Raw genomic sequence first — 288,358 nt, forward strand, 5'->3', positions numbered from 1 at the left:
GGGAGGTGGAGAGGTCCACAGCTAGTAGCACCTGCTTCTCCCCTGGCCAGCAGCACAGCTTCCCCTTTTTGGGAGCTAACACTGACACCACGCTGCTGGAGATCCATGCTGTTTTACTGGACCAGCTGGAGGAAAGGGAGGCAGGAAGAACCATAACCAGGACTGAGTGGGAAGACCCTGCTGCAGTAAAATGAGAGGTTTTCTAAAGGCAGTCCAGTGCTCATGAAAACAGTTGCTTTTGATGAAAGTTTGTTGTTGCTGCTTTAACTTAAGTTGTATATGTTGTAGGATATTAAAAGTTCTGACTGGAGCCACAAACCACCAGGAATCAGGATTGCTTTAGTTCAATTTGCAATTTATTTATCATTTGGTGATATATAGTGAAAAAGGGATGCTTGCAGGATGATTGCCATGGTTCTAAACAAAAGAGAGAACAAATTACAATATTTTGGCCAAACAATTCATACATCCATTCTTTAGATCATCTTAAATGTGTCTGAATTAAAGAAACAAGAATTTCACAATAATGATTAACCAAAATCATAATCCTTACTATTAATTAACAAATCAGATCAAATATAACAAATGATCCATTAACCTTACTGTCAGACACACCATAATTCAAAGGAATATAAAGAAACTACTTACATTGAAGTTTAAGTCAAAAGACACATGGCAAACACCTGCAAACACCTGACAAACACTAGTGTCTGGAAACATGTACATTTGTAAAAATGTTACAAAAGTACATATGAGAACCAAACCTAACTGCTGTGTTGTCTAATCCTAGTACCAAGTAGTTTTGTTCCAATCCACAATGTCAACTGGCACATTTAAAATGACAACTGTAATCTGGAAGAAAATGTGTTTCACTTGAAACCTAACTGACAGTGTGTTTTGTTGTATGGGAACATAACTTTAAGGAGACAGGGCTGGCATCATCACACGGCTCCACAAAAGCCACATGTGCTGATTGTCTGAGATTCTGCAGCCATGAATATCACTCTGCTGAATATTGACAACAGCAGCGATTCTTCTTCAACAGGCCCATCAGTAAGAGTCTCATCTCATTGTAGGGTTTCCAACGAGTAAGTCGAGTCAGCTTCTCCAGACTATGTGGGGGCATTAACAACCAGCTGCATGTAAAGAAAATGGAAGAGTTAGTGCTACATGTATTCATTCTGCTCCAAATGAGAAGCACTGATCATCAGTTTCAATCAGGCTTGTCTTCCCCCCTGACATGGGCTTCATTTATCAGGGATGGAGGGAAGGAGGTGGAGTTTAAGTGTTGGTATTCATAGCTTATTCTCACTTGGAAGACACATCCAGTGGTTTGGCTCTGGGCAAAAGCAGAACTATTAACATGCTGTGAAAATATCTGCCCTCAACTAAAATGTAATTACTTATTTGGAAATGACTTTAGGGCGTTTATTACATTTCAGTATCATTTCCACAGCACAGACATCCCTGGCTTTCTTAATTGACATTTGCTGTTTCCCTTAAGACTATACGTGCACTATGAAGCAGCACAGTGGCAGGCAGAGAAGGTATATTGGTCTACATGTAGCCTAGTATCACGATAATTACTTATTGGACCAGTAGCATGCCAACACAGGAAGTAGTGTAAAGAGGAAGAAAGTAAGGGTGTGGAAATCACTGTTGAGGATGCTTGTGTGGCTTCCACTTTTCATGACTGTGAGTTCATGCACTGTCATAAACCAACAGTTAAATTTGACTTGTAAAACATGTAACCATATATCCTTAAGTTTAAAACCCCTTGACATTCTGACTCTTTTTTTTTAGAGGAGTAGGGATATGGGACAGGAGATGATCAGGGGAAGATAGTAGGTCAACAGTGGAGGCCACATAAAAGTGGTGCACATTATCTTAATGCTTGGCAACTGAGGATTAAGTTTAGATGCAGCTCTGCACAGTGTTAAGTTATTCTAGCTATAAATGTTTAATAAAATGAGTTAATTACTCAATGGATTTATTCGTTTCAATTGTGGAATTGTATAAGGTTTTAGAACATTATGAAGGGCATATATGAAGGATATTTCCAAGCTCAATTATGTCTTGTAAGTTGTTGCAGCATTTGTTTTGGTTAAAACAGATTTGTTGTGATATTTTACCATTTTGACCACTTCAGCATTGAAAAATATAGGAGTTGCTGTTCTACCACTCACTTGATAATTGAGTTTGTTGGGTTATAGTTTTTTAAAGGGCTACTTCAGATTCACACAGTCACACAATAACACAAACAAACTAACCAATTGAGGCAATAGGAGACAAGCAACTCCCTATCTAATAGATCCCTACTTTGATAAATCTGAACTTTCCGTTAAAAGACACGGACGAAAAAAAAATATTTTCTCAGGTCTAAATGCTCAGAATGGCCACTAAACACTAAGCCACTTGTGATTTCCTGACATCTCCAGCCTATTTTTTAAAAAGTACTTTAACTTGACACCTGAATGTAGTGGCTTTAAACAACCAACTCAGCAATTAAATCACACAAATAAGTGAAGCCAGTCTGTAATGGTGATGGTCCTAATGGATAGAAAATCAGTAAGAAATATAACATCATACAGTATATTGTAAAAAAAAAAAAAAAAAAAAAAGTAGTTTATGTCGTCAGAGTAGTTAAAATAGTCCCTCCCCATTGATTTCATGTTGTAAAGATTTTGTCTCGACACTGATATTTTGGATATGTATTTGGATAAAATAATCATTGAACAAATTTGTGTCACTAGGTGGCAGCTGTGCAGACTCAGAGGAGCGTCTCATGAACTGGTTGCTGGGAAAGGATCGCTACAATCCGCTCATCCGCCCAGCTGTCAACAGAACCGAGAGAGTCCCAGTGAAGCTGCAAGTGTCTCTGGCTCAGCTAATCAGTGTGGTAAGGTACCACAGACAGGTGGGACAAAGAGGGAGTCAGTAAAAGAAAGACAGTGTGACAGAAAGGAAGAGGACTATAGAAAAGACAGAGCCATAGACACAAAGCTCTGAGAAAGCAGTTAGTTACCAAGCAGCCTTTGCAGAGACGGCGTAGCTCTAAACGGATGGATGAAGCAGAAGATAGATCTGCTCAGCTGTGATCTCTGCCTCTGTCATGTCCAGATTGAAACTTCAGCACATTGGATTAAAAGGAGCCATAAAGCTGTTTTAGCTACAGTGATAGAGGCTCTCCCCTGATTTACAGTGGAGGCCCCTCCCAGCTGCAGACCAAGGCAGCAAGGCTCATTCACAGCCTCACTTTATGAGTGTGCATTGTACCCCTTGAAGTAATTGGCATTTGGTATCACTTTATTGGACGTGTATGTCATGGGAATGTGATGACAGTGCCTTGACGAACATGTCAACAAGCAATCTGAGAAGAGTGCTGGATTTCAGTTCTGTTAATTTTTCACCTCACTTCAAACTAGATGCCAAAGTAAAGATCACAGTAAGCATGAATGTTCATGTGAAGCTAATAAATGTTACTAGAACTCTCATCTTTAATTTTAATTTCAAGAATTATATTGTGTACAAACACTTCCACAATCTTCTTTTCTGGGTTTTATTTAACAGTATAGATAACATAAAAGTGATATTGCCATAATATTGTTTCATACAATTTAATTATCAATGCAGAGATTGATTTGGTGAAGTTTACATTAATACTACAACCAGTCAGAGAGGCCATTTCAACCGCTGAGATGTCTAATTTTCCCAGCCATTTACTAATAGAAATTAATTAACTATTCTAGCCATTTATCCATTACCTTCAACTGACTGTTTAAACTTTTCCCCATTGGTTTTATCTAACTTTTCTGGATATTCCAGCCACTTATCCCTTACTTGACCAAAATGTTCAGCCCTTTATCTGTTTCTAGTAGCTTAATATTTCCAACAATTATTTCATTTCTTTTAGTTAACTATTTAGACTTCTATGGACTTAGCGCCAGATCAATTTTTGATACTTTGTGACATTCTATTATTCCTCCTTCACACAAATATGTGCATATAATGTAGGCCGTTTAAAAAAAAATGCAGTCATCATTTTCAAAATTGCTATATCGCAGTATTCCGGGTGAACAATTACCTCTGGTTGGGAATAATTGCTCAAATTTCTTGAAAAAGCCATAGCTTAAATCAGTGTTCAGGGTCAGGATTTTATTTGTGCATTAAAACTGTTCTGAAAGTAATTTCCACCTCATTTTTACATTTCCAGAATGAAAGAGAACAGATCATGACCACAAATGTCTGGCTCACTCAGGTAAGTGTGATTCAGCTCAGAGTCCTGTACTCTCAACCAGCCTTGTTAAATGTCCTTCACCCTGAACTTGAATTAAACCATATCCATTCTTCCTCTCAATGTGGAACAAACTGCTTCTGTAATTGTGGTCCAAACATTTCTCACTGATAATGAGGCATGTAATTGGAAATGAGATGGTCTTCAGAATGTGTGTGAAAGTGGGACTTGACAGCCAGGTCTCCCTGTCTCTCCAGCACTGGGTGGATTATAGATTATCATGGGACCCTGCAAAGTACGAAGGTATCGACAAGCTGCGCATCCCCTCCAGACACATCTGGCTCCCAGATATTGTACTCTACAACAAGTAAGCACCACTGAAATGCCATATTATGTTACAGAAAGATTTTATAATATTAAAGCTATGTTTGGGGTGAAAATGGGAATCTTTCTCTGATAGCTAGACATTTTAGAATTAAGATGAATTAAAACAATTTCTGTTCACCATCAGTATCTTTCCCAACTGATTCTCTGAAACCTCTACAGTGTTAATATTATTGAATCATTTCTTCTCTGCAAAGTATGGTTGTAATATTGATTTGACTGTTCTTGGCTGTAAGAAATAACCAATACAAAATTTCAGTATGAGTAGCTTTCCTCTTTTCTTCACTTCACTGTACACTGCAAAAAAGCCAACTTGTATTTTTTGGCCTAAAACAGTGATTTAATTTGGTAAAACTTGGAAATATAAATTACTGACATTCAGGGCAATAATGTAAGTTAGCACAACAAAGGAAGCCAGTTGTCTGCTCAAAAACAAATTGGTGAGTTGTTGTTACTTATATCTTTAAGTTGGGGTTCAAAACAAGGGACAATAGTTCTGCTAACTCTTATTTCTTTGTTGTGAAATTTGGTCATTAGCGAAAGCGGCTAACTGATGCTAGCCGCGCTGCTTGTTACAGCTACAAGAGTAGCCATTAGCATATCAATGCTTACTCAAAATTGTGGTCACAACATTAGCTGACATTCATAGCGGCTTTACAATCGTGCCAGAGAAATTCAGAGTTGAGCAAACTCAAAAACAAAACTTAAAATATTTAGTTTAATTGTCCAACTTAAAGTTTTATCGAAGTTTGTTGCCTTGAAATTTTGAGTTCACCCAACTTTTCTTTTTCTGCAGTGTAATTGCATGGTTGATAACACAAGTTTTAGAGATTGATTTGAAGGAGCTCAAAAGTTTCCTCTCTCCCTCTTCCCATAGCGCTGACGGTACCTATGAAGTTACAGTCTTCACCAATGCCATTGTCCTTTTCAACGGCAGCATCAACTGGCTTCCTCCAGCCATATACAAAAGCGCCTGTAAGATTGAGGTCAAGCATTTTCCCTTCGACCAGCAGAACTGCACCCTCAAGTTCCGCTCTTGGACGTACGACCACACAGAGATCGACCTGATCTTAAAGTCTGAGGTGGCTAGTATGGACGATTTTACCCCCAGTGGGGAGTGGGACATCCTTACGCTGCCTGGCAGACGGACTGTCAACCCTCTGGATCCCACCTATGTGGACCTCACGTATGACTTCATCATCAAGAGAAAGCCCCTTTTCTACACCATAAACCTCATCATTCCCTGTGTTTTGATCACCTCTCTGGCCATTCTGGTCTTCTACTTACCCTCAGACTGCGGGGAGAAGATGACCCTCTGCATCTCCGTCCTCCTGGCTCTCACTGTGTTCTTGCTTTTGATCTCAAAGATTGTTCCTCCCACTTCACTGGATGTGCCCCTGATCGGCAAGTATTTGATGTTCACCATGGTGCTTGTGACTTTCTCCATCATCACCAGTGTGTGTGTGCTCAACGTGCACCACCGCTCCCCCAGCACCCACACCATGCCATCCTGGGTCAAGCTGATATTTCTAGTGAAACTCCCTGCCTTACTCTTCATGAGACGTCCTCAAAATAACTCTGCAAGCCAGAGACTTCGCCAACAGCGGTGTGTACGGGCGAGGAGATCCATTTTGGGCTTGGGTTATCCAGTCGCATCCAAAACGGGTATCACCATGTCATCTTCTGCCCTGCTGTCTTCCGACTCTGCCTTCTCCACCCCAGGACACAAAAATGTGGCTCCTCCGCTGGGCTACAGCCACTCCAACAGGAAGGGGGACTTGCGCTTTACTGATTTCCTTCCCAGTAGTTTCACTTCTAGCCAAGACCTCCAGCAGAGAAGCAATGCAGACTGGGCTGCTGATGTCCAGGAGGCAGTGAACGGGGTGCGCTTTGTGGCTGAGCACATGATGGGAGACGACGATGATCAGAGTGTATGTATACACATTTATACCACTGTATCTATATCTAAAGTCCTATAGACACATTTTTGCAAAATGTGTTGTGCCACTAAATAGTTTAACATCTGTAACTTAAGAATTTAAGAAAGATTGATGCTCTGTCTGATTAATATTTTTTAACGTTATATTATTTTAATACATTTTACAAATATTGTGTGCAAATGTAATTGCACTTTTTGTATGGTTCATACTTTGAACAAACACATGAACATTGGAACATTTCCTATGCAATTCCACTCACCATATATTGTGTGTGTTTTATATTGAATGAGTAGTGTAAATGCATACACACATCATTCACCAGTGCTCTTGAGCAGCATTCAGTTCCTACCAACCTACAGGGGATTTTCTGCAGCTGCCAGGTGAATTCTGGGGATGTGGAGTTAGAAAGAAATGAGTTTATCGGACCTTTTATCTAATCTCTGAGGCAAGAGGCTCAAGGATACATTAGTGGCTTCAGTGGCTAATTGTAAACACCCGAATCGCTGACCAAGACAACAATCAAGTTGCATTGTGGGTAATGTAGTTGTTAAAGCAGGAAGAGAAATGCATGGCATAAAATCAATCAAACTGTCAACAGTGGGCCCCAAAATGCTATAGGAGTGTAATACTAAACTGGTGTAGTATTCAGTTCAGTATGGAGCTGGAACCAGAAGGCCATTATCCTAGCTTGGCATAAACGTTAAAGCAGAAAGGAATAGTTAGCTTGATTCTCTCCAAGGTATAAGAATCCACCTTCAAGAACCTTTGAAGTGTATTAATTGTCTCAAACTTATACAAAAAATGTAGAATCAGCAATGGTTTTATTGGAGGTTACATGCTGTCAATTTTCAACTATATTAAGTTCAGGGTTTTTTTTTTAAAAAGCCTTTATTTTTGCCAGAGAGGCATGTAGACATGTAAGGAAAATAGACAAACAGTGACCATGTGGCAGAGACAGTACAGTCCACAATAGTGACAGTTCATGACCAACAACAGTGACCCTGCAGCAAGATGGTCAAATTCACAGCAGTGATAATAAATATCAGACCCTGCTAAAGGAAATGGGGGCAAGAAATGCTTCAAAAACTTCAAATTGTTTTTACATTTCTGTTGGATGGATTAAACGAATGGAAAATTTCTTCATTTGGTAGATTGATTTTCGAACTTCAGAGGGAGCTGTTTCTCCATGTCTCATCTTTTGATAAGGTTAAAAGTTAATAGATAAATATAAATTTAGAGTTTAGAGTACCCTTGGAGTCTGGCTCCACTGTAAGTGCCCCCTCTTTCTGATCCCAATAAACTGGATCAAAGGTGTTTGCATTGGCGTGATAACATTTACTGTGACCCCTGAGGCGCACTAAGGAATACCACTAACCTTAAGTAAGGTCTGTGACTGAGCAAATTGAAGGTAGACTTCTGGTAATCAATCTGTTTTTCTGATAAATCAATAAAATAAGGAGGAAACCAGGAATGAGAAATGACTTGGTTCAAAAACCACCAAGGTCGGTGCTGAAAATGGGATGAAAGGGTCAACGGCTATTTCAGTGTTAGTTTCAGTGATATGGAAACATCCTTCAAGGAATATAACTTCAGCAGTCAGCATATCATAATAAGTAAACTAGGTTTGGAAATGTTATAGGTAGGAATGGATGGAACAAATATGAAAAAGTATATTCCAAAACATCTTATGTTTCATTTCAATCCAACTGAATTGCTGGAAAACAAAATAGACAAGTCATATATTTTCAGCTCTCTGCCCCCGAGTGGCTGCACAGAGGCATGGCAGCACTGAAGCAGGATTTTTTTAAATGATTTCACCGCTTTGCAATACGGCTGGTTTATTATAATAAATGCCTGTGTGGAGTTTGTTGTGACAGAAACATGCACACTGACTAATTGCCATTGATTTCTGTATATTTGCAGGTGATAGAGGACTGGAAGTATGTGGCCATGGTGGTGGATCGTATGTTCCTGTGGATCTTTGTGATAGTGTGTGTGGTGGGCACCCTGGGCTTATTTCTCCAGCCTGTCTTCCAGAGTCAGATTGTTCCCAACCAGCAGCCCAGCTCAGAGACTCCTCGCATATGAACACCAATGAAGAAGGAAGGGCCAGTTTTATTTTTATTTTCTTAGCAATCAAGCTATTAGGATAACAACTATTATAAGCAGATGGATGTGTTAGTAGAACCATTCTTTTGGTGTTTGGATTAAGCAAACATTGGTGGGGTCAATAGACAAAAATGTACCACATGGGCCACAGCAATAACATCCTTTACTGCACCTAATATTTTGAGGAAATAGTACATCTGCCAGGGACCTTATGTGGCATCATCATTCTCTATTATGGTGACAGAGGACAGCTTCAGAAGTGGACTGAATGTAACCTTCACCTTACTGAAGTATTCCCAACTGTTGCAGAAATAAACCCAATAGTCTGAGATACGAGGACCATCTGTCACATGTTGTTTGACTTCTTATTTGTGTTTCAGTTATATGACCATTGAAATGTGATGTTTGATTAAAGTATAATATCCTCTTTCAATTTGATTAAATGTATGAAATCCCCCAATAAAGTCTTAAAATGGTCAGGGTCTTGCCAAAGTGCTTAGTTAATCTATGTTGCTGGTGATAAAGTTTGTCCTCAGAGCCAATATGCTCGCTGAAGATGTGCCAATTAGAACATTTCATCACATAGATAAGACAGCTGTTCACTTGAAATGTGAAAGTGTGTGACCAGGCAAAAAATAATGTTGATACAACAAAACCATCAGAGGTGGAGCTGATCTGGACTTTCTTTTTGCGTCGTTATAGCCAAAGCCCTGGCACATAAATGCTTCTCAAAGATCTACACAATGTATTTGTGTAATCTTATGGCCATTCCTTTGTGTCTTTACGCTTGAGTTGATCTCTCTTAAGTGCTTATTTGTACAGACGAGCTTCAGAAAGCACATGCTGAACAAAACCCTCACCCACACACACCCACACACAACATTTACTGCTCAATAAACAGTGCTGAGTGGGCTTGTTAGAGATTCTGCAGACTGTTGGTTCTTTGGTGAGACCTTCATTGAAATCAAGAGAGTAATCAGCATCCATGTTAATGGCTTCTTTACTTAATCTGTTTACAGTTTTCAAGATCACTCATGGCTTTCTCATTCATCTGTTAGCTTCCTGTCATTAGTGAAGAGAGGCAATGCTGTCCCACAGCATATCCATCAATAATTTGTCATCTGTTTCTGTTCAAACAAAATGGGACGAGTTGTCATTCAGCACCCGACGGAAGGTCCCATAAATCACAAGCCTTATGTTAGCAGCCTTTTGTCATTAGTTTCCAATAAGATATGCATGGAAGCACTGTCCTTGGGAATTGTCCTTCCACAACAGCAAGTATTCATGAGTTTCCAACAAAAATCGCTCTAAAATAGTGCTGGAAATGTGAGGGTTCAGTCAAAATGACATGTTCCACTCCAAGTCTTAAATGTGTAGGATGACCTTTGCAGCATGATATTTTGTTTAATGGCCTGAGCCTCAGCTAACGTCTTGTGTAGGTGTACAAACAACCTTAGTTTCATTATGTACTGTCTGGGAGAAGGAAGGTCAAATTAACATTTGTTTCTACTTCTATGTAATGTAGTCTTATATTAATCCCCCATGGGGCCAATTGTCTTTTCACTTGCCCCACTTAAAGGAGTTGAGAGTGCAGGGTAAGACACCAAACAGCATGTCTGGTGCTGGTAGGGATTTATTTATCATTTGAGGGCACTTCAGTGCAGTGGATGTTTGCTGAAAAACACTTGGACCTCCTCTTCATCCAGCTGAAGGACAGAACTGTCAAACCACTGGGCCAGCCTGCTGACTGAAGGAGGGACTGTCTCTGAACTGACAATAAGGAAAGAAATGAGGAAAGCCAGAGTCAAAGACAGAGGTTTGTATCGCCATGGGAAGACGAAAGAAAAAAAAAAACAGGAAAATATTCGTAAACCAAAATGACTAAGAAATCAATATCTATCAATCAAATAAATTCAGTTATGCTAATAAGCTGTCACTGTGGGCCACCCAAACCGCAACCCAGTGGCACATGCAGTGGCTATTGATCTTATTTGATGAACTGAAACCTATTTGGTGATTTAATATGGATGTCAACACTGTGAGGGGAAATCTGCACAAATTAAACCAGGTTCCATGTGGACTGCCTATGGGAAATGTTTCCTCTGCACAACATCAGCGCCAAAAATGTCTTCATGCAAGAGATCCAAAATATTTTCAATTAAAGGTTAAGTCCCTGAAAATGTGGCTTCAATCGTGTCACTATTATTTAATTTTCAAACAGCTGTTTGCAGGATGCATAGCAATGACATAATGTATCTTATTATGGCTAGGTAAGATTAATAACTGTAACTGTAACATGACAAGGGTGAAGCAACTTTGTTTTAGCCGCCAGCATAAATACATATATTGGTGTAAAACAATATCTTGCAATGCATTTCTTTTAAAAAAACAGACATATTACACACCTGTCTAAGAGGAAGAGGGCCAATTTAGGATCAAATCCCATAATTATCTCTCCATCTGTTGAATGGTTGACCAAGGTTGACTTGAATTTTCACCAGTGCTCTATCACTGTCACTTCTTAAAAAATTCTTTTGTCAATTTTCCAGTCATTCTCATAATCCAAAAAAATAACATTTAAAAAAAATCTCTCTTCTTCCTTTATACTAACTAACATATTACTCGCTGCTCTTCAGGTCTGCATGCCATAAATAGTGTTTCATTTTGCAGGGAGTTGCATTGGGTGACAGGCATTAAAGGTGCTGCACCTGATGTCACAAGCAAAAACTGAGGTGGCAGAGCCAAAATGGCGGCTACTAGAAATGCAAGCCTGGTAATAGTACTAACTGCATGCACTAACAGTGCTTTTTTCCCCCAAAACTTTATTGAGAAGTTCCAATTACAGTCAGAACATTCATCTTGGGTAGAACAAAACAAAGTCTGGCATGAAGTGCATAAGTCAGTACAGGTGTAAATTAAACAGAATAATACAAATAATTAAAAAGGAAGGAGGGAAAAAAGAAAAAGGCGTGACATATTACATTTCTCCAAATATTTCTTGAATTATGTTAACAGTATGTATACATTTGTTATTATCAATTATTTTGATACATTCAAGGTAGTTGTTGAATTCAATTTCAAAAACAGGAAAGAAAGGTCGACCTTTGGAAAATTAGGCTTTATGTGTGTGGAATTTCGCCATTAGAATAATCAAATTGATTAAGTGTTGAATTTTCCGATCCTTATTGCTATAATATAAAAGTATATCTATGACTTTCAAATTAATTTGTAGGTTGGAATCTGGGGAAAATGATATTCAACAAAAAGGTGCCTGATTGTTTCCACTTCAGCATTACAAAATACACAATTCACATTAGTATTGACAAATTTTGACAGACATTTGTTAGTAGGGTAAATGTTATGTATAATTTTATATTGAATTTCTTTAATTTTATTGGAGATAGCAAATTTATGTGGAAGGAGCCATGTTGCTTTCCAGTTAATGTCAGAGAAAGAGGAGGACCATACAAATTTTCCTCTAGGTGTAATTTTCCTTTTCCTGAAAAAGTGATTCCTTTTAGTTATTACATTGGTGACTCATAATATTTATACCACTGACAAAGAGGGTAAAGTCAACTTTCTCTGTCTCTTGCCTTTCAGGATGACCTTTTATTAATTGGAGAATTCCACTGGGAATAGCGTTTATCACCATTTGATATTCTTTATATGTAACAGGGAAGATTTTGGATCTAAGAAATTCTTCATAACTAAGAATTTCATCTTCAGCATTTTTGTAAATCCTTAAGGTAAATTATATCCTTGTCAATCCAATGTTTCAGATATAGTGATTTGTTTTTCCTAGTTATGAACTCATTGTTCCAGATAATAGTTTTATGCGGAGAGAAGTTGTGGACAAAGCACAATTTTGCTGCTGAAATGGCTTGTTGGTGAAATTTAGATAATTTTAGAGGTAACTTTGAAACATCATAATCACAATTTAGGAGAAAAGGTAATCCTCCAATTTCCCCCAAAATATGTTGTGATATAAAGTACCAAAGAGATTATGGCTTTTTCAAACTTCTTTTAACCATTTGGTCTTAAAGGTATAGTTCATGTCCATATAGTCTAACAACTCTCGGGCATGCTAAGATCTTTTTTTTTTTTTAAATGATGGCACCTGTTTTTCCAGAGAAAACTAATTAGGGTGTTATTTATTTCTTTACACAGGGACTGTTGAACAAAAAGGGAGAGAGTAGGATATACAAATCTAGAGATACCATCTGCTTTACTCAGAAGACCTCTTACTAATAGAGACAACTTTCTTTGAAGCCAAATATTGAATATACTTTTAGTTTTTTGTATTTTGGGTTTAAAGTTTTTTGTTTGACGTTCTATGAGATTTTTAGAAATATGAATTCCGAGATACTTAACACTTTCTTTAACTGGTATCTTACATATTAGTGTTTCATTTGTGTCATAGAGACATAATATTTCACATTTTGTCAAATTAAGTTTTAAGCCTGATGCAATAGAAAAGGTGTCTATTATTCTAATGCTGTCTCTATTTGATGTTTATTTTCCAAAAATAAGACTGTATCATCTGCTAATTGAGTTATCCTAATCTGTCTCTCAAATATCTTTAAACCTCGAAAGGCATTGCTCTGCCGAATCTGTATTGAAAGTAACTCCACAACTATAAGAAAGAGAAATGGAGACAGCCTTGATGGACTGACCTACAAGCTGAAAATCTTTTGGCAGTATTGGGGAATAGCATGACACAACTACTGATATCTTTATAGAACATTCTGATATAGGAGATGAACCTTTCACCAAAACCAAAGGTTTGAAGAGAGTTGAATAAAAATTGATGCTCTACACTGTCAAATGCCTTATAGAAGTCTTATAGAAGGAATCGGGCTTGTAACTGGAGAGTCGCCGGTTCGAATCCCGGCACTGACAGGTCAAGGACTGAAGTGCCCTTGAGCAAGGCACCTAACCCCCCTGCACAACTCCCCGGGTGCAGTAATGTGCTGCCCACTGCTCCTTGCATGGTGTGTTCACTTGTGTGTAAAAAAGGATGGGTTAAATACAGAGGTTGAATTTCCCCATTGTGGGATTAATAAAGTAAGTAAGTAAGTAATGTGACAATTATTCATAAAACCAGTTTGAGTTTCATTTAGGATTTCACTTAAATCTTTTCTTAAATGCCTGGCGAAAATTAGTGAGAGTACTTTATAGTCAACATTGAGCAATGTTATTTGTCTCCAGTTACCCAATAGAAGGTGGTCTTCGTCTGGCTTGGGAAGCAATGTTATCAAATCTTGTTTCATGGTTGTGGTCATTTCTTCATTAGTGGAACATTCTTTCAGCATTTCAAAAAGAGGGTTTTCAATTGTATTGCAAAAGCACTGGTAAAATTCAACAGGAAGACCGCATTAACAGTGCTAAAAACAGCGACAGAGCTAACGGTGACAGTGGTATTAGCAGTACCAACGGCACTTACACGTCTAAGAATGGGCAACAGTGCTAATGGGGGTTATCTTACACTGAAGGCCACCTGGCTTCTACAAAAATGCCGGTAGCGGGGCGGCATTTCTATATTATTATATCAATATTCTGAATCTCATGGAGCCAACCCCATCTTTAAGAATAACTTTGTAGGAAAAGGCAATCTTTTCGTTGATGGTCTTGCTTTTGTGGGTCATATAGGCCCAGGGGCATCAGTATTCATTTGCAAGCAGTAAAAAACTCCTCATAGCCAGCCTACATTTAATTACAACTTGTTTAACACCCCAAAACTCAGCTAGTCCATTACATCAAGACGGTATCAGTGTGGTTTGATCAGATTTTATTGATAATAGAACAGCCCACAAACTTTCATCATTGTGATTCAAATACTGCTAAATCATGATTGGCTCACGAGTCTTTTTCCAACAGAGCCCCGCCCAACCAGTGAGGGGGAGGGAGAAAAATAAGAAGACTTCAAATAACTCTCATGTCAAATAACCAAACCACTACAAGTTACTGCGGGGGAAAGTGTTTTTTTCGTTTCTTTTTATATATATATTTATTTATTCAAGCATATTTGGTAGGCCCATAGTGTATCCCATTAACTTCGTAATATAATTTAATTTGATTGGCGTTTCACTCCAACGTCTTCTAATAAGAAGGCTGGCACATTCTGTCTTGGAAAACTAAACCAGTCAAAATCAATGAAAGGGCTGATATGTAAGTAATCGCACCAGTTCTGTCCTTGTGTTATCAGATTGGGTCGCTATAGGTTGCACATGTTGTGCAGTGGCAGTGTGCCTCCTATCAGCGGCTCAGTGGCTCAGCCTCCCTCTCTCCTCTCTCCTCTCTCCAGCTCTCTGTGGCTGCGGACGCACTTTCACTCTCCTCACTTTCTCCTGCTGTCTGCACGGCGGAGCCGCTGCCGCTGACCCTGAATAACATTCACATTTGTCATTGGAAAGAAGATGGGAGACAAGTTTTGCTTCGTTTTGCACACATGTTCCTTCCTTCTGTTTCTCCTGCCAGGTGAGTGGCCTAACAAGCTTCTACTAATTTAACATATCAACATCTTGTTACTTACTTGTTGCTTTACGGAATTGTGTTAAATAATATTGCAACCATTAATAATGCAATTTAATTTTAGATTATGTGACCGAAATTAGCCATTTGAAATAGGATTGTTTTTAAAACAAATCACTCTGAAGTCCTTAATCTTATTTTAGAAAAGCTGTATGTTAAAGGCAATAAATTATGACTTTAGTCGATTTAAATTTAAAGTGATGTATTTGTATGGTTGCCAGTTATTGTTGTTTACACTGAAGAAAAAGAAAAGGTGTATTCATTCTAAACACTTACTGAAATAGTTTAAATATGACTACTACTCCCCTGGACTGACTACAAACAAACAATCATATGTTAGTCACCTTATGACCAAAGCTACCTACTGTTTAACCAACTGAACCACACTGCAGTGACAGATCAATACCTGACCCAATGCTCTCACTCAGGAGGCTCCTGTTCAGATGCAGAGCACAGGCTCTTCTCTGTCATATTCTCCACCTACAACCAGTACATTCGGCCGGTGGAAAACGTGACCGACCCAGTGGTTGTACAGTTTGAGGTGTCCATGTCGCAGCTGGTCAAAGTGGTAAGTGTCCTACAGAAGGATTTTTTCACTGTTGCTGATGTTAATGTGAGTAATGGGCTACTATTTCACCACAGTCAGACATATATCTACATCTCTTTATCTATATATACTTAATGAGCAGGCATGACCTGACAGAAAAGTGGATATTCTGAGTAGATATGAAGAAACAGAATTTCTGTGTCAATTTGTGGACTTTGGGAAACAAAGTTTTAGAGAAGGAGAAGGATCTTAGACACCTGAGCTAGTCCCCGTTAGTGGCCCCTGGTTTAAAATGCTGAGACGGGAACTACTAGATGAAAGAAGGGACAGTGCGGCTGTTTGTCTGGGCAAGACAAGATGGGGAATGTCAGCTGTCTGAGTACCTCTCAGTTTCGGCAGCCTCTATCACTCAATCACTGCCACTTCAGATGAGCACCTCTGGGTTTAACGGCAGGGTTCGCAGGAGCTTGTTTACTGCAGGGGCAGAAAGGGACTCAGACAGGTCTGGAGCGGATGTCGATAATTAAGCAAAAAGGCTTTTGGACAGGGAGGAGAGCTTCATTCACAGAATTAACAGGCCTGGATGTTTTGTTCTCTATCGCATCAGTTCTCCTGCTTGTGCTGAATGACAAGAGGTGATGCTCACCAGCTCTTTTATTCCAGTTATTTTAACAGAATTATCTGGTTATTTTGTTGCCAAGAAAACATTCTCCTTCAGACTGATTTACATTAAACAGAACATTTAGACATTTTGGGGAAATCCACTTATTTTCTTTTGTGCCGAGAGTTAGATGAGAGGATCAGTCTGTGTGTACAGTGGAAGTGTATCTATGTTTCCAAGGTCCTATTTTCCCAAGTTGAATCTTCTGATATTCAACTGCTATTGATTTCCTGACCGTAAAAAGGTTGAATAAATTGAGTAATATTAAACTCAACATTCATGGTTTTGTTGTTCAATGAAATAATTGATTGCTCAATAAAATAATTTAAAAATGGACAAAGTTCTAAATCTGTTGAAATGTATTATTTTGCATGGATGTCTTCTTATGACAAAACAATATGTGTATATTTATGTTGGGATATTTTACAGCTTGTTTAAATTACCATAAATTCCCACTAATGTACATAATTCCCATGGAAAGTTTTCGATTTGGAATATTTCATCACTCCCAAGCTCAACCTTCCATGGAAAGTTTCTGGAAATTTACCAGAAATTGTCCACCCCTTTGCAACCCTAGTTACAATAGGGCTGAAAACAAAGGACCTTGGGAACATAAGACTTTGGTAATATAGGACCCTAGAAGATCACTTATGGAGAATTGGGGAACACAGAGCCATTTGTCATGTTCCCTTGAGTGCTATATAAACCTGGGGAACATAGGAATGACCCCTGTATGGCAAATAAATAATCAGGAAGGAGATTCATTAACTAATTAAAAGTATTTTTCTCTCAGTATTTCTTTCAATTGTAATATTCATTAAAATATGTTGTTAAAGCTCATAGCATACAGTATGCCACTATGTATGTGGTGTAGCCTGTATACAAGATTTTTTTCCTCTCCAGTTTGAATGGATAATGTTGGGCCTGACACATTGTAGCCCATCTCAATCTGTTTTCCTTTGCTTATGGCCAACAGGCAATTTTAGTTTATTTATTTCTCTGAAGAGCGAGATGAGTATTGAAGACCTGTCTAGATCTAGAGATGGGAATAAAGTTTGAAGATGTCGTTTCCTCCTTAACTCAGTTGGTGTAGCAGGTTGTGGAGCTCCCAGTGCTGATGGATGACTATTATTTCCTCCCCACACCTGGTGCTTCCAACCCAGATGCAATTGGTATTGGTCAGCCTACACCAATTACGGCAGACCTAAATGAGCTCATTTAGACCATCAATAGGTCATTGCCTGAGGTGACTCAGTCATCATCTCACAATCAGCTATCATATTACAGTGCTTCTGGGTAACACAGAAATATTTTGACATTTTAGAGAAATGTGGTTATTCACCTTCTCCTTCTAAATGAGAAGCTTGACACCATGTCTCATGTCTGTTTATTAAATATAAAGCTAAAGCCAGGTGTCAGTAAGCTAAGCCTAGCATAAAGGCCGCAAACAGCTAGCCTGTCTTGATCAAAAGGTAACAAAATGTGCCTACCAGTAACTCTGAAGCTCTTTAATAAACACATTATATTCTGTTTCGTACAAAAAGCATTGTACAAAAAAAAAGAGTCTGAGGCATTGTGCTAAGTTAAGCGAACTGTCGGCTAACTGCAGCTTCAAATTAAATGCACAGACATGAGAGCGGTATTGAATTTCTCATCTGTCAGCACAGGAAATAAGCATATCTTTTGAACTATTCCTTTTAGTTAGTTTTACTTAAAAAACAAAGTATTCTAGTTTACAGAATGTCTACCTACCTATAGGCTACCTGCATTTCTGAAATGTATTTCTAAATATGCTATTGCTACACTTAATGGCAAAAATTGCACTGGTCTGTTGGACTTGAGCAAAAATAAACAATATTTTTGTTGCTTAAGCTTATGTATTCAGTCATTATTCAATGGTGAAAAAATTACTTCTCACTGTTCTCAGGTCAAATATTTATATGCGATTAAAATGCGATTCATTTTTTTTAACCGAGTCCCGGCCCTAATATATATATATGGGACAAAACAAGATTTGTTTATGTCATCTTAGGCTTCTGGAAACATAAAAATGTTTTCACTATTTTCTGACATTTCACAAATAATCAATCAACAATGAAAATAATCATGAATTGCAGCCCTTTTTTCAAAATACAGAACTGTGTGTTTTCATGCCAGAGAAAAAAATATCCAAGCTTTACTTGCCCAATCTGATCTGAATCTGATCTGAACTAGGATGTACTGTATTCTTTTGTGAGTCTGCACTGATTTGATGATAATATACAGGACATGGGCATTACGTAGCTGTCAAGGTGCTATACAATTTCCAGTCTCTCAAAAATAATCCAATAAAGATTGTTCCGTGGTCTTCTGTGCACCTGTGCTTACCAGCCATGTAGAACCTCTCTTGAATACCAAACGGTAACATGAATGGTTAACGTGATGCACTGGTTCATTCACAGTCTAACTCACACACAAAACTGACCCCCACAGTTATTCTCCCTCCCTCGCAGTAGTCCCTCTGCTCCAGCTTTACCACTGGCTTGTTAGAATAAAAGTTAGGGCTGTGCTGCGAACGCCCGGCTCCATCTGTCATGTGGGTTACACTCCAGGCATGGAGGACCCAGGTGTTTCTTTCTTAATCCTCTTGTCTGTGAATACACAGAGGTCTGACCCTGCAGAGAGCAGACAAACAATCCTCACTAGTGAACTGGGTGATCACCTGTGACAGTATTCTTCAACATTAAGAATTCATTAACAATTGTGCTCTGTTTTCAGGATGAAATCAATCAAATCATGGAGACAAATCTGTGGCTGAGACATGTAAGTTTACGCCGCATGACTGTGCAAATAGACCTTGAGCAAGGACATCAAGTATGGATCCAGCCTCCTGTCATACATGATTCTTCAAGGCTAGACTGACAGGTTGAATTATTCATGGAAGAAAGCTTTTTAAATACATTGATCCTTCTACTCTTATTTTTTCAAACAGAAAATCCAAGAAACCAAATGCACTGAGATTTCATTCTTGATTTTATAATGTTTATGAAATAATCTGACAGTGGTCTGGAATTCATCATACTTGCCAATCTCCATAATATTCCTCCCGACAGAAACCTCTTAAAGGCACACTTCACCCTAAATTATATAATATATATATTTTTTTCTCTTACTTGTAGTGTTTTTTTATCAATCTAGATTGTTTTGGTGTGAGCTTGGCTGTAGAAATGTCTACCTTCTGTCTAATATAATGGAACTAGATGGCACTTGGATGAAATAGCACAACATATAAGATAAAATATAGATATATTATTATATGATTCTTGGGTGAGCTGTACCTTTAAACATTTGCTGGAAGCAGAACCTGAAAGATTTTAACCTGGTTCAACTTCAGTCAAATTAAATATTTGCAAAGAACTACCACAAAAATAAAACAGTGTGCATGTATTCTGTATGGCTTGATGGTTTTGTTTTGGACTCAGTTCCACATGGCATCTGTGCAACAATAATGCACAGTGCAGTGAACCAGTTTTGAATCAAATGAGGCAGGGCAGGTCTCCAGGTCCCACATCACAAGTCCTGAGCAAATACACATCTGTGCTGGAGCCATGTTCCTGCTGAAGAGTATAGCTGTAATTGCTCTTTGGTGCTGAGAGTTGAAGCACTGTTTCACTTATTTTAATGTCTGTTATTTCAGAGTGTCTGTCATCAATACACAAACAAGAAAAGTACATTTCCCCTGCTGGCCATCAACATCTTACAACACTAGCTTCTGACTGTTTCTTAGTTAAGTGAAATGATTACAGCTCTCTGAGGGGCCTTTGCTATTGTTGCTTCATGAGTCTCATGAGGATCAGTGGCTGTCCTTAAGAGAGGGTCAGAAACAGTGTCCCAAAGGTCCATAAAACACACTGTAAACTGTGTTTCATTATATATCTTCTCTGACTACATAGCGTGTAAGTTCTGTTTATATGCCACCATTGGAAATGACGACTTCCCATTGTTTTTATGAGGGACATTTTACAAGAGAATGCATTTAGAACCAGTCAAAGTAGATTCGTAAAGTAAAAGATTATCACCAGGAGGAAACAACTGGTGCCCTTCTGCTTTTATATCAGTTTTGTAGCCTTATAAAGCTGTTTATGACAAACTGGTTTTGTTTAAGCCACTTGTGGTGAAAGAATGCACTTGCTACAATTGTGCTTGGAGAGGTGACTTCCTTGCTGTTGATACTGGATTTGGTTTTGAAGAGATATTTAATTCTCGGAATGCACTGACAGTCTGTCAGTCAGTCTACTACTTTGGATTGCTGTGAAATTTTATACAGACATTGATGATCCTCAGAGGACTCATCCTAATGACTTTGGTAATCTCTTGGTATTTCCTCTTGTGCCACTATTAGGTGGATATGGTTTTAGGTAGGGATGCTAATTTAGATTTTTTTTACTGACACTGGTTAACAGATTATTAACCATTAAGATGTATTGTAGACATATTAGACATATTGTATATATCAATAGACAGCTGTGGACTTGTACTTTATGTCGCACACATTGTCATGGACACATGCAGCCCTCCTAAAGTTTCCAGAATTGCGAATTTGGCTGCAAAGTTGTCAGCTGTGTGTCCACCTGGCAAACTGTTAGCAGAACGGATGATTTAACCCGCCAGTCCTCATCAATAGTTAGTGGGTCCATTGTGAGCACGGTCCAGCAGTCTGTCATGAAAGCAACGAAATTAACAGAAAAACGAACTTGACAACCTTAATTTAGTAAGCAAAGCAAGTTGTGTTAAAACACTTCAATAAACTACTCACATAAAAGGAAATTTTTTTTGTTTGCACATATCACCCCATGAGTTGTATTTAATATTTTTCAGCTATTGAACTGAACTGGTGTTATTCAGTCAAAATTATTATTGTCTGTTAAAGGTTAATTATTAACATCTATTGGATAGCATATGACATTTGTTATAGTTCTCTATGCTCCCCTCATGATTATTAACTTTGGTGATCGTCTTCATTCTTGGGTCATTTCTTTGATTTCATTTTTAATTTCTCCAAAAAATTTTCTGACATTGTAATTTGTCTGACTTGTAATGAATCATCACATTTTGTTTTTCAGATCTGGAATGATTATAAACTCAGATGGAATCCAAGGGATTTTGGAGGGGTTGAGTTTATCCGTGTGCCATCCAACAGGATCTGGAAGCCAGACATTGTCCTCTATAACAAGTGAGTGTAACAACAAATTAAAAAAAACCTGGCTCGTAATCTTGATTGATTGTTGGCTGCATTTACAATAAGTAATGACAAGCTATATCATTCTCTATTGCTCATTTTGCATGGATAATTTTTTGTTTGCATATTCTCAAGGGGGTGTTTAAGGAACATCTGAGGGTAAAATTTAATGAAAACAACAGGGCAGCTTTTTTGATTAATATCTCCACAAGACAATAGTCAATTGATTATATCCTTCAGTTTAATATTTATGACTCCGGTGTCAAATCTTCACTCTGTCCTCCTCTTTATTCTCTCTCCACAGTGCAGTCGGAGATTTCCAGGTTGATGACAAAACCAAGGCCCTGCTTCGTTACAATGGTGATGTCACGTGGATCCCTCCAGCCATATTCAAGAGCTCCTGTAAGATCGATGTCACTTACTTCCCCTTCGACTACCAAAACTGCACTATGAAATTCGGCTCCTGGACGTACGACAAGGCCAAAATCGATCTGGTGCTGATTGGCTCCACTATCAACCTCAAGGACTTCTGGGAGAGCGGCGAGTGGACAATAATCGACGCCCCTGGTTACAAACATGACATAAAGTACAACTGCTGCGAGGAAATCTACACCGATATCACATACTCTTTGTATATCCGCCGCCTGCCGCTTTTCTACACTATCAACATGATCATTCCCTGCCTTCTCATCTCCTTCCTCACAGTGCTCGTCTTCTACCTGCCGTCTGACTGCGGCGAGAAAATCACTCTGTGTATCTCCGTCCTGCTGTCTCTCACTGTCTTCCTCCTCGTCATAACGGAAACCATCCCCTCCACCTCGCTTGTCATCCCCCTGATTGGCGAGTACCTCCTTTTTACTATGATCTTTGTCACCCTCTCTATAGTCATCACTGTTTTTGTGTTGAACGTCCACTACCGCACGCCAAAGACCCACACTATGCCCTGCTGGGTGCGGACTGTGTTCTTGGGGCTGCTGCCCAGGGTGATGTTCATGACGAGGCCAGAGAGGGACCCCGAGAAGGTGGCAGCAGTCTGCAGTGTTCAGACGATGCATTCAAGGCCCTGTGCCATACATTCGTCAGGTACTTTGCAGAAGCAGCACAAACCTCAGGCCCTGGCCTCCAGCGTGGTGTCCAGCCTGACAAGCCGCCAACGGATTTTCAACAACACAGAGCTCTCCAATCTCAATAACTTAAGTGGAGACACGGGCAAAGGTGCAGGCTCTGCGTTCTTGTGCGGCGAGGGGCGATGCAACTGCTGCTGGCACCAGAGATCCAGCAAACTGCCTGCAGACTCTGGGGGAGGGAGCGGAGGACTGGGCAGCCTGGGGGCGCTGACCGGAGGTAGTGCTGTTGGGGTCGGAGGGGAGAGTCAGTGCTCCAGCTCCGAGTCTCTGGATGGAGGAATAATGTCTCTGTTGCCGCTGTCCCCTGAGGTCAGGGAGGCGCTTGAGAGTGTAAAATACATAGCAGAGAACATGAAACTACAAAATGAAGCAAAAGAGGTGAGTATTTACAAACAACATTTTAAAAGTAAACTTACTCTTATTCCAATGAAAATTATTTTACTGAGATGTTTTCACAGGTTCAGGATGACTGGAAATACGTTGCCATGGTTATCGACAGGATTTTCCTCTGGGTTTTCGTCCTAGTGTGCATCCTGGGAACAGCCGGCCTCTTCCTCCAGCCTCTCTTACTCGGAGATGACATTTGAATCAGTTTTATAAATGAAATACTTTAATACTGTTGAACTGAACAGCGTTCATTGCATTAAAGATTCTTGCCCAGGCTCAGACAACGCAGAGTGGATCCAAAGTCAAGAAGGAACGATGACTGTGTCTGCCAAATGTTGATGCAAATGGCGTAGTGACTGTGTTTTCACAGATGGAGTAGATCATTTCTGTGTGAGGAGGATGTTTAAGGACTCTCCAATGTAGTCCATTGTCCAGGTCCATTAATAAACAAAAGTCTTTTCATTGTGTACAAACCAGTACTGCAGTTAATGGTAATATAATCAAATATACTAAGACACTTCCCTTGCAGGATCAAAACTAAAACTAAATAAGGGGAAGGTGACTACATGACCAGCTAATTTTACATTTAAGGAAGTATGTACATACATTCACAGATGCAGCCATCATGCCACCAGAAAGCTCATATGTTCCACTACAAGGAAATCTTCTTTAAATGTCAAGTCCACATTAAGTGCCATATCAAAGTGTTTAAGGAAATACCGTAAGAGAAAACACATGGATTTCCATGTTTGTGGGAATTGGGAAGGATGTTGACTGTATTCAAAGAGTGACATCATGTGGTAAGTCTTTGCTACTACAAATGAAAACAAAGCTTTCTGATGCCTCTTGAAAAGGGAAATTTCACCCATGTTGCCATCACCTCTGTTGTAACATATTTTATGTTTTATGCAAAGTTATGCCAGTATTTTATGTGTTTTAGGGATGAAATGGTGTTAATCTGGATAGCATGACCTTCTGGAAAGGGTGACATGAGAAAATGCCATCTAGAATTTTTTGCACTTGGGAACTGGATATTTACAATGCCCTGAAAGAATTCTGTCTGCAAAAGAGGAAAGGCATCTATAAATATATGCATTTTAGCTTTGTTTTACTTGAATCTTTCTGTAAATAAATCTTTAAAAATCATTATACAAAGGCGTAAAGTTGACCTCTGTTATGGTGTCTCTGAACTACCAGTATTTCTGAGACTGGAAACAAAAGCTGGGGCATGTAGATGTAATTTCAAGAAAGACACCGCGGCTCTGTTTATTTCTCTGTTCCACATTTTTTTGTGCCCCCTTGGAGCTAACTCAGCTTATTGGATCACAATCAATACAGAGAACGAGTGATGAAGGACCTTATTGGATTCCTCTCTTTTCCTCATCTAACCAGCCTTCCTTGACAAAATACAATTTTCTTCTCTTAATAATTGGGGTCTGCAATCTCAGTGATTCACCACAGGTCTGATGCTTTCAGGGTCAGAGTTAAATTAGCACATGTAGTTAAATATATGGTGCCATGGTTGCCTTAGGTACTCCACACAGAAACATGCATTCAGTCAGTTTTAAGATTTAGGGTTGGGTTACTTCTTTTAGACTAAAATATCCTAAATACACATCTAGGAGTTTATTTTACTACACCTATTGTGATTTCTCCCACATTCAGCAAAGCTTAGCATTAGACACATTTATAAATAGTACTAAAATATTTAATAGAATATTAATACATATTTAAACATGTTAGAAACATTTAACAGAAAATTAAATTGTCTTAATTTAAGTAATCCACTGGAGAAGTTTCATGGTGATATCTGTCACTTTAAAAAATATATCATGTCATAGCCTGATTTTTTATATCATTTTATTCCTCAAAAGATGGTGACAACATCCAACATTTCCTCTAATTACTGTTTTGAATGTATGCAAATTAGAATATATAAGATAATGTGTCATTTGCATATCCAAACATACAATTTCAGAACATTTGTAATACAAACAATAATTTTCTTAATGTATGTGACCAACTGGGGAAGTTCATGGTGATATATTTGAGTTAAATGTATTTTTACCTTTAACATCCTCTTTTAATTTTGCTGATGGATATTACACTTCCATCGTAATCTCTATCTTTGCTACACGCTACCCAAAACACACAATCTCCCACACGTACTGAGAGTATGAGTGCTAAAAAGCTTCTTGCATGGGGCCTGTCACTGTCTGATTCTTATTATACCAGTAAAAATCAGAGCAGATGGCGAGCTATGTGATTACGAGAAAATCCAGCCCATATTAAATTGAATGCTGGCAGGGAAGCACAGACAGATACTGTATTAGCTCTCTGTCACATCTGATAAGAAACCCCTGGCTAATGAATTTAATTAAAGCTCACTCAGAACTTGTGTCAGCTGATCTGCAGGAGGGCAGGAGATGTGCCGTATGATGTGCTAAATGAAGGAGCTTCTAAAGGTATCAGGTGATGTTTTCTGATGTGTCTTTTTACTGATCATGTTTAATTTTGGATGTGAGAAGACACCACAGAATGCACAGGAAGTGGCTCATTATTTGAGCTGTCCGTGGGTGTAGACATAAACCTGATCTGTGTCTGTACAGGGTTTCACAAGGTGCTGTGGACTGAATGGGTGTCACCTTGCTTAAATAACCATGAAAATAATCACCATTCTTCTGTGTAAGTACATTGACAAGCGACATTTTTTACTATCTAACGTTAATTAAGTGAATCTTTGCATGCATGTTTAAGAAGAAAGGTTTAATTTGACTTTTTTTTCCTTCAAGGTGTTCTCGCAAATCAGGTCACAAGCCAAACCAATGGTGAGCATCTGTAGTGTGTACTGTCATTATAATTTTTTGCATTGTGTCACTTATTAATACAAGTTATACTACTGTTTAAATTTTACAGAATTCTTTCCAGCAAAGATACTGGCCCAACAGACAACTATAAGCGAGAACAGTGACCTTTATGTGACCTGCAGCACATTTGGCCTGAAGAAACCGACTACGGTTTATGTTTATTTGTGTAAGGATGACATTGGGAAAGATAAAAAGGTACAGAAGCAAGATCAAAATGATTCCACCTTCATCATAGAGAGAGTTGGACTTGGTCACAGTGGAAACTACAGCTGTGTTTACTCTACTGAGGAAGTAGAACCCGACAAAGTAGCCAAGAGAGGACACAACATCATTCAGATTCTGGTTATATGTAAGTATTTTCATTCATATAAAAGCATTATGTCACTGTTATTTCGCTCCACTAATTTTGTCCTTCCTTCCTCCCGCACAGCCAATTTCCTCCCTGCAGATATTTCAGTAGCTGGGCCGTCCACTGTCAGCGAGGGAGACGGTGTTGAGTTCAGATGCACTGTCTCTGACGTCCTGCCAACACTCGGTGAATGTCAACTCATCCACTCTTACCTGAGGAGGGATAAGACAATCCTCCGAGTGCAAGCTTTTAACGTCACCCGCATGGAGGCGATTTTCACCATCCAAGGTGCGATGATGAGGGATTCTGGCCATTATAGCTGCACGGTGCTTCCATCGAAATGCTTTCAAGAGCCCGAGACAACTTCCAATAACACAGTGTTACTGGAGGTCAAAGGTGAGGGTGATAGCTGCTTATGGTTACCACATGCAGTAAGAAAGAGAGGCTATTAAGCTTCAAATTATGCTTTTATTTTTTTAAAAATCAATTTTTTTTGTTGGCTTTGCAGCAAGTTTCATCTTCCAGGTGGTTGTCTCTTGTGGAGTGATTTCCCCGGTGTTATCACTGTGTCTGTGTCTGTGGTTGATCAACAAACGAGGTTAGATGATCAGAGAGAAATAAAAATAAAAATCACACAGTTTTAGAGTTCATGTTTTGTATATTTATTTATATGTATGCAATACTATCATAATCTAAAAAAAACCCATCTGCTATTAGTATTCACATGTAACCCCTACTGTATAACAATGGCTTTTCACACCAACCACATTATGAACTTGAATTTACAGTATCCATGCTTAATTTAACCCTATAATTATGTTTTTTCCTATTTCAGCAGTTTACTCAGCTCTGTCCATTCCACGGTGAGTTTTGACCCAGTTTAAGAGCATTCCCACACATTAGCACATTACCAGATAATCATTGCTGTGCTCAAAGACATTTTCAAATACAGGATGTTTATTGTGAACTAAAATATACTGGATACACAACTGAATGTTTTCTTACAGTGCGGCGACTCAGCAGGCAAATGCAGACATGGTGGAGGAGGAGCAGCAGGTGCAGACAGAGGGCGAGGATCTGGAAGCACAAGATGGTATGTTGAAGATGGAGTTACAGTAAAGGCATACCCTGGGGAGATTATAATTAAATTACATATAATGACTACTTAATCTAGCTACATTCTGGTCTGTCTAAGAGGAGACACTATAGGTAAACTAATCTACTTTACCATAAAACTTCCTTAGTTGATAACATATATTTAGACAACATATTTTGTCTTGAAAGTTTATAAAAATGTTTGTTTAAATATACAAATGTGGCATTCTTTTATTAAATATGTGCTAGTTTGCTTCTTCAATTTCTTATTCATTTTTATGCCTGGTACAACTAAATGTACATTTGTTTGGACAAATATAATGTTAACAACAAAAATATCTCATAAGAGTTTCATTTAAGAGCTGATATCTTGCCATTTTTCTGGTTTTCTTGATAATGATTTGGTTAATATCATTATTATTATTATTATTATTATTATTATTATTATTATTATTATCCAGCTCTTCTAATCTTTAGCTGTACCAGGCATTAAAATGAACAAGAAATTGAAGAAAACAATGGTCTAATAATTGTTTAGGTTTATAAGGTTTCTACAGAGGGGATCTTCTCTTTTTATCACTCCATAAATCAGAAAATACTATCAACAACCATAAAAAAAGTTCTACTAATCATGCTATGAATCTGTAAAAACCTTCCTTTAAAACATTAGAGACATCTACATATTTGTTTTAAGGGATTAAAATCATTTTTCCTCTACTATCTCCTCACACGGATCAAAACCTAAAATCCATGTAAGATTTTGGGTTTTATATGCATTCATGTGGTCATTTTGTGTGTTTATTTTAAATTATTTCCATCACAACATGTCTTCTGGTCATTGTCAAAGCACTGTGAATATGCTTATTTTTTAGGAGACTCTTTCAGCACGGACGAGGCAGATGAGTAAGAACATTCAATCATTTTAAAACAAGTTATTATTTCAGTGTCATGTTACACATTTGGCAAGTAAACCATGCTTTAAAATGTCATGTTTTAATGATGCACAATTTTAAACCACATTAGACATAATTATTAGCTTTATAAAACTGACTTTAGTTATTGAAACACTGTACATGAAAGTGAATTTTAGTTGAATAATCCTTTACAGTGTCTACAATTCTTGAAATGAAGAAATGAATACTTTCACAACATTTTCTCAGTTATCAGAATGCTGTGGCTGCTGAAGAGGACTTGACATACTCGGACTGTGACGGAGTGTACAGTTTCGTAGGTGTGTGCTGTGATAAGTACTTTTCTTTGTCTATTGATGGTCACATAGATGAGGTTGTTTATTGTATCGTTATAGAAGTACAGTTCCTCATGACAAACGTGCAGGTTTCACTATTAGTGAGTTCAGTGCCTCTCACAGGAAAACCACATTTGTATTAGTAGCAGCATGGCAGGTGTGAACAGCATTTTATAGCATGCTTTCTGACACACAGAGCTAATTCTGTCACACAAAAAAGTAGTTAACAGAAAGAGCGAAAGAAGAAAAGCAGAAGTGCCTGCAAACAGTTTCTGCTGAGCCCACTAACTAACTGAACATCTCACCCACAGATGACCCACCCCCAGCACCAGATCTAGCATGTGTGTATGCCAAGTCCATGAGAAGAAAAAAACAAAAACAGATCCAGGCCTCTGGACTTGAAGTCCTGGGTATAATGCACCCGTTTAGTTAAGTCTGTGTCACATGTCATGAGCACATCTTACATTTTACAATCAATAAATGTTTCTCCTTTCTTCTTCCTTATTGTTTTATTGTCAAATAAGCGTTAGATTACATTTAGCATTTTTAATGAAAAGAGTAAATGTTCCTGCCACTTTGGACAATCAGTGCTTTGTGAAATATTCTACGGTTTGTTTTCAACAATAAACACTGCAGGCAATGTGAATTGTGTGGATTGATTTTTGTATTAAACACTTCAGAAAGCAAAATCTTTCCTTTTGCTCTTTACATTGTCGAATTATGTAAAGCATTATGGTGTAAAACAAAATTATATATTTATAAAAATGTATGTACAGTCATGGAAAAAAATATTAGACCACCCTTGTTTTCTTCAGTTTGCTGTTCATTTTAATGTCTGGTACAACTAAAGTTACATTTGTTTGGACAAATATAATGATAAAAACAAAAATAGTTCATTAGAGTTTAATTTAAGAGCTGATATCTAGCCATTTTTCATGTTTTTTAAAAATGATTTTGGTTATTATTAAGAAAACCATAGAAAATGGCTTGATATCAGCTCTTAAATTAAACTCTTATGAGCTATTTTTGTTGTTATCATTATATTTGTCCAAACAAATGTAACCTTAGTTGTACCAGGCATTAAAATTAACAAGAAATTGAAGAAAAAGGTGGACTCATATTTTTTTCCATGACTGTATATAATATTTGTCTTAGGTTTCTCATTGTTTAATGATTCCCTGACTGACAACACATGCCAAATGCACCCACTGCTGCCAATGTCCACTCGTACAAGCAAAGAGTTCATTGACCTTATCTGATAAGAAAGGCACTCCATCAGCAGCAGTGACTATAATGACTGACCACATTCTCCAGCTGATGAGTCTGCAATCAGGAGGAACATCCAATGTATTTGTCACTGCTGCTCTCCTTCCCTCACTCTCATTACTGCTGCAGCTCCTTTGGGAAATGCAACAAAGGAGCTGATGGAAAGAATGGAGTTACGAATTTGTCAGTGAAAATTAGGGAGCAGCAGTGTGCACTGCTGTAAATATTTAGCTTCTGCACAGAGTCTATAACTGAGAGCCACTTGTAAGCTGAATTTAATAACAAAGCATTTCATTTGCAGGGGAAAAAGCCTGATCAAAGGGGGATTTAGTTAAGTTAGAGCAGAGAAGCAATTGTAAATATATATATATACTTACAATTAATAGGTACTTGAATTGCTATGAAAATATGGATGTAGTCAACATAGCAGCAAGCTACTGCAAAATGTATTTAAACTGCTCATAATAAACCAAACTGTACTGTTAGTAGCCTGCATTGAAAGCAAATGTCTCAGTTAACTTCTATTCTGATAATTTCTTCTATGTGCTTTTTGTTAAACCTGAATTTGGATTGTGTCAGACTTGGCTTTGAAGAAAGCCTCACACATACAATCTTTATCCTGTGTCGAAAACAACAAATTCCTTTCTATCATCCCCCTGCTTGGAAGGTTGGACATGAGAATACCTAATTATATTTGTATTTTTGTCTATTCAAAATATAATACATTTCTTTACAGTTAATAAACAAATCCAAAACAACATGGTGATGTCAAAAAAGAGCAAGACAGAGTATAGTGTCTTGTAATTATTTATTTATTTTTTCTTTTCAAGCATTTCTCAAGACATGCGAATCTGATCAACACAAGAGGAGGAAAAGCAATCGCTGCTACAGTAGCCAGAAAAGAAAGAACTACGTCAACAGAGTGGTAGGAGTACCAGGGCATTCTGTAGGACTCTGCTTTCAGGTGAGCTGCACCTTTGTGTCTCATGACAAACTCTATCCAGAAGAGGGCGTTATCCAGCGGCTTGATTGGCTGATCTCTGTGCAGCCTGGAGAGTCTCTGCATGTTCATCCTGTAGGAGGGCTCATTCAGGACTTCCTGTATGGCCTTAAGAAAGTTGTCGTCTTTATCCACTGTGGCTAATGTAAGAATCTTAGCTCCTCCTCTCTCTTGCAGACGCAGCAGGTTGTCGTATTGGTCGAAAAAGACAGGCAGACCCACAACTGGGACTCCGTGATAAATAGCTTCTTGAACTCCATTTGTTCCTCCATGAGCCACAAATAGTTTCATTTTTGGATGTCCTAAAAGATCATTCTGAGGCATCCAGTCGACTATTAAAGTGTTGTTGCCCAGAGAGGCTGGTCTGTCACCTTTATGCCTCCAGATGACTTTCTGAGGTAATTTAGCAAAAGTTGCAGCGATCTCTTCTGTAAGATCAGCAGGAAGTTCACTCACAAAAGTCCCCAGAGACATGATGATGACCCCATGCTCTCCAGAACTCTGCACAAACTCCTCCAGGTGTTCAGGAAGAGGTTTTGCTGGTTTACACTGGAACCCTCCCATATAGACAACGTTAGGCATGGTGGGACGGGGGAACTCAAACACAAAGTCCACTCTCATGAGCCAGATGTCTGCACCCTGTAATAACTCACTGTATCTGACTTCTGGGCCGAAGAACTCATCACAAACAGCTTGATACTGAGGGCTGATTAAAAATCCATCCTGAGCTCGCCAAATGAGAGAGAAAAGGAGATTTTGTACTCTTTGTATGAAAGTCATTTTGTCTGACAGTCCTGAGCCGGTCATTGGGACATAAGATATAGGAGAAGGTGCGATGGCCGTGTGCCCCTCTCCGCTAGTGATCCACCGCACATTATAGACCAGGGGTAGCTTCAGAGCATGAGCCAGCATTATACCTGCACCCCATGCCGGGTCTGTCAGGACCAAGTCATACTTCTTTTCCTTCAGACTACTCATCAAGGCTTTATCTTGAAACATAACAGTAGCCATTTTGCACATTATTCTATGCATGTTATACATCGCTGTAAACATCTCAACCTGCAAGCTTGCAAAGGTCAAAGCTGAGCTCTCTCCTCTTTCTATGCCAATGATCTTTTTCAGGATGGGGTTAATGAAGTCATGATTAAAGGCTTCAGCGACAGGAACTGTGATTGTCTTGTAGTGCGGGGAGTCATCATGGATGTACCAGCTCTGATTGGTTCGTACCACATCGACTGAGTGTCCTCGAGAGTGGAGAGCTTTGATCATGATGTCCATGTTCACCCAGTGGCTTCCCTCCAAAGGAAAGACCAAAATCTTCCCTCCGTGGCTAATTCTCCATGACAGGAACACGACGGATAATAAGAGAAGAAAAGCTGCATTTCCTTGGGGGGTCATCTTTAACCTGAAAGGGGGAAAAAACAGCCTTCTTAATCACGATAGACAAAAAAAACAAAACCCTCTTTAAAAGCCATACAAAGTTTTCCCTTCACAAAGGTAAATTACAAGCATTATTGATCTGAAACGTACCTGTTTTACATGAAATCTCTCCGGGAATGCATGTGCTAATGGATGTTGGTGTGAAACAGCAAAGGTACCACTGAATACATAACTACAAATTCCAGGAAAGCTTACATAAGTGGATTATGGATAAGCTTTTCCTTGGGCTTTTCTTCAGGAATGGACAACAATGTGATGTCTTTGTTGAAGCTGTGGGCACAAATTTGTACCTCCTTGTGTGAATGTTTTTATCCTGTTTCGTCTTCAGTGTTTCTCATGTATAGTCATGCTCTTCATAGAGGTAGATTTTCAAAGGTATGCTCATACTCAATAATCAATAAGATGTAAAGCCTTTGATCCCCTGGGAGAGAGCCGAGGAGATCCAAATATCCAAAAAAAAAATGCCTAATAGCTTGTCCAGGACTGTTTCTTTTACTTCAATAGTTATGTTGTTGGATTCCAAAGTCCATATAAGTTGGTTTTATTTAGGGCTGTGATGTCACAATATTCTGGTATTGATAGATTAAGTATTGATAATAATAATACACATATCATAATACTGTGTAAATTATCCACTCAAAATTGTTTTGATGAATTCAAATGATAGCATTATTTTATATATATATACACTGCGTTAATATCATTATATTTAATTCACTTGGCCCCAATAATCGTGTGATATCTTGTGATATTGTGACCCAACTGTGGTGCCATAATGTGCAAGTCAGTTGCATTGCATGTTTTTTACCTATTATAAAAAAGGAGCAAGTTGGAGACAAAACTAGAAAATTTTTTATAAAGTTGCAGATAAAGGCCGTCTTAATGTTAAATTGTTAAACTGACCAACTTGTTTTAGGAGCACTCACTTTCTGGTCTCTTCCCCTTTATTCATTCCATCCATCTTAGTTTGGTTGAAATAAAATTTAAAAAACACACATACAGTATCTCACAAAAGTGAGTACACCCCTCTCATTTCTGCAATGTTTTAATTATATCTTGTCATGGGACAACACTGAAGAAATGACACTTTGATACAATGTTAAGTAGTCACTGTAGAGCTTGGATAGCAAAGTAAATTTATTGTTACTTCAAAGTAACTCAAAATACAACAATGAATGTGTAAAATGCTGGCAACAAAAGTGAGTACACCCCAACTGTAAATGTCAAAATTGGACCCAAATGTCAATATTTTGTGTGGCCACCATTATTTTCCAGCACCGCCGTAACCCTTTTAGGCATGGAGTTCACCAGAGCTTCACAGGTCGCCGCTGGAATCCTCTTCCACTCTTCCATGATGACATCACGGAGCTGGTGGATGTTGGAGACCTTGCGCTCCTCCACCTGCCGTTTGAGGATGCCCCACAGATGTTCAATAGGGTTTAGGTCTGGGGACATGCTTGCCCAGTCCATCACCTTCACCCTCAGCTTCTTTAGGAAGGCAGTGGTCGTCTTGGAGGTGTGTTTGGGGTCGTTATCGTGTTGGAATACTGCTCCGCGGCCCAGTTTACGGAGGGAGGGGATCATGCTCTGCTTCAGTATTCCACAGTACATGTTGGCATTCATTGTTCCCTCAATGAACTGTAGCTCCCCAGTGCCAGCAGCAATCATACAGCCCCAGACCATGACGCTACCACCACCATGCTTGACTGTAGGCAAGACACACTTGTCTTTGTACTCTTCACCTGGTTGCCGCCACACACGCTGGACACCATCTGAACCAAATATGTTTATCTTGGTTTCATCAGACCACAGGACATGGTTCCAGTAACCCATATCCTTAGTCTGCTTGTCGTCAGCAAACCTTTTGCGAGCTTTCTTGTGCATCTTTTTTAGAAGAGGCTTTTTCCTGGGACGACAGCCATGCAGACCAATTGAATGCAGTGTGCGGCGTATGGTCTGAGCACTGACAGACTGACCCCCCACCCCTTCAACCTCTACAGCAATGCTGGCTGCACTCATACGCCTGTTCTCCAAAGCCAACCTCTGAATATGACGCTGAGCGCGCGCACTCAACTTCTTTGGTCGACCATGGCGAGGCCTGTTTTGAATGGAACTTGTCCTCTTAAACCGCTGTATGGTCTTAGCCACCGTGCTACAGCTCAGTTTCAGGGTGTTGGCAATCTTCTTATAGCCTAGGCCATCTTTATGTAGATCAATAATTCTTTTTTTTAGATCCTCAGAGAGTTCTTTGCCATGAGGTGCCATGTTGAACTTCCTGTGACCAGTATGAGAGTGAAAATACCTAATTTAATACACCTGCTCCCCAATCACACCTGACACCTTGTTACACTAACTAGTCGCATTACACAGGGAGGAAAAATGCCTAATTGGTCCCAATTTAGGCTTAATTTTGAGATTTTCACTTGGGGTGTACTCACTTTTGTTGCCAGCATTTTACACATTCATTGTTGTATTTTGAGTTACTTTGAAGTAACAATAAATTTACTTTGCTATCCAAGCTCTACAGTGACTACTTAACATTGTATCAAAGTGTCATTTCTTCAGTGTTGTCCCATGACAAGATATAATTAAAACATTGCAGAAATGAGAGGGGTGTACTCACTTTTGTGAGATACTGTACATATATTCTTTAGCTGTGCTTCTTTTAGTTTATTTTTTTATCTACAGTCCATATTAAGCGTAGCAGTAATTTGGGACTGGAATGTCCCAGATTTTCTCACTATAATCATGGATGTGTTTGTGTAGGTTGTTGCTCCAGCTGTAATGTGAAGACATGGCCATGCAGAGGCAGCGCAGGCTCAGCCAAAGACTGAGCTGCTGGAGCACAGAGAGAGTCTTCTGGTGCTTGGATACGTTAAAAGTGGTGTCGTAAAAACTGAGGCCCTTCTCATCTGAGGTATCTACATGTCATTCAACTATTAAGACTGATTTGGAAATGTTATGAGCCTAATTTTTCACTTTTGATGGAGCAAGGCTTTCTGCTGTGCTAAAAACAACCTAGACACACAGCATCTCTGCACTGATCTGTTACTAAGGATCGTCTTACAGTCTGTGTAAGGAATGCAGAATCTGCCCTCAGGCCTGCCAGGGAAACTCATGTCTGGGCAAGAAACCCTCCCTCTATTCCCACGCTCAGTCAGCAGAATGAATAGAGAAACTATTACACAATGTGTGTCCTTCAAGAGGTGTGGTACAGGTCTTTTATTGGGAGAAATATGTGGCTCTATTCTCATCTCCTTGTCCTTGCCCTTTATCACATTTGTGAGAGTAGAATTACAGAAAAGCAACGTTGAACCATCACTTTTATTTGATGTATGCTCTACAGATAAAGTGGTCATTTTTCCAAACTCTAGATATACTGGATATGCAGACATAGTAAAATAAGAACAAAGGTCTTCTCCTATCTATTGCGTGTGTGTTTCTGTCTAACTGGGCAGCTAGCTGCCATATAACTGCTCTTACAGCAATAAATAAAGTTTTATTGAAGTGAATTGGTGTTCATCAATGTACCCTGCAACCACCATAATCACAACAGCTATTAGATCTAAATGATCCCGTGAGGACGTTATCATGCTATTTCATATCTACGAATCCCTATCAGACCCAAATATGTTTTTTCTTTCTCTGCTTTGGTCCTTGGGGAAATATGTTTCATTATTAATCAAAGTAAGGACAACTATTATGAAGACATGCTGTACAACCTCTTTTTTCTTTGATGTACTTGTCAATTTATTTGTATTTATTCTAAATTACGATGGATTACTATAAGTTTCTTTTTTTATTTCAATTTTAATTTGTACTTATTTTTTTATTTTCTCACCTTAAAATATGGGGATTGGGTGTATATATATATGATGCCTGCATCACGTTATGCTATTTTGCTTTATTCCTTTATTTATTTTCGCTTTTAAACTGAAAGATGAAATAACTTTATATGATAGTGAACAAAGTACTGTACATGTAAGATGAAAATTTTAAATAAATAAAAAGTGAGAAAAAAGAGGTAAATCTCCACTCTATGATGCCAGCAAGTTTGTGAAATGAATGTATTGAAATGTATGTGTGAAATGTAGACAAAAATGGATGGAGCATGGTTGATTTTTCTTATCGTAGGTAATACATCATTTGAGTCCTTTCATTTATCTTTAAACTTAGAAATACAGGATTTAAAATATCTCTTAAAGAACAAAAAAAAGTCTCTGTGAGATACACTCAGCAAACAAGGCCCCAAATCTGCAGCTTGATCTCTGGCACAGCTGTGGCTTACAGAATGACTGTGGATGAGCAGAGCAGGACCAAATCTGAGAGGTAATCCCAGTATCTCAGTCTTTTAAATGTCAAATAACACCCATAATGAGCTGTTGATGTGCTTTCCCCCCGTGGTGGTTCGCTGAACTGTGGCTCTTAGAGGGTACTTCCAGCATGGTTAGGGACAATGATGCTGGCCCATTTGTAAATAACCGGGATGAAGAGGAGAGCAGAGCCCAGGATGGACACCAACAGGAAGGCCCAAAGAAACATTCGATCCAGGACCTGGGCTACAAATTTCCAGTCTTGAACCACCTGAAACAAAAACAAAGAAAAGCACATGTCAGTCTCTGACATTAACTCAATAGTTATGCACGAAGTAAACTACATTTTTATCATTTATGTGCTGAGTAACACACAGTAAGATCTAATCTAATTCTATTCCCAAAATCATCTGTTAATAATCATAACTCCTAAAACATAAATCCAGTTGACACAAAACTTAGTACAGAGATCCACCTCTTTACACTCTACAAATATGTCTCAAAATATTCTGAAACATCCCAGAAACTGTAATTCAACCACTAGGGGGTGCCTCAAATGCTAAAAATGGTTGTGGAAAACACAAATCAGGATATGGCAATAAATCAATGACATTTGTCCAAAAATCACAAACACTCAGTGAATATTTCTTTATTTAAGCTGCTGAAATAGGTCCCCGACACGTTTTCTAAATTGACCAATAGGAGGGGACTGCATTGCCGAAGAAGAGTGTGGCCCGGCACAAATTTGGTTATAAATGAATGAGCGTCTTTCCAATTGTCCGAAAATTTAGTCAGAAATTGTCAAAGGTCTTGATTGTGGCAACACTGTTTTATTTGTCAGTGATAGTATGGGACAATTTTTTTTTTTTTTTTTTTTTTTTAAACTCACCTCTCTGACTTCATTTTCCTTAACCACATGCATTGTTATGTAGCGAATAGAATCCAAGGCTGCTTGTAGGTTATGTCTGTTGTAGAGCAGAGGTGTCAGTTCAGGTGCTCTGGAGTCCTTCGTCATGCCCTGTCCTACTGCTGCTCCTCCTCCTCCTCTGGCTACTCCAGCTGCAGCGTAACGGTCCGCATGGCTGCGCATGCACAGCAGCTTGGGCAGTCGATGCAGGAAGATCCTCCTCACCCAGGGTGCCATGCCATGATGTGTCGAAGAGGAGCGATGGTGGATGTTAATGGCAAAGACGGTGATGATGATGGAGAGCGTGACGAAGATCATAGTGAAGACCAAGTACTCCCCGATGAGAGGGATAGCCTTTGAAGAGGAGGGAATGATCTCCTCAATGACCAGGAGGAAAACTGTGAGCGACACCAGGACTGAGGTGCAGAGGGAGATCTTCTCGCCTCCGTTGGAGGGCAGATAGAAGACGAGGATGGTGAGGAAGGAGAGGCCAATGCAGGGGATGATGAGGAAGAGGGTGTAGAAAAGAGGCAACCTGCGGATGATGAAGAAGTAGGTGATGGTGGGATAGGAAGAGCTGCTGTCTGTCCTCAGACCACGGCTGCCTGTGGCCTTCACTATCTCCCATTCACCGTTGTCAAAATAGTCCCGTTTGTCCACATGGAAGTCCTCCAAAATTATGTCCACCTGTTAAATACAGAGTTAAATCTCATGTCAATCACTGCACATGACTAACACTTACATACTGTGGAACAGAGACTCACCTGGGAGCCATCATATGTCCAGGAGCCAAACTTCATCGAACAGTTCTGGAGATCAAAAGGGAAGAAGGTGACATCAATGGTGCAGGCTGACTTGTAATTGGCTGGGGGTGTCCATGTTATGGTTCCATCATACTTAACAACTGCTTTGGTGACAGTGCCCTCAAAACGCCCATCTGAACTGTTGAAAGAAATAACTCATTTATTCATCAAATAGATGAACTGAAATTCTTATTAATATTATTATGTTATGGTCATTGTTAGAACTTCACACAGAGCTGCATGTTTTTTTCAAGGTCTACATGATCTTCTACACTAAGAGAAGTTTTCTATCATATTAATTTTAGAAAATTTGAAATGCAGGACATCTATGTAATTTCCTTCCATATATAGTGACACATACTTATCATATAGTACAACGTCAGGGAGCCAGATCCTGTCGGAGGGAACTCGGATAATTGTGATGCCCTGATAGTCGTCAGGGTTCCATCTGAGTTTTCTGTCAATCCACTCCTACATAAAGAAAATAAATGTTTTACAAACTCTAAAAAACTGTATTATTACCCAGTTAGCTAAATAGCTAAGTCTTCAGCTTTTGCCTTTTCTAGTTTTACTGTGACTTTTAGCTCCATTAGCTAGTTAACGGCAGTTAGCCAGCAAATCTTAGCTAGTTAGAAAACTAACAAAGTCCTAATCAGTAACTATCTCAATTAAACACGTTTTTTCCAGAGCCGATGATGAAAGTAGCTAAAGAGCCATTGCTTACTTCTCATTGCTCTTTAATGTTGCGTATGTGCAGTACCGTTTGGACAGAGCCTGTGGATAGCGACAATAGGGGCTTAAAAGGAAAATAAATGATTTGTTGTCTTGAAATGAGAATACTGATATTACACTAAGAAGCTAAAGCTAACAACTGGCTAACTTAGCTTAGCACCATTAATGAAAACAAGGTAACAGCTAGCCTGGCTCTTTGGTAACTAAATTAATAAAACAACACATGTATCATATTTGTTTAACTCATAAAAAAAAACTAAAGTGTTGAATTTGTGAATGAGTGAATGAGAAATTGTTGTTTCAAAGGGGTTAGGCATAGACTTATAGGGTACAATGTCTTAATAAATTAGCTTTAAAGGTGCTGGTAGGGGCACCTTTGGATGAAGCAAGGCTAGCTGCTGGTGGTAGCTTAATATTTACTGAGTGACATTCTTCTTGCCTTCTTGGCAAGAAAGCTTTTAAACAGTTTTCAGATGTAAAGCTTTCCTCTGTAATCTGTATTTTGTGTAATCTGTTATACAGCACTTTGCCCAGCTCCTGTCCACAGGGAAGGGCATGGACAAGCAAAATACTGCAGAATTTACTGTTATTAGATTACTAATGAGAAATTATATTTGATTTCACTTATACATAATCAGTACATTGTGATAGAATGATCTGGATTGGATTGAGGCCTAAACCAGTGTATAGAAAAATTAAACTCAGTTTTCTTTTGCTAAATCAAAAAGGTGACCGCCACAGAAAGGACACACAATTACTAAATCTGACATTCTTTGCAAATGACATGTATGATAGATAGATATAACTACAGGGGCCATTGCCCTTTCGTCGCCATTTACCTATGATGCAATCCATCACTGTGAAAGGATGCAACTGACCCGAATGGCAGAGCCTGGTCTGTGGGGATAATTCAAAAGATGCATGACAGACAGGACACCCAAGACCATGAATAAGGCTGACAGGAGAAGGGGAGGGCTGTGAGGCGGCTTGTGTGGGCAGGTGTGTGGGCACAGGGCCGAAAGGACTCATATAGATGAGGACTGTCAGTGAAATGCCACCAGACCAGATTAAAAAGGGGTGACTGCTTGCCTCCAAATGCCATGTAATGCCAGAGGTTGTTTAAGAATATTTCTTCGAACGTAAATAAAAACAGCCATATCCCAACAATTTAACCTACATATCACTGATGATGATGATGCAATGTGATGATAAAGGTTAGATGTGTAGTTCTACTTGCCTGTTTCATCCACACATTGGTTGTCATTCGCTGATTTTTCTCATCCTAGAATGGTGAAAAAACAAAAGTAAACAATTCAATTGAAGATGTAGCAGAGTAACACATCAGTGACATATATTCATAAACAATATGAATAACCATTGCTTTTCTGTCCTCACCACATCAACTAACTGGGAGATGGCCAGTCCAAACTTCACACGGATCGTCTGGTTTAGGTATTCCACTGGACGGACCCATTTCTGGTAGCTTCCAAAGAGGTATTTAAACAGCTTATCCTCTGCTTTTGCAAAGGAGGAGAGTTTTGGAACCCCTGAAATGTGTAAAAATATAAAGTTAAATGGAAATATTTTAGATTATTCAGCAAATACAAGTGCACCTTCGATTTATTAACTAGCCCCATGCTTGATAATGAATCCCTTTTCAGCTCTGATTCAAGCACTGCTCTCAAACAACACTGATTCACCTCTCTGACCTTACTACAGTGTTTATGTCATCTAGAGTTTCTAGATGTGACCTAGAAGCTTTGGTTTCAAGAGGGGAAGAAACTAAAGCTAAACTAAAGCTTGGACCCAAATACACACGCAATATACAATGGCATTAAGAATACTTATAATATATAATGTATGAAAGCCTGAAAATCAATGCCAAAATCACTAGATTTGACTGCTGTCTTCTATTCACCAGGAACAGAGAACACAAGTGCTCTTTATTCAGTTAAGTGTCTGTAATGGAGCCATTATAAAAAAGGATAATATTCAGTATAGCAGTCATGAGTGGAGTATATTGAGTGTTAGTTTGGTCTGTTTTTATACCATTTGGCTGCCTGCCTGTCAACAAGAGCCAACATAATTAGGTTTTCTCTTAGTGCTGCACACTGTCTAGCTAACAATACACAGTATGCATCTCCAAGGATTTCTAGAGTGTTGTGTTTATGTTGTCACTTTTCCAGAGTATAGCTGCAAGCAATTATCACATAAACAAAGCACTCTAGAAACAATGCACTGCAAACAAACTTGAGGAATGTTGTACCAACTAAGTCATTTTAATTGAGTAGGAGTGGCGAAAGCACTACGGAGATTTGGCCTGCTTCCTATTTGCAACACGTCCTTCATTACAGTAAGAAACCTCAAACTGGCCTTTTTTTTTAACCTGTTTTGTGACTCATCACTGATTGTAAATAAAGCATGCAAGCTCATTTCATCATGCATGAATGTATTTTAAAACTCTGCTATCCAGTGGATCTGGGGAGAACTAGTGTACGTTTTATAAAAATAAACATAGGATATGGTAATTGGGACAGTCATGTGCGTTGATGTGTCTGAAAGGTCAATAGCTGCAGGTCGTATTGTTGTATGCAAATCAGAAGTACAGATGGGCTATTTGTAATTTTAGAGTGAACAACACCAAAACTCCTAAAGTCTTTGGAAGATATAAAGTCCTGAACAAAAACCAGAGGATCCATAACCTTTGTAATCATGATCCCTTGGGAGCCAAGTACCATATTTTGTTTGAATGTAGGAATGTAAGCATAATTATACAGAAGGATATTTGCCAAAGTATTCTTTAAACCTCCCATTTATGTTTAAATTAATTTTGTTATTACAATGAGATAAGCCAAAAGCTATTTGTAAATCAGAGGCCTTCCTGTCCTTCCTGCCATAATTTTATTATTGTATGTTTGTGCTCCGTATCATGTGACCATGGTTCCGAGCCACATAAATAAGTAAAAAATGAAAATAAAATGAAATGAAAAAGGAATGAATTGAGCCCAAAATGTGTGCAAATATTTCTTGGGCTGACATAAAAGTATAAGCTTAGACATGTGATTATTGCATTCTGTGCATCTACAAGATGAATGTAACTGCCCAGTTTTATATAGCAGTGACACTGTTTTAATCAGTTGAACTGCTGCATTGTTCTGCTGAAGCGGAGCTCCTCCACAGTGTAGAAAAAATATTGATTAGATTTGAATTACACACCATTTCTTTCATCCAGCTCTTTAAATCATTCACCAATGCGGTTATAAACACAATTTATGGATGGAGAATGTGGCTGGAAATGAACAACAAGACTGACCACAAATGTATGGTGTCACCCTCTCAGTGTGCACGAATCAATAACAACAAGGCTGCAACACCCCCAATCAATGACTGTGTGATAAGCAAATTCATCATCTCCTCAGCCTCTCCCACACTATCACCAGAATCTTGCTCGACTAAAAATTCAAGCTGCAGAGTCTGTTGGATTCAACATTACTCTGTTTAGTGTATGATAACTGGAATGCATAGAATCAGAAATACACAGAGATAATGTATGTGCTATAAGGTAAAGGACATTTTTCATTTGCACCTCATGTTGAGTAAAATTAATATTTAATGTTGGCTCATTTTCAAGGAGACCCCAGTCAATGCTGTGTGTCAGGTGCAATGGACAGCGTGACAAAAGGTATATCAATATAAATAAAACATGAAATGTATAATGTATGTGAAGTGTGTTACCATACAGATGGTGAGGATCACAGTGAGATGACACGTTGCTACAGCCGGCCAAATATGCAAAACATCAATAACAGAAAGAGAGCAAGACAAACCAATAGGCTTTATAGCAGAAACCCATAAGTTTCATACACATATTAACATAAGCATAAACACATACTGTAAACATGCATACAAGCACGTTGAGTTAATACGTAATGTACATGCACTCAAGTATACACACACTGTCATGGCAACAGTGTTTCTCTCTTCCCCCTCTCCTGCTAATACATGCGGTTAATCTCTGTGTTGTGCATAGTGTAATAACCTCTCCCATCACTCCACACACTCTGTTCCTCACCTGCCCACAAGCCATCCCTATAGAGTTTACTGCTTCAGCACATCACCTCAGTATATATACAACAAAGGACAGCTATCAGTTACTCCGAACCCCTTTTATTATTTTGTTCGTTTCTGTTGTTGCCTGTGTTTTGATGACTCTTTTTCTGTTCCTTTTTCTCCACTGCCTGCAAGCCTCATATCATTGCAGAGTATAACTGACTTGGCCTTTCAAACAGAAGTGTCTGAAAACCAAACATGTCTCATGAAAGCCAAAATGACTCGTTCAATGAAAGTAAACCCACATATAGTTTATCTGGCATTATGTTGTCAGTGCACACTATTTTGAGCTCAGTCACTCAGTCTACCAACATTCTCCCTACCTTCTAGCAGCCACACTAAGGAGGCTGAAATTTGGCATGGAGGTCAAGTGTTTGTCTTTGAGGGTGTGTGTTTGTTGATACATCAGCTACCACATCGAAGTGGCCTATTCACAAAAAGGCACATAACTTCCAAATGGATTCCCTGACCTTGTACAAGGTTATTTTCATAAGGTTGGTCACAAGCCAAAGGACAGCTGAGTAATTATTCATGCCAACTGGCAAAAAGAGGGACTGGCAGCAGGAGTGACCATGAAAAAAAGTTGCATAACAGATCCACGAATCTTTGCCAAACTCTTGAACCATTTGTTGTAGAGTTCCTTTTTCATTATTGACGGTTTGCCCCACCCCTGATACACCCTCACTTCCAAAACCATTTGTCATAGAGCCTTGCAGGAGGCGTCATTGGACCCAGTAGAGAGGCTTTTTGTGTATGACAGCATTAACGCCTGGAAGCATGTGCAAACATTGCTGCAGCTATTGCAAATATTCAACTGTTTAAATCTTGCATAAGCAACTCTGCCAACACGCAATTGTCTTGAGCTGTCCTGAGATGTCAACACAGTCATAACCAACTGCATCTTCCAAATCCAATTTTGAAGCAAAATCATTTGTAAATCCCCATGAAGTGAACCAGAGGATGAGCTCCAAGTGTAATGAGACAAATCTCAAATGACTCACTTACTTTATATATTTTAGCTCAATCATCACATCGTCCATGCAGCTAAAACCATTGACTGCCTAAAAATGGTGTGTAACTGTAACAATATGAGAAGGTTAGTGATTACAATGACACCAATACTTTTTGTTTGACTTGGCAAGCTATCTGCACTCTTCAGTGATCATCTGCCAATTTCTACATCTTCTTTCTGTTTCTACATATCCACTAGAGACCAACTTATCTTCGATTATGCCATCTGTCACGCAGAGGCTATTACATCCCACCACAGTAATTTGATGAGGCATTCCCAGTCCTTGAGAAACTTACGCAGTGAGTGGCACAGGTGGCAGCAACACAGCAGCGGCAGCAGCAGCAGCAGTGCGAGAGAGGTGGCTGCCCCTCCTGCTCTCAGCATCATATCAGAGGTGGCACTGGATCCACGCAGCTGGTCCCTCGGGCATCACAGAGCTGGAAATAAATATTAAAAACAGCAGTTAATAAAAAGTGTAGCTTTTGTGTAAAAATAGGCAAAGAGCAGAGCTATTAAGAGTATGCTTTTATAATGTCTTATGTTAAGGGTTCAAATCCCAAAGCAGCCACCCCTGCTCCCATATAGAAAAGCCACATGCAATCAAATTTAATGATTTCAGTAAATGGGCTGCTCGAAGCTAAAAAATCCTGATTTTGTCTAGACTATACAACAAATTGCATTCATCATACAGCATCCTGCACAAGCCAAGGATGCACTCTACTCTCACCTTGCTAACCTGACCCTCTCCAAGGTAATTAATACATTTCATACAGTAACCATGCAAATAGTGTATAAATACCTGCTGTGAGTGTCTTCCATTAACACACGATCCGAAGAGGATGCAGTGTTGGAGGCGGTGGGAGTCTTGACGACAGCGACAGTGCTGCTCTAGCTCTCCTCCATTCCATGCAGGTTCTTTCTCTCGCCTCATACAGATGCTGCTTCACTCCCTGCTGCCTCCAATTGTGAACAGGCAACGCATCCTCATCTCCTCCTCCTCCTCCTACAGAGAGCCCGCCCCATTCACCCCCTCACACCCCCCACCCCCCCCCACCCCACCCCCCCTTTCTCTGAGCATTCTCGTGGTCAATAATCACAGGGATAGTCGCCCCCTCCATGCAGCCACCTCGCTGCTTCTCAACAGCAGCATTAGGGAATGACAACTGCTCTGCCACTGAGATTCTGCTCGTAATGTCATGCTACATTTTGTACCTCTCTCAGTTTCTCTCGTTGTATCTTTGAGCGTGTGTGCTTCCATGGCGACGGCATATTGTGGGACCCAGAGATGCTATATGGGATGAGAGGGGAGAAAAAAAGATATATATATATCCAGCTTGTGTTGAAAAAAGCCATTTGCACCATCACCTCTGACTACTTATTTGGATTATGATCTTGTTTTTCAGTTTTTATTTCTTCTCTTGTAAAACACAGTTTTTTTAGGGAATGAAAGAGCATAATAGGGCAATTTTTTCCTAAAATAAGGTTAGTGAGCAAGTTTCAGAGGCTGAGTGTAAAACCGATCTTGTTGCATCAATATGACATGCTCCCTTTTCAATATTGCATGCAAGAATCAAAGTTAAGTTCTACTGTGTATTTTATAAAATATAAAAAAGGGTGTGAGCGAATACACTGCAAAAGCTTCACCAAACTATACATCCAAACCATTTAACCATACAAATATATTGAAATAGAGAATATACTTTTATATCATACTTTTCATTATACATACATAAGACATACAATCATATGCCCATGTAAAGAATGCAGCTTTTATAAAGCAGAATTGTTAATCTCAAATTGATTTCAATATATACGTATATGATTTTGATTTTGTGTAATCAAAATCATATGGTGCCCTACATACAGTAGACTGAAGACAAGAAATAATGCTGCCCACTCAGGGTCACTGACAAATTAGCTTGTGCTCTCAGATTTTAGCAGTCAGGAGAAACACTGCACTGGAACAAAGGCAGAGCAGACTGAAATCAACACTTTTAATTGCTTCGTTGTGTATTTTTTTTTTAATTCTATGCGAAAAAACAATGAGATAATAAGCTGGCAGGTATAATAAGGTCAGGAGAGGGGTTAATTCGTGTTAAATAAACTGACAAATGACCTAAATGATGATGAATATCTGCACTGTAGCCAAGGGGGCAACAGGAACTTTTTCCAAAGCATATAATGTAGTGATCTTATCAGAAATGAACATATTTAGCACTTTGTTTTCATGCATATTGTTGATAGTCATTTCCTTTACTCACCCCTCCCTTCCTTTCACACGGAACTGAGCTGGATCCTTCCTGACAGCATGAATTTCGACTCGCTGAGTTTGGTGAACTGAAAGCAAGATTCTCCTGTTTGGACGAACAAAACAAACCACAGTAAGAGAGCGGTGCTCATTTTGTAGCTAATCTTGCTAAAGTAGGTGATGTTGCAAAAAGTAACAAAACAGATTTCATACAAATGAATATCGACCTAATCGATGAGTGTGTGTGGGTGAGTGAAAACAAAGAGGAGGGAGAGAGAGAGCGAGCAATTATGTAACTTGAAACTTTGGGACTTTACGTGAAAAAAGCGACCAGTGTTTTAACCGGTTTTGAACTTTGAGCAGATGAAAAAATGCGTTCTAAAGGTGAAGGACAAATGCTTACCGGTGTTATATCCCTACTGGTTCCCACACCAACTGGTTTTCGTACGCGTGCGTGTGTCAACATCCGCAGATGCCCCCCCTGTCAGCTGATTCGTCGCATCTCCTATCTACTGTGGGAAACATCATTGAATAAGTGAACACTACATCAGAGCTGCCTATAAAAAAAGAAATGTATGAAAATAAAATGTTTGCGAGATCGGTAAGAGCTGGATTCGAACTCAACTGAGCAAAACTAAGTAGCACATTACCCATCAACTATACATGTTAAGCCATTCATCTTCATTTACTCTCCGTGCCTTCAATTATATATCCTTCAAATTGCTTACGTCAGTGTCCAGGTAACATTTTGTTTTGGGTCGATTTAAAACAACTGGTTACCTTGAGCTGAACATTGAAAATTACCGAACACAGTTATCAAGTTTCTCCACTTTGTGAGCCCCATATTCAACATATTGTGACATATAAATACTTTTTTAAAGTGACGATCTAACTAGGCAATGCTCAGCGTTGTTTAACCCATTGTTGAGTGCTTCTTCTGTATAAACTTGTGTATACTAAACTGACTTACAGCAAAGTTCAGACTCAAAGAAGTGAAGTTAGAACCAAATGAGCAGTGAATTAGTAAGTAGCATGCAGAAGCATCCAATAAATGAGTAAATTAACAACTTAATGCTTCATCCACAAACTCTTTTCACAGTGCAGGAAAGATCATTGCTATCGCCAGGTGAGAGACAACTTTGTTTGGCTGCTTTTCAGTAACATTAGCAAGCTAGCTAATTCCATCACTGCTACTGGTTGTAGAAAACAGGCCAAACAGGGCAGTGTTGGTCTTTTCTGTTTCAGGACTAGGAGTACACTACAATAGAATAAAGCTCATTTGGGTATAAAAAGAAAGGTGGCTCCACAAAACCAGTCTCCCATTCATTGTCTATGGAGCAGCTCCAGACTTTTGACCTTATGACATCACAAGTTTAAGACTTATGTTATATTTGGATAATTATATGAAGGCTGGCAGCCAATATAGCTAATGTAATTTGCACCAGAGTAGCTTTCCACTCTGCTAGTGATTTTATAATCTCTTTCCCACAGGCCTGTGAGAGCACAGTTTGTGTTCCCACAGAAGTAAGATGAGACCACTGTATTTTATCATGTTTAGGCTTTGTAACACATAGGTACGCGCCTGTAGGACAACACACACATATTGTGTATCACAATCATCGAAAGACACTTGCTCAGCTGTTGGCCTGTCCACGTCATTGGTAACTGGCCAATAGAACTCAGTAGCCTGTAAATTCAACTTCTGTACAGGGCGGGCCCAGCCCAAGAAGATTAAATGTGAATTATTACAGAAATCGGGGCTCACTCTGGCTGAGATTCTGTGAGAGCTATGTCAGTCTGAGTCCAGTGCTGCATAAGACCAGACTTTTTTCTCTGGTTGTGTTTACTCTTGGGCTTCCAATCAATGAACCTGAACCTTTACAATTACTTTTTTGGCTTTGAGAGAGTAAATAACATATTGGAATTTTTAATTTAGATGGGATTCACCTTAAAAGTTAGTTTAAAATGAAAAAAGTAAATTTCCACTGTAAAGTGATTTTCTTCCCACAATGATTTTTTTTATTGTATTCATTGCAGATGAAGCTGATCTACTGCTGCAGTGCCTTGCTCCTGCTCCTGCTTATTCCCAGAGCCTGTGAAGGTGGCAACATCTTGGTCTTTCCCATTGAGGGCAGCCACTGGGTGAACATGGATATTCTACTTCAAGCCTTGCACTCGAGAGGACACAATATAACTATTGTGCGTTCCAGCAAAAGTTGGTACATCAAGGAGAAATCGTCTTATTACAATACCTATACAGTTCAAGTGGAGAGAAGCTTAGATCAGAAGTTCTTGACAGAATTCATATCCAGGGTCATTGCATTTGAAAGGGGGGCTCTTCCCTTGACAAGTTTTCTCTACATGACTGTAGGAATTTTTGGCACGTTTGTTGATGCTCACCAAGCTGTGGGTGAATATGTAACGGCAATGCTAGATGACCAAGAGCTGATGAGAAACATGAAGGACAGCAAGTTTGACCTGGTACTCACTGACCCCTGCTGGGGCGGTGGAATCATTTTGGCCAAATATTTGAATCTTCCTTTGGTTTATAATGTACGGTGGCTAATAGCTGGAGAGGGCCATCTTGCGATCGCTCCTTCACCATTATCATATATTCCTATAACAGGATCTGGATACACTGATAAGATGACTTTTTTTCAAAGAGTTAAAAACATCATATTGCAACTAATTACCCAAACACAACATGAACTGGTGATTAAGCTAGTTTACCAGGAAATATGTGATAAATATCTTGGGCCTGACAATGACTTTAAGATGTTAATGCTTGATGCAGACATCTGGCTCATGAGAGTGGACTTTGTGTTTGAGTTCCCCCGTCCCACCATGCCTAACGTTGTCTATATGGGAGGGTTCCATTGTAAACCAGCAAAACCTCTTCCTGAACACCTGGAGGAGTTTGTGCAGAGTTCTGGAGAGCATGGGGTCATCATCATGTCTCTGGGGACTTTTGTGAGTGAACTTCCTGCTGATCTTACAGAATACATTGCTGCAGCTTTTGCTAAATTACCTCAGAAAGTCATCTGGAGGCATAAAGGTGACAGACCAGCCTCTCTGGGCAACAACACTTTAATAGTTGACTGGATGCCTCAGAATGATCTTTTAGGAAATCCAAAAATGAAACTATTTGTGGCTCATGGAGGAACAAATGGAGTTCAAGAAGCTATTTATCACGGAGTCCCAGTTGTGGGTCTACCCTTGTTTTTTGACCAATATGACAACCTGCTGCGTCTGCAAGAGAGACGAGGAGCTAAGATTCTAGCCATTCAAACAGTGGACCAAGACAACAACTTTCTTAAGGCCATAGAGGGAGTCCTGAATGAGCCCTCCTACAGGATGAACATGCAGAGACTCTCCAGGCTGCACAGAGATCAGCCAATCAAGCCGCTGGATAACGCCCTCTTCTGGATTGAGTTTGTCATGAGACACAAAGGTGCAGCTCACCTGAAAGCAGAGTCCTACAGAATGCCCTGGTACTCCTACCACTCTGTGGATGTGTTTCTGTTTCTGGCTGGAGTTTTTATTCTCATGCTCTTTACTACTTTTATTTTCATGAGATGTTTATACACTGCAGTGTGTAAACATAAAGTGAAACGTGACTGATTTCAATGAATATACACTATTGTATACTTAGTTAGAAGAAAACGTCAACATGAAACTGATTTTGGAATTCATCTAAAAATTGATATTTGATTTGTATTGCACCGCTAACACTGCACATTCAGCCATTGAAACTCTCCAACAAGCCTTTGAAAAACTACAACATTCTCTCCTCAATCTAAAATTAGTTCTCAATTCAGACAAAACCAAATACATGATATTCTCAAGAGCCAGACATATTGCAGAAGACGGTCTACATATCACCACTTTAAGAGGTCACAGCATTGAAAGGGTTTCACAATACAAATATCTGGGCGTCTAGTTAGATCAAAAACTCACATTCAAATTTCATATTGACATACTTACAAGTAAATTAAAACAAAAAATCGGATACTTATACAGAAACAAAGCAAACTTCCCCCTGTTCTGTAGGAAATGGATCATTCAGGCTGTCTTTTTATCAGTTCTGATGTTATCTATAGACATGCCTCTGCCTCCACTCTCACCTCACTGGACTCTGTTTATCACTCTGCACTCAGATTCATCACTGGTGACATTTACTCCACCCATCATTGCATCCTATACAACAAGGTGGGATGGGCACCTTTATCCGTGAGACGAGACTTGCACTGGTTCCTCTTCATTTGTAAAAGTATTGATAGGTGACACGCCACCATACCTCAGCACTTTATTAACCCATTGAGGCCTGAAAAACCGCTGGGCGATTTTAAAATAAGCCTCTAATTTTCTGGAAATTCTGGAAAAATTCTGGGAAAAAAAGTGTGAACTCTTCTACTAAATAATAGATTTTTCAGCCTCTGTAGCAGATAGAAATGAAATTCAAAAAGTATTTGAGAGCTTATACAAAATACTACAAAACGACGTTAACGCTTTCCAGGCTTCAATGGGTTAAACTGGTCACATAGTAATTATCCAACACGCTCTAGTGATTAATGCTTAATGCTCAATGTTCCTTGGACAAATACTGAATTTAGAAAAACTGCTTTCAGTTTTTCTGCTGCATCTACCTGGAACATCTTACAACATTCACTCAAACTCAATACAATTATAACTATGGGCCAGTTTAAAACTATGATAACCAATAACTCTGCCTTTCACTGTAACTGTTTTTAATGTTTTTGCATATGTTTTTGTCTGTGCTGTTTTGTGTTTTCTCTGTACTCTGTTTTGTGTTTTCTCTGTTTTGTGATTATTCTATACTCTGTTTTGTGTTTCTCTGTACTCTCGACATCATTGTAAATGAGGGGTTGCCCTCAATGATTCCTCGAGAAATAAATAAAGGATAAATGAAATTTGTTTGACTGTACATTCATGCAACATTTTGAAAAATTATGAGCAAAAACATTATTTTGTATGTGATATATACTTGTTTGATTATATTTTTCTTAAAGAATTTGTATGAACTCAATGAACGGTGTGCCCTTTTTTCCCCACAACACTACAAGTTAAATGCTAGAAATCAAAGTAAATCCAGTTATGTCTTATGTTTTATGAGTGCCAGTCTGGATATTTATGATCTGCAATTGACATTTGTTCAAGGGCAATAGTAGAAGTACTCCTCATGTCTTAAACGAACAGGATTTAGTGACATCTAACAATGAAGTTGCAGATAGCAACCAACTGAATACCCCCCGCTTACTAATAACTTTCCAAGTAGGTAGGAGAAACCTATGGTGCCTTCAGATAATGTAAAAATGCACAGGACACACAGACTCACACATAGTTTGTCATGCTACACAATACATATTCAATCTTAAGAAAAGGGTCTCAGAATCAACTTATGATCATCTGTTTGGTAATAAGCATAAAAATATAGTTTGATAACTATTTTGTCTTTTTTAAAATATTTTTTTGTATTAAACTAATTGCTTTGATTGGCCAGCAAGTCTAAAATTATAATTTCTGTGTAGTTTAACTACATAGTCCAAAAATACTTCTTATAAGTACTGCCGTTAGGACGTGAAAGAGTATAACATAACAAGTTGTTCCTACAATAACTTTTAGCTTCAGTGAGTTAAATTTTCAATTTAACAAACTGTATATTTCAAAAAATATGAAAAAAGGTGTGAGAGAATACACTGCAAAAGCTTCACCGAATTATACATCCAAACCATTGAACCTTACAAATATATTACAGTAGAGAATATACTTCGACTTATAATGAAATGTCCATGTAAAGAATGCAGTTTTTATAAAGGAGGATTGTTGATATTCAATTGATTTGGATATGAATATAATTTTGATATACAGTAGTGTTCAAAATTATAGCAGTCCAATGTGACTAACCACATTAATCCAGGTTTTTAGTATATTTTTTATTGCTACATGGCAAACAAGGTACCAGTAGGTAGTTGCAATTGGGCAATTAGTTGAAAGGGGTGTGTTCAAAAAATATAGCAGTGTGGCATTCAATCAGAGGTCATCAATTTTGTGAAAAAACAGGTGTGAATCAGGTGGCATCTATTTAAGGATGAAGCCAGCACTTGTTGAACATGCATTTCTCTTTGAAAGCCTGAGGAAAATGGCTCGTTCAAGACATTGTTCAGAAGAACAGCGTACTTTGATTAAAAAGTTGATTGGAGAGGGGAAAACTTATAAAGAGGTGCAAACAATTATAGGCTGTTCAGCTAAAATGATCTCCAATGCTTTAAAATGGAGAGCAAAACCAGACACACGTGGCAGAAAACAGAAGACAACCATCAAAATGGATGGAAGAATAAGCAGAATGGCAAAGGCTCAGCCAATGATCAGCTCCAGGATGATCACAGACAGTCTGGAGTTACTTGTAAGTGCTGTGACAGTTAGAAGACGTCTGTGTGAAGCTAATCTATTTACAAGAATCCCCCGCAAAGTCCCTCTGTTAAAAAAAAGGCATGTGCAGAAGAGGTTACAATTTGCCAAAGAACACATCAACTGGCCTAAAGAGAAATGGAGGAACATTTTGTGGGCTGATGAGAGTAAAATTGTTTATTTTTGGGTCCAAGGGCCGCAGACGGTTCGTGAGATGACCCCCAAACTCTGAATTCAAGCCACAGTACACAGTGAAGACAGTGAAGCATGGTGGTGAAGCATCATGATATGGGCATGTTTCTCCTACTATGGTGTTGGGCCTATTTATCACATACCAGGGATCATGGATCAGTTTGCATATGTCAAAATACTTGAAGAGATCATGTTGCCTTATGCTGAAGAGGACATGCCCTTGAAATGGGTGTTTCAACAAGACAATGACCCCAAACACACTAGTAAACCAGCAAAATCTTGGTTCCAAACCAACAACATTGATGTTATGGAGTGGCCAGCCCAATCCCCGTACCTTAATCCAATTGAGAACTTGTGGGGTGACATCAAAAATGCTGTTTCTGAAGCAAAACCAAGAAATGTAAATTAATTGATGAATATTGTTAAATAATCTTGGAGTGGAATAACAGCTGAAAGGTGCCACAAGTTGGTTGACTCCATGCAAAACAGATGTGAAGCAGTTATAAAAAAAAACTGGTCATACAACTAAATATTAGTTTAGTGATTGTACAAAATAGTTTTGAGTTTATAAAGTCAACGGCAGACACTGCTATTTTTTTTTTTAACACACCCCTTTCAACTAATTGCCCAATTGCACAGCCTTAAGAGCGTGGATATCATGAATGCTGGGTCTTGTTGGTTTTCTGAGAATCTACTGCAGCTACTGGTACCTTGTTTGCCATGTAGAGATAAAAAATATACTTAAAACCTGGAATAATCTGGTTAGTCACATTGGACTGCTATTATATTGAACACTACGGTACATCATTAATGGTTATTTTACTGTCCTCCCTCAGTGAAAGATAAAAACAGCCTACATACAGTAGAGTGAAGACAAGAGTTAATGCTGCCCACTCAGGGTCACTGACAAATTAGCTTGTGCTCTTAGATTTCAGCAGTCAGACAAAACAATCCACTGGAACAAAGGCAGAGCAGACTGAAATTAGCACTATTTAATTAGGGCCTCGGGGCAATCGCACCGAGCACTGGTCCCATACAGCAATAGCTGTAGGGACCAGTGCTCGGGGCGAAAATTTGTCTTCTCACTCACAATCCTCTGGTAAAGCTGTCAGAGTTATAGTTTGGGCGTAAGACGCATAGATGCCCCACCAACACCACCAACAGCCTCATTGCCTCCCATATTAAAAACGCAGGGAGATTTCTAAAAGAAGGGAGATGTAACAGTTTTTTTAGATCGCTCTAACAAAGCTATTTTTTCATTTTTCTTAAAAAAAAAACATATGTAGACGTTCAGGAAGAACTCGGGACGCTCAAAGTGAAGTCGGATCAATGATAGGTATTATGGTTTTGCCAAAAATGCTTTCAGTTCAAGGCCAGAAATTCCAGTCCACCTCTGGCTGCTGTCACTCTTTCATTAACAGGTGGTGTCAGTTATTTCTGTTGATTGCTTTGATCTGATTGCCTTTGATCTTTGATGTGATTACAGTTACAGATACACACACACACACATGCGCATAAGCACGCACACTCCTCACACATATGAGGGGCATTTTATGCCAGCACACTATACTAAAACGCATGTACAGCGCCTATGCGATGACATCAAACGTCTAACGTGCGCGTGTAAATTCCATTCACTTTCAATGGACAGACAGGCGTCACGTAGGCGTCACGCAGACGCTGTACACGCGTTGTTGCACATACGCCTACGTGACGGCTGCGTGACGGGTGAACTACGCCTCAAATACGTGACATGAAGACCCGCGTGACTGTTAAGTACAATTCTACATAGGCGTACAGACACGCGTATTGCGAGTACACCAGATAACATGGGTGACGGGTGAAAAGTGCCACTAGCGAACGTAGTGGACGCCTGTGTGTGTGTGTAACGCGTGTAAGCCTATAACAGTTCAGCTGTTACACAGAGTCTCAGCTTCATATGGTATTGTTTATAAGAAAGCACAACTTATAGATGAAGAGAAAGACTATCTCGTACTTACCAGATAAACTTAACGTTTTTCCGGCCAAAACCGGAGGCTTAATTAGCCTGTTTTAGGAGTGAAAGTCAGCAAAATGCAGCTTAAACAAAATGTTTTACCTCATTAGTTAACTACGAATGTCTGTAAAACATAATGGGACTGTGCATAAGTGCCGAATTGGGTTAAACAGTGTAGATATAAGGTCCGATGGAATCATATTGTGAACGGACTGCTGTCCACATGGCTACTGAATATTCATTAGATAGGTCCGCATGGCTACTTAATATTCAGGGGTGGCAGCGATTACGGCTTCTGCAGGCAGGTAAACCTACCTAATTACAGCTGGTGCTTAATGAACTGTGTGTCCGCGCGCGAAGCTGGGAACTGGCTGTGAGCGTTGCACTTTACTATTAGCCTACTATTTTTAAGTAGCTGAAATTATTTTAATTATCCCTTTCACCCTTGCTATCATTAAATATCAATTCGATATCATTCAAACCTAGAGAGAGAGAGAGAGAGAGAGAGAGAGAGAGAGAGAGAGAGAGAGAGAGAGAGAGAGAGAGAGAGATTTCGTTAACAAGAAAATAAAAACTGGCCTGAAAATAATAGAAATATCCTGACAGCTCTGTGGGGGCTTGGAGTTCATCTGTAAGTTGTGCTTTCTTATAAACAATACCATATGAAGCTGAGACTCTGTGTAACAGCTGAACTGTTACACAGAGTAACACACTGTTAACGTACACGCGTTACACACACACACAGGCGTCCACTACGTTCGCTCGTGGCACTTTTCACCCGTCACCCATGTCATCTGGTGTACTCGCAATACGCGTGTCTGTAAGCACGCCTATTAATCAGACTTTATGCTGGCACAGGCGACGCATTCTAGGCGTTTAAGTATAGTGTGCTGGCATAAAATACCCCTCATACACACATGCATGCACATGCTTCAAACACACACACACACGTAACTTTATGTGATTTTAATTACACACACACACACACACACACACACACACACACACACACACACACACACATATTTTGAGGTTAAAGGGCATAGTTTGAAATCTCTGAAGAATCTCATCATAGTGTACACACACCTGCAGTGGCCCTTTCAGAATTTCCCCAGAGGAAATTTTCTAGTTGTATTTCATGTGCAGCTTAGCTGTGTTTTTTTTTTTAATTCAATGCTTAGAAATAATGAGATAATAAGCTGGCAACATCACCATCTTGTCCTCTTGTTTGGCAGATACACTGTAAAAAATGTCTGTTGATATGTCGGTGAAAAACTGCTAAACCATGACAGTAAAAGACCGTAAAATGATAAATGGGTTAATTCAGTTTCAGTAACAGTGAAACACTGTAAATGTTTATGATCTGGTTATCCTGTGTCCATATAATGCTGGCCTCCAGCAGTTACTCAGAGTATGTTCGCAATATGGCTCTGACTTTGATATTAAATACAATGGTAAAAAGAGCAATATTATGATAGTCAGAAGCAAGGAAGACAATACATTGTCATTTCCTGTCTTCTCTCTCTCAGGCACTGTCCTTAAAACATGTGAAGAGGTCAAATACTTAGGACATCATTTGACTGATGACCTGTCTGATGACAGGGACATTCAAAGACAATGCCGCATGATGTATGCACAGGCCAACATGTTCAAATGTAAATTCTGTATGTACTCATTGTCTGTGAAGATCACTCTTTTTAAAACTTTCTGCACCCCAATGTATACTGCTCACTTGTGGCGGCACTACAAAAGTAGCAGTATCCAGAGACTCAAGGTGGCATATAATGATGGGTGGAGGATGCTGCTTAATGTGCCAAGAGGGAACGGTGTTAGCCAAATGTTTGTGAGTGTTGGTGTGTCCACATGTCCTCCTGTACTCAGGAACCTCATGTTCAGCTTCATGTGTAGACTTTCTCAGTCACCAAATAGCATCATTTCTGTGCTGGCAAATCCTGCCATGAGTACAGTCAGGCTCACCTCAAGGCTTTGGAAGCACTGGCGTTTTAGCCTATATGTAAATATTTGATATTGAATATCTGTCTGTCTCTCTATCCTTTTTATTTCTGTCTTGTTGATTTTTATTTTATCATTGTGTTTTATTCTATTGTTATATGGACCACCCCTGTGTCCGAAATAAAGTGTTGATTGATTGATTGATTGATTGATATATATCAGCCAAAACAGTGTTTTTTACTTTTTATTTTAAATACATTGCTCCGCTGTAAAATTCACTGGCACCATGTTTGTAGCAAAAAATATCTTGTAATATATATACAAGCCATCATTTTTGTATTCATTTTTTTATAAAAAATACTTTTTCTCACTGTTAAATGTACTAAACACCATATCTCCAGCAGAAATATACTGTACTATTTAATGGTAAAATCTTTAATTTATGCAGCGTTTATAAAGTAATTTCTTGTCAATTATATGGCAGAACAGTGTTTCTTTAGATGGAAAAACATTTTATTTTTTACTGTAAAATATGGACTAAAATGGCAATCTTAAACGTGAAATCAACAGTGCTAATATCATTTTACCGTAATATTAGAAAAAGTTGCACCGTATTACGGTGCAACTTTATTACGGTAAAGTTCTGGCAACCACAGCTGCCGTTTTTTTTTGTTTGTTTGTTTTTACCGTAAAAACGAAAGTTTTTTAAAAGTGTATAATAAGGTCAGGAGTGGGGTTAAATCGGGTTAAATAAACAGACAAATGACCTAAATGATTATGAATGTCTGCACTGTAGCCAAGGGGCAACGGGCAGTTTTTTAAAGCATATAATGGAGCGATCTTATCAGTAAACAAGTTTATCACTTTGTTTGCACGAACATTGCTGATAGTTCTGGATAAAGTCCAAACTAATGCTGTCAATTAAATGCAGCTCAGTTCCGTGTGGAAGGGAGGAAGGGTGAGTAAACAGAAATGACTGAGTTTAGTGTACTGCAGGACAAAGCAGTTCTCTAAAAAGACTTCTGTTCGGACAAACGTTAAATATCGACCTATCGGCGGGTGAGTGTACTTGAGTGAGTTCGAGAGAGAGAAAGGGAGAGAGAGACAGAGAGAGAGAGAGAGAAAGTAGAGAGAGAGCAGTGATGTAACTGGAGACTTTTACAGTTAGCCTAAACATTAAAACAACGTTTGTTTGAACCGATTTAAACGTTGAGCAGATAATAAATTGCGCTTTAACCGTAAATGATACCATAAAAAAGTCATATTTGCCTACTTATAGTCCTGCACATTATTTGTATAATTTTATACGTGGTAGTGAGTGTACGTATATGGCATGCCGTTCAGGAAATTATTATTTCATGGATTGAAATCTGAGAATGTAAATTGAAAGTCTGAGAATATATAGAGAAAGGAATTTGGAGTTCTTCTCATAGAAGATTGTGGTATCATTCATTTACATGTATACCATGAAATGGACAGCATGCATATTCCAAAAATATGACAAAATGACAAAACTATAAACAGCTAAAAATGTGTTTGTTGGACAGTCTGTAGTGTGTCAATGTAGGCAATAGCTTATATTTTTCCTGCATGAATGCTCAAGCATGTATTGAAGTTTTTTTTGTTGATAATTTAATAAATTATGTTTATAATTTTCAGGGATAAATAATTACATCTAGAATATGAACAAAACAGTTTTATCAAAATAAAAAATGTACAGTCAGTTAAATAAACAGACAAATGGCCTAAATGATTAAGAATGTTTGCACTGTAGCCAAGGGGCAAAAGGCACTTTTTCAAAGCATATAATGTAGTGATCCTATCAGTAATTAATATCTTTAGCACTTTCTTTGCAGGCACACGCACATTGTTGATAGTCATATGACTCAAACTTTGAACTCGACACTCCCTCCCACACAGACTGAGGTGTAATTTGCTGACAGCCTCTGGAGTCGCTGAACTTGGTGTACTGCAGGATAAAGCAGTTCCCGAAGACTTATCCTGTTCAGACAAACATAACAAACCACAGTAAGTACCTGCGCTTTGTGTAAAGTTTTGGCCATTAATATGCGAGTTCACTGCATGCTATGTTAACGTAATGGAAATGGTAACTTTGCTGCTCAGACAGTGGAAAAGTGAAGAGCGGTGCTCATTTTGTAGCTAATCTTGTTACAGAGAGAGAGAGAGATTTTTTGATTTTGCAAAAATCACTTTATTTACATATTTTCAAAAACATTTTACAGATATGTTAAAAATAAAGTGCAATATGCAATTGATTAAAATAAATAAATAATTAATTCATTTATATGTTGAATTCATGTTTAAAGTGCAGCTGGTAGTGGATCTGTCCCTAACACCAGCGTTGTGCAAATGCGTTAATATCAGAGGAGGCTTTATGGTACTTATATTCCAACCATATTCTGGCTCTGACGGTGCGGAGGAACACAGAGAGAGCCTCCTGCCCCTCTCTCTCCTCCACCCTGTTCTTCCTGAGAGAGAGAGAGAGAGAGAATGTAGCTAAAAATGACATCAAAAAAATTGATGTTCAAAATTGTTTGTTCTAACAGCTTTTAAATGTTGAGCAGATAAAACATTGCGTTACAACGGTAAATGATAAGTGCATACAGGTTTGAAGAGATCAAGGAATTAAAAAAAGTCCTATTTGACTGCTTTCATGAGCCTTAAAGGGGAACTTTAATCCTTAAAATTGAAATATATATATATATATATAGGCTATATATATATATATATATATATATATATATAATGTCAATTTTCAAATGAAGCTTTATTTTTCTTATTTATTTAAAAGTACATTATAAATGGTATACCATCAACTAAAAGGAAAAGTAAAGTTATTTTCCTGTATTTAATTTGCAATGACTGCAATGGAATCACATAGACTTCCTGTCTCCTCTCCTGCCACTCGTTTGGAAGTATTGTGAATGCCAAGAATATTTTATTTATACTTTCTTATGATAACATTAGATATTTACACAACTAACAGTCAAAATTAGTATTTCAAATTAATTTGTTGGCTAAGATGTTCATATAGTCACAGACTCAAAGAAGTGAGGTTAGAACCAAATGAGCAGTGAATTAGTATGCAGCATGCAGAACCATCCAATAAATGAGTAAATTAACAACTTAATACTTCATCCACAAACTTTTCACAGCGTAGGAAAGACCATTGCTATCGCTAGGTGAGTGACAACTTTCTTTGGCTGCTTTCCTGTAACATTAGCAAGCTAGCTAAGGTCCCTTCACCTCACTCCCTGATAATAGAAGCCTATTTCAACAGAAAGAAAGCAAATGTCGGTGCTAGCCAACTAGCCAGGCAACTGAGTTAGCGACACACTTCACAGTGCCACCGATGGGTGCTGTCAACATAACAACTGACAACAATAAAATGATAAAAACTCAGTTCACTACAATAGAATAAAGGTCATTTGGACATAAAAAAAGAAAAGGTGGCTCCAAAAAAATCAGTCTTCCATTCATTGTATATGGAGCAGCTCCAGACATTTGACCTGATGACATCACAAGTTTAAGACTTACTTCTCTGGCTTTGTGAGAGTAACTCATGTTCACAAATGTTGATTGAAGGGGCCATGGAAACAACCTCCTGCTTTAAAGTTAGTTTAAAACTGAAAACTGTAAATTTCCACTGTGAAGTTATTTTCTTTTCCCAAATTATTTTTTTTAAATATATTTTTCTCTGCAGATGAAGCTGATCTACTGCTGCAGTGCCTTGCTCCTGCTCCTGCTTATTCCCAGAGCCTGTGAAGGTGGCAACATCTTGGTCTTTCCCATTGAGGGCAGCCACTGGGTGAACATGGATATTCTACTTCAAGCCTTGCACTCGAGTGGACACAATATAACTATTGTACGTTCCAGCAAAAGTTGGTACATCAAGGAAAAATCCTCTTATTACAATACTCATACAGTTCAAGTGGAGAGGACCTTGGATCAGAAGTTCATAACAGATTTAATTAATAAGAGCATAGCATTTGAAAGGGGGGCTCTTCCCTTGACAAGTTTTCTCCACATGACTGTAGGAATGTTCGGCACGTTTGTTGATGCTCACCAAGCTGTGGGTGAATATGTAACGGCAATGTTAGATGACCAAGAGCTGATGAGAAACATGAAGGACAGCAAGTTTGACCTGGTACTCACTGACCCCTGCTGGGGCGGTGGAGTCCTTTTGGCCAAATATTTGAATCTTCCTTTGGTTTATAATGTACGGTGGCTAATAGCTGGAGAGGGCCATCTTGCGATCGCTCCTTCACCATTATCATATATTCCTATAACAGGATCTGGAAACACTGATAAGATGACTTTTTTTCAAAGAGTTAAAAACATCATATTGCAACTAATTACCCAAACACAAAATGAGCTGGTCATGAGGCTAGTTTACCAGGAAATGTGTGATAAATATCTTGGGCCTGACAATGACTTTAAGATGTTAATGCTTGATGCAGACATCTGGCTCATGAGAGTGGACTTTGTGTTTGAGTTCCCCCGTCCCACCATGCCTAACGTTGTCTATATGGGAGGGTTCCATTGTAAACCAGCAAAACCTCTTCCTGAACACCTGGAGGAGTTTGTGCAGAGTTCTGGAGAGCATGGGGTCATCATCATGTCTCTGGGGACTTTTGTGAGTGAACTTCCTGCTGATCTTACAGAATACATTGCTGCAGCTTTTGCTAAATTACCTCAGAAAGTCATCTGGAGGCATAAAGGTGACAGACCAGCCTCTCTGGGCAACAACACTTTAATAGTCGACTGGATGCCTCAGAATGATCTTTTAGGACATCCAAAAATGAAACTATTTGTGGCTCATGGAGGAACAAATGGAGTTCAAGAAGCTATTTATCACGGAGTCCCAGTTGTGGGTCTACCCTTGTTTTTTGACCAATATGACAACCTGCTGCGTCTGCAAGAGAGAGGAGGAGCTAAGATTCTAGCCATTCAAACAGTGGACCAAGACGACAACTTTCTTAAGGCCATACAGGAAGTCCTGAATGAGCCCTCCTACAGGATGAACATGCAGAGACTCTCCAGGCTGCACAGAGATCAGCCAATCAAGCCGCTGGATAACGCCCTCTTCTGGATAGAGTTTGTCATGAGACACAAAGGTGCAGCTCACCTGAAAGCAGAGTCCTACAGAATGCCCTGGTACTCCTACCACTCTGTGGATGTGTTTCTGTTTCTGGCTGGAGTTTTTATTCTCATGCTCTTTACTACTTTTATTTTCATGAGGTGTTTATACACTGCAATGTGTAAACATAAAGTGAAACGTGACTAATCATTCAATGAAAATACACTATTGTTTAGTTCGTTAGAAGGAAACATCAGTATGAAACTGATTTTGCAATTCATGATTGATATAAGATTTGTTTGACTGTCCATTGTTAAAATAATTTGATTATTCTATCTTGTTAAAATGATTTGATTACTCTGCTTCTTTTTTGTGTCTCTCTTTTTGTCTTTGTGTGGTGAAGGTCGTATGTTTCAGACTTCACAAACTGAAACCCGTCTGTGTGTATCAGGGACATAGAGAGTGAACCCTGAGATCTCTGTATTGCACATTTCTTGACATATTGTAATACAATTATGTTAAACTGAGAACTTGGACGTCTCCTGCTCATCATTCCCCATCAATGATCTGCCAATAACCTACAGAAATATCATAACAATAATACTTAACTAGAAAATTTCCTCTGGGGAAATTTTGAAAGGGCCACGGGGGCTACTGCCGGTGTGTGTACACTATGATGAGACTCTTCAGATATTTCAAACAATGCCCTTTAACCTCAAAATGTGTTTGTGTGTGTGTGTGTGTGTGTGTGTGTGTGTGTGTGTGTGTGTGTGTGTGTGTGTGTGTGTGTACTGCAAAAAAAGAAAAATTGGGTGAACTCAAAATTTCAAGGCAACAAACTTCGATAAAATTTTAGGTTGGACAATTAAAATAAATATTTTAAGTTTTGTTTTTGAGTTTACTCAACTCTGAATTTCTCTGGCACGACTGTAAAGCGGCTATACTATGAATGTCAGCTAATGTTGTGACTACAATTTTGAGTTAGCATTGATCCGCTAATGGCTACTCTTGTAGCTGTAACAAGCAGCGCCGCTAGCATGAGTTAGCCGCTAACATCAGTTAGCCGCTAGCTTTTGCTAATGACCAAATGTCACAACAAAGAAATAAGAGTTAGCAGAACTACTGTCCCTTGTTTTGAACCCCAACTTAAAGATAACAACTCACAAACTTGTTTTTGAGCATACAACTGGCTTCCTTTGTTGTGCTAAATTACATTATTGCCCTAAATGTCAGTAATTTATATTTCCAAGTTTTACCAAATTAAATCACTGTTTTAGGCCAAAATATACAAGGAGTTGGCTTTTTTGCAGTGTGGAGCAGGGTCTGTGCCCCAGGGGAGAGCTGAAGATAGGAGAGGTTGAAGAAGAAGGGATTATAAACAGTATACTCCAAGCTGTGCTAGAGATTTCCCTGACCAAAGATGTTATCACACACGTGCAATAAAACTAAGTGAATCCTGGGTAATTGAGTTTCTTGGCTGTCTCCCTTGTTGGAGCAGAAAAGGGATTCAGCTAACATTTTGAGATACTAGAGTTCTATAAATGGTGTTGCCTTTTCCATCAAAATCAGTCCAAGGTAGACAAATGAATTAAAATCTATCTGTGGTATACCTGTGGTCTTAACAGTGGCCTTCAGGTAATATTATAACACAAAAGGACACAAAGACTCACACATATTTAGTCCTGCGACCCGATATCTTTCTCATGTTAAGAAGTGGGGTTTCCCTTAATCATCTTATGAACATCTGCTTGGTAAATATATTTATGTGTTTAATTGCTCTTAACATAAACATATTGTTTAGCAACTAATGAGTTAATTTTATTTTGTTTGTTTTCAAACACTAAACTTAACTAATCACTTTTTTTGGCCAGCAAGTCTAAAATTACAATTTCTGTGCAGTATAAATAAACATTGTCTTAAGTCTTGTAGGATTCTTACTGCAGTACTGTACAATCTTCACCAAACTAAACATCCAAACCATTAAATTATATAGACCAAAAGCAATGCCATGCTGGCCACTCAGGTTCAATGACAGTTATTTGTGCTCTCAAATCTACGCAGCCAGTAGAAAGACTGCATTGGAACAAAGCCAGAGCAAACTGAAATTAACACTATTTAAATTGCATTTCATGTGCAGCTTTGTTGTGTATTTTTAGTCAATGTTAAGAAACAATGATATAATTAGCTGACACCATCACCAGCTTGTCCACTTGTTTGGCAGGTCTAATATTGTCAGGAGTGGGGTTAAATCAGGTTACAAAACAGACAAATGACTTACATGATGACCTATGTCTGCACTGTAGCCAAAGGGGAAAATAACCTTAATTAAACCTTGGATGCAACTGAATATATATGATAGTGAACAGCTCCTGTCAATCAGTAACTTCCTTATCACTACGTTTACATGCAATTTGTTGGCACTGGGAACTGAGGTCTAACTTTGCTGACAGCCTGGACTAGCTGAGTTTGGTGTGCTGGCTCCGGACAAAGCAGTTCCCCAAGACTTCTCCTGTTTGGACGAACAATACAAACCACAGTGAGTACAAACACTTTGTGTTCATGTTTTGCCAGCAATGTATTTTAAGGGTTTCTTTTTCATCATTTATTTGATAGTGAGAGACACAAGAGGAAGGGGGTTAGACAGTGGGGAAGACATGCAGGAAAGGGCTCTTCGAACCTGGACTGCCTGCTTACAAGGACTAAGCCTCATGTCGAGCTCTACCAGTGTGCCACCAGGAGGACCCATTGCAGTCTATGTTAACAGAATGTTGATGCTAGCTTTGCTGCTCAGTCTGTGCTCGGAAATATAAATTATTTTATGCAAATAAGCTTTTAATTAATCTAATCGTATTGAGTGTGTTTGCCTTGGTAATCCATTGTTGAGATCTTCATTATACTAACCTTGTCACTGACTCGCAGAGGCGAGGTTAACAACCAAATGAGCAGTGAATTGGTGCGAAGCATGCAGAGCCATCCAATAAAATGGTACATTACGAAAGACTTTTCACAGTTTAGGAGAGCACATTGCCATTGCCAGATGAGTGACAACTTTGTTTGGCTCATTTTCTGGAACAGGAGCAAGCAAGCTAGCTACAGAAAATAAGCCAAACAGGGTAGCACTGGATCTAATGGTGCCTCAGGCCCTGATGCTAGGAGAACATTGTGCCAGGATGAAAGCAAATGTCAGCTCTACCTAGCTACATAGCCAGTCATCTGAGTTGCTGGCACACTTTACAGCCACACGTATGTGTGTAACCATATCACAACCCTAAGACTTGGGTTTGAGAGGGAGTAACTCATGTTCACAAATCTCAAATATATATTAATTTAGTTTGAAATGAAAACAGTACATTTCCACTGTAATGAAATTTTCTTCCCACAGTGATTTTTTGATTGTATTCATTGCAGATGAAGCTGATCTTTTGCTGCAGTGCCTTGCTCCTGCTCCTGCTTATTCCCAGAGCCTGTGAAGGTGGCAACATCTTGGTCTTTCCCATGGAGGGCAGCCACTGGGTGAACATGGATATTCTACTTCAAGCCTTGCACTCGAGAGGACACAATATAACTATTGTGCGTTCCAGCAAAAGTTGGTACATCAAGGAGAAATCGTCTTATTACAATGCCTATACAGTTCAAGTGGAGAGGAGTTTCGATCAGAAGTTCATTACAGAAATTGTATCTAGCTATATTGAATTTGAAAGGGGGGCTCTTCCCTTAGAAAGTTTTCTCCACATGACTGTAGGAATGTTCAGCACGTTTGTTGATGCTCACCAAGCTGTGGGTGGATTTGTAACGGCAATGTTAGATGACCAAGAGCTGATGAGAAACATGAAGGACAGCAAGTTTGACCTGGTACTCACTGATCCCAGCTGGGGCGGTGGAATCATTTTGGCCAAATATTTGAATCTTCCTTTGGTTTATAATGTACGGTGGCTAATACTTGGAGAGGGCCATCTTGCGATCGCTCCTTCACCGTTATCATATATTCCTATAACAGGATCTGGATACACTGATAAGATGACTTTTTTTCACAAAGTTAAAAACATTATTTTGCATCTATTGTCCCAAATACAAAGTGAGTTGGTGATTAAGCTAGTTTACCAGGAAATATGTGATAAATATCTTGGGCGTGACAATGACTTTAAGATGTTAATGCTTGATGCAGACATCTGGCTCATGAGAGTGGACTTTGTGTTTGAGTTCCCCCGTCCCACCATGCCTAACGTTGTCTATATGGGAGGGTTCCATTGTAAACCAGCAAAACCTCTTCCTGAACACCTGGAGGAGTTTGTGCAGAGTTCAGGAGAGCATGGGGTCATCATCATGTCTCTGGGGACTTTTGTGAGTGAACTTCCTGCTGATCTTACAGAAGAGATCGCTGCAGCTTTTGCTAAATTACCTCAGAAAGTCATCTGGAGGCATAAAGGTGACAGACCAGCCTCTCTGGGCAACAACACTTTAATAGTTGACTGGATGCCTCAGAATGATCTTTTAGGACATCCAAAAATTAAACTATTTGTGGCTCATGGAGGAACAAATGGAGTTCAAGAAGCTATTTATCACGGAGTCCCAGTTGTGGGTCTACCCTTGTTTTTTGACCAATATGACAACCTGCTGCGTCTGCAAGAGAGAGGAGGAGCTAAGATTCTAGCCATTCAAACAGTGGACCAAGACGACAACTTTCTTAAGGCCATACAGGAAGTCCTGAATGAGCCCTCCTACATGATGAACATGCAGAGACTCTCCAGGCTGCACAGAGATCAGCCAATCAAGCCGCTGGATAACGCCCTCTTCTGGATAGAGTTTGTCATGAGACACAAAGGTGCAGCTCACCTGAAAGCAGAGTCCTACAGAATGCCCTGGTACTCCTACCACTCTGTGGATGTGTTTCTGTTTCTGGCTGGAGTTTTTATTCTCATGCTCTTTACTACTTTTATTTTCATGAGGTGTTTATACACTGCAGTGTGTAAACATAAAGTGAAACGTGACTGATCATTCAATGAAAATACACTATTGTTTAGTTCGTTAGAAGGAAACATCAATATGAAACTGATTTTGCAATTCATATAAAAATTTTATGTAAGATTTGTTTGACTGTCCATTCATGCAACATTTTGACAATTAATAAGCAGAAACATTATTTTGTAGGTGTTGTAGGTTGTATATATATATATAAAGAATTTGTATGAACTAAATGGATGTTGAGACCTTTTTTTTCATAACACTCCAAGTTAAATGCTAGAAAACAAAGTAAATCCAGTTATGTTTTGTAAGAGTCAGTCAGGATATTTATTTATATTCCTGCAAAGCAAGATGGCCGCCTAAGTCATCAAAATTGCCACATGGCTTACAGACTAAGAAACATAAAAGCATTAAACATAAAATGGCGGCAAGGGGGAAGTTCTTTGTTCTGCCTTATCACATTTGAGGTGTGTGGGTCAAAGCAAAGGACCATGTGCCAACTTTGAATTCCTCTTCAAAGGTGTATGTCTGTGATGTATTGTAGCCAAGTTAAAGTATTGTGTGTGTAATTTTGTGTGCCAGGTTAGAAAAGCAATAGGGGGTTTAGCTGCCATTTTAAGAGGTTGGAGGCCTAAAAATGGTGTTGCCTTTTCCATCAAAATCAGTCCAAGGTAGACAAATGAATTAAAATCTATCTGTGGTATACCTGTGGTCTTAACAGTGGTCTCCAGGTAATATTAAAACACATAAGGACACAAAGACTCACACATATATAGTCGTGCGACCCGATATCTTTCCCATGTTAAGAAGTGGGGTTTCCCCTAATCATCTTATGAACATCTGCTTGGTAAATATATTTATTTTTTAATTGCTCTTAACATAAAAATATTGTTGAACAACTAATGATTTCATTTTTATTTTGTTTGTTTCAAACACTAAACTTAACTAATCACTTTTTTTGGCCAGCAAGTCTAAAATTACAATCTCTGTGCAGTATAAATAAACATTGTCTTAAGTCTTGTAGGATTCTTACTGCAGTACTGTACAATCTTCACCAAACTAAACATCCAAACCATTAAATTATATAGACCAAAAGCAATGCCATGCTGGCCACTCAGGTTCAATGACAGTTAGTTTGTGCTCTCAAATCTACGCAGCCAGTCGAAAGACTGCATTGGAACAAAGCCAGAGCAAACTGAAATTAACACTATTTAAATTGCATTTCATGCTCAGCTTCGTTGTGTATTTTTAGTCAATGCTAAGAAACAATGATACAATTAGCTGACAACATCACCATCTTGTCTTCTTGTTTGGCAGGTCTAATATTGTCAGGAGTGGGGTTAAATCAGGTTAAATAAACAGACAAATGACCTCAACGATGAATGTCTGCACAGTAACCAAGGTCAACATGACCTTTATCAAAGCATGGATGCAACTGAATATATATGATAGTGAACTGCTCCTGTCAATCAGTAACTCCCTTATCACTACGTTTAAATTCAAATTGTTGGCACTGGGAACTGAGGTCTATCTTTGCTGACAGCCTGGACTAGCTGAGTTTGGTGTGCTGGCTCAGGACAAAGCAGTTCCCCAAGACTTCTCCTGTTTGGACGAACAATACAAACCACAGTGAGTACAAACACTTTGTGTTCATGTTTTGCCAGCAATGTTTTTTTTAAAGTTTTTTTTAGGAATTTATTTGATAGTGAGAGATACAGGAGAAAGGGGGACTAAGCCTCATGTTGAGCTCTACCAGTGTGCCACCAGGAGGACCCATTGCAGTCTATGTTAACAGAATGTTGATGCTAGCTTTGCTGCTCAGTCTGTGCTCAGAAATAAAAATGATTTCATGCAAATAAGATTTTAATTAATCTAATCGTATTGAGTGTGTTTGCCTTGGTAATCCTTTGTTGAGATCTTCATTATACTAAACTTTTCGCAAGTCACAGACTTGCAGGGACGAGGTTGACAACCAAATGAGCAGTGAATTGGTAGGAAGCATGCAGAGCCATCCAATAAAGTGATTTTTTTCCCCCCAATGATTTTTTATTGTTTTCCCTGCAGATGAAGCTGATCTACTGCTGCAGTGCCTTGCTCCTGCTCCTGCTTATTCCCAGAGCCTGTGAAGGTGGCAACATCTTGGTCTTTCCCATGGAGGGCAGCCACTGGGTGAACATGGATATTCTACTTCAAGCCTTGCACTCGAGAGGACACAATATAACTATTGTGCGTTCCAGCAAAAGTTGGTACATCAAGGAGAAATCGTCTTATTACAATGCCTATACAGTTCAAGTGGAGAGGAGCTTAAATCAGAAGTTCATTACAGAAATTGTATCTAGCTATATTGAATTTGAAAGGGGGGCTCTTCCCTTGACAAGTTTTCTCCACATGACTGTAGGAATGTTCGGCACCTTTGTTAAAATACACCAAGCTGTGGGTGAATTTGTAACGGCAGTGCTCGATGACCAAGAGCTGATGAGAAACATGAAGGACAGCAAGTTTGACCTGGTACTCACTGACCCCAGCTGGGGCGGTGGAATCATTTTGGCCAAATATTTGAATCTTCCTTTGGTTTATAATGTACGGTGGCTAATAGCTGGAGAGGGTCATCTTGCTATCGCTCCTTCACCGTTATCATATATTCCTATAACAGGATCTGGATACACTGATAAGATGACTTTTTTTCAAAGAGTTAAAAACATCATATTGCAACTAATTACCCAAACACAAAATGAGCTGGTGATTAAGATAGTTTACCAGGAAATATGTGATAAATATCTTGGGCCTGACAATGACTTTAAGATGTTAATGCTTGATGCAGACATCTGGCTCATGAGAGTGGACTTTGTGTTTGAGTTCCCCCGTCCCACCATGCCTAACGTTGTCTATATGGGAGGGTTCCATTGTAAACCAGCAAAACCTCTTCCTGAACACCTGGAGGAGTTTGTGCAGAGTTCTGGAGAGCATGGGGTCATCATCATGTCTCTGGGGACTTTTGTGAGTGAACTTCCTGCTGATCTTACAGAATACATTGCTGCAGCTTTTGCTAAATTACCTCAGAAAGTCATCTGGAGGCATAAAGGTGACAGACCAGCCTCTCTGGGCAACAACACTTTAATAGTCGACTGGATGCCCCAGAATGATCTTTTAGGACATCCAAAAATTAAACTATTTGTGGCTCATGGAGGAACAAATGGAGTTCAAGAAGCTATTTATCACGGAGTCCCAGTTGTGGGTCTACCCTTGTTTTTTGACCAATATGACAACCTGCTGCGTCTGCAAGAGAGAGGAGGAGCTAAGATTCTAGCCATTCAAACAGTGGACCAAGACGACAACTTTCTTAAGGCCATACAGGAAGTCCTGAATGAGCCCTCCTACATGATGAACATGCAGAGACTCTCCAGGCTGCACAGAGATCAGCCAATCAAGCCGCTGGATAACGCCCTCTTCTGGATAGAGTTTGTCATGAGACACAAAGGTGCAGCTCACCTGAAAGCAGAGTCCTACAGAATGCCCTGGTACTCCTACCACTCTGTGGATGTGTTTCTGTTTCTGGCTGGAGTTTTTATTCTCATGCTCTTTACTACTTTTATTTTCATGAGGTGTTTATACACTGCAGTGTGTAAACATAAAGTGAAACGTGACTGATTTTCAATGAATATACACTATTGTATACTTAGTTAGAAGGAAACGTCAACATGAAACTGATTTTGGAATTCATCTAAAAATTGATATTTGATTTGTTTGACTGTCCATTCATGCAACATTTTGAAAAATTATGAGCAAAAACATTATTTTGTATGTGATATGTACTTGTTTGATTATATTTTTCTTAAATAATTTGTATGAACTCAATGAACGGTGTGCCCTTTTTTCCCCCCACAACACTACAAGTTAAATGCTAGAAATCAAAGTAAATCCAGTTATGTCTTATGTTTTATGAGTGCAAGTCTGGATATTTATGATTTGCAATTGACATTTGTTCAAGGGCAATAGTAGAAGTACTCAGTACCAACTGAATACCCCCCGCTTACTAATAACTTTCCAAGTAGGTAGGAGAAACCTATGGTGCCTTCAGATAATGTAAAAACGCACAAGAAACACAGACTCACAAAGGGTCTCAGAATCAACTTATGATCATCTGTTTGGTAATAAGCATAAAAATATTGTTTGATAACTATTTTGTCTTTTTAAAAATATTTTTTGAATTACACTAATGGCTATGATTGGTCAGCAAGTCTAAAATTATAATTAATTTAGTATATTATTATTGCTACATGGCAAACAAGGTACCAGTAGGTGCAGTAGATTCTCAGAAAACCAACAAGACCCAGCATTCGTGATATGCACGCTCTTAAGGCTGTGCAATTGGGCAATTAGTTGAAAGGGGGGTGTTCAAGCAGTGTGGCATTCAATCAGAGGTCATCAATTTTGTGAAAAAACAGGTGTGAATCAGGTGGCCTCTATTTAAGGATGAAGCCAGCACTTGTTGAACATGCATTTCTCTTTGAAAGCCTGAGGAAAATGGGTCGTTCAAGACATTGTTCAGAAGAGCAGCGTACTTTGATTAAAAAGTTGATTGGAGAGGGGAAAACTTATAAAGAGGTGCAAACAATTATAGGCTGTTCAGCTAAAATGATCTCCAATGCTTTAAAATGGAGAGCAAAACCAGAGACACGTGGCAGAAAACAGAAGACAACCATCTAAATGGATGGAAGAATAACCAGAATGGCAAAGGCTCAGCCAATGATCAGCTCCAGGATGATCAAAGACAGTCTGGAGTTACCTGTAAGTGCTGTGACAGTTAGAAGACGTCTGTGTGAAGCTAATCTATTTACAAGAATCCCCCACAAAGTCCCTCTGTTAAAAAAAAGACGTGCAGAAGAGGTTACAATTTGCCAAAGAACACATCAACTGGCCTAAAGAGAAATGGAGGAACATTTTGTGAGCTGATGAGAGTAAAATTGTTCTTTTTGGGTCCAAGGGCCGCAGACAGTTTGTGAGACGAGCCCCAAACTCTGAATTCAAGCTACAGTACACAGTGAAGACAGTGAAGCATGGTGGTGAAGCATCATGATATGGGCATGTTTCTCCTACTATGGTGTTGGGCCTATTTATCACATACCAGGGATCATGGATCAGTTTGTATATGTCAAAATACTTGAAGACGTCATGTTGCCTTATGCTGAAGAGGACATGCCCTTGAAATGGGTGTTTCAACAAAACAATGACCCCAAACACACTAGTAAACCAGCAAAACCTTGGTTTGGAATAACAGCTGAAAGGTGCCACAAGTTGGTTGACTCCATGCTACACAGATGTGAAGCAGTTATAAAAAAAACTGTGGTCATACAACTAAGTATTAGTTTAGTGATTCACAGGATTGCTAAATCCAAGAAACAAAAAGTTTGTACAAAATAGTTTTGAGTTTGTAAAGTCAACGGCAGACACTGCTATTTTTTTTAACACACCCCTTTCAACTAATTGCCCAATTGCACAGCCTTAAGAGCGTGCACATCATGAATGCTGGGTCTTGTTGGTTTTCTGAGAATCGACTGCAGCTACTGGTACCTTGTTTGCCATGTAGAGATAAAAAATATACTAAAAACCTGGAATAATCTGGTTAGTCACATTGGACTGCTATTATATTGAACACTACTGTACATCATTAATGGTTATTTTACTGTCCTCCCTCAGTGAAAGATAAAAACAGCCTACATACAGTAGAGTGAAGACAAGAGTTAATGCTGCCCACTCAGGGTCACTGACAAATTAGCTTGTGCTCTTAGATTTCAGCAGTCAGACAAAACAATGCACTGGAACAAAGGCAGAGCTGACTGAAATTAGCACTATTTAACTGTATTTCATGTGCAGCTTAGCTGTGTATTTTTTTATTATTCAATGCTTAGAAATAATGAGATAATAAGCTGGCAACATCACCATCTTGTCCTCTTGTTTGGCAGGTACACTGTAAAAAATGTCTGTAGATATGTCGGTGAAAAACTGCTAAACCATGACAGTAAAAGACCGTAAAATGATAAATGGGTTATTTCAGTTTCAGTAACAGTGAAACACTGTAAATGTATATATCAGTCAAAACAGTGTTTTTTTACTTTTTATTTTAATTTTAAATACATTGCTCCGCTGTAAAATTCACTGGCACCGTGTTTGTTGCAAAAATATCTTGCAATATATATAGAAGCCATCATTTTTGCATTCATTTTTTTCTAAAAAATATTTTTTCTCACTGTTAAATGTACTAGACACCATATCTCCAGCAGAAATATACTGTACTATTTAATGGTAAAATATTTAATTTATGCAGCGTTTATAAAGTATTTTCTTGTCAAGTATATGGCAGAACAGTGTTTCTTTAGATGGAAAAACTTTTGATTTTTTACTGTAAAATACGGACTAAAATGGCAATTCTAAACGTTAAATCAACAGTGCTAATATAATTTTACCGTAATATTAGAAAACGTTGCACCGTATTTATTACGGTAAAGTTCTGGCAACCACAGCTGCCGTTTTTTTTTTTTTTTTTTTACCGTAAAAACAACAGTTTTTTAAAAGTGTATAATAAGGTCAGGAGTGGGGTTAAATCGGGTTAAATAAACAGACAAATGACCTAAATGATTATGAACGTCTGCAATGTAGCCAACGGGGCAAAGGACACTTTTTTAAAGCATAATGTAGTGATCTTATCAGTAATAAACAAGTTTATCACTTTGTTTGCACGCACATTGCTGATCGCAAGTCCAAACTAATGCTGTCAGTTAAATGCAGTTCCGTGTGGAAGGGAGGAAGGGTGAGTAAACGGAAATGACTGAGTTTAGTGTACTGCAGGACAAAGCAGTTCTCTAATAAGACTTCTCCTGTTCGGACAAACATAACAAACCACAGTAAGTACCTACGCTTTGTGTTTGACCGTAAATAAGCGAGTTCACTGCATGCTATGTTGACGGAAAGGAAATGGTAATTTTGCTGCTCTTACTGTGTGTAGCTAATCTTGCTGAAGTAGGTTATGTTGCAAAACAGATACAAATAAACGTTAAATATCGACCTATCGGCGGGTGAGTGTACGTGAGTGAGTTCGAGAAAGAGAAAGGGAGAGAGAGAGAGAAAAAGAGAGAGAGAGAGTAAATGGTCAGATGAGGAAAAACTGCCGCTTCTCCTCGGCGAAGGGTCACAGAGCTGTAGATTAGCAGCAGTCTATCACACACTGAGGGACAGCGAGTGACACACAGCTGTTGGTTGTTTTGTTTTTATTTGTTTTTATTTTATTTATTTATTTTTGCTGGGACAGTTAGTTAGATTGTATGAATTATATATTGATTGTAAATATTGTTCAATGGTTGTAAATATTGCTTTCTTTTATTGTTATTAGTTTTTCTTTTCTTTTAAAATGAATAATAGAATTATAATAATTTATTGTAAATATTGCTTTCCTTATCTTGTTATCTTTTTTTCTGATTCTTGCTTTGGCAATATATACATTGTTACGTCATGCCAATAAAGCCAATTGAATTGAATTGAATTGAGTAGAGAGACAGCAGTGATGTAACTGGAGACTTCTAACCGTAAATGATACCGTAAAAAAGTCATATTTGTCTACTTATAGTCCTGCACATTATTTGTATCTATTCAATTTTATATGTGGTAGTGAGCGTATATGGCATGCCGTTCAGGAAATTATTATTTCATGGATTGAAATCTGAGAATGTAAATTGAAAGTCTTAGAATATATAGAGAAACCAGATAATAAATATTAAATGTCTGAGATGAAATGCATGTGACGTCATCAGAGCAGTGTGCCATCTTGTGTTTTTGCAGTGATACAGAAGTTGCTGCGAGATGAGCGAGACAGCAAGAAATCTGATCTCAGCGTAGTAATTAAGAAATAATAAACAGCCTGGCAAAGCATGTACGGGCCAAAATAATAGATAATAATAGTGCGAAGTAGGGATGCACGATATTATCGGCATGTTATCGGTATCGGCCGAAATTGGCTTGAAAATGAACTATCGGACATCGGCCAACACGCCGATATCCACCGATATAATAAACTGATTAAATAATGGGGTGCACATCACCTCTCTGTTGCACCTTGTTTGTGTAGTCTGAGTCCACCTATTTATTTATGTTCTGATTAGGGACTGAAGCTGCTTATATTTTTTGTACTTTTTGTGAGTCGTCACATATTGGGCTCCTGTCTTAAGTTAAATTTGAATGTTAAATTTGAATGCAAAAACGGCCTTTTGAAAAGGTGGACATGTCCCCTGTGTATATTATATTATACTATATTATATTATAACAGTACATTTCCTCTGTAAAGTGATTTTCTTCCACCCAATGATTTTTTTTATTGTATTCATTGCAGATGAAGCTGATCTACTGCTGCAGTGCCTTGCTCCTGCTCCTGCTTATTCCCAGAGCCTGTGAAGGTGGCAACATCTTGGTCTTTCCCATTGAGGGCAGCCACTGGGTGAACATGGATATTCTACTTCAAGCCTTGCACTCGAGAGGACACAATATAACTGTTGTACGTACCAGCAAAAGTTGGTTCATTAAGGAGAAATCGTCTTACTACAATTCCTATACAGTTCAAGTGGAAAGGAGCTTAGATCAGAAGTTCTTGACAGATATTTTATTTAAGTCTATTGAATTTGAAAGGGGGGCTATTTCCTTGACAAGTTTTCTCTACATTAGTGTAGAAATGTTCGGCACGTTTGTTGAAGCTCAACGAGCTGTGGGTGAATCTATAACGGCAATGCTAGATGACCAAGAGCTGTTGAGAAACATGAAGGACAGCAAGTTTGACCTGGTACTCACTGATCCCTGTGGGCCAGGCGGAGTAATTTTGGCCAAATATTTAAACATTCCTTTGGTTTATAATGTACGGTGGCTAATAGCTGGAGAGGGCCATCTTGCTATTGCTCCTTCACCATTATCATATATTCCTATAACAGGATCTGGATACACTGATAAGATGACTTTTTTTCAAAGAGTTAAAAACTTTGTTTTGTATCTATTGTCAAAAACACATAATGAGCTGGTGATGAGGCTAATGTACCAGAAAATGTGTGACAAATATCTTGGGCCTGACAATGACCTTCATATGTTAATGCTTGATGCAGACATCTGGCTCATGAGAGTGGACTTTGTGTTTGAGTTCCCCCGTCCCACCATGCCTAACGTTGTCTATATGGGAGGGTTCCAGTGTAAACCAGCAAAACCTCTTCCTGAACACCTGGAGGAGTTTGTGCAGAGTTCAGGAGAGCATGGGGTCATCATCATGTCTCTGGGGACTTTTGTGAGTGAACTTCCTGCTGATCTTACAGAATACATTGCTGCAGCTTTTGCTAAATTACCTCAGAAAGTCATCTGGAGGCATAAAGGTGACAGACCAGCCTCTCTGGGCAACAACACATTAATAGTTGACTGGATGCCTCAGAATGATCTTTTAGGACATCCAAAAATGAAACTATTTGTGGCTCATGGAGGAACAAATGGAGTTCAAGAAGCTATTTATCACGGAGTCCCAGTTGTGGGTCTACCCTTGTTTTTTGACCAATATGACAACCTGCTGCGTCTGCAAGAGAGAGGAGGAGCTAAGATTCTAGCCATTCAAACAGTGGACCAAGACGACAACTTTCTTAAGGCCATACAGGAAGTCCTGAATGAGCCCTCCTACAGGATGAACATGCAGAGACTCTCCAGGCTGCACAGAGATCAGCCAATCAAGCCGCTGGATAACGCCCTCTTCTGGATAGAGTTTGTCATGAGACACAAAGGTGCAGCTCACCTGAAAGCAGAGTCCTACAGAATGCCCTGGTACTCCTACCACTCTGTGGATGTGTTTCTGTTTCTGGCTGGAGTTTTTATTCTCATGCTCTTTACTACTTTTATTTTCATGAGGTGTTTATACACTGCAGTGTGTAAACATAAAGTGAAAGTTGACTGATCACTCAATGTATATATCATTGTATATTTAGTTGGAAGAAAAAAAATTATGAAACTTATTTTGGAGTTGATATAAGAAATTGATAAAGGATTTGTTTGACTGTCCATTCATGCAACAATTTGGGAAGCAAACACATTATTTTGTTGGTTAGATTCACTTGGTTGGTTATATATATTTTTTAAATAATTCATATGAACGAAATGGATGTTGTGACCTGTTTTAGAATCAACACAACAAGTAAAATGCTAGGAATGAAAGACAATCCAGTTGTGGTTTTTTTTTGTCCCAGTGGAGATGTTCATGATTTGTATTTGATTGACTTTGACTTTGTTGCTAGTGCTTCCGATACTTAATGTCTTAAAGTAGCAGTGTTTAGGATAAAGTGGCATCAAACTGAGGTTGCAGATTGCATCTGAATACCCCTCTGCCTACTGCTTACTTTCCAAACAGGAAGAAAAACCTATGGTTGCCTTCAGACAATGTAAAAACACAAAGGGTCCTCTCTTGAGCCCGTGTTTGGTTTTTCCATTCTGGGCTTCTGTAGAAACATGTTAGACACTACCCAGATGTTCATCGCAGAAAATTTAAATTGAATTTTGCGAACTGAATGTTCAGTTTCAAACTAATAAATTAAATTTCAAATTACAATTCAGATTCAGTTTTAGAATACAATGATTCAAATTGAACAGTACAAATTCAAATTATGTGATTCAGATTCAGTTTTTTAATGCAGTTATTCAAGTTAAGCCATTCAAATTCAAATATAAATAATTCAAATTCAGTTTCTGATGGCACATATTCAAGCCCATACAAATGCCACAATATTTAGCTAAAAGATAATAAACATCATCTTGATACATTGCCAGTTAAGTTAATTGATGCCGTCTCAGTCTCTAAAGTTATTGTTAATACATATGCGTCAAATGATGTGTGCAAAGTATATGTAGCGATGCCATTCAGAAAGTTATACATTTGTTTACTGTGTTAACAGGGACCGACAGTCCGATATTATCCGTTATTGTTATTTATAAATAACTGTTATTGTACTGTACTGTAAAATACAATTTAAAAAAATCACAGAACACATCTCCATGGTGAGTTATGCGCCACTGCTTTTCTGAAACTAAGTAGCGGCCAAATTCAGCCAGGATCAGTGAAATATTCAGGTTTAATCCGCTTTTACTTGCTAAATTGTGGATTCAACCTTAAAGCATCTTCTTCCATTTCCACAAAGATGTGGAAAGGTGCTGAAGCCAAAGCCACATGTTCCATTTGTGCGTTATACCAGTGATAGGAAGGATTCTGGCCTCGCCTCTGAAGGACCTGACTCCAAAGAAAGGTTCCTACCAAGGAAGGATCCTTGACATTGGGAGACACTGTGAAGAGGGCTAGTTCTGTATGTAGATATGAAGGGATCATTCTCAGCTAAGGAAACACAATGCTTCTTAGTTACAGGTAACTACACTAATGAAAAAATCTTTATGGATATTATACTCCAATTCTGCAAACAGATCCACCTAAATCCTGCACACTTGTCCTTTGGGATATTAGGAAATAGCAGGGTTCCATGGGAACAAAAACAATTGTGTTAAAACCTTATGTACTAGTTATGAAGCTGAATGTAGCTACATGAAAATCATGTCACTGTAGTAGATTTGAAAGGCTCTGATTCATCTTGGAGAAGCTGAAATGTTTTCTGACTCATTCATTACCATTTTGTTGTGTGTCATGAGACATTTTTAGTTTTACACCTCCAACCACCAGGTGGTGCCTCTTTCCTTTGACATAACTGATGCAGATGTCCTTAAGGAGGTCATTGCAATCAGCTTCAGGTGCTGCTGCTTTATGCTGTGGGAGAAGCATACAGATTTTATGAGTGTACTACTGCCATGCCAAGACACAGCCTTTGTGTGTGCCTTATTTTGTGGTTTGTACTCTTCTTGGATTATTTGAAAAGGAAACATTTGACAATGCTGGATCAGCAAATGGTGAGCTGTAAAGAACCATACAATAAACCTGTGCGTTTATCTAAAACCTGGGTCTTTATTGGAAGCACGTCTCACCGCATCAGCCTCACAGTGGCTTTTTAATGGTAAATAAGAGATACTACTCTATTTTTCATCATAGTTGAGGCGGAGACTCAACCTCAAGGGCGTGCACACGTCTATGCGGATACTATGATTACACAGGCGTGATCAGTGCCTGCATTTATAACCAAACCAAGGCAAGATAAAGTCAAATAAGATCAAAGTTTGAAACCGTAGACTGAAGATTCAGCTGAGTGAGTTATTTTTAAAAAAAAAAATCTTTACACGTGTTACAGCTTGTTAATGTAGTTTCAGATTACTTTAATTGTAATAGAATGTCTGATGTCAGCATGAACATGGGAAAGAAACACTTTCCTGTAGATTACTTTGGAGTTTTGTCTCATTGCACTATGAGTGAATGTCGCTTTAAGTGATTTTGCAGTGTCGTTTAGTTCACTGTCAACAAGGGTTGGGCGGTTAAAAAAAAATAAGGAAGTGGCTTTTCAGTACCAGCCCTGCCTCAACAATATAGAGGTTAAGCAAGGCAATGAAGGTTTTCAACTTGTGATTTTGTAAAAGTTTTGTCTTAAGGAGTCAAACTGCTATACTGACAAAGACAACAAAAATAAACTTTGGAATGGTACTAAATCAGGTCCATTTGAGGAGTATGTGCATCAGATGTAAGAAAGTAGTAATATCTTTTTGTACAGCTGCTGGGAGAGTTTGAAACATAATGTATGCAGTATATTTATCTGATTTAAATTCTACATTTTACATTGAAATACTGGCATTCATCAACACTCACTGCTTAGTGGGGTGTCTGTATGAATGTTTTTGCAAAAATGTCACACTAAATGTGTCATAGCAAATGTTAAACTGTGCCAACCAAATTAGACTGTATGTGTTACAAATGTAACATACACTGTTATTAAAGGGGCACTAACCTCTAACACTAACAGAAATATTATTCTCTTTTTTTCTGTCTTTGTATTTCAGCAAATTTCTAATAGACAAGCTTATACTGCATTTTAAAAGATCTTCGTGCACTGACTGTAAGGATAAAGACAAGAACTAGACCATGCATGTTTATCCATTACACAGTTGCTTTTTCCTGTTGGTAACTGCAGCTCTGGCTTCTTGCCTCATGAGTACAAGGCTGCTCCAGTAAGGGACAAAAATGTTGCAACTGTCTTGTGGGTGGGACAAAAGAAACCAGGAAGCATTGAATAGCCACACAGCTCTTCAGTGGTATGCTTCGGTATGGGCAGAGTTTGTTGACATCAGTGCAGAGAAAGTTTCGACTGTAAGCTTTGACATTTAAATACTTTCCTTTTGGTTTATGAGAAAATAGTATGTGATGTTTGTGGAGAGGGTTGTAAGCAGGTGCTCGGTACTGAAAGGGAAGCACTTTTTTTCCAGCTTGTGCCAGCTAATGTTATTGAATTAAGCCCATTGTTGAAACATTAGACATTTGATCAATAGGAAAATAGGTGCATGGGGTTTGTTACAGAGGGATTATGTGCTTTCTTAGACGGAAGCTCTTGAATATTTCTTTCATGCAGAATGAACGCAGTACCGGTAGTAAAAACACTTCTGCTCAGGGAGATTGGGGTTTAACACAAAATGCATGCAGAGCTCTTGGCACCACTCTAATTTCCTGAGAGGCTCCATGTGCTGCATCCACGTGAGGGCTGTCAAAAGGAATTTTTCCACACAGATAGACAATTAGGAAGCACGTCAATGTAGCTCTCTGTTTTGTGCATTCTTGTATATCAACTTGCATTTGTACACACATTTCCTGGAATACTGAAGTAACAGCTTCCTTTTTTCTATTTGTATTTCAGATTGCAGGGTTTGAGAAGTTTTGAAGATGTTTTTGTCACTGGCTTCCATCATCTCTCTTGTGGCTGTCATTATTCCAGCAGCCCAAGGCGGGAAAGTTCTGGTGTTTCCACATGACGGCAGCCACTGGGTGAACATGAGGGTACTTGTCGAGGAGCTGCACTCAAGGGGACACACTGTGACTGTCATACGGGCGGCAGACAGCTGGTACATCAGTGAAACCTCTCCACACTACAGCACTGTCTCAGTGGATGTTGACGGGGGTGCAAATGAGGATTTCTTCCGCCTCTTTGTCTCTGAAGTTATTAAAATTAAACGAAGCAAGGGGTCTGCGTGGGCCCGTTTTGCTTTAGACATGGAGTTAAAAGACAAGTTCTTTGAACTACACAAGAAAGTCTGTGAAGTCGTTGTGCACTTATTTGAAAATAAAGAGTTAATGAAGTCCTTTAGAGACGCAGAGTATGATGTGGTTTTGACAGACCCTGCTAACGGAGGTGGAGTAATGCTGGCTCATTATCTCGGATTGCCATTAGTGTTTAATGCTCGATGGACTGTTCATGGTGAAGCACATTTTGCTATTGCACCCTCTCCGCTTTCCTATGTCCCACTTCCACCTTCAGAATTATCAGATCAAATGACGTTTTTTGAGAGGATTAAAAATATTATTTTTTACATCACCAGGATGCATCTTTACAAGCAGGTAGTTGGGCCACATTATTCTGCATTGTCCAGACGCTACTTTGGCCCAGATGTAGACTACTTCTCCCTGTTTCAAGCTGCAGACATCTGGCTCATGAGAGTGGACTTTGTGTTTGAGTTCCCCCGTCCCACCATGCCTAACGTTGTCTATATGGGAGGGTTCCAGTGTAAACCTGCCAAACCTCTTCCTGAACACCTGGAGGAGTTTGTGCAGAGTTCTGGAGAGCATGGGGTCATCATCATGTCTCTGGGGACTCTGATTGGACAGCTTCCCCATGACCTCGCTGATGAAATTGCTGCAGCTTTTGCTAAATTACCTCAGAAAGTCATCTGGAGGTATAAAGGTGACAGACCAGCCTCTCTGGGCAACAACACATTAATAGTCGACTGGATGCCTCAGAATGATCTTTTAGGACATCCAAAAATGAAACTATTTGTAAGTCACGGAGGAACAAATGGAATATATGAGGCTATATATCATGGAGTTCCTATTGTAGGCATTCCCATTGTGTTCGATCAAGCCGACAACCTCTCCAGACTGAGAGCAAAAGGTGTTGCCAAGGTCATGGATGTTTCCGAAATGGATGAGGAAATATTTCAGAATGTCATACAGGAAGTCCTGAATGAGCCCTCCTACAGGATGAACATGCAGAGACTCTCCAGGCTGCACAGAGATCAGCCAATCAAGCCGCTGGATAACGCCCTCTTCTGGATAGAGTTTGTCATGAAACACAAAGGTGCAGCTCACCTGAGAACAGAGTCCTACAGAATGCCCTGGTACTCCTACCACTCTGTGGATGTCATGCTCTTCTTGGTTGGAGTTGTGCTGATAATTGTGGGCATATTTGTTGCTTTAATAAGATGTTCCTGCTCCATGTGTCTGAGAAGAAAAACTAAACGTGATTAAAAAAAAAAAAAATCCAAAGTAGCAATCAAAATTATATTATTTCTGCTATCAACTGCACTACTTTTTGTGCTTTTTTTTTTGCTGAGAAAAGAAAGGAAAGCAAAGTTCCACATGACTTAATGGATGACAATCTGGCTGTCATCAGCTGAATATTGAAGGGAGTTGATGTTTTAGTATTGAACTGACTTAACTGCAAGTTAAAGTCTTCAAGAAAAATACAATATGTAAAGTAAGAATGAGATGTAACTCTGTCTATTCATTTGAATTAATCTGAATGCAACTACCAGTTTAACATTTACTCCTGGTTGTAAGACTGACTTGACATCAGTCAAGATACAAATTTGAACTCTTTATACTTCTCTATACTCCATTTTACTGTATAGTATATTGTGTTAAAATTGCACTGTTAAAGGTAGGATCCAGAAAAAAAATATTGTAAATAGAAAAATAAAACTACTTTAAAAAAAAAATAATACATGTATTGGAGTGTTTTTTGTTACTTTTTTTTATCAGAAGACATTAGATCACTCACCTGAGCATTACAGGCCACATGACAAAACTATAAGCATGTATCATGTTGCTGTGATTTTTTTTTTTTTAATAAAGGGGGCTGAATTATGGAATTGCAATAAAATAAACCATTTTAACTTAAATTGTTTACAATCTGAATCTTTAATCCGACTAAACATTTGTTACACATGATAATGATCCTGGTGTTTTCAAAGTAATTTAGTTTTCCAGTCACTTAGTTTTATAACGGCAATTTGCTTCATAGAAAAACATGATAAAGAACTTTAACGCCCCTTTGTACTTTCTTATCTGTTCACTTATGAGTAACAACCATGACACTGCAATACCAAAGTCCTACTTAGGTTTGGAGCCTGGATGGTGTAGCCCACATTCTGCTCTCTGGCAAAGGAGAATATTGTCAAACAGACATTGGAAACCAAAAAGGTAACCCGAGCATTTGTTTAATCTTTTGCCAGAATAAATAACTGATGGCTCTCTATTTGAACTTCTCTGTTTTTCCAAAAGTTAATTTTTAACTGGGATTCGATATTCATTTTCTAATTGATTCTGTGCTTTAGGTTATCTCAGTTATGCAACTGGCTTATCAGCTATAGCTCTGATTATAAGTAAATGTGTTTAAAGAGCTGTCATATGGACAAAAATTGAGGATTGTGTAAAGCACCATTAAAAAAAAAAAAAATCTTAATCTTAAATCTTTCTGTGATGAAACTAACAAGCAGCAAGCAACACACAATACTATGAAATATTAAGTACAAAACTTTGAAGTTAAAGGGGAACATATACAGATTTTCATTGACAGCTCACTGACATGAACCTCATTCAGTATATGTAAGGACATGTAGTGTTTTGATTAAAAAAAATGCATTTGCTAATATACAATATTCTTTCTTTTTTTACTTTAGGATAAAAATGCATTGGTCCTGGGTCTGGATCGCTCTCTGCTCGCTCTGTCCGGCTGCGATTTATGGCGGAAAAATTCTCGTATTTCCAGTGGACGGCAGCCACTGGGTGAACATGAAAATCGTTATTGAGGAACTCCATGCAAGGGGCCACCAGGTTTCTGTGGTGCGATCAACAGACAGCTGGTACATCAAGGAAACGTCCCCATTATATACTTCAATTACAATTGATGCAGAGTCTGGATTTGATGAAGAATTTTTAACTCATTTTGTGGCCCGGTTGCTGGAAATCCAGAGGGAAGGGAACTCTGTCTGGACTCGTTTGAAGCTGGAAATGGAACAAGCAGAGAAAGCTGCTGAGATGTATGAGAAAGCATGCAAAATGCTTGAGGTGCTCTTTGATAACAAAGATCTTATCAAATCAATACAGGACACCAAATATGACTTGGTCCTAGCAGACCCTGCTATACCAGGGGGTGTTCTACTTGCCCACTACCTCAGGTTGCCTCTTGTTTTCAATGTCAGATGGACAAGTCATGGTGAAGGCCATTTTTCTATCGCACCGTCTCCTCTTTCTTATGTTCCAATGACAGGGACCAAGCTTTCAGATAAAATGAGCTTTCTTGAGAGGGTTCTCAACATAATCTTTTTTGGTTTCACAGAATATCAAATAGCATTTTATGTTTTACCATATTATCAAGCTGTAACTACAAAATACTTAGGTCCAGATGTAGACTTCCTATCGTTGTTTCCAGCTGCCGACCTGTGGCTCATGAGAGTGGACTTTGTGTTTGAGTTCCCCCGTCCCACCATGCCTAACGTTGTCTATATGGGAGGGTTCCAGTGTAAACCAGCAAAACCTCTTCCTGAACACCTGGAGGAGTTTGTGCAGAGTTCTGGAGAGCATGGGGTCATCATCATGTCTCTGGGGACTCTGATTGGAGAGCTTCCCCATGACCTCGCTGATGACATTGCTAGAGCTTTTGCTAAATTACCTCAGAAAGTCATCTGGAGGCATAAAGGTGACAGACCAGCCTCTCTGGGCAACAACACTTTAATAGTCGACTGGATGCCTCAGAATGATCTTTTAGGACATCCCAAGGTTAAAGCATTTGTGGCTCATGGAGGAACAAATGGCGTTCAAGAGGCAATCTACCACGGAGTTCCTATTGTCGGACTTCCATTGATTTTTGATCAGCCTGATAATCTATTTAGAATTGAAGCAAGAGGAGCAGGGAAGATACTTGATATTTTTTCTTTGAATGAAGACATCTTCTTTCAGGGTGTTCAAGAAGTCCTGAATGAGCCCTCCTACAGGATGAACATGCAGAGACTCTCCAGGCTGCACAGAGATCAGCCAATGAAGCCATTAGACACTGCCCTCTTCTGGATAGAGTTTGTCATGAGACACAAAGGTGCAGCTCACCTTAGAACAGAGTCCTACAGAATGCCCTGGTACTCCTACCACTCTGTGGATGTCATGTTTTTCTTGGTTGGAGTTGTGCTGCTAATTGTGGGCATATTTGTTGCTTTAATAAGACGTTGCTGCTCCATGTGTCTGAGAAGAAAAACTAAACGTGATTGAAAAAATCAAAAGTAGCAATCAAAATCAATCAAATCAAAAATCCCAGCAACATATGCTTTTGCTGCCTTAGCCATTTTTACTGTGATTTATTGGGGATAACAGAAAAAAAATTCTTAAAAAAATTTGATATGATTCTTGTAAAAAAAGACAAAACTAAATCACTGCTTTAAGCCATATATCAAAAGTTGATTATATTTGATTAACTGTTGTCTCAGGGCTATTATTATTATTGGATTACTGGATTAACAAACATATCCTTTACCATGCATTTTTTTGTCAAGTCAGGGTTTTTACATCATATTTATTACTCTTTGAATATATGGCCCCTTTATATCTGTAACATGAGATCAGGGTCCACACGGATAAAACGTTTGCCTTCAGCAGAAAGAATTAAATAAATGTACAGTAAAATTGCCGTATTAGAGGAATAAAATAAAAGATCTTTCAAAATATGTGTGTACTGTTCATGAGTTGTCTTCTTTAATTAGCACACAGTGGAAAGAACCTTTGCATGATTTGCTCTTCCCTCTTAGTTCCACTGAAAAGTTTTCATATTGACTCTTACACCAAAACACAATATACTGAGCTGTTATATTTTAAAACGACTGCATTCTTTATTTTATGTTGCACAATGTTGGAGGTTCATATTCTTATCTCTTCCAAGCCAAGTGTAGGCTTGTATGGATTTAAAAATATCCAATTTCACACACAAAGATTAGAGTGACACACCAGGGCTATACTTGGCTCTTATTTGCTTGAATCCTTTCTTAAAATAAGCCTTAATGTGTGTTTTTACCTGCAGTATTTCATATTATGGACTTATCTTTTCATAACCTAATCTCATTTTTTCATACAACATGCAAAATAACATTAATTTCAGTGTTGATGAGGAGCCTCTCAGGTTTTAGTCTGCTCATCTGGCTTGAATATTTAATCCTTAAAGTCAATGTGTTGAGACACTGAATGCAGAAATTCTAAAAGGCCTTTTTCTGCATGGATATAAGCATTTTTAAAATAAAGATGTTCAAATTACTTTAAAGCTATTTACTAATACACTAATACACATTATGAAATATTTTACTTTTGATATTTTTCACATTTTTTAATTATTATTTTGCACTCATGAAGGAGGGATGACCATGGATGTAATAAATAAACCCCAATAATGAATAAAAAGAGTCAACTTCATTAATAGTGTAAAGGACAGTAAGCATTGTCATCTTTATTTAACCAATATGAGTTATAGGTGTAATATGAGTGAGTATAAAATGCTCATATGTGACAGCTAAGTGTTACATGTTACTTTATATATTTACATATTATAATATTTTGGACCTGTAGCCTTGTAAAATATGTCTCCCTGTGCCATTTCCCTTAAAGCTGACCCTTATTACTTGAAAGTAGATATGTATCTGCAGACATTTGCACTTAAAATCCAAGATAGCTGCAGCAGTTGTCAAATTATCATCATAACAGTTATAGGCCAGCGACGGAAGGCAAGAATAATTTAACATCAATGTCATCCAAAGAGTTTATTTCTCATGAAAGAAATAATAAATACTCCATTGAGTCCCAGTTTTGGGTTTTCATTTGTTTGCCGGTGAAATACACCCTGCTGAGTGAAAAACTGAGGGGAGCGGAGTGGATAAAGACAACAACTTCCTCAGGGCCATACAGGAAGTCCTGAATAAGCCCTCCCACAGGATGAACATGCAGGGTCTGCCCCAATTTCTACACTTAATGGGCTTAACTGGCACTTGGGCAATGTTGTAAATAATAAGTCAGAGCTACACTGCTGCTGTATGTGTCGGTTCGGGCAGACATGCAGTGAATCTCCAAGCGGCAGAGATCAGCCAATATAGCTATTAAACCACAAAGGTGTTGCTCCATTGAGAATCTACTGACGTTCTTTGTACTCCTCTGTAGATAGCTTGCTACTATCTGGAGCATGTGCTTTGCTAATGATTTTACTGTTGTTTTTTAGGCAAAAGGTTAAGGTTAGGTTAAGTTAATGATTGTCTGGCTTTTAAAGGAATAATGCACCCTCAAAATGAACATTTGATTATCACTTGCTCACCACGTGCTATTATGTGAGTTCTGACGAGCAGCCTTCAAGCATCACATGCTTACTGTTTAGAGTTTTTAAACAGTGAGATTTCACTGAAAATGCACGTTTGAGAAGTATAAAGCATGCAACTGGATAAAAAGGTTTCAGGTATACTGCATGAGTTGTGTGCAAGTTTTTTAAATGTTTTGCTTTTGTTATACACAGCTCTCATTTACTTCAATTCATCGATGATTTTCAGATTCTCCATTCAGGTAGTTTTCTTCAAGAATTCAACATAACACGGGGGGAGTAATTGATACGCAAATGGTCATTTTGTGGGTGAAGTACTCCTTTAATATAAGACCAAAGTTGAAAGGATATTCCCAATGTTACCACACTTTGCTTCAAAAGAAAAAAACTGCAAATTTGTAATTTGAATGAGTATGTTCCATCACACAGTGCACTGGTATGCCTCAGAAATGTTACAGTGAAACCTGGTTTCATAACTCAGTTCCATAGACTGCAGGTGTAGGAGGATTGCGGAAACTATCTGCTGTATAAATCCTATTATGACACGACTGTACAAAATCCCTGAGGGTTTTTTTCTTAAATAAATAAATTCTTTTATTACAAAACAATAAAAAAGACATACTGCATATACTGTTACAAAATGTGTGTCTACATGCTACTATTGGCTGGTTGCAGCCATGATACAAATCATCATGTACATGTTTTTACATCTCTAGCTGTCAAACAGGTAAATCATTAGGAATATCAGTTCAGTGTGAAGTATGTTAGGTAGGATTAGACATGACGGGGCCTGACCCTACGTAAATCTGGAGACATTTGCTTCGAAGGAGGGAAAACAAAAGTAATTCAAGTGAAATTTCAACTTCATTTTTTGGCACACACACCTCAAACAATAAGTCAACTAATATAAGTCAAATCAATATTAGCTGCCAGATGGATTCCACTTGTGTCAATATAACTAATAGAGAAGGTACGAAAAAAAAATTCCAGGTTAAAAATTAAAATGCTATTTTCAAGGTATAAAAAGCTGAAAACAAGAGAGCAGTACTGACTGAGTTTCTCAGCACTGCTGGCTGACTTCATGTCCACAAAACACACAAAATGTGCCAAAGTGAAATATCACTTTAAAGGAATATTGTATGGGAAGTTTCTTATTTGTCTTCTTGCTGAGACTTTGATGAGAAGATCGATAGCACTTATGTCTGTCCAGTAAATATGAAGCTGGAGTCAGCAGCCAGTCAGCTGAACTTAGCATAAAGACTGTAAAAAGGAGCGAGGAGAGATAATTCACAGTTTTATGGGGGGGTGAAGTGGTGAACTATTTCTTGCATTAATTTCCAGGAGTCTTCGCTGGTTGCCTGGCAACTGCTTCCATACAAGTAATAGTTTGGCACATAACACCACATAAAACAGCAAATTATTGTTTTTACACTTGTACGGATCAAACTATATAGATAAAAGGGATGAATTAGTGACCTTTAAATGTGATGGCTGGCTGAATAGAATCAAGCTAGCGGTTTCTCCTACTTCCAGTCTTGTTGCTAAACTAAGCTAGCTGGCTGATGGCTATAGCTTCATATGTGCCCCACAGAGATTAGAGTGCTATTGATCTTTTTATCTAACTCAAAAAGCAGAAGCATATTTCCCAAAATATCAAACTATTCCTTGAAAGATTGGTAAAAACTAAAAAGTTGCTGCAACGAAGTATGAGATGAACAAAGGCACAAGACTGGGTACATAGTCACTGATAATACAGAAAAAACAAATTATATTCAAAAATAACCATATTTACGGAAACTTCATAGGGCAGCATCAGTGGCCATTTAAGACCTATGTCCAGTTTGTATAGGGGGGGAAATACTTTGAAACAACACTTATTGACAATAGTTATAAAAAGTCAAAGTCTGTTCAGGGTATTTACAATGTGTCCATGCCAGCAGGGCAGGTGTGGTGGGCGGTGTAAGTCCTCTCATGATGTCCTGGTCCGTAGAGAGCTCATCCTGAGCACGGTGAGCTCGGCTACATCTGCATCCTGCATCTCCACCTCTTGTTGGCAGCTTTCTCTGATTACATACACTACGAGACCCACACAGATGAAAATGAGGAGGACTATGCCTATAACCTGGGGTACAAAAGAGTGAAGCAACATTTTGTTTAGTAAACATCCACAGAAAATGTGTAGTTTTTGATTAACAAAGTGTATTAACAGATCTATATTAATAGTTTCCAGAGGCTGATGGCATTACATTATGGATATATTCTCTACAGTGCATAGTCTGAGGGGGGAGGTGTTTTAACTCCACTCATATGACATAATCTTCTGTAAAATAGAAAATATTCAACTCACCTGAGAAAAAACAAAGAGCTGCTGTGAGCGGAGCATTAGTTCTTGTGGGGTGACATCTCCCTCACTAATTGGCTCACACCACTTCTGCGGAGCTGCCTTGTCCACTAGTACAAATCTACCCTCCCAGTCTGTCATAGCACAAGCAAAGTATTGGCCATCGAGGAACAACAAAATCAGCCACACGATAGCGGGAACGAAACTGGAGAGGGAAACAGTTTTCCTGCACCACGTATCACATCTGCATCCTTGAATGATCAGCATCAAGGTGAAGGCCATGACGGCAGGAATGATGAAGAATGCTGATGAAAATACTCCGTTCCATGTAGGGTTGCAAGGACACTCAAACTCCAGCTCCACCAGCTTCTCTAGTCCCATGAGGATAAAGCCAAAAGCCACATTTGATACCAGAGGACTGTTGCTAAGTTCATTTTTCAGCCTGGTAAGCCATTGTTGTCTACTTTCCATACTAGATTGACCGAAAAATGAAGACAATCGCTGTAAAAAGCCCAAAAGAGGGTCCACCGTTGTGAACACATTGGCAACAGCTAAGTGATGCGTAATTAACGCATCCAGGGGTAAGTTTTCCCCTCGGGCAAAATGCCACACTTCCACTCTGATTGGTTTTGAACAAAGGAGGGTGTGCCGACTGCTCTGACATTTCTCCAGCCGATTGGTCTGTGTGAGGTTTCAGGTGGGGTTACATTTTAAATGTGGTCTCCCATGGACAAACTGGAGGGAGGGCTGTAAAGTGGAGGGAAGTTTGTTCTGCAGTTGAGCACAGACTGGCCATTTGCAATAGTTCAGCAAAAAAAACATGCGTGGAGGTGTCGGCCTATTTTAAAAGGCATGCCTTTACACTGAAGCATCAGGTTACAGGCGTGAATGTTCACCCAGTCTAATCAAAAGAAGGAAATGTTACTGTTCAAAAGCTATTTTATAAAAGAAAGCTTGCTGAATTCAACACATTAAACTACACCCTTAGTTATAAATGTATCAAGTGCTCAGGTGTTCTTGGGGTTCATTTGTTGCAATTGTTTGAAATTAAAAAACTGGAATGCATCTTTATTCTTTACCTCAACCAGCCACATGAGGGCGCCCATGTAGCAGCAGAGATTAAGGATAGAGAGGATTACAGGAGGCCATGTTGAACTTTCAAGGGGATGTGGTACATACAGCTTGAGAACACACAGGCCACTGATGTGATGACATAATTTATAAATGACCTCAGTCAGCTCAAGAGCATCACCATAATCTCCCCCACATTAAAACCTGACAAGAGAAAGTATTTAGGCACTGTGGGGCCCGCTGGGAAAAATATACCTGCTTGAAACTGTGTCTGGATTGCTTTCAGTTTGCATAACCACTGCAAGTTTTTAAATGTGAAAAATCTCTCATCATCATATCATCAGTTTTGCATAGCTTGTGACAAATCTGACTGACTGAGTAGTGATAAACGAGCTGTCAATTTATAGTAGCATTAATAATGCAAGAGATGTGGAGAGGAAATGGTATAGGGTAGCCTCAGTTCATATACTCAATACTGTATGAGCAGAAATCTCTAAATGGTAGATAATGAAAATGTGCACGTCATCTTTTTAAAAATAAATACAAATTGAAGCTTGCCCGCAGACAAGGAGATGAAGACTGAGGAGGCACATAATAACTGCCTGAGTTCAAAAACATCACTTACATACGTGTTACATGTGCGCGCGCGCGTGTGTGTGTGTGTGTGTGTGTGTGTGTTATCCATGGTCGTGAGCGCATAGGGCACGCGCAGCTTGTCGTTGCTGCCGTCGGTGTCCTACCAGCATCTGTTCCTCTTTTTTGGAGCAGACTTATGTTTCGGCTACATCACTTCCCGTCGGGAATAATTTCTGCGCTACTTTCATTTTAATCACCGAACCGTGACCGCGAGAGCGCAAATGCGCATCGCTCTGCGCATCTTTGAATCTTCAGAAGTACACTGTGGACAATCTCCCTGACATCCAAAGACCTCTCCTCCGCAATCCGACGAGGCTTCTTCACCGCCTATGGCCGCACATCGGCATCCCTGAGCCGCTGGCCTCGTCCCGGACCTTTCACCCATCGCTGTCCTCAGAAGGTCTTTTGAATCAGGGAGACATTTCTACAATTAAAAAAAAATCATCCTCGGCTGACTATTTTTTTTAAAGCACCCGGTGCTATGCTGGGCCCATCTCTCTAGATCTTGTGATTATTACACGATCTCTCCTCCCACATTCGTCCGACCGAGACCCTGGTACTCTCATCGAGCCCCAGCAATGCATCCTAACGCAGTGATGCTGGCGGTGGTCCTTTTGGGGAACTTGATGCTGCCTTTCATCTCGGCTCAGAACGGTAAGAAAGCAGATGTGACCATGGCATAACTGTAAACATCGCGTTGAGGCAAAGTGACTTGACTTGAGTGAGGAGGAGGAGGAGGAGGAGGAGGACGCCCGAGCGAAATGTTTCTAAAGAGGCTTTTGAGAATGACTGCGTTAAAGCTACTACTATAGTTTCACGCATCTCGACAACAAGGCCAGAGTTAGACGGCAAACAAATGGGATTCAGTAACTGACCACAAAACGGAACTCCTTACTAATAAACCACAAAGAAAACTGACGTTGATGTGACATTTTTGCAAGGTTATTTACTGACAACTGAGTACTGTAGGTGTGTCTGTGAGAGGAATTTACTGCCACTTTAGGGCAATAAAAAATTAAATGTGACTTAAAATAGACTTAAATGAGAAGGTTTGTACCATTTATGGAATTAGTTGTGAATATTTAAATATATAGTAGTAGCGTATTGGTAGAGGCTGCCAGTGTGCTGTTTGTGTAGTCAAAGGGGGGGTTGGGTAGAGTGTGTCAAGCAGGACTAACCTGCTATAGATGCTGATCCAGTAACATATTATCAACACCCAACACTGGCTTAAGACTCGCCCTGTGTGTGTAAATAGGCCTACTGTAAACACCAGGCCATTGGGCCTATGCATCTATTGGACTGACAATTCTACTCCCCTAATATATCATATTTCCTGTCAGCTCCAGTAGATGTTTCTTGCCCAACTCAGTCTGTGCTTGCTTCCAAACTAAACTAAATAAAATCATTTGTACTTTTCTGATTTGTCAGACAGGAAATAAGAGATTGGTTAATCCGAGGATGTTAGTTTTTAACTTTCATTTTGAAAACCTGTGCATTAATCATGCAACTGACATGATTTGGTGAAAGTAAATGTCAGTGACATGCTGTTGGGTGTTCCAGGCTGCCCTCCTCTGATACAGCATGTCCTCACTTCAAATTCCATTGAATCACATCACCCAGAGGGGGCACACAAATCAGCAGGCATGAGATTAAAGTGGAATCTTTTCAATCTTTATTTTTTCATTTTTTTAAATATAACCTCAATGAGCAACCCTGACATGATTGTAAACATGTTGGCATTTTAATATTTAAAAAAAAGAAAAACTCACTACCTGTATTATTTTCTTATAAGAAGCCTCTATACCAATGTGTCAAGACACCTGTGTTGACAGCTTAATATCACTGACAAGATCTAATCCCATGCCAGAGAAAAATAAGGCAGGGAATTATTCGCTCACTTCAAACTTTAAAGCTTAATGTCCACCTCGTCTTTTCTGTGGGATAATCGGACACCCACTATGCAGGACTTAATCAGACATGCGTTCTGATGAGAAGGCTGTGTAAAACCTCACCATAGAGTCGTTCTGCCTTTAAAGGATTTAACAAATACTTGAAATGAATATATATTATTTATATCGAAACAACTAGTGTTATACATTGGAACAGTTTGTACTCATCGTGTATAATGTGTAATATCACAATATAGGGAAATGAAAGGAGCACAATCTAGATCATTTTAGAAGAAAGCACAGAAGCAACCTACGTCTTCAGCTAAACTAAAATACCACAGCAGTTATATAACAAAATATTATCCCTGAATTCCTTTCTTTCTTCTTTGTTAATTTCTCTGAGGTGCTTGAAGCGTGTGCACGCACAGTGAGGTGTTCTCTGATCTTGCTATCTGGAAAATCAAATACCCAATAAGCCTTCTATTGTTTGATAAAGCTCAAGCAAAGGCATTCCAAACCCTTCCTGTGGTCTTTGCCCAGTGTTAGTGCCCACTCACTGAGACCCAGACCAGATCCACACCACAAAAAAACACACATACAAGCAGGGGGCAGTGGGAGACAGACTGGTGCCACCCAGTCACTAAATGTGTGGGTGCTTTATCTGTTAAATGTAGAAAAGACACATTTCATTTGCAGTAAAAAGAGCCTACATTCATCACAGTTTTGATCACAGTTGGTAATAATTTATTATTTGCTCACATTGCATCCATCCAAAAGCCATTTCATCTCTCTCCCACAGTTCAGATTAAGGGTAAGAGGTGCATGGCTTCTTATGAAATCCTAGATTTTCCCGTGATATTACAGTGTTCATGCAGTGGCGTGGTAGATAATAATAATTATAAGTGCATGAGATGTAATCACTGCATCTAGGAAGCAGAGGGAATTCATGTCATTATTTCCTAATGTTCAGGGAAAAGTAGGCCTACTATAGGTGGCCGGTTTCTGCGACAGATATTTGGAGGACTGTAAATAGCATCCGTCCACTCTGCCTCGTTTCTATTTTTACCACCGAGACACAGCACTGAGAACTGTGGCTTTAAGGTCCTTTTGTGAAAGTGAATTCATTAACTCTTAATGGATGGCCTCCTTGTGCACAGCTGCACAGCCTTCTAAAGACTTCACTAGGTGGTTGTGAACGATTTAAAGCTGAGAGATGATGCAAAGATGATCTTTATGCAAAGAAAACAAAGGCTGTGGAGAAGGTGGCTGCAGCTGACCTGAGGAAGTGCTTTTGTGTCTTATATAAGTAGTTCCCCCAACAAAGCATGTAGCCTGCTCCTGCTGCCAACTCTATTGTTATATTATCGCTGCCTGTGTGAATCAAGACATGCAAGTCATGTTGAACAACCTTTAGAATAATAAGTGCATAATATTTCTTATATATTATCTCATTTAACTGTTTGGTTAGCCGTTGCTTTAAATTGAGCTTAAGGCTACAAAATCAAGTATAAAAACAGGGGAAAGCTATGCCTGCATGTATTGCAATATGTACTGCAAATATATACCATGCAGTCGTTTCTGTCTATACATTGTCCTCTAATTCTTTTTTTCTAATTTTTACAGCTTTATACAATCAATCAATAGACCTACTATATAATGCAGCAGCTTGTCCATTATCACGTTTCTGTACGAGCTCTCTGACAAAGGCACATTTGTGTGTCTGGAAAATATGCTGTAGGACTTGAGCCAGCTCTTACACTGAGTCACGCTTTCCCACTGTGAAATCTGATATGGACTGCACTGATTAGGGGCAGCATCACACAGTATAAAACACACTGCAGGTATATACTAATGCACAACTGTAAGGTGAGCAGTGTTGTTTTTTTCTTCTAAGTGATTTGTCCAGGGAGTGTTTTTGCTGAGCATGCATGCTGTTTCTTTCAGCATCACCCTGCTTCACATTCATACAGTTACACACATTCACAGCTGGAAATTCCCCAATTTAGCCACAGCCCTGTTCTACTGGCTGTTCTGCTAGAACAGTTCAGCAGCGGCACAAGGGCAGAGACACAAAAATCAGAGGTTACTCCCATTTAGACTGGGAGTATTTTAACCAGACGGCAACCTACGGGTCTGAGCAGTGAGGCAAACCAGGAAGTGCCTTAAGCTGCATTCTAGCGTAAATTCCAACAGGGGGGCGCTGACGGCGGCTGCAAAAGCATTTTGGTCCATTCATTTCAATACAAAATGAGAAAACTTCTCACTTGATTTATTACCTCAGAATACATTTTAGGACAACACGATGGTCTCAATCGCTAGTAAAACATCTTCAAGACAATTTGATGTTAATAGTGTAAATAATGGCCCCATTTAGAAGAAAATAGAAGATAAAGAATCGTATGATGTGGGGCGTGGCTACCTATGATTGAAAGGTTACTAACAAGGCGAGCCGTCATCAGGAGAGAATGTGTATCCAGCATAGACATAATAAAGATTATTAAATATTAAATATTATATATTATTATTATTATTATTATTATTATGTCTATGGTATCCAGCTGCAAAGTTGTTTGTCGTTGTCCGTGTTTCCGTCCGGTTTCGTCTCATAACTTTGACCCATTCACACTGTATTTTCATCTAATGACAGTTTATTGGCACATTTTCTTCATTAAAATGTCTTGTTCAGCTTTTTGTTGTACTAATATACACTCAATGGAGTCCCTCGAACGGGCAGTCCACAAACCAATGGGTGACGTCACGGTCACTATGTCCATTCTTGATACAGTCTATGATTTTAACTGATGAACTAGGAGTAACAAGGTTGCCTTTTTACCATGTTGAATAGAATGTCTTTCATTGTCGCATGCACAATGAAATTAAGTTGAATGCATGAATGAATGACATTTGACACACCTGCAGAGAACAAGTAGTACTGGAAGAGACTCTCCTAAAGGTGTGGTTCTTCTAATTTTAGAATGATTGTGTTATGTTAAAGAGGAGAATTGCTCTCCCATGACACATCTGTCTCTTTGCTTCTTGGATTTTACATCAAATCATTTGAATTCCCTTGTTTTGACCTCTGAAAGAGAAATAGGAAGTGCTTGCTGGTTGTGATTAGAGGATGGGATTAGAGCATTTCTACCCAGCACAGGGGTTATTGGGATTTAAATCTCATTAAACTGTTGCCTCTCTTCTGTGATCTGAATGACATACTGAAGTATTACAAGCAAAATGGAAATGGTCGGCCCGACACTTTCTCTGGAAATTCAGCTTTGCAAATAATGACAATATACTGTCACATTGCTCCTTCGCAGTGACATCAAATAAGGTATCAGTGATGAGATAAAGTCAGTAGGGAGAACTATACCAGTCTGTCAACAGTGTGCTCAGGGCTATACATCATCACAGCCTCTTTGCTGCACACTATATAATCACACCTACAAAGTGATTCACAAGTTCTTAAAAGAATACTCAATAGATTTGTACCTTTTTCTGAAAATAAGATGTTTTTTTTTTACTATTATTGAAAGATTCGATCAATATTACATCAAAAGTAAGTTGTAAACATCATATCACATGACTTTTACTCAAAATAATGTCAATATTCATCTATTTTCTTGTGGAAAATTGCCTTCTAGGACTTACACTGGGTGTTTTGCATGTGTGATCTACATCTTTCAATCTTTCAATCTTTCAATCAAATCGAAAGATTTTGACACAATCAACTGCCAAAACATCCGAACAGACATACATATACAGCCACTGACAAAGAACAAAATAAAATTAATTAATTAATTAATAATAGAAAAAATAAATTAAATTAAATAAATAAAAAAAGGAGGGGGGGGGGGGGCTGGGGGCTACTCAGAAATTATTGTTGAGGGTTTCAGATAAATTACCAAGAAGGGGCGCCATATTTTGTAGAATTTGTTCTCCGATCCCTGATGTGTTATCTTCTTTAAAAAATGTACTGCACACTACTCGTTGTTGTTGTTCCGACAGACCATTAAGCTACTACCTACTGTTTATGCATACCTTGTTTTAAATTCATTCATTACAGTAGGCATTTCTTTTAATTCATGAATTTTCAAAGTGGTTTTACTAATTCAGTTGCATGCGGTGTGTGTTTCAGCTGCCAAACAGCATCATTTTAATATACTAAGTAGGTACTCAGTGTGTAGAAGTATCGTTGGCCTCTTTATTCCAGCAACAATGCTTGTGAATGACATGTTATTTCAACAGCCAACTCTTTAACCTGTAAAAACTATGCCAAACATCAAATGGCAGAATTAAGCTAGATGGTTGGCAGTAATGTGAAGTACTTGTGACTTAATGGAGTTTAACATACAAAAAAACACCAGTATGGCTCTTTAAACTTTTACAATGTTTAACTTTTAGACACACTGACACCAATATCAAAATGCACATATAACTTCAGGGAGAATCAAAAAGTCAGGCAGACCAAAGTAGATACAAAAGCCTCTCTATAAGGTTGGCTTGTATTATCATATCAGGATATTGCGGCTGATCTTGATGCCCATAGTAAACTCACACAGGTGTTCTCACTTATGCCTAATGAGACTTTTTCTCACTGTGTGGGTGTGTTCAGACTGTCTTTAACTGACAACTCCCTGACTCACTTTGTTTGTTTTGTGGCCCCTGTTAGGGCAAGGTGAGTCACACCTTACCGATTCTTTTGGGCATTTGAAGGCAGGTGACCTAACATATACATATATATCAAAACCCTTTTCTAACAACAGTAAGTGAAGAAAATTGAAATATAAAAGCACATCTTGACTACATACATATATTATGATCTATTGTGTCATACGACCTATGAAGGCACACATCTGTCACAGTACCATGCAGGTACAACAAAGATGCACCCACAACCTCAAACACACACACACACACACACACACACACACACTGCCTAGCACACAACCAGTTCAGCGGCCCTTGGGGGTTTCCTACTCGCTGCTTTCTCTGGTTGTAGGGAAGGCAGCTGACTCACTCTCAGGCTGCATGGTGGTGGTGTGTGTCTTGCTGTCAGTCCTCAGGGGAGCTCTCTTCTCTACCTACATCAGTGGAGTATGTAGGCTGTAATGACTGTGACTTTCACACAGCCTTAGACAGAGCTTGTCACAGAAAACTACAGGTTATTTTGTGGTACTATTGTGCCCATGTCATAGGGGAGTAAAGTGAGCTAAAGCGTGCAACTCAAACATGGCACTATGACGGACTTCATTATTCTGTGCTGAATAATTTCTGTTAAAATATCGACTAATGTTTGACCTCCTTGGTTAAATTATATACAAGCCGCCATAGCAACTACACCTCTGTGCGCATTAAATTGCAGACGTTAGCCTTATTGTGAATCGAAACAGAGAGAAACGCCATGTCTCTTCTCGTGGTAAAGCTCTCATTTGTATCGACTAACCTATAATATTCTTTTGAGAATGCTGCATTTAGTGATGCAACACCCTCCAATTTACTGTGACACTGACCATCCAAAAACTCCCCACCACAGCATGGTCTGTTGGGCTAATATTTTGGTTTGTCTTCATGTGTGTCAGAACAAGCATTATGTTGGTTTTGCAAATGTGAAAAAGCACTATAACGTGTAACATTACAATACACAACAAATAGAGCAACCACTGGAAAGGATTAGTTGAAACAGAACATCACCATGTTAGCGCCGCAAGCATTAGCAATTAACCACCTTTAGCAACGAAGCACATGATAATAAACCACAGGCTGTGTAATGTTGCAACTGTGAAGGAGCAAGCTACTCAGTTTTCACAGCTACACCTAAATCATACAGACAGCAAGTATTTGATAAACACATTTTCATTCCGAATTTCTCCCAAATATCAGTATTACTTGTGATTAATAAACAGATATTAAAGTGTATGCAGTTCTTGACATAGCCTTGCACATTACCTGTGCTTGTGCCACATTGTCTCTCAGCTATATAAAATCTTGCCAGACGACTGACAACTTATTTTTCTTAGGCTTTTGTCTGCGCTCATCTTATCGCACATAATAAGAATACTATGGCAGCATAGAGACAGAGTGCCATGCGAAGATCAAACCCACCAGAGGAGAAGAATTATGGTTACCACAATACAAAACTATGGGCTGAAACGCTAACAAAATGTCTGTTTCTAGTTTAAAAAAATTAATTTAAGCATATCTTATGATTATTCCAGCATTCTACAGTATGCCTACCAGAAAGGACATGTTGGCCGTGAGCAAGCTAATGTTAGCTATATGTTAGCAAGCTAAGGTACTCAATACTGCATAGCTTTCTAAATTATCCACATCCTACAACAAAACAAGTTACACGGTGTCAAATGCTTTAGCATTTAGGAATTTCACGAGGGCAACGAGGGCCATGCCCTCGCAATTTGGCCTTGTGCCCTTGAAAAACATATCTGCCCTGAGGCCACGCTGGCCTTGATGCCCTGCCCACACTGCCCCAGATGGTTTTCTAGTCTGCCTCATTCCAAATCCAAATCTATCACCAACCAAGCAAGGAGACTTCATCAAAAGTGCTCTAATCTGTCCCTCCATAGTCTCATGTGCTGCTCTAACGTCATATTTCAAGCTACTGAAACTATATATATACACTATTCATTAGGGATGACACCGATCGATCGGCAATTGATCAGATCGGTCCGATATGATAAAAAAACGATCGATCGAAATATCAGATTAAAGGTTAAAATCTCCGATTGCATTATACGCACATGTGCTTTACAAGTATTTGTTATGGTGTGATATACATTTCGGATCCAAAGGTGGCGGTAGTGCGCCGAAACGCTGCCGCTTTAAAACGAAGAAGTGTTGTGTTGTGGTCACGCAGCCTGCATGCTCCGACACACACCCACAACATGTCTGCCATATGGAACTTTTTCGAAGTGAGTGAGTCCGATGTCACACATGCTAGCGGCAATTTATGCAAGCGTTTAGACATTTAGAGAAATGTTAGTGTGAGAGTGAGCAATAATAACATGTTACACTGTACTGTAGTTCAATGTGGAATAATGCCACCAATGTTCAGACTGGCATTTTGAGTTTGTTTAGCCTGTTAAATAGGCTCAATTTTTATTTGAATTGTATTTTATACGATATATGCAACAATACAGCCATTTAAAATGGACAGTATCAATAAATAAATAAATGACTGAACTTTCAACATTAAGCTCTTGCCTGTTCTTGACTGCCATATAGAGGCCATTTTGGCATATTATTTTCCACAGTGATCGATCGGTTCTGATCGGTAATCGGATCGGTGAGGCTTTAGGTGATTGGTGATCGGTCCCAAAAAACCTGATCGGACCATCTCTACTATTCATAATATAAAGTTATTTTGCCTTATGTTGCCGTTGCCTCAGCAGAGTGTCTGTCACCCGTCAGTCAGTCAAACCCCGACCCACCTCTCGGTCCTCCTCCGAGACATTCGCGCATTCACACACTTACACACATGCACTGAATATACCGAGCTACCGTGCCTACCTGTCTGTATCAGTCCCTTTCTCACATCACCTCTCTGTGTCGGTTAGCCGTGAGCTAACATTAGCTAACAGTTAAAGTTGTTTTAATCACACTAAACTGTGACTTACTGTTTTGAATAACTTCCTGTCGCTTAACGCATGCAGCTTTCAAATTAAAAGCGCAGTGTGTTAACAGAATCGACCACAGGATTTACAAGAAGACTGTCAAAATAAGATGCCTTAAATAAAATATACAAGAACCCTTATTCTCCTTTAAAATAAATCTTAAATATCCAATGATTAAGATTAGTGTATATGATTGAATAGTGGCATTAGAATCTGCAGGGGGCCACCAAATTTGGGCTATTATGGAAAAAAAATTCTCCTGGGGGGGATGACCCCCCCAGCCAGCTATTTTTCCACAATGGCTGGCTACTCCATGTCCTAGTGGAAAGCATGTTGACAGCAATTAAAAATGGCACAGTATTCTAAGATTCTATAATACGGTATTTCCCGACTGTGAAAAATGTTATATGAGGTGTTTGTCACCAAACCTCATTTAGCTCACAAGATTGTGCACAAGATTGATGATTTTACTTTATGAGGAGAAGTTTCTTAAGCTGCTTGACAGTTTCGACTGAGACTCCAATCTTCCTCAGAAGCGTCATTACTAGTCCTTAAATTAAATTCATTATGGACGTGGACTTAAAATCATTGTTTTATTTTATGGCCTTGGTCCCCTGGCTTTTGGCCTTTGTGCCCTTGACAACACAAAAATTGACAACACAAAAGCCCAAGTGGCCTTGCCCCTAAAATGACGAAATTCCAGGCCTGGTTGCTACTATATTTAAATTTCTATATTACAGTCTTTTCAAAGTTTTTATCATGCAAGTTGACATTGTGATGAGTGAATATAACAAACAATATATTGTGCAGCCATGATATGTATACAGTTAAGTCTACTTCTATGTGTTAGAGAGCTGTAAAATGCTTGGAAACATTAACTTAAAATGCATAAATTTTTCAAATAACTTTTTTTGGTCAATTCAATCACTAGTTGATTAGTTGATAAATATAATCAGCAGCTATTTTGATTAGATAATTATTGTTAGAGTGATTTACCTAGCAACAAGCAACACTTTGAGGGATTGCTGAATTTCACAGTTGTATATTGTTTTAAGTTGCAAAATAAAAAAAATAAAAATTAAGACATCATCTTGATATCTTGATCTCATTGAAGGGCTTTTTTTAGCGTTTACTGACATTTTGCAATAAACAATATATTGATTAATTAAAAAAATAATCAACAAATGGATGATTAAGACATATTGCCTCTAATAAGCACACAATAGTGAAAGTGTTAGTAACATAGCATAAGAACACTTCTGTCACCAAGTTGCTGAGATGTGACCACCTTCCATTGCTGCTCTCTTTGTCACTTCTTGTTTCCCAGCACGCCTTTGAAATGAATGAGTACCGGCTGGCTGCTTTGTGTTTTGTTTTCACTGCCAGTATAAGCTCCTTGTTTAAACAACACAAAAATTGGTCTGCTCATTGGCTGAGTGTTGTCTGTAGTTTGTTCTGTGGGTATTTCTCCACAGAGCCTCCATGAGCCTGAATTTAAATTAAGTCATCTGTTCCTTTTCCTGATTTAATTTGCCGTCACCTTGGAGGACATTCATTTTTTTCTAAGCAGATACTATACTGTGATTATGAGCACTTATGCATGGCTGACAATAGTTATCTGTGCCATGTGCCGAGCCAATTTAATGTCATAGCCATAATCATAGTAAAGAATGCCATAGTAAATGTTCTGTCAAATTGAAATATTGCTTTAACAGTGTAGGCGGATAGGCTTGGATTCACCCTCTGGGATTATGTGGTGAGCTTGATGGGCCCAGATGTTTCCAGAGAAAAGAAACAAATGCTAATTACTCTGCATATCTCCAGGCATAGCGCAGAGAAACACAAGTTACAAGCACCAAATATCCTCAGACACATATCCTAGCAGGAATACTGCAATTATTATTATATTTATTTGCTGAATTCTCTTCACAATTTCTCATTCCTATCATCTGAATAATTCTCATATGGCCGTGAGTCACGAATTGGTGTTAAGCAACAGACGTGTTACATTAGCACTAACTAAAATCCATGTATTGTTAAGTATGTGAAATATTCTGGCTGTGCTTGGAGAGTACAGAAAGTACTGTACTGAAAAACCCTGTGAATGCTATTTATTTTCACCTGGCAGTTGCACTTTTGATAAAATTATTTAAATGAACTGTAACTGGCTTCATTGTAGGGATTGTGAGCTGAATGTAGTTGTTTACTGTCTAAGGCTTCCATGGGCTTATCTTCATGTGCTTATGATACATTACTTTCAGTGGGGCAGACAGATCTGGGAGGGCCTGTAAGCTGTTGTATTTAGACACAACACACAAGAGACCACAGGCTCTTTGTTCCCATTTCCTCTACAACAATTCAGGGCAGAGTTAAGGCAGTGTTTTTTTCTGATTTATTTAAGCACATGTGGTTTTCAGCTGATGGGCTGCGGGGATGGCAGAGAACAGTGTCTGTGGTCCAGGTGATTTGTCATTAGATGAGGTTCATTAAGGCTGACAGTGTATTGTTGGGCTAACTACTGATGTGAAACGGGGTCATGAATCAGGCACAGACACATCATCTAACACTCACAGTACTGGCAATAATGCTTATGGATCCTATTTTATTATGAGTTCCACTGCATTTCATATCGAAATGTGTTTTCTTATTCCACATCCCTTTGTTTAAATGTCACTGGTGTGATGGATCTGGAATATACATGCATATTAAGCTTAAATTAATTGATTGAATTTTGCTTTAAAAGCACTAGTCAACTGTGTGTGAATCTTAACTAACCCATCCCACTGTTACCATATGTGATTTTTGGAAACCTGCTCTTAAAGTCCAGCTTATCCAAAATGAGAGCCGACTGACCTAATTTCTTGTGTTACCCGCAAGAGCTGATATGGATGAAGAGATTAGGTTTAAACATACATACGTACAGTTAGATGTTGTTTTCTGATTTGATCTTTGCTTGTGTTGCATGAACTCTCATATGTCTCATGTCGCTTTGGATAAAAGTGTTCGCTAAATGAAACTGTAACATTGTGACATTTTAGATCTATTTGTGATGGATTCTGTGAATTGCTTTAAAAGCTCTGTGAAGAATAGATAAACCATGAGCATTGGCATCACCATTTGAACATATCACCTATTAAGTATAATATGAAAACACAGAATGCAGACTTTTAAAACTGATGTCATTCAGTATGTTTGAAATAAAAAGGGCAGGGAGGGGTTTACATGCTACAATTTTATCCACTAGAACTGCCCGGATTTCCTTCAGGAACTCCAGTTTCCTTCCACAGGACGATGACATGCATGTTATGTAAACAGGGTGACTCTAAATTGCCTGTAGGTGTGATTATGAGTGGGAATGTGTTTGTCTGTCTGTATGTATTATGCCTGTGACAGACCGGCCTAATGTCTAGGGTGTGCTAGGATAGACTCCAGCACCCTGTGAACCTAAAGTGGGTTGTACAAAATGGATTGATGGATTATAGAAAACTGGTGTAGAAAGTTTTAACCAAACTCATTTAATATATAGTCTTGTCTTATGTAGTCTGAGACACATTTGCAAGACTGGCAACCTTTCATTTTTTGGGGACAAAAAAGAAAAAAATCATTTCTACATTGTGTTGTAAATCGACACATTATGGTTTCTTTTCCCAAGCAAAAACAAATAACTCTCTAACTTTCAAGCTTTTACTGATGGCATACAAACTAACATCTTTGGTGGAGGCACTAACCTGATTTTACGACCGACAGCTCCCACTATAGCCAGGAATCCATATTATTGTACCTTTAATTTCAGCAGGTCCAATAACTCTTAAATGACATAAATTCCAATGACAGAGTGGTGTCAGTGAGAGACTTAATCTCAGGGAGAACTTTTCCGAACCAATGATTATGACAAATCATTTGATTTTCTAGTATCTGGCACTGGCAAAAATTGTGCCGCACTTGGAAGAAGTTTTTATGTCAATAGGGTCAAGTAGGAGTGGTGCCACTGATTGTTGCCAACAGTGAGTGCGGAAAAAAGGCTTGAGTGATTGTTCACCTACTTGACATGGCTCTTGGATAAACAAACCTTTAAGGAGACTGATTAAACTCTGTGAGAATAGTGCAGATAGTTCTTCTCCTCACCATATATTTATATTTAGTGTGCTTTACATATACTGCATGCAATGTACTTCAAATAATCTTCACTCTGTTTACTCAAGCATTAACACATAAAAGGTACACTTTTGCACTCATGATATAAGCTTAAAAGGTGGGAGAGAAAAACAAAGAGAAAAGGAAAAGAAAATAGACAAGACACCAGTGGCACAGACTTGGGATTGGTTGACTATGACTTTGTGTGACAGGTGTGTGGCCTTAGTGGGCCAAGGAACCCTGACCGACTGGATTTAGGTAATCATTAACCTTTTCCTTTTTCCACCTATCGATGATTTGAGGCTTGCTTCTTTTTCATTTGCATATAATCATCCACTCTTTTGTTTGTATGTACTCTGAATCTATATAATTTCTTTCTCCATCCCTTGACCTTTCCACACCTTCCTACTGCTCTAACCCTCTTCTACCCTTTCCTTCCCTGCCATCCCAATACGCTTTTCCTCTCCAGCTGGGTTTGTGAAGTCGCCAATGTCTGAGACTAAGCTCACGGGGGACACCTTTGAGCTGTACTGCGACGTGGTCGGTAACCCCACTCCAGAGATCCAGTGGTGGTATGCTGAGGTCAACCGAGCTGACTCCTTCAAGCTGCTGTGGGACGGAGCCCGCAAGCGTCGGGTATCCATCAACACGGCCTACGGCGCCAATGGGGTCAGTGTGCTCGGCATCACGCGTCTCACACTGGAGGACTCTGGGACCTATGAGTGCCGGGCCAGCAACGACCCCAAGCGCAATGACCTCCGACAAAACCCTGCCAGCACCTGGATCCGCGCACAGGCCACCATTTCGGTGCTACAGAGTGAGTGGTCTATGTCCTGTAGTACCTAGATGATGAACGAACTACCAATCCCCTGTCCCAACCACTCCAGCCCGTAAAAACCTCTCAAGAGCCCACCCTCACCACAGCGGTCACTGGCCACACAAAAGCAAAACAAACACCAAGCACTTTATTTATTCATTTTCATTTTTTCAAGTTGTTTTTTACAAGTATTAATAGAAAAAATATCCTAATTGTTTAAATCCCTCGTGTCAGTGTTTGCCTTTTGTGTTTTGTTTTCATTAATATTTAATTTCGTTTCTTAATTTGGTTTGGTAAATATTTATGTTCTGTTCTTCTGAACTCAGTAAACTCCCCATCCTTCCCCAAATCCCATGAGCATCTTGTTGTAAATGACCACAAACCCAGGAACTTTACCCAGTCTCTATCTACATTTCCTTCTTTTCTCGCACACCAAACCTTTGTTCTTACTGTCTCATGTGTCCTTTTACAATATTCTGATCATTATCTCCTTCTTTGTATCCTAATTTAACCCATTTCCTATTCCTGGATTTATTTGTGATACCTATTCCCTTAACATTATGTTGTGTCTCTTGCGTTATGTGGATTGCTTTATTTTACTTCAAAGCCCTGCCTGCTAAATGCAGCGGAAACCTAGTGGCGCTTTGAAGTAATGATGCTTTTGATTTGGCTTTCTCACTCTGGCCACAGTGTAAATGGAACTGTAAGAAGACACAAGGAGGGATCCGTTAAGGTGTAAAAAGAGTGATTCCTGCTGTCAACTCTTTTCTGATAAAAGCAAACATTTTCTGCTTTTATATTTGTGTGTGGTAATCCAATGAAGCATAAAACCATGTAAGGGCCTTGAGTGTCTCATTTCTCGTTCAGATGAGGCAGAGATTTCACTTCTACAAAAGAGTCTCTCTGGACTTGCCTGTGCACTGCGTAACCTTGTGCCTTCTCAGCCATTAAGCGTGTGACTGTGAATCAGTAATGACATTATATCCTTTAACCCTCTGCTATATGCACACAAACATTCAAACAAACTGAATTTCAACTGGACCCTTTCCTAATCTGTACATGCTTCAGTGCTCTGCCCACTGGAGCACAAGGAGATGTGGAATGTTGTTAGTCATAGTGAAGCTCTCTGAGAAGCTTAGAGGAGTTTGATCCTTGCTGGCTCTTCTGATTGGACTGACAAATTTTGAATTCTGTGTGAGCACTATTTGATTAGGTGCAGGGCTGATGCAATTTAAACCATTATAAGAAGTGCTAAGGACAGCAGCTGTTCACTTCTGACATTTACTTGTTTCCTACTTTCCTGTCACAATATAACTTATCAAACCCGCAAGTCCTCACTAAAATATTCTGTCATTACTGAGGAGTTAATGTCCTTCACATATACATGTAATATCCAAGTTATTACATGCATATAACAGGCTATACATAATAGCCCATTGATATGAATGTTTAGTTTGTAGCTGAGAAAAATGCCAAAGTCTGATTGTGAATTACTCTTAATCAATATACCCAGAAAAAGTATATTTATGTAATTCATTCCCATTACAAAGCATTTTTATCTCTACTCTTTTCAGCATTTGGATTCTTTGGAAAATGCAGTTTTAATATTAAATTTACCAAAAAACAGAAAATAAAAGAGAGAAAAAAAACATGCATCGATAATATCTACTGAAGATACATATTTTTAAGATACCCTCTGCATGTGCTTACAGTGATACTCTGCCCAAATCTGCTTTGGCTGTGAAACACTCCTATTAATTCAACATATTGTGAAATATCTCACATTTTTGCCAATTTTCTTGTAGATGAGAACATTGATACCACTCTCATGTCTATATGGTAAATATAAAGCTACAGCTCGCAGCTGGTTAGCCTAGCTTAGCATAAAGACCGGAAACAGCTGACACAAACCTAAGTGTAAGAATATTTTACAGGGGTTTAACAGGGGGTGGACATGTGCTGGACTATTTCTTGGCCGGAAGCAGTGACTTCCGAATGCCAGGCTATATATTCCAGTTTTTATGCTAAGCTAAGCTGCTAGGCTGCTGGCAGCATGTAGCTTCATATTTAGTGTTCAAAGAGGAGAGTGGATTGTTCTTCTCATCTCACTCCTATCAATAAAGCAAATATTATATATTCCCTAACTTGCACTATGCCTTTAACATAGGTGTGGTCAGCTTTTATTCATGTCAGATACAATTATTGCTTCTTGATCAAGAATCAGCAGTTAAAGATGGTTAACAGTTGTAAAAACAACACTCGATACTGTGACTGTGTCAAATTCTTCACGGTCACATTACATTATATAAAATCATATCTTAAGTTAGCTTACGTTAGCAATACTCAAACTACATAGCTAGCCAATATATAACTACATTAAGAGGAGTTAACCAAATGTCAGCCATGTTAGCTTCATCCATATTTCTGTTGTAAAACAGTTGCCGACATATTTTTAAGATGACATGAATTACCTTTAGCCAGAAAAAATCCAGGCTAAAGCTCTTTTCTTTATATTACCTCTGTTAGGGTACATACCGCACCAAAGTAACTTTTGGTGTTATGTATTTATATACATAGATATGATGTCTAGCATCCCAATAGAGAGAAGTACTGTAGCCATTGCTGTCAGCTTCTTGAAATTTCCTGACACCAAGAAACCACTTCACACTGTGGCCCTTGGCTAAACAGAACTAAGTTTATTTTATTTATCAATCTTGTCTGACCTTGCAACAGAACTTTAGATCAGTCAATTGATTCGAAGCATATAAACTCCTTAAACCACAGTTGTAACAGTAAAATATTGCTAACTACAGGGCTTCTGTGTCACACTGCTTTTTCATCACCCCTTTTAAAACTCTGAAGTTTCAATTTAAGTATTTTATTGCGCTGTATTTTAGTGAAATGTAACTGAACATACAAATAGTCTTCAGAGACAGATTATAGTGCAGGAGTGGTTTCTGTGGACGATTTTCCATTTTTCTACAGTGTGAAAAGCTTTTCATCTTTGGAAATCACTGTGGCCCACATGAATTCAAGCTGAACACAGCTGGTTTCTCTGTGAAAAAAGTAAACATCAAACCTTATTTAGCCACTTTCCAAGCCTACAAGTGGTGAGTGTTTCATAGTCAAATACATACATATAGGGGGCACGGAGGTCCTACCGGGGAAACTCCCGTGTCAGGTGACAAGAAGCGGTCTGCATGAGTCCAGTTCAGGGCTCTCCCCAGACCGATAGAGACGAGGTAGCGCCCAGGATCATGATATAGGAAAAAAACTGGGTGATAAATAAATGGGTTACAAAATCGTGGGTTAAAATAAAAAAAACAACAACATACATTTAGATTTTTTATGTAGTATCACTTTAACTAAAAATATAGATCTCAGTGGATTTTGAGTACAGACATACTGTACACCTCGAAGTACAGTAGCTATTTGACAGATAGCACGTTTGTGAGACTTTGCCTTTTAAAACAGTAATAATGAAACCTGAAGTTTTGCTGTTTGTACTGCAAAGTAACACAAACGTGTGTTGTTCTGAATTAGAATGAATAAAATGTAGGGAAAATTGCATATACTTATGAGGAATAAGTGGTTCAAACCATTTAGCTCAACCACGTGCTTAGAGGCCCACTTCTCTCTGTGTGCCAGCTGAGTTACTGGGACATCTCTCTGGCGGTGCACTTTTTGTATCGTAATGTGCTACAAAATGATTTGTAGCCGGCCTTGCCTTTCACAATGATATAATGCTCCCCTAAACATGGACCTTGTCAAGGTGATTACTATGTCTTAGCTATTTAATATTTGGGTAAAATTGAACTGAATGAACACTTGACATTTAAAAACCGGTACTTTAATAAAGTATCATTATATCTGTCAGTGACTTGGATACATGATCAATCTAAATGCAGAACTGTATCATAGTACCAGCCAGAGGAAAGATGGGATCATGTTTCACTACATCTTGACTCATATAGAGCAATATATTAAATTTAGTTACATTCTGATATGATGATACATTATCCAACAGTTACCACATTTTAAGTTGTGACAAGGTGTCCTACAAACAACCTTCAGGTGAAATTGCCTGTGGACCACTGTGCCGTGTTTGCTAAATGTTAATTTATGTACCTCATGTTGTGTGTGTATGCATGTCTCGAAGATACTATTAATAGCACATGTGATTCTGCCTGGCGTGGGAGAGAGAGAGAGATGTAAGGGGGGGAGGGAAGAGATACCCCTTCAGCTATTGACTATACAGAATTGCAAGAAGGTGCCATGAATGCTAATAGAAGACACTTGCAGGTCTCAGTAGCCCTTCTTCCCCCTCTCCTCCCCTTTTGCCTTGCTAGTGGCCTTGCAGCAGCAGCCAGTAGTAGGATTATGATGCTTCTCCTCTCTGCTCCTCCCCTCGGGGGCTCCATCGTTGCCATGGTTGGCCCGCCCTAGAGGAGGAGGAGGAGGAGGAGGAGGAGGAGGAGGGACAGGGCAGAGGAGGCTTCCTGCTCACTACTCAAGGCAGAGCAAAGGGCACCTCGCTCTCAGATGACACCTCCTGCTTCCCTGAACGTCCTTGAGAAATGGACCCCGGTATTGTTTAGTAACCAGTGTACTTCAGAGGGTGAAGTAATGTAGGTAGTCATTCAGCAGTAATGTAAAATGTCAAAGGACTATTCAGTGTTGTCTTTAGCCCAGATCTTCAAGTAAATGGCTTTATTTGATCCCCTATATTCTGATGACATTTAAACGTAAGGTTATGGCAGGCCACATTTAAGAGCCACTCCAGTTTTATCTGTTAAACATTAAAATGACTGCAGTTATCAGCTAGTGTATTTTCTGTCAAATATCCTCCTAGGGACTGTACCGTTAGAGTATTCCTAAAATCATTTATACAATCACGACTTGTTTACTCTAAAGATAAATGGTGGATACAAGGCATTACAGCTGTTTCGTGTACCTATTATGTCTTTTGTTTATTTGTTGTGTGCACTTTTGTCTTCACATCATAGACACCCTCCTACACAGATCGTATAAAAACAGCATACAGCCTACAGCTACTACAGCATGGGAGGAAGCATTAAACCAGCGTTGAGCCCCACTTCTGTGATAAGGTTTGACTGTCTCTGTCTTTCAGAACCAAAGATAAATGCCTCTGATCACACCATCCTGTCAATGGACACCCCTGCCAAACCCCCACCAGTTACCCTGCAGTGTAACCTCACAACGGCCCACACTCCCCACAAGGAAAGCTTCTGGGTAAAGAATGGAAAAGAAATCGCAAACACACGGACGGAGCAGAGGAACACAGCATACAGGTGACAAACAGCTTTGCCTCTATGTAGTAAGTAGGGCATATTCTGGGAGAGAGGTAACTGCAGGGAATAGATGCTCCCAGCAATTAAATGTGAATACGAATTTATCTACAATTTATCTAAATGTTTCACGTAAGATGTAAGTGGGTATGCAAGCTGGGGTTATCTTGCATGGTAACATCTGAGGCTCAAACGGTGGGGGTCTGTAGAGCAGGACCATGCTGAGACAAAAGCAGTACACTGATTGACTTCACTTCAGAATAGAAGTGTTGCCCACATTCTCAGAAATAGTAACTCAGTATGCCTCAGTATTTTGTTGTTAATGTGTCAGAGCACAGTGTTGCAGATCTGTTGTGGTTAAGATGCATGTTTTGCACGTTTCTGTAGACATGGGAGAAACAAAAACCCACAGAAGATCCAGACAACTGCAAGTAGTTACTGAGGCAATTAATAAGCACACTTGTCTCTCCATTTTAATGGAAAATGCTTTGCTCGAGGGTTGACTTCTTTATCATATAAAGTTGTTAATAGCCTATCTCCAGACTGCCATTGATCTCAATCAATGCTGAGGTAATTCTGGGCATTCTCCCGTATTTGATTTTCCAAACAAATGTGCAAAACTGCCTGAAGCAAAATATTGAACCATACCTATGCATTTAATTACAAAAAAGCGACCAATACCCTAAAGTAAAGACTAGTTGTTGGTTCCTGCTGTCACACAGCATAACCATTGAAGCACAAAGCTACTGTTGCCCCCATAGACATACCACAGACTCTCCCTAGCCACAAGATAAGACCAATTGGTCACTTCCTTGTCACATTACATCAGGGATACTCTGTAGATTACAGCTAAAATGCCCGTGGTGCCCTTCCCTGCAGAATCCAAAGCTGTTGTTCCGTAATTTAACAGCATAATGCTAACATTTTGTCTCCCACGGTATTGTAAGCCCCCTCAAGCTTTCAGTGCTGTAGTCCAAACTAATTATTCGAGTTAAACTGAAATTAGTTGACTTTATTTACTTCAGTTTATGTGACTGGTCCATTAAAATGATGGAGTAACTTAGTGTTTTGTATTTTGTCATAGAATCGCTAAACCACGGGCAGATGATTCTGGGGAATACATGTGTGTTTACACATTTGAGATGGCACCGAATGCAAATGCTACAATTGAAGTAAAAGGTAAGATTTCTCTGTCACCTATTAACACCTGAACTATTGCCTCATTGCATGCGCCACACATTATCACTTGTGTAAAAAAAATGTGGGACAACTGCTTTAGCCTATGATGTGTTTATATTCTGAATAAGCCCTGGCTTTAGTCATCTGTGGCTTTCTACCGAGAAATTGAGAGAAAAAGGTGTCCAAAAAAAAAGTGAACCACCCAAAGCTGTGTGAAGACGGTCTCTGTTGACAAAGATGTTTGAAATAATCCAGTGCAGTGGTGATGACAAGGGACAATCCTAAGGCTGTTGTCACTCTTGGCTTCCACTAAGACAACAGTCTAGCAAAATGGACAGGCACTGCACATGCTCACTGAAACCTGCAAACATAAAGCCCACGAGGAGTGATCCTTAACAGCAGTTATACATGTTTGAAAACTGATGTTTTAAGGTTTGTATATTACTCCTATTATCATAGAAATAATGGATTAATTAGAGAATGTATGTCATACCAAAAGACTCTAACCAATGAACTACTGTCTTGGTTTCATTCAAGCTGACAGCAAAGCCATCAACTTGAATAAAGAATCTTCTCTGAAAAAGGGCAAGTGAAACCCTGTTCAAGAGAAGCTTGCCTGTGTGTAGTGCTTAAGCCAATTTGCTGTGGCATGGCTATGGTGCATACTGAGCATGCCCTGCCTCTTATTCCGCGGCTGTCTTAAAGCGATGCCTGATTGCGTAACATGGGTGATGACCGTGTGTGTTCTGCTTTCACTGGATTGTGAGATGATGGGACTCATCGCCATTCAAACTGAAGTGTCCTAGCCATCACTAGGCTGCAGGCCTGTGACTGTTGAGGCTTGCTATGTGTCCCCTGAAGGGAAAAAGTCAGTCTTTTAACTAAACTGATGATGCATGCCCTTTAAATAGGCCTGCATTCTATGTCTAAAAAATATTAAACTGAATGTTTGGAGGTTAAGAGTATGTGCTAATGCTGGATCCAAACAAAGCATTTTCTTCAGTTCTTAAATGCTCTTGTGATTTTCTAGAGGTGTTTGAGATCTTTTGTGACCCAGGTAGCAAGCCCACTGTTATGCCAGCCAGCTTTGCACTGCGCTTCTGGCAGCAGTTCACTGAGATCCCTCGCCTACAGTGTCCTTGGCACACTCATCCTTGCAGGACTCAGCTCAGAGGCAACAGATGGAGGGTTCTGTGATGTTGTAGGATTAAGGCTCTGAATCCGGTCCCAGCCATCTCTGTGGCAGCAGTGGAGTTTATTGTCTGTGATACTAAGCTTACCACAGATACATATTTGGTACCTTATATGTCTCTAATTTTTAAGTAAACGTTAAGCCCATTTTTCTATAAAAAATTTTAACATGCGTAGTGATGGTTTAAAATTTTCCACAATAAAACGCAGATTGATTTATCAAATTTATACAATTATTCACACATTCCCCCCCAAAAATTAAGATATGTATGAAGGATTTAATTAAATGGTTCTTTAACATCTGATGTTGTCTTAATCAGCTTTCTTCTATTCTTTCTGACAGCTTTGACCTTGCTCCTCGTCACACACCGTTCTCGCATTCCTACGTCACTTTACCTCTGTCACGCACAGATTAATAATCACAGCAATAGTAGTCAGCAGTGTGAAATGGAAGTTTCTGCCTGGTTTAGCGCCACTCTGAGGGCTGTCTCTGTGCTGTCTGTCACTGACATAATACAGTCAGGATAAGGCACAAATGAGCTTGGCCACTCCCCTGCTCAGGGAGCACGTGTGCACCATAATTAGAGTGGGGTGATGTCACCAAAGAGCTCAGACCCCTCCTGCTCCATTATCCATGCGCAGCTGAAAAATGCTCACTCCAGGCCTCTCTCTTATCCTGCTTAATTGCATGGAAGGAATTATTGTAATTTTCAGGATTAGTGGGAAAAGCAGGAACAGTTATCTTCCTGATGCTGTGCAGTTCTCACCTTTGGGAGGGACTGGGTTCTATTGATGGACCAGTTTGGCTTGGCATCTGTTGCAGGGCTTAATGACATATGCCGAAATGTATTAAATTCATAACCTTTGTGTTGCATTTTTATCATCAGTGTATTCATTAATTAGTGACAATTTACACCATTTTACTTTGGCTCAAAATCTCTTTTGTCAAATTCACTGTGGGATTATTGTGAATGGGAACATCTGGAAACTCATATCACACTGATCCACCTCTTCCCTGACCTCATTATGAATTGTATTAAAATGCCTTTATCTCTTCCAGAGTGATATTCCCCATTGCTGGGGTTTGGTGGTGGGGGTATACGTGCGAACAAAATATAACTGCAATGAAATAACTGCAGTACTGCACAGCTGAAACTATACTTTTTATTAAGAGTTGTAGTCCACCCCTGCTTCCAGGCAAGCCTCTATTCTACTTGACTCAAATTAGTTTTACAAATAAGGTTTCTTTCATTCATCTACTGATGCACTGAAAGGCATACTGTGTTATTTTCACTAGATTCAAGGCAAATCCGGTATCTACTACTAAAAAAATATTAATGTTATTACTGTATGCCTTAAAAAAATCCTCATTATACAGGAAGAGGCAAAGTATTTTTGTAAGCATTCATCAGCTACAGCCCCTATGAGGTTTTGACTCCTTGATCAATACCCTTGTATCATGTGTTGGCTTGTCTTTTTTTAGAAAGAATAAAAAAACCCTATGAGTATGAGTCAAGTGGAAAAGAAGATACCCTTGAAATGTTTGTAACATGAAAAAACACAAATTCAGCAATGACTGTGTGAGATACTGTGAAGTTAATATAAAGTAATGGAATACGTTAAACTAACTGATGCAATGTGATGCATATGGTTTTTGAAAATAAATGACAAGAGCCCACTAACTATGCTTCTTCTTGACTGTAATAGCTTGAAATTAAAATGAGCCACTTCAGTGTATCAACCCGCTATAGAGAATCTTAATTACACTCCTCTCTCTGACATAGACATCTGAATAACACAAATTATTACTGTAGCCAGATCAGCCAATCATGCTTTCCTTATTCATGCCATCTGGTAGGAGTTAAAACGTGCCTTTGAATGTCTTCCTTCTGCCAACTCAGCTAATGATGATGACTTTATTTATTTATTTTACCTTTCCAGCTAAACCTGATATCACTGGCCACAAGCGAAGTGAAAATAAAAACGAGGGAGAAAATGCAACACTTTACTGCAAGTCTGTTGGTTATCCACATCCCAACTGGACATGGCGTAAAATGGACGGAACATCCTCAACGGTATGTGTACATTTATACAGTGTGTGTGTGTGTGTGTGTGTGTGTGTGTCTATATATGTATATGATGTCTGGATATGTGTATAGGTACCACAGGAGACACAATAGAGGGCATACTATATGATATTTTCAATGTAATCAACTTTGAGAAATGGTAATTGTGTTCCAGGACATTGACAACTCCACTGGACGCTTTTTCATCACCATCAGAGACAACTACACAGAGCTCAATGTTCTAAACCTGGATATAAACAGTGATCCTGGAATATACCAATGTAATGCCACTAACGTGATTGGAAACACTGCTGAGACCACTATACTACGGGTACGCAGCCACCTTGCACCGCTTTGGCCTTTCCTGGGTGTGCTCGCGGAAATCATAATCCTTGTAGTCATCATCGTTGTGTATGAGAAACGCAAGAGGCCAGACGACATTATTGATGGTAAGAAAACATTTTCTGTGTTACGAGCAGTGGGCACTAATAAACAAATAATGAAAATAGATATGACATTATTATTTTCAAATTACAACACTGCAGTTTGACACCTTTAAAGTGTTTTAATGTATACTTTTAATACATACATACCTACATAGTGTAAATACTGCCCTGAAACTGAGACTGAAGGCCTTTACACACTGTGGGCGTTTTCCCCCAATGTGATCAATTCACAAATCGTATATATATTTTTTTTCCCTTTTTGTCATGAGTACTTTTACAGAGAATGTAAATATTATATGAGGAAAAGGTGACTTTTTTTCAGGAATGAGATCTGGTCTTTAAGTTTTCGCAATGTGAATAAAGGCATCACCTATTCATGTTGTGAGGAACGGACATATTCAAAACTTACAGCACAGTGTAGCCAAAAACATCGAAGCTTCATATGCCGAATCAAGACAAACCAGATCCACTCCTACTGTTCTTCACTTTCACAATAAAAGCCCTAGGCATACACCCTGCATAACTGTTTTCCAGAGGGAACTTAAATTTAAAAGTAAACTCAATAAAATAGTTTACAGTAGCCAGCGCTGTACAAAAACTGGCATCAGACAGCCTGCCAGACACTGCTCTGGGTGAAAAAGATCCTTGTAGTTGGTCCTCTGCCTGTAAAAATCTATTCAGACCTTTTATTGAACAAGTGTTGCAACTGTCCTCAAATTTGCATCAGAGCTGATCCAAAGTTTTGATGAAATATCCCCAGGCAAGTATTTTGCATTTTGTGTCTTTTATTTGTCACGCCCCCAGTGTGTAATGGCCGTAGCCCTTTATAGGGCCCTCATGGAAACAGTTGGAAATTGATAATTTCAACCCTAAAGTGTTATTGGATGATATTACAAGACTTTTACTATTGTGACTTTTTTTTTTTAATGTTTAATTTTTTGTTGCAAATCTAGGTCAATTTAGCTATTATTATTATCCTGATAGGTCAGATGCCATGGTGTCACTATCTGTGACGTGGCCTGATCTTCGCTGATTATCTGGGAGAAATCTATGTGGTTCTACGACCTCACAGAGAGCCGGATGACCCCATTTTTGATGTCAGCTAAAGTTACCAAATAAGATTCTTTGCCTGATAAAGGGTTAAGACTTGGTTTTATTTATGGTACATCATCAAATGTTTGCTTTGGATTGCTGTAGAAGAAATTTCGGCAAGTACAGGAATTTACGCAATAACATCCTTTTTCAAAAGGACCATTGCTATAAGGTCACATGCCATCAAAAGAGAAGTGTATCAGATCTTAGGTACAGAGATGTCTACAGACGCAAGAACCACAAGATTCCAACTGCTCTCAGAACATATCTGTAGTGGCCAACTGACTATCAAAGGAGTTGCTTGCCTCTGGAATTGGTGTGGCAAGAGAATAACACTGTTACGTATAAGCCACATACTGTATGCATTAAAATAGGACCTTTATAAATGCATACATAGGGCTTACAGGTAACCTTACCAAGAGATAACTCTTTGTGTGTGCTAATGGCAATGGTAATAGCGTTCATTAAAATGTGGGGTTATCAGCCTGTAGCTATAAAACATATCAGTAAGACTATATAACTTAATTGGTTACTATTCTTTCCCCCCTCCACCTTCTTTCCAAATGGCAACATAATCTAAACGGGTGGTAAGTGAGAAATCCTGCATGGTTTCGGAGATTTCTTTTTTTTTTTTTTTTTGTCAATTTCTATGTTTTTACGAGCCTACAGTCCATCCAAAACATTGTGATCTTTCCTAAGATATTAACATTTTAAATTAGATGTATGTTTATATAAGTTATGGTGAAATGAACACTTGCCTTCATTCATTTGCCATTTCATTAGGTGGAACCCATAAAGTCCGACATTTTTCCACAGGTGCCAGTCAAATGTTTGGAGATAGATTAAATTGTGAATATTCATATGACCAAAGAGCTATACTCTAACCATGTTACAAAACAATGAAAAGCCCAAACCTTCAGGCTTGGGAGTCGCAGATAAAGTTACCCACTTTGACTATGTTAGCAAAAAAGTTCAATTGTACATTGACATATTCAAATTCAAACTACTTGCATGTCTTAATCCAGTTTAATAGTTATTAAATTAACTGTGTTCCCTGCTTGTTGAATTCCCCCCTTTAAATTTTCTGACAACATATAATATATAACGGCATATAATAAAACAAGAATATTAACACTCTCAAATGATTTTCATATTTTTTGGGAATGAGTCAGTCAAGCAGACACAGTGTAGATGTGCATTTGCATCTAGTCTAGCAAATATTAAGACTGTAAACCACACATAAAGCTTCCTTATACTAATAGGATCACTCTGAAATGGTCTTTGCTTCAGTAACAATATCTACTGTTATGCATACTTAAATATTTAATCCTTTAATACAGGATGACCCTTGTTTTTAATGTAACCTATAGAATAAAAGGAAACCCTGTGCTCTATTAAGGCTAATTAAGTTACAGCATTAGAAAGCTACTTGACTTTTAAGAGTACAAAAACAAACATAAAAAACCCCTCAAGGGCCCCATCGCAATTCACAAATTGAGGTTACACCTAAGCATCTGCAGAGTTTGAGTCTGAACATTAAGCCTGAATATCTGATGGCCAAAAAAATGCTATACTAAACATTGGAATGAAAAATAACCAAGAAATAATTAATTCTGAATCTATTTACTCATTCCTTGTTAATTCTGCTAAAAAACAAAAACAATTTATGCATTTATTTCAACTTATATTTTTGTTTTGTCTAGTATCCCCTGCATAAGACCAGATTTTCCATTTAACAAAAGAAATGGCCTGTGCTTTAGGAGGCAGACAAAATCACATGATAAGAATGTGACAAGATGAAAATGTCTAGAAAGCCCAAGGGCGTTTCCAGTCACCACAGGTTCTGTCTGACCTCTACTGTGGCTTTGTCTTCTTTTCATTTTAAAACCTGAACACTAGCAAAATACAAAACCACAACCACTAATATGAATCACTCCAACTGGGCAACAGTTGTACTCCACACTCTAATACAGACTAAAGAAATGGAGCTTCAGGGTACATTCTACTTTTCATTCACTTACCATGGGAGCCATCGAAAATTGCAATCATAGTTCAAACAAAATAAGATTTACTCAGTAAAATGTGTAAGGAATATTAAGTAGACAAGCCTGTTTTAGGCTTCAGTGTCTAAAGTGTTCATAGGATTTGATGCTATTTCTCTATTTGTCCTCCTCTTAACTCTGCATGTACGCTTTACCCACTTCAGGCAGTCACACAGTGAGGCTTTAGGTGACAGACTAAATATGCATTAATCAGTTGATGGGGTTAAAAAAATGTTTGTTGATGGTTCTCAATCCACATACTAACCATTTAATCAGTATAAACATCAGCCGCAATTTAAATACATTAACTACTGTTTAAAATTATTTATTTTCTGTTATACTGAGTATCAGATATAGCAAACTGCATCTATAATCATCATGGCTCTTTATTCAACTAACTATTTATTTGTATTAAAATAGTTTTATTACTTAAACAACAAAAAAATGCTTTTCTACAATACTTTAAATACATGCACACACCCAGACCACACAGCTTAGGTAAGCACTGCGCATGGCCTCTAGTTTGGTTTCATCTACCGGAAAAATGAAGCGATTAAGGTGGATTATATTTGCCATGTTTATGCCATTCAAATCAGGAATGAGGACTCCCTGCTCATGATGCACAGCCTCTCTGAAATCTCCTTTTAGCATCCCGTTTTCCCAGAGGTTTTGGCCCCTGTCTGTGTGCATTATGAATTCTGGTCTCTTGATGGCCAAGGGCTCTGAGGCAGAGGCTGACATTTCTATCCTGTGTTTCAAAAGCAGCTGCTAAAATTACAGATTTTGCTGTGTGATGATTTGCTAAATATCACTTTATGTAATAAGGCAAATTTCAAGCTACCAAAACTTGCGCCCACACACTGTATGTTTTGTAGTTATATAAAAAAGCTAACTAGAACCAATGCAATCAGACTTTGCACTGCACTGCATTTATTATCAACGTTCCACTATCAATGTCACACAGTAAAAATCTGTTATTTGTTATGTGCTTGCAAAGCCATTATAGTAAACATAGCTTTTGTGGTGTACACGAGGTGTGAAAATGGTGGGATATGCCGACAGATGTTCCTCCTCCAAGTGATCACAGAATCATGTTTTTTTTGTCAAACATAATGACTGCCATAATCTGCTCCATATTAATACCATGGAATGCTGCTAATGCTGCTTATATCAGACTTACAACTGCATGGAAAATATCTCACTGTGACTGGTTACTTACCTGTTGACACATTTCCATCTGTATGTCAAACACAAGGCTGTTTCTGAACTAACTGCACTCACTCAATACTACAACATTCACTATTATTCACCAGTTTATCTTCCTGTTTTGCACTGATGTATGGTGAACTTGGTTTTGGTCCGACTGAGAAAATGATGCCTCAAAAATGTGTATTTTTTGTATTAATTTTATGTTGATAATCTAAATGGAATTAGCGCAGAAAAGAGAGATATTAACCATCGTGTGCTGCAGGCAATTGATGCTGGCTTGGCTTTTTCTGCCAAGTCAGTCACAATGTCACACCCATGTGCTCGGCTCTTACAGAAACACTATGAAATTGCTGAGTGTAATTAAAAGATGGCTTTAAGTGAGCCATCTGTAACCCTCCTACACATATGCTCAGTCTGAAATGAACAGGAACCCCATGAGATTCAGATAGCATGTGAGGTTATGTTTAGATGCTTGGCGTTAAAGATGTTGTTATTTAAGAAGCCATAAACAGTTTTTTTTTTCCACATTTCAGCTCTTCTACTGGAAATATGTCACAGCCTTTAGCAGATTTTAGCGTTTAAATGCAAGAAGCTATTAATTATTTGTATGCTTTCCTTCTGAGGCTGTTTATCAAACACAAAGCTTGTGCAAATAAAGCTGTTCAGCAGCTGACTCCCATGACTGTGATGTCAGAGCTTCCCACCAGTGCACGACTCCGCCACACCAGTATTTAAGTATTCAAAGCAATCTGTGCTTTCAGCTACAACGTCCCACAATATTTATGTTCACGATTTGGGATTTGGTTATTTATCTCTTGCAAATTTCAGGTTTCTCGAAGTTGATTTTCACACCAAATAAAGGAAAAATGTCAATAAAAAAGTATGTTTTATTTGCTGCAACTGTGCTGAAACATGCAACATGGATATTTTGCTTTTATCTTTATCTCATATTTGACTTCTGTGTTCTGTTTCTGCTCTCTTTCCGTGTCAAAGACGATGAACCAGTCGGACAAATGTAAGTCAATAAATATTCTTATTGCTACAAATAGAATGCATACAGAAATACTGGCTACTTTGAATTGCTGTTACCTGTAGGTCACTAAATCACAACTCCTTTCCTCCCTAGGAAAACAAATTCAACAAACAACCACAAGGACAAAAACATCCGCCAGAGGAATACAAAATAAGCAATTTACTCAAGTAAGACACTGTTGTAGGGGATGGGGGCTAAATATAGAACTCTCTGTGAGGATTATCCATAGTCACGCCTTCTCTTGATTTTCTCTTCACAGATGAGATGGCTAAACTGCATTTTTTTGACTACATGAAGGTATCAGAGGTGGAGAGAGCTCCGGGCAGTTTTGAAAAAAAAGCATATCTTGTCTCATTTTATGAGAAACAATATCAGCATAACACTGGCAACAAAAAGAACATAATGGCTGTCTTAAGCATGCCTTATTCAGTCTTACGTGGAGATTTCGGGATGACGAATAATGACGAAAACCACCACAAAGGTGTACACATTTTTAATGTGCTGTTGATGTCTCCTTTATTAATTTTATCATATCCTCAAATGAGGTGATCCCTTTTGTATTACATATCATGTACAATGCATGCAAGATAATTACGCAATAGGATACTCAGAATAGATATTTTCTGTTGTTATCCCTCGTGTGGCTTTTTTTGCATCTAAAATGACCTATGTTTTTTATGGAGTCATCCTTATAATATATATACATGTATATGTATATATATATATAAATATATATAGTTAGTTTTATTCTTGAAAATTTGTACAGCATATCATGGTCATTTAAATATGTTTGATTTTGTGACAATGAGTCCACTTTTATCAGAACTTTTATTGTGAAGCAAGGGCTTCAATGACTGGCAGTATTTAAATTTAATTGAGAGTGATTACAGAAAATGACTACTGTGTGTTTAACTATCTAAACGAACATTATAAGTGTATTATTTTTTTTTCTTTCCAGAGTAACTTAGGTGTCTTGTATATGTTGAAGTATGAGTGTTCAAATGATAGGAAATCTGTAAAAAAAAAATAATATTTTTTTTATATTTCCCAATTTCATTAATTGATTTTTATTTTGTATTTTTTTTCTCTCTTTAACTGTATAGCATGGCTATAATCCTATGCAATATGTATTCTTAAATAGATATATGGAGGGCAGTTTGTTTTACTCAGTGAAGCTTTAATATTGTGGGATCACTTGGAAGCTGGCATAGCAAAATTCACTGCTGTAGCTGCATGACTCCTCTTTCAATACAATGTATAAATGTGTGTTGCAGTGCAAATGGGCCTGCATTAAGGTGGGAACAGAGGGACCAGAGTATATAGCCACGATCAAACATATGAGTGAGACCAATATTTTTTTTCTGAATAAAAAATTGAAAAATGAACCAGATTTTTTATTTTATTTTGTAAGTTCATTTAACCACCTCAATTCAATACCATTCAATTCATCCTCTTCAGGCCATATACAATAACAAGCAATATGTAACATTTAAAACAACATCAGCAGCACAGCAAGAAACACTCCACCACCACCACCACCAGGCACTGCCTACACAAACTGTATACAACGAAAAAACACATTGCACTGACTTGACCTTTCTGCCTTCAGCTGTTGTTGAGATTCTTCACTCTTGAAGCACTTTCCTCAGCTCCCTCTCCACCTTCTCCACAAATGCAGGAAAGCTGGGATCCAGCAGACAAAGGCGCACTATGGTCTCCAAGTCACCTTGTGCCAAAGAACCATGGCGATATACTTGAGGCAGAGTCACAGCAGTCTCTCCCAACATGTGCTGCGAAAGGTCCAACACATACTTCAGTAATATCAAAAAGAAAAAACAAATAACGGGGAAGCCTTTGTTGATGTTCATAATTTAAGGATTTAATTAACTGTGCCTCATGAAAATCGATGAAAACATATTGTTCCTTAGTTGAATTTAACACTATATGACAGTTGATTTGTTACACAGTGGATGTTCAGCTTAATTAGTTGTTAGCTCTCACTTTTAACAATCGCTACCTTGGTTAGACGCTTGATGGACAACGATCCTTGGACAACCTCAGGCTCAACTCCCACGGCCTTTCCCTGCCAAGTCTTCTGACACACAAAAGAAGAAAAAAGATTTGAGGAACACAGCACGACTCCACAGGCCAATCAATGGCTTCATTACTAATTGAAACATATCCAGCCCTCAAAGCCCTTTCATCTTCACTGTGAACTCCTTCAGTGTGTCTGTTCACTAAAGGTCACATTCAAACCCATGGCACAGTCCACCCCTTTATCCGGCCTTCATGGTAAATGTTGGAGGCCAGATGGCTGGACACAAGTTTTACTTAGAATTTACAACGAATTAACTAATCTGCTCTGAGTATTTTCAAGTTTGACAGTGAATAAAAGGCAGCTGCTGAACTGAAGCAGAATTTATAATAGAGAACCAATAATCTCATCCCATAATGTGTCATTCACAGAATGTGAATTTGATTTGATTGGCTTTTAATGTTTGTTTTCATTATCAACAATTTAGAACACATTTCTACAGTGGCTTCAAGGGATGCCATTTTGAGGCTTGTATTTGTAAAATAATTATATTATTGTTCTCACTCCTGTGTGTGTGTGTGTGTGTGTGTGTGTGTGTGTGTGTGTTTGGGGTGGGACACACTGTATTCTGCACTATATAATGTATTGTGATTGGCCCATGATTCATGTACAGTATATACGCTACCTCAGTCCACCTACTGTATCTGTATTGTCACCTCTAAGAATAGGACAATGTTGTAAATAGCACCATCTAGTGAAGATAATATGGCAACTGCTGATGAAGATGACCACAGCATTGCAGCATAACAGCAATAATTACTGGCAATAAAACTTCTGTTACGGCACTTTGAATTAGAGCTTTTTAAACTTTACATAATAGTGTAGGATAAATTATTTTATAGGTGCTCAGTTTCTCATTTTTACCAAACAAAGGCAGACAGAAAAAGCAGTAGCTTTTTGATAATATACAGCCACACACCAGACTCGAGTGCCATCTTTGTCATAGGCCTATTTGGGGGATTTCTATGGACTGCACATTTTAAACGTACACACACACAATCCGGGCACAAGTGCAGGTTACAAAATAGAAACTGTATTTGCTAAACTGTAAAGTTGGCAACCTGTATCGCTGGTGCAGACACCTCAGCAGGGGTTGGATTAGGAGGCACTGGGGCGTCCTCCTGCGTGGTGACAGAAATGTACCCCATCAGCTTTTCCACAGCACTTGAACACTCTTTTATGGCCTCTTCCCTGCTACTTCCGTCAAACTGCATCCTCATCATGCGGCTCTCTCCCTGCCACAAATACATTCAAAATCTGTATTTGTCAATCTGCACTGTGCCAATGAAAACACTGTGGTTTGTTTGTTGCTTTTGTTAAGCCAACATCTCATCAAGTAAAAAAAAAAGGTTTGCTATACAAGGTGACTTACAAATGTAATGTTCTTGGCAACTCATGTCTGAACATTAAATTTTCCAAATTATCTGGGTCATAAATTCAGTGTGACCTTACATCACAGCACCTGAACAAACCGCATAAAAAAAAGGTACTAAAATCCAAAGCTGGATACAATTAGTTTTCCTTTTTTAATTTGTTTTAGTATAATTACTGTAATCATCTTGATCTTGCAGAGGAATTAAGGTCCAAGGACAGACCTTGAGAAAATACTTCACATTGTGGGATTGCAATGTATCTCACGACTCACCTTCACAGTAAATCGAAACATTAGGTTATCAGATTTCTGGTGCACTTTGAGAAAATCGGATCCATGGACCAAAGGGATTGTATCCTGAGAAACAGACAACACAGAACAAACACCTTCAGTATCCAACATCCATTCAGTTTTATCCATAGGGTAACATGGACAACACCCTATGGATAACATCATTTTTTGGTAATTTTCTAAAATGTAAAATGATATTATTTTGCACTATTCCAAGTGAAGCAGCTTGGTTTCCAGTCATACACTCATAAATACTACTAGATGAAACTAACTGACCAAGATGGTGTTATACTTCTTTAAGCTCACTAGGGGAAAAATAGTTACCTAAAACTGTCTGCAGGGGTCTCTATTTACTCAATAACCTCCGAGCCTCAGCTTTGAGGCTTATGATAAGCTTTTTCACACAGGGAATCAAACAAGCAGACGTACCATACAACAATAATATCACATATTATTATTTTGTGACCAGCCTGTTTTGTAAAATGTGCTTAGCAAATACATCTGTTTGACTTTGAGAAAAACAATGTAGGTATATCACCAGGGTTTTCCTTTGATCAATGGCACTGCTCCAGGGAATAGGTACTCAACAGCACTGCAGCACCACCATTCCACAGCCATAGCACCATCATCCTTAGTAATTTAGCAACAGTAAGGTCACCCAAGTGACCTCTTTGGTTTCAATGCAAAAAAAAAATATTGCTGAAAAAAAAGTTGCTGAAACTGTGAAAATACACATTTCACCAAAAATGTAATTAATAAAAGTATTAAAATGCAAAGCTAGATGACCATCTGCATAGTTTGCAATTACTTAGAGGAAAAATCTAACTAAATGTGTAAAAGGTAATAAATGTAGATGTTTCCATATAAGGAACGAGGGGTCACTTAATGTTTTGATGAGTACAGAAATGATTAGGGATGAAAGAAGATATCAATACACTTGAGTATCATATGTTTTGTGATACGGTATCAATTCTGAAAAGACAATAGATTTTTAAATATCTTGACTTTTAGCAGACTGATAGTTAACACTGAAAGAAGTGATATGATGTTTGGTGTTACAGGGACTGTGATCAATGCAAATGCAGATCCAGAACTGGTTTACTAGAACACTTTATGTTTTTGTTTTTTTTTACTGTAACTGTCACCATCTGTTGCATGCACAGTGAGAATGAATGCCAATACTTTGTCGGGTGACGTCTGGGAAGTCATCATGAGAACCCATATTTTAAGCACAACAACAAAAAAACGACAAATTTCAGTTGTGTTTAAAGACAATTTCAAAAGTGTCCTTCACACCTTATCATGTAACCTATAGGCCTAAGCTCTCTGTATTGAAAGTTCCTGGGCATTCACTGCACCAATCTTTAATAGAGCAGTCTATCATCCTCTGTGAAAGCTCTCTGCAGTCTGACCTGAATACCTGTCTGGCTCGGCACCCTGGCGCAGCAAGATAGCTGTGTCACCTGCCAGAAGTCCATTAATGAGACACTGAGTAGTCCCTCACATTTCTGTTGTCTGCAGGGCCGGAAGTGAACTTTTATGTCTAAAGCCACGATAACTTGTAAAAGCCCCGCATTTATGTCTTACTTTAACTATTTTCAGTGATTACTAAGGCTACGGTCAGACTGCAGCCTGAAGTGACCCAAATCCGATTTTTTTCGCCCCTATGCGACCTGCATCTGATCTTTTAATGACAGTCTGAACGACACAGATCCGATTTTTTCAAATGCGATCCAGGCCACTTGGATATGTGGTCCTAAAACCAATACATATCTGATCTTTTGACATGCGACTCCAGTCTGAACAGCCAGGTCGCATTCATCATACATAGGCTTACTGCTCGCGGCCATGTTTTCCGCTACTTCCGTAGACACTGAGCACGCTCGCTGCGTGTGACATCGCCATGTCCTCCAATGCGCATGCGGGACACTTTTGGTACGTTTAAAGTTCACACTGGAGATCACATATAAGTCTCATTTAATTGGAAATGTGAACGACCTTGCAAAAAAATCGGATTCCACAAAAAAATCCAAATTGAGCATTAAGCCCTGCTGTCTGAACGTAGCCTTAGACTCTTGCAGTGTAACACACCTATAGATAAGGGTAGAAAAATGTTGCTTGACCACATTATTTCTGGTGGTGACTTTTGTCATTTCCTGCCCAGCAACTAGTATTGGCCTACTTGGTAAATCAAGATGTACATGTCACTCTGCTGTGCCAAGGTTGGCAACAAACCAAAAGCGAACAGGACAATAAATGTCAAGTCTATGTTTCATGAGGCATATAAAATAGGAATTGAATAAAGGCATGTAAATTCATGCCCAACAAACTATTTTATCAAAATCTGAAACAACACTGAAGTGGGTTTTAGCTTTATTTGAGCCTGAACCTGAACTTTTTCCCCAGACTACTCTTTAAGTGATTTTGAACCTGTGCCCAAAAAGTTGTGAGGGACATTTGGCATGACCCAACCATAACAACCCGGTCAAATGCCATCAGATTTGAGCATAAATGTCAAGCTCTTCAGCAGAATATTTCATATGGCCTTCATCAAAGCCTTTTATCTGGATAGCAGATTTACAACCAAGAAAATATGCTAAAAGAATAGTAAACTTTTTCTTTTGCCATTTTGTGAAAGATGCATTTAAAAATGCTACTATTTATACTGTCTTTACACAAATACATAGATTTTTAATTGACTTATATTCACAGAGAAGCCATAGTAAAAACAAGGCATAAAATAAACAGAAAAGCTACCACATGATACATGTTTAAAAGAGAGCAGCAGAGCAGTCATGTTCCATCCAGGAAAGTAATTTTGCTGCGGCATTACTAATAATTATTAGAATTCATATTCAATGTTCCCTCCACATGGGGAAGGACAAGCAGTAATAACAACTGTGAAGTACTACAGATTGCCAGTGCAAGAGCATGACAATCGCAGCTGCAGCCTTAAATGATTTCAAGCAATTTCCCTATAGCATCAATTTATTTTTTTGAATTGCAGAGCTTCAAGCACAAGTACACTGCAATACCTTTGCAACATAGTGTTCATGCACTTACACTTGCTATAGTCCAGAGTCAAAATGTCACAGTGTTATGAGCTAGAATTCTGTATGTCACATCACATGAAAACCCAAAATAAAAGTTGTTTTTTTGCAAGTTCCTTCCTTTTTTCCTGAGTACAGTTCTCTAAAGGTTGTCTACAGTGAATCGTTACAACTGGAGTCAACAAGGGATCAAACTGATAGTATTAACTCACATCACAAGTTATAGAAGTCTGTAAATATATGAGGCTTAACCTTTTGGTGTTGTTTGCATATCATACGGTAAAATGCATGGAAAACAAAACAACAGAAATGGAATAACTTCTTACCAAGCTTTCCTCTCCTTGCAAGACCAGCAAGTATCCAGATTCCACAATTCTAAGGAAAATAGCAGGTTTATCGCCATTGGCCTCAAACACCTGGTGAAGAGAAGACATTGTTAGCCTGTGCAAAGTTATAGTGAGTAATTGGTTCAATCAACTCATTATCAAGCTATCTATACATTTAAGAGGTTGTTCATTAAAAACAAATGTGTGTATTTTTTCAAGTCAAAGTATTAATTCTGTTCTATGATGCGTTTTATTAGATCATGAATGTCAGGAATAATTACTTTTTATTATAAAATCAGTCATATAAATCTCTTGAACTGTATATTACACCCTGGAGTATGCCAGAGTTATGTGGGTGGAGTGTAAATACATCTAAACTCATTCTGAACGAAGACTTTGGAATGTATCCTTGATACTGTAGTGCTATTCTTAGAGTTGTTATACTGAATAATATAAGTAGACTTTAGTTTCACAGCCATCCATCCCTGTCTTCACACCGAACATACAGCTCCAGCTTGCCATCTAGAGTCAGCTGCTGTTAATGAAAAACTACAATCCCTGATGGCTCTCCACATGACATTTTCAACATTAATATAGCAGCAAATATTTGTAAAGATATTGTGGAGTAATGGCATCCTTAACAGATAATTAAGTCAGTGTTAAAATATATCAACTAGTCTATTTAAAAAAAAAAAAATTAAAGTCTCGTCTAGAATATATCAAAATTTATGTCCAAATGACCATCATAACTGACCAGAGCTCAAAGTGACGTCTTCAAATCGCTTGCTCTGCCTCAGCCACAGCTAAAAGGCCTGGAGGTATCTCAATTAGCGTTACAAGAAGCCTCTTCTTCTAAGAGAGCTTTCACACCTGTAGTTTGGTTCATTTGGTTCACCAAGGGAAAAATAATTATTCAGTGTTATCCAGTTCCTTTTCACACTGATTTTTTATAAATAAACCAAAAGGAACAAACATGAGGTTATAAAGACTAACAGCTTTTTACACCAGCCTAGATGAACAGCACTAACCGGGCCAATGCACCAGAGTTCGTTTAAACCAAAACTGTCTCTCATAGCCACAGCTTCCTCCACAGTGCTGTGTCAGGGCTGGAGAAATTCATTCTGCTATTGGGGAAAAACACTGTGGCTACTTTGAAATTCCTTAAACCAATCTCAATTGTCTCGGGCAGCGCTAAGCCCTGGATGCAGCCATAGGGTTAGCCATAGAGCATGCCTCTGCAAAATAGACAGCAGAGATAGAGGAAGGGGAGGGAAATAGCATGTGAGATAAGCTACAATCTACAGGTGTGGAGCAAAAACATGGTCGTAAATAATAAACCAAATGATGTTTGTGCATGGTTAAGTTTTGCACATGCACATGATCACTGTCAAACTAGGTCTGAATGATATGGCCAAAATCTTCAATCCCGATATACGCCATTTCATCTCTCGACAACAAGCAATTCAATAAATAAACAGTCTATATGAAACAGCTGTGCTTCTTCTACGTTGACGAGTCAAATGTCCGCTGTAAACAAGGCCTGTGCTGCTACTGATACTATCCCTTTCACATTATTTTGATGAAGCTACTGTTGTATTTTCAATCTATTTCTGGAAATCTGTTTTTGTGACTTGGAAGTGCATGTAAGTTTAAAACAGGTCTGGGAATTACTGCAGAACTGCTTCAAACAAAGGTCTTATCAGTCAACATGAATTCTCTCCAACATAAAGTGGAAAGTCTCTAAATTATTTTTACAGCTCCCTAAATGAAAGCTGTATGCAGTAAAAGCTGATTTTCTCATGTTTAACTAAACAAAGTTTTGCCACTGTTGCTTAGGCAAAGTTAGCATTTCAGGTCATCAATTTGAGCTCCAATAACATGCATGGGATGGTTTCCTATTTTTATGACACTTTCTACCAACTTGTAAAGCCAAATGGCAGCATCTTAAAATGAATCTTTGCTAACACTTACTTTGGCATTCATCATTTGGGGTAGCAAACCAGATGGATTATAATCAGAGATTTTTTCACATTCTTTTAAATGTGTAGCAGTAAAGTATTGGTTTCTATTGACAACATTTATTTGTCAACAGACTTGGTCTTTCATATCCTGCTTGCCCTGATGTGCACTGATTAACAGATTACCTTCATTTGGTATTACAAGACACCAGTAAAATGCAACATTTTTTAAAATTAAATTAAAAATTTTATAAATTTGTTATACAGTGTACACGTGTCATGTTGACCTTCAATCTTAACAATTAAAAAACAAGTTTTGATTTGTGCAATTTACTGTGCAGCAGACGGAACATTATGTTAAGAGAATTGTAGCGGATTATGGAAATACCTTCAAACAGCATTAACTTGTTAAACAATCTTCTGTGGTTCTGAAATGACACTTATGGATCATGATTTTAGAAAATTGCGAACAAATAAAACTGAGCGCTGTAATTGGAGTGTAATGACCCACATGGGAGGCACAAACTGGGGCATGTATCCTGGCAAGCAGGTTGGTCCAAAGTAAAAATCAGTTATATATATATATATATATATATATATATATATATATATATATATATATATATGAGTCAGTCTGAATTAACATGTGTGCACACAATATTTTTATAATAAGCTAATACATGGTAGCTGCCACATCATGATTAATCCTCTGGAGTCTCCGAAAGCATCAAATCATGACTTCTTCATCACATCCAGACAACAAAGCAGCGTGGAGCCCTACTGTAAATTTACCTCTAAAGTTCTGGCTGTAAACTCCATGAGGCCTGTTTCAGTTTGATGATGATAAACCAAGTAAAACTGGAAACAAGGGTCAAATATATTTAGTATAAAATGATAGAACTGGATGCAACTCTCTTATATGTTATATTTGCAACCTTTGTCACATTTGTTAATCACATTTAAAATGTCTTTATTGAGCATGATAGTGTTTTGAAAGTAAAAAAAAACTTTATTTTATGTTGGACTAAAGGACTAAAAAAGACACAAAATGACCAAAAAAAAGACAAAATGACCAAAAACAGACACAAAATGACTAAAAATGACACAAAATGACTAAAAAAGACACAAAATGACTTACAAAGACACAAAATGACTAAAAAACATACACAAAATGACCAAAATTGTTACGCTAAACACACAAGACAATCAAATACAGTCAGTATAGGTTTTCCTTTGTTTCTTTTTGGTTCAAAATGTTGATCCAGTAAGTCAGAATAAAAACTAAATTATGAGGTCATATAGGTGAGGTTGTGCTGGAAAAAAATATACCAACATGGCATTTAAACATTATTTAAGTGGTGTACACAGGCAGGATGAAAATGATTTAAAAATGGACAAAATAGCCCAAGACTCCATAGAGTTAATTGGGACGACGGTCAGCAAATGTTAGATAATGCAAACATACGAGTGCGTTAGCTTAACGCTAACAGGAAAACTAGCTAATCTTTGGTAGCTTATATGTCACCGTTCAACAACTTGTTAGTAAATGTCCGTTACCTTCCAAGGCTTTCCCTGATCAGAGCCTGGGACAAAACGCCCGTAGCGTTTTAATCTCCATGCCTGACTTGAGGCCACTTCCATGAGTTGATTGTCGATATTTTTCAGGCTAATAAACACTTGACGTGCTAACAAACAGTGTGAGTGTGAGGAGGCAAGCCAGACCGGTGATACGGATTGAATCGTGACTGTGCTATTTGGTGACTTTCAACTTTCGTCTGATTACCATTACGACCGCTGTTGTTTAAGATAGCGTCCCATATCATCACCCTGTAAAAATAATCGCCTAACTCAATTTATCAAGTTTTGCAGGAAACACAAAAAACTTCACTAAATGTGTAACATATGACATTTATTGATCATTTCATTCAAAAAGGATGTAACAAAGGATGGCTATTGGCATAGCAAAAACACTGTGTGTAAATTATGTAACTTAAGAGAAATAAATGACTTAAGCAATTTTTTAAACATACCTTTGTGACTTAAGCAAGATATGGTAACACTTTATTTTGAAGGTGTCTACATAAGAGTCACACAAGCCTGTCAGAGACATGACATGACAAGTATCATGAGCATTGATGTTACTTCAAAGTGTCATTAATGTTCATGACATATCCCATGTCATGTTTTTTATTTTTTATGATTTTTTTAATGATTTTTTTTATTAATTTTTTATTTTTTTTATTTTTTTATTTTTTTCTGCGCAATGCGCGGCCCCGGTGCGCTACTGCGCATGCGCGGCCTTTCTGCACTACTGCGCATGTGCGGTTTTGTTGCTCTTCTACGCATGCGCGAGCCTGTTGCGCTACTGCGCATGCGTGGCTTTTCCGCGCTACAGCGCATGCGCGGCCTTCTTTCGCTAATGCGCATGCGCGGCTTTTTGCGCATGCGCAGAAGCGCAACAGACCCGCACATGCGCAGTAGCACAACAGGGCCGCGCATGCGCATTGCACAGAAAAAATAATTAAAAAAATAAAAATTAAAAAAAATAAAATAAAAATAATAAAAAATAATAAAAATTTAAAAAAATTAAAATTAAAAAATAAATAAATAAATAAATAAATCAAAAATTTTAAAAAATTTAAAATTTTTAAAGCATTTAAATTTAAATACAAAAAAAACGGAAAAAAAATAAATAAATTAAAAAAAATTAAATTAAAAAATTAAAAATTAAAAAGTAAAGACGTAAAAAGTACAGTGGTGGAAGAAGTATTCAGAGTATTGCGCATATTATTTTTAGCCAAAGCTCATATCCATAACCACATTGTGCAGCGGGGCCGCGCATGCGCATTATGAAAAAAATAAAATTCAAAAAATAAAATTAACTAAAATTTAAAATAAAAAAATAAAAAAATAATATAAAGAAGTAAAAAGGACAGTGGTGGAAGAAGTATTCAGATCCTTTACTTCAGTAAAACTACTAATACCACACTGTGAAATTACTCCACTCCGCTTATTTTAACTACGATCCTCCGGAGCCGTTTATTGGGCGCTTAGAATGTCTATCAAAAGCGTCTGTAGGTAGCTCTTAGCCAATTGTATTATACCAGATGACGTAGTAGAGCAACAGAAATGGATGTTTGTTCTGTGTGTGTGTCTGTGAGAGAGTGTTGCTTGCTGCGTTGCTTCTCCAGTTCTCGCTTTCTGCAAGATTTATTTTCACGCTTTATTCCCCCTCATGTCATTCAGCCACACACATCCACTGATTTTATGGGCAATAAACAAGCTGCTGCGGGTCTCTGCCGGCTCCGCTGTCCCCCGGCTCGTAGCGAGATCACCGGCGTTACCGTAGCGCCTCTAATAGCCCCGCTACCGGTGATCTCGCTACGAGCCGGGGGACAGCGGAGCCGCCGAGAGACCTCAACTTTCGCTCTAAACTATTTAAAACACCATCTACAGCTAAAGAGAGTTTCGCGTCTGCAGCAGCCATGTTGGATCCGTAAGAAAACTACAAGCTTCCACTGGACTGGATGGAGTTTTGAAATTAAATTTGAGCACGCAAGGCAGTATGGGTATACCCAGGCTAATAGTAGACTAGTAGCGGGACGAAATTGTGTCCGGAAGAGGAAGAAGAAAAAAATCGCCCTTGGTGCAATTGCCCCGTGGCCCTAATAATTTTGACTTTTTAATGTAAACCAAACCAGAAAGGGCAGCTGTTTTCCTCTTTTCAATAGCTGCAGTAACTACGACAACCACAAATGCATTCGGCCGAAAGTCGCAAATTAACAGGATCACTTGATAATCTGTAACACCGGGTTGAGTGTTTACCCAGGAAATGCTCTAAAATTAATACATCACTATCCCCTTAAATAGTTGATAGACAGGCTGATGGACAGACTGTTGGGGTGGATGTTTTGCTTTCTATTTTATGTATTCAAGGCATGAAAACATGTTATTTATTTTCTAAATTAAGCACTATTCGCTAAGTCCCGCCCCTCGAATTCAGAATGGCCAATCATCAGCCAAGTCCGACCAGGGTCCGGCTCTGCTCCATCATGGATTTTAATGCAATGGGTTCAAATTTTCTTCATTATCAGGCTGTTGTAGTATACTTAAATTTTTTCCCGATCATATGGGAGCAAAAACCTGTGAAGCTAACATTAGCAGAGTAAAGCACATAATAAGCATGCTATGCTAACAACTGAACATGTGCTGTAGGCTACATGTACATATACATTTGCTGCTTTTGCTTTGCCATGATTGTAACAGTAAAAAAAATACAGTATCCCTACAAAGATGGACATTTTGTTAAAGAGTAAAATCTGCTTTGTTAAACTGGAAATAGCATTTATGTCACAGTTGTAAATACACCAGACTCCATTGACAAAAAGAGTCATATATATATATATATATATATATATATATATATATATATATATATATATATGTATATATATATATATATATGTGGGTATATATATATATATATATATATATATATACTATTATTTTTCTGCCATCTTTGTTTGGTTTCAAGAAGCAGAACATTTTTGTTTTAGGCTGGATGGAGAAGTCTGTGAGTGTCTTCAAAGAGTGGTTAATGTTATATGTCAAATATACTACATGTTTTGAATGTAATGTAACGTTTGAATTCATGTTTAAGAACCAAATATAAATAAAACACAAGCAAACAATCCTGATGTAGATGCCTAAGATTTGTATTTTTATTGTCAACAAGATACTTTCTGTGTGGGACATTTGACAGTTAAAAAATCAGCTTGTCTCTGCTCTCTGGTGGTCAAACTAAGGTGCCACTGTTTCCAAGAATACCTTCAACCTAGTTTGGAATTTAAATTCTCCAATTTCTTGTTACTTATTGTCCAACATATAAAACACTATCTATGTGATATAATCTATCACTAGATTATTGCTCTTTTATGGTGCTTTTGTGTGTTTTATCTTAATTTTATTTTGTATTGTTGTAATTGTCTGATTTTATTTGAATATAGTCCTGAAATGTATTAGATCCTGTTTAGATCCTTGTAGAACAAAAGCACTTTGTAAGTTTGTCCTTAAAAATGCTGTATGAATAATGTTTATTCTTATTAATAATAATAATAATAATTATTATTATTATTATTATTATTACATTCATTATACTGGCCAATTTGTTGGTCCAGGCATCTCCACTACATGTCTGCCAAGTCTTCCTCAAAACAGTTTGTTACTTAACATCAGCTCTAATCTCTCTGTATTTTTTCTTCCCAGATCCAGCTGCTATTGTGACTAACAAGAGAGGCACAGCACAGGTAGCACTTAAGACAACGCCGTTAAAAAAAAGATAATAGTGCTCAAAGAATATCACAACAAATGTATCAATAAAATGTGTGATAAGTCACAGTACCTTTAACAACATGAAAACCCTGTCATAATTGTGTGACTGAATGTCACAATCTTATTGGATAATACAGTTGTTGCACCAAGTGTTTGATTATTGGTATGGCGTCACACTGTATAACTTAAGTAATGCTGGATTTTTTTTAGGCTGATATTCTGATATGATATTAAGCTTTAAAAATCCACCTTATTGCACTACATGAACACATAACAAAAGCAAAAACTCCTTTTTTTCAATTTGATTTCATGGAATGTGACCAAGACATGTACTGAGCAGAACATTTTATTGTTAAACATTAACTTGTGAGTGTTTTGCTGTGGGACACATTGTAATTGCATCATTAAAATGCCATGTAATGTAATGTTTCTAAATGACTAGGCAGTTCAGTTTCTTGTTTCTTATCTGCACTCAACTATGTGCCAATGTAGCTACTGGTCAGGCTCTAGATTTTGCTGACCACAAGCTCCCAAAGGTCAGCTTGGTGCACTATTTGTTGTTGAGATATCTGGACCATTTTTTTATTGCCACCCCACAGTAGCTTTTGTTTACCTCTTTTTCTCTGGCAAGGATTCAACTCATTCGTCTTTTAAATGGGGAGCCAGAATGACATTATACAAAAATACTTTTTTTGTCTTAATGACATACACACAAGGAGCTTAAGGTTCTTCATTTTTCACATCCATGTAGTCAGTGTTATTATTTTGGTTGGAAAATGAAAGATGAAGATCTTACATGTCACATATCATACCGAGATTAGATCCTGCAGAAATGACAACGAAACCAAGTAACGGGTTAACTTTTTTTCAGTTGCTTTTGTTTATTATCAACCTAGAGGGGATGAAAATATTTCGTTTCTGAAGTATATTTATCTATTTATAGGCGATGTGTTGTGGCACAATCTGTAAGTGTAGATATATTAATTGTGAAATATAAACCCATAAATGGAAAAGGAAAAAAACAATATATACATGAATATATATTTATTACAGTTTTAAGAGGTCACTCGCATACAATATGGGAGCGAAAACACCTTTTGCCAAATTCTAGACGAGCCTATATTCCAGCTTCGACTGTATTTGTGTGCGCAAATTACGCAGCGGATCAGACTGATCATAGGATCGCAAACAGGCTACTTGGTCTTCCAGGTGCAGCCCACAGCAGGGCTGAACAATGGGATTGCATTGCCTACCTGTAGCCTGAACTTAAGAGAACAGGAGAGCGTTTTAAGAATGGGAAGAGCATTCCCCTTTAAACAAGGTGGGCTGAGCTTATTTGCAGTTCTCGCTCCTATGGCAACCCAATAGATCAGCATCATGAATATTCACAATTCGCCAAAACGCACCATGACTATGGATCTGTGATGTCAGCGGTCCCTGGAATGCTCTACCGTATTTTTGTCTGATCGTGTCGCGTTGTTTGATGGCAGCTGGCAAAGATATCTGGTGAAAAGAGCATCTTTCGTCGTGCATGACCTTTCCCTCGTCTCCATATCACCGTCCGTCGGCACGTCCCTCACATGTCACGCTAAGGTGACTTTCAAGCAGTTTTTTCCACTTTTGCGCACAATGTCGGAGCGGCACAAAGATGCACATCGGGGACGCAGTGGCCAAGCGGACCGCCCAGGCTGTGCGTGAGGACATATGCAAACTGTCAGGTAGTCTAATTATGAGAAAGAGTATCTCTCATCTGTTTCAGCAGAGCCACGGCGGTCCATGTCATGTGCAGCAGGCTTTCAGGGATTCAGATTAGCTCCAGACTGATCGCTCTCACAAACAGATAGGGAGCGCGGGGCTGGTGGGCAATACTCGTTACTATACAGCCTAACGACCTGGATTTCTTTGATTTTCTCCACAAAGTCCCAACGTCATAATGGACAGGTTGCACTCCTCCATGCGTAAAAGGCTCTACAGTTTGCCACAGCACATTGGACAGAAAGCATCTATAATGGGCGAAGGAGAAGACGCAGACAAGGACACCAGGAGGAAGAGTCTTAGGATGAAGCCTCTACCTTCACCGTCGCCGACCTCTGGGGGAAGCTGCAAAGGCATCGGGGAGACCAAAAGTGGGGAGTCTGTGATCATGGAGACGGACATGGGGAGACAGATGAAGACCAGCTCGAATGGAGATTGTCGGAGATTTCGAGGCAGCCTCTCGTCCATCACAAGTCGCCATGTGCACGACTCTGACTCGGCGGAGGAGAGGCGCCTCATCACCGAGGGGGATGTCACCCCGAGCGAGGAGAGCCCCCCCGGAGCCATCGGTGATGGGCCGCCGGATCAAGGCGCGCAAGAGGCCAGCGGCGGCGGCGGCGGTACCCAGAAAGATTCCCCAGACCAGCAACCAGGGTTTATAAAGTTGGATGGCATTGATCAAATTCTGCCGGACGACGAGAGATTATATCAAGCTGGGTTCATACACAGACAGCTTGGGGCAATGCTTCAACCAGGGGTCAACAAGTTCTCCCTGAGGATGTTTGGAAGTGAGAAGGCGGTTGAACGGGAACAAGAGCGGGTTAAATCCGCCGGATTTTGGATAATTCACCCGTACAGTGATTTCAGGTAAATTTAGACCCCTCATACTCGTGCTCTCCAAACAACAAAACGTTTGGAATGAAGCATCACGTTGACGTCGATGCCTTTCACATGGCCAGATGTTTTTCTCACTGTGTTTATCATTTATAAAGGCATGCATCAGCTCCAGAGCAGCCTGCTCATTTCTTTCTTTCGCTTCAAAGCACCTGTAACTCCTATCATAGTCATTCACTTTGAAAGATGACATTTTACCAGAGCTATAATCACAATCAATACTGCTGTATAAAAGCCCTTACAATTTACTAATTAGTTAATTGATTAATAAGGACATTTTCAGTGCCATAATACAGTATAAGAAATATATTAATTAGTTTCAGGTTGAGGACATATTTATCAGAAGGCCTGTAGATACTATTGTGTTATGGAGCTACACACAGATAAAACAACCTTTACTAATTAGGCCAGTTGAAATATCTTGGGCAGATGCTATCCAAATGCATAATTGAAGCCCTTTAGTGTTTTCTTTATTTGAAAAAACTTGATGAGGGTTAGTGATGAGGCCTTCACAGGCTTACACATTGATTTTCTTATTCATTCTTTTATACATGGTATTTCGAAAGTATTTTTATTTATTTTGATTAACAGTTAAGTTCTAAAGCAATTTTGAAATGATTGGCACAGTGTGTGTCAGCATTTAAAAATGTTGTCTGCACTAGTGACAAACTGCAGCTGTAAAACTGGATCGAGGAAGTGTACAAGCACTGTTAGTCTACAGTTTCCTCTTTGTTGTTAGTGCCCTTGAGTTTGTTATTGGCCATATGCATCCAATTCATGGCCACGTGGAGACTCTTAATTGCTAAGCAAGACTAGATTTAAGGCCCTCAAGCCTCACTTTTAGGATTTTAGAATGATGCTATTGAACATTTAGTGTTATTAAACAATTTCATTCAAATGCATACACATATGGGCTTTTTGGCATCTCATATGACACAATAAGTGCCAGGGAGCTGTTTGTGCACACTTTAGTGCCAAAATAGTAATACTGTGGCTTCATACCCCATATGATACACATGATAATAATTTGCTCCCTTCAACCTTTCCAATTAAATCAAACGTGAAAAAAATACATCTATTTTTAAGTAATGGACCTCAGCCTTTTTTTTTTAAAAATTTAACACATTTTCTTCTAACATAATAATTCAGGTAAAACAGTTTGATTACTAGCTGTGTCAGCCTTGGCATTTAGTGCACATATGCACCTTTCATTTCAATCATGTGGAGACATTTGCGTTGCTGTAAAATTTTATGGAGCGATAACGTCACTGTTACACACACACTGTATTTCTCCTTGCCTGTGACATTGAATGTTGTCTAGCCTGCCTGGTGTTTGATTGGCTTTGATGGTGTAATGGCATGTTATATAGAAACTCACTTACCACAAAAGTGTGTTTCTCTACCTCAAGAACAAGATGTCTGACTCTGAGGGACATGTGAGTTGTAGTGCGTGTTGCTCACAGGCCCGGGGTGTCAGTGGAAAAGGCTAAATAAGACTCAGCCTAGAATAGAAAACAGACACATTTATCTGCCTGTTTATCCTGAGAGAAGTGTGGTGGCTAACATTTATTTTAGATTTTAGATTGACTCATTCGTCAGCTGTCTTCAGCTGGCATGAAAATTATTTTTTTTAATTGAACTGTTTGTGTGAGTAGAAGAAATATATGTACTTGAGCAAGACAGATCTATTGGTTGGCAGATATTTTTGTCCGTATCATAGATATATCAAAATGCATCGATATTGGTGTATATGTTATGCACTAATATGAACACTTTTTTAATGGAATATATAATGTGAAAACATTGAGTGATGTTGAAATGGTGTCACGTAGTTTGTCCAGCACTTTGTCCAGAGCAGTGGACACATGGAACCTTTTTTTCCTCAATCACCTACACATGGTTAACAATTAACAGCAAACAGGCAGTAAGGTGTAGGACTACGGCTCTAAAGATGATGATGTAGTGGACACTGTTATGCATTTTATATACAATGTAAGAAATTGTATAATTGAATATTCTTTCTTCCTATTATGTCATATTGGTGCAAAAAGTGTGCATAGTCCTCATAGAAAAGGTCTGTATGTATTCAGCAATCTGTGAATTTTCCCTTTCTATTGGTCTCAAAATTCCCGTATCGGTCAGGCTCTTGCGTACATATATTCATATATAGCAAAGATAGGATTTTTTTTTGCGTTCAATTACATTTGATTCAGGTACAACCTGACCTGTTTGCTGTTTTCAATGTGGTACATTTTGCATTAAGAGATCTGTCCATCTCTGTAGTATTTTGCCAGCATCTCATCAGACATGTGAACAAGTGTGAGCCTGTCCCAGGCATCTCAAGCATGATGTTGTCCGAAAAACTAGGGATGCACTGATTGTGAAATTCTCACTCAGTACTGACACAAATGTTTAATTTCACTATTTGGCCGATAGCCAGTAAACATAAAAATCTTCATCTAAAAAAAAAAAAACCTGAACTTTTTAAACGAACTGTTTTGTCCTAGTCTGACTGCAAATGACCAACACAACTTTTGGCCAGCGAAAAATTGAACACATGAGATAAACATCTGCTGCTGTCAATGGCAAATATCATCTTATTTGGCAATAGGTTCATGCCGAACCAGTACTCGCCAACCAGGCGAATATTGTCAGGTACTGATGTCCGGCTAGTATGTTGGTGCATCCCTACCAGGAACTATATTATGAAAATATACTAAAACACTGCACTGATTAGTGATCCCTTTTTCCAAACCCCCGATTAGACAGGTCATCACGAAGAAGTGAGACATGTATTAGACAGTTTGCCATTTTTGTTACGCCCCTCCTAGCTGGTTGTGTTTCCTCTGACCCTCTCTGCTCCCTTACTCACTGTGTTAAATGTCATGAGGAAGGGTGATTTGGGGCTTGGGGAGACTGTCCTGATACTGAAAGGTCACAGATTTGGCACCAGTCATCAGTTTTGAAGTGTCTTTGAGCAAGATGCTGAAACAGGGTCTCCACACTGCACTGAAATAGATGAGCATGTGACTCTCAGTGAGATGTACCAGAAATAAATAGATAAATGAAAATGCAAGAGAGAGAAGTGCTTTAAAAAATGAGGCTAGCCACCCACTTGTTTTGGGGTTTGAGGGTGGATACTGTATATTACCATAATTAAACATTTTGCTGATCTGAGAGCAGTTTGCTTGTGGTTCACTCAACACTATGATTACATAATCACTCAACTCTACAATTAAAACCACAGATGTAGCGAGGGGGGGAATATTGGGCTGGTGAACTCTGCATGAGAAAAGATTGTTGTACATTTCTTTGTGGATAACATAAAAAAGACAAAGCATGCATAAACACCTTAATTCACAACTACTTTCAAGCATAATGCCCCATAACTGAAGGAAGTCAACATCTTTGATATGTTTTTATCAGTATTAAACTGCTTAAAATAATATTTGAGCTGCGAGGTGGAGCAAAAGAGCACATGTCAGTGAGTTAACACATCCTGTTGACATGATTTACAGCTAGTATTTTGTTTTTAATGAACTGAAGGAGAAACGTGATATTTGGATGCCTACGTCCTCCAAAATCAGGATCAGAGACAGGACAAGATGGCAGTAATTAAAGTACACATGGAGATGAGGGGGGACCTTTTAATGGGCCTGGAGAAGAGAAGGGTCTCTGTGACTAAAAGTTTTATTCCCATGTCTGCATCAAAGCTTTAGGCACTATAAGCTCAAATTAGAGTGTCACAAGGAATCACATAGTCATCACTGCGCCGGAATTCAGCAAAATCTTCTCTTGTCAAGTATTGTATAACGCTAAGAAGCAAGGGAGGAGCAATATCTCGCAAGGGAAAAAGACGGATTAAAAATGGCATCATAATCCAATCTACAGCCTCATTTCCAGATCCAAAGCTGAACAGCACTCCTTCGATTCTGAACAAGCATCTCCCAGTGAGCAGCTGTGGTCAGTTAACCAGAGGGTAGAATCCTAAACGCTGGAAAGAAGGAGGCAAACGTTCCTGCAAAATTACTCTTTCATATGAAGTCTATTAAATAAGGACGATTATTACTGTTCTTAAGTCCATGCCGATCATGAAATATCTGCAGGGGTTTAAAAGGATTGTTAGACCATACATATGATTGGTGTTGAGATTACTGCCCCCTCTGCCCTGCTGCTCACTGGACGCTTCTGCTCCACTCTGCTAGCTTCCTCGTCACCGTCATGAAAATGTAACTTTATATTTAAAAGCCGCCCTACCGTAAGCCGTGCTGAGACCTATCAATGCCGCATGTCCTTGGTAGTAAATAGAGATTGATAAAAGTCGTATAATGCTTATTGCCTCTTTTGAAGATAATAGAATATTTCAGTGCTTGATTGATAAAATGATACACATTCCACACAATGGATCCTCTGGGCTATCTGTGTACGATGAAAACCAGGTGATTTTTTTTTACCTGTTTGTATAGAGCCCTTTGAGTGGATTCTATCAATGCAGCAGTATTGTGCACAGTCCTAAACAAATGATGCGGCTCAACATCAGAAGGCAGCCCTCTGATCGTCAAGTGCCTTTTAATTATCTTGTGATTCAGAGCCCAGAGGACACATCTGTTGGAAAGTCTTCCACATTTCCCTGGAGAGATCGAAAAGAAGGTGTTGCCCATTAGAACTTTTTTTTTCTTTTTTTGCACTGAAGGCTCTATTAATCTCCCATTTCTCCTTTAGAATCGCGTTGCCAACACTATCAGAGAGGGGGGTCGGTTGTCCTGCAGTTTCTGTCAATCAGTTAAATCCCTTTGCAACAGTCAGGCGAATCCTTCCATCCCCTCTGCAAAGTCCACTTTTTCAACAGTCTTTTATTACTCCATCCAGTTCTGTTACCCAGAAGACACTTACCTAGACAGTGGCAAAAATAAATCCTCTGAAAAGACATCTTACAATTTTGCTCCTGTTATTTATTAATTTTTTTGGCAGAGAATACATTAAAGCGAAGTTGAGCAGATGTAGTCACGGATGTGATATAGTTAATGGGAAGTAACTTTTAGGCAAAGTGTTGACTAAATGAAAATGTGCACTGTGTTCCTGAAAGCGCTTATGTCACCTATTAATTCAAACAGTTTCTGATGTGATGTTTCGTTCTCTTGCTACAGTGAGTCATAGCATTTTTTTATGTCCTCCATTAGCACAAATAGCTTCTTATTGGACAGCTTCTCACAGTAGCATAGTGGTGTTGACTTATGCATGTTTGCATATCTCAGAGACTAAAACGGTAAGGGAAAGCTGAGTGTACTTGGTAAGAATAAAGGGAGAATGGTAGCTGTGGTACCTGCACTTAGCCTGATCTTGTATTTTGTGGAGAATCTGGGGGGAAATAAATTCCATGGTTATTATTCCCTTGAAGAATTTTAAGATATGTGAATACTGCACAAAATGTGCACCAGTCCTTATCAAGCATTAGCAGCCACTAACAGCTACAGGCGTTTTGTTGAAGATACAGTACTATAACTGTACTGGAGTGTGTGCTTGTGTATCCATGTGTATCATGTTTGTGAGCGTATGGGATCAGATTCAATAACAGCGTTCTCTCTTTCAGTCAGGTTGATTATGGTTGATTTGAGAGTATGTTAGGCTATTGATTTGTTCTGGTCTCGTGAGGCTTCTAGCTTTCCATCGGTGGATTTATTGAAAAATGAGATGGAGACACATACACAGCTGCAGCGATTTTGATTTCCCTTTGCGTGGCGGTGGCAGCAGGAGTCACAGTCTGGGTGAGAGTTACACAAAGGTCAAGGTGAGGTGCTGGAGCTGCAGTAGAAGAATGTCAATCCTGGCCACATTTAAACAGTTTTTGACAGTTTTTTTTTCCAGTGCAGCAGTGTTTATGATGATGATTGCAAGCCATAAAAGATCAAAATAAATAAAAGATGCATAAATTAAGCCCAGACTGTAGAGCATGTGCCCTCATGGACCATGTCTAATTGTCTTATACTGTAGTGCTAATTTGCATGAGAAGGCGGAGAGAAAAAAAAAGTGTTTCGACACAGCATAGGATGAATGACAGTCTATTCCTTTTGGTCTCCATTAAATAATTCCTCCTTTAATTTAGTGAGGGTAAAACATGGGGATTACAGATGGTTCTGGCTGGGCCTGAAAGTGGGGTAATCAAAATAGGCTGCTGTGCTCATCCACGAATATGAGGAGCCAAGAGATTATTACAGCACAATTTATTTAATGGAGGGAGCCCAGGGATGATGTGCATGGCCGGTGGGTGGAAGGTTGCCTGTCATAGTGGCAGAATGATTGAACGGTACCGCGTGACCTCGCCAGGCACACTTGTGTGGGAGTGTGAAATCAGGACATGAGATCACAACTGTAAAAGAATGGCCTTTTTTTTCTCCTCCCTCTTTTTTTTTGCATGTCAGTGTTTTCCTCCCCCTCCTCCTGATATGTCATTTAATTCAGCTTTATGTATTAGGCAGAGAGCTGAGTTTAACCTTGGCGAAGTGATGGTAATCTCGAGGTGAGATTATATTGATTGATTGGACATCATATACATTTTGAAAATGGGAAAGCCTGTTGGAAGCATTTTCTGTTAAGTGCGTCACACAACTGGTATGCTTGATGTATTTTAGTCACCTGACCAATGAAATGTCGCATGTCCTTCCCGCGCCACCATCCTCTGCACTGCAACATCAATTTATAATCTCTCCAGGTGGATACACAGCACTAGTCAGCCAAGCGTTTTTTCTCTTTAACACATTTCAGTGTCAAATGTATTTCTGCTGCCACTGGACAGATGTGATTATTGCCCCACTGACCAGAGGTAAATATGTCAGTTTCACTTATCTCAGCGGTGCAGGGTGGTTGATGGAGGAGATATATATGGGAATTATATATTTCAACAATTTATCACCTTATAGTCGAGTCACATTTGAAGTACCTTGTGTGTGACATACAGAGACCTCTGTTGACCTTTCTGTATTCCTGTTCATACATTATGCTTCTATGGCATAATTTTAGCGCTGGTTTAGAAAAGAGAATAGAAAAAAAAAAAATATATATATATATATATAGTGCCCACTCTTTTCCACTCAACACATTCTCCTGAAAGAGTTTGTTGCATGGGAATTTGATATCCGACAAAATATGACAGGTGATGACCGCGTTTTAAACTGTTGTTCATTCTGTGAGACGGAACTGTCTTGTTAGGTTTAGGAACCAAAACTACTTGTTCAAGGTTAGGAAAAAAGACAAGGTGAAGGTTATAAAAAACTACTCTCATAAATAACTTCCAAAAGGACATGAACAGGACATAAACATCACTCTACCGGTCCATAGGTTGAAAGCGAAACTGAATTAGACAAGTCAAGTGAAGGGCCACACATTGGACAATTGAATTAAAATGTTAAACATTGTGCTAAATGATGTTAAACTACATGAATACGGAAGACATTGCAGATTATTTTTCTGTGTCAGACATTTATTCTAATATTTACAATTGATGAACAAACACATTGTCTTATACATGAATACATTAATGTCTGTTCTGTTGAGAATGAATTATAGCTGTGAGATATTTATGAATGACAATGTGTCAACAATGTAATTTAGCCTAATGGGAACAATTCAATTCAGGACCATCAAACTCATGTCTGATTTTGAAGTACACAGCACAGAGGATAAATGTTTATCCATCAACCAGTAGTGGTGTATCTGCCGGTGTGGCAGATCGACACATCAGGGTAGCCAGCGTTACGTTAGTCAGGCCTACATTAGTTACATTAGTCTGTCAATAGACATCCCCCCCTATGTTGGAGGTAAATAGCAGGACTCATTATAGTCGGGGTGGCAGGGTGGGGGGTCGGCTGGGGGGTGGCGCTGTTGTCCTTTGAGGTCGTCTTGGGCTAGATTGAGATGGTTCAAGGGCCGGGGAAGTATATAGCCCAAATGTGAGCTATAGGGTTATCGGAGACAATTTAAAAAGAAAGCTATATTTCAGTGGATTTATTTTTCATAAGAAATCCAACGTGCTATTTTCTGAGAACAGCTGGTCCACTTAGCTCATGCAGGAGAGAAAACAGGTTACAGGATTTGTGAGCAACTGATTGTAGCTCTGTGTAGACAAACACTGAATTCACCAGTGATGCTGCACTGTATGCTTCTGTTTTGGCCTATGGCACAGTAACAATTATTTTTCTTCAAAACAGGCCTATTGGTTATAAATCTAATTTTACACATTTACTTTTAATTTCAAGTTGACATTAGACATGTAATCTGCAGAAAAACAATCAACATCAACACAGAATATACAGTAGGTGTAATCTTCCAATGATACCCAAGAGGGCATTCTTTACTTTGATTACAGGTGCTGCAGGGATTCAGCCTTCTGCTTCACCATCTGACTCATAACCATGCTAAAGAATTATGTAGTTGGTATTATTGCTTTGATCCATGTGCAGTGACTAAAGAATTTATTGCACATAAAAAAATAAAAACTTTCAAAAGAAGAAATGACTTGGTTGCCGGCAATCAAGAAAGCAAAATCTTTTTATGAGAATTTTCAGCATGGTTGGAATAAATAATTAACATTGCTTTAGTTAAAATACCTCTTGAATGCTATTGATTCTCTCTGATGTCTTCTATTCAGTGTCCAGGCACGCTATTCATACACAGACCTGGGTAAAATAATGTTTGCAACTATTTCTCTTGGTTTCTGTGCATGTCGGGAGCCAGATGGCTGAGGTTTGCTAATTTGAATGATTCAACGAGAGTGCGAAACACTCACATTATAAGGCAGCCCAGTGCATCATGTTTCTCACCTGGGACACAAAACGATCTGATATATGAAAGCCCATCCATTTATCCCACATGCAGAAAAATATAAACTCCTTTATTAGTTGCAAACTATATTTGGGCTCTGATTTGTCTTGTGTTTGTTTAAGAGTAGAGTGACCAAATCTCCTCTTCCCTCTTGTTGACCTCTGCATGCACGCTGCAGCCCCAGTCTCCTCACACAGATTCTGCTATATCCAGTGCATACAGGTTGACCTTTTCAGCCCTGCCTGTGTCCCAGGTGGATTCTCACACCTCCTGTTTCTCTGAAATTGGATTGCTTTTTTCCCTATCAGCCTCGATAGGAAGTGGTCAAGATGTCAAACAGGCACTGATATGCTGTTTCAGACCGTGGACGCAATATGAGATACACCACATTAAAAATGTACTTACATTTAATGTAGGCCACTCACCATTACAAAGTCAGCTTCTCAGACAAGTTCTATTTAGTTTGGAGCCCATTAAAACATGTACCACCAACAATAATTAGTCAAACCTGCAGGTGACTCGGACCTAGGGAACCTTTTGAGACACATTTGAATTTCAACCACATGGACCAGGATTTAGGGGGACTTTTTTTTTTTTTTCAGGTGTGTTTGACCCCCCTAAAAGGCCCTGGCTGGGGGATAGTTCTTTCTCAAAGTACATTCGGGTGGGGTTTGCAGGGATGACTGCCATTGATTGGTCAAACACACACAGCACAGCTGCTTCAACACGGAAGTACTCTCGTATCAATTTAGGACAATTTTAGGAAGAGGGGGGGATCAGTTTTTGTTTTTGTTTTTTTAAAAAGAAAGAGATTGATCATGTGAGTGAGCTCTGGTAAAAGAGAGCAAGGTAAAAAAATAAAAAAAAAGGGCCAGTGAATCCGAAATAAAACATTATTTTCTGATTGTTTCACAGCATTTCACATGCTAAACCACAAATACCAGATGATTTACTGTTGAGACATGCATCAGCCACTTAAATACTAATTAGGAGTAAATGTCTTCGCAGTGAGACAAAAGCTTGGGTTTTTTCTTTCTTCAACTTATTTGTCCGATGAACACTGAACTGCAGACTATGTGTTGACCCCTGCAACCACCAGCACCAGTCCCATTTCATGTTGCTTCTTCATACATCTGCAGACCAATTAACCTAATCTTTGCAGGTCTTTAGACCTCCATGGAAACACAGACAAAAACAAGCAGAAGGGAGATTTTAGTTCCTTAATGGTAGTCCTTGGACTAAAATTACCAGGAAGTTCTTGGTTAACACACAGGTCATGTGCCCTTAAAGAGATAGCCTTGTGCCAAGACTGTCATTACATTTCATTCTTCGACATCTCCATCATCTCTGTTTTTATGACCTTCCAATGATCCTATCACTATTATCTAATTCTCAAGCTATCTGTGTGCAGGAGGATGGTATTTTCTTAGACAACCTCTCGAGGTGCACTCTGTAAGAATGTATAGAAGGCTAAAGCGCTTTGGAAACAGTGGGGTTTCCACTCAGAGAGGACCAGAGTCCAGTGCGCTGAATGAAGAACTCTGTGTGTGGCTGGCGTGATTCACAGGAAACACTTCCCTTGGATCAATGTGTTTGGCCTGGCCCTGCCACACGCTGCGTGTCTCCAAGACTCAGACAAATGGCTGGATTATGAGACATGCAGTAGTGAGAGACAGATTGTTCCTTCTCCTCTGCTGTGGGGGGGACTCCTGATTTATCTCCACCATCTCCATAGTCGATAGCATGTCCTCGTTTTGCCCACACCAGTTTTGGTTATACCAAGTTGCCCGTTTGATTTAAGAGGGAGGCAGCAGCAAAGCTGGTGTGTATAAATCCAACCCTGACCCTGTTTAGCATGTACAATCGAGAAATTATAGAGCTAACAAATAAACATGATAAATCCTGCCCTGTTTGGTTTAACAGTCAGATAAGCCTCCGCTTTTGCTTACTCACGCAGACCAGCAAAAATCAGCTAAACTGCATCTCCTTTCCAATTTGATTTGATTTCATGCTCCGAGTGTCTTCTTAGTGAGGCTTTTCCATCAGCTTTTAAGCTGTATTAATTTTGGTTTCATTCACCTCTACTTTTGTGTAATGTTGCTCAAAACAACAGTGTGGGAAGAAAAGTAAGGACCCCTATTTGCAGTCGACCATGCTGACGTAGATCCCTCCTCATATACTTGCCTCTCTGGGAAGAGAGTCTCATTTTCTCTCACTGTTTCCACATTTCTCTCCCCTTATTTTTTTTTCTTTCTGCTCCATTTGCTGATTACAGCACCTGCAGTGGTGAAGATAATGGCCCGGTACTGGTGCAGCCCAGTATAAGGGCATGAGGTGATGTTGTACAGTGTGGTCAGCTACTGGTATTATAGACATTACATTATCTTAGCACTTCATCTATGTTAAGAGAAAGCCCGTCTTTCTCTGGCTCTGGCTCTCCCCTGTCTAACAGAGCGGTGAACTGGCGGGGGGAGGGGGGCACTGGCCAGTGCTTCCTCTGTCACACTCTGTGGCTGGCTGACAGGGGACCCCTTTGACATGACCCTAAGGACCTTGGGGGAGATAACAAGGCATCATGATAAAACACAGATGCAATTAGTGGCAGGATGACAGTCCACGAAGCTGGAGTGTAGAAACTGGCACATGCTAGTAGGATAAGTGCATGCTGATGGAACCGGCTGGTGAGCTTTGTGTCCTCTCCGTGTCTTCGACAGTACAATCCTGCCACTCACCGTCCCTCTATTTCTTTCCTCACAGACGGCGTATTTATTTTCTGACCACTGACTACCTGTATGCAGTTTTTTTCCTCTGAGCAGATAGGTGGCAGGTTGCGGTCTGGAAAGCTGTGAAGGACTCTGCAGAGACAAGGACGGGGATACTGAGTAAGAGCTCGAAAAGGCCTCTCCAGAAACAGCCGGAAAAAAATAAAAAAGCAATCCCACTGGTATGAAAAGGGGACAGACTTGGCTCCTTCAGAGCATTCTTCTCAGTGAGCTCCCTGATTACATCTGGTCAGTTTGCAAAGTGGCTTTGGTGATTTCATGATTTAGTCAGAGCTCCTAAGTGCACACTTCTGAGCTATTCAAACATCAGGGCAAGTTTAGGCTGGACTTATTTCAATGAGTGGATCTGGGGCATATTTCTGAGTGACTGGGATGGACACTGGCATTTAGAGAGTTTCCCCACGATGGTTAGCATGGCACCAGACCTGTGAATCACTGCCCACATCTCCAATTTTAAACAAAGATAAAATGGAAAAATAAAAATAAATGAAGTGAATATTACACTACTGAATGGTTTAAATCCTATTAAACCAATAATATAGATCATCATTAAAGTAATGTGCTGTGTTTGTGTGAAAAAATGTGCATGAAAAAATTGTTGTCTATAATTTAATGGTTTGATTCTGCAAACTGTCTTTTTAATTTAGAATTTCCTGTTGTCAATTGTCAATTGTTAGTTGTCATCAAATGATAATGATTAGAGATGGTCCGATATTATCTTTTTCTTCCTGATACTTATTATGATCATTTGTGTATTGGCTGATACCTAGTAAAGATCCAATCCTAATGGGTTAAAAAAATATATATTGCGTAATTGCTGGCACTAAATCACTGAATTGCTTTTTTTCTGTTCAGGTTGTTAGGTTGTTACTACATAGTCTTTTACAAGTCCAGAGTTTAATACAAAAATTACAAATAACATCAGCACAATTTTTTGAATTCAGTATCAAAACTAAATGTATTTGTAACCCTTTACACATTTTTATAGAATATTACTCTGGTTTCATCACTAACAAGTCGATAGTAGTTTGTCAATTTTGAGCCAATTTTAGATTGTACTTTTTTATGTAAAAAGTAATTAGTATGCGTCAAATGTAGTAGAGTACAATATTTTCCTCTCAGATGTAGTAGAGTAGAAGTATAATAGAAGAAGTAAAGTACAAGTATATCAGTACTGTTCTTAAGTATTGCTCTGTCTGGCATTGCTGATTGGGAAAATCCCAGGATGAGCTGGCCTGTCCAGGTCACATTTACTGTCTGCATGTTGATGTGGTTGGTCACGGCAGGTCATTTCATTTTCTTTATTATCACTGTTGATTTTCCTTACCGACATTTTGGCTATTCCACTCAAACAACAACAAACATGTCTGGAGGTGACAGTATAGGCCGTTTGTCTTCTTCTTTTGTTTAATGGCAGGTGGCTACTAGTGTTTAAGTTGCAGTCGAGCCCCTCCTCCTGGTGTATTGGTTGTTCAATTACATCGAACAATTGTGGAACATGTGTTTTATTTCTATAAAGGAAAATAATATTGAGATATTTAAAATGTCTAAGTCTAAATTGATTTGTACAGGCTTGTTTTCCTGCTGTGCTAAGAATAATTACTGGTGTAAAAGCTAATAACCGAGATTTCAGTTGTTGTAAAAAAGTCCTCTTTGATTCAAAAGATCCATCAATCAATTTCAAAATCATCTCATGCTCCACTTTGGATTTTGATGCTTGTGCACCTTCTTCTTTCACATTGATCAGTACTTACCTTAAAGGGGTCAGACGTCTATTTATTAGAAAACGTTCTGCTGCAGCAGATGTGACATTGTCTAAAGCATTGTCTTTCTCTTGGCTGTGTTGAATAACAGTCCTAGACAGAGCTTTAGAAGGAAAAGAAAACTATGTACTTGTACCCTTACTTTCATGTTCTCCCATAGAACTACTTGTAATCTTATTTCTGGATCTCTTTTAGCGGTGTTAGGTAAGGTTGACTCCTCTCAGTTGATTTTGCCTCTCCTCTCTATAGGTATTTAGTAAACCCCTCTGTTTTCTCGTAGCCTAAGGTTGGGGAGATTTGCCTCTACCTCTGATGAAATCTTCTTAGCCTAGGTTTGATAAAACAGCGTGCCTCACCTAAATATAGCCACCTGCGACTGCACAGCACCAGTGTCAGTGATGTGCTTGCAGTGTGCCTGCTGGCTGTGCTTGGCAAAGACAGCGCCGTTATGACAGTTCATTGGAGCGGGTGACAACAAAAATAGGATTAACCCTTTTAACCTGATTTTTTTTCCTCCTCCTAGACACTTAAATCTTGCAGCGTTTGCAGACTGGCTTGTTTAAACCAATGAGCTGCTCTTTTATGGGCCAATACACAGGCATCTTTTTGTTGTTGTTACAGATGTTGTTGTCCTGTTAAGTGTGACAGGCTTTATCATAGATTACCTCTTCCTTTGGCTAAGTATAGCTTATGTAAAATTAAGTGATTTTTTTTTCTTTCTCACAAGAGCCTTTCATGCTTAATTTCCATTCAATCCTCCTCATTTATTCATTCTAACATGCCAGTGGACTTAATGAAGCCGTGGCTCTGTCAGTTGTGTTTTTAGTTTAACTGCATTGAGAACAGGTTGAGTTCAATTGGTGCTACTACAGCGACTTCAGATTTGCTCCAAGCAATAAAGTGAATGGTGACATAATGAAATGAAGTAATAAGTAACCAGAACTGTGGCTTTAAAAATTAAGGAGACATTTTAATTGGAAATTATAGAACATTACACTAGTCTGTTAAACTTGGACATCAGTATAACCTCTCATAGCAGTGGAGTGGTTACTCAAAGGCAGTTTGGTCCTTAACCAGCTTCAAACAGTTTTAAGAGACAACAGATTTTGTTTCGGACAAGTTGGATTCAAACAAGTTTGTCCTCACAAGAGAAATGACAGCTAGGGTCATTTCAGTTGTTAATTTCTGTTTACATTTTCAAAAGCTACTCCTTTGGGTAATACAAAGCTCAACATTGTTTTACCCCCTTGAAATAACTTCTACGTCAGAGGCTGGTGTTAATGATGAGGTGCATAAACTCTGTCACTTTGACACCAGACACCATAACTTATGTCCTGTCTACTACTGATGTTGTTAGGGCGGCTGCAGGCAGCAACCTCCAGGTCTGAGCAGTGAGGCTTCTGTTTTTGTTTCTGAAACCAAGCTGGTGACAGATGAAAAGAAAGATGGCGATGACAGTGACGCTGAACTTGATGCTTCAAATAGGCAGTCCACAAACCAACGGGTGAAATCACGGTCACTATGTCCATTATTTATATACAGTCTATGGGTGGTTGTGGTAGATCAGTCGTCCTCTGATCGGAAGGTTGGTATTTCGATCCCTGACCATGGCAGCCTACATGTCAACATGACAAGTATCTTTGGGCAAGATACTGAACCACAAATTGCTCCTGATGCTGTGTTTATCGGTGTGTGAATGAATTCCTGATGGTGGCAGCAGACACCATTAGGGTAGCCTCAGTCACTAGTATGAATGTGTGTGTGTGAATGGGAAAATGAGCTCATTTTTTAACTATGAAAATGACATCTCTGTAAACGTACCCAAGTCATTTTAGTTGACCAAATAAAAGTTTGAACATAAAATATCTTGCTTTTGTACTGTATTCAATTGAATATAGGTCACAGTGTCCCACTCATTGTGAGTGTGAACTGGAATGTAGTGGCCATAAATGAAACTGGGTCTTTGTGCAATGAACATGACAGAATTTTCTAGTGACACCCACAAACAGGGCAGTAAATCACTCAAAAGGGAAACTGCTTTCTCTTACAATAATAGATAAAATTCAATCATGTAATCAGCCCATTTACAGTGCACACAGTGTTGGCTGGAGCCATGGTGAGAATGCTGCCTGGGAGCACCCACTGCTCTTCTGCTGCTCCCATTCAGTCAGTGTGTTGCAGAATAAAGGGAGGCACTGTTAAATGCTGTCTGTCACTTGTACCTGACATAACAGATGATAGCTTGCATGCTATATGCCATCACTCTCCCAGCATGGCAGCCAATAGATAGACACCTCTACAAGGGAAATGTAAACAAGTGCACACACGCATGCATGCACAAATATAAATAAATAGCACCTCTATATGCCCTGTATGTGCAGGACTATATATACCCAATTCTTGTTTCCCTTGTGCCCCATCAATTTAAATATAGGCTACTCTGAGAGGTAAGTGTGTGTCCATCTCTGGCTGTTTGTGGTGGCTCTCACACTCCCTTTCAGGTAGCCTGGCTGGCAGGGTGAGGAGAATGAGAGAGGCTTATCGTGTAGTCAGATGCACTCTGAGGGTGACAACATGTTCCTGCCGTCCCTGGTCACCCCACCGGAGAGCGGAGTGGGCTGTGCCTCTGTCCCTACAGACAGCAAAATGTCAGGGCTCCCTTCATCAGTACACTGAACTCTCAGCACCACAACAAGTTAGGTGTGAGCTACTCTGTGGAACTCTTTTTCTCAATGTTTCCAGTGTTTCTCTGCCTTGCTGGGCCTTAGCTTTTTAGTCTAATTCAGTGCCAGCAGTGTTCCCAGAGATCACATAATTATTCAGACTCACACACATACACTCTGGCCATGTTTGTCCAGAGATTGCGATTATATCTTTTTTTGTCAAATGTTTTTTGTTTTTTATGTAGCACATTTTCACATTTCTATTTATTGCGACTAAATGCTAGCTAAAAGATGGATTCATGTTAAAAAGAAGTTATGAAAAGTCAAGTAATCATAAGTTAATTCGTTTTTCATTGTCATTCATACAAGAAGTCTGTAATTGTTGCTTTTTCTTCTCTGAAAAAGTAAAATATAACTGTAACAAATGAAATGTTTCTCTCTCCCCTGATACCTGGGATTTTCACCTTCACATCACCACTGCTAGGTCACTGCAGGTTTGCTTTCATTTTATTTTCAAGACAGGTGGTATACCACCACCCAGCGTGAGTCAGTGATTTGGGATGCGTACAGAGATATGGGATTGTTTAATGCCTTTGAAATGTCCGCCTAACATCCCCCACTCGCCCAACTGTATTTATAGAACAATGTTCTTCTATGTCAGGGTCCCAGTGAATAATAAAACACAGTAAATGGATCCCTGCTATGTTTAGGCGGTCTGACCTCCATTAGGAGGCAACCACAAGAGTGAAAAGAAGAAATCATGGGCATTTACTCTACACATGCATGCACACACAGACACACACATGCAGAAACACAAACCTGTGAAACCACAGTGCACACATAAACATAAAACACTTCGAAGCCACAAGGATTCATACACAGCCCTTTGAAATTCTGCAACGACACTCAGTATGAGTGTGGATCAGTTACACACATTTGTGTAAGGGGTGTCCTCAAACTCTATCTGATTAATGGTTATATGATTTCTTCAACAAGTAGATCAATTTGATTAAAAAAAATCCAGTGGTATGACAAACGGTATTATGCTCTGATTTGTTTTTCTGTTGGTCATGTTGGAATATTTGGTGCATTTCCCTTCATATTTAGAAATATGCATTTTCACAATAAGCGTACAGCAGCTGTTGTTAATCTTACTAATCCCCACACTCCTATAACAAGTGAAGCTTACTCAAACAGGTGGTGGCAGTAGCTGTGTTCTGCCAGAGTGACGTCCAGAGGTCTTAAACAGCATTCTGTCTTGTTCTTTCTGCAAAGATGTAGAGGAGCTCTCCTCTGGCACTATTTTTTTTTTTTTTTACTGTTGTTTCTTCACTCTTTCATTTATATAGTATCATATAACTGAAGGTCCCACTTCTATGGATTTTCTTGTTCTTTCCTGGTGCTGAAAGATGTTGTTGAACTTAGATTGTATTTATTTTTATTAGCCAGGCTTGTGGTGTGGCTCACCTTCAGTTAGGGGTTTGTCTGGATGATCAGGTCCATTTCTCCTGTACTTTGGTTTATGACCAAATACCTGCGAAATTGCACCATCAGTCTCAGATGTACTGTGTGCCAATTAGCATATGTTACAATGGTAACATGCTAAGCTAAGATGGTAACCATAGACTGTATATAAATAATGGACGTAGTCACCGTGATGTCACCCATTGGTTTGTGGACTGGCCGTTGGAAGCCTCGAGTTCAGCGTTACACTCGTCGTCATCTTGCGTCGCCATCTTGCGTCGCCATCTTGTTTCCGATACGCGGAGCAGACCATAATTGGACTGTGGCGGAGCGAAAGGGAACTGACGACACTGACTACACGCCTCTCTACACCGGCAACCCGACTGAGAGAAGCCGCTGCTAATTCATGCTAGCATTAATTGAAGCATTAACTGGGATGTTAGTTTTGGCTAGCAAAAAAACCAACAAAATGTATGTTACTTACCTCAGAAAAATGAACAGTGACTCCTTGGAGTATCTGCTAGTTCAACCAAATACTGAACAAGACATATTTACTGAACTAAACGTTCAAATAAACTCATTAAGTGAAAATACAGTGTGAAAGTGTCCTGAAAACATTTTCTGAGAAGTTTTAAAATTTTGCACTGAAATGAATGGGCAGATTTTTTTTTGCAGCCAAACTTAGCACCCCCTGCTGGAATTTTCCGTAGAATACAGGCTTAAGGCACTTCCTGGTTGGCCTCCATGCTCAGACACGGAGATTCCCGCCTGATGGTAACTTGGTAAACATATCTGTGTAACAGTAGCATATTATCATCGTCAATGTAGGCATGGTAATCATGCTGATGTTAGCATATAGCTAGCAGCCTGTGTGAATGTAGACTTTTAAAAACATTTCTCATGAGATCAATGTCGTTCTATCACAATGTCGTGTTCAATTTTCAGCTCCACATAACAAAAAGCAATCAAGACAGAGCAGCCACAATAATTGGCTTGAAATCGTCCAGGTACTGGGATGCAGATAGTCATATAATAATATGCACTTGTATGTTGTGCACGGAACAACACGGCTAGCCACCTATTTGGGCTTGATTAGTAATGTATTGTATTATTATAGTTATTGCAGTATCACACATTACTGGGTGTTGGGGAACCAAATTGATAAGATGCCCCCCTTAATGGCAGCAAGGCAGCTCTGACCTGTGACCTGGAGGTTTTTGGACCAAAATACATCCTTGTTGCGAATCTTGTGGTTTTGCTCAAACAACTTGTATACACGTGAACATGTGCCAACCAAACAAATGGTGTATGTATATATATATATATATATATATATATATATATATATATATATATTTGAGCCATTTGCTATGACTCACATATTTTACATTACAATACATTTGTTTGGTCATGGAGTTTTCACTTTGTTTCATTGTCACTTAATGATAATGTGACCTTAAAACATGGATTTCCTAAGTCAAAGAGGTTTCAAGTCTCTGCTTTTTAGTGAAGTGAAAGGGAAGACCCATGATTGCCTGGAAGGGTAGAGTGGATTTCTATGGTTTGCTTCGGAAAACGGTTGTGATAGTATTGTGTAGAAAAGAAGCTGCACAAATGCAAAATACTGACATTGTCCTTTTAATATGAAAATAACTTTAATTTGCAGTTGAGTCATCACAGTTGATAGGCCACAAATATCAAAACAAAGGCAAGGATTTCCATCTGTTACTGAAAATGTGTGTGTGTGTGTGTGTTGGGGGGGGGGGCATCAAAATCACAGGCTATCTAGCATTTATAACATTAGAGAACATGGCAATATGAAGAACAAATGTCATTACCTATGTTTACGTTTCTTCCTTTGAAGTTTTTCTCCTCCTCATGGGCTTTCTGTCTTAACATGAGCGAACACAGTGGTGGCAAGGTCTGTCTAAATATAACTCCACTTGACAACAAGCTGGAACAGTAGATACCCTTTTACTTTGAAGAATTCCAATTACTGTCACCGTTTCCTCAGTGTGTGCATTTGTGCGTACGTGTGTGTGTGTGCAATAGACATGAAACTGTAATATGTGTCTGTTTATACTGTATATTTATGTATGCATGTGTAAGTGTGAGATACTCTTGTAAACTGTAATCGGAGCACATTACAACTCAAGCGGCTCCAACATACATTAGCAGCCTGTGTTCTTTTGCATTTCATTATTTATTTATTCAAAGTGTATATAGTGTGTGTATATATATATATATATATATATATATATATATACTTATATGTCTGTTCACAAATGTTTGTATTTTAGTCATTGAGACCTTTTGTATCCAAATGGAACCATGGCAAACGGTAACATGGATGATACAGTACTGGCCATCGTTTATGTCTTTGGTTTAGTCTCCATAATGCCTCAGTAATGGTGTTTAATCACTGTCATAGAAAGAAAATAGACACATTGTTAGCAAAAATTAGTATCTTTTCTATCAACATGGGACATCAGTGATCGTTGCAGCATCAATGGGAATATCAAAGTATAGTATGAGGGTAAAACTATTTGAAGTCGTTCCGCTTCATCACAAACTCTCAGAGGACTTTAAAGACAAAAGGCCATTTAAGATCTAACTGATTATCAATGAAAACATTAACTGTACACCCTCCAACAAAGCAAGCACAAAGCAAAGAAAAAGATACACAAGACTCTCAAGAAAATCTCACGAGGCAAGAAATGTGTATGTGTTTGCTCTGTGAGGCAGACATTATGCACCTGTACTGAGAACTAAATTTTTACTCAGCTTGACAGTGCATGGGCCAGAGGACTTTTAGGAACAGGCTGTGTCATTGTGTAAAGCGGCAGTTCATTGTAATGCCGTGAGTTATTTACTTCAACACACTGCGAATCAACCATGAAATCAATAGACATCAGCTGCAACAAGGAAGTGAAAGAGCAGTAATTACTTGCTGTAGACTTGCAAGCCTGTGGTAAAAAGGCATATCCTATCCTGGTTATGTATGTAGTATCCTTTCCTCCTTGTTTGTTATGACCCTGCTCTTGAAATTGGTTTTGTGCAGAGACAGATCTTTGTGGCCCAGCTAAAGGTGGGTGGGTAAATCATCCAACTCACTGGGCCAGTCCACCATGAAGAACCCCCTCATGGTGCGATCTATGGACTATCCAAGATATATCACCCTTAACACAAAAGAGCCAATCTGGATTCAATTACCAAGCCAGCAGAGAGTTCAATTTATATCCAAACTCTCAGGCCTGGAAGACGGACGAGGTCACAGTACAGTTTGTAATTAACAGTTAACCCTCATTGACCTTAGAGTTGTGATTTACAGTGCAAACACAAATAGCTTAAGCTGCCTTCTGGCATTGTACGGAGGTTACATATGTATAGGTAATTACACTATCATGACACCCTGTGTGTATATCTGCACGTCCACCACCCAAAGGTATCTAAGGCGAAAGAAGGTTTTCCATGATTCACACAGCGAGTCTCATCACTGGCTGCTGGTGCAGTTAGTCTGTGGTTAGACAGATAAACAATTTATTTATTTCTACTACATTTGCCCTGCAGTTGCAGTGTAGTGAGCTTGTGTTTTGTGGTAAGGCCATTTTCTAAAATCACTCTCAAAATATGAAATAGGATTAATTCATATGTGCTTGTGTTTATTTACAATGTCTTTACGTATGATGAACAGTATATATGATCTCAGTATTGTAGCTGCCTGATTTTAACAGAGGATCTAATGCAGGGGTGGGCAATTAATTTCCCCAAGGGGCCACATGACCAATACCATGAAGGTTGCAGGGGCCGGACCAAAACTCTGAACTAAATTCTGCTCAATATTAATTTAATCGCTTTATAAAATACAGTAAATTATCTGGTTTTGGGCTGCTACTGATAAGAATACATGTTATGATAAGACTGTTTATAATGATAAGACTGTTTATAATGTGGAGTAAATTACCTTTAGTAAGGTTCCTATTGGTGTTTTTGTGTTATATAGCTTATATTTTATAGGTGTTTTACAATGTTGTGATGCTTTTATTTTGAAAAGGTGCCGTCCAGCGTGAAACGGGTGCTTTCATTTTGAAAGGTAGTGACAGGAAATAACAGGTGGAACGGTTAAATGAAAAACGAACGGTAAATAATAACGAGTGCGTCGTAATTCATATAAAGTTGATATAAAGTATCAAAAAGGCTTCTATAGTGGCTGGCTGACAGGGCACAAGGTTTGGTAAAGTTCATTTTCTTCTGTCATATGTTTTAGTGGCTATATTTGTTGTCTTAACTATAGTAAAAGTGCTTGTTTGCTCAATTGCTAATGCTAATGTTTGTTATTGCTCTTACGGTGGATTCCCAATAGTGACCAAGGAATGTCTTATTTTTATTTTCATGGAGCTACGATTTAAAATAAATAAATAAATGCTACTAAAAAACATACATTCAAACCACAAAAACAATATAGAGCATGTATGTTATACAGTAAACCAGTAATTTATTAACTTTATGCAAAAAGCAATACGTGTTTTTGACAAGGTACCGAGGTAACTCGGGTAACTCAGATATACGTAAATCGCCTTCAAAATAAAAGCACTGCGGCTGTATTGATTTCTTATTTCTGGGTAACCTCATGCGGGCCGGACCAGGACAGCCAACGGGCCGGATGGGGCCCGCGGGCCGCCCAATGCCCAGGTCTGATCTAATGCATTCCTGGTGTCATGAAAGGAAAAGCACAGGTGTTACTAACGTTAATGTGAGGTATCTCAGTAAGCCAGGACAGTAAGTCAGCTCGAACAATGCTAGGATGTTGATAATGAATAATAGAATGCAACCATCATGAATGTTAAATTTTCACTTTTACTACCGTAATATGTAAATGTCTTCTATACTATAGTGGTTAAATCTAACTGGCACAATAATAACACATTGTTCTGTTAACATTTACATTTACTACACTATACAAGGTGCCTTTATTTAGATCCCAACCAAAGACTGTATTGAGATGGACAAATGCAATAAAAAAGGTGTGTGTGATATCATGATTGACAGCTGGAATTGACTCACGATTGGTTCGGAGGGTGATTGGGCGGGATCTAGATACCACAGCTCCACCAGCCTATCACTAACTGTGCAGACTACTGCTCCAAATGACATCATCAGCGCAAGTTGACAGCACCCATATGGCTTCAGCTTTGTACAGTAGCAGGAAGAGGAGAAGCGTCATCCAATCCTTTTAAAAAATGGCTGCTCTCCTTTGGAAGGTGTTTTGCTATACAGTATTCACAGTATGATGCAAAGAGATGTACATACAGTTTGTATAAGATTCATCATGCAGTTCATATGGAATGACAGAAGACGACTGTTACCCTCTAACTAGGCAGAATGTTGTCAATAGTTAACTAGATAATTTTACTGTATTCTGACTTAAGAATTCTTTCTCTCACCATCCTATTGTCATCCTGCCTTTCTCCATTTTTCTCTCAAATTAGGTTTTACTGGGACTTGACCATGCTGCTGCTGATGGTTGGCAACCTCATCATCATCCCCGTGGGCATCACATTCTTCAAGGATGAGCACACGCCCCCCTGGATCGTGTTTAACGTGGTCTCTGACACGTTCTTCCTCATGGACCTGGTCCTCAACTTTAGGACGGGCATCGTCAAAGAGGACAACACAGAGATCATCCTGGATCCGCAACAGATCAAGATCAAGTACTTGCGGAGCTGGTTTGTGGTGGACTTTATCTCCTCCATCCCTGTGGACTACATCTTCCTTATTGTAGAGACGCGTATCGACTCAGACTTCTACAAGACGGCGCGCGCCTTGCGGATTGTCCGCTTTACAAAGATCCTCAGCTTGCTGCGACTCCTGCGCCTCTCCAGACTCATACGCTACATCCACCAATGGGAAGAGGTAGGGAAGTTCACATCAGTGTGTTTAATGTGTGTATTAATTGTGCTCAGAGTACTGATTGTATGATGTGTGATTGGCAAACTAGATTCCCCAGATGTGGACAAGTGGATTCACACATAGAGGAAAAGTCAGTGACAGAGAAAATACCAAGGAAATCACAATAAATGACAATTATACAAATAGTATTCCCATGCTGGGTAGTGTGTTTGCAGGGCTCTGTACTTCCCTTTCCCCTGGGAAACCAATATGGAGAGATGCTGCTTCTGATTACATCCACCCTTGAAAGGAGTGAAGAGGCTCTCTAGCTGTACCCCAGTCACCAATAAGTTGATGAGGCCGGGATGTTGATTAGCATTTTCCCTCTGTGTGGCCATCCAGCTAGCAATGGGACCACAGAGCCCAGAGAGGCCTTGCTGTGACACAAGCATGATTATAATTGCAGCAATAATTAGAAAAGTTCACATTGCTTTCACTGGATGGATCTTGTTGTTCAGTCTCAGAGGTAAAAGGTGCAAAGTGAAGCATCAGAGTCTCAGCATGGAGTCAATGAGAAGACACTCCAATTGAGGATAATATGGGACAGTCAGGGCTGCTATCTTGGTCAGTCACAAAATAATAGAAAACACTGCGTGATTTAATAAATGCAACCCACGAGTAAGACTATTTCTTGGAGGCTCAGTGCTTCAAACTAAACTGCTGTTTGTCATTCCACATATCTTCCCGAAAAATAATCAAAGCCCCCTACAAGCTTGTATTTCTGTGAGATTATGGCAGTGCAGGATGAAGGCTTTAGTTCAGGGTTTAGTGTCTTGATGAAGAGTGCTTTGACACAAGAAGTGTACATGGTCATAATACAGATGTTATATTGCTTTGCTGAAATTCACACTGTTGTTGATGTCAGGGATCAAAGCAACCTTTTAAGTTACCAGTCCATTTGTGTACCACCAGGCCCAGAGGCCATTTACCAGACAGGTTTAGCACGCAATCTAAGCAGCCCATACATCTTCATCATACATCTAAAAGCCAATAATGTTTTATATTATCAAGTTTTCTAAGTAAAACCCATAGACTGAATGAAACATGGACGTAGTCTCCGTGACGTCACCCATAGCTCTCTAAAGAGCCATTGTGAAGGTCAGTGTGGTGGCTGCGACCTTCACTGTCTTGGCAGTCAAAGAGGAGGAGCGGGGTGAGCTGCGGCAGGCTGAATGAAGCCTGTTTGCTGAGACATGCCACCTGTGACAGCACCCACCTGTCACTCAGAAAGGCCAATAATATATATTTTTTGAGTTACATAAAAATGAGTCCCTGAGCAATTGTCATAAACGGGCAAATAAAATAAATCCTTTCTACCAGGCTGTAAACATGTTTATTGCTGCTGTAAAGTTGGCCATTTTAACATGGTGGTCTCTTGGGATTGACTTGCTTTTGGAGCCAGCATCAAGTGGCCATTAGTGGAACTGCAGTTGTGGACACTTCTATGTTTGCTTTATTTTACAGCTACAGACGTTACTTGTTAAAACCTATTGGTTTCAGTTTGCCTCTTCTTTCTAATTCTATCCCAGTTTTGATGATTATATATATTATTAATGGGAAAATACACAGTATTACTATAAAACTTTTGGAAAGTTCTGTTTCAGTATACATTTTTTTTTAAAACCTCTAAAAGCAAACCTGATTAGGAAATAGCTTCATTTGGCTTCAGTATTACTCAAGGGAAGGGCTGTTTGCCTTATTCAAAACAATCATATTCGATTAAAACAATCCTTTTAATGTGAGATTATATGTCTCTTTGTGGCACCACTGATTGGAGCCTGTGTATGTAAGACCTACAAATACACATTTATTTGATTTTTACAGAAGAATACAAGCAAACTTTATAAATATAATGGAATCATTAACATTTTCAGAAATGAGATACTTGTCTTGACTGTGTTGACTTGACTTTAAATTAGACTGTTTCAGACTGTACAATGGGTTGCTCAAGGTCACATGAACAGTACCTAGTCATTTTATTTTGGTGTGGACTACTTTTGCCTTAATTTCACATTCACATAGTAACAACACTGTATTGATATCCATTATTTAGCCTGTTTACACACTGTTGTCAAAATGCCGTGTTGAGCTAGTCATTTAGTGGGTTCACCTGAGTGCATGACATTACGTAGACAATTAGAAAGGTTGAATAGCAAGCTGATTGCCAATCAAACCACAATATCCCAGACCTGCCCACAGGCATTCTGAAAAGCTCCTGGTTTTCAAACATTCAGCTGGCAGTCTGTGTAGAACAGTGTATATAAGTGTGGAGACATTAATCATGCAAGGCCCTGTGATGCCATTTCAAAGAGAAGAAAAGTTCAAATGAATCACTGGGGGAGAATCCCTTCGCCACCTTGTGCCTCCACGCATGCCTGCTGCCCAAAATGAAGACAGGGACACATGCAGTTGTGGCCAGCTTTCATTTGAATAGGGTGGACACAATGACAGTGAGCTGTCATGTTCAGCCTATGCAATGAGGCAACAAAGGCAGGAGAGGAGCGAGGAGGAAGAAGGAACTCAAAGGAAGGAAAAGAGAGACAGAAACAGCAGTGTAGCCTGCTGAACTAGCTTTAGACTCCAGCTATTGTTCGACTGTAATTGACCACCATTTCAGACTATTCCCGTTTTTGAAGGAACGGAAGACAGTAAGATTAGAAGAAAACAAAGAGCAAAAAAATTCATATTCATCATGTCATTAAAAAAAACTTTGCAGGACGGTGATGACTGCAGCATCTACAAATCACCGAAACAATGCGACAAAGAGAGGGGACATTATGCGCACAGAGCCAGCTGCCATTTACATGTTTTATGTGTGCGTTCGTGTGCATGTGTGTGTGTGTCTGTGTGTGTGTGTGTGTGTGTGTGTGTGTGTGTGTGTGTGTGTAAGGTTTGCTGATGAATGCTAGTTAGGCAGACAGAGTGAAAGGCCAGCTTTGCCTCAGTGCCAGAGTACTCCAGATGCAACCTCACAGAAATGTCATCTGTCACTGCAGAATAACTTGTCGCCAAGATCTCACCACCTGACTGACTTTTTGACTTTTCCTATTGACAGCTACACTTCAGACACTGTGTATGTATCTCATCGCCATTTCAGTATTACGGTAACACTTCACACCGACCCAACATCGATCTATTCATCGGCATATTGAGCTTGGGGGAGGGAATTTTTGCACTTTTATGCTATACTATCCTATAAATGTTTTATCCTTACATTTCCATAAGGGGTTTAACAGTACAGACGTCATGGTTTGGTTCATGCCCCAGAGTCACGGTTCAGCGAGAGGTCAGTACAACAGTAAAAGAAAAACTCAAATACATATGGATTCTGTTTCTTTTTTATTTATTTTGAAATGAGAGTAGTGCAAGGAGAGACAACGTCCTCTTTCTGGGGACTGAGGTAACATTTCGCCCAATAGCAACTTTAGATAACTATACGGTTGCTCATGAAGTTAGAATAAGATATTTTTTTTTACCTCTTTCCATGAAATGATTGTGACAATGAGATTTATTATTAACAGATAAAGTGTATCTGTATTCTCAAATCTCAATCTAATCAATTTAACTATTCTCTTTCAAACATATCACAGTGAAAATTAAACCACAATTAACAGAGAATTGTGTCTGAAATCAAAATTATTCCAACTTTATGGCTGACTGTGTATTTTTATTATGAAAACGAACATCTCAGACACTACAACATGAAAAAACACTTTCCCGAAAGACACCAGGTTATAGCAGGCTGTAGAACTGAAAAGCATCTCTTATGCTATAAAACAGAAAATATAAAATACATAGAGTATAAAAAAATACTAGAAAATTTCAGCAAAAAAGTTTGACGGTGTGCCAGAGTTTTGCAATATAGTCACATCCTTAATTTCCTTTTTCAATATATCAACTTTGTTGGGGATTCATAAATAACAGCCTTGGCCTGCATGTTTCCAGTTTCCACAAATACCTCAGGCTAAACTATTCTTTGCTTCGCATTGAGTACTTATTTCTTCTAATACTAATTGCTTCAAGACCAGCTTCTTGTTTTTTTATTACTTGTTACTTTGACATGCCGTATATTACGCATGTGGCTGCACTGCATGCATTGAACTGTGATAGTTTGATACGAAAACGCAAAGTGATACAGCCCTATTTTCCAAAGATAAATACACAATAATATACACTGAAAAGGATATTATTTCTCAGATTTTCCACAGAATTGAGGCAGGATTCTTGACACCATCCATGTGCAGTTTCTGTCCCTTGTAACATCACTGAATGCCATTCAGTGTTGCTTGCCACTCTAAATGTGGCGCTGTGATGAGGTGCACTTCTCTGACATGGCACAAGCTCCAGACCTGTAATGTCCTGATGTCCCCTCAAAGACAAAGCGGATTTATTTTACTCATATTTCCCAGGAATCTGCAAGCTATAAATAGTCATGCACAAATTCATTTGGAGTGTTATTGTTTGAGTTTCATTTCCTTCTCAAGAAGTCACACAGAGGACACTTCTTCCGGGGAGTGTTTAATACAGCTCAGTGAACTGTACTGCATGGTTTAATGCCTCGTAGAGTGATACTGTTGGGAACAAATTTTAAAATTAGAATCTTTTCTCATGTACTCTCTGCGGTGAATAAAGATTTTTAGGAATTCAGAACAAAGACGAAAAATGTATAAAACAATGTCAAATGCACTGAAGAGATGGATGATGGAGAAGCAATTCATTCCAAAATCAGGGACAAAACAGAGCTCAAGGTGACGTTCCTAAGGGGGGGTCGCAAAAGATTTCAGGGATGGGCACCAGACGGTCTGTTCTGAAGTTCTCAAAAATAGATTCACAAATCATCGTCACATACTCACCATAGAGCTGATATAGAAACATTTGTCAAAGGGTGACTGAGCTAATCATTTGCTTCACATCCTCACTCAAAATAATTTCACCAGTGTGACCTCGACTTTCACAGCAATAGGCCAGTCCAACACGTCATAAATCTGTTTCATAATCCTTTGGGGAGAGTTAGCTAACTCCCACAAGTAGTATCATCCTCGGTCATAGCGTCAGTATTTTATAAGTGAAATAACCGCATGTCTGAGAGACATAAAGGTGCTGAATGTACTGATGCCTCCTTTGGGCGAAAAAAAGAACATTATCTTTAGATAACCTGACATGCACACATATACATAAATAGTTAATCATGGGATGTACTGCGATCAATACATTAATTCCATTCATTGTAATGTATCATTTGTGTTTTCTTGCATGTCAGTCTGTGCGTGATTTTGCTGGCTTTGTTAAAATAGGGTACAGGGATTTAAGTCAAAAATATAGGCTGTAGTCATATTCTTCATCTGTGCCACCTTTTTAGAGGAGAAAGTTGCACTAAAATGTCAGATGTTTTTAACTCCTGGTTAGTCTGCATATCCATCAAACTACCAAATAAATACTTCAGAATACATACACATAGATCTGGCATTGTTTATCTCACTGTGACCAATGCTCTGCCCTTGTTGTTCATTCCTCAGCTCTATATTTAATGCTATAATGAGCCGACATTCTGGAGAAATACTTTTGTAAGCACCCCACATAGCAATACAGCCATGAGGTATTCTGGCTGACTTTTCGGAGCTAAATATCCAAATAAATCAGACAATGCTCGGGTAATATTGTTAATATAATAATTGAAAACAAAGACCAAACGTAAGTAAATAAATCAATGCAACTGACTAAAATAGCCTGAACTAAAACACTTGGAAAAGATTGTGCCTCACTGAAAACATTCACCAGTGTCAGAGGCTAACTGGCTAACTAGCTAACATTACATTTCCTTTTGAAGCCAATTATACAGTAAAGTACAATGTTTCTCTGTATTTTTTATGTTGTTTTAGCAATTATTTATATAATTACAAAAAAAAAGTTGTTATGGGAATCTGTCATTACCTTACAGCAAAATTTGGCTATTTGAGCTGACACGCACCCGAAACCCAATAACTACGGTCTTTCCCAAATTCAGAGCAAATTACCACCACCTACTGACATAACAAGGCCATTACATGACTAAGAAGCTGGTTGTGGTTGTCCTCTAAAGCTAAAATCATATTGTTATTTACACTGATGTCATACATGACCTCTCTGGAATGTAGCTGATGGAAATCTGTCATAGCGACGAAGCACTTGGGTATAATTTCATGTCCTTAAGAGAGTACTGTGAGCCTGAAGCTAAGACATGTTAGCACATAACTACACATTTTTAAAGTGTCCTTGAGTGTGATGCCTGACCCCAAAACTACCCCAGCGGGGCTTTCTAAAAAATAACAGAGCAAATTTTGGGTCGGGCCACATTCTTTTATGAATTGTAATTAAACATACTGCAGCTCAATTACGTTATCTGTTTTTAATATCTACGCTATAAATACATAACTATAAATACATAACTATAAATAACTTTTAGAAACTTTGCAGTTTTTTTACTGCACTTAAATTATACCAAAAGCTTTAATAACTAGTTACTATTAATACAAATTTAATCAACAAAGGGCTACATGGTGGTGTGTTGCTCACAACAAGATGGTCACTGGTTTGACTCCGGCCTGCAGCTCTTCTGTGTGGAGTTTGCATTTTCTCCCTGTGTTCTCCCCGGGTACTCCAGCTTCCTCCCATAGTCAAAAAACATGCACTTAGGTTGAATTGGTGACTCTATACAGTTTGATCGTTATATTTCTTTACTCGTGTAGAATTTGCAATGCAGAACTTGTATTTCTACACTTTGGTATTGGTACTTCTACTTAGGTAAAAGAAATCAACTTAAAAAATAAAAATACATATTGCACTCTATTGCATAATACATGCATTTATTATTATTTTTGTTGGTGTATTGTATTAATTACAGAGTAATCACTTCATTAGTAAATAGTTTAATTAATTCTTTTTATTATACATTTTCGAATGGAAATAAATGAAAATGCTGTATTATACACAGTTATTCTAGACAAACTCTGGATTTTGTGGTGTAACATTTACGTTGTCCAAACAGTAAAAGGCTTGTTGATGAAATTATGTAAAGTCTGTTGAACCAGTGAGTCTATAAGACTTGATAACATCCTCAGAATTTGAAAGGAACATTTCAGTAAGTAAAGTAATTTCTGAAACTACAGTCATTTCTCCACCTCTTCAAAAACGGAACCCTACTAACTCATCAGTGTCCTTTTGCATCACTGAAGCAATGCCCTGATCCCCCACCAGCTGATGAATCTCCATCTTCTATGTCCCTCTTTTTTTTTTAATCACAGCTGTCGTAAATTAGCTGATTGCTTCCATTTCCTCTCCAAACACTCCACATTAAGTTTCTTTTTACAACCGCCATGTTGGCAGAATGTTGTTTACAAACAAGGAGGTTTCGGTGGCCATGGCTCTACGCCAATGATAACACTGTCATGCTTAATGGCGTTCAACATGGTCTGCAGATATCCATCACACGCACGCACAGAGCAGTCTGCTGTTACGGCGTCTCCCCTGTCTCCCTCAGCTTCCTCTTGTCACTTTTCATCCGGATAAAAATAAGACTGTGACCGGATATTCTCCTCATTGCAGTTGTCTCCTGTTGACGAACCAGTGACTTGGATGAGATTAGTCATCCTGTTAAATCAGATTCAAGGCAGTGCACTAATGACTAAGCTCTGAGGGCTTCCTCCCATCGTGCCTGATGCCTACAACACAACCGTCTCGACTGGCCGACCCAGTAAACGTTGCTTTTAGCATGGATGGAGATGAATTTATGAGACAAGAGCTGAGACCTTTACTGAAGGGGGGAAGGGAGTTTAAAAGACAAAGAAGAATATATTGTATAGTAAGGTGTGAAGTCAAATGACTAAGTGTAAGGAGCTATGCCACGGCGCCTGTGTTTATTTATTTCAAGGTGGCAGGACGTCAATCTCTATTAATATTGGCATCGTGGATTGTTCAGATTTATGGCTTTGTCCCCCCCAAGTGTCTGCGTGCTGCAGTTTGGGAGAAACAAAGCGATACGTCAGTACAATGCTCAGGTGTTTTGATAGAAGTCAGCCACGTGGCTGCCCCGTGGGTCCAAAGAAAGAGTGAGGCGCCTTTCATTTTCCCCCCAGTAAATCTATACAAAAATATTTAAATAAGGTAAATCAACTAATCAGCCCCAAACTCAATGACCCATTACCTTGGCCAAGGACTGGTCTTTCAGAGATAAGGAAAGCATGAAGAATAGATTTAATGGACTATTATTGAATGCACAATGAGGCTTTCCAGCAACGGTGACAGGTCCTCAAAATTCTGAATGAGCCTTGTGTGATATCAATACTCACAGTGGATTTGCTTGAAAAACTATTACACAAAAAATGTGTAATCCTGTACAAACCCAATGGTGCATCTTGGTAGGGAGCAGAGTCAGAGTGGTTTTTGTGATCCGAGCCCTCCAGGCCTGTTTAGACAGATGATGGAAGGGTGTTCCCAGTGGTCCACTCCCAGGCCTACTTCTCATTCTCCACATGTGCTTCATCCACCATGACAGCATGCATGAGCATGACATTTTGGTCGAGGCATTTATAGTGAGAAATCTAACCCCTGCTCACAGACCTGCTCCCACAGTCTGCCATCATGTGGGGTGATTAAAAATAACACGGGAGACATGTGTGGATTGATTTAGCTGATATACTTCATTACTTATCATGGGGAAATCATGCCTCACTCAAAAACAGGAAGATGCAGCATGTGGCAATTAACACACTTTATAGCGTTAATACTGTATAATACACGCAGTGCAGTACTTTAAGCAAATTATTTAATATGACTATTCAAAGAGAAAATGCAGATGACATAAGATAGCCAACATATCCTATATATACCTCATTTTTGTATTTATTCGTGTATTTATAAGTTGAAATGTACATTAATAAGCATGAAACTAAAGCTCAGCAACAGTTCTATTTTTATGTTACATATGTGTTTTAAATGGATCAATAGGATTTTGCTAATTTGCAAATTTTTAATTCATATTTAAAACCTTGCACCTTATTAGTACAAGCAAATGATTATGAATCAATACACTACTGAGTGTGGCTGCTCAATCCTCAGAAAAACTCATTCATCTCTACAACTGACAATTTATTAGTCCATCACACAAAAGGAGCTGTCCTGTTCACCAATTTTGGATTGCACTACAACAATCTGTGATAAAATAAAAATATCCATGGAGTTGACAATTAAATAACTGCTACAGAAATTAAGCTTGTAACATTTAATTTACAGGGCTTGTTAAGATTTGTTGAAGTGGGGTTGTATGAGGTACTTATCCGAGAAACAGACAGGACATAGAAACGAGCAATGTACCGCTGAGGAATATTTTCACTGTTTCTACCTACCTTGACAAAAGCAATTATTATATCTATGAAGGTCTTTCGCTGCCTCGATTGGTTTGTTTGTGTAATTGTGTGACGTTGGTGAATCCTTACCATGCCTTAAAAACTTAAAACTTAAAACAACAACGGCACACAATAACACAAACAAACTTTATCAGTGAAAGACCATCAACTAATGTGTTCTACAAGGTAAAATTTCTATTTTTGTCAATGCAGTCTGGTTGTTTCAAGGAGTGTATTCTGTAGGTACATCTTCAGTTCTCCCTGCGTAAACTTATGTTGTGAAAATATTCTCAATATAGAGTACACTTAAATTGAGACAGAACTTTATTTTTTTTAAAATTAAAATCCATTTTGCTGTTGCTCCTGTCCTCAGCAGCATGCTGACCTCCACGTACTGTAGGTAGTACACTCACCCCACTACAAAAAAAAAATCTAATTAACCCTTTAATCATTACATGAATTATGCATAATCAAAAAATATAACCCAAGTACTTTATTAATAAGGGATATCACTTGGTGCATAAACTAAAAACCAATAGAGTTTGAGGTGGAGATTTGAGATAGACAGGACATGTGCTGAGGTTCAGTCAGCAAAATGGGGAAAAAAACAATATACGCTAAGTGAAGAACTTAGTTTTCTCTTATATGTCAGGACGCCATCATGCCCAAACATTCATCATCATTAGCAGCATGAGCAGCAAACACCAGATGCCTCGGTATAGTGCTACATCAAATGTGTCTGGGCAGCTACCATCAGCACCGTGGGACATATGCATCTATTCTCTCACCTGGATCACGCTCTTCTCACTCCATCTGTTTGAGATGACTCGGCAGCTGCCTTCACCCACGTTGTGCCTGTGCAGGCCTGATCGCCGGCTCACAAGGACACCGATTAGTTTATGACTCTCACATGTAACCCTGTTTTTGACCCTGTCATGTTTATCGGTCTTTATTTACTTGTTTTATTTGCCTGTGAAATGCTGTGGATATCTTTGATTTATCTCTTCCATTGACAGTATGGAAAAAGTCAGTCTGTGTTCAGTGCATACCTTTATTTTTGGTACCAGCAGCAGTATCAGTAGTATTAGTAATATGTGCGTAACTGCTATTTCATTACAGAAAACATTGGCATTGACTTACTATAGGTTACGTGATCTGACTCATGTTTTGATTTAAAAAAGCCAAGCAGATATTAGCATGGCTGCTCACTTGGAGAGGCCTAATGAGGGTAGTGAGAGTAACAGCAAGCTGTTGTGTTGCGTCTCTGTGCCCTCATCAATCAAAGCTCTCTTGTTTATGCTGATGCTAATACTGCCAGGCTCACTCTGTGTCCCTATCAATTAAAAGAAAGTGGTCAGTAATCCATCATCCTCCATGTAACATGCCATGTAATGGAATGCCATATATGCAAACAGTGTGTGATTTCACATTTGCGTGTTTGCTTTTATAAACTTTATGTCTGCATTTATATAGTCCAGTACATGTTAATTTACAGTACAGGCATACTGCTGTATATGGATTTTTATTTTTAAAGGTGAGGTAAAGGAGGAAGAGCTACAGAGACCGCCTTTCTTTGCCTCTGAATAATGATCCTTTAACAACCTTCTAAATGAATTGATCTCGGGAACAGTTTTTCGTAACTGGAAAGTCTGTTCCTGCTTGGCATGGGTGTATTTGAATTGATTACAGCTGTGAAGAGAGATAGGGGAATCACCCACCTCCAGTGACAGTACATTTTGGGTTACAAACCGGAGATTTGCATGGCATTACCCGTGACAGTTCTCATTGGGCTTTATTTTCCCCACAGTGGTTAAGTGCCAGAGGTCTTTTGAGGGCACATCTACAGTGGGAATGTAGCAGGAGTTATTGTTGAACAGTAATGAGTCGTTTAGGCTGCTCCACAATATACTGAAAGCAATGAATCCTGCTATAGAAATATCCTGGCACTGTAGAGAGTACAGTGGTATTCAGTATATTGACAGACTCAAGGACACAGACACAATGCAATGGGGCAGTGCAGGACACATTAAAGAGGAAACGCTGCAGGTGAATATGGTTATAACAGAACTATACACTTGAGTTCTTATATTAAGACATTTTTTTGTATTATACGTATTCTGAAATGTTATGTTTAAATACGGAAACGAGACATTTTCTTATTTAAAATGTGCTTATTTGCACATTAACATTTCCAGGTCAAAAATATGAACATTGGATAAATAGGGTTAAAAATTCCTATTTCATTTTGTCGACATTTAAGAGTCAAAGGTTTTTACATAGGGAAGTTTGGATATTTCTTTTTATTACTCCATAAATCAGAAAATACCATCAACAGCCAAAGATAAAATCCAGTTTTGCCCTGTTTTTTTAGGAATAAAATGTGATAGAAATCAGGCTATAAATGATATATGAACAAAGTGCCCTGTAAAAACCTTCAGAATACAGATAGGAATGAAACTGGAAAGTTTGGTGTATGTGTTACTAGAATTGAGATTATCTGGCTATGATTGTGAGTAAAAAAAATGCCTTTAAAGATTTGTATTGTAAAATTGAATATTTTGTAGGACAGGTAAATAGGGTAAAATAAAAAAATAACTAATATGTATCATCAAGAAAATCACCCTAATTGATTGCTCAAATTACACTGTTAAAAAAGTCTGTAGATTTTAAGGTTGAAAAACTATTAAACCATGACAGTAAAAGACCTTAAAAATGATAAATGGGTTAATTCAGTTTCAGTAACAATGAAACAAATATTTAATGGTAAAATCTTTATTTTTTTCCAGCATTTATAAAGTATTTTCTTGTCAATTATATGGCATAACAGCATTTCTTTTGACGGAAAAGTCTTTTTATTTTTTTATGGTAAAATATGGAATAAAATGGCAATCTTAAATGTGAAATCAACAGTGCTAATATTATTTTACCATAATATTAGAAAAAGTTGCACCGTATTTATTACAGTAAAGTTCTGGCAACCACAGCTGCCGTTTTTTTACCGTAAAAACAATAGGGTCTTTTTTTACAGTGTAGGACAATTACTTTTTGTCTCAAAAGTTTTCTCAAATGTTATGTTTAAATATGTAAATGAGGCATTATCTAATGTGAACTTTTGATGAATTTTAATCACATATGCGTGTCTTAAAAAAAAAAGTGTATTTTGTATAATTGCTTTCCACTAGTCTTAAAGAAGACATGGCCTAGAGGTTAGAGGATCGGGCTTGTCCTTGCATGGTTTGTTCACTAGTGTGTAAAGGATGGGACTCATTTACTGCTCGCTGTTTCAGCAGTGTGTATGTGTGCAAAAAAGAATCTTATGGAAGCAAAAAAATAATAATAATAATCTAAAATTGACCAGGACATAAAATGTATATACATATTTTTGCCTGTTAGTGTCTTGCCAAAATATGGATCATTCAATGCTTTATAAGAAGACTCATTCCTCAAAATGACCCAGTGCTATTGTGGAGAGTTTCTAAAACTCAAAGTAATAATTTAGTTTTTTTGGTTTTCTTTAGTTGCTAGAGGTACTCTATCAATAAAAAATAAAATCAATAAATGTGGGGGGCTCATAAGAGACATATAAGAAAAATAAAATGTTCAAAATTAATAGCGGGGGCCGAGATATCCTGACTTTTAGTTTTTACATGCTCCAAAAAAGCTTAATACTTAAAGCTTAAAACTTAATAGTCTTTCATTTGACCCTTTACTTAGTAAAATCTCATGTCTATCAAACTCCAAGTTCCCAGAATTTCTGCTCAAAATGTCTGCAAGGTGAGATTACCCTGATGACATCACTGTGACATCATCAGGGTTATTTTTCAGGGCATTAAAGTGTCCCCCCCTGCCCAGAGCCAAATAAATAATAGAAAGTCTTTTCACATGTCATGTAGAGCCGCAAATGAAAAGTAAAGAGTAGAGTACCCCTTTAATTAGGGAAAAACAAATCCATTTAGACATCACACATTTTATATCTCTCCCTTCCACCTAAATATCTTGCTTCTTTGTGCACCATGAGACATAGAGAGACAGCTTATTCTTCTACTTTGACTAAATGTGCAGCTTCTCTTGCAGAGAGCCTGAGGGTAAATGTAATATTACAATGGTAATTATACCAGAATCTCAAATGAGTCATTTAAAAATAATAATTTAAAGTTGAACAATACACTGTGCTCTTGTTTGCTTGATATCGTTGTCAGTCCATAATCTCCCAGGAATTGCTGTATTTAAATTCAAATCTTGCATAGCAAGTTGGTATGGATTTAAAAGCAGACTGTGTTTTATAAAGCTTCCTTTTCGTGTCTGAAAAATACGATTTCACAAAAGAAAAATATATCTGGCTCAAAGTAGGAAAAGGCAAGGGGGTACCTCATGATTTATTCATTCTCCACAGAGTGAATTTAACGCTTTAATGTCATGGAATGCCATTACGGCTCCAGCAGGAAATTTCACATCGCACAACATTGCATTAGATAACACAACTAACTTGTCTCTGCGTTTGATTAAAAAAATAAATAAACAAACAACAGCTGTGAACAAGTGTAGAAAATTAGGGGTTTTGGCAGGTTGAATGAGGAACGGTGCAGCTGAGCGAATGATTCAGCTTAGGTGATGTAAAAGGGCCTAAAGCTAAACATTTTGAATAAGAGCCCAAAGAAAGAAAGGGACAGACACTGAAAGAGTTTCAGTGTGTGTTTGTGTAGACAGATGCGTGAGTGGGGATGTCTCCATCCACTATGAGAGAGCCTGGCTCCCCTCCTCGCCCGGGCACATTTTCCCGGGCATACCTCTGGCTTCACGCTGGCCTGTTGACGGAGCTAAATTGATGTGATTTGATGGTGCAGCAGCACCCACACTGTCCCGGACAAACACCACACAGATCCCTGCCAGCCTCCTTCTTGACACGCACACAGAAAAAAACACACAGATGCGTACTCACATTTATATTCAATCAGATGGAAACAGACAAACATAAACAAGCCCAGTGCTTTAGCAACGAGGACTCAAACTTCTAGTGACAACTATGTTGCTTTCTTCATCTTCACCTTCTGTTAAAGTGAAGATGGAATATCCCCTCTCAGTTGCAAGCCCTTAAAAGGCGCTGAGTGGATTTTAATAAGGAGTGGAGCGGTTAGCAGTGCACACCGTGGTCTTCAATGGGATTAAGAGGCTTTGAATGGTTGAGGCCATTAAAATCTACACCAGCCCAGAAGTCCTGGAGCGCCTTATGAGTATATTTATCATTAGGATTAACAAACCCAGCCTGTGAACGCTCTCACCCCAGGAGCGCAGCCACCTCTACCATTGTAACATTATTGTGTTTGGCTGAGTGGCTGATGATAAGAGCGATTCAGCAGCAGGGGAGATAAAGCTCTAGTCCCAGTCTGCTGACCATTCCCAGCGGATTGCTCTCAGAACAGCAACATCTGCAGCCACCAGCTCATCTGTGTGCAGTGTAAAAAGCTATGGCTTCTACCAGCTAAGTACACTGTTATCTAATTCCTAAAGCACAAAGGCTGTGCATGACGTGAGCAAAGAGTAGAGCCAGAAGAGTCAATGAACTGCTTGTGGAGGAGGAAAATCTCCCTAGAGGTTGGTGTGTGTGTGTGTGTGTGTGTGTGTGTGTTTGTGTGTGTGTGTGTGTGTGAGAGAGAGAGAGAGATTTAGGGATTTGACCATCAGTGTGTTGAATCATCCTACCCTAACCTGTTTCCTGCTTCCTGCCTCTCCCACCCCTCAGATCTTCCACATGACCTATGACCTAGCCAGTGCCATGGTGAGGATCGTCAACCTGATCGGCATGATGCTGCTACTGTGTCACTGGGACGGATGCCTGCAGTTCCTGGTGCCCATGCTGCAGGACTTTCCTGCCGACTGCTGGGTGTCCAAAAATAAGATGGTGGTAAGTGCTTCTCCTGCACAAGTCCTCTTGCCTGTTGGAATCAGATTATGCCCTGTCTTATCTCATCCGTCAGCTTCAGTAATTACTGCACTAAAACCCTTTAGCATCCTGGGAAAGATTGCCTCGCATATCTGTCATTTTAAGCCCTAAATCAAATATATTTATCTGCTAGGTTTGCCCACATTTATTCAATTTGCTGATTATTTTTATTTATTTGAAGCTCCAGACATCTGTCCATATTGTGAAAGGAGAGAGACACTGAGGCTGTGCAGGGGACATTGATTGTCTAAGGAGGACAGAAGGCCCTTATTCAAAATTGGCTGGATATTGACAGTTTCCAGTGAGCACTCATGCTGCGCTTTAATTTTGCTGTATTGTTAAAACAGCTGCTGGAGTGGAGTCTCTGTTAAAGCTTCACTCATAATAGAGTTATCTTTTATTTGCTTACAGAGGCGGACTGTGTCACACCTGATGTGCGACTCTGAATCACCCGCAGCTGATGACTCTCGTGCTAAATGAGCATGTTATGAAAGAGTGTAGCTACAAGGGAATCTGAGGTATTGTCAGGTTTAGTGTCCGGGCCCTCAATAGGGATTGATCTGACATCAGTGAATGCTTCTCTTCTCAGTACAACAAACCAATAAATCAACATATATTTAACCCTGAAGGAATGCAGCTGAGGAGAGGTGTCTAACTGATGGCTTATCAATATATATGTCAATATGTGCCAATAGGTCAACGTTTGGGCTTTTGTGTCGTCAGGAACTCATTTCAGTAAAAGGTGTCCACATGAAGGAATAAAAGCTTCATGGATTGTTTATGTTTATTGACAACAGGCACGTCTTTCCTCTATCATTGTAGTGTTGTGGAAGCTACTTTGAAAGCAAAGCTTTGTAAGCTACACTGTGCATGTGATACACAATTAATGCAAAATATAATACAAAAAAGTCACATGCCAGCAAAAAAATACCACTCAATTCATTGCAAAAAGCGCCCACTTGTTCAGAAGTCATATAGTGCATTCAGAAAAGTATTAAGACCCCTTCACTTTTTTCACATTTTGTTATGTTGCAGCCTTTTGCTAAAATCGTTAAAACTATTTTTTCCCCTCATCCGTCTTCACTCAATTTTTTGCAGATTTATTTAAAAGGAAAAACTTACATATCCCATTGATGTAAGTATTTAGACCCTTTACTCAGCATTTTGTTAAAGCACCTTTGGCAGCGATTACAGCATCAAGTCTTCTGGAGTATGACGTGGCAAGCTTTGCACACCTGGAATTGGTGATACTTTCTGAATGCACTGTAGATAAAGCAAAAACAATTCCCCAGTATTCATTGAAAAATGCAGAAAATGTCCACTTTGGTTTTATGTACTTTGTAGAAACTAGAATCCAGGTTGCACCAAGCAGGATTACTCACTTTGACAGGTTACTTCTAAAATAGCATGCAACAACTTCTCTGAACATTTGTTGTAGTATTCGGTAGGTTTATCCATATTGACGCTGTAAGCAAAGAGCTACACGTGCCCTTTTACACATGCACTACACAAAGGTGAAAGGTCAATTGTATGGTGGTGGCTGCCTGACAGATACACAAAAAGAACACAGTCAAAGGGGCTGCAATCATATTAGAGAAGCAATGGTAAAAAAAAATAAAAAATAAAATAAAAACCCACAACATTATCCCTTTCCCTTTATGGTCCAAAATAAGTTATAGTTTCAGTGGTTGAATACACAAAAAATACCCAACAAATTTAACTACTTGAATCACTATCCAAATATGAATCTAGCTGAACTACTAGCTTGTTTAATAACATGTACAACCTAGATTCAAGAAAAGTTATCTCATTGTCTAAAACGTGAATAATACAGTGTGTTCCTTTGCCAACCATTTGTGACATATATTCAATGAAAATATGTACAAAGCTTTTAAAAAAACAAACACATTTTGTGTTATTTTCATTGGATTGTAACAGGCTAAAATGACTTTTTCAAGGCATTTAATAATTCAAGTCACTGATACAAGACGACATGTATTAACAGAGAGATGACAGACTAAACTGCAACAAAACAACAAATTCAAGGAAGCCAACTTTACATAAACCAGCTTCCAGTCAGCTGTATGTTCAGCTCTGCGTGCCAGAACGGATGTCACATGAGTAGTTCCATCGCTCAAGGTATGATGCATTTGGTTCATCATGCCTCACTGCCTCCCTGACATGCTCACTTGTTATATTTAATCATAAGAAACGACAGATGTTGCAAACCACTGTCCCTTGAGATGTTTCACACATTAGCTAATTTTAGCTTGTTTTCCCTACCTGTCTGTGCAGAGACACACACACTCAGGTGAGGTGGACCTGCTCAGGGACAGCGTCAATACTGGGCATCAAACCAGCAGCCTCTCTGACCCTCTTTTATGGATTAAAACAAAACATATACTTCTATGTTTAATATGGTGGTATCCAAACTGAGACAGTTTCCTTTTCCATTTTTTTTCTTTTTCCTTCACCACCATAAAAGATGCATTTTACTACTAGTTCAATATGCATAAAGGCAAGGTGCCATGGGATTATTTTAAGTTACATAAGGCTGAGCTGTCAGGCATCATAACGTAAACTGTGTCTCATCATTAAGGTACAGCAAATCCAATTTTAATCCATACTGTAGTATGAATTAAGATTTAATTTGCTGTCTTTTTCTGCAGCTGTGAAAACAGGGATACGTTTGCTTAATCTCTTTGTTTTATTCTAAAAAGCATATGGTGTTTGAACCTTAAAGTACATATAAGCCTGTCATAATATTTACAATATTGACTTATCGAGCTCAGCAAAGCATATTAAGGTCATGTCAATATATCTTAACCAGATGTGTTTACATAAAAATGTCACCAACACAAAGAACAAGGTTTAGCAACCATTATGCCTTTTTTCACAGCACCTAAACCAAATGATGAATGAACAGAAAAAATTAAGCTTAAGATTTAATAGGAGGAGACTTATGTAATTCCACCACACACACAATTTATTTCTCTTTGAAAGGGTGCATTTGCATTATTATGCTATTATATTATTATTATATCAGTGCCTTTACAGTAATAGTAATACAATTCATCACAATTATTTCTGTAACAATGTATCATCCAACAAATTGAGTACATTACAGATTCAGAAATAAAACTGTATGATACACAAAGCCACAACAAAAAAGGATAAATTCATCTTCTCATTTTTTTACATTTTCAGTTAAATGTTTCCTCAACTATTCGACCAAAATACATATTTTTCCTCTTATCTGTAGTTATATTTGTTCATTTAGATTGCTGCTGAGTGTTGGATATATCTGTTGTAGGGATGCCTGCCTTATTCTTAATACACAGTCACTCATAAAGATGGAATTATATATCTTTTTCCTCTTTCCATGAAATGATTGTGGCAATGCGATTTATTCTTGCCAGATAAAGTGTATATCTTCTCAAAACTTTATTAATCAATCTCTTCCAAACACATCACAATGAAAATGAAACCACAGTTAACAGAGGATTGTGTCTGAAAACACAATTATTCAAACTATATGGACGACTGTGTATATTAGAACTAGAAGGCACCAAAAAATACTTCTGACAAACTTAACAGAAATGTCTCTTATCCAGAAATCATGACCTGCTTACTCATGATAATCAACACACCTTGTGAGCAGTTTTCTTGAAAATGTATTTTTGTTTTTTGGCACTTTCAGCACTACAAGCAAAATGCAATATTATGTAGTCAAAAAATAATGTGATTATTAAGAAGCACTGCAGGTAAGAGGAAAAATATGTATATTTGATTTTGGGGTGACTGTCCCTTTAATCACTAAAACCTAATATTCCAGTCTTCCATTTCTTAAATGTTTTAAAACCTCAGTCTCAGCTACCCTGGAATATGGGTTCACTTGCCGTATGCCTTGTCAAAAGAAGATTTCATGCTGTCCTGACTAAATTATATTTAGGCGTTTTCTACTCCTCATGTTGTTGCAGCTCAGAGCCAGATTTCAAAAACTTCCACAGAGGTTACACTGGCTGCTTCCTCACATTTCTGCACCCACAAACAGCCTTTTGCATGTAGGAGTGCCCTGACATGTGAGGAGGAGCAATCATAATGTACTTAGCTTAAAATCCCGTGTGAGGGATGTAGCCTCTCATTAACATCAAAATAGAGTTTGTTTTGTTTCACACAGTAAACACTGTCTAATTAATTGCATTACGTAGAAGAATGGCTCTCACTGTGACAGAATAACAAATATATCTTTCTGAATTAATTCAAGCCCCGAGGGCAGGCACCTCTGATGGAAAGCTCCTCATGTTTTGCTCACATTACCTGCTAGACAAAGAGTTTGTATTGACTCAGTAACGCTTGGTTTGGCTCTGATTAGAATCATTAGGAGACATTTTTTGTCTTCTTTTACAGTAGCTGTCCCATTATCTTGCTGGGTCATCGCTCCTTACCTTTTCAGGAGGGCACTAATAAAATTGCTATCTCTCACGGCTTTTCCGCGGTGGAAATGAGTTTGAAAGCAATTTGGACATGTCACCCCCAGGAGAGAGTTGATATTGATTTGCCATGAACTACCACCGGGATCTAAGGAAAAGGGGCAATTTATCTACAAATGAGAAAACTCACAGAGAAATCACATTTTTCTAAATAGCTGACCTACTTTCTGTCATGCAAGCCTCTAGTGTCTAACGCTCCATCCGCCCATTCTCAGGGCTCTGTTTTAGGCTCTTGCCCAAATGTCTGCTTGCTCCAAGCGTTTGCATATTAAAAAGTATGTTTTACCCTGCCAGCTGCTCATATTGAACCATGGCAATCTGAAGTGGACGTCTGCCATTATTTTTGTCTTAAGTAATTGGATGTTTGCGTGTTTGTGTGTGAGCTGTCAGGATCCTCGTTGACCTTTTAATGTGCCATCAACACCCCTATGAGAGAAAGAGAGAGTGAGAGAGTAAGCAAGATAGTAAGATAAAGTGTTCCAATGTACTCACCCTAACTCACCCCATCTCCTCTGTTTCATCCAGAATGACACATGGGGACAGCAGTACTCCTACGCACTTTTCAAAGCTATGAGCCACATGCTGTGTATTGGGTATGGCATGTACCCCCCGGTGGGCATGACGGACGTGTGGCTGACCATCCTCAGCATGATTGTGGGCGCAACCTGCTACGCCATGTTCGTGGGCCACGCCACTGCCCTAATCCAATCCCTGGACTCATCTCGACGGCAATACCAGGAGAAGGTGAGTCAAGATGACGTGCTGCGGACAGCTGCGTGGCCTTGATTTATTTGAAGAGAGGACAGTGGCGGTAGGGCAGGATGCTGGCTCGCCCTCAGCTTGAAGCTTGGGTTTATTTTTTGTTTAATGCAGCAGTTTACCCCAAAAATGAAATCCTGTGATGTTTGTGCAGCCATTAAACACATACTGACATCTAGGTGTTGCAGTTCCATCGTAACTATTCCACAAAGGGAACACAACCATCATCAGATTCAAAGTTAACACCGTGGAACCCTCCTTAGACAAATTTTAGCAACTGCAATGTGAACTCCAATATCAAAACATAGTAGATGAAAAAACATGAAACAATACAGCTCCCATAATGCTTTGGGAGATATCAAGAAGTGTAATATGTTATGTTGTCGATTAATTAATTTGGCTCCTTTTTAGCCAATATTTGTTTACATTAAACAGCTAATTTGGCCTCCCTTTAATGGTGCCAATTTGCCAAAAAGTTTTTGTAGAAAGCTTGAAAACCATAGTAATTCCTGGGTAAGTTCTGGGAAAATATAATGCCATGTTTCCACTGCATGGTACAGCTCTGCTCAAAACAGTTTGTTTGGTACCTTTACTTCCCCCCTCAGTGTAGGGGGATCTCCATAGCGTTGTGGGTTGATGTAATTTTTACAGTGACACTTGGTCCATTGTACTGTGTAGTGTGTGTGGTGTAATTCTGCACACTTCCATTTGAAAAAAGAAAATCCTGGTTGAGGAAATTAAACCAAATGTGTTGCAATTGATGGTAGCTTGACTTTTTAAAAATGGCGCATTTGTGCCGGATCCATCACTAGTGACAATTCTTTGACCAATCAATGGTCTGCAGTGTTTAAACTTCACCTTCTACTGTAGGATCAGCTCAGCTCACTTGGAACTTCAGTTGGTGCCAAAGAAAGTACCAGATACTATAAACAATATTTACTCATGGAAAACAAGAAAAAAGCAAGTCCACTTGAGGAGATCCATGCTGCACCATGCTGTAGAAATGTTGCATAAGACACACTTAATCTCAAAATGTATATCATGTCTGAGTGTTGAAATTTGTCTGATTTATGAGAAATGAGAGAGAATTTTAACACAAATTGCAGCAAACGGGTGCAAAGGGTTTCACCTTTATTGCCTTTCTCCTCACACATTACATTGTCATTTTATCACATCACATCCTTCACTCTTTGGAGGAAGAATTTGGAGACAAATGGTTTTCTTTGGACAGCAACAAACAGAATAGCAATACTGCTACATATTGGACAAAGTGTTCACTTCTTCTTAGCTCCTGCAAACCAGTTTTTTTTAGTTTTTTTTTAATCTTTGGCTGGACATTGTTTTGCGGTGGAACCGTCCACAAAGAGACAGAAACCCACAGCCTCTCCAGTTGAGGGAAAGGAAACCCCTGACAGCTGGCTGTGAAGGCCGAACCGTGTTCCACAGTGCCATGCCCTCTGTGGGCCCAGCGTGGGCGATAATGAGCTGTGCTGCGAGGCTGCCACATTGCCCACCGTCTGTGGCGAGGAGGAGACGGGAGAGGATGACCTCCGGGGAATAGAGGCAAAGGCTCCAGAGACCCCACCCAACCCAAAGAGGGAGAGTGGGAGTAAAGAGAGCAGAGAAAGAAAAAAAAAAAGGCAGACAGACGAGCAGAGGAGCAGATTAGCTGACGTAATGGGTGTGTGTTGCTACATCTTCAAAAGGAGAGAAAAAAGAGCACTGGATAAATTAACACCTCACTAATCTTGGGTTGAGTAACAAAGAATTCTCCACCAGATTCTCACCAGCTAAAAAATCCATCCAAAAAGTAAAACCTTGGACTCGGTGCACGACTAATGCTGCTGTTCTGAGTAGCTGTTTAATGAAAGGGGGGCAAGCCATCTCCCAGCTCAGCACCCTCCACTCGTCTGCTGCTCTGCTTTAGAGATGCCTCGCTGCCAAGTAGACTGAACAGCTGGCCTGTCTCAGCACCAGTCAGCATGTGGTACTAAAGCCATTTGCTGCCGTTTCTGGGATCGCCCCCTAAGGCGCCTTAAGAATCCCCCAGCCAGCTAAAAAGGCTCCCCTGTGCTCCCACAGCTTCCCACGGTGCCTGCCTGCAGAAAGGTTATTACTGCAGACTGCAATTAATTTTTAAGAGTGCAAATTCTCTCATTTATCTTCCCACATGCCTCAATGATAAGGCACTCTCTGGGTGCACTGTCACTGCATGCTCATCTGGCTGTGGGAGCCAGATAGCAGTCTTTTCTACTACACTGTACTATATCCACTCCTTCTCCCCGCTTATCAGGGTTAGTTCCTTCAAAGACATAAACCTTTTTGTCACTGGCCCTCGCATCAGTCGTGTGACAATGGAATCTGCTTCCCGGAGATTTCACTCAGCTTTTTTCAGAGTAAGACTAATGCCATAATCCACGCACTCAAGAAGTGGACAATCCATTGGTCAATCCCTACGGTTTTGAGAATACAGGTTGCTGTTTTCAGATGGCCAATGGGCCGCTATGACAGGGACAGCTGTTCCTGTCTGCTGGGACTCAGCCTGGGGGGAAATCTGCTAACTGAGCCACCACCAACACAGCAGCCATTATACACAACTTATTATACACACCTGTCTGTTAGACTGAGTGATTCTGTGCACACTCAGTTAAACTAATGTGTGGTGGCTTTTTGTATCATCTCCAAGAGCCGCATCTCTTAAAGGGACAATTAAAAATAATCAAAAGTACATATTTGTTCTCTTACCTATAGTGATATTTAGCAAGCTAGATGTTTTTGTTGTCGGTTGTCATTTGCTGTTGAGATGTCTGGAACTATATGGCACTGGGAGGAAAATAAAATGAAAATTGAAAAGCTCGACCGCAATGTCTCTTTCATGAAATCGTGACCCGGCTACTTTAAGTAATTTTCTTTCAACCGAAGGACACCTGCTTATTGATCGAGGCTCATGATCGTGAGATGTAAACATTTTTGGTGTCAGCTGAGCTATAACTTTATCTCAACGGTGCTAGGTGAGCTATGAACTAATCCGTAAAACTTCCGGTGGAAAGAAAATAGTTCCTTCTTGAATAACCAGGTCATGATTTCAGGAATTCGACATTGCTGCTGAGTTTTTATATGTATTTGTTTGGCACCAAAAGTACCATCTAATACTATTAGATTTAACATTCTCCAACTCTCAGCAGCTAAAACCCAGAACAATCTAGAGTGATAAATAGCATGACAAGTAAAAAATATGTACTTTTGATTCAGGAGTGAACTTGATCTTAAAAGCAACTGGCTAAGATTTGATGGAAAGGCATTTGTATTTTACATTACAGTGATTAATGTGAGGGTGGTAATATGACAGACATTATGTAAATATAATATGTCATGATAATTGCACAGCAGAATATAACAGGCATACGTCTTTCAAAGTAAGAGGGATATGGCACACATTGGGTAAAAATGAATAAAGGCACTCTATATTAAAAAGGCCAGTGCTTTGAAATTTCAATTAGAAACGATGTTCAAAGAAAAGTATGTTTCTCTTTAGATATTTGCATAATGTACGGCGGACACTTTAAATAATCGTATATGCGTTTATATTAATCTGTGCTCGCCTGTAAGGGCACTTTTATGAGTGCTATTGAACTCACCAACTCAGTCTCAGAGTGGGTACTCCAAGTACAAGGACACTGAGAAGCTTTAATTCTCATCAAAACCAGTTTATATTTGTAATGCATTATATTAAACAGGAAAGCACAGAGAGGTTGATTAGTGTTTTCAGAGAAAATTAAGAGGGAAAACTATCTTTTAACTATCAAACAAAAGCCCACCTCAAGCTCTGCCACAAAATATATTTTTCATCTTAGTCTCACTGCCTTTGTTTTTCCCTCAGCAGCATCACAGTATTCAGAGACGCTTTTAATACTTAATTTGGCGTGCTGACTCAACACATGCATAGCTGATGTTGCAGATTACAGACCATGAAATATGAAGAATTAGACATTTTGACTCATTAGTAAATGCTAGAAGAGCCACCAGTCTCTTTTCTGTTGGCACGCTGAAATGGATCTCCGTAGTTTGCAGCTTGGAGTTTTTGTGTTCTGAAGCCAAATATGCCCATGTTGATATTCCAAAGACACTGTCAGCAACACTACAAAACTGCATCATTTGCATACAACACCAGTCTGTGAAGTAGCATGGATTGTGACTTACTTATCTGCGATGTAGACGCTATGCAGCACCATAAACCACTGCCATATACATTTTGATAGTAGTTCTAATTATGCAACTATTACATTTTTTTAAATTTGAATAAAATGAACAGGAGCTGCCATCGAGCTGTATTACAGTTGCGTGGCATTTGACAAGAGTTGAATCCCAATGGGAAAAAACACGAATTCACTCGGACTCCTGTCACAGTGCTGCAGATGTTACATACTGACTACTGTTTAGTTCATCAAAGAACACAAAAAGCGGATCAGTGTTGAGCTGTGCAGCATCATAGGCACACTTAAATGCCCCATGCTGGTTTGGCCGTAACACAAGCTCTGTGTTCGTCCACTGCAAATGAGCTGTAAAAAAGTAGAGCACGGATCTCTTGTACACACAGCTGTACGGCCCAAGATGTGAGGCCATCTGTCCAGCTGGTATGCAGAGGTGACGTCCAGGTAACGATTACATTTAGATGGGAAACAAATGAGTGAAACCCCTCTGGGCGACTATGATGAAGGAAATCAGTCTATAAAGGAATCACAGAAAAGTACAGACGGAAAATATGAAACGAGGGAGAGAGGGGAAAAAAAGCTCTACCCTCAAAGATGGTGAAAATTATCATCAGAAAGCCTGGGTATAATCTTTTCTGAATAGAATTCTATTACAATGTGGCACCATGTGATAAATGCCCGGGCTGTCAGAAGCTAGCAAGCAGACTTAAATGAGCTCTTAAATAGGAATCAGGCAGCCTGTTAACTGTTACACAAAGTAAAGAGCCCAACAATCACACTAAATACCAGGGGCTGAAGAGTGGCTCCCACTGAGATGAAAAACAGCTTTATTAGATTCATTTTCAATCTGCTAAAAATATATGCCCATCTTTTGCTGTGTGTAAACAGAGCCTGTGGGTGCAGAATATTAAAGCGTGTGCATTTTCTACCTGTTTACAACTCAATTTGTTGCAGATGTATCTGACTGCTTTGGTTAGGTTGAGTCCATATTAGATCTGAATGGAAAAGAAACAGGTTGAAGCTGGACATGGTGTTAGCTTTCCCTAAGCGCTCCCTTTTCTGCTAAGTGATTTAGCTATGTGCCAGAGGTGCAGAGGGTTACTTACTGAGCGCTCTAATCATGGGATTTAAGTTACATTTTATGTATTGATACATAGTGTGGTATCTTTATTTGAGGTCTCTTCTCCCTGCTAGTTGAAGTTCAACTGTGGGCTTTTTTTCCATTATTGATTATTCTGTCAACTATTTCTGAAATTAGAAGATCAATTTTTAATCTCAAAAATGGGCAGTTAGTGAAAAATGTACCAATATTGATTGGCAAAACACAATTTAACCCAAACTGTTTATTGCTTTGGCTATCTAAGACTAAAATATAAGACTTACGTGATTTGCTTTTTCTTTTTCTGTTTTTTTCTTTTACATCAGTAACTGTACATATCAACTGCAAATTTAAACACTGTAACTGTATCTACAGGTGTATGTCTTTACACTCTGTGTCTTTGCACTTTACACTCATAAGGACTTGCAAATGGAATGCCAATACTGCTTGACATACAAGCACAATTTTTTTTTTTCCCCGGAATGAGGTTGATATTTCTACACATGATATACAACAGACAAAGTGCTGCTCTGGGGCGTAGGCTCTTGTAGTTGGTCCTTTACCACAAATCTATTCAAACCTTTTATTGAACATCTATTACAAATGTTGCAACCTTGCATCCCTGCAGAAGTTCTGAAATATTCAGAGGCGAGTAATTCACATTTTCATATGTTTATTTGTCACACATATGGTGTGTAAAGGCCATTAATCCTGTAGAATTACACTGTATGACAGAATAGTACAGCGCTGTATTATTTATGTTTTTAATATTTTAGTGTAATGAAGACTCCTGTAGTATAATAATTCCCGAGTAATTGTATTATTCAATGATCTGTTGGGGTCTCTCATCCCCACATTAAACCCCTGAATTACTCAGAAAGCAATTCTCTCCACCACAGTCTTAAACAGTGCGAGTTAGAATGGGTTAATCATCTGCTAAATTCCCTCAAGGATTCCTCCCTCTTGTCTCAGGCATGTTGAGAATCATTATCACACAAAAAAAAAACGAATACGTCTCTCCAGATTGGGGGCACAAGATGGCTGCACATGTGACTGTGCATACAGGATATGCCTGCCACTCCGGCTCTCTGTAAGCCTCAGCTTATCTCTCACTATGGCCCTCTCCACTGGAAATGTACACAGAGATGGGGATGGGGACAACAAACAAAAGAGATAATCTTGTTCATTTGTAGGTGACTTGTGATCCATGTTGTCTCACTTACTTTATTGAAGCTCTCTGATCCTTTCAGGTTTTTAATAGTATATTCTAAACATTATGCAGCATGGGATAACAGCGTGAGTGCGGTTCTGTTTGTTGTTGGTAGTTAGTGATGAAATCAGGGATGCCCAGGAGGGACTGAAATATAAGTAGCGTGTTCTGGCATGCCAGTCCCAAATGGCTTTAGAAGGAAATGGCAATGGGGTGCTGCAGCCCCTCCCCTATATGTCTCTAATTAACACATGGCAATTAAATATGGCTCTTTGGGGAACAGTTAATAAGAGGCCCAAAGCTGATTATTTGTGGGTGAAGAGGCTCTAGAGATATTTTGTTCCCCCAATCAAAACCTTTGGAAATACAGTCATCAGAGGAGAACTACATTTGCACTTATAGATTTGTCCCTTTCTTTCTAACAGGCAGAGAAATGGATTATTGCTGTTAGGGAATTAGTAAAACATGCAGTTTTAGTTCTTTCCTCAGGCATGTCTGTGTTGATTGATTCAGATGTGAAGGTCTTAAAAAAAACAGCAATAAAAAAACAAAGTCACAATTTCCACATACGATCAACCCAAGGACAGAGCTGTCAACATGTTGAGGAGCTTAAGTCTGATTCTGCCTTACAGTAAGAGCCGTTCTCATTAGTCTGGACCTGACTGATGGCATTAATTTAAACGCTGCTGCATTTCCCTTTCCCTCCTTGCCGAGTAAAGCGCTTTTATCCAAAGCGACACTACGCTCATTCACCCATTCACCACCAACCTTCCGGTTACTGAACGAAAGCTCTACCAACTGAGCCACAGCCGCCGAGGTAATAAAATAGTCTAACCAAAACTAAATCAAAATTTACAATATATTATTTATTACGGTAAATTGATGCAGCATCTGCAGTGTTCGTGTCAAGATTGTCATTCTGACAGACATAAAGCTTCATCATGCAACATGATGTTTGTAAAGAGCAAGGGAGTTTCGTCGCTTCAGATAGTGACTGATAATCAATCACAATATCTTAAATGACTATAACACTACACTTAATTTTCATTACATGATACTTACTCAGCAACTACGACTGACGACTGTATGGCTCTGCTCCATAGACTCATGCAATCGGTTCATTTTTTGTTTAGTTTGAAGTTCGAGGTAGTCAGGGTTAAACTTTTTGCCTTGGGCATGTGTGATAGTGATACTTGTTACCCAGAGACACTTGAAGGAGAAATAAAAACGTGTAGAGTTTCCATTAGCAGAGCACAGCACATCATTAACTAGCACTTACATGCTATACTGGCGTCTGAACTTCTGAAGGTGTACCGCAGGCCTGGGGGCTGTGGCATTGAGGGAGGCTGGTCGCCATTCATCTTAAAGAAAAAAAGAAAACGTCTCCTGAAGGAGCAAGACTGTTACTGTTAATTGTTATTTCTTCTTTCCCGATGGCCAGTTAATGTGGGAGTTCACTTACACTGTCATCTGTAGGCTTTAGCTTCTATTTGTATATCTTTGAGACCTGTCTTTTTTTTCCATCATATTTCTTCAGATGGTGTAGTAAGTGACAGTGTGAGCTCAGCTTTACAGAAGGAGAAGTCTTTATTGCAGATGTTATGCAATGAAAATAAGAGTCTGTAGCCACGCTAGCAGCTGTGCAGAGACTTGATATGTAATAGCTGTCATTTTATGAGACCACCTGTCTCACAGTGGCATAACACTCATGCTACTACAGTCTATTAACCAGCCCCCATGTGTTTTTCCATGCTCAAGTCTGAACTGTTCTCCAACATGGAGCATTCTCTGAAACGTGGTTTGCTCATTTCTCTGTTACCCATTTTCATGCATACATTTTGCTGTAGTAATAATTTAAGACTTCACTTAACCTTATTGTATGAACCCATACCTTTTGACCATGCAACACAAGGTTATGGAGTAAGAGACAGAGAACAGTGGAGAAAAATAAATGTTTAGAAAGTATAATTAAGTGGCTGACATCTCTGGTGGGAAATGAATTATTCATTTTTTATTTGGTAAAAATTTGCATCTGCTGTGAGAGCTGCAAGAGAGAAGGGAATTGGGGAAAAGAAATGAATAACATAATAAAAGGGTTGAGGGACCAAAAGAAAGAGAAAAGTAGGAATGAGAAACAGACCAAAGAATGGTCATGTGGAGAAAGATCAAAACTTAGAAAGGGAGAGGAAGGATTTGTAAAATGAAATAGGATGAAGATGCAGTTCTGTACAACTCCAGGGGCAGAGTATGCTACTACTGTAATATTGCCAAGGCTGGAAGCTAATAGGCTCACACACACACAGCCTTTCTCCTGTAACATGCTTAGAAATCTGCAGAGTAACAGTAAGGTACTTAAAGTATAAATAGAGGAATGGTTGAAGATGGAGAAGAAAACTTTTTGCTTAATAGGTTGTTGTTTAAAGATCAGAAACATTAAATAACACAGTATTCATTTTGTCATTAGATTTTATGATCCCAGCTAATTTAAATGTCACAAAAAGGCATCAGCATTTTAGTTCATCAACAGCCAAACATTGCAGTGTTAAAATAAAAAAAGGTGGATTCAAATTTTATTTTTATTTAAAACTTTTTCTTTAAAGGAATTGGTTGATGTATTTTCTGTCTTGCTTAGAGTTAGCTGAGAAGATTGATACCTTTGTCACATACAGGTTTGTTAAATTCAGCTATAGCCAGGAGTCGTTACCTTAGCTTAGCATTGGAAACAGGGGAAACAGACTGCCTGTTGCTGTCCAGTTTGTTTGTTTTCTGTACAAAAAGCATGAAAACAACATGTTGTGGTTTAAGCAACTGGAGTCTCTGTTGCCTTTACTTTAGAGGTGCTTTGAAGCAGACTAGCCGTCACCACCTGTCCCCCTGTGCTAAGCTAATAGGCCAGACTGGTCTTCCCTCAAAAACATTTGAACAAACGGCAAAATGTCGGCCAGAAGAAATGGGTTCGAATCCCACGTGAAAACAAAAGTAAATTACTTTTTACTCAACTTCCGTTGTTTACGTTACTTCAGTAACTTCCATAACTTCCATGGCTCATGGTTTGTAATCACTTTTTTAACGTAAGTTCCGTGGCTCACATCACACTCGTAACTACTTCACTTCCGACATTTACATACATTTATTTCCTGTTTAAATTGTCTTTTATAACGCCTTACCGTGACGTTTTTTGTCCTAACCCTAGGTCAGTGGTTTTGTAGCCTAAATTCACAGAAACTGCAGCCTTTTTTTTTACAACTGTGAACCATACCTGTATGTATAATGACATGTGGGCTATTTTTAAGACGCTCTGCTTTACCACGAGCCACAAAGCGCTCATTTTGACAAACGCTCATATGTGTCGTAATGGGTGGTACGGTCTTTTCTGTTTAGGTTGGAGATCTTGTTGAACAGGCTGCTGGTAGTAACTATACAAATATGAGAGAGAATCGTCAATCTTTTAATCTGAAAGATTTAGCGCATTTCCCAAAATGTGGAACAAAAGTAAGAAGGAAAAAGGAAAAATCATCCATCCAATATCATCATCTACTCCTCGGTTTTGAACAGCCCCCCTGCAGCCTGAACCCCCTGGTTTTCAGAGTGCAGCCAGGGAGGCTGATGGTGGAATGATTACCTCCTTAACACTGACTATGATTTGATTTAGCCAAGTAGAGCAGGGGAGCAGGGATCTTCCTGGTGGCAGTGTGATGGCGTCTGTGCAGCAATGAGATAATTTCCCATCACAGGGGGTGTTATCAGCCCATCGCAGCGTCAGGAGAGCGCCGTCCCACCACGGTTGCTGTCTTTACATCCCTGTCAGCTCCTCCTCTCACACTCAGCAGTGATTAGTTAATATGAAATGCCTTTGAATGAGACACTGAACTGCTGCATATAGTGCATTTTGTACTCATAACAATATAAAAGCAATAAGACATTATCTTGCATTTGTTCACTTGACTAATGCCCTTTCATGCTGTGAGAATCAAATTGTAACAAGCTGCAAAGCTGAGGATAAACGGTTGTTTTTTTTATGAATGTAAAAAAAAAAAACAAGGTTGAGAGACATTCTGAAGCAGATGATAATCCACGCCTTTGAAACAGAGCACCATGCTGTGGCATGTCTAATGCAGGAGACATAAAGACATTAGACAAGATTGCAGTATGTGGGTTACACCTGTCATCTTCACCCTGGCGTCACACGCAGACAAGCCGTCCTCACTGCACTTCTCTGCAGCCAATAGCACTGCAGCTGGAGATGTGTGCCATTGTTTTCTGGAGCTTTCTGTGTCTTTGAGTATAGGAGCAAAAACGTATTCTTCTGTGCGAGGAATCTATTTCATCATCAGATCAGTAAATGCTCAATTTTATGCTAAAGGGATTGTGGGGATAAAGACTCAAACCCTTACCCCATGACAGAACTCATCCATCTCTCCACAGACGCACACAGAGCGGATATGTTAAAGCTTCTTTCCACTTCTTATTCATGCTTCTGCAACTATTTAACTTTGCACTGCATTGACGCATAAATTGTCAAATATTTAACTGGAGGTGAACAGATTTTAAGTAAATCAGATGATAAATGCATTAGCGTTGTATAATTGTATAATCTCTTGACTGAGAGAAAAGATTAAGAAAGTTTATAGCCTCTCAATTATGAAGACTTCCCACTTTTCTCTGTTTTGTGTCATGTTTTAAAAAGACACTTGTACCAGAGAAACTGGTATGGACACTTGTCACTATTTTCTGACATTTTATAGATCAAACGATTCATCAAGAAAAAAGATCTCCAGATTATTTGATAATAAAAATAAATAAATCAGTATTTGCAGCCTTAAATTCAGCTAATCTGTTTTATGTGCAGCATTTACTATGCCTGCACATTTTCATATGCATACATTATACCCTCACACTTGCAGATATACAGTATGCATACCTTGTTGTGTTTCCTGATCCGTCTTTTCTAGCTATGAATGCATTACAAATCACTAATACAAGCTGGGGCATGCAACAGTTTACAGCCAACTGGTCACAGTCGAGGGAGCTGTATCATCTATATGCACAGACTGACTCCAGACTGTTTTCTTTGTCTGTCAGGGACTCAAAAGGCTCTGGTCAAACACAACTAAAATCCATGGAAATTTGGCAAAGAGAGGGGGAAAAAAGAGAAGACTGCAGAGCTGAACATTGTCCAGGCTCACAAACACAGCATGGGTGTCAGTGGGTTGTTGGCATCTGATCAGACTCATTCCAAAGTGGTTCTACAGTAGTTTAGTGTGCCTGCATGTTTTATAACTCTGGATTGTAACCCTCATATGTCTCTTTCCAACTCTACTCACATCCCTTGATTTTCAGGAAGCCTGACAGCTTTTCTGCTTCCGCAAAAAAACAATCTGACTTGCATGAGACAGCTGTCCTTATTTACTGTGCTATATTTCCAAAAGATTGGCCTTTTGATGATCTCCTGCAAGATTAGTGGTGACTAGTGTAGTAGAGTGGGATAACAAAGAGGGAGACATCTGAGGTCAGCCATGTCGTTGAGTGCTAAGGCGGTTGGCAGTGGAGAAGTGGTGATCAAAGAGCACCTCCAGCGTCGCCCTATGAATGGTTAATTTCTTTTTTTTTTCTTTTTTCTTTTTTCTTTCACTAAAGGGTCAAGGATTCTACCTGTTTTTATTCCCGAGGTGCTCTCAGTGTGCTTTGATGTGCATCTCTTCTTCCTATACTGTTGCATCAATGAAAATCCATCTAACACTTTTTAATAAGCAACATAAATGCTGGAGGCTGGTGTCTTTACTGTAAAACATACAGGAAAAACACTGTTGTATGTTTTACCGACGTGGTGTTTGAGGAGTCTGAGGGCTTTGTTTGTTAGTAATTGCAACACATGTAAGTAACACCTATGGTACATATTGTGTTGTTAATTCTCACATTCAGAAGATTTGTTTGTTAATAAAATGCGGATAAAAACACATTTCTCTCTAGTATTTAAGTATAATTTATGATCTCATATTTATTCACATGCATACACACACAAATACATAATTTTAAACACAGAGACACACCATTGACGTGTCTTGTACATTGTCCTAATGTACATTTTTATTATTATTTTTATTTTTATTGGTATTTTATTTAAGTTTAGGACTACAGTATCTAATAATTTTGCACAATTGCAAATTTACTCACTGCGAAAAGACAGGTATACTAGGTATACACAGTCGCCTATAAAGTTGGAATGAAAATATTTTTTACCGTTTTCCATGAAATCATTGTGACAAATAAAATGTATATCTTCTCAGAGACTGTTAATCAATCTCTACCAAACATATCACAATGAAAATGAAACCAAAATTAACAGAGGATTGTGTCTGAAAACAAATATATCCCAGCTTTATGGGCTGTACTTTGGGTCAGAGGATCTAGTGGAGAGGACGAGGTCATTAGTAATGACAGTCACCTCCACACTGGGGAAAAATGGTCGAGGTATGGGAAAACTTGCTTTTTTTCTTTTCGTATAGCTCACATCCAATATGAATTTCAGTTTTCTCATGATCAGTTTTTCGCCTGCTGCGTGCAGGATCATCCAATCCTTTTATTGTAGTCACTTCCCTTAATTTCCGAATTGCACAGTAAATGGATTTAGATTCATCATTTCCTGCTCTCCATCTGAATTCTGCCCTAATAGTCACATGATTACAAACAAGCTATTCCAGTGAATTGCATCCAGTTATATGATTTATGTTATTTATTTGAGTACTATGAACGAATGTTAATATAGTATTGACAGCTCCAATTGGATATTAAAGTGACACATTTACTTTGGGACTGTTTCAGTGGCGATACAGACCCAGTTAAGCCACAATTGTTGGAAGGAAATCACACCTCTCTTGTTCTCCAATAACGTTAGACATGCAGTATAATAGTTAAAATAATATATATGGAGTTAATACATTATGTCATATTTCTTGCTGTCTTTTGAGAGCCATTATCAGTAACTGGAAAAGTGTTATCTTGTTGGGTGTAACCTACAAGAGCCCGGATGGCCCGGATGTATCCATCTCTATGTCCTCGTGTGTCTGACCTCAGTGCCAGCTGTTCCCTGTGACTGTGTATCTGTGCTAGACCACTATGGCCTTTGAGAAACCTGATTGTTGTGTGTCTCTGTGTCCCTGCAGTACAAACAGGTGGAGCAGTACATGTCCTTCCACAAGCTGCCAGCAGATATGAGGCAGAGAATCCACGACTACTACGAGCACCGTTACCAGGGCAAGATGTTCGACGAGGAGAGCATCCTGGGAGAGCTGAACGAGCCGCTCCGAGAGGTGGGATGAGTGTTCCTGTCTGGGGATCTCCCGGACATGTGATGCATTCAAAAGCTTGTGTACCGCTTGAGATTCCCCTCAGTTCAGTTTTTTCAAATCCAAACAAGAGTAAAACCCGAGCAGCTCAGAAATAAAGTCTGCACAGCTGACATTTTTTTCTGTTGCTTTAATATCCCTCTTGTCTGGAATTGTGACAGGCCAATGCCTCTTTGTAAAGTGCCAGCTCTTTTCTGCTGTTCTTACTAACTGCTTTTTTCTTGTGCTCACACAGGAAATCATCAATTTTAACTGTCGAAAGCTGGTGGCGTCCATGCCACTGTTTGCCAACGCCGACCCCAACTTTGTCACCTCCATGCTCACCAAGCTGAAGTTCGAGGTGTTCCAACCTGGGGATTATATCATCAGGGAGGGCACCATTGGCAAAAAAATGTACTTCATACAGCACGGGGTTGTCAGCGTCCTAACCAAAGGCAGTAAAGAGACCAAGCTGTCAGATGGCTCCTACTTTGGAGGTAAGACGAGCTGGCACCGCACCAGAATCACAAACTCAAAGGTCACATACACACACATCTTTCTGCAGAGCTTAAATCTGCTCTGTTTTAATATTAATAATGCTGTCCTTCGGTACCTTAAGAGGTTAGCTTGGGTTTGAATTCTGATTTGTGAGGCATTTGGATAATGCTATTCTGGCTCTGATATTAGCTGGTTGTGAGCATGAAGTGGTATGTTGTGCAGTGCTTGTCACCTCACTTAAAATTCTGCTTCATGGTTTATGCAGGACTTTTCCCTTAATTCACATCAAGAGCTGTCTCTTAAATGTAGGGCAGAGCCAAATTAAGAAAACAGTACTTGCTGTAACGCAAATTAAGAAATATGCATTCAAAGCTCAAAGGGGTCACAGAAAGCTGTGAAATGACATACTATATAAATGCTTAAGACTCATGTAGTAACTCAGAGTTGTTATGTACTTAATCAGGGTCAGATAATGTGTAGCCCTCTCATGGTCCCATGGAGCCTATGACACATGTAGGAGACAATGCTGCCATACTGCCCTCACCAAATACCAATTAATTTGCCCAGTGACAGCGTATCATTTAGACTACACTGTTAAGTAATGAGAAATGGTGGCAAAGCGTTTAACAGCACATGACCTGCCTGTGGAAGTTTAATTACGCCTTGCCTGCTCAAGTCCATCTCCATGCCCTCTCTCCAGGGGGGGGTTCCAGAAAAATAATGAAAAGATGGCAGGCAATCTATCTCTACACATGCCAAAACTAATCAACATTTTAGACAACATGGCCCCAGCTCTCTCCAGGGCCATGTTGTCTAAAAATGTTGTCCAAAATGTTCCTTTCCTTTAGTCCCTCCTCTGCAAAGGCAAAAGTTGGATTCAAAGAGAGCGCACAGACTTGTTTCTAGCACAAGCTTCATGGTAATGGCACAGTTTATGTGACAGCTTGGACATTTTGCTGCTCAAAGAGAGATAAATGCATTAGAGTGAATGCATCTGCATTTTTTTTTTCCTTGAGTAAACATGAGTAGTGTAGCCCACAAAAGTGCAAAATACACTAGTTTTGGAACAGAAACTGGCTCGCTCGCTTTAATCTTAAGCCTTGGATCTGTAATTATTTTCCCCTCTTGCGCATTATAGGCACAAGGCTTTTGACTCCATTATCCTGTGACTATTCCTGGCAGTGCCACTCCTCTGGGGGGGTGAGAGGGTGGGGGGTTGTAAGGGCGGGGGCTAGTGAGGTAAGCCTAGAGCCACTGGGAGTTTGTTACCAAACACAAGTTAGTCATTCATGAAATTAATTGGTGCAGGATCAGCACAGGGAGTATGTGGCACATGTTGATCTCAGTGTGGCTGTCAGTATCAGCAAGCAAGAAGTCAAAAGCAATAATTTTTATATCATGTGCAAAACAAATGGGCCTTATTCACATGTATTGCTCGGTTTTAACTCTCTACCATGCAGCAGCCGTCCAGATTTCTTTTTTTGTCAAACACACTCAGCTTCAGCAGGCTCCAGTTTACAGTTCAGCAAATGCCATGCATATATGCTCATCAACATCTCAGCAAACTCATGTACTGTAAGTCTTTTCATTCATAGATGACCTGAATTATTTACACAATTATATACTCAGCAGTCTGCTCCAGTTTGTTAGCTGTTGGATTAGCTTGAGCCAGAGAGCCTAAAGTCTAAAGTGGACACGACATGTCCTGGATGGGAGCGTCGGCTGGGCACACAGCGATCTAGTGGAGAGGGGAAATGTAATGTGACTGCAGTACTAACGCCAAGGGACACGTGGATCGCTGCCAAGCCCGCTCTCTGGACGTTGCTCTGGGCTCAAAAAGAAAACATGCACCCTCGTCCCCCGCCTCCACTTCCCTCTTTCTCTACTTATAGTTCAGTATTGAAACACTTATCCGAACAGCATCTCTGCTGCCCTCTCCGTGCCCAGACAGAGCGGGTTATTGTGTTGTTATAGTTCATCCTTTGTTGCCCGCGGTAATTGATGTGTTGCCAGTGCAGACTGCGCCTCTCTCCTGGTTGGAGCAGAGCTCGGTGACCTTGTGGTGGCCCTACATGCCAGTCAGAGGTGCTTATCAAAAGCTGCCTTTGATTGCACCTCTAAGATGGCTCACTTTGCCTTTGAGTGAGTGGCTGGTAGCAGCTCTGTGAGTGGGGGTAAAAGAGGAAAGTGAAACAGAGTCAGAGAGTGGGAGTAAGTTGACTGCACAGTTTGCAATCTCCCGTGTCATCTTTTTGGCTTTACTCAATCTCTGACTGGTTTTCTGTGAATGGTGCACTCTTAATCCGTAGTCTTGTGAAGCCCAGGGTCAGAGAACTAACACTCCTCCCATCTCCCTCTCTTTTCTCTTTTTTTTTTTTTTCTTTTGCCTTTTTCACCCACTCAGAGCTCAGACATGGCTGTTCTATAGAGCTGCCAAATGGCCACCCTGACTGAGTGAGTCAGTGAGAGAGGCTGGCAGCAGCAAAGGCCCAGGTAATCCTCCCGGTCCTTAACCCAGTTAACACCCCTGCACCTCTTATTCTGGAGCAGCATCAGCTGAAGATCGAGGCACTGCAGCAGCTGACTGAGTGACAGAATGAGGGATATGATGATATATAGAGTGTTCTTATATAATATGACAGGTTGGATAGGATAGGATAATACAATGCTGTGTTTTTATACAATGTATGATGTGATATGACACAACGCATTGTGAGATGCTGTTGTCATCCAAACAGGGTGCAATGTGATCGACTAGGTAGGGAATATGATGTGATGCCTCACATACACCATTAAAGGAATACATAAAAGCATGTATCGAGTTAATGTATAGGACAAATGTGATGCACTAAATGAAATGCACTGATTTACTGGTTAAATAAATACTTACTGTAGCAACTACTTTACCAGCCTCTATTATGGATATCATAAGCTGTGTTCTCTGATAATGAAAATGGCAGTAATGACTATATTTTGTAAAATGCAGAGTGCCTCAACATTAGCACATTAACTAAGGAACGGACCTTTTAGAGGCCCTTCCCTCCCTTCACAATATACCACAGCAACATTCATTTGGAACCCCATCTCAGTGAACAAATAGTTAATGGAGTGCCCTGCTAATCAATGAGTATGAAATTAATTAATATAGGACTATCCATCAACAATAAATCAGGACAAAGTTAAGGCCTATGTGCACAGTGGCATCGAAAAAATATCATTCTGTTTTCCTGAATTATCTTCCAGCTTGTAGGTGGTTAAAAGTATTGGGTAATTTCAGTGTATGTTTTCCAATAAAGAGTAATAGATATGCAAGACATTATTTTTTGTTTATTTATTCATATATTATTTTACTATTCATTATTTCTCCAATTTTGGGGGGTTGTTATCTACAATTTGGTGAGTAGGTTTGAGTTTTTCTATTTTTGTTGTTGTAAAAATCCAACCTTTATACACGGTCGCCCATAAAGTTGGAATAAAAATTGTTTTACTTCTTTCCATGAAATGATTGTGACAATGTTATTTATTATTGACAGATAAAGTGTATATCTTCTCAAAACTGTATTAATCAATCTCTTCCAAACATATCACAATGAAAATGAAATCACAATTAACAGAGGATTGTGTCTGAAAACAAATGATTCCAATATTATGGGCAACCGTGTATGTCTACAGAACCACTTTTGGCAAAAACTGCCATCACTTTATTTTGACAACGCATTGAACCTAGCTCATAATTTTCCTTTTTTATAAATTCCTTGATGGTATTTGTATTGAAATCCTGATATTTAGGACATTAGTCAGCTTCAGTGCAGCTGTGGGCATTTAGCCTCAGAGATTAGTGTTGGGAAGTTTGTGTCTTTTTACTGACTCGGATCACTGACTCTCGAATGGTAAATTGTAACAAATCTTTTTTTTTCAGTAATTTCGTTCATTTTGTTCATTTCTGCTGCTCAGCCTGCAGCCCTGCAGTTTATCACCTGACAAATGAACGAGAGACTCAAACTTGAGGACCCATAGTTGAGTCGTGAAGTAATCATTTCTGTTTCCTGTCCTGACTCAGTTTATGCAGCTGGAATATGACAAGGGAACGTACTGCTTAAAATCAACGAATCACTCACTGAGACTACTCATTACGAAACGTTCACAAACAACACACCACTATCAGATATCAACTCATCTCTTATTGTTCAGCTCAGAGCTGGTTGCAACAGACCTGGACCCTGCCTTGGATTTCTTTCTCCTGTACTAGCAGAAGAATCAATGCCATCTGAACTGCACGCTGCCATAGTCCTGCTTGTTGATGTGTAGCGCTGTCCATGGTGCTGATCATGAAGCTGTCACAGTGTAGCAGTTTCAGTGACTTTGTTTTGCAATAACAACTTACTTAGGCCTCAGATAGTTTGTGTATGAATGAATTTAAGTTTTAATAGTGGTGTGATACTACCCTGCTTTAGCATATTAGCACATATTCTCAGTGCAGTCTTTGTTTTTCTATCAGGTAGCAATTTGTTCATATCACCAAAATTTTAAGTGCCATTTTTAAAATACACATTAAGTTAGCATATAATTTTATAATTGCCTTTAACATATAAACCTACAACCCTTTTTTGTACTAAAAATCGTGGAGAAAAATGGCTATGAATACCAGGGCCCACCTGTAACCAAATATCCAGCCAATTACTGTTCTCTGGCCGTGCTGATCATGTCTCAAATAGGTTTTATTATAATTTATCATTTTTGTAAGCTTGTGTCATATGAGGCCCCTGGTACTCTGATAAGTCTGTGCATTGTTAAAGGTACAGTATGTCTGTGTAACTTGAAGTTTATGAAATCAAAAATGAGTTGTATTGTGTCTTTTGTCCCTCACCAATGTTAGCAGTCTCAGTTCAGGGGGTGAAATAGAGACAATGATATGTGACTGGACTCAGGATCAGCTATGGTGCAAACAAACACCAGATATCCCCAAACTGTCTATGCATGCTAGCCAAACGTAAGGTGTTGCACAGCTATGCTAATGCTGTGAGGGAGTGAGCATGGCATGTCACGGGGAATCAGGCAGCCCACTGCGGATGTTTCAAAGGTTAGAGAGTGTCCGCAACGTGGGCTGGCGGCAGTGTCGGGGAGGGAGATGGGAGCTGACAGCAGGACTCAGAGTCCAGGTGAGCTTTGCCAGACCAGGCTGCAGGACACAGATACTTTATCACAGACCAAGCACTCCTGCTCATACTCATTAATTCACATCCATGCACACTTATAAGCAGAGAGGAAGGCAGGTACACCCATGCACACATCGAATCTCATGCAGATACATGGACACTGAGACTTATTTAGAAGAACATTCAAAGGCCAAAATTTGCATTCACTCAGAATCGTGCACAGTAGTTTGCAGGTGCATCCACTTGCACATGTTGAGCTGGATCTTCTTTTGCTCACACATGTACTGTAGCGTTTAATACAGATCTGGGAACACAGATAGAGAAAAGAAACATAACATTTCTTGAAACAACTTTTTCTGGCCAGACTGTCTTTGTGACTATGGTCTGCGATTTTTATTTGTGATTTTCATTCAAATATATTACTAAACCCTGACCCTTATGGTAATTAGTTTTCCACACTATTGATCCATGTCAGTTATCTATATCATATGTTTTATTCAGTGTGACCAACTAGCAATTGCTATTTTTCATTGATAGGTTATGCAGAATTCATTGTTCATACCTTAGATCTTAAAGTTCCATAACCAGAGAGTTCTTTGTCTAAATGAACACCTTGATAAGTTTAACCATTAAGTCTCAGATTCTTTGGAGAATTAGGTATTAATAATTTTTAGAACTTGATGTTTGTATCTCAGTGCAGCCCCTGCTGCACCAGTCTTACCTCATAAAAAATGTTTTTTTATTGAATGTGTTTTGCTCCCAGTGCAAATTGAGCTAAGCAAAAGTCAATAAAACTTCACAGAGAGCATAGTTTTGGACCCTCTAATATCTGTACAACATGCAGACATGGCATCACACTGTGAGCATACGGTATTCATAATGTAAAGACATAAATGCACAGAAGATGTGCCCAGTTCAGTTTTTCTTCCCCTTTCTTGCTTTCTCTCCCTCACATCCACACACACTGACATCTTGCATGGCATGCAGTCTGCTCTCCACTCTGAGAGCCGGTGCAGGGACTCCAGGGAAATATCTTTTGAGTAAGAGTAAGGACACGTGGGCTGCACCATCCAACAAAAGACCAGTCATGTGTGTTCTCACTCTCACACAAAACACATGATGTCATAGTCCTGCTTTCCCTCAGCATTCAATTTTAATTGGTGTCATTCAATTTTGATGAATGCATTGTCATTTAAGTGTGAAAATTAAATATGGCTATGGCAAAGTAACATCTTCTAGTGCACAGATGTAAATTTCCTCCTGGAAACTGAAGCATCTTTGTGTCTGTAGTGCAAACTTGGTTTTGGGAACATGATAAATTAAAAGAGAAGCAGCACAGCTGTGCGCAAGGACAGTATCTGTCAAGTAGACTTTTAGTTTATTCTCACATTTGCATCTTTTATTTTTTTTACCTTTTCCTAAAAGCTGTTTTTAGAATCAAAAACATTGAGTAGGATGACATTTAATTCCCAGCCAATCATTTATCGTGTGGAGTGATGATATTATAGCTTTGCTAATTTGGACTGACAAAGCCCATCATTTTGGGCTGATTATGAATCATCACATTGTTGGTGAGGAGGACCACACAGAAATGGGTAATTGTAGAAGCAGCAGTCAGTCTGAGGAGAAAACACACGCCCCCCTTACGGAATACAGGCAGAGCTACACCAACTAAGCCTGTCCTGTGATTTCATGCAGGATTTGGGGAGCATTGCGATGAGTCACAGGAGATGTGAGTAAGCAGTGGGAGTAGAGCATTCATAATAAAATGAATGTAACTCACGAACCATCCTCAAAAGCCAGCCAGAGTTGAAGAGTGCAGTGTGATTGGCTGGATTAAGGGGTGGTGACAACACTGCTGTTATGAAAAATGACATGAAATAAAAGTGCCATGGGGCAGAGGCTTATGATATTTATTTTATGAAATTACTTTTACATTTATTACAACTGCAAAAGCAAGAATGGTGAAATAACATTTAATAAAATGAATAAAAGTTAAAACCATTAATTCATTATTTGACAATGTATTGGTAATTTTTACACAATGGGAAATAAATGTGATTGATTTCACACAAAAATGGTAATTTGGAAGGAAATAGAAAAACTATGGGAAATTAAATACCAAAATTAAAAAATAGCAGATGTGATTATTTATTTATATATATTTAATTTAATTTTTACTGTTCAGTAGGTTTGAGTTATTTCCAATTTTCTATTTTTCTCCATAAATTAATTTTTCTTCTTTTTCTTATTTTAACCATCATATATTCTTTCTCATATTCTTATATTCTACTTTAAGCAAAAAAAACATTTGCCATCACTTTATATTTTACACCACATTATACCAATCTCCTATTTTTTTTATTGATTTTTTTATTTTTCAATGTTATTTTTATTAAAAGTCCTGATATTTAGGACATTATTCCGCTTCAGTGCAGCTGCCTGCATTTAGCCTCTCAGCACTGAGACATATCCACTAATCTCTTATTGTTCAGCTCAGAGCGGGTTGCACCAGACCCGGACCCTGCCATGGATTTTTTTTTCCTGTACTTGTAGTTCAGATGGCACCACTAAGTGTCTGGGCTTCACTTGCTCTCTGAAAAGACAGTTAGATGAGGCCAAAGGGCTCACTGCAGCTCACCGCCTCATCTTGGCAGTATTGGCCCCATCTAGAAAGCCACGGGACAAGAGGATTTAATACAGAGCTGTGATGCTCCTCTCCAGAGGGGATTACTGGAGCAGTGCTGCGGGAAATGGACCCCCAGCACAGCTACAGCCAGGACTGCCCCACTAGTACAGTACACACATACACAAGTGCAAACACACAGTGTACACACACAGACAGAAGAGCATGGTATTTTTACTCTCACATTCACACAGCTCTCTCGTTAACTTGGCCATTGTCCATTCACCCGTGCTCTCTCTCACACACACAAACCGTAATGCACTGCACATGAGGTTGTTTTTATGCTTCATACAGAGAACATATTCCTCATTCGCTGTCCTGTCAAATCATGCATTCTTCCTTTATCCGTTGCCCTATTTCATTTTTCAAACCATCACACACAATCATAACCACTTTACACTCAGTGACCAGAAAATACAAAGTCCTAAGTCCTATAGTACAGTCTTATCCATTACAATCACTGTGCACTGACTGCTACATATGTGAACTGTGTCATATTAACATGTTTTCACTGGGTTTATTGTTGGTTTATTTATCATATTGAGAGGTGTTTTTGCAGTTCCTCCTCACTTGTAAAAAAAAAAAATGCCAATGGAAATGTTTTCTAGCTGTTAAATGAGGTCCAATTTCTGTGTTCATTGTTTGCCAGATAATTCACATCATGTGGTCTATTTGTGTTGAGGTGGCATTTTCATGTTGTTTTTTCCATTTATGGAGCATATTTTGGTGTGTTGCCAATGGGAGGAGAAGTGCAGTCGGGGGAATGTCATTGGCAATCGAGCAGCACACTGCAAATTTGGAGTCAACACTGACGGCATATTGTGACATCAGCCTTCTCAGAGTAGTTGAACCATGCACAGCACTGCACCTGGCACCCCCTTAAAGATCCATCCAAAATCATCTTTTTACTTGTCTTTTACATTTTTTTCTACCTGTGCAAATTGTACACATTCTTGTTTTGTTCTGATTGTTTCAGTGAAAGCAGAGTGAAGATTAAATATCTGCTGCTCACCAGCATCTGTCATCGACAACAGCTAGCATGCTGTGGCTAATTATGTGAAAGGCTTTCCCTCTCAGTTAATTATCTCCTTATGCAGCTGCCTGGTGCGGCTATCCTTTACAGAAATGTTTCCATCTTCAGTTCATAATTGTGAGCGGGAACATTATCAAGTTTGCAACTGGTTACTTTGAGCAAATCTTGCAAAAACTGCTGCAAAGTAAGCACACAAACTTCTACAGTTTTGTTGACATTTTTATCTCAGTTTCACAAGGATTCATAGGTTGTGCAGTAAAAGTCAATAAACTGTGACAGTCCAATACTTGATTTTTCGAACCGATACCAATATTTGAGAGTAAAAAAATCTGATGTTGATGTATCAACTAGTTATTTTGCAGTTTAACAATGTCCGTGATGACATAATATATAAATAAAGAAGTGTGAGACAAGAATTGGAACCAAACTTGTTGCATGTTCTCTTCTATATTCTATTCTAAATAGCTTAATTTTCACTAATGTTGAAGTTATCTTTATATTTAGATATATTAAAAAATCCTAATGCAATGGCATCATTTTCTTCATTGCATTATGTCCATATCAGCACATACAAACATATACGCAGATACGGATATCTGTGATTGCTCTGTTATAGGCCAATATCAGCTAAAATAGGCTGATAAATAAATAAGCAAAGCTTTATGGTTTCATGATCTTTCAGGAAGGGTGAATATCATGCTTAGAGTTTATATATAAATATATTGTTTAAAAACTTCCAGACTGCTGTGTAGGCATAATTGACAGCATAATTTTTTGCCATGCACCTACACACAGCTTAATGTCATCATACCCACATATAAAAGCATACTCAAAGAATGAGGTCAACTCGTGTTTTTTATTAAAGCAGACATCGCCCCATACTGTATGAGGAGGCTTTTGCTGTGTGTGTGTCTGCAGGTCAGAGAAATGTAAATAAAAAACCCACAAACACCAATATTTTATAGATATGCAATATCCAAAAGGAGAAATGGGACAATGGGAGAAAAAAGACAGTTATGGTGGAGAGTCAAACTATGCATGAGATTTCTGGAGATAAGTGGAATGAAGAATTCTTTAAAAATTTGATTTGATGTATACTACAGGGGAGGGAATAGGGAAGTGCATTCTGTGAGAGAATTGGGAGCATGTGTGTGTAGATGAGCTGGAAATGGGTTTCTGAGAAAGAGGGAGTGTGATAGAAAACACAGGAAGGGAGGGCAGAAGACGAGATGAAAGCTAAAGAGAAAAGACATTAGGGAATGTGTACAAACACATGGCACATTAACACTAAGTACATCAAGTCACCGAACCTCTGTCCATAAAAAAACACACATACATACAGTATATAGTGTTTTATAGTTGCATACAGATCATTCATATTAGTTTATTCATTTATATATAGAATATAAAGCTTGTATTTGAACCAATTTTACTTTCCCATAGTGCCCTGCTCTCATGAATAAAACACTGGCATGCACACACACAGATATAGTACTTTGTAATACATTTCTATACACACACACACACACACACACACACACCACAGACACTGGCTCTCACACAGACACATCCCACTTGGATAGTGCATGCATGCACAAGCAGCATCTACATACAATACAGACACACAACTTGCACCCACACACAGCGTCTCTGTGCCAGAGCTCCGCAGCAGTGCAGCTTGTTTAATGGAACATTATTTTCCTGAGCGGGCATGGCAGATGAGGGCTGGCAGACCTCTCCGCTCTGAAGATGGCATTAAGTGCTGCATCGATGGATTACAGAGAAGTTTCAGTATTTAATGCTAAAAAAATTATACAAAAAGTCTCGAGTTCACATTTTGCCAAGAAAGTGTTTTGTGTGTCACTCAGCATACAGTATATGCAGGAAATAAATAAAAATGCCTTAAAATCTTAGTCTTGAGGTCATATTGAAAGAAGTATGGTTTAATTACGGATAGAGAAATCTGTAAAACTGCTATACCTGTTTTAAATGTCAGTTAAACTCCAAGACAAGTGAGCTACACTACATTACTGTTTGTTGTCTGCTTTGTTCTGTTGCAGAGATATGTTTGCTGACGCGGGGCAGGAGGACAGCCAGTGTCCGAGCGGACACGTACTGTCGCCTATACTCGCTGTCCGTGGACAACTTCAATGAGGTGCTGGAGGAGTATCCTATGATGAGGAGGGCCTTTGAGACTGTGGCCCTGGACAGGCTGGACCGCATTGGTAAGAAAATAACAATGTAAACCGTCAGAGTGAAAACTTTTTATAGTAAATATGATTTATTGGTGAAATGTTCAACACCAGAAACAACAACATAGCAGTACTGTACAATAATTTGCTAATCATTTGTGACTGATATTCAATTGAAAACTGTACAAATACAATATACTAAATGTTCAAACTGATACACTTTTTTTATATGCATTTTGAAATCAAAATTTGATCCATTATGGGGTTTTTGTTGTTGTTTTTTTTACATTTTACACTGCTTCCCAACTCATTTGGAATCAGGGTTGTACATAAACATTTACATGTCTGGATGAATTAAATAATATAAATCATTATGTAAAATGAGGTAAAGAGCTTGTAATAATGCTAAGACAAGAGGGTAGTATCAACAATAAAACTATAAGAATAAATTAATTAATAAATAACAGAGGCAAAAAAAATTACATCCAGTATACACTGTTGCTTATAAAGTTGGAATAAAATATTTTTTACCTCCTTCCATGAAATGATTGTGTGTATATCTTCTCAAAACTTTATTAATCAATCCATTCCAAACATTCAAAATGAAAATGGAGGACAGTGGATTGTGTCTGAAAACAATGTAATTCCAACTTTATGGGCAACAGTGCACAAGACATTTTTGAGACAAAAAAATACTAGACATACTGTGCGCTACTATCATGAGCAAAACAGGACTTGAGCAGGAAGTGCAGGATGCTGGTGGGGTGTACAGGGGGGTTTCAACATCTGACTGAAGGGGACAGCATGTTCAAAGCAGGGAAACCAAATTTGAGAAAACGATATGTTAGAGCCACAAAAGAAGAATTATTGTTTGTGTGGGTGACAGGTAAATCTTGAAGTTTTTCAGGTAAACAAGATGCCACCAACTGCACTTTGCAAACTTTAAATACCAGCCCTTCAATGTACATTTTTAATATTTGCGAATTATACTTGTGATTAATCTTATTCTACCCACTCAGCATATCCATGAGTCACTATGTTGGGAGAGGATGTGTCTCTGTCTAACTTTTATTTACTCATGAGTGTGAATGTTTAGCATGTCACACAGACTTTGATAGCAGAAACTAAAATATTCAAAACCAGAGCCAGAGCTCTCAAGGATGTAAGAAATGTCCACACTGATGCTCAATGACTGAAATTACTTTCAAAGTCATCTGCATATAAACATGCAGATAGAGCTCGGGTTTTGAAATCCCTGCGTGACTTCTCTTACACATACAATTGATATTCTTTCCATATCCATCACCGTTCCCAGGCTCAGCCTGAGTAGATGAAAAATTCACAATGAAAGGCACGCCTGTATCATCACTCAGCCATCGCTGCATGCTCTGTTTTATCCTCAGCTATGTTTAGAATGGAAGATAGAGAAATTGCTTTAGGGGGTCTCTTTGTAGAAAATGGCTGCTTTGAAAAGATGTGGTGGGCTGATAGTGATGTTTCTCTGCGATGGTCTCCTGCGTACGTCCTTTCTCCTGGGCTTTATGCTCATGTACACCCTCCTTCCCTAATGAAGTCACTCACACAGCAATGATCCACAAATTAATTACTGTCTTGATGGACTTTGCACAATCTGATTGGAGTTGTGCAGATGATAAAGGGTCAGGTGGTGCCAGGGTCAAAATGGATGTAGATACAATACCTCAATGTACCATCGCTACTAATCTGCCACCAGTCATACCGGGAAATGGAGAGATTGATCCGGGCTTAATTGCATTTACAATATCTTCGGATTTCACAGCCTTTTGTTAGCACCAAATTGAAAATAGCAGTCATGTGAATTAACCCTGTCATCTCTAGTGCGACCATTCAACAATGACTAATGGACTTTGCGGTCAGAGTTGCACTCATTTCTTTAGGAGACAGGGTCAGCAGTTTGTATGCCTGTCATAGTGACGCAACTCCAACTTTGTCCCTTTGACCTTGTGCTCCGTGCAGAGGGACTTAGAGTACATGTGTTCCTAGGGTGGAAAGTGAAGGAAAACATATAGGTGCCAAAATTGAATTAAATTTGTGTAATTTCTGCAGCCACATCAGCAACAAACTTGAATTGACACGATAAGTTGAAGAATAAGCCAGAAAGAAAAGAACATGAACTAGTTCATATTTTGGAACAATGAACTTAGTTCAAATTTTAATTGTGAATTATGAACGTGAACTAGTTCATTTTAAACTGTGTGAATGTGAACTGAACTTTGAACTAGCTCTTGTCAAGTGTGAACATGCCTAACACCATCCCTAGGGCTAGGTGATGGACGAAATATGCTGGTGTTTTCTGTTGATCAATAACCACATAGTATAGCTCATGCTCAATGTATGCAAAACATATAGAAAAATATATACGATAGACATAATTGTATTGTTTTGACAATATTCTGTATATCCCCAAGCTGTCCAGTCCCACCTTCTACTAATATTAACAGCCAATAACAGGAAAGAAAAAAGGACAGAGACAGTTGTTGGCTTGACCCATTATCTCAGTTCAGCTCACACTCCATCACAGGCTGAAGCTGCATCTTGTGGTACATTGTTTGCTTTATGTTTTGTCCCTGTTACCTAGGGAATCAGAGTAAGAGCTAGTCAAACATACACCGCCTACACCTTAGGCTGTCATCCTGAGCTTCTGTCTCTGGGTAGTTATCTCCCACCTATGTTTTGTTGTTTCTCTTATTCTGTGCTCTTTTATGCTTTGTTTCCCCCCTTCTGCTCCATCCCCCCGTCTCTTTCTTAAATCTCTTTTCCTCCCTTTATCCCACTTGTGATTTTCAGGTACACAATTTTTTTCTTTATTTTCTCCTTTCATAGCTGTTTCTGTTGCTAGCTTCTTCTATTGGAAATGGTTGTTGGAAAATAGGGTGGTTACTCTAGTACACATTCACACAGTCAACCTGGTTCTAACTGTTTATAAGATTCATGCTTAGTATCCTTTTATTTACTCACTTTGTGTCTGTTTTTGTGTTTGTGTGTGCTTTTACAGGCAAGAAAAACTCCATCCTGCAGCACAAGGTACAACATCACCTCAGCTCTGGTGGACTCAACTACCAGGAGAATGAGATCATCCAGCAGATTGTGCAGCACGACAGGGACATGGCTACCTGTGCCCACCTCTTGCAAAATGCCCCACCCCAGTCGCCTCCTTCACCTACCCCTGTCATCTGGGCTCCCCTCATCCAGGCCCCTCTCCAGGCAGCAGCTGCCACCACATCAGTAGCCATTGCCCTGACACACCATCCCCACCTTCCACAAACTCTTTTCAGGCCTCCTGTTTCTCTTCTGGGGTCCCTAAAGGACCCTCCCAGTCGGTTTAAGAAGTTCCACACATTTGTTCCTCCATCCACAGCACCTGACTCTGCTGAGGACTCTTCTTCTAGCACCCCCTCTAAACTGCACAGTGCGGTGGACATGCCATTGCTGGCCTCTTTTCGGGCCCTGCACATGACATCAGGTACAGGGGCAACTGGCTCTAGCCAACAGGCCTCAGGTAGCGGAGGCCAGCATGGACCTAATGGGGCTGGCTCTGGGTCCAGTGGTGGAGGGGCCTCGTCCTTCCCTTTTGGACCATACTCTTCATCTGGTTCACCCTCATCTAGTATGGCCCAGCTACACCCACAACCACAGCATCAGCAGCCATTTCGCTCCAGCACCCCACCCCTCTCAAATCTCTTCCACCAAGGATCTACAGGTGGAAGCACAGGGTCAGGGATAAGTGGAGGGGCAGTTGGAGCCTGTGGTGGTGCTACAGGGTGGTCTTCAGGTGCAGTCGGAGGGTCCGTAGAAGGAGCCACAGGAGGAGACTCTGCTTGGGCTGGAGAGGACTTTACAACCGGAACGACAGGGCCACTGCCTGGGGTGCACTTTGGGTTGGGAGGAGCTACTGGCGGATCAGTAGTAGAGATCTCAGGGGAATCAATGGGAGGGATATCTGAAGGATCAGTGGGTGCTACTTGTGGCAGGTTAGCAGGTGGTGCATCAGGTGGATCAGCGGGGGGTATGAACTGCGGGTCAGTAGGAGATGCAAACAGGAGATCGATGGGAGGGAGTATTAGAGCATCAATGGGAAGAGTCTCCAGGGGATCAGTAGGAGGGGCTTCTGGAGAATTACCAGTAGTGACAACCACTGGAGGATCATTAGGGAGGGCTTCCGGTGGATTCACTGGCGGGGTCTCTGGGGGGCCACTTGGAGGTGTTTCTGGTGATTCTAAGCTAGGGAGTTCTGAAAGATTTTTGGGAAGGGTTTCTGGTGGATCCACAACTAGCCATATAGGAGGAAGTTCAAGTGGGTCAGGGGGAGGGGTGATTGGACATACTGGCAGAGCATCAGGAGGGGCAATAGGGAGCCACATAGGAGGGTCTACAGCTTCTCCTGCAGGAGGGACTTCTGCTGGATTTACAGCTGGACTTCTTAGTTCCTCCCGTTGTCAGAGTCCTGTATCTACAGGCTCATCCAGCCCTATGCCCGGTCAGCTTCACCATAGCCAGCCACCTCCCAAGCCTCCTCAAGTTGCTCCTTTGCAGCAGTTTGCTGGGGGAGGCAGGACTACCAGTGGCTTAAACCTCTTCCATTCCCCTCCACATGGCTCCCCATCCTCTAGCAGAGGACAGCACAGCAGCCAGCAACCTGCTGAGAGCTCCCCATCTTCCCTCAGCCATTTCAGCCTGGCAGGCCTCCAGTCTGGCTTCCTGCCTCACCAGATGTCCCTGGAGAGGTCTGCCCTGGCCTCCCTTGCCCAGTATGGTTCAGCAAATGCATCCCCCTGCCTTACCCCAGTGGCTCCCAGTCCTACTATTCAAAGCCCTGTGGCAGGCAGGACTTTCCACTACAGCGACCCATCGAGTGCCACAGGATCCCACAGTTCTCTGCTCATGCCTCAGTCTTCTCTTCCTTCGCAGCTTCCCAGCCAGCCACACACGACAGGGAGAGATTCTCCATTGGGTCGTTTTTCCGAGGACCTAAAGCTTTTATCCAGCTCACACTCATCTTTGCCCCAGGAGGTGGCCCAGGCCTTAGGCCACCATACTCCTCAATCCTCTGTGGAAACTGGATATTACCCCTCACCCTTTTCCTCACCCACTCTTGTGCCCAAACCCTGTAGCTCAGTGCCAGGGCGCATGACTCCTCCCATCCAGATGTCTCCGGGGCACCATCACCAGACTCAGTCCCCCGGGGCCTCCCCGGCCTTGCCTCTACGGAGGGCCTCTGCTGCCTACTCATCAGATCTAGAACCTCAAACTGTCCGCTCGAAACTCCCTTCCAATTTGTGAGGATTGATCACACCCTCCTGTGCTCCTCCAAACTGAAACACACACAAACTATCTCCATGTGTGACATTCTTTTCTTTCTGTCTTCAGACTTCACTGTGTTCCACCTCTCATTTTACCAAGATCTTAAAAAATTACTGTGATTTAAAATATATTTTACCGGGTAACTCTGAGCTCTAGAATACTCTATATTTGTTTTATGCTTTGTCCTCTTTCTTTAATCATAAATACTGTACATAGATAAAGATATATTTAAATGATAAGTTAACCAAGGGACTAGGAGGGTGTGAAAAAGATCTCCATTTAAAGGACAGTCATTTTCTTAATTTCTATAACTATGCCAAATTCATCTGGTGATGTTTGGGAAGACAGTTCAGTGGACTACACAATAATACTCTTTTTCTGCAGGAACCTATGCACTAATACCTGCATGTATAAATGCTTTTTGTGTGTTTCAAAAAAACTATCTAAATTTTTAGGAAAAACAACATGCTTCGAGAAAGGCTAACCCTTGTACCATCTCATACAGGATCACATATTGTTGATCCTTATACGTATCTATTAGATTGTACTTATTTATCCTGTGTATAAACTTTTCAAAACCTAATGAGAGATGGAGAAGAGATTTTAGGAAACCAAAAAGACTTTTCCTGTGGGGTAATAATTCACCTCCTTTTGGCCCGTCAATCCTTATTTTATACCACTTTATCGTAATAATACTGTTTTCTGAAGCAGGGGGAGAGGGGGTTTAGCGAGCTGCCCTCCATCTCAATATTGAGACATAACAGTATGTGAGCGACTGGCTTTCTACAGAGTCCTCAACCATGTCCTAACAAGCTCACTTTGTCTTCCAAGCTCATGCCGCTAATGTGTGTAGAAAGCATGTGTTGTTTTTTCTTCCTGACTGTGTGCAACTGTTAATGTGTGAGTGTAAGTGTGAATAAGTGTGTGAGTCAGTGGAAAGACTTTTCCCTGGACTGATCAAATGGATGTTTGCCCTTTTTCACACAAAAAACTAGGACTTCCATTAACCACAGCTTGTGTGTTGCATTGTGTAGCACTCAGACCGTTTAAAAACAGTCAAATATATAATAGCCCCAAAGCTAGACTGTCAGTCATTGAGCAAATGCAGTATACAGTACACAAGCTGAAATATCCGAAAAGTGCTGGAAACACGGAAATATGCCACTTGATATTTGATTTGTGCATTACTTCTTCTACTGTAGCTGCTATGTCATCGACATAGACATGTGTCCTCATTGAAGGTCAGTGCTGAGATTGAGATGTTGAATGTATGTTTATTTGGTCTTGCTAAAAGTAAGTACTGTAGCTATGGTGGATGCACTGAAAGCACGGTGCCCCCGGGGCTTAAGAGACTGTTCCGTAATTGGTTAAATATCTTTGACAGACGTTTTCATCAGCAGCCATTTCTCCTGCCAAAGTGTCCTTTAGCAAGACACAGTACCGACTCAACTGCCCACTTTTTACTGCATGTTCTCCACAAAGTACTCCCCATACTGCTGCTTCTGTACCTCTGAGCGAAATTGCTTGCATGAAAGTGCAGGGAAAACTTTTACAACCATTGGTTTGACTTTTGTCTCTTCACTTTTGAGTGCATTGCTGCAGGTTTCTCTGGATTCATACAATATACAGGCATACGTGGATTACATCTAGATTTAGCTGTTGCAGGCCAAAAATCAAAGGTGGAAAAAGATCCATCATATAATCATTCAGAAACTGGTGGCACTGCCAAAAAAACTCACAGTGGTCAAGTAACCTGAGTGCACAGTGGAGGAAGGTATCACTAAATTCCCATGGGAGAGGAGCAGCGGTATGCTTCTACATGTTTGTCTGTAGCTCATCACCAAGACACACCCGGGCTCCACTCAGACAGCTGAGTCCCTAACTCAGTCACAGCACTCAGCCACGGCAGCCTAATTTAACAAGACATGTCTGTAATCCCTTGACCCTCACAGGCTATCATGGACTCACGCACAGGGGTGCACGGTGACCACGCTGTCCCCTCATTACAGTTCCCAGAAGTCCCTGTAATAAGGTATAGCGATACACATGACATGACACGCAGCTGCATGTGTGCACATTCACAGACGTGCTCACAACAACAAGAGAACTCATGTACTGCTCCTGGCAAAAGTAAGAAATCTCTTTTTTTTAATCTACGACATTACGTTGTTAAAAATATCTTTAAGCTCATGTTTGACCGATTGATTTTCCACTCTTTTATTGCACTCAGATCGCCAGTCCAGTTTATATAGCTGGCAGTTCTTACCAATTTTATGCTCAGTAATTTGATGTACAATTTTTGTTGAAAGAATGAATACATGTACCGTAACCTAGGAAGATTTATTATTTTTCATCCATTAATAAATATCGGTTTAGTCGTTGATTGCAAGTAGCTTGGTCCAAGCACAGAGGGTTACACATGTACATTATTACTGTATATTCATCAACTGCCTTGTAAGATATTGGGGCAACGCTTTGATTAAATAAGAACAGTCTTTATCATCAACATAAAGGGGAAAGTCTTTCTTAGAACACTGCAACTTTGTTACATTTTAGGGTTGATTGTGTTGTTCGATGATGAATTTTCTTATTGTTGCTTGGATAAATTGTCAAAAGTAGACATTATTATGTGATTTCAAGATTATTGCTGTAGAAAAAAAATATAGCAACTCGAAAGGCACTTTGGAAAGCGCAGAACAAAAACAAATATCATGCAGTGTTAACAAAAGTGAAAAAAAAGTTGTGTATCCATCTCGTGACTCTGATCAAAGACAAACAAACAGACAAACCGAACTGAACACCTAACCTCCTTAGCAGAGGAAACAATCAATGTTAGTGGTAAACAAAAATGCTTAATTTTCAAAGTAAATGCAAACCCAACAGATGAATGCACTTTGTCCAGGCATGATTCTTGCTATGAGTACTGAAACATAGGATTAGAGAAGGCAGAGTGAGGGGAAGTGGACACAGCAAGAACTCTATGATTAGCTTATCATTACAGAATTACTCTTAAATTAGATTACATAAGTGAAATCAATAATGGCTTGTAGCTTTCATCTGGATACGCATGACCTTTTCATGGTCTTCTTCACAGACGGAGCAGGCGTTACTAATGGCTAGAGCAGTGTTTTCTTCACCTCTCCCACATTTAACACCTTGTCTGCAGTAAACAGCTATCTGAAACATAGACGTTGGCCAGGACTCTTTAGATCACCATCCACAGGGGCTGAAGGGGGGAATGGGACAAAGCTCTGTGACAGAAAATAAACCAATAAAACAATTTCACCTGTGGAATACAGATTGTCTGCACACAGTATAGTGTTGAAACCTCGGTCTTCCTGTACCTGCTAGCCTCGCACTGCACAAAAGCAGACAGACTGCTGTGCCTCGCACATCAGAAAAAAGTCACTTTTTTTCCTCACAATACGACCTTATTAAGGCATGGAGTTGGAGAACAGTTTGAAGCCAGTCTGTGAGACAAAGGTGTAGATGTGAGGAGACTTTGATGCACTGAGGGAATGATGTAGTCAGACTTTTAGCCATGGGGAAGACAAGTAGACAGGCACCCTATGGGGTACTCATGCTGACTGGGAACCTGTTTCTCGGGGGACTTGTGGCATGTCGCCCCCCATCCTTATGATTGTACCTGAGTGCTAGTGGATGTTTGTCAGTGTGGTAGCAGCTTGTGTTCGGGTGTGTGTGTTTCCCACGCTGCCAGGCCGGGTTGATGGCTGGGGCTGGACGCTGTCGGAGGAGGGTTGGACAGGGAGGCACAGGTCATAGCTTACGGAGAGATAGACATTGGACAGGGATTGATTAGTTGGCCTGAACTTAGTCTGGTCCATTATCACAGATAAGTGGTTTAGAGCAGGGTTGGGTGGGTGCACAGTGTATCAGCTGAATCTGTCACTGTCAGTTGGAGAGCTGACACAATCTGCATGATGTCCTGTCTGTTTCATCTGCCCTGACATATTTGCTAAATCTCCCATCTTGGACTTTTTATGCAAGAAAAACTGCCTTTTTTTTATGAAATTGAGATAGCAGTTTTTGAATGATGACCATGCTGCTTTGAAATGATGTAAATGAAAAGCATTTTCTCAACTCACAGAAGATGAAAATAACATAAATTGGAGTAACAAGATTTTCACCTGACAGCCATGTTTATTCTTCAAGGGGATCTGCTATTTCCATCCTCCCAGACTGTTTGCTGGAGCCTCATATGTAGAGTAATGTAGTATAGAGACAGTGTTTTTAGAGGAATCAGCTGGGGATTAGATAAGTAGGCTTTGAAACTTGTGTGTCTTTTGATAGAAGCTATAAAGAAAAACAACTGTGACTCACTCGCCCATGTGGGGAAGTATGTCTCCCCGTGTCACCCATCTAAACATGGGAATAAAGCAGCTGTTTGAGAGCGACACAGGAAATAGTAATGAAGGGCAGTTGAAGGATCACAACGGCTGCCAGTGTCCAAACGCTCCGAGCTAGTGTGTTCAGAAATCAGCTCAGAGGAAGAAGCGAAAAAAGCACTTGACATGTCTGTTTTCACCCTGCAAGGTATTATTGTTTCATTTTAATATCTTGGTATGAATTGGCTGCTCTATTTTAACTGAATCTAATCTAGGTCAGGGCTACCTAGTGTTGGGGATGAGTCTGTGTATTTTGAGGTTAAAAAAAAAGAAATTAATATAAAATCATAATGTCTGGCAGAAGTTATTAATCTTTCCTCTGCCTGAGGCCAGGCCTGGCCCCGGCTCTGCTGTTGGCCCGAGCTAGATGTGTTGTGAAGCAGCCAGCAGGTTTGTAAGTTGCTTCAGCATAACCCCACCACCACCACCACCACCACCCCCAGCACATCGCCAAGCTTTGGTGGAACTCCACATGGCCCCTCTGTGCCATTTCCAAAATCATGGTTGTTTCTCTAAAGCAGCGTTCTCACATTCTTTTTGGTACACTACCAATTTTTGCTGCCTAATCTTAGCCCCCGCTCCCTTTGTGCTGCCCTATTCACCCATGAATATGGGTTGGTGAATCAGCGATGCAAACTAATGAAATCATTTGCTGTGATTGAGGATTAGATGTAGCAGCAGCGGAATCGAACCTGCAATTTCTCCAGGGAGAAAAAAGGCACGTGTGTTATTTTTTTTCCCGAGGACCTTGTTATTCATTCATGACCACAAATCCCTCCTACCCTGCCGCGAACGCTCAATTTATTTTGTACACAAGCACCAGAATCAGGTGTTCCAGTATGACAATGTACCTCAGAGTGATTGAATATGATATGAAGATTGCTATATGTGGTGAAAAGTTGTGTTTACCGTAGCGTCTAATGCAACTGACCTCTTTTGCTGCCGCTCCAGCGAGATGGAATAACACGACAGTAATGTTATTTTGACCACAAAGTGAGCTGTTGGGCAGTGTAACCTGGATATGACCCAGTTTAGGGATGCCACGCAATAGTGGGGAGCATATAAATTTACACTTAGACCATAAAGATCCTTCAGGGTAATGACACTATAAGCTAACCGGCAGGAGTCTCTCTTTGTAGCTGTCATAAAAGTCATGTTTCATCCTGCTTTACATTTCAAATGGTTCTATAAACTAACAAATATACAAATAAGATGCTTAGATTTGGTTTCCCATGGTTTCATATTTTTCTCTACTGGTTGCATTTGATCCGAAAATCCTGTGTGGAAGCCAAAGGTGAGGCTGCTCTTCACTGGATTAGTCTGGGGGGGGACAGAAAGGGTTTGTTCATACTACATTTGGAGAGATGAGGGTTTACATTAAAAAAATCCTGCTATCCTTCATTTCCTCAAGTATGTACTATAATTCCACTTAATCTGATGTTTGGAAACGTACTGTTGACAAGGTATTTACAGATTTATATATTTCCATAGGACCTATTTATATTTCTGTATTTATTTTAGACTCTTAATAAGTGATGTCATCACCATAACAAGTAATGATAAGCAATGTTCACCAATTTGTGTGTATGTACAGAGTTCATAACATGTCCATGATTTTTAAGGAAACATGTCATTTGCATTGTATAATCTCTACTTTGACGTGATGCGGGAGTGGGGATATTTTCATTACATGATGCTACAGACTAAGACTTTCTACCTGAAGGCTCCACTTTTTTGTTCAGTGAAGGCAGTTACTGGTTCAACACTTCTTACGAGGACAACACAACCTTTTTGGGTGGACAGTATTTTGACCGCTTTGCTATTGATCAATGGATATCTATTTTTTCTGCATTTAACACAGGAACTATGAGGAAAAAAAGCAATAAGGGAACTGTACAGGTATGGTGTGACTGGATGTGTACCTGCGGGACATTGCACTGACCCACACAACAGCCACACACACACACACAAAGTAGCCGTGGCTTGTGTGGCGGTGAAAGGAGCGAGGCAAAAAACTGCATTGTCGATAAGCACACATACTGGATGAAATAAAACGGTATAGAATAAAATATAAGGAACACCTGCCTGGAGTGTTTTTTTTCTCCCTGTTAACATGCAGCATGCTCTCTTGCACTTCACAGAGTCAGACATAGCACGGTGCAATATGTGCACCTCTTTAGGGCATTCTGACACCATTTTTATTGAACCTTTTTGCCCACCTTTGTGTGCAGCAGGGTGCAGGAAATGGGTAATTTGTGTGGCAACTCATTAATTTTTTCCCTTCATGTTGTGAGGTGTCAATAAGAAAAGTCTTTCGCACACTCGCAGATGCACACAAAGAGCGGTCAAGAGACAGGTGAGGCTCCTCAGAATGCTGGAAATGTTGGCAGACTGTAAAAAGAAGGACAGTCTGCGTCTGCCCCTGTGAGCACTCAGCCATCTGCTTCATTAGAATTCCCCCTTGAGGTAACCTTCCCTTCTCTAAGAGCAACTCATTGAAAGTGAAGGGCTTTGTTTTAGATTGTCTATTGTAATTACACATTATTCTCCTTCTCGATGCCTGCCTGCTGAGAGAAGAGGAGCTGGCCTACAGACGCCTTCTCTTCATCTGATGCCGACACATGAGCACACACACACACACACAAATGTGGTGGTAAACGCCGCATGGACGCTGCTGCTGCTACTGCCACGTGAGCCTCCTCTATGCAGCCTTAGTTTGGTTTTGTGCAGAGGGGCCAGATTAGCGAGGTCATGGTGACATCCTCGCGGTTGAGGTGACTGTCCTGTCTCTCTGCTGCCATAGAGGGACGACCAGCACTAATGCCTTCCTCTGCAGCATCTGGGATAATCTGCTCTAGTTCTCCTTGGGTCAAACTCAACAGTAATTAATCCTTCCATTACCCTGCAGGCCTCAGGGTTAAAGCACTGTATATGCATGTGTCTCAAGTTTTTTTTCTTTTTCCAGATAGCCCCTTTAAACTCGACTCGGGGAGAAAGCCTCAACTTCTGCATGAATTAAAATGTTTAATAGCAACATTTAAGAGGGACATGGGGATTTGGGTGGATTTAAGGGAAACCTGAGTGTCCTGAAAGTCTAAGATCTGTACATGTCAATAGTGGATCAAAAGTAGAGTTGCTATGAAATTGTTACATAAAAATTGCCATAATCTAGATTTCACATTATCTTTATTTGCGTTTTCCAATTTGGAATTCTAGTTGTAAAGTTTGTTTTTAAGGAATATGCTTTTACTTTTCCCACATCTTGTCACGTTCGGAGCATGCAAGCCTGGCACTACATTTTTTGGCAGCCCAGGGCAGAGAGCACTCAGGAACACACACAGTAACTACAGCACATCCGTATTAGTGCATTTTTTCCTCTAAAACCCTGCCGTCAAAGCCTTTTGACATCTGCCAGTTTGTTCACAAATATTGTCCAAATGCCAACTTTGCAATGCTCCAGCTTTTGGTGCGCATGGCTGAAAGTTTTTCTTTTTGTGTCAATGTGTATGTGTGTTTCCATGCATGTGGGTGACTCTGTGTACTTGTGTATGCCTCCTGGGATTAAGTTCATGAAAGCATACGCATGGATAACATCAGAAAGATGGCCACAGGTTGCCAACCTGATGTCCCCACTCTGCCTCTTGCTCTGCCAACCCCCCGCCCAAAAAGCCCAGGTCCTCTGCTCACTCCTTCCCCCCCTTGCTGAAATATCATGATGGTCAGAAATGGGCCATATGTGCCCTACTTAGAGGTAGAGGAAAATGCTGACAAAACGACTCAACTTTGTGTGGGTTAGTATTAGGAATAAAAGGCTGTTAAGGTCTAAGCTAATAGCTCCCATCATCAAGAGAAGACGTGAAATGTGATTAGCCTGGCAGTGAATGCACGTCTGTCAAATTGGATTTCCTTGTCCATGAGTTACATGGACTTTGAGGACACTCTATATTCCAGTGGTGGAAAGTAAGACCCATATTTACTTAAGTGGAGTACTGAAGCACTATTGCACTTTTCAATTATATTCCACTACATTTCAGGTGGGGAAAATGATACATTTTCTTCAATTGATTTATTAACAAGTTATGGTTAGATGATGATGTTTGATTAAAAACCACACATACTGTATGTACGCTTGTGATATATAATGCAGAAAAGTAGAATCTAAAGGTCAAACAGCTTATGTCGTGATACGACTGCTCACAAAAAAACCTGTGCTAGCTGGGGGCCTGTTAAATATTAGTAGATCCATCAAGGAGACATTAACCTCCATACTCTTTTTTTTTTTACGACATTATGACAAAAAGCAAAGATTTGTGTTTAAGAACTTTTTTTGGTCCGCTCCCATTAATCGCATCATGTCCCCCTGCTGGCCATTAGATAGAACACAGGTTTAACTTCCACACTGACTTCACTTTTCAGGCCCAGAGATTGCCACTTGGTCTTTGTAAGCTGCACCTCCCGACTCAGCATCATATGGGTTGTATAGAAAATTTCAGTGCACTGCAAAAAAAGAAAAGTTGGGTGAACTCAAAATTTCAAGGCAACAAACTTCGATGAAATTTTAAGTTGGACAATTGAACGAAATATTTTAAGTTTTGTTTTTGAGTTTGCTCAACTCTGAATTCAGATTTTTGTCAAACTTATAACTAAGTACTAACTTATAATTTTACATTGTAATAACTTTTAATCCTTACTTCTGCTCATTTCTGCAATGTGCTGAATTGGCACAATTGTAACGCCGCTATGAAATGTCAGCTAATGTTGCAACCACAATTTTGAATTAGCATTGATACGCTAATGGCTACTCTTGTAGCTGTAACAAGTAGCTTTGGCTTGCTTTGTTGTGCTAACTTACATTATTGCCCTAAATGTCAATAATTTATATTTCCAAGTTTTACCAACTTAAATCACTGTTTTAGGCCAAAAAATACAAGTTGGCTTTTTTGCAGTGTGCGTTATGCTCCTTTTTGTAGGTTTAAGTATGAACTGTCGCTGTTCACATGTAACTTGCTCCCAATGGTAAGGCCAGTGCATTGCATGGTAAACTGCTGCCATTGGTATGTGATTGGGTGAAGAAGGACCTCTGTACATTAGTTAGTTAAAGACGTTTACACGTAATACATGATTGTTACATTGTGATATTGGTTGTTCCAATTAATTGGAGGAATACTTCCACCCTTGCTATATCCATATTGTGCATATTTGATGTACATTGAAAGTTTATCACATAATATCCCCTCGTTTTTAAACTTTTCTGGTAATTTCCGTGTTATTCGATGAATTTTAATCTGAACTAAGAGAGATAGACTTTGATGTAGTGATGTGCTGCCTTGAGCTGCGACCAAGTTGTCACCCTGCCATCTGCTAACAGTCCGTCCTAAATGTCCGCTTCTAAGCACAGTCAATCCCCCCTCCAGACGAACTCTCGGAGGCTGATACACTTAGCTGCCTATTTCTGACTGGGAGGCTTAAATCCTTCTTGCAATGCTCATAAAATGTTTAAATACTGTTCATTGAATCGGCTCTTGAGATTGAATTGCAATTCGAAAATGTGATATACGCTATTTCCAAAATATGACCTCTACTCTGCTTAACTGATGGCTGGCATGAGAGAAAAATATTCCATGGGATATTTTTGGGCTTTTCATTTAAAGAAGAGTGATGTTTAGTGCTGTCTTTCCAAATGCTGAACAGTAAGCTGATAACATTTTCCCTCCACAACAAACAACATTTCGCAAACAAACCAAATACATTTTAATATATTAGCATGCTATATCATTCAGTGGATGATTCCTGCATATTTCATAAAACCTCTCTCTCTTCTAAAAAACAATAATAGAAAAAGAAACCCAGAGGAACTCATTTGAAAGAGAGGAAAATACCATTTTCTTATTTTTAGCAATGATAATCCTCCATGACTGGCGATCCCTGCAATACCATCCTCCTCCACATCCTCCTCCTCTTCCCCTCCTCTCCCCCAGTGAGAGTTGGGAGGGGAAGAAGATCTCATCCCTCTCCCCCCTTTGGCTTTGAAGAGGCAGCATCCCTCACCATACACCATCACTCGCTTTTCACAGGGTGAGGGTAAACGGTAGTGTGCAGAAGACCCAACCCCCCCCCAGCCTGCAGCCTCTGTTCCCTGTTTATCATATTAGCCCGTGCCCTTGAGCATTTTGCAGCCAGACTCATCCTTTGAACTAAGGAGAGAAAGCAGACCAGGACGGCCATACCATAAATCATGTGGGTTTAAATTCTGACAGTAAATGGCCTTGTACTAAACCATCGCCAGGCTTCAGAATGGAGCGTCTTGATTGGCTGTGTTGGTAGGCTTGTGTTCCTGCCATGGCTCCTCTTCCAGCCTTGAGAGAGATCAGAAACACACACACTCCTTCATCATTTTTTCTTTGGCTATTAAAATGAAATAAATATCAGCAGCACAATATGTTGCGTGATAAAATCCTGTCGATGTGAGAGTCAGCCAAGAGCTGGGGGGGAATTATCATTCACCATACGCGTCTAAAAAGGCTTAATTACACCAGTGCAGGGCTAGCCATTGTTCAGAATAATTAAGATGGTTTGAGTGTCATTACTGGCTCCTGTACTTATAACTTTGCAGAAGAGCCAGTCTGTTGAGCAGAAGAGGAGCAATTTCAGAGTCAGCCAGCCAATGCAGTGAATGTCACACAGGCCCTGCTGACCTCCATGCTTCATCTCACCTGCAAATGAATGTCTAACTAACTGGTGGGAGGGAGGAATGCAGTGCCCGTTAATGTAGTGAATTCCAGGATCATATTAAATGTGACTGAAATCCGCTGCATGAATGGACTGGAGTCCTTATTATTTGAAAAACAAACAAAAAAGGCTTTCCTGCAGTGGCCATCTTAATGCATGTCCCAAATTTACAAAAAAAAAAAAAAAAAATGTTTCTTGTCAACAAGGTAACAGATGGAATGCATATGGTGAAAGAGTCACAGCCAACATTGTGATCATCCTCCTTATGTCAAGTGGCCTGTAATGTTATGTCATATATCCCAGGAGAGCTGTTACATATAGCAGCACCGAGTGAAATCAGAATTAGGTGTGATTGTTAGACCTTAGTACAATGGGAGCCTGAAAGGCCTTTCACCGAATGGTTTCTTTTCCCATTATAAGACATGAAAATTCCCTGTCGCTGACCACCTCTGGTGTGCTTAAGAGTCAGAAATAGATCTCATCATAAGGTTTAAAAGGACTGCTGAACAATCAGCAGCACATTCACAAAGAGAGGGCCGTGGAGGGAGGAGGAGAGGGGTGGGTAAGGATGGAGCGAGGTAGAGAAGATAGAAGAATGAGAGGTGGGCGACAAGGGCGACCTCGAGCAAAATTCATTAAGTTTAACACAATGGCTACATGATCTAAATTATGAAGCACCTATAATTGATTGACATTCCTTATTGACCAGGTCCAGTCTTCGTCTGGCTGCCATTGCAAAAGGCACTTCAAAATGATTTCTGTGCTTTTGCCAATATGACTTCAGAAAGAATCAAGTCACATAACTGCTTTCAGAGATGAGCAGATCATTCATGCATTTGGTGATGCTGCCATTCTCTCCTTCTGCCTGTCGGCACCGCAAAGTTGTAACATTTATGTCAGTCTCTTTACAACAGAGAGAGCTACATGTGTAAAAAACAAACAAACAAAAAACTACCATGGGACCGGCTGAGGAACATATAAAACAGGTCTTAGTAATTTAAAATAAAAAGTGTAACAATGAATTCTAATCAATGTTGTAAAAAGAGTCCAGTCACTGATCATTCACACCTAGGGTTAAGGTTATGGTTAAAGTCTTACATCACTAATAAAATGACCGTTTGTATATTCATTTCTCACCCTGTGATGCCTTGAATTTTTGAAGAAAACATTGTTTTCTCATTCATCATCGGAGAATCTGAAAAACTGAATAAATCCTTGATAAATTGAGGTAAATGGGGGCCTTGTTTAACAACAGCAAAGCTATTACAAAACATCTGCTTACAAGGTTTTGTGCAGTATAACTGCATAATAATTGTACGGTACGGTGGCTTATAGGGGTCGAACAAATTCAAAAGTCACAACACAGTGGCAAAATAAACAACACAACACAACGGAAGTAGGGATTGAAAAGATGTTGATGTTGACTTCTTCTTCTTTAGTGTTGAGGACAATGAAGAAAGGGTAAAGGGTACTTGAGAAGTAAGTGAAACCTTGTTTGCTAACCTAGCTATGATTACTATAGCTATTTGATTTTATGATTTTATGGCATATAAGCCTGTCATTTCCTCATGGTCAACATCACTTCCGTTGTGTTGTGAGCTTTTGGTGTTGTGTTGTGTTGTGTTGTGTATGGCTGCTTTGAGTGACATGCAGCTGTCCACAAAGGTTTCTTCCAAGATGGCGATGGTAGCCATTGGAGCCAACCACTTTAAGCTTCAATTTAAGCTCTTCTTCTCTTTTCCCTTAGTGTCATATGTTATCATTGTCTATTGTTAATTAAAAAGTACAATCAATAGTTGTTAAATAGAGGTAGCAGCAAATTTAGCAGCAACAAATTCAGCAGAGCTGATAAAAGGCAACAGGAGAGCTTCACGCCTTCTACATTGTTTAGTTTCATTATCAACAGCTATCTAAGAAGCAGGTCTCACAGAGGCTATAGAGTCTTTACATAACAAGAAGGAAGCAGATGCTAATGTGTGTAAAGGATGACTCACTTTCATTAGCAGAGGTGGATCCTTCTGAGCTATTGTACCTTTGATGTTTCCTCCTCAGGTGTTTCACAGGGATTCGTTTTTTATTTGCAAAATGTGCAAGATATATATTGCATGTAATTGTCTGTGTGTGTATGTGTGAGCGTGTAACCACATAGCTCACAGCGGTGGATACAATAGACAGTTACAGTACAGTGCCAACTTCCCCAGAGCAAAACAGAGAAAAAACAACAAGAGGGAGGAGTGGGGAAAATTGTATGGTGTGTGCGTGCTTATACGTGTGACTGTGCCTCTTCGGCTATATCTATGTGTGTGTGCCACGACACAAAGCCTGTAAGTATGTCAGAATGTGCAAATGTGTGTGTTTTGTGTGTGATAAGATGGACAGAGGAGGGGTTGCAGGAGAGAACCCAGAGCAGAGATGGTGTTGGAAAGAGGAGGAGGAGGAGGAGGAGGAGGAGGATGTGAGAGGATTGTGAAGGGGAGAGGAAAAGACCTGTGAGGTGATGGGCGAGCGGTGGAGTGTGTCTGTGGCTACGGTGAGTGTACTGTAGGTGTATGTGTGCGTTTCTGAAGAGTGTGCAGAAGAGACGGACAGACAGGGAGAGAAAGAGGCGGTGTTTTTGAACATCCAGTTCTGCTTCCTTTCTAATCCTGGCACAGCCGTTGGGATTAAAGGAGGCAGTTAAACTCTGAATATTTCATGTTTTTATGTGTTAACCCCAAAGAAATGTAGATTATTAGCATGCTTCTTTATGTTATGATAATTAGAAGAGTCAGAAGTGTTTGGTGTTCTTCTTCTTGACCTATATTTCCTGTTTCCTGTTGGCCGATTGACCGCTCGCTAAACTCCTCCCCTGAAGAGGGATTGTCAAAGCATAGCATAGCAACTGTATGCATGGCAAGTGGTGTGTATAAAGCATAGCTGGAGCGTTTTGTTTTTTTTTTTGCAGTTTAGTAATTCTGAGACTGGTCTCCCTTCAAAAATGTCACTAAAAGGTGTTTTTACAAGCAGCAATATACGACTCACATTTACATTTTTAGACTGTCCTCCACCACCATCTTGCGGATGTAGTACTTAACGTTGAAATAAGTCAAACCACCGGCGGACTTTTACCAGGAGAACAGGGTTTGTGTCCCGTGTGAAAACAAAAGTAAATGACATTTTACCTAAGTTCTGTGGCTCACATCACCCTCATAACTACTTCACTTCGGGCAATTAGATACATTTATTTACTGTTTAAACTGTTTTTTATAATGCCTTACCATTATTATTTTTTGCCCTAAACCTAGGTCAGTGGTTTTGTAGCATAAATTCACAGAAACTGGGAACCGTTTGTGGATTTATAATGACGTGTGTACTATTTTTATAACACTCGACTGTAATGTGAGCCACGAAACGCTCATATGTGTCGTTATGGGTGGGGTTGACAAACGGTCTATTCTGTTGTTTAGGTTAGAGATCTTGTTGGAAATTTTACACATCTTCTACATGGGTCATTAACCAAAAATAGTCCAATAGTTCAAAAAAGTTCCCATTGGACCAAAAGCTCATTTGTCTGATGGCCCATTATCTTGAAAACATGAATACCATTGCTCCGATGGCCCAATAATTTGAAAATCTCTTCCTACTGTCCAGATTCCATTTACATATTGTTTAATTTAACAGATTTGGGATCCCCATTACGTAGATGATAATATTATTATTACTTATGACTTTGGAAGATTCAGAGAGAAAGACCTGTCATAACTGATATTTAACTTTAACAGCTCTTCTGTGAACTAAGTAAAATTAACTAAAGTAAGACGTGTGATGTTATTGTTAGACATCCCAAAACACCTCCAGTCAGTCCAGTCCACACATGATTTAAAAAATATGGGAAATATGACAACTTCATCAGAAGAACTGAGTAAATTGTGAAAAGTCTGTTTGATAGGTTAATTTACATTTAACCTAAGTGACGACAAGGTTAATCAAGTCTTGAACTGTTTCCTACTGCTGGTGGAAAACCTGTTAGCATGTTGTTAAATTTAATGGAGCTAAGCTTACCAGTAAATATGCACTCATTCTAAAAGATAATTTATGATTTTGTTTTTACGACTGATAAACAGACACAAACACATTTGGTGAACATGATTTGGGATTCATATTAGCTCCATGTAATGTGAATAAACCTGATGTACAGATGCTTGTCTGCCTTCATTGCAGCAGTTTACACATTTTTATAACTGCTGATTTATTAAATCGGAGTTCTACTGAGCAAATCATGATCCTGAATTTAGGAGAACAGTATAGTAAAATGATAAATGTCTATTTTTTTCCACATAATTGTGTCTCATAACCAATAATGACACACTGCAAATTTTTATGGTTAAGCGTTCCATTAGGTTACCTTTGTCATCTTTTCCCCTTAAATATCTTGGTAGTGCTCCTTAAAATAATAAACATTATCTTAATTATCTCGCTGGTGACAGTTGATAAAATTTGCTAGTTCAGACTAGAAATGAGTGCTCACTAAACAATGCTAGCTTTGTATGCTATCTTTCTTAAATACAGATCCATTGTTACAATTTGAGGGGAAAATCTGCCATGTTAACACTGTAAACTGCCATGCAAGAAAGGAAAGCATTCTGATTAATTGTATTGTTTGAATATGAATGATACTGCTAATATTGTTGCCCACTCAGAAAATATAGCAAGGAAAAATCAAGACTGACCATGAAATGTGATGAATATTCTTTCATTTATTTATTCCAGGGTTCAGAGTTTTACACTTACCCCATTTGGGGAGAAATTGTGCTTGCTTTGTGAGATAGTGTGACTAACTGGCTGTATCCAATCAGTGTGTGGAGTGACCGCAGTGAAATGTCTTAAACCACATGGAGGGAGTTGCTGAACGAATTCAATAATTCCCACATGAGACAGAGCTTGCACTCAAAGAGGTGAAATCCACTTCCTAATCCCCTGCCAAAAACTCAGCTGGAAAAATGAGAGAATTGGTTTTCCCCTGGTTTTATGTTGCTCGGCAGTTAGCAGGCTCTGGTGCTCCAATAAGGATCCTGTGCTGTCTCTCTATCTGGCTTCCCCACTGACACTTCCCCCTCCTTTCACCTCCCACCAAAGCCCTAAATCACTCTGACTGTGGACAAGCATACAGTTAATAAACCTAACAGCCAGTAGGGAAGTGCTAGTGTGATGTGTGTGTGCGTGTGAGAGAGGGCCAGAGTAACCTTTGTACTGTATCTGTATATAAAGTCTCTAGTCTGGAAAAAAGCACCATATCTGATACTGATAGCAGCTTAAAGTGATAGATCCATCCACCATATTTTCCACGTCTTTAAACCTCACAACCTCTGAAAACGTCCTCTTATCACCACAGTGGAGGAACAACTGGACGTGGGAAAGTATTTCACAGTCACATTATTTCACTTACAGCTCCACAGTGTTAAAGACATTCATTTTCTGAAGCACAATGATGATTAGGCATCCAAGCCAATCCAAATTTAGGTATGGATGTTCTGTGCTATGTCACGGCTGAGGAGCTGGGTCACACAGTTTGATATGCAGGTGCACAGAAGCCCCGGGTTTCCTGCAGGAAGGAGGCAGCTCTCTTGTCAGAGGTGTACCGAGGCATGACACGTAAAGACACACACACACACACACACACGCACACACACACATCTCCCCTCTCGGCAGCCATCCGCCACAGGACGGCTGATAAAAATATCACAAGCCCTATCAGGCAATTAAACAGGGAGACGCAGCAGAGTGTGTTGGATGCTTAATGGCTTGGGCCTCCCCGCAGAGGAGCCAGTGTGACTGGCCAACAGGGGGGATACAGACCACTGATGGAGTGGGAAATCAAAAGGTGGGTGAAGCAGCTCTATTTGTCTCAGTGAACAGTTTTACTGTCACATGGCAGAGGATTTGTGCAGATTTTACTATGTATGCATGGAGGCAATGTGCAATGTGGAAAAAAAAGTTTAAATTGTAAATGTAGAGTAACAGATGATAGGCATGTGTTAATTGACCATAATTACAGGTGCATCTCAATGAATTAGAATATCATAGAAAAGTTTATTTATGTCAGTAATTCAATTCAAAAAGTGGAAATAACACATTATAGAGATCCATTACTCAAAGAATGAAACATTTCATGTCTAAATGTATTTAATTTCTTCTAATTATAATGAGTATGGGTTATATAAAAAAAAAAAATCAGTGTCTCAAAAAAATGAATGAATATTACAAAAGACGAATTTTAAAAAGTATGTTTAATCTGGAAATGTTGGCCTCTGAAAAGTATTCTGTACTATCTGTATGCACTCAATACTTGGTTGGGCTATTTGACTTGAACTACTGGAAATGAACTTTTCCATGATATTCTAATTTACTGAGATGCAACTGTACATTTTCATTGAATAGCAAACCAAAAATTACAATTAATAAAAATATTGCTCCTAACATAACCATTTGTTTGTTTACTTTTACTGAAAAAAAATGCTTTTTCTGAAAAAACAAACAAACAAAACATAATTATCTATGGAATTACAATATTGACACACGTCCCCCAGTTTGTTTTCAACCCCTGTTACACCATACAATGAACCCCCTATACAGTAATGGATCACACCCTGTGACAAGGGCATTGGAATTGACATCACACAAGTCTTTGGAAGAACATGCTGTAAAGTTTTAGTGTCTTTTCTTACCTATATTTTATTGTTTTTATTGTCAGACTGGGATTGTCAGGCTCAACATTTCATCTCTGTTGTATGAACAAAATAATGAAATGAACATTTTCGAAGATGAAAAATAGTTTTGCAAAAAAAGAAGTTGAATAATATTAACCTCTGTTCCATTCAACCCTGCTACACTATGAATGTGACTGAGACAGACAACAGTAGATGACTCAATTCAGTTCAACCCAGATTAAAAATATCTGTTTATTGATATATTAAAAAAATATTTTAATGTTTGTCTAAAATTGATTATCAGAAAAAATATGAAAGTCCAATTAAATTTAAATGGTAATGCGTGTTCTTAATACATTATGAAGGGCAATGTTAGATAAATCTTTACTAATGACCAGCTTTTTAAAATAAAAGTTGTACTAAGAATAAGATCTTAAACAAGGTACATCTCATCATAGGCAAATTGAAGGCAGTAGTAACAATATTTTTTACAATAGTAAAAAAGTAATTCATCAATACCTTTAAGATTAAGTCATTAATAACCAGCTGTGATGCCACTGCTCTATAACCAGTACCACAGTACGATGTCCCTGGACAACCCTACAACACTTACACTCCATTTCATTATCAAATCAAGGAAAATGCTATTATCTGAGAGCATGTAGACGTCATACCCCTGATCCTACTTCACCTCGAGACATGCAGAACATCATGGAGGTGATGGATTTACAAACCATAATGGACATTATCAGCAGGGTGATAGAGGTTGGTATCTGCCCCATGTCTTGGCTCCTGGCATGTCTACCACTCTCACCTCAGCAGGGGATCTGTGATGGACTCCATATCGCCTCAACTATCTCAGCCAGCTGATACACAGTGGCACCACTGTGGACTTGAATAGTGGACACAACTTCTTCATGGTTTTGAATGTGAGAGTAAGAGATACAGTAAAAAAAAAAAAAAAGAGAAAAGGAGAGTGACAGTGTCTGTCTCATGTTCACTAGATTCAGGTTGCAGTTAATGGAGCATATAGTTCTTGAAACAACAGCACTGATATACTACTAGATACTTTGTTTAGCACTCAAACTGAAATAAATATTCACCAAAGGGACAAAACTTGTTCTCAAAGGCCTTTATTTGTTGGTTGCGAAAACCTCTTTCAGTTCCATTACGTGTAAACAATACAGTAGCACATTTGTTAGCATAAAAACTCACCTTGGTAAACACATTCTCCTTGTAATTCTGCCTGTATGTTTGGTCTAGAAAAACAACTGGTGATACTTGTTTTATAGATATAAAGAATAAAAAATAAGACATTGCTATTGCTACATCAAAGTAAATTTAGATTGAAATTTACTTGGAATGTGTTGGTTGACAGATGTAAGGATTAGGTCACATTGTTTAGCGACATTTGGGTAGCAATCTGCAGTTGGTGGCATAGACTGTATAAAAAAAGTGGAGATATCCACTATGATATCACCCATTGGTTTGTGGACAACTGCTTTGAAGACTTGAGTCTGGTATTTTGGCATCATCTTGTTGTTGTCTGTTAACGCTAGCGCTAACAAGCAAGCAAACAAGGATAGTAAAGTGAACCAAAATGTTGCAATTCACTTCTGTGAAGGATCAAAGTTCTAAGGCGAAAACTTAAATCGGAATGACTTGTTAATCACAATGTAGCCCCACCCAAAGCATACCCTGCTTTATCATCTATTTTACACATGGGACCATAACAACAAGATCTCCAACCTATTCGACAGATTAGACCGGTTGTCAATACCACCCATAAAGACACATGCGTTTGTCAAAATGACCCATATGAGCGTTTTGAGGCTCACGGTACCGCAGAGCACTATAATCACACGTCATTATGCATACACATACAGTTTGTGGTTGTGAAAAAGGCTGCAGTTTCTGTGTATTTAGGCTTAAAAAAACACTGACCTAGGTTTAGGACAAAAATCATCCTGGTTATGCCTGATAAAAGAGTAAATGAATGTACATAAATGCAGAAAGTAAGTAGGGTGACATGAGCCATGCAGTTCCATAAGTTACAGAAGTTCCATAAACAATGTACTTTTGGTGAAAGTCTGCATTGCTGTCAATCACTACTACTACTACGTCAGCAAGATGGCGACAGACTAATATGTTAATATGAGTTGTATTGTGCTGTCTGTACAAACACCCTATATTTTTGTTATTGAGAGTGGACCATAATAGACAAAATTAATAGCATGTTATGTTTAAGACATGAAACTAGTGATTGATACCATAAAGTAATTATGAGAATGTTTACTATGGTAATAAATCAAATGAAAAATAAGGTAATTTTCTCATAGTCTTTTTAATCTGACTTATTTATGCAAACAGTGGAGTCACCCTCTGCTGGCCTTTAAAAATAATGCAGGTTTAAAACATTTGCTTAATTTTTCAGGCCTGGAGATTGCCACTTGGTTGGTACCAGTCACTGCTAGCTTATTCGGTACTATGCCCTTAACAGTGCCAACACTGAACCCTCACAATACTGACTAGTATTAAACTATCAACCGTATACCTGACGTCTTTGTCCACCATGAAAACACAAGGAGAGTGCTCTGAAATAAAAAATAGTAACTTGATGTAATATAGCTCCATGTTCGCCTGTACTCTGTGCCTACATCCTGCTACCCTCCGTATCAGTGCTAACATCCAGATGAAGGGCTGCTAAGTCAGCTCTGGTCCAGCCTGCTCTTGGTCCACAGCTCAGCCTCCCAGTGTGTCTGTGCTGCAGACAAAGATAGGACTCTCAAAGGGCCAGCACAATGCTGGGCGGCTCAAAGGCTCCCATTTCTGCTTGCTCCACTCAGTCTCCCTCTATCACACTTTTTCTAATGGAAAAAAAAATAACCCGGCCCACACATCAGAACATGCTGTAGCATTGACAAAATGACTTATTACTCCTCACTACACACTTCCCTCTCTCTCCCTGGATTCATCAAGCTCCAAACCTCCCCTCAAAATGGCTGGCACCTCCTGGCGCTTGTCTAGCCTGTCACCCTTCCTCTGCAGTGACCTTGAGACAGAGATGAAGGAGTGATGGTGCTCCCATAACTGCTGCAATACTGTTCCTCTCCCCCCACAAAAAAAAATACAAAGCAGCAAGATGGCTCTCACTTACACTGACAGCTGGAGGAGGGGGGAAAAAGCCCTCTGCATATCCGCATCAATCAAAATAGGATTAGGGTGCCTCTCTCTGGTCCTTTTTATTTCCCATTAACTTGAAGTTGCTGATGAAATACGGAGCTGTTACATGGTAACTGGGGTTGCAGAGCCACAATGTAGCTTTTACAATTTCCAACAATTAATTAATGAATTAAACAATTAAAAAAACACGAAAAAAACAAGCTAGCTTAATAGTTTTTAAAGTTTGTCTCTTGTATGCCGATCTAAAAAATGTTTTTATAAGTATTGGTAAGATCATTAACATAAATTCAATTCAGAGGCTTTATGGTAACACTATTGCATTGCCATGGTCAATGACATGGGAGGGGGGCAGAGTCTTTTTGACAGCAAGATACACAGATGAAATGACACTGACAATGTGTGAAACAAAACTGTCTTCTGTGATCAACCACCTTCACAGGCAAAACGATCCACACAAGGAAACTGTTGTGACCAGTCATGTGACCCATCAGATGCCATTCCTCCATGTCCTGGTGGAATACGGACGAAGACAAGAGATGATGCATGAATTCTTAATCAAATAAAGACAGTGAGAAGTGATAGGAGTGGAAGGCAATCGTCCTGGCTCTGCTGAATTAATGAGGCGCTGGCTTCCTTCCACATGCCAGGTTTCTGAATGACTCGGCTCATCACCGCTCGCTTTCTGTGAGCCATCTTTGCCATCCGCCTCCATCCAGAAACCCTCCAACTCCACCCTGTGATATCCACTCTTCATTAAAACTGAAAGACAAATCAGTTTACAGGCTAGTTCTCCTCGTGACCTTGAGCTCACGAAGGGGCGGGCGGCATTTGGCAGTACATTTTGAGTTTTCAGTCTCCCCACTGAGAAGTAGGGATCCATGGCTCAGCTGAGGGTGAGAGCGACGGGGTCCCAGTGCAGGGCTGCCGGGCGACCCTGTCCACAACACCCTTTTCTGACCACCTGAGCCTCAGTGCTGCCTGCCCGTCTGCTGGCAGTCGAGTCAGGCAGCACAGAACCAATTCATCGCTTCACACCAATTCAAAGTCTAGTTGCACTTGCCCTGTCAGGTTACACCTCCTCCTTCACACTTCTACCTCTTTTCTTTACACCTGTGGTGATGTCAGCAAGTAGCCCTGCCAGAGAAATGCTGCTATGTGTCCTTTATCGTAAAAAGTTTTTTTTTTAAAGTACAAATTACTCAAGGAGGAGTTGGGCATTCCCATGGCAACCAGGTCCTGTGGTATAGGCAGGGATATCAGGCCAAGCCCAATGCCATTTGCATACAAATTGCCCAGCTGGCACCTTGTTGTTATGACAACGGCACACAGCTCCCAGAATTCATTTGGAAGTGAAATACAAAAGGAAAGCAGCCAGCGAGGAGAGTCATTGATAAAATTCCTTTTCTTTTATGACCATGTTGCTGAAACTGTCACTGTGCTCTCATGTCAATTCAATCACCATATAGTACCTAAAGGAAATGAGGAAAAAAATCATATACACACAGCTGTAATTATTGGATGAGATAATGGCTTGAATGTAGATGAGATTAATTGCAATTATAAATGCGTATGCATCTAGAGAAAGATATGTTCTCTGTTATTGTGTTTCTAATTTTCTCTTTCGGAAAAAAAAATCAACACATTTTATATGACCTTTTGGGTCTGGCAGATACTTTTCAAAGTGCATCTGTCTGCTGCTTAGTTCACCTGATTTTGCAAACCTTTATGTAATTCCTTACAATATGCCATGCCAAATCTTCAGAGCTTGAGAGAGAAAGTAAACTCTGCTGACAAAACAGTGTCCTCTACTGGCAGCATGTGGCAGGAAGTTTACACAACCGCCTGTCTGTCTAAACGGATAATATTTAGCTCAAGGGCAACTGAGCTGATGCTTTTCCATAGTCATCCTGGCTCAGCTTACTGGCCAGTTAAATTGCCCGGCTGTGGGCACCCTGAGCATTTTGTGAACCCAGCATATCTGTTTATCCCAGCAACCCCCACAAGACTCTGGTTTAATCATTGGCTTCTGTGTTGCTGTCAAACCATAGCAGAGTAATAAGTGCCTCTCTCAGGGGGAAACAAAGCAGCTCCTGGTTCCAATACTTGACCCGTACTACTGTGGGAGAGTGCTGATCTGTGGGCCTTCACCCTGTACACATTAAACTGTGCACTTTCTCCCCTTCATATTAACCATGAGAGCCCCACTGTTACAGATTGTTCCAGAGACAACTGGTGCAAACCACTTCAGCCTGGATTGAAAGGCCTGTATCAGCAACAACGCAGCAATGTGTGTGTTTACGTGAGTGTGCTGCACCCTTTACCTCAGGGTGGGAGCAGAAGGAAGGTGACACATCCTGCCTCCCTGGAATATAAATTCAGGGGCCTTCTCACTGAAGTGCAGCTTGCTCCAAGGCATGACAGTTTAGTTCGTTCCTTCCCTTGAATGTGCAACCTTTCCCAAGGTCACGACTGGCCAGCAGCTCAGATCTTTACTAAAGCACCATCCCGCTCATTTGTCACTTTCCATCCAATTCAACATGGCAACCCGATGGGGACTCTGTGGTGCGGGAAAGATCAGCAATGACTTCAGCGTAGCCATGAAGACTCTACCTCCTGGAGATCACCAGGTACTCTCTCCAAACAAGCTCACTACATTTTCATTGTCACACAGCATTTCTTCTTTGCACTGACCGGAGCTGCTGACAGAGTAACACTGTGATGAATGTGTGTGTTTTTCTCTCTTTTGCACAGATAGCAGTGATTGCAGCGAGGAGCTTGGAGCGTGCCAAAGAGTTTGCCAAGAAGCATGGTATTCCTAAGGCTTACGGCAGCTATGAGGAGCTGGCCAACGACCCAGACATTGGTGAGTTAAGAGCTGTGAGCGGCCTGGCTGCACAGGCAGAGATAATGGCGTGTTGCTGTTTGAAGCTGAGCCTGGAACATCTGTGTCCTCACAGACATTGTGTACCTGGGAGTGCTGCACACAGAGCACTGGCGGGTCGCTCTGCTGTTCCTCAACACCGGGAAGAATGTCTTGTGCGAGAAACCTTTCGCTATGAACTCAGGACAGGTGAAAGACCTCATCGCTGCAGCCAAGAAAAACAACGTCTTCCTGATGGAGGTAAGGTTGAACGGATACAGTCATTCAAATAGACCTTTGCCAAGGGGCCTCGTGCTGGCAGTAGGGGTCAATCCAGGTAGCAGGTTTGATGCCAACACAACACAAAAATCTGTGTTTAAAGATCAAACCTGGAAGGTGATGACCTTAAAACAAAGACACCTTCACTTTGGATAGTTTGTGAAATGCCATTGCATCAAATGCACAAAAATATTTTGTTGATTATGCTGTGAAATACATTTGTTTTGACATTTTGACTATTGTTAAAAGTTATTAGCTTTCCTTCCAAGAATGAAATGCTGAATATTAACACCATGACCACATCTGTAGTTTAGCTTAGCATAAAGTTAGCAAAAGGGCATCTAGCAGCTAGCCTGGCATTTGTTAAGTATCATGTTTTAGAAGTGCAACTTATTTTTCAGACTGTTTTTTTGCAAGTAATAGCCAAACAAGATTGGTTAATGTCAAATGGCACGTTATGCTCATGTATTTTCGGTCTCGATTAGAACCTGTTTACATGCTTTAATGTTAAAAAAAACTCTGTTCTCATACTGTCTGTTTTATTAGACCTGTATGAAACACTCTGTGTGAAACACTGCCTGTCACTTTTAGTTTTTCAGTGTTTTCAGATATTCCGCATCGGCACTCTTGGCATCTCTGCAATGTCATTGCAGCCGAGAAAGGACTATAATGCCACTGAAGTGACACTTTAGTATAGTTGCAACCTTATGAAAATCCTTCCAGCTTGTTTAAATGCACAGATCCTGAATACAGGTGACATGCATTTCTCTGTGGAATGAGCATTTTGTTACCTTAACAGAATTGTATATCACACCAAGACCTGGTTTATAATCAAAAATACATGGAAATCTTTTTCCTAAATATTACATTAACCAGTCACTGACAGTATTGCAGCAGGTGGCACTGTGGTCAACGTATGTTAAGATTAGCAGTTGATATCCCATTGCATTCTAGGACAGACTAGAACAGTTGCATTATAATACTATGAGTGCAGACAATTCAAGCACAGGAGAATGAATGTTCTGGGAATATTTATGATTCATGGTGCAGGAAAACATCTTGTCATGTCATGTTTGACCAGCACATCTGCCACAGCACTCACAGGAGGTGGAGAAAGTGCAGAGCTGTGGTAATAAACTGCTGCTCAGGTGAACCTCCAGTAGAAGCTGTTTACTGTTGCGGTGGTGCTAGGTTGTCTGCTCTGTCCCTCTCAGGCCATCTGGTCCCGCTGTTTCCCTGTGCACGCTGAGGTGCGCAGGCTGCTGGCAGAGGAGGCAGTAGGGGAGGTGAAGCTGGTAAAGGCCTACTTCGGCTCCCCTCAGCTGCACATCCCCCGCTCGGTGGAGAAGGGGCTGGGCGGTGGCGCGCTGCTTGATATCGGAGTGTACTGCTTGCAGTTTGTGCTGATGGTGTTCAATGGAGAGAGGCCAGAGTCCATCCAGGCCACGGGGGTGCTGCTTGACTCAGGTATGATTCAGCACACAGGCCGTGCAGCAGAGGTGGGATGCAGATTAGTATCATTAACCACACTGCATGAATCAGTGATCACAAACTGGCTATTAAAGCTTTGAAAAAACAGAAGAAAACAAGAATCCCCAGTGTGACGCCAAAGAAACTTTTACAGAAAAACACTTTCTGTCAAAAATGTAAACACCTCAGGGAAGATTTCTTCTCACAGAAAATCCCAGACTTATCTTAAAAATGTCACACTAATCCAAATCCTCCCCAGAGAATACAGTAATACAGTAAAACTGACAGGGGAATATGTAACTGCATGTCTCACAGCGAGATATCCTTCAATGTAAGACAATCACATCACACTGTAATGTAATGAGTCTTTTCTTACCATTTACTTTACCTTTATGTTATATATTTGACCATTTATGACCATACATATATTTGTGGCCTATTTTTTATGAAAAGGTCATGGCAGTAGAGCTGAATAGAACTGAACTGATTTGACCTAAATACAGTGTGCTGACGGACAGTGTGCTGAAATGACCTAAAGTGAACTGAACTGAATGGAACTTAAAAAGCAATTAAACTGATATCAACAGTAGCATTGATACCATTCATAAATCCACTCTCTGCTCACCAGTGTTCCAATGATTTCTCTTTTTAAATGTCTGACAGGAGTGGATGAGTCCGTGGCTGTCGTGATGAAGTTCTCCAGGAACAGGATGGCCTTCTGCGCCTTTTCAATTGCTGTTCGACTTCCAAATGACGCTGTCATCAGCGGCACTAAGGGCTCCATTAAAGTATGCCAAACTAGTCTTGTACAGGAACATTTGACTTAATTAAGGAATGATTGAGACATGCAGAAACCGAGTTGGCTGCTAATTACTTTCACATTTAATTAAAGTGAAGTATTCAGGCAAATATCCATACCCGCTGCATTTGATGATTTACGAGTTAGGTGATCGGATTAACACTAAAATGCATTTCCTCTATCTCCCTCCAGGTTGTTGGACCCATGCACTGCCCTACCAGGCTCGTCGTGAACAACAAGGAGATGGAGTATCCTCTGCCTGAACCCTGCCTCCCTCTGAATTTCACCAACAGCACCGGGCTTCGATATGAGGCAGAGGAAGTGAGGCAGTGCCTGCTTAAAGGTAGGTCACGATGAAAGGAAAGTTGTGTATTTGTCTTCAAGCGGTGAACAGCTGAAGCCACCAGTTTAAAGATAAAGTAAAAATTCAGTGAAACAGTCACTGTCCTGGACATTCTCGAGAGAATTTTGATAAACGCAGTGTTTAGATTGATTCAGAATCAATGCTGTTATCACTACTTGGAGTGTCCTCTACACAGCATTACACTCCTATTGTTTTTGCCTCCTATATGAATTTACATAATCTTTACATCCTTGCTTTGACATAATTTATGCTTCATTGTAAATATGTGCATAATTTAACCGTAGTTATAAACAGACAGCGTCTTTCAGTCAGTCTGATTTTCCTGTTAAACCCCTCCTCATCTGTAGGACTTAAGGAGAGCCCACGGATGCCTCTGGCAGACTCTGTCTTACTGACAGGGATCATGGATGAAATCAGGAAGCAGGTGGGAGTTTCCTTCAGCCAGGACAGCCAGTGACATCTCTCCAAAGCTGAGCTGTTTCACCTGACCTAAACCTACTCAGATGGAACAGAAGGAGCTGCTGGGGGCTGCCTTCGGATCTTTGGTATGAGCAGATCACTCATGGCAACGTCTGACAAAGCCCTGAGCAGATGCAGTGTCGCTGAGACAAGTGTGACTCGAATGGCATAGTGAGCTGCCACTGAATTAAAGATACAATCAGCAAGTTATTGAAACATGTAAATCTTGGGTCTATTTATTACCAGTTATTTTCCCATTAACTCGTTCTCCCCCTGAATTATAGACGTCACCATGTAAACACTGTGTAAAACACTGACACTGTTAGTATAAAAATGTAATTTTAAAAATATCTAAAACCAGATCAATCACAATGTAAACAAACAGAGCATCCATGTCCTGTAATCAAGTCCAAGGCCTTTAAAGACAAACCCAGCTGTCACTGTGGAGTGTGTGATTGATGAATCCAATAAAGGACTGATTGTGAAAGCCTTGTTTCATTTCAAATATCATCCGCTGGAGAGAAGAAGAGACTTGGAGTGGCACATTTGAATCAAAGTGTTCTGTCATGTCTAACCCCTGCAGCCGTGTACAGATAGATTCATGTTCTCCATGCAAAAATAGGTTGCACTGTCTGCTTTTCAAGGTTGGGACAGAGAAAGACCTTTATGAGTCAGCAAAGAGCATGGCTCATTTAGCCTAATACTTTTTCTATAACCTTTGGGCTCATGGGACTACAAAAAACTGCAGTGTGTCCCATTGATACAGGATGTTGTTCATGAATGCACAATGCTAATCTTTTCATGCAGCAGCATTATTTCGCCTACTAAGTAATAATAACATCAAAACTCTGCGGATATTTCCTCAAGAAAATTATTTGTGGGGTAATATTAAATCATACAAATACTTATTTATTTTAATATGTATTGTGCTGTTTCTGTGCCACAACTTTAACCTATTATATTTACTTATTTACTATAGGTTAAATAAATGGACCATTCAGCCTCAAGCAATATAATGATGAATAGCAGGCAAACAACAAAATGCCTCTGTAGACATGTCTGCTCTTAATCAACCAAGATGAACCAAGAGGGCTGCTTTTTATTGATACAGAACATTTCACTTCAAAATAAAATGACGAATTAGATAATAGATAAATAGTTTGGATTTTAAAAAATGGTTATTTGTATATATATGTATATATATATATATATATATATATATATATATATATATATATATATATATATGTATATATATATGTATATATGTATATATATATATATATATATATATACATATATATATATATATATATATATGTGTGTGTATATATATATATATATATATATATATATATATTATGACCTAAATAAAATTGTTCTATGTATTTGCAGGGGGAAAATGAGATAATAGAAAACATTAAAAGGTAACGTGACTATTCTTGTGTTATTTGTTTTTTGAGGTCACGTTTTTGTTCTGTTAGCACATACCATCATCATCATCATGGTATTTTTATGCAACTTCATACAGTTAAAAATAATACTGTGTCTCCACCTTGTGGCAGATAACTGGCACTGTTAATAGCAGGTCAGTCAGTTTGTTTCCAGTCCAATATGGCAACCAGGTGGGGAATCTGTAGCGCGGGGAAGATCAGTCATGACTTCACTGTGGCCCTGAAGACTCTTCCTCCTGAAGACCATCAGGTATCAGTATGAGTACAGGCGAAGACACAAATTGCCTTCATATCTGGTTTCAAACGGAAGACGTGTCCTCGGGAATCTGCGAGGCTTGTCGCTCCGTGCAGGCTGTATCTGCTGTTACTCACGATATGAACTTTGTATTGTTAAAATCAGGTCCTAATGAAGTGTTGTGTAGGTTTGCAGCCTGCAACTTTAACGATCACATTGCCACCGACACTGTAATGTGAGTCTATATACAATGCAAGCTACAATTTGAAGCATTTCGAACACTTGGCACAATTTCTGTTAACCGTAAGATACGCACTAAACGAGCATCTATATATTTTTTGCACTCTGTTATCTAAGCATTACGGTACGCCTTTCCTACAATAATTCATTCAGGTTTTTCGAAATTTGTAAGCCTGTTACAAACATAAATGGCACAATGATACAATATTAAAGAGTAATTTTCCACATCAAATATAAAACAAAAGAGAGCTGTCCTATGGGGTTCCCTGCAAGTTTTATTTAATTACAATTCAAAACATTCCTTTTTTCTTCATTATTTCAATGATAAGAAATACTGACCTCTGTTGTGATTTTAGAAATCCTTTCTAAAAAAAGTAGGCTATTTACCAATAATAACAATAATAATTTTAATTAATGATTCACATTCACCAGCTTTAATAAATGTACCAAAAATCTAATTTTCTTTGAAACTGTTACATTTCGGAAATACCCAGTAATGCAACTGTCCCAAAAGGCACCAACAAATTTAAATTCATAAAATATATGTGAAGTTGTTTTAATAAGTTTACCAAAACTTGATCAATCTTAAAAAAAAAAAAAAATCTCCGTAAGGATATTGCGTTTAAAAGGAAGTGGACTTCCCTTACTTATGGTGCATTTTGAAATTCTACAATTCTACAATGTCATTTAGCAGACGCTTTTATCCAAAGCGACGTACAAATGAGAGTAATACAACACAAGCAAGGATGAAGTCAAGAAACATAGCAAAAGTAAGAGCCGTGGGTTAAGTTCGAGTCCATAAGTGCTTTATAGGTCGCAAGAGCGGTCAGTGCAATACTTGTCGTAGTCGTCAGTGTAGGACAAGAGTGAAGATGTTCAGTGAAGAGTAGAGTCTTTAGTCTCTTCTTAAAGATTGAGAAGGGCTCAGCAGAACGGATGGAGTTTGGAAGTTCGTTTCACCACCGGGGCACTAAAGAGGAGAAGAGTGGTTTGAGACGCAGAGGCCTTCAGCGGTGGAGGAGCCAGACGTGCGTAGTGGACAGTAGTGTTTCTGGACCTGAACAAGGGAGTTCAGATAAGAAGGGGCTGTGCCCATTGCTATTTTGTAGGCAAGAGACAAGGCTTTGAATTTGATGCGGGCTGTGACTGGGAGCCAGTGCAGAGAGACGCGGAGTGGAGTGACATGTGCTCTCCTGGGCTGGTTGCAGACCAGACGTGCAGCCGCGTTCTGGATCATCTGCAGAGGCTTGGTGGTGCACGCAGGAACACCCGCCAGTAGTGAGTTGCAGTAGTCTAAACGGGATAACACAAGGGCCTGAACCAGGAGTTGGGTTGATTGATGACGACGAGCTCCGTCTTTGAGAGGTTAAGCTGAAGGTGGTGTTCTGTCATCCATGCGGAGATGTCCACAAGACAAGCAGAGATGCGGGCCGAGACTGTGAGGTTGTTTGGTGGGAAGGAAAAGAAAAGCTGGGTATCTTTGGCATGATTGTGCTAAGTGAGATGGTGTAAATTGAAAAAGAGAAGCGGGCCTAGCACTGATCCTTGAGGCAACCCAGTGGAAAGGTTTTGTAGTTTGAACATTTCTCCATTCCAAGAAACTTTAAAAGATCTCCCTGCTGGGTAGGACTCGGGTGGGTTTGGATGTAGGACAGAGGTTGTTAAGAGAGGAGGCAAGAGTGGAACAAAGAGTGCCTGCGGCCTTGTTAACACAAAGTAAGGCTCCAAAGGTTTTGACGAAAAGAGACCCATTCTGAAGGAACTTGAGTGTCCTCCAGCAGAGAGACTGTGAACTGAATAAAGAAGTGGTCGGAAACATGTAGGGGTGTGACCATCAAGTTTGTAGTGGAGCATTTGAGAGTCAGACCAAGTGTATTGCCCACTTTGTGAGTAGGAGGGGTGGCGACCTGTTTAAGGTCAAAGGATGACAGAAGAGACAGGAAGTCAGAAGCTTGGGCTTTCTCAGTGGGGATATTCATGTCTCCCATGACAATCAGTGGTGTTTCCTCATCAGGGAGGGCCGAGAGTAGCATGTCAAGTTCTACAACGTAGTTCTCAAGTTGACACCCTGGCGGTCGGTATATGATGACAACAATGAGTTTAGCTGGTGAATTTCCAGATTTTTTCCAGAACTGAGGGCACCAGTGCCGCCTCCATGTCCAACAGATCTTGGTGTGTGGGAGAAGACAGAGTCAGCAGAGAGTGCTGCTGGTGTGGCAGTGTTTTCAAGGCGGATCCAGGTTTCAGTCAGAGCAATCAATTGTAACTTTTCTTTGCTTCACTTTTGGAGAAACATTGAAAAGTAAAACCTATTAAAAAGCAGCTTCTATTAAGGGTGGATATATTTATTGACTAATAATAAGTGGGGGACTTTAAGAAAGTGGCAATTTCATTATTTTGCCAATCTGATCTATATCAATCCATCTATATCCAGGTTGCAATATTTAATACTCTAAAACTGTGTTCACAGGTTGTGGCTGTGGCAGCTCGCAAGTTGGAGGATGCACAGGAATTTGCCAAAAAGCATAGCATCTCCAGAGCATACGGCAGCTATGAGGAGCTGGCCAGAGATCCAGACATAGGTTGGTTTGATTCACTGATGACTCATTGCATTTGTTATTTTAATTACTTTAAGCACCATATAGATGCCAGAAATATGCTGAAACTTTACAATACAACAAACTCCATCAGCTACAGTACAGGCCAAAAGTTTGGACACACACCTTCTCATTCAATGCGTTTTCTTTATTTTCATTACTATTTACATTGTAGATTCTCACTGAAGGCATCAAAACTATGAATGAAAGCATATGGAATTATGTACTTAACAAAAACGTGTGAAATAACTGAAACCATGTCTTGTATTTTAGATTCCTCAAAGTAACCACCCTTTGCTTACTAGAATATAAGACATGTTTTCAGTTATTTCACACTTTTTTGTTAAGTACATAATTCCACATGTGTTCATTAATAGTTTTGATTAATCTACAATGTAAATAGTCATGAAAATAAAGGAAACGCATTGAATGAGAAGGTGTGTCCAAACTTTTGGCCTGTACTGTATATCTCCATTCATTTCCAGTTCAGTTTGACCCACATCTGTCTTCATTTCCTGTTGATATTTTACTGTAACATGAATTTTGACTGACATCATCCTATTGTACATCATGCTTCCTGGTTTGTGTTTTTATGTGTGGGCAGATGTGGTGTATGTTGGAGTTATTCACCCCTACCATCTGAGCACTTGTCTGCTCTTTACGAATGCCAAGAAGAACGTGCTGTGTGAGAAGCCGCTGGCCATGAACGCCAAGGAGGTGAAGGAGATCCTGGCCTCTGCCAAGAGGAATGATGTCTTCCTCATGGAGGTACGGATGAAGCTGACCAACAAGAAAATATGCAACCCAGATTCCGAAAGAGTTGGGATGCTGTATGAACATAAATAAAACAGATTGTGATAATGTGCTAATCATTTATGATATATATTCAATTGAAAACTGACAATGAATGAATTGAATATGTATGGGGATGCCAGCAACACATTTCAGAAAAGTTAGCAGCAGGGCAGCAAAAGACTGAGAAACTTGTGAAATGCTCAAAACAAACCTGTTTGGAACATTCCACAGGTTAACTGTAAACACAAGCAGGAATGGGGCAAAGTTCCCCACTTTGTGAAAAACTGCCTAGGCAAATAACCCAGCAGTTTAAGAACAACATTTTTTGACCCACAATTTTTAAAAAAAGATTTAGAGAATCCGGAGAAATCCCATGCAAGGAGAAAGCCAAATATCAACAAATATCTAGAAATGCCGCCAAATTCTCTGGGCCCAAACTCATCTGAGATAGACTGACCCAAAGCGGAAAAATGTGCTGTTGTCTGATGAGTCCACATCTCAATTTTTATAAATCATGGACATTGTGTCATGCAGGCTAAAGAGGAAAAGGACCATCCAGATTGTTACCAACGCCAAAGTTCAAAGGCCAGCATCTTTGATGGTATGGAGGCATGTTAGTGCCCATGGCATCATGGGTGACTTGCACATCTGTGAAGGCAGCATTAAGGCTTATATAAGACAATGTGAAGCCACATTCTGCATGTGGCACAACATAGCTATGAAGAAAAGAGTGTGGGTACTTGAGGGGACTGCAGTCCAGTCCTGTCTCCCTTTGAATAAATAAATACAACAACAGAGACCCAAGAAAGAATGGGAAGTAATGGGAGTTTTCCTTGCAAAATGTAAGCATTCGTTCCTAAATTCTTACTGAATGTTTTAAAAAGAAAAGGTGATTCAGGCATAAAATTCAGAATAGTTTATTTACAATAAACTATTAAGTTTATCAGTTTGCACATGAAATGTATTGTCTCTGTACAGTTTTCTGCTGAAATTATGCCAAAGAATTGGCAAATGATCACATAATTTACATTTTAGACAACATCTTCATTTTAATATCTTCTCATTTTCCCTCTTCAAAATTACTCTGATTTAGGGATGTCTGCACTAGAGGTTGATCTACTTTATTTTCTGTTCGTGGCAAAGTGTCCACAGATTATTAGTATTATGCAATACTTCTATTAATATATGTCTTGTTTCTGAGATCAGTACAACACGACAAATTATTAACACTGTTTATCATATGCTACATCCATGTAAAATTATACAGCATTTATTTTTACAATTACAATTTAAAAAATCTAAATATGGCATCTAAATGTATCTTGGATGAATGAATTGGTAAGATTTCCACTGTATCTGTGTTGATATATAGCAGCAGACATTTAAAAAAAATAATGGTTTTATCATGAAATGGTAAATTGGTCTTTAAAATGAGCCATAACAACAAGACCTTGAAAATAACTTTATGTGATACCCAGATGAGCGAGCAACCCTTTTTTAATAATTTAAACTTTGAGCTGTACTGTTTGCACCTGAATACCAACACACCAAACCCTCAAACTGTAACTGTATGAACTGCTTCCTGCTCCCTGCTGCAGGCTGTCTGGACCCGATTCTTCCCGGCCTCAGTGGAGATCAGACGGCTGCTGGCCCAGGGGGAGTTCGGAGAGGTGAAGATGGTAAGATCGGAGTTTGGTGTGCCGGTGATACACCTCCCGAGATCGTCGCAGAAGGAGCTGGGCGGAGGAGTAATGCTAGATATTGGCATCTACTGCCTGCAGTTCATTTGCATGGTGTATAATGGAGAGAAGCCAGAGAGCATTCAGGCCACAGGGGTCTGCCTGGAATCAACAGGTAATGAAAAGAGACCAGGACTCACAAATAACTTCTAATATTTAAATTTTAATTGTAATTTCTCAAGCTCTGTCAATCCATTATGGGTAAGTTTTGTGAAAATAGCTTAATCATTTGCCAAAAATGAAAAAAATGTGTGATACGAGTGTAAAGTACATTAGAACCCTGTTATAGTGGCTCCTCCTCACTTCTGCTGTGATCACATTGCACACAGGTTGACAATGGCAAAACTGTACCCATTGACCTAAGTCATATTCATTTGCAGCCTCTCATGTGATAACAGAGGAGTTTTTAACAACATAACAACATTGTTAAATCTTTTTACATTATAATTCCTCCTGATAAGACTCTTATGTGTTAACTAACACAAAGGCTAAGGTTTCATAAGTCCACATACCTAGTGTTGCATACCTCTGTTATTACACCAATACAATACTTCTACAATATAAAGTACTGACTCAACATTTTGTTTGTAGAGGATGCATGGAAGACACATTATTCATTTATGTAACTTCAAACCATTCAAACCAAACCAAGTATTTTGTTTTATAATGTATTCATTAAATGTGAATCATATGACTGTTATTGCAGGAGTGGATGAGACTGTTGTTGTCACTCTGAAGTTCTCCAAGAACAGGATGGCAGTGTTTACATGCTCTTCTGGTTTACAGCTGCCCAATGACGCCATCATTGTGGGCACAAAGGGCACCATCAGGGTAGGTCACCACAGCAGGGCTGCATAGTCAAATAAAATTCAGAAAGTCTGAAATGCAGAACCAGTTTTCACTTTTTGCATGTTGAATGTAAAATTAAAGATTAAGAAGTGAAAGTCAAGTGTAAAGTAATGTAGGAGGGAAATGAGGAAGTTAAATGTGTGTTGTGTAACATAAAAATGGGGAATTATTTTCACCGCAAACACAACTAAATATCCTGTTGTGTGCCTTTTTAGGTCCCTGATCATATGTGGTGCCCCACATCATTAGTGGTGAATGGGAAGGAGACCCAGTACCCGGTGCCTGAACCCAGTTTGCCTCTCAACTTCCTCAACAGTACAGGGATGCGATTTGAAGCAGAGGAGGTGCGACAGTGTTTGCTCAAAGGTACTGTGACATTCAACGTCTGTATCTATAGCACTACAGAGAATGAACTAACATACAGGTACATTTAAAAAAAATTGGAATATCGTGAAAAAGTTCAATACTTTGCCAATTACTTCAGAAAGTGAAAGTCCTATATAGATTTATTACACATATATATTTCAAGCCTGTATTTCTTGTAATATTGATGATTATGGCTTACAGATAAGGAAAGCACAAAACTCAGTGTCTCAGAAAATTAAATAATTACATAAGATCAATTAAAAAAAAGGGTATTTTAAAAACAAATGTAATGCTTCTGAAAAGTGTGTTCATTTCTATACACTCAATACTTGGTTGGGCTTTTGCATGAATTACTGCATTAATACGACGTGGCATGGAGGTGATCAGCCTGTGGCACTGCTGAGGTGTAATGGAAGCCCATGTTGCTATTATAGCAGCCTTCAGCTCATCTGCGTCTGGTGTCTCACGTCCCCTTGACAATAGCCCATAGACTCCTTGCTGGCCAGTCAACCACCGTAACACTATGGTCATTGAAGCAGCTTTTGGTACCTTTGCCAGTGTGGGCAGGTGCCAAGTCCTGCTGGAAAATGAAATCAGCATCTCTAAAGAGCTTGTGGAAGCATGAAGACTCTAAAATGTCCTGCTAGATGGCTGCTATGTTGACTGTGGACTTCAGAAAACACAGTGGACCAACACCAGCAGAGGACATGGCCCCAAATCACCACTGACTGTGGACTCCGATATTGAACTTTTTCACAATATTCAAATTTCTGAGACAGTGTTTTGGGTTTTCATTATCTCTAAGCCAGAATCATCAAAATTACAAGAAAAACAGGCTTGAAATATTTCACTGTACGCGTAATGAATCTATATGAGTTTCACTTTCTGAAATGATTGAAAAAAATATATACTTTTTCATGATATTCTAATTTTTCGAGATGTACTTGTATTACCAAAATAACTACAAGCATAATGAATAGGGAATTGATTTAAATTTTCGTTATTTTTGCTTTTCAGTTATACACTTTCAACACTAGGTGGCATCAGATACACCAGAATCATTTCCTATGCTTACGTGCAGACTGAACAGTACATGTGGTGACATTATGGGTTTTTCCCCATGTAGGGCTGAAGGAGAGTGCCGTTATCTGCCATGCCGACTCTGTTCTGCTGGCTGAGGTGGAGGACGAGATTCGCAGACAGGTGGGGGTGGTGTACAGCCAGGACTGCCAGGACTGACACATGGACCATTTGCCATTGATAAAAAAGATTATGATGGATAATAAAAAGTGTTAGATTAATACACAATGAGTGAAGAACAAGCCAGTTAACCTTTTGTGAGGATTAAGAAAGTGAAACTTTGTCCTCTTGTTCTAATTTGGAAAGCAAAGATTAGCTTCAATATGATTAATGTGTTCTGGTAACAATGCTTGATATATTTTAAGCCCTTAAATCCATTATAACCTATTCACAACCTCACTGTAAAACACAAAATTTCACCTGATCCGTTCATTTAATAAATTTACTGTATAACTACTCACAAACTAAAACCAATGATTGTTCATTGTAAAATAAATCATTCACAAGGCAGAGTTAAGGTAGGTGCTCGTCTCTTTTTATTGATGGAAATCCAGTCTTTAAGGACAGCTCAGTACACCTGCTAGACATTATATTACCCCTTTACATTTAGTTAGTTCTTACACTCTAGCATTACAATCAAAAGCATGTTAGACACACGAAGAAGGCTACAGTGGGCCACCAACAAAGGGAGAAGGACCAACAGAGCAGTTCTACCCATCACCTGCTGGGGTTGAGGGGGTGTCATCCCATCATCAGGAACTCTAAAAGTGCTCATTTATATCAGTCAACTTTTGTGAATCATACGTGATTCATAAGTGCCAACTTAGATATGATCCAAATGCGAATAAATGTAAAGGCTTTATGATACATCTAATAACACAAATACAGTAACTAGCCCAAACATCTATGAGGCCAACATCCAAAACTAACATTTCTCTATAATCAGACAAAATATATGTAGTATTGGATGCCCCAAAACAAACTTTAACCACTCACAAAAGTCAAGTATAACATCAAATGTAACATTGTCTGGAGGAGATTAGGAGTGCGACACTTACAGATACACTTAAATACAGTGATAGCTGGCATTAAGAGAGGACACGTCATACACACAGCACTACACAAGGATCTGTTTGGATGGAGTGGGGGAGCTGTGGCTGCTCTTCAGGAGGAGCCCTTTGATTTAGGATGCCACAAGTTTGTTCGTTGGGTCGGCAGAGGAGTGTGATTAGTAATCTGTTACAGTACTCAAGGTGCTCTGTGAAGATCAGCCTACCCCAGCCACCTACTCCACCTAAACAAGAGCCAGTATGCGCATGCACACAGACCAGGATTCACTCTCAGACTGGTTCGCCTTTAATAATACAAGTGTTTGAGTGAATAAATACAGCAGTTTTCTGGTCAGGGTGTATTAATCTGAGGCCCTGTTGACTGGTTTGACTGAGAGAGTCGATGTGAAAGGAATGGAAATGGAGTGGAAATGTATGAGTCAAGCCTCCACTCCCACCCGAAACAGCTCTTTGGCTCAAAGACTATATTGTATTTTATTTCTAATTTCTTTGTGTCATTGCCTAAATGATTAATAGTTCAGAGGTTGAGCCTGAGTTGTTGGATGAGAAGAGCCGTCAGCTGGAGTGGAGAGCTATGAAAGATAGATGAAGGTGGAGGGAGAAAGCAGAGCAGCCCTGTTGGCTGTTCAGGCCACCAGAACCACGCGCATGGTGTTGGTGTAACCGGAGCCTGGGCGCCAGCCGGTCAACACGATGACCACGTCTCCCTCTTTGAAGAAGCCTCGTGCCTTGCCTGGAAATTGAACAAAAGTTTAAACTTTTACACTAAGCTCAGCACAGTGTCTTAGTTAAAAGCTTCAATGGGTATTTTTCTGAAAACACTGTTCACTCGATCCTTTGCAAGGTTAAATCATTGCACAAAATACTAAAAGGTGACATAGATTCTTACCCATATCCATGGCAAAGTTGACGCGCATGTCGACATCCTCTGCCCACACATCATGGGAGGGTTTGGTGTAGAGGACGGGGAAGATGCCGCGGTACAGGTGGGCTTGGCGAGCTGTCTGGGCGTTACGGGTAACGGCAAGGATGGGGGCACGGGGCCTGTACCTGGAGATCAGGTGGGCGGACCTGTACATACACACACAGAAACAAGTTGGGTATAAAAGATTACCTCACCTCATTGACCATTTGCAACAGTATGACTAAATATTATTAAAGGATAACTAAATATACTAAAGGATTATTCAAATGCAGTATTTGGAGTTATATATATATATATACACATAGAGAGAGAGAGAGTATAAAACCTTGTGTCGGATAACACTTTTTTTTTACTAAACTAAGTGTATAAGCCATTAACCTTAATACTCGGAACATATAAATTAACTCCAGGCAAATGCATTCTTTCTTGGGGGAAACAATTGAGTGATTTAAAACCCTGCACCCCGCATACAACGAGCATTTTTAGATATTTTGGCTGACATAGGGATTGATTCTTAGATAACCAGCATTTCTGTATTAATACAGAGTTGCAAAAATATAGAACTTAAGGAAAGGGCTGTTTAGCGGCAAGATTCTGGATCTAGCATACACTTGTGATATACATTTTTTAGGTGGTTAATACATGTTTTGCTGCCCATCCTCAGTAGAACATTGCTTTGCTCTTGTATGCTGGGTGTTTGCTAAGCTCATTGAATTCCATTACCTAAATCAAAACAACAACAAAAGATGTTAAGTTGTCCCGCCCAAACAGGTGCAACACAACTAACAGGATAGTCAGGGAAGCTGAGCAGAGTCTTTACGCCCACATTTGATTTGATTGAAAGGTCTCATCAGCCAAAGTAAGTGATACTTTTGGTGTATCTTGGATGTGCATTCATGGACTGCATAAAGCAGCACTGTGTGTATAACTAATGATTTACAACAATGTTTTTAAGGTGATACATTTCATATAATATACCAAACACTCACTTTGATTAAATCGCATGATACTAAAAGTATGTGAAGGAATGACATTGGGACTGAGCTAATGACAACCCCGACTCTTGCTTCGTGTTGCTTATCTCAACCCACCCTATGTGACAGTGCATTTCAGACACACACACACACACACACACAAAATCAAAGGAGAGGGAGACCCGGTCTGTTAGAGCCTTTTAGGTACTGGAGGAAGTATCAGGCTGTGTGGGCAACATCTTACCTTCATGATCACTTCACCTCTACCCTTGTCTTTCTTACCTCCCAGTCTTGGTGAGAACAATCATGGCACTCGCGCAGCATTTGAATGATGACTCAACGGCACCAACAGCCACAGCCTCTGAGGGGTCTCTGGTCAGTTGGGAGTGTCTCCTCAGCTCCTCAAACAGCTGTCTGTGGAAGGTGGCTGCCTCGGCCTCCCGTGCTATCTGAGTCCAGATGGACCGTGAGGGAAGGGCGGGGTAGGGTAAGGGAGGGTTACTTTCAGTCACCCACGCTAACACTACAGCACACCGGGTCATTTACACCTCTGAGAGAGACTGACAAATGTGTTGTAAGACTCCTGGTTAAATATCAGCTGTTGCGCTAATGATGGGCTACTTTTTCATTTCAACACTGAATCAAACTGAGGCCAAATAGAACAAAGCAACCAGCAGTCTACTTAAAGCATTTGCCAGGCTCTCCCAGTCCCTGTCTGGCCCTACTCTCCCTCTCACAGACTCCTCAACCACGACATTATTGTCCTCCTTGACCTGCTTGGACCAGATAACCTGCCTACCTTCCAGAGCCAGTGAGCACAATCATCGCAGAGGCTAAGCTCTTAAAAGAGGCCTCAACTGCGCCGATTGCAATAGCCTCAGCGGGGTCTTTGCAGTACGGCGTGGAGCGACGCAGGTCCTCAAACACCTGCCGGTGGAACATGGCTGCCTCGGCTTCACGGGCAATCTGGCACAAGTGAGGGCAAGATGCATCAAGCAAAGGCATTCCCACACCAGGCACACACAGATGGAAGGAATGGAGGAAAATGGAGGAAAAGGAGGAAGTACAGGAACATGAGAAAGAGAAAGGGACAATGTTAGAGACGCACAGGAAAAAGAGAAGTTCAAGTAGAGAAGAAATGGGGGGAAAAGGAGATGACAGAAGGTACAATGGATAGAAGAGTTCAGGAGTGCAGTTAGTGTGTGTGTGTGTGTGTGTGTGTGGGGGGGGGGGGGGGGGGGGCAGGAAAACATCAATGTTAAAACAAAAGGCAAAATTTCACCACAACCAATTACATCAGGTATTAGAATAAATTAAATAATAGCACAATACAACCCAATGACTATTTACCCTTAAGATTAAATAAAGAATTCAAAGACTATTACAGAATAAATTAAATATAAATTAAAAACTGTTGAAACACCAGACTTAGTCAACTGTTAGTTAAAAAAGGGAGCTGGAAAATGTAATGCCACACACTGCACACAAATGTTAAAGAGTTAAAGCAGTGAATGAACAAGACACGCATTAGAAAGATTGAAGTTAATGAGGAGACAATGTCCGAGGTCAAAAGTGGCTGAGAAGCAGAGTTGTTGCAAGAAGTCCTCTCACTAAAAGTGCAGTTTTAAGACTGTGGAACCTGTTTACTTTGGATTGTGAAGCACAATGTGCAACTTCTGCATAACAGCAGCCAGCTCAAAGTAGGAGCTGCAGTACTGCTGAGTCACTCCTGCATCTGCATAGCAGTGCAAAAACAGCTCAAGCTGAGAACAGTGGAGATTAGCCAGGAAAGATCTGAACAACAAAAGACAGGCAAGACGGCATTAAGTGCATTATCTATCCATGCAAATATGATTTTGATGCAAGAATTCATTAAGACCTGAGCCTAAGATGTTCTACCCGTGTCTGTCCCTGACTGATAAAACTGAAGAAAAAAAAATGTAGGTGTAAGAAATTTGCATCAACTTTTTTTAATGATCCAGTTATTGGTTAATCAGAAAAGGACAATTTTACCTTAACAGATGCATTATGTGAAGATTTGATTTTCATTTTTTTTAAAGTTTGGGACCACACTATGCTGCTGTTCTTGTTCCCTTTTCACCACCCTTATTGCACTGCAAATACTTGTTGACGAGAAATGTTGGATCAATTTAGCAATACCATTGAAAATTAAGAAATGGTTAACAAGAAGAGCAGCATACTGAATCGGTTAGATGAAAAAGGTGCTGGTGACAGGCATTTACCTCAGCTTGTTGGACTCAAACGTCCCAACATGCCATAAAAAGGTAAGTCACGCACTTAACTGCAGGTCCAGCTATTCAAAGCATCTGCACAGCTTGTGGATACAAACAGGGTTGTGCCACCTTTGTATACGGTCATTACTATTATCTTTAACTGATCGTATTGATGAGGATTAATCATTCATACCTCAAGCTGAACGTCTCACTTGGAAGTAAGTGGATGGAAAAATGAATAAATGAGAGGCATTTCCAGTTGGCCCAACAATACTGCTGACACTTTCCTTAGCAGCTGTGAGGCCAAGTGGGAAAAAAAGATGCTGCACCATTGGGCAACTGAATGAGAAGTTATAGATGTGTTCAGGAGAACACAAAAATGAGGAAACGAGAAAGAGAAGTCCCCGAGTCTTTGAGCATGCTGGCAGTTATAAATAAATCATGCAAGATCATCCCATGAACACAATAGATTTATCCAATTAATAATCATTTTAAAACTAGAGCCATTGTGCTTTGATTCTGAATAAATTATTGTAATGTGTATATTGAAAATGCATTAACTCACCATGTGCTGTGTGCGTACTGCCTCCAGAGGGTAATCTCCCTTGGCGGTCTCTCCACTCAGCATGATGCAGTCGGCTCCGTCGAGCACGGCGTTGGCTACGTCACTGCCCTCAGCACGGGTGGGCCTGGGCTTCTTGATCATGCTCTCCAACATCTGAATGGTGTTCATGTGAGGCGTTAGAAGGTAACATACACAAATATATGGTACCAACAATATAAATACTAACATTATCTTACCTTCTTCTACAGCACATGAATACAGATATTGACACATTAAGCTTCCAGTCTTTATTTATTGAACCTCAGTCCTATGGGGTAATCAAGCTGAAGAAAAGGAGGACATCCTTTGCATTTATCTAACCTGAGTGGCACATGTGATAGGCTTGCCAGCTCTGTTGCAGCGACCGATCATCATCTTCTGGGCTAGGAAAACCTTTTCTGTGGGGATCTCGATACCCAGGTCACCACGGGCAACCATGATGCCGTCGCTGGCCTCCATGATCTCATCAAATCTGCACAGGAGACAAAATTAGTTAAATATTTTAATTCATTAAAATTTAAAAAGGATATTTAAGTTATTAAGAGCCATGTAAAAGAGGGGCATTCATAAAATACAGCTAACCAAGGAATATGTCAAATAAGATAAACTAGAATCACAGCACAAATATATCATGATGTAAACAAAATATCTGCATTACTGGATCCCACACAAGAAAACTCTTCCTCCACACCCACACACCTGCGTACACCCTCGTGGTTCTCGAGCTTGCTGATGATCTTAATGTCTTTTCCTTTCTCTCCTAGCACTGCTCTGACGGCATGTACGTCTGCTGCTTTGCGGATGAAGGAGGCAAAGACCATGTCGACTCCGTGCGCCACACCAAACTGCAGGTCTTTGATGTCCTTTTCCGAAACAGCAGGCAGGTCTACGGCAGCACCGGGGAGGTTCACTCCCTTCTTGCTGCCCAGGGTGCCACCGTTCTCAATCTCGCACATGAGGAAATCAGAACCTGGAGAGACAGGGAAATATTAATGCCCTGAGGGCTTTAACTTGGGTTGTATTTTCCAAACATTTTAATGGATCACAAGAAATTTTATTAATGTAATAATAATAATAAATTGTATTTGTAAAGCACTTTTCATACAGAAATCTCAAAGTGCTACAGAAACCAGAAACAAGAAAGAGAAAACTCATTAAAATCAGCAGTAGATAAAAAAAAAGACACGGGTAATAAAGTACATTATGCAGAGCCAAAATAAAAACATCTAGGGACAACCTAAAAATGCCTCCCTGAACAAAAAAGTTTTAAGCCCTTTCTTGTGTATAATGTGTGCCCATCTTCCACTTACCAATCTCCTTGACCTGTAGGGACATGAGTCCGTCGTCAATGTAGATCTTGCTGCCAATTTCCACGACATTGGGAATGTTCTTGTAATCCAGCCAGAGGATCTCTTCACTGCAGTTCTCCTGATAAGCATCGTCCAAGGTTATCTTGATCATGTTGCCCTTCTTCAGCTCAACCTCAGCTGTGCCACTCTGTCAAATGATTCACAAACATAATTTTATTTTCTGTGTGGTTTGTTTCATGAAAAATGTTCTTGTTTGCACCTAATAAAGCCATTTTAAAGACCACCAGGTGATCCTAGACTCACTCCCTGGATGAGGCCGGTCCTGATCTCTGGGCCCTTGGTGTCCAGGGCGATGCCGATAGGCCTGTACTGGATACTGCCGGGCGTGAAGCTCTCGCATGCCTCACGCACGTTCTTGATGGTATCTGCATGGTACTACAGGAAGAAAAAGAAGTAGAAGATGCTGAAATACCTCCACAGAAAACACGAAACAAGATACAGAGCTTCACACCTTTGACCTCTAACTTATCTTTCTAAGCAATCTTCTCAGGTGCGTCTGACAACTCACACAGTAATAAACATGAGTCATAATGTTACCATCACTCCTGGGTCATACTGTCCTTTCTACCACCATACTGTCACAGAGGACTCCAAGTACACCAAGCAGAATACCTGAGAACCTTTTAGCAAAATTAAATAATGCTTTTTGATGAGACCTAGGAGATTACATATCTTACAGAATCATTTAAAAGTAGCATTATACAGATAAGGAATGTCATCGGATGTGTCGTTGAGGATTGCAATGTCTTTTGCCTCAAGTGTGTATTCAGAGTGAGTCGGCTGAGGAAGTTTCTCAGGAGGAAATTCCTCAGTGAAGTCAGTATTGAACAACACACACAATAAAACCCAACAATCAAAATCCATACACAATTAGAAATGTAAACAGACTAAGGAAAACCATCAATCCTGTGTTCTGATATTGTTCAAACCATCAACAGAACCTGCCGGCCAACCTTGACCTTAAAATGCTTTAGGAAATGAAGGGGGAAAAAGTCAGTACTGTCAGATTACTGTTGCTTTCATATTTGCCCTTTAGAGCGGGCTAATGAACACATAGCACAGTGTCTGTGGCTTTGAAGACAGCTCTCCGCTGCACATGGCTTAAACTTCCCACCTGGGGAACCAGAGCTTTCAGTAATAACTTAAGTGGCAGGTAATCATGTTGGCTGCCTTTCCGACTGCCAACATATTGAGTTAATACTACACTGACTGTGCTGTGACTAAAAGAAAACCTGGATCGTCTCACCAACTACAAACAAAAAAACCTTGATCCAGGATTAGACCAAGAGCAAGTGACCAAAACACTTAAAAGTGCAATTAAGATTGCATAAGTCCAGCACTGGAAGTACAGGGTTTGAAATGCAACCTTTTGAGAAGTTAGCTTCAGAAATATAAAATGTCATGATGTCAAACCAGAAATAAATATATGGATGATGTCTTGGCAGCTGTTGGCCTCCAGTATACTGCAGCATTTTAGTAAGAGAGGAAAGGTAAACACTGTAATAGTTTAATAAAACCAATGCTGGAAACTGAATTAAGAGCATGTGACTATTAACTGTGTATCGGGTCCAGACAATTGTAACTCACTTAACCATGTAACTCATTCAGCTATCCCCTTTTGTATTCCATATTATTAAAACTGGTTTTAAGAACTGCAAGTTTCTGGATTTGCAACATAATCTATTAAGTGGACTGTCCTTGGTATTGGTTTGTGTACACAAACAATTACAGAATCTAGGCGTGCTGCCTGCTGAGAAGATAAAGGTTACCGCGAGGCAGGAAGCTACACATGACGTATTTATAGTACCCCAAGCCCACAAAGCTCAGATTTCTTTTGGTGTTCTAAGAAATCAGATTAACCTTCGATACTGTTGAAACAACTGCCAACCACTCGGGTCGCCAAAGCTTCACCAGAGGTAACAAGACCTTCTGTATTTAATGGGGTTGTAAGACAATTTTAAAAATAAATACATTTAAGAAATAAAAGTACAATTTGTCTATATGTCAGCATTTCATTCATTTCCATCAATCAAACTAAACAAAATTGTTATTTTTTAAGTTTGAACATAATCAAACAGGATAAGGGCATTATGAAGACCTCAAGTATGTATTAAGCATTGTATTAAAAGTTCCTTTAAAAAAAAAAAAAAAAATCATCCTATAATACAGGAAATGATCTGCCCAAAATTAATCCAAATCTTATTTTTTAAGATCAGCCTTTATTTTGAAATTCTCACTTTATATTTATACTTGTTATTCAAAAACAGATTGTTTTTGCTTTTTGTGAGTAGATATAAATGTAACCAGTTGTGTCATATGAAATTGCATATGATATTGTCACATATCAATCACAGGGCCAGAACTGAACCAAATCTAAATCGCATCATGGCAGACCTTGTTATATATCGGCAAATATCATATTTTTTCCAAATAATATCGTATCATGATAAAACCTGTGATTTACACCCCTACCATATAAGATGGTGACAGTCAGCCAGTCTCTCTCTCCCCTGGCTTCCACCTCTTGAGTCTGTTTGGTTATAGTTGGTTAGTGTTTGCTGTAGCATATTGGTTTTCATTATTAAATTAATATTGTGCATGTATGCCTCCCCTCTTTGTCTTACCTCAAACTGGATTGGGGCATAAAAGCAACTCACTTGACCATGCTTTTGCCTGCTTAGTGAACTTATTCACACAATGGACTTGTCTTTTTCATTAGAGAAGCAAAAGGGATCAAGGTTATCTGCTGTTAGATGAGAACTTGTACTGACAGATGGCAAGATTCATTACTAAATCTCGTTTGGCTTTTTCAAAGATAAAATAGTTCTAGCCAGGACGATTTTTTTTAAACTTGTGAAACCTGTTGGATTTTGACTTTTGCTTTTAAATGGAATCCTTAAAGATAACTTTTCTGATATGTTATTGTGCTAAGACAATAACCAACCTTTCGGGCGAGATCTGATATCAGCCATGATATCTATCTGTCCTCCAGTAAATCATAAAAGAAACAAACTTTACCAAACATGTGCCCTTGAGTGACACAAAGACTTAATCAGGCTGCATCACTCTGAGTTGAACTTGAGTTGAACCAGACCAATCTTAAGTAAGTTAGCTCTTCTATTTTTTCCCCCATTCATTCTGGCAGGCCAGGCTGATTGCAGTTCATAATGAACTGTGTGCTTTTTCTCCATGAGCATTGTGGACTATCTACTTTCCCCATAGTTATTTTATGCAATGAGTACCCAATACCATCCCATACCATTCTATGATAAAGCACAGAACCATGTTTGATTGAAATTACAGCAATGTTTAAACGTGATTTTAAACAATGCGACTTTAAAACTCCAATCAGTTACACAGTACAGAATTGTGCAAAGACCCACCTCATGTGTGCCATGGGAGAAGTTCAAGCGAGCAATGTTCATTCCAGACTTGATCATCTCCTTCAGAGTATCCACAGAACGGGAGGCTGGCCCTGCAGGCAGTTATTCAAAAGGGAAGGATTAAGTCATAGTATAACTTTTAAAAGGGCAACAACTATCATTGAAGGTTAATAACTATAATATACAATTACAATCTCTGAATTGAAAAATCCATCATGGCAGAGCCCTAGTAGCACCTATAGATATTTCAGCAACTGATACCAACCGATGGTGCAGATGATGCCAGTGTTGCGTGCAGTGGTGGGCTCAGAGTCAATGTCCAGAAGGCACATGTGTTCCAGGAAGGTGTCGGCCATGGCAGCGTTGAGCTGCTGTGTCTGGATGAAGGCTGAGCCCATGTCTAGAGACTTTAGCTGAGGCATGGCTATCACTGGAGGAGTCCTGCAGAGGAGAACAAAGAAGAAAAATAGTTTATATAGAGCGGACACAGTGATCTGTTCAGTTAATTATTGTTGGTCCAGGTTTTGCTAAACTCTTTTCAGTCACCAGTTACTTTAAAAAAGCTCAGATTTTGAACAATTGCTGGTTATACTGTGCACATCAGGTGGCTTAAAGGGTATGCCAAATGTTAAAACTTAACAGCATTTGGCTTGTAGCTGCTAGGACTCATTTCACACTGTGGGTTTATTCATGTATAACGCAGACTGAGGTTGAGGGTGAGGGATTATTTCCAGCTGAGGTCACCCTGGCCAGCAATTAATGTCACTGTATTCAACCTGCTGAGTGTCCTTAACAACATACTCCATCTAATCCTGACCTGCTGTGCAGCTAACATTGTGGCAGTGAAGTCAAAGGAAAGGAGAATGTCCCAGTAGGAATACATTAGTTATGTTGATTACAGGCACTCAAGTCTAGTCCAGGACTCATAAGAGTTGTTATTCACCTCTAGCAAATCGTTTTTGACTAACCTCAGCCAACAAGACTAAAGAAAATAAAAAATAGGTTTATGAATGTGAGGAGAGAGTAGGAGAGTGACATGCAGCAAACTGTCCAGCCAGCCAGGACTCAGGTCTTGGACTCACAGCTAGTGGTATCTGTCCCCTAATCACTCAGCTATTGGGTTGTTCCGCTATTGCAATTCTGTTTAAATAGAAGGGGTATTGTGAGCTTCTTTGCACAAGACTGTCTTTTCTTGACTTATCATTTGCCTTTCAGGTTACACAACCAAAAGCTTGTACAGTGAATGAATGTTTGCCTTTAGCTGTGATAAAAAAAAATCTCCTTTTCAGTTAGTTTACAACTGTGTATAATTTGTTAACGGATACACGAATGTTGAAATGAAATGCAAAGAAGCATGTTAAGGCTAGTGCTTCTACACTGTACTGCCATCGTACTCCACACTGAGGAGCAGTGGTATAGTTTATTCAGCCTCTAGACCACATTGTACATCGTGTTCCCACCCACTTCTCCCTGAGTCACCCATGGCAACATCACGAAGCGCATCTACCAAGGATGGAAAAGCCACGCTGTTGTCACTTGAGAAAATTCTGCACACTGTACACGGTAGCACAGAGATGTTACATCAATTCCTCTGGATGTGAATGGCTCAATACTGTCACATGCATGCCGCATGCACCGATGTGCCTTGCCTGAGACACTTCCTTTTTTTCGCTTCAGTCTACCCTGACAGATTTATGAGAGATCCAGTATAAATGCATGTTTCAACTAGTAGCCAAGGAAGTTGGTGTATTTGTTCAGGGTGTAGCATGGCTCTTCTATTCTGATGAGGAATGTCTCTCCCACTGTGGCTCTAGTTGTTGTGATTACATAACTGCAGCCCTGCTGGCCATGATGCACCAATTAATCTCTGAAATGCTTGGAAATACTGTTGGTATCTGGTGATATGATAGTGTGTGATAATGGTTATCAGCATCACCAAAATCAACTGAATTGCTTAAGGTGAAGACCTTACTGGACAAAATGTTCCAACATATATTGCAACTGGAATACACTGATAATGTACCTGTGGTGAGCTTGAATAACATTGAAATTAACAATGTAAGATTATAATGATTTAAGTAGCAATGATCATAAAACATTCATAAAATAAAGGAAATGCATAAGAGATGTAAAAGTAGTTGATAGAATACACTAATGTGTGTACATTTAAGTCAGTTACCTTGAAAATATAATGACCCCTAGCCAGGTGCAAACTCGACCACAGTCCAAACCAACCAGGGGAGAGATTAAATGTCTTGTTTGAATTATACATTGAGTGCACTTTAATAGAGAACTCTCACTAGTTGCTTCTTTGGCAGAGCACAGGTTAAAAAAAACCTGATGTCTCTTTAAGGGAACAACCCCTCATCCTTTTCTGACCCCCTCTACTCAGACTCAGGACCTGTCATGGATTACTGACCCTGAGCAGGAAGTCTATGTGGAGACATAGAGCAATGTATACATCTAGACCCAGCTGGGTGTCTACAATGTGAATATAATTAATATTTAAAAAATAAATAAAAACTGTTTTCCAAAAGTCTGTTCCATGTCAGCCAATGAAGTTATCAAGGATGGTTCTGGCTTCTTAGTAGCCTTACTAAAAAAACAGGCTGCATAGGCTAATGTTGTACTCCTATAATGTGAGTGCTGAAAATAGACAGTGGATGGCACATTTGTAATGGCAGCACATGTGGTTCAACTACAACTAAAGACATGATCACTGCGGCCTTTCAGTCTCTCAGAGGAAAATCTGTTGCATTCGATAGTAACACCAATGCTGTGACCCTTTCTTACTCATCACATCCGCATGGCAAAGCATCGTGGTGGGGGATTCCAGGCAGAGCCACTATACCAACAGGCCCCTTCAACTGGAGCTGCTGGCTGATGATGTAACACTTGAGTCAATGGGACCGATGAGGCTGTACGTGAGCACAGTCACATCTCACTACTGCAACACACAAAACCATGAAAAGGCTGGGTGGAAACATCGGAGTGGGCTATACCACAGGAAAAGACTGCAGAGGGGGGAAAAGAGTCTGTGCAGACAGTTTCTTAAATAATTTCCTGTTTTATTTATGCATCGTCTTTTACGGGTTTTTTTAAAAAAGAAAAATAAATAAAAATGATGCTACAATGGTGTTTCTTTTACAAAATGTTGATATAAATGGTACAACGCAAGAAATGAACCATTCTAATATCCAGCACACTGCTGATGTGGGGTTCCTTGAGGAATTCAAATATTGAATTGCAATTTTTCAAATTGTTGCTGGTTACAGCTTCTCAAATGTGAACATAGCCATTACCCTGCTCTGTTGCATGTATCATTTTTAATCATTAATAATTTTGGGCTATGGCATTTGACTAAATCATTTTATTGAATATACATGGACAATTAACTACAAAGACCTGCTAATGGAAGCAATTTTGTGAAATATATTCCTAAATGTGTGTCCTATTGAGTAATAAATATATCACAACTTCAAAGTTTAATGTAAGACAATGCAACACTGACAGTTGCAATTGCAAAACAGGATGAGGATGCACATTTGTCTTAGAGGAAAGGGTTGGGACAAAGTTTTAGGCAGCTCCCACACTTGACCACATATGTGCACTACACATTAGATGCATGTCCAAAAAATAGCTATGACCAATAGAAGTAACAGTAATAAATCTAAAGCTTTTCATTGAAACAGAACAGTGACACATTTTAAAAGCAACCTAAATTGCTTATAATGTCTGATGTTGTCCATCCCCCTTTCCATTTAAAAAGTATCTTTTTCCCATTTGCAGCAAGGCTGATTGAGAGATTATTAATTGTCACATATTGTTTTACGTTTGACCTGTTTGCCATAATCACATTTTAGATTTTAAATGTGCATCCACCACACATCTGCTCAATGCCTTTGCATTACAGTGAAGTGGTCAAATTACAATAATTCAAATTTCAAAGTCATAGCCTGTTTGTCAGTTTAATGAAATTTTAATCCTCAGGTATCTCAACTTCAAATATCACCTGTATCCTCAGCAGTGGTTTTATTGTTTTAGAAAGAAACATGATATAACTCAAGTAATGACTAGTCTTCACCAAGTTCAATAAAGTCTTGGTCTGTCTGATCCAGCTTGCCAACTCCTGGTTGTTATGGAAAGGCAAAATTACATAACAGAAAGAATGGCTGACGGACAGACATGGATAGCGTGTCTGACCCCAGGACAGCTAGTCAGCAGCCGCCACAAGGCAACAGCAGCCATAGTAACCGTGACACAGATGCAGGGCTAACTTTAGAGCAAATAATCCCCTCCAATCCCTTCCCAACACTTCTACCTTTGAAACATACTCACTTGTTGTAACATGCTCTCAGTCACCTTCTTCTCCAGGCTGTCAAAACAATTTCCTTATCACTTTTTCTATGCAACATGCCTGTGCAATCATTAGCTGCCATGGTGGCATTGCTGTCAGGGTGACATGACATTTACTATCTTCTACTACTGATGTGACATAACAGTAGGCTAATCCAAGTTGGCTTACAGAGACAGTAGACGGTTTCTATCAGACACACTCACTCAGTCAAGGCACTATTTACAGATTGCACTACATACCCCCAGTAGATCTTCCTGTTCCTCTTGGGGACAAACAACCACCTTGCAACAACTGACCTCCACAACAACCCCAGTGTGTTGGAGCTTCCAATGCCAGTGAGCGAACCACTCCCTGCAACAGCAGTCCAAGCTGACTTGACCGCTGCAGTGTAGGTGTATACATATGACACTTTCAAGTGCTCAAGAGTAAATCCCTTCAACGAGGATAAAGGATCTGGAGGGCGCCTGCTGTGACAAGGCAATCGCAACGACCGGACACAATGCACATACATGGGACTTCCACCACGATAAACCAGAGCAGAAAACATTGGTGTCACACCAATGTTTTTACCAGCCTGTCATACAACGCCCCAGGCCTAAAAACAGAGTCATGGCTATTTATAACTAACAGCATGCAGTCTGTTTGTAGAAATCTTACACTCAGAATGTACAATGGTATTTACAGTATGCAGGCCTGAAAACTCCAAACAAAATTTAGATGGACTACTTCATGGTTTTAATTTCATGAGTGCTAGCCTACAGAATGCAGTTCATACTCAATGCATTTCCAGTGCACATGCTAAATCATCTGGCAATATTTTAAACCCATGCACTTTACATCAAATTAAGAGCCATATAGTTGCCACTGCAGTCAAGTGTGTCTGCAGTAGCAAAGGGATACCCATAATTGGCAGTTTTCCAACCCATGGCTCCATGTAGCATTAGTCAGCAAACATGCAGCTGGTGGGAAGGGACCGCATGAGAGCAGTGCCAGCTGCAAAAGGCCTATTATTTACTGCACTGTTACCTGCACCTTACCACAACAGCAGGTCAAGGACACTTTAACCCAGAACATAAAATTACAGTTTTGCCATCCATTACCAGCAGTAGCTGCTGGACTTCACAATTCATTATCATCTTTGTAAATTGCTGGTTACCTGCATCTGCTTCTTAAAGTCACAGCTAAAATTACAACTTAACAGTCTATACTTAGTAGTGTTGAATTTTTCATCAGCAGTTCATATCTGTGGGAGAATAATTTCAACAGTCTGGATTTTACATAAAGTTTATAGAATTATGAGAGCAATGGAATTTGTTAAGTAACGGTCATTTTACTGAGATATATTTATGACAACTGAGAATTTCTAGTCACTTGATATTATAACCTGACTCCTGACTCCATTTTGTAAAGAGGACCAGAAGGGACATAGCATTGTGTCTACAAAATTATGTTATACACAAAACAACTATTTTAACTATTCACTATTTACTCACAACATATGCAGCACAAGCTGGCCCTATGCATATCCCATCTATGTCCCAGTCGATGCATTTGACAAGCATGTGACATTACAGTTTAAAATGCAGCATCATACCCTGCCCTGAACAAGTCATTTATTTCTGCTGTTTTAGGAACTGGCTGTAAAACGGGCCTTGATAATTACACAACAAGGACAAAAAAGTTCAAGTTGTCAGAGAGATAAAAGCTTTAACTACCTATAACCTAGAAAAAGAGTTTGGCCTGCCATCCTGCCGAGTGTATCCAGTATCAACAAGGCCTGTTTTCTGTAGCACCAGCATAGTGCAGCAAGCTACTGCAGTGAAGCTGCTAAGGCAATACAGATTTCAAACTACATTATTCATATGATTTTCTACAATACAACGAACGAGGATAGGATGCAAGTGATTCTGAGTACATATGAGAAGAAAAACATATGTATAAAAAGGATGAACGTGCCACATTTATGTACAAACCAACAGCCATATGAAGGAAAAAACATTTCAACGATAACAAGCGACTTGTTAACTAGTTAAAACGCATCAGTAGTTAATTGTATAATATCAGAAAATACACTGCAGACGATGCGCTAAAGGTCACGTTCTCATCCTGCGTCACATTTTCCTGCTCGGGAGAGTCACAGAAATTGACCAATGGGAGGCCGAGAAGACGGAGCCGCCACACCCACAACAGGAGGCAACAGGAAGAGATTCTTCAACGTTCAACACTTCACGCATCACATTTACATTGTATAATTTCTGATGCAATGATTGTGTAAAGCGATAAAACAAGACTACAACATGTTAGTCAAACAATAACATAAATGTCTGCTCGATGCACCAACATACACAACTAATGAATTCCCTTCAGTTTATCCATCTATAAACTGCAGTTTCAGTCACGTAGTTGAACAGGTACCAAGCCAGAATAGCAAAACTAAAATGGCTAAGATAATCACATGCCTCCAGGCGTATCGGGATTTTAAAACATTATTTCAATAAGCTAAAGAGTAAAGACTGGAAACAAGCCACTAATGGCAGACTCACACATGCCAGGACTCACCAGCTGGCAGGATGTAGCTGTAGATAACGCTATACTGAAAGGCAAAAATGGTTAGAAAGCGGTTTTGTGACAACGCAAGTTATCAGGTCACTTCATAGCATCGATAGACTAAGTTCGCAGCCCCTGTTGAGAAGATACCCACCTTATCTGGCTGGACAAGTGCTTGAACTGATGTAAGTGCTGCTGCTACAGTGAGAGAGAGAGAGCTGCTCAAGGTGATCTCTCTAGTCCCTCAATCTGCGGAACTACTTTCTAGGGATGCTGAGACATATCCATCCGAGTGAAAAAAGAGGATTGAAAAAGTATATATCGTCTTTACGCGTTTACACCAACGGCACACAGAACATGTTATTTAGGCATGGGTTTTATTTTCTCATTACTCTTGTAAAAAGTCAGAAAATGGTAAAACTAAAAACGACGCGGAGTGATACCCAGATACGCGGAGGACGTTCTTGGTAAAGTTAGAGAGCCAATCGCAGCTCGTGTATGCATTATTAGAGCATGGTGCGCCGACATGTGACCGGAGTGCTGCATTTCCTGAAAGACGAAGCTGTATGGTTATTATGATTATTCAATGTCTTTCAATGAGGTTAGTGGCCCTTTTAGAGAATCAAATGAGTCATTTTTCATGTTGTCAGGCTCCATTATCCAACAGATGCCAAAGTCAGTTTTGCAATTTATATGGTAACTGTATTGTAAGCTACCTAAATATTATTCACCCCTCTCTGGTGCTGCAATTAGAGCCAAATTAGCCATGTGTTTACTGCGAGTGCATCAGCAGTCACAACCAGTTAATGAGTGAGGAGTCTAGTGATAAGCTAGTGCCTTGCTACTGTGCAGCTTGTAAGACAATACTTCCATCTGGTGGTGACAATTTATATTACAGTTTAAGATGATTATTATTTTCCCCCAATGGTATTTATGCATTAGCTTACATTTAGGTTTATGTTTTCCATATTTAGTATTGGAAAATGCAATAATCATTCTAAATACATTTTTAGTACACATATTTTAAGAACACAAACAACATTGCTATTCTAACAATATACCATTGCACACATTTCATGTAAATCATTAATCTACTGTAGCAGTAGGTTGGTATACTACTACTACTACACATTTATTTTAATTCCATCTGATAAAAACAATGATTTGATTTCCCCTGAACATAAGAAGCCTGTAGAACTTTGTAATAGGTACACATTAAATTGCTATACTATTTATTTATTTATTTAATTATTTTTACATTATTAGTGTAAGGCATTTACTAATCAGCCGTGGTATATTAATGTACAACAGAACTTACAGATATAATGGTTGTTTGTCCAGTGCAGACACTAGCACCTATCTTCCAAACGCTCCAGAGGATGAGTAACTCTTGTTTTGTGATAATCAGCTCTGCCATGAAGATGACAGGCAAACTAAGTCCTTGACACAGACACACCTTCCTATTATATCTCAACTGTAGTGAAGTTGAAATCTAAACATTTAAACTTTGCAACAGAGGTTTGATTAATCTATCTGTCAAATATACTATTTAAGTTACTTTTTTACTATATAGGAACCACTGGTGTTTTTTCTTTTCTTTTTTTTTTTTTGCTTGACTTCCTGTGGCCTATTGAACAAGTGCACTCTTCACTGAATCCATGTCCCCTCCCCCTGTGTCCCATTTTGCTCTCACCTGTTCACAGCTGTGGTGGTGTTGGCACTGCTGCTTCCACTGCCCATCTTGTTGTCTCACTTGCTGCTGGCAGCCTCTGCCTGGATCCACTCCACTCCACTCCACTGCCTGAGGCCAATGGACACACCTGTCCAGGTGAGGGACAGATCTGCCATCCAGTCAGCCTGTCCAACGGCCAAGCCACTGGCGTCAGTCAGGATTAGTGGCGGCTAACCCCTGGGCCACGAGGTACAGTAAGACAGTGTGGGAATATGTTCAGATAAATCTCAGAGATGAGCACATAGAACACCCTAATGATTCAGTGTGTATTATAACTGCATACAACAATAAATATAAACAGAAATAGACACAATAGAAGTGAAATAACACTAATGAGAACTTTTAGTGATGGTAGATCTAAAAAAAATAATATACATAGTAGTTGGGGAAATATTTGAAAAGCTTTTTATTTTTATTTTACTTGTTGTGAAGTAGTGAAGTTTATTTCAAAGTAGGTAACATGTGCTCTTTGCTGGCACTGGATTATAAATATGCAGCTTATTTATCTTTTAGTAAGATTCAATAGGTAATTTTGTCCACAAGAGTAGATATTGTATATCAGAAAGGTCCAATCATTTTTCAGTTACTGATTGCTGCTGTACAGTGAAGGACAGTTGCCCTACAGGTGGATCATGGATTGTACCAGGGCTGAGTGACCTTTTCATGACAGTGGAACACCTGTTCATATACAAAAAGCACCATGCCACTGGTTGATGAAGCAACTATGGCAAGATGAATGATTTCCACGCATTTCTATTGTTCCATCATGGTCAGTGCCCTTTAGTTTGCCTTATGTGTGCCAAAAAATAGTTTGACAAGATCTTAAAATGCTCTCCCCTCTCTTGACTACAGCCAGACAGACACTGATCAGACAGTTGGCCTAACACCTGTTCACTCTTTAGGTCAGTTCTTAAATAGATACCATGGGAGAATGAGGGTAAGGACTAATTAGCTTAAAAGCCTAATGACCATTATCTCACACCTGTACACAATGGCAGTGTATCAAAGATACAGGAGACATAATATTTATTCTGTTTGTTAATGCTATGTTTGTAATATTAATTTATGAAGGTGTGACTCAAATATCACCAATACTTTTGTAATATAATTAGATCATCAAGCCAATGTATTTGTGTGTCTGTACAGCATGCAGTGCAGCTAAAGTGCAATGCACAAATGCAGCATGATTTTGATGATTTTAATACATTTTGAAAATATATGAAATGTATTGAGTATCAACCAGAGGCTACCTCCAATGCATGATTGCACAGTAATGGACACTGACTTTTATGCCATCACAAACACAGCACACAAACACACAAGCAGATGCATACACGAGCAGAGCCATTTTTCCTCCATTTTTCCTCTTACTTCTCAGCAGCAGTGCAGTCAGCTGCAGGTCACATGACTGGCTTGCCTGGTCTCACTGAGCATGCTCAGACCCCTCAGTGTTGTCAGGCAAAATATAAGACAGCAGTAGCAGCAGAGATCTGCAATAGATAAACACACAGACTCACACACACGCACACACCAGCTGGATTGCTCGCAGACACACACCACAAGCACCGAGAGACAGACGATGGAGGATTGGATAATTGTGGATCTGGTTTTCTCCAATATCCTATTTTAATGGGCTTATTGTCATCTATCATTTCAGTGGAAAAAGCCGCTGAGAGAGAGAGAGAGGCAGGTGTGCCCTTTAAGAGGGGGAGCAGCTGAGGCAAGGACGGCATCCGAGTCTCCATCCTCTGTGGAGGTAAGTGTGGATGGATGGGGTGGGAGTGCAGAGTATGGGGGGAGGGGAAAATCCGCCTGACTGATTCTGTGTTTGTGTTAAATATTATCAGCAGGCGGAATGGGGACGATGGTTGTGAATGTGTGTGTGTTGGGGGCGACTCTATTGGTATGTGAGACGACAGAGGCTATGAGAATGGTGGGGGCGGTGGGGGGTGTGGATGCTAGCAGGGTTGAGGACATGGCAGGGCAGCAGACATATAGAGACGAGGAGAGGAGCTGAAGTGGAAGAGGGTGATGACGGGGAGCCTTGTTAAAGAGAACGCAGTTGATGTCTGGGATGGTATTTCAGACAAGAAAGCAACACCAAAAACGAGAGATTTCCACAATCAGGAAGAGAAAAACACAGTGCTGTGATTATTTTGTGTCCTATGTTAGCCCTGCAAACAAAGAGGAAATGAACAAATGGTGTTCATTTAATTTAATTGACCTATATAGCATCATCATGCTGGATGGTTTTGTAAAGGCAGTCTGCCCTGTCGTACCAAGCTACATTACCATCCAGTCTTTGTTTGCACATCTCAGGATCAGTGCTGGTAAATGCTAGAAATCTTTTAGTGTTTTTGGTCTGGTCTGCTCTAGACTATCTAAATATGTAATTTGGTTTCTGATTCTGCAGTGTGGGATATGAAACTCTGCATGGGCAGCTTTATGTCTTACTGAAAGGAGACCATGCTCATTGTTTACATGTCTGACACAAAATCTGATGGGCCGCCATGAAATGCAGTGTGCTGTAGCTGCCTCTGTTATATCAGAGATGTTGTTTACACTTCCAGTCTTCTTCAAATTCTTCTCACATTTTATCTCTAAATCTCTTGTTTTCCCATCATGGCTGCTTTCACTAATCATTTATAGAAAAATATTATTTTGTTATGTCAAATTATTGAGTAATATACACAGTATACCACAGTTTACTCTCATTATGCGTACAGAGGAAATTACATGGCGTTTCAATGATTTCCTTCCATTTATTTGCCGGGCAGAGAAAGACGTCAGTCTAACAGTGCACTGACATCATTCTCTGTGTGTCTATAAAGGTATGCCAACCGTTGGTGCTTCAGTATTAATAGATGAATTTCCTGGAAAAACAAAACAAAGAAATGGATGCATCCTGGGTACTGAACGTACAGCACATATCTCCCACACATTCTCTCCACAGTGATTAATGCCACTCTGAAAGGAGGCAGAGATGGCTGTTGCTAGGATACATGGCAAGGTGAAGTGCAGACCATTTAAAGAAAAGAGGAGGAGGGCACCATTTACAAAGCATGGCATCACTGGAGATGGCCTCTTTGTTTCATGTTTTCTTCTGTTTACTGAATTGTAACCTCTACTTCTTCCAGGTTTTGAAGTTCTGAAGTGTGCGACAAAGAGAGGTGGTCAACCAGAGCTCTCCGGTTTTCTGTTCTCGTTCCTTCCACCTGGAAATCGGCTGCAATGGTTGGCAGTATTCAAAGGCCTAAACCTGTCTGAGTGAGCCCTATGAACAGCAGACCCAATGGTAAGACAGCTAGGATTCTATTGGTGTAATCACTGCATACGATGAAGCTGTGTCATCCATTCATGGTTTGTTTAAGTTTCAGAACGTGTTAAATTTAGTAAAATGACATTGCTGTGGCTTTTCACAGAAATGCAGACTTTTTCATAGATATTAAGATATAAGCTTTATCTAAGTGCTGTGCATTAGTTCAACAGGATATCTGAGATGCAGGCTTTGCTGAAGATGACAAGAGATGTGGTTATTTATTTATTTTTTTAAAGATATTATTATTAACTCATCCTTTTGGATTGCAAGTTGAGTATTCTTTTGAAGGTTAGATTTAGAGAATATCCTGTCTTTTGGAAATAAATCACGCCTCGTCGTCTCTCTCTTTGAGATGCTATATAAAGCAGTGTTTTGAAGCTGGGTGTTTTGAAAGGGAGGCTGAATGGGGAGATGTGAGAAAGGATGTGAGATGAAAGGATGATAGAGAGAGGTTGCATTTTCTTTCCGCTCCACTATAATGGCCTTTTCACGACGTGTGGGCCCACAGGACATCAAAGGCCAGTGTTGGACAGACGAGGAGTCGGATGGGGAGAACGAATCGGAACAGTTCCTGTACGGCATTCAGGTACAGCAGATGCTCCTGTATTACCCTTCCATTAAATCTGTCTGTTTAATCTTGTGTTTGTAAGGATAGTGAGATGTTATTTTTTTCGTAAGTATTGCATCATCGTTATTATCTTCACAATAATCAATCTACAATCATCAACTGTAAAAGAGCTTCTGGTAGGATGTGTTTTTGCTGACCTACAAGTTCACTGCTGTAATATATTGACACAAAAACACCTAACTATTGGTAGCCTGGGTATACCCAGACTGCCTTGCGCGCTCGATTTTATTTCGAACTGCCAAGGGGTCTGGCAACCAGAGAGGTTTCTTAGCCCTGTTTTAGGGATCCAATCACAGAACGGGGAGGGACGGCAAGACGATGACGCGTACTACCCGGCAGACGGAAGCTTGTAGTTTTCTTATGGATCCAACATGGCTGCAGCAGACGCGAAACTCTCTTTAGCTGTAGATGGTGTTTTAAATAGTTTAGAGCGAAAGTTGAAAGGCGAAAGGTCTCTCGGCGGCTCCGCTGTCCCCCGGTTCGTAGCGAGATCACCGGCGTTACAGTAGCGGGGCTAATAGCCCCGCTACTGTAACGCCGGTGATCTCGAGAGACCCGCAGCAGCTTGTTTATTGCCCTTAAAATCAGTGGATTGTGGCTGAATGACATGAGGAATAAAGCGTAAAATAAATACTCTTGCAGAAAGCAAGAACTGGAGAAGCAAAGCAGCAAGCAACACTCTCACAGACACACACAAAACAAACATAAATTTCTGTTGCTCTACTACGTCATCTGGTATAACTGATACAATTGGCTAAGAGCTACCTACAGACGCTTTTGATAGACATTCTAATCGCCCAATAAACGGCTCCGGAGGATCGTAAACCACGCCTCCTCTACGGAGAAATGAACGGCTGGTTCCCAGACTAGATCTCATTTGAGATTAGTCTGGTGTTAGCCAGGCTAAACTATTGGGCCATGGCAATGGCCAACCATTTAACCATGAATGTGCACTGCAAGTTTCACAGAGAAGCAGCCATTAGTTTTTAAGATATTGTCATAGAGCTAGGTTTTGGCCAAGCAGAAAATTTGACCTGATGTTGGCACCAGACAAAAAGTCAGAGGTCACTGGAATCATCTGGGGATTATGAATATTCGGACCAAATGTCATGGCAATGTGGTGATTAGTTGTGAGATATTTTCCTCTGGTCAAGCACAACAGATGGACCGGCTGTCTGACATTTCCATCTTAATGTCTGCCTGCTAGCAGGGCAAGTATTTTAATTAATCTGAAGCAGAATATTAACTTAGAATGTAAGACACGTGTCAGTGTTTGAAGAGGTTCTGGGCTTGGTCTGAAATATTAGTTATTGCAAACTGACAATAGCAAGTATGTCATTTACCATAAAAGTATAATACAGGTTTAGCATCATCACCCTCAAGTTCCAATTCCAAGCAACACTGTCAAATTCATTTCTATTTCTGCCATTTAATGTATCATCTCATCTTGTAAAGTTCAACGCTTCACTTCCATTCAAGATCGTAATCTGTTAGTCATCCTTTTTTATTGCTATCTTCCGAGTCCTGTGATTGAAATGTAAATCCAGTCTGGGACTTAAAGCTCATTTCTATGCAGTCAGAGAACATGAAAGCAGCATAGTGAAGATAAGGATGAAAGTGTAGGATCTGTTCTACACACTCAGAGCTGAGGAGTCTGACTTCAAGGCTAGACACCAGAACACATATGACAAACTTAGGTCAACTATTGTTATTTATACTTGAAAATACTATTTATGGAAAGTACTAAATGCTCGGAGGTAACCACAGAACGTATTGATTGTCAGGATGTTGAATAATGCCCTAAAATATAAGCCTACAGTTTTAGAAATGTTCACATTTTTTCCTATTACTTCCTCTTTATCAAAAGTCACATTACATAACTTTCAGATGGTATTGCTAATTTAGGATGTACTTGATGTTGGATCAGAGTTAGAAAAGCCTGACTAAATGGAACATGCTGTGTCATGCAAATCTGGTCTGAAGTATGTACAAAGAGTTGAAAGATTGAGTAGCTCGACTGAAAAAAAAAGATTTGATAAAATAATGTTTTCAGCCTTAACACCTAAACACTACAGCATGTGCTGTTATTGAGAGTGGGTTAAAACTAGTAAGCAGAGAGGTCTGAACTGACAGCTAAAAGCAATGGATGAGTTGTTGATATAGAAAGCAAAAATAATGAATAAATCAATAGTTATGTAATTATAATGGATAGATGGTTCAAATAGATTGCCAGAGTATTTGATAAACAGTTTGAATAGTTACTTAAAAGCAATGGATGAAGATGTGATATAGTTATAAGAGATGAATGGTTGGGGAAAAAGTCATTATTGTAGGAATATAATACATAGTCACCCATTTTAAAATCTTTTAAAAATTTAATTTTTCAAGCTACTAACATTTATTTCCATGCTATGATTTTCTCACATATACTCACTCTATCTTTGTCTATAACCACTAATACAATGCTAAAGCCTGTACAGCAGTAGTCATCAACTACATTTGTCCAAGGGTCAGACACTGTGGGGGTCCAACTTTCAAATAAATAAAATATTATGTACTTATGCCTAGTTAGTCTATCATTGTTATATATTTTTTTCACTTTTTTACTGAATGAATGCTGTTTTTATTTACCTATATTAGTGTCAATAGATTCCTAATAAATATGGGAAATCCAGAATGATAACTAGATACTTCAGTAGAAAAACCTCTCAGACTTCCTCCAAGGAGGCAGTTCACTGAGGAGTGATGGTTAAAAACTGTGAAACATGATTGTAAATATGCTTAATTCCAGACTGCCTTTTTTTCCTCCTCACATTTTCTGAATTTATTCGGCCATATTCTGCGGGCCGGACTGGAAGCTTTGGCGGGCTGTTTGTGGCCCGCGGGCCATCAGTTAATGATCACTGATGTACAATCTGTATATAAACAAGCTCTCAATGTCCTAGACAATAAACCTAAACATTTCCTTCACTGTATAATATATGATAAAGTTACTTTTGATCTTTGGAAATCGTAATAAATGTCCCAATGTTTATTTCAAAAATCTAAATGGTTCGTATCTCTCGCATTTACCACATCTGAAAAATATTAAAGATAGATAAACCAGATCAAGAATAAGAGGTGGAATACTTTTCTTCCCATTACAAAAACATTTTTTGGGCAGAAAGCTATTACAGTTTTGAAACATCTCTCCATTAAATATATGACAAAGCGACTCTTACCATTCCTTTCCTTAAACTTTAAAACTGTGGCAAAAAGGGAACAGACCTGCCATCATACCTAGTCACTGCATGCTGGCATTGTCTGCTCTCATTTGCTTGGTTTTTGTCTGTTTGCCAGATTGCCTCCCTTGTCTTCTTCAATGGAACGTAGGGATGCCAATATTGGTTTTCTTTTACCACTATGCTGATATTTTCCATCTTATTTTGCCCTATTGTCGGTGAAGATACCGATTTCTGACATATTTTTTCCACCTCATTACAGAGAACATTAAGTCTCTCCTGCAGTGGAATTAACACATTATACTGCCTGCTTTTATTGTCCTGGCCCACTGATGGAAGCAGACCTTAAATACAATGATTTTCAAAATGCACACATACACAGGGGAAAATAAGAAAAGTACCTCAGCCTAGGTTAAATTTAAAACAATCATTGCATCCTTATAACTGCCAAACTGCAGACATATTTTTCGCACCAGATTCTTAAATGTTAATTTCAGGCCAATGCAGGTATTTCAAAGCTTGTACCTTATGATATCATCGCTCATCACTAATATAATGTGACTTGTAATGTTTTAACTGCTTGTGCTTAACATTGTTTTGTATTATAATACCTGCATTTTATAGCTTTACATTGCACGCCTTACTGCTCTTAGCTTTTTAATCCTGTTCAGCTGTTTGTGTTTTGCTTTTGTTGGTTCTATTTTTTCTAGTTGTATTGTTGTTTAAATGGCTAATCTCACATCTCTCCAAGGGACAACAAATAAAAATGAGCCTTTTGGCTAACACTGGCACATTAACAGTGATGTTGATCAATGCACAAAAAATAAACAAATAAATAAGCAAATTTGGAAGATGATGGGTGGTTTTACTGGAGGGTACTTGAAATCATGTGAGAGGGCTGTGTTTGTGTACTTCAGACAAAAAAAGTTGTGAACCGATGTAACTTGTCCTCTGCTGTAATTGTGACCAAGATGGATATACTGTTTGTTACAGGGGAGCTGCGCTGCTGACCTGTACCGTCACCCTCAACTGGATGCAGATATCGAGGCAGTAAAAGACATCTACACTGACAGTGCTGTCTCTGTTAGGTACAGCTATGACACACTCAAACACACACATACAACTGTTTGAGACCTGCTTTAAAAAAACGTTGTACACCAACACAATTCAAAGATATTAAGTATTCATTTTAACTAGGTAAGGTCGGGCAAGATGGGAAAAAAACGACCCCTATTTTCTCCCTCCAGGGATAATCAGTTGAAAGGGCTGGAGTGTAATGCATCCCATTACTTATGATAGATGAACTGTATCTGTTGTTGTGTCTGTGAACAGGGAGTATGGAACCATTGATGACGTGGACATCGATCTTCATATTAACATCGGTTTCCTAGATGTGAGTCAGCATTTTCCCTCTCTCTGCACACACCTCCTCCTTCTTTGCCCATTTCTATTCCAACGTTGACATTTTGCAAAGTAACACATCATTTATAATGCATTGTGCGCTCTTAATTTATTTATGTGATGAGAAATGGCCCTAATTAGGATGCTAACTCTGTATATTTGTGTGTATGTGTGTATGTGTGTGTGTGTCTGACTCAGGAGGAGGTTGCGACAGCTTGGAAAGTTATCAGAACAGAGCCCATTATTCTGAGACTGCGCTTTTCTCTTTCTCAGTACCTCGACGGACCTGGTGAGTAAAGATGTCAGTGTGGATGTTGGTTTTCTGGGAGGGACTTTAGGTATTTGTGCCACTCACTGAGCGTAGGAGGTGAGTACAATATGTGCTATACAAGAGGGAGAGTGAAAGAAAGAGGCTGTGTGTATCTGGGCACTGTGTAATAATGTTAGTCATCTTTTCCTCAGAGCCATCAGTAGAAGTGTTCCAGCCCTCCAATAAAGAAGGCTTCAGTCTCGGCCTGCAGCTCAAAAAGTAAGTCACATGATCTGTGTATTCAGTGACTATAATTTTTTGTAGTGAAATTGTACATAGTAGATTTCATTTTTTAACTTCAGATTATGCATAACCAAATGTGCTGCATCAGAAATACAAATCACCCATTCAGTTGTTGGTTGCCTAATCCATTTAAACAAAATAATGATGCACAACAACAACAAACATTACGGCCCCTTTGATAGAGAATTTGGGGTGGAGGACAGGGAATATTTAGGGGGAGGTAGCAGGTCAACAGTAGATGCCACATAGAAGTGGTGTACACCATCTGAAAGATTAATTTGAGATGCAGTACTGTGTGTCAAGTTGTTCTAATCATTATTCTTTAATATAAAATATATCATTTAAATAACTTGAGAAAAATGTAAAACAATGTAAAAACTCCTTCAAAATATCACATCAGGACACCAAGGCCTCAAGGAACACCATACTGTGATTGAGTATCAAAAACCTTTGACATTTTGGAGCACTTCTGTTCTTTAAACTGCTGATAAATCCTTTTATTGTCAAAATACAGTTATGGAAAAAATTATAATCACCCTTGTTTTCTTCATTTTTTTGTTGTGCATCTTAATGCCTGATACAACTAAAGGTTAATTTGTTTGGACAAATATAATGATAACAACAAAAATAGCTCATAAGAGTTTAATTTAAGAGCTGATATCTAGACATTGTCAATGGTTTTCTTGATAGTGATTTTGGTTATTGTCAAGAAAACCATGGAAAATGGCTGGATATCAGCTCTTAAGTTAAACCTAATTAAACATTATATTTGTGCAAACAAATGTACCTTTAGTTGTACCAGGCATTAAAATGGACAATAAATTGAAGAAAACAATGGTCTAATATTTCTTTCCATGACCATACTTAGAAAAGCTATACATCCTCTGAATGTAAGGTCAAGTGTCAAGCAATGTTCCACTAAAATTAAATGCTGCTATGGGGACTAACATGCTCAAACATTCCAATAAGAGTAATGTAGTACAAGTACAATTAGATTTCTTGAATCCACAAGCTTTCCAGTCATACCCAATTTATGCAATTCCAAGACTGTTTAGGGTATGCAGAAAAGAAATACTCAAACACAATTGGCGAAAATAACGCATTTTTGTCCTGCATGAGAATGAGTCTGCAAAGAGGGCACATGGAGCTAATTTTTATTCAGATATGTTGAGGTTTAAAGGGTCCAGGGAACCCTTTAAAAATGGCCATGTCAGCTTTTCCCTAGCTAAAATTTAGCCTTTATCTCACCACCTTCCTGACAAGACATGGTAAAATAGCTGAAATGCTTCAGGGTTAAAGCATAATTCACCATCTGCCAGGTTCACTCACATATCTTTCTGCTCAACCCCTTCATTTGGAACATGGCAGGATCCTGAGCACGTTCACCTCTCAGCAGTGGAAGCACCTCAGTAATGAGTTCCTCAAGGCCCAGCAGGAGAAGAGGCACAGCTGGTTCAAAGCCGGAGGAACCATCAAGAAGTTCCGCGCCGGGCTCAGCATCTTCTCCCCCATACCCAAGTAGGCCTCCACCATGCATGTTTTATACACAGCTGGATACACATTTACGGCTTGTAATTGATCCAATAAGTCATCATATGTAACATTTTCATTGGAACAGATAAAAACTTTGGCCAGTGATAATGCAGATATGTTTTCATTTTATTGTAAAATCAACTGTAGTTTCCAGCAGTGAAGCTGAATTCCTACATTGTGATGTTTTATTAGTTATTGTCCTGGCTACTTTTCTAAACACTTCACTGTTTCAAAGTGTCTGCAATCACTCAAGGAGAAGAGCACATATTAATTAACCTCAAGTACAAAAAACAAACAAATTAGACTATTTTGATCTTGTTTTTGAACATCTGCAGGATGTTATTTTTTTACCACCAAAGTAGACCTAGATCTTTTATTAAATTAGCCATTGGAAATGTGTGTTAAAAAATCCTTTAGAAATAGCAGATTTTTTTCCCATGGACTTTTATTTATGAAATGCATGAAATTATGTATACTATAGGGTTCTACAGTATATTGGGCACCCTTCAACTTAAGTGATTCGATCCATACCTAGTCACAAAATGTTGTGTGAGTCTTTCAGTTGTATTTTCTATTTTTTGCATTACTTCTGTATTTTATCTCTTGTGAAGCGCTTTGTGAGGTCTGATCCAGAATGCTGCTGTATAAAAAAATGTTACTCACTTACTTACTTACATGCAAGCAAGTTATTTTCACAAGACTGGAGCTTTCTGAAGCATCAGGGTAAAACATTAGAGATAGTGATGGAAATACTTCGAGAAGGTTTGTCTGTGAAAGACAAACTGTAGCGAAGAAGACATGCAGGGAGAAAGAATCTCTGACACTGCATGTTGCAGATTGACCTCAACTCCAAATCTGACACACTCAAGCAATTTCCCAAGGGGGGAAGCACTCTTCTCAGCCTCTGTCTCACTCTGCAATGCTTTGACAGTTATGGGTGCACAGGGATTGATTCTCAGCCCACTCCATGGAGGTCAGGCTCACTAACTACTAGTCTGTCTTGACATCCTCACAACTTGACAGGCGTCTCATGTCAAGAGTGTACATGGATATGTACTGAGAGGGATGGTGGAAGTGAACACTGGTTCTTCTATCTGAACAGATAGAGACTTGAGCTGCTATCCAAACAGATTTCAGTTGGACAGAGCGACTATAATACTGTAAGAGTAGTGTGTGTATTTCTTTATTAATACATGTCACAATAAAATCACTCAGGTACTGACCATGTTAACATATAGTCTTACCATGCAACATTGCATCTAAGGAAATGTTGCAATGATAATTAAGATTTTATTTAAAGCTACGTTACAATAATATTTTAGACATTTCTGATTTGGCCTTTGAAGCCAGACCATCGGCTACGAGATTTCTGCAAAGACCTTAGCATTTAGAAAAAAGGTTGACGAAGTGATGCACATGAATGGTATCTTGCTTTATTTTTTCTTTTAGGTCTCCGAGTTTTCCTCTGATCCAAGACACAGTTTTAAAAGGGAAGTTGAGCGTCCCTGAGCTGAGAGTGACCCGCCTGATGAACCGTTCTATCTCATGTACAATGAAGAACCCCAAAGGGGAGCTCTTCAGCTATCCGCCAAACAGCCAGGTCAGTGCCAGTCTGGACAAATCAGCACACATGCATCCCTCCGATTTGAAGTCACGTAGCTCACAGTTTAAAGGAGCAGTGTGTAGGATTTAGGGTGATTCATCGGTAGAAATGGAATATAATAAACATAACTATGTTTTCATTGGTGTAAAATCACCTGAAACTAAGACTCACTCTGTTTTTGAATTTTTGAATGAGCCCTTCATATCAGAATCAGAATCAGAAATACTACTGATCCCTGGGTGAAAATTGGGTAATGCTTTATATTAAGGTCCTTGTAATAACCATTAATTAACAAATAATAAGGCCCGTGTAAGTCCTTACAAGATGCTTATTAACATTATTGTGTGTTTATAAGCTTGTAGTGTTAATAATGGCAGTACAAACACCCATGACCCACCCATTATGTCTTTGCCATGCCTTTATTAATCTTATTTTGTTTGCTTATTGATATTAAAATATACTTTATTGCTCATCTATTATAAGTTAACTATAAGTTAACTATGCTTTTTGCAACTACCGGATCTAAAGCGAGAACAATGCCTTATTACTTGTTCACCTTATTATGAAGTGTTACCGAAAATTGCTTTTGTTACAGCTGTATACGAATCTTAAGTAAATAGAGATATGTAGAAATAGAAATAAAAATAAAAATAGAAGTGTGTAAATACATACATTTGAAGTAAATAGAGATATGTACAAATATGTATATATGTAACAACAGTGTGACAAATTGAATAATTGCACATGATTTCTATACAAAGTCCGTATTGCACAGATTAGTTATTATAAATAAAGTTATGAATTATGTGCTCGTTGCTGCTGACGGGTAAAATAAGTCCTGCATAGATGGAGCCTGCCATGTTGCACTGCCATGTTTCTACAGTAGTTTAGAACAGACAAAGCAAACAGTGGCTCTAGAAAGGGCCTTTTGCGTTTTTACGTTATCTGCAGGCCACCATGGGTTCTTCTACATGCTTGGAAAAGGAGGGGTGTTAAGTTAAATGCAATATCCAGCCTCACCACTAGAGGCCACTGAATCCTACACACTGGACTTTTAAGATTTGATTGTAGGAACTTAAAAGATATTCGCTGTCCTCCCAGTTATCTGTCTTTAATGTGTCTCAGTCACAGGTTGTGGTTGTAGTGATTTTCACAACTCTGAGGCTCTTAACCTAACAGTCGCTGATGTAGAGACTTGTTATGCCATGATAGGGAGTTCAAAATCATTCACAATTCTACCAAATGTTGATGATGATTGCTGTTTATGGCAATGTATGTTGTTCTGTTCTGTTCTGTTCTGTTCTGTGATCCACTCTGACCCTCTTCTCAGTCACCCGTCACCTGCACTGTTCCCACCTGAGCCTTTCCTTACCCCTACCGTATCATGGCTGGTGCGCCGTTTCCCATAATGCTTTGTCTTCACTTGACTCATCAGACTGTGGCTGTCCCGGCGGCCAGGGCCCCTGCGCAGATTACCACGAGGCAGCTGATTGAATTGTTTTTCTCATCCCAGGCGGGCGGCCACTGCAAGAACATCCCTACCTTGGAATACGGCTTCTTAGTGCAGGTTAGACCTCGAGGAGATATGAGCTGGTATAGCTGGCAGTGACAAGGGGCTGGGGCCACAGTGCAGTTTTGTTCTAGGCCCTCATAACAGGTTAAATCAGCCATAGCTGCAGTACAGAATTGTTTTTTTTTTGTGACACATCTGCTGCCAAGCCAGGCTTTATGCCTTTATATGGCAGTGCTGGGGGTGGGAGTGATAACTAGGAACACCACTGTGCTTTTTTTCCCAAACAGATAATGAAGTACTCAGAGCAGAGGATCCCCACGCTCAACGAGTACTGCGTGGTGTGTGACGAACAGCACGTCTTTCAGAATGGATCCATGCTGAAGGTATCAGAGATGAGAAAGAGAAACATGCGGTACAGATTTAGAAACAATTCAATAGCATGCACGTGATGTTTTCTCTCTCTGTTAGTAATATGATGAGTAATATGATCGTGGTCATGGATTAAGAGTGAGAAAGAGTGCGTGTCAGTATTTGCGCTCCTGACTGTTTTTGTGTAGATATGCAGTTCAAATTGACAAGAGTATTTACATGTGTTTATGTAGCCGGCTGTGTGCACCAGGGAGCTGTGTGTGTTCTCCTTCTACACTCTGGGTGTGATGTCCGGAGCTGCAGAGGAAGTGGCCACCGGAGCAGAGGTGAAAACAACACAACAGATAGCATATGCTGCATCTCAGATTATTCATATATCTTTTACGTTAATAATTGATTCTTGTTTCCCCCAAATTTCCTTCGGATTAAAGATTAAAAGCCTAACAGATATGTAAGAAATACAAAACACAAGCATCAAACACTGACACATGATGATGTTGAATTTTGAGCGTTAATTCTAAACGTGCTATTGGAACTGAGGCAGGCTCTTCTTTTATGTTGCACTAGTGAGGCGATAACAGTATCAGATAAAGGCAGATATTCTTAATGTAAAATCCTTAAAATCCCTCTCTCTGCAGGTGGTGGATTTACTTGTGGCTATGTGTCGAGCTGCTCTTGAGTCTCCACGTAAGAGCATCATCTTTGAGCCCTACCCATCAGTTGTCGACCCCAATGACCCCAAGACTCTGGCCTTCAACCCAAAGGTCAGCATCCTCACTACTAGAATCCTAAATACCAACTAAATCAATCATCATGTCAGAATAAAAATAGAAATACGATTGTAGTTAACCACAAACTAAATGAAGTTATGTGACAGTAATACTGGTTATTAGTTGTATCTTTGTACACTGCAATGAGTTTAGAAAGATTTTGATTTAGAGATGGTTACAATGTTTCAGAAAAATTTTAACTCTACAAGTGATTTTAGATGTCAGTATGTTGTCCCCCCTCTCTCATTGCATACAATGGATGTTTGGCTCAACCGATGAACACAGAAGAAGAATTATGAGAGACTGCAGAAGGCATTGGACAGCGTCATGTCCATTCGGGAAATGACCCAGGTACAAGGAGAAGAGGGGAGGGAAAGAAGGGAAACGTCACAGTGGATTTAGGCTACAGCTAGGCTTGATGTATAATGTTTAATGTCCCCCTCCACTCGGAAATGTGTTTTTCTTCTGTTTATGTACAGTAAAATGTCTGATCTTGACCTTAATGCGTTGTGACTGGAGATATATTTGTCACATTCATCTACTAAAGTGGATGGCAAGGCAAGCCAGATTACTGTGCTTCACAACTACAAAAGCCTTATAAGCAACCTGAAACCTCCAGCATACAGTGGACTTGTCAGTGAAAGCGAAAACATCATAGCAGATGTTATTGTATGCTGCTGTCAGCCACAAGCTAACAAGCTAACACACAACATGAATGATGTTAACTACACTTACCATTCTGATATGGTATATATCTCAATGTTTTATATGGGAAAACCATGGTAATAATAAGTATATTTTAATATAAATGTATGTGGAGGGGGACTTTACGATATAATAAGTTATAAGTGTTACGTTTTTTTTAGTTTGTATGTCCACCCCATGACTGAAAATGTTCCACAGTTCTGTATTTAGTTGGCAGCATGGGTGGGGTCTCTTTTTATCATAGTGACAATTGTTGCTGATTAGTTTATCTTCTTTTGCCCACTCATCTATCTATTGCTAGTCTACCCACTGTGGCTTGATTTCATCTGTACTATGTATAGAACACATAATTACTCTGTATCTAACACTTGCTGTATTTGGCTTTCAAAAAAATGATAATTGCAAACTGAAAACAACACATGCTTGTGTTTTTTTTTCAGGGCTCATATCTAGAGATCAAGAAACAGATGGACAAACTTGACCCTTTGGCCCATCCCCTGCTGCAGTGGTGAGTAGAGAGGATCTGTCAGAAAATGGGTTTAGTCTGCTTTGCGTGTTAACAGGATTTGACTTAATTTCAGAAAACAAAATACAGCACTACTCACCAGTTGAGCATATCCAACGTACCATATTAGGTAAATGTTCATGGACAAACAATAATGTCTATGGGCTTATGGCAACAGGCCTTTTTGATGAAAAACATTTTAACATTTCACAGCAGGGAAAGCTCTATTCAAACCAAATCAGGGTTTGCAGCGAAAAACGGCAGTCCTCCCATTCATTTCAATGTGGCTAGTCCATTTAGCAGGAGATGCTGGAAAAAAAATGCAGCAACCATGGGACCAAAAGTTGAAATAGAATCAACTTTTGGAGAAACACAACCTGAAGTCACACTGCAGTGCTAAAAAACATAACTGGTGATCACACCAGAGGATGCAAATGGTAGAATTTTGCATTGTAGAATTCTGTTGTTTACCGAGCAACTGAGAAGATGGAAGATAACGTGATTGCTGTACAACCCTGCCATAAGGAAGTACAAAGACTTTAATCTTCCCACAGTTGCTTGGTCTTGTACCATTCTGGTTTAGTGTCGATCATGATTGGCGTTCTTCTGGATTGGAGGGTTTAAAGTTCACAGCGTGATGTCACACAGATTAGTCATTTAAGTGAAACTCCTGCACAACCACACAACCCTGCACTGATTGTGCAACTCCTGATTTGGAGGGAATGCAGCCTCTGCTTTTAACAATTTGACAAGTCAAAATGTCTGCTGTGAGAAGAAGCCTATTGTGGTTCAAGCAAAATGGCAGCACAGTGGCTGGTACTTTAAATTCTGTTTCACCTTGCTTTTTTTCTGTCTGTCTTTTTGCAGGATTATTTCCAGTAACAGGTCTCATATCGTCAAGCTGCCTCTGAGTAGGGTAGGGAACCAGAATGACATCCCCTCAAGTATCCTATATCAAATGAGTGTCTTATTACTGCTACATTATGTCATTTAATGGTTCTTACTCACTCTCTATCTCTCTCTCTCTCTGTTGCTCTCACTTGTCCTTTATGATCTCATTGTGATAGCAACTGAAATTCATGCACACCTCCCACCAGTTCCTGCTGCTCAGCAGCCCCCCGGCCAAGGAGGCTCGTTTCCGCACTGCCAAGAAGCTATATGGCAGCACCTTCGCCTTCCAGTGAGTGCTTTTTGTTCCTCTCATTAGCTGACACAGCATTCACACAATCCAAATCCCGTTTTTCCATTGACTGCTTTAAAGCTTGTAAACCTACAGTTACAGAATTAAATCATTTAGGCTGTCATAAAATATCAGAAAATAATTAATATATTGTTAAGCTTATTGCTTTTGGGCAAATATAATGTGTGAAATCACTTACTGTAAATAATTGATCTCAAATCCGGCACCGTCACTAAAATGCATGCATAATTTAGCATTACAGGAGCACACTCTGTCAAACATGTCTCATTGTAACACCTGGTCATTATGTTGCGGATTGAGGAGCCCTTCTAGCAGATTTTTATGGAACCATAACAAACAACAGCACAGAGCAGTGGCCATTCTCTTGGACAGAGAAACCATCTCGCTAAGCCAGCACATGGAGCCAGCAATATCTGTGAGATCGAGATTTGTACTGTAGCAGATGGGGCTTTGCTGAATATTTTAGATACACACGGCCCATCTGGGCACTCGCAGGGTACAGCTAGCACATGAGCAGTGCTAACAGTCTCTCTTTGTGTTGGTTAATTCTACAAATTTAATCATTCTCAACAGGAAATGCCAAATTTCTATGTCATCTTGGCTGCCATCGTTTTATATTGATATAAATAGAAACATAGGAAATATAAATACAAGTTCAGAGTCAGTTTAATGGCAATATGTGAGATTGAGAAGCTGAAATGAAAAATTTCTTCCTGTTTATTTATGAGACTGTGGGACCAAGAACTCAATAGTGCTTCAAACCTTGTTAAAAATAACAACACTCCTGACACTGCTGACTGTTGTATTTTATTTTAAGACAGTCCAGGTACCTGCACTGGGAGATGTATTCAAATAACCCATCAACAGCGGCGATGGGTTGTCATCTTTGATCTATATCATTTAATACTTTTTTTAGTATTAAAGGATATAAATTTGGAGTACTGTGATGATGTAACAGCATGTCCCAAAATGTCCTTGCACAAATGGTATAAATAGACGACTACAGAAGCTCTTTGTGGTTGGCAGAAGAAGGCTGTTTTTCTCTTTGTGAATTTCTAATTGTAGGCTTTTCAAAATACTTATGTAATGATAAAAAGTAAGATAGTTGCGTTTTTTTCCAGTAATCATTCATGACATATTGGAATACAGTAAATAATATAATTAATGAAATAATAGTAAATGTCCATTTGCTAATTGCTTTTAGTGAAACAAAGGTCACAGACAAAATGCGGCATGGTGTTATTTTGTGCAGCATGGATCCGGCCCACTGCACATCAGTGGATCTGCGCTGTTTATATTCACACAGCACTGTGCTTTATCTCTTCTTTCTTATCTCTCCCTCTCTCTACACTTGCTCTAGTGGTTCCCATATAGAGAACTGGCACTCTGTTCTGAGAAATGGACTAGTCAATGCCTCTTATACCAAACTGCAGGTACGTAACCCTGGCAGTTGGCTGGAATTTACGATGCATCTCCTCTCGGACAGTAAACCTGCTCTCTGACAGAGCAGGCTCGCTGTTCGGCTGATTCATTTTTGCAGTTAATGGATGCCAGATTCCCTTTCGTCAGCTTTGCAATTGGCATTTTAGCGAGCGGGGCACACTGGGAGATTTTCCTGGCCTATGTTGGCTGTTTTCTGTCGCCGAC

The 288,358-nt window shown here is 39.4% G+C and overlaps 18 protein-coding genes across 34 annotated transcripts in view; 14 read left to right on the plus strand and 4 right to left on the minus strand.

The window, feature by feature from the left end:
* chrnb4 (cholinergic receptor, nicotinic, beta 4 (neuronal)) overlaps positions 1-9,092 on the plus strand; it is a 12,456-nt gene extending 3,364 nt beyond the window's left edge. Inside the window, exons 2-6 of the mRNA XM_059351142.1 lie at positions 2,754-2,899; positions 4,214-4,258; positions 4,492-4,601; positions 5,496-6,549; positions 8,482-9,092. Coding sequence (XP_059207125.1) covers positions 2,754-2,899; positions 4,214-4,258; positions 4,492-4,601; positions 5,496-6,549; positions 8,482-8,646 — 1,520 coding nt within the window. The 3' untranslated portion in view covers positions 8,647-9,092. The remainder of the gene's footprint in view (positions 1-2,753; positions 2,900-4,213; positions 4,259-4,491; positions 4,602-5,495; positions 6,550-8,481) is intronic.
* Positions 9,093-15,004: 5,912 nt separating this feature from the next.
* Positions 15,005-23,765, plus strand: chrna3 (cholinergic receptor, nicotinic, alpha 3). Its single transcript, XM_059351437.1, has 6 exons — positions 15,005-15,144; positions 15,627-15,766; positions 19,164-19,208; positions 21,509-21,618; positions 21,929-23,129; positions 23,210-23,765. Exons 1-6 carry the CDS (start codon positions 15,084-15,086, stop codon positions 23,336-23,338), a joined length of 1,686 nt encoding a protein of 561 aa, XP_059207420.1. The 5' UTR covers positions 15,005-15,083; the 3' UTR covers positions 23,339-23,765.
* Positions 23,766-26,458: 2,693 nt separating this feature from the next.
* Positions 26,459-32,359, minus strand: LOC131982065 (UDP-glucuronosyltransferase 2B16-like). The gene is made up of 3 exons (XM_059346628.1): positions 30,875-32,359; positions 27,360-27,431; positions 26,459-26,566 (listed from the first exon to the last, which is right to left on the minus strand). Exons 1-3 carry the CDS (start codon positions 32,357-32,359, stop codon positions 26,459-26,461), a joined length of 1,665 nt encoding a protein of 554 aa, XP_059202611.1.
* A 2,712-nt stretch (positions 32,360-35,071) lies between these two features.
* Positions 35,072-45,256, minus strand: chrna5 (cholinergic receptor, nicotinic, alpha 5). Its single transcript, XM_059353072.1, has 8 exons — positions 45,078-45,256; positions 44,575-44,715; positions 40,552-40,703; positions 40,394-40,438; positions 38,786-38,895; positions 38,386-38,563; positions 37,604-38,308; positions 35,072-36,985 (listed from the first exon to the last, which is right to left on the minus strand). Exons 2-8 carry the CDS (start codon positions 44,663-44,665, stop codon positions 36,827-36,829), a joined length of 1,440 nt encoding a protein of 479 aa, XP_059209055.1. The 5' UTR covers positions 44,666-44,715; positions 45,078-45,256; the 3' UTR covers positions 35,072-36,826.
* A 1,312-nt stretch (positions 45,257-46,568) lies between these two features.
* On the plus strand, positions 46,569-51,541 carry LOC131993670 (UDP-glucuronosyltransferase 2C1-like). Its single transcript, XM_059359664.1, has 2 exons — positions 46,569-46,659; positions 48,564-51,541. The coding sequence occupies exon 2, from the start codon at positions 48,564-48,566 to the stop codon at positions 50,145-50,147; it is 1,584 nt and encodes a 527-aa protein (XP_059215647.1). The 5' UTR covers positions 46,569-46,659; the 3' UTR covers positions 50,148-51,541.
* Positions 51,542-58,137: 6,596 nt separating this feature from the next.
* Positions 58,138-62,706, plus strand: LOC131984986 (UDP-glucuronosyltransferase 2C1-like). Its single transcript, XM_059349987.1, has 3 exons — positions 58,138-58,155; positions 59,017-59,124; positions 60,821-62,706. Exon 3 carries the CDS (start codon positions 60,821-60,823, stop codon positions 62,402-62,404), a length of 1,584 nt encoding a protein of 527 aa, XP_059205970.1. The 5' UTR covers positions 58,138-58,155; positions 59,017-59,124; the 3' UTR covers positions 62,405-62,706.
* A 1,925-nt stretch (positions 62,707-64,631) lies between these two features.
* LOC131984996 (UDP-glucuronosyltransferase 2C1-like) lies at positions 64,632-67,382 on the plus strand. The gene is made up of 2 exons (XM_059349999.1): positions 64,632-64,733; positions 65,606-67,382. The coding sequence occupies exon 2, from the start codon at positions 65,606-65,608 to the stop codon at positions 67,187-67,189; it is 1,584 nt and encodes a 527-aa protein (XP_059205982.1). The 5' UTR covers positions 64,632-64,733; the 3' UTR covers positions 67,190-67,382.
* Positions 67,383-68,631: 1,249 nt separating this feature from the next.
* On the plus strand, positions 68,632-71,712 carry LOC131984970 (UDP-glucuronosyltransferase 2C1-like). Its single transcript, XM_059349962.1, has 2 exons — positions 68,632-68,788; positions 69,224-71,712. The coding sequence occupies exon 2, from the start codon at positions 69,224-69,226 to the stop codon at positions 70,805-70,807; it is 1,584 nt and encodes a 527-aa protein (XP_059205945.1). The 5' UTR covers positions 68,632-68,788; the 3' UTR covers positions 70,808-71,712.
* A 53-nt stretch (positions 71,713-71,765) lies between these two features.
* Positions 71,766-77,392, plus strand: LOC131984980 (UDP-glucuronosyltransferase 2C1-like). The gene is made up of 2 exons (XM_059349974.1): positions 71,766-74,061; positions 75,540-77,392. The coding sequence occupies exon 2, from the start codon at positions 75,540-75,542 to the stop codon at positions 77,121-77,123; it is 1,584 nt and encodes a 527-aa protein (XP_059205957.1). The 5' UTR covers positions 71,766-74,061; the 3' UTR covers positions 77,124-77,392.
* LOC131985006 (UDP-glucuronosyltransferase 2A2-like) lies at positions 75,582-83,225 on the plus strand. Of its 6 annotated transcripts, none has more exons than XM_059350034.1 (2): positions 75,582-75,701; positions 80,995-83,225. In XM_059350034.1, exon 2 carries the CDS (start codon positions 81,021-81,023, stop codon positions 82,596-82,598), a length of 1,578 nt encoding a protein of 525 aa, XP_059206017.1. In that variant the 5' UTR covers positions 75,582-75,701; positions 80,995-81,020; the 3' UTR covers positions 82,599-83,225. The 6 variants fall into 6 exon arrangements, with proteins under 6 accessions (XP_059206017.1, XP_059206000.1, XP_059206032.1 ...); XM_059350017.1 differs by lacking the exon at positions 75,582-75,701 and adding an exon at positions 78,227-79,111; XM_059350049.1 differs by lacking the exon at positions 75,582-75,701 and adding an exon at positions 79,001-79,050.
* A 258-nt stretch (positions 83,226-83,483) lies between these two features.
* On the plus strand, positions 83,484-86,023 carry LOC131987258 (UDP-glucuronosyltransferase 2A3-like). The gene is made up of 2 exons (XM_059352448.1): positions 83,484-83,552; positions 84,032-86,023. Exon 2 carries the CDS (start codon positions 84,039-84,041, stop codon positions 85,611-85,613), a length of 1,575 nt encoding a protein of 524 aa, XP_059208431.1. The 5' UTR covers positions 83,484-83,552; positions 84,032-84,038; the 3' UTR covers positions 85,614-86,023.
* A 3,083-nt stretch (positions 86,024-89,106) lies between these two features.
* On the minus strand, positions 89,107-132,699 carry rec114 (REC114 meiotic recombination protein). Of its 5 annotated transcripts, XM_059350098.1 has the most exons (7): positions 132,420-132,699; positions 128,905-128,994; positions 125,511-125,594; positions 124,927-125,100; positions 123,788-123,865; positions 123,361-123,560; positions 89,107-89,812 (listed from the first exon to the last, which is right to left on the minus strand). In XM_059350098.1, the coding sequence occupies exons 1-6, from the start codon at positions 132,501-132,503 to the stop codon at positions 123,396-123,398; spliced, it is 675 nt and encodes a 224-aa protein (XP_059206081.1). In that variant the 5' UTR covers positions 132,504-132,699; the 3' UTR covers positions 89,107-89,812; positions 123,361-123,395. The 5 variants fall into 5 exon arrangements, with proteins under 5 accessions (XP_059206081.1, XP_059206096.1, XP_059206072.1 ...); XM_059350113.1 differs by lacking the exon at positions 89,107-89,812 and having other exon boundaries at positions 122,556-123,560; positions 124,927-124,986; XM_059350089.1 differs by lacking the exon at positions 89,107-89,812 and having other exon boundaries at positions 122,556-123,560.
* On the plus strand, positions 91,774-122,091 carry LOC131985037 (neuroplastin-like). 3 transcript variants are annotated; one of them, XM_059350060.1, is made up of 9 exons: positions 91,774-92,392; positions 105,856-106,203; positions 111,335-111,515; positions 112,597-112,691; positions 115,824-115,957; positions 116,124-116,397; positions 121,731-121,752; positions 121,864-121,937; positions 122,030-122,091. In XM_059350060.1, the coding sequence occupies exons 1-8, from the start codon at positions 92,317-92,319 to the stop codon at positions 121,922-121,924; spliced, it is 1,191 nt and encodes a 396-aa protein (XP_059206043.1). In that variant the 5' UTR covers positions 91,774-92,316; the 3' UTR covers positions 121,925-121,937; positions 122,030-122,091. The 3 variants fall into 3 exon arrangements, with proteins under 3 accessions (XP_059206043.1, XP_059206051.1, XP_059206060.1); XM_059350068.1 differs by having other exon boundaries at positions 121,743-121,752; XM_059350077.1 differs by lacking the exon at positions 105,856-106,203.
* Positions 132,700-138,126: 5,427 nt separating the features above from the next.
* Positions 138,127-217,093, plus strand: hcn4 (hyperpolarization activated cyclic nucleotide-gated potassium channel 4). The gene is made up of 8 exons (XM_059358685.1): positions 138,127-138,815; positions 161,822-162,245; positions 177,402-177,563; positions 182,621-182,839; positions 196,538-196,684; positions 196,956-197,196; positions 208,133-208,297; positions 211,299-217,093. Exons 1-8 carry the CDS (start codon positions 138,127-138,129, stop codon positions 213,581-213,583), a joined length of 4,332 nt encoding a protein of 1,443 aa, XP_059214668.1. The 3' UTR covers positions 213,584-217,093.
* Positions 217,094-237,145: 20,052 nt separating this feature from the next.
* LOC131992310 (trans-1,2-dihydrobenzene-1,2-diol dehydrogenase-like) lies at positions 237,146-240,867 on the plus strand. Its single transcript, XM_059357848.1, has 7 exons — positions 237,146-237,235; positions 237,360-237,471; positions 237,566-237,729; positions 238,962-239,214; positions 239,881-240,005; positions 240,209-240,359; positions 240,728-240,867. The coding sequence occupies exons 1-7, from the start codon at positions 237,146-237,148 to the stop codon at positions 240,835-240,837; spliced, it is 1,005 nt and encodes a 334-aa protein (XP_059213831.1). The 3' UTR covers positions 240,838-240,867.
* A 1,544-nt stretch (positions 240,868-242,411) lies between these two features.
* dhdh.2 (dihydrodiol dehydrogenase, tandem duplicate 2) lies at positions 242,412-250,715 on the plus strand. Its single transcript, XM_059350147.1, has 7 exons — positions 242,412-242,543; positions 245,239-245,350; positions 245,970-246,133; positions 247,759-248,014; positions 248,606-248,730; positions 248,964-249,114; positions 250,241-250,715. Exons 1-7 carry the CDS (start codon positions 242,454-242,456, stop codon positions 250,351-250,353), a joined length of 1,011 nt encoding a protein of 336 aa, XP_059206130.1. The 5' UTR covers positions 242,412-242,453; the 3' UTR covers positions 250,354-250,715.
* Positions 250,708-267,953, minus strand: pkma (pyruvate kinase M1/2a). Of its 2 annotated transcripts, none has more exons than XM_059350136.1 (11): positions 267,813-267,953; positions 261,020-261,195; positions 260,755-260,846; positions 257,615-257,746; positions 257,312-257,498; positions 256,701-256,971; positions 256,323-256,473; positions 255,963-256,115; positions 253,446-253,612; positions 252,154-252,335; positions 250,708-251,997 (listed from the first exon to the last, which is right to left on the minus strand). In XM_059350136.1, exons 2-11 carry the CDS (start codon positions 261,174-261,176, stop codon positions 251,891-251,893), a joined length of 1,599 nt encoding a protein of 532 aa, XP_059206119.1. In that variant the 5' UTR covers positions 261,177-261,195; positions 267,813-267,953; the 3' UTR covers positions 250,708-251,890. The 2 variants fall into 2 exon arrangements, with proteins under 2 accessions (XP_059206119.1, XP_059206110.1); XM_059350127.1 differs by lacking the exon at positions 253,446-253,612 and adding an exon at positions 253,963-254,129 and having other exon boundaries at positions 267,813-267,951.
* Positions 267,954-270,901: 2,948 nt separating this feature from the next.
* The window catches only part of LOC131986179 (protein mono-ADP-ribosyltransferase PARP6), a 25,967-nt gene continuing 8,510 nt past the window's right edge, over positions 270,902-288,358 (plus strand). The window contains exons 1-18 of one of the 5 annotated variants that reach the window (XM_059351029.1): positions 270,902-271,146; positions 272,528-272,685; positions 273,218-273,295; positions 277,552-277,646; positions 277,891-277,951; positions 278,158-278,248; positions 278,422-278,488; positions 279,881-280,030; positions 281,495-281,645; positions 283,084-283,215; positions 283,449-283,544; positions 283,764-283,856; positions 284,169-284,294; positions 284,589-284,651; positions 285,446-285,513; positions 286,378-286,426; positions 286,578-286,690; positions 288,072-288,144. In XM_059351029.1, coding sequence (XP_059207012.1) covers positions 272,683-272,685; positions 273,218-273,295; positions 277,552-277,646; positions 277,891-277,951; positions 278,158-278,248; positions 278,422-278,488; positions 279,881-280,030; positions 281,495-281,645; positions 283,084-283,215; positions 283,449-283,544; positions 283,764-283,856; positions 284,169-284,294; positions 284,589-284,651; positions 285,446-285,513; positions 286,378-286,426; positions 286,578-286,690; positions 288,072-288,144 — 1,509 coding nt within the window. In that variant the 5' untranslated portion in view covers positions 270,902-271,146; positions 272,528-272,682. Of the gene's footprint in view, positions 271,147-272,527; positions 272,686-273,187; positions 273,296-277,551; positions 277,647-277,890; positions 277,952-278,157; positions 278,249-278,421; positions 278,489-279,880; positions 280,031-281,494; positions 281,646-283,083; positions 283,216-283,448; positions 283,545-283,763; positions 283,857-284,168; positions 284,295-284,585; positions 284,652-285,445; positions 285,514-286,377; positions 286,427-286,577; positions 286,691-288,071; positions 288,145-288,358 lie in introns of those variants that run through there. The other 4 variants (XM_059351048.1, XM_059351021.1, XM_059351039.1 and 1 more) reach the window with 4 other exon arrangements.

The sequence above is a fragment of the Centropristis striata genome, chromosome 2 (assembly GCF_030273125.1).
Source record: "Centropristis striata isolate RG_2023a ecotype Rhode Island chromosome 2, C.striata_1.0, whole genome shotgun sequence".
Lineage (NCBI taxonomy): Eukaryota > Metazoa > Chordata > Actinopteri > Perciformes > Serranidae > Centropristis > Centropristis striata.

Excerpts from the sequence above, each read along its gene's own strand:
- chrna3 (XM_059351437.1), top strand. The coding sequence starts at position 15,084 with ATGGGAGACAAGTTTTGCTTCGTTTTGCACACATGTTCCTTCCTTCTG. Across the intron at positions 15,145-15,626 it reads CCTTCTGTTTCTCCTGCCAG|GAGGCTCCTGTTCAGATGCA; the intron begins GTGAGTGGCCTA and ends GCTCTCACTCAG. Across the intron at positions 19,209-21,508 it reads CAAATCTGTGGCTGAGACAT|ATCTGGAATGATTATAAACT; the intron begins GTAAGTTTACGC and ends TTTGTTTTTCAG.
- LOC131993670 (XM_059359664.1), top strand. The coding sequence starts at position 48,564 with ATGAAGCTGATCTACTGCTGCAGTGCCTTGCTCCTGCTCCTGCTTATT.
- LOC131984970 (XM_059349962.1), top strand. The coding sequence starts at position 69,224 with ATGAAGCTGATCTACTGCTGCAGTGCCTTGCTCCTGCTCCTGCTTATT.
- LOC131984986 (XM_059349987.1), top strand. The coding sequence starts at position 60,821 with ATGAAGCTGATCTACTGCTGCAGTGCCTTGCTCCTGCTCCTGCTTATT.
- LOC131985037 (XM_059350060.1), top strand. The coding sequence starts at position 92,317 with ATGCATCCTAACGCAGTGATGCTGGCGGTGGTCCTTTTGGGGAACTTG. Across the intron at positions 112,692-115,823 it reads TGCTACAATTGAAGTAAAAG|CTAAACCTGATATCACTGGC; the intron begins GTAAGATTTCTC and ends TTACCTTTCCAG. Across the intron at positions 115,958-116,123 it reads TGGACGGAACATCCTCAACG|GACATTGACAACTCCACTGG; the intron begins GTATGTGTACAT and ends ATTGTGTTCCAG.
- LOC131984996 (XM_059349999.1), top strand. The coding sequence starts at position 65,606 with ATGAAGCTGATCTTTTGCTGCAGTGCCTTGCTCCTGCTCCTGCTTATT.
- hcn4 (XM_059358685.1), top strand. The coding sequence starts at position 138,127 with ATGGACAGGTTGCACTCCTCCATGCGTAAAAGGCTCTACAGTTTGCCA. Across the intron at positions 162,246-177,401 it reads ACATCCACCAATGGGAAGAG|ATCTTCCACATGACCTATGA; the intron begins GTAGGGAAGTTC and ends CCCACCCCTCAG. Across the intron at positions 196,685-196,955 it reads TGAACGAGCCGCTCCGAGAG|GAAATCATCAATTTTAACTG; the intron begins GTGGGATGAGTG and ends GTGCTCACACAG.
- dhdh.2 (XM_059350147.1), top strand. The coding sequence starts at position 242,454 with ATGGCAACCAGGTGGGGAATCTGTAGCGCGGGGAAGATCAGTCATGAC. Across the intron at positions 246,134-247,758 it reads ATGATGTCTTCCTCATGGAG|GCTGTCTGGACCCGATTCTT; the intron begins GTACGGATGAAG and ends TCCCTGCTGCAG. Across the intron at positions 249,115-250,240 it reads GCGACAGTGTTTGCTCAAAG|GGCTGAAGGAGAGTGCCGTT; the intron begins GTACTGTGACAT and ends TTCCCCATGTAG.
- pkma (XM_059350136.1), bottom strand. The coding sequence starts at position 261,176 with ATGCCTCAGCTAAAGTCTCTAGACATGGGCTCAGCCTTCATCCAGACA. Across the intron at positions 257,499-257,614 it reads GGACCGGCCTCATCCAGGGA|AGTGGCACAGCTGAGGTTGA; the intron begins GTGAGTCTAGGA and ends ATCATTTGACAG. Across the intron at positions 256,972-257,311 it reads CCTACAGGTCAAGGAGATTG|GTTCTGATTTCCTCATGTGC; the intron begins GTAAGTGGAAGA and ends CTGTCTCTCCAG.
- LOC131982065 (XM_059346628.1), bottom strand. The coding sequence starts at position 32,359 with ATGACCCCCCAAGGAAATGCAGCTTTTCTTCTCTTATTATCCGTCGTG. Across the intron at positions 27,432-30,874 it reads ACTCCTACCACTCTGTTGAC|ATCCTCGCCCTCTGTCTGCA; the intron begins GTAGTTCTTTCT and ends TTGTGCTTCCAG. Across the intron at positions 26,567-27,359 it reads GCCTGCTGAGTCGCCGCACT|GTAAGAGTGGATGAGTTGAC; the intron begins GTAAGAAAACAT and ends ATCCCTCCTCAG.
- LOC131984980 (XM_059349974.1), top strand. The coding sequence starts at position 75,540 with ATGAAGCTGATCTACTGCTGCAGTGCCTTGCTCCTGCTCCTGCTTATT.
- rec114 (XM_059350098.1), bottom strand. The coding sequence starts at position 132,503 with ATGGAAGTGGCCTCAAGTCAGGCATGGAGATTAAAACGCTACGGGCGT. Across the intron at positions 125,595-128,904 it reads TGCAAGGAGAGGAAAGCTTG|GATACAATCCCTTTGGTCCA; the intron begins GTAAGAAGTTAT and ends TCTGTTTCTCAG. Across the intron at positions 123,866-124,926 it reads TGTCTGCACCAGCGATACAG|AAGACTTGGCAGGGAAAGGC; the intron begins GTTGCCAACTTT and ends TTTGTGTGTCAG.
- LOC131987258 (XM_059352448.1), top strand. The coding sequence starts at position 84,039 with ATGCATTGGTCCTGGGTCTGGATCGCTCTCTGCTCGCTCTGTCCGGCT.
- chrna5 (XM_059353072.1), bottom strand. The coding sequence starts at position 44,665 with ATGATGCTGAGAGCAGGAGGGGCAGCCACCTCTCTCGCACTGCTGCTG. Across the intron at positions 38,896-40,393 it reads CCAATGTGTGGATGAAACAG|GAGTGGATTGACAGAAAACT; the intron begins GCAAGTAGAACT and ends TTCTTTATGTAG. Across the intron at positions 38,564-38,785 it reads GACGTTGTACTATATGATAA|TTCAGATGGGCGTTTTGAGG; the intron begins GTATGTGTCACT and ends TTCTTTCAACAG.
- LOC131985006 (XM_059350034.1), top strand. The coding sequence starts at position 81,021 with ATGTTTTTGTCACTGGCTTCCATCATCTCTCTTGTGGCTGTCATTATT.
- LOC131992310 (XM_059357848.1), top strand. The coding sequence starts at position 237,146 with ATGGCAACCCGATGGGGACTCTGTGGTGCGGGAAAGATCAGCAATGAC. Across the intron at positions 237,472-237,565 it reads GGCCAACGACCCAGACATTG|ACATTGTGTACCTGGGAGTG; the intron begins GTGAGTTAAGAG and ends GTGTCCTCACAG. Across the intron at positions 240,360-240,727 it reads GAGGCAGTGCCTGCTTAAAG|GACTTAAGGAGAGCCCACGG; the intron begins GTAGGTCACGAT and ends CCTCATCTGTAG.